The following is a 288,358-nucleotide window of genomic DNA, read 5'->3' on the forward strand; positions in this document are numbered from 1 at the left end:
CAGGTCAAAATCAAACTCTCACTTATCTAACTACATATAAGAAAGTAACAGATTTAGATCACACGTTACAACCAACCAATAATATTAGTAACAATGGCTTTCAAAAATTAGCTAATTGAGGCACCAAAACATAGCAAATATTTTCCCGTCAGTCTGCTTTGAAATCAGATAAAAATAAAGAAATGATCTCTTACTCTCTTCACTGACGAACTCTAAAGAGAGGAATGCTAAGGTCCTGAAACATCCATTAGATAATAAATAGAAATACTTTGCTGACTCTTGCTATGTTGTTTCCAAGTTACAGCCTTATTAATATTAAGCCTGATCCCAGCAGCAAGGGCATGGACATGACTGACACCAATAGTACTAAAAATATTACCCATTGAGAATTGTCAATTCTTCTTGCTTGTGGCAGCTTGAGGAGATCCCCTGACAGTGATTCATGGCTTGAAACTCAGAACCATCTGCTCTCTTGGAGAGTTCCTCAGCCAAGGTGAAGAGGGGAGTTCTCACAGCTGTATTCTCTTTCCTTCTAAAGTCTATGGAAAAGCATCCAACAAACCACAAAAATCTGGCACTAATTTGAATATGGCAAACATTACCCTCCATATGTTCTTGTTTCAATGGACTCTTTTTACAGTAACCATCTCATTTGATACCATTCCTGCCTCTCTTCACATCATGAAATTGTCAATTTTTCTCACTCTATAAACTTCCTAATATCCTTTGCATTCTGGGCAGTTCAGTTATTGGTTTATATCTATTTTGATGAAAAGTACTTCTATTGATAAAATTTCAGGGTTTAACTGAGTCTTGAGTTAAATTACTTATTTTATATTTAAGTAAGCCAAGGCAAGGTGTGTAGTTGATCATCCTAAAATCATATAGCTTATCAATGAAAGAATTAGGACTTGACCATTTGTCACCCAAAACCCTGCCCAGAATTTACTATTTTATCCAAGAGAAACTTCAGTGTCTTTGATAGTCTCACTTAGATTGCTCAATGAGGAATAGTTTTTGGTTAATTTATTTCCTAACAAATCACAGAAAAAATGTCAGATGGACCAAATAATCTGAATTTTTATCAAACCAATATGTAAAGAAATATATATAATAAAAATTCATGTTTCATATATAAAAAAGGAAATTTTGGAGTTCCCGCCATGGCTCAGTGTTTAACGAACCCGACTAGCATCCATGAGGATGTGAATTCGATCCCTGCCTTGCTCAGTGGGTTAAGGATCTAGCACTGCCATGGCTGTGGCATAGGCTGGGAGCTACAGCTCTGATTCAACCCCTAGCCTGGGAACCTCCATATACCATTGGTATGGCCCTAAAAAGACAAAACACAAAAAAATTAAAATAAGAAAATAAAAAAGGAAACTTTGACAATTAAAGGTAAAATTTAGTTTTATATATCTTCACCTCATATTCAAAATGTGATTCCAAATAAGTGTCTAAGAAATCCAGCACATGTAAATTAGATGGTTATATCATGAGGACAAGTCTATTGATATCTACAGATACTAAGTAAACTAACATAGGATTCAAACGCCTGTAACTAAATAATGGGTATGGTTAAACCTCAATCTCTTAAGTTTGAGTAAGTAGAGGATATTTCACTTTTGAGAGAGTGGATTTGGAGCTACTACCAGCAGATATGCAGATTAAGCAACTCAAGTAATCATTTTCATAAGCCACATACAAGAATCTATAGCTGGAGTTCCTGGTCATGGTTCAGCAGAAATGAATCTGACTAGTAACCAAGGAGTGATCCTTGGCCTCACTCAGTAGGTTAGGATCTGGTGTTGCCATGCGCTGTGGTGTGGCGGCAGATGCAGCTCAGATCCCACATTGCTGTGGCTGTGGCATAGGCCAGCAGCTACAGCTTGGATTCAACCCCTAGCTGGGAACCTCCATATGCCGTGGGGTACAGCCCTAAAAATACAAAAGACAAAAACAAAACAACAACAACAACAACAACAAACAAACAAAAAAAGGAAGCTATAGCTACCAAGGGTATGCCTTCTTCATGGTAGATAAGAAACTCAGAAGGTCTGGTGGAAACTTGCCAGGGCTCAAAACTGATACACTTTCTTCTTCCACATCCCACTGACCCAAGTAAGTCTGCAGCCCAGAGCAATATCAGTGGGGTGAATTAAACCATGAAAATGGACAGGAAAGAAGAAAGAATCATGAGCAAATAATTTACCCCATCACTTGTGCAGGGATAGCAGCTGTTCTAGCAGAACCGTGAAAGCAAAAGCCACATTTGAATGTGTTTCAGAAAGAATGGGAGGGGAAGGTGCCAGAAATTTTTTCAAGGAGTTTGTCCTAAAAGACAACAAAGAATGAAGGTAGCAGGAAATGTTAATAATTTTGTTTGGAAGAGTATCCTATTGTTTTATACAATGGAAAAAAAAAAAGATTAGCTGTTTCTGTACTGAGAGAAATTATCCTAAAGATACTGAAAACTAATTATTTAGGAGAGATGATGCAGGAATTTCTCATGTGATGTTCCTGACTAAGCAAAAAAGTAAGAGGACTGGCAGTAAAGAGATAGGGTAGTCATAGAAGAAAGAATGGGAATTTTATCTATAATAGGAAGAACAAAATATGTTCCAGTACAGGCAGATTCAAAGGAGTGATGAAAACTCATGGAAGTTCTCTTCCAATTGCTTCAGTTTTCTCAGTGAAATAGAACCAGAGGTCATTAGCTGAGAGTAACAGAAATAGAACCAGAGGTCATTAGCTGAGAATAATGAGATACAAAATGTTGAAGCTTTGAGCAAGCAAGAAAGGACACAAAAGTTTCATCCTAAAGAACTGGCAAATGAAAGAACAGAGAAATCTTAATAGTAAAGAATTATAAATAACCTAAATACACATATAGAAGTGATTGTTGGAATAAAAATTAGAAGTGGTTTTGGCTCTAGAATGTAAAGAGCTTGAAACTTGTCACTCCCAGCCTTAAGACAAGAAATAATTGAACAAATCAAAATTCAACAACTTTTCTTGGACTCATCAGAGAACTGAGGCCATTGGGAAAACTGAAACCCCAATGTCTGGAGAGACAGGCAATACAAAGAGTCACAGTATTCTATAAACATTAAGTGTCCATAAACTTTAAACCAGGTCTATCTGCTGACAGAAACACTTAAATGATAGTTCTGACAAACTGCTGGAAATCAAGTGTAGACTATTTTGAGAATGAGAACCTTTAGGGGCTAATATTACAGATTCCCACACATTCAGAATTTTACCTCCAGGGACCCCACAGTTTTTCACAGTAAAATTTGAAGAAAAATTCCCTTGTGTTTATGGCACAAGAAAAAGTGACCATTTTGATATATGCCCAGAGCATTCACTATAATAAAGGCCTACTCTTTAAGGCAAGAGACTTTACAAAATCCTCCTATAATCTGGGGAAAGGGCAATTATTCAACTCAGTTTCCTCTAGCCTTCCTGTCTCACTTAATTGGGGGGAAAAAAGTTAAATACTTGTGAAGGTCGTAGCCCAGGGTCACAAGCCCATTAAAAGACTGAGATTTAATCACAGTTTTACATAATTCTTCTTCTTCTTCTGTGCACTTTACCAAACATAGAAACAGATCTTCAGTATAATAAGAGCAGAATACAGCTGAATGGACTACAATACAGACTCTGCCTACGTGTTCTTAGACAAACCTGAAGACAAGTAAAAGAAAACAATGACACCAGAGAAAACAGAAGTGTTTGGCACTTACAGTAGCAAACATTAAACACAGCCCAACTCCAAGTCAGATTAATATAAAACCTCACACTAAAGGCCTATTTTCCAGAGATCCTATTACTCAATACATCATGTCCGGCTTTCAACAAAAATTACCAGTTATAATAAAAGACAAGGAAAAACAAAATCTGAGGAAACAAAGTGTGTATCAGAAACAGTATCAGATATGATTCAGATTTTGGAATCATCAACTGGAGAATTTTAAATCACAATGATTAAGAGCTCTCATGGAAAAAGGAGACAACATGCAAAATAGATGGGTAATATATGCAAAAAAACAGAAACTTCAAGAAAGACTCTAAAGAAATGTTCAAAATCAAACAGACTGCAACATAAATGAAGAATATCCTTAATGGGCTTCATCACTAGACTGCATATGGCCAAATAAAGAATCAGTGAACTTGAAGATACAGCAACAGATGTTCCTCAAACTGAAATGCAAAGAGAAAAAAGAATGAGAAAGAATATCAAAGAGACATGAAAAATTTAAGATGGAGTAACATATACCAATCGGAATACCAGAAGGTAAAGAATTGATTTAATAGATAATTGTTTTATCAAATAAATAATAACAACAACTGGGTGATTATAGAATACGGATAAGTTAAAAATGGCATGTATCTGTACTTTTCTTTTGATGGCTGAATAGTATTCCATTGTATGCACATACTACAGTTTGTTTATCCATTCACTAATTTTTAAACATTTGAGTTGTTCTCATCTTTTGACTATTGTAAATAACACTGCTATGAACACACATGTACATGTATTTGTTTGAACATATGTTTTCAAATCTTTGGTATATATACCTAAGTCATGAGAAAAAAATTATAAATAATCTGTTACAAGATACTTGCACTACATTTGAAGCAGAGTAGTGTTATTTGAAAGTGAACTTAGGTTAGCTGTGAATGTATGTTGCAAACTCTACTGCAATGATTAAAACAGTAATTGATATAGTAAGAAAGGAGAGAAAATGGGATCCTATAAAATGCTTAGTCAAAACTAGATACAGCAGAAAAAAAAAAACAGAAGATTATAAAAACAAAAAGAAGAGAGTTCCTGCTGTGGCACATGGGTTAAGGATCCAGCATTGCCACAACTGTGGCATAGGTCACAGCTGCTGCTTGGATTCAACCCCTGGCCCAGGAAATTCCATATGCTGCAGGTACAGACAAAAAAAAAAAAAAAAGAAAAGAAAAGAAAGAGAGAAACAAAGAACAAAGGCAACATAGAAAACAATCACAAATGCAGTACATATTGATCCAACTATATCAATAATAACTTTAAATATGAATAGTCTAAATAAAATACAATCCCTTAAAAGACAGGGATTGTCAGAATAGGTTAAAATAATAAGACTCAACTATATAGTCTTTATACGGTCATAAATGGTTAAAAGTAAAGGGAAAGTTTAACTAATTCCTGAAAAAGTTAAACATAGAATCACAAAATGACTCAGCAATTTCACTTTGCCTTGGTCCTTAGGGTGGCATTCAGTATTATGCCAGAGACTGTATGGCTTATAAATACTAGAAATTTATTTCATACAGTTCTGGAGCCTGGGCAGTCCAGTCTGGTGCCTGGGAAAATCAAGATGTCATCAGATTCAGAGTCTGGTGAGGACCTACTTCCTAGTTTATAGATGGTTGTCTTTTTGCTGTGTCCTCAACTGGTTGAAGGAACAAAGTTGCTTTCTGGGGCTTCTTTTCTAAGGGCACGAATTCCTTTCATGAGGGTTCTGTGCTCATGATCTAGTCACTTGCCAAAGGGTCCACCTCCACATAAGATCACATTGGATACTGGATCTCAATATGAATTTGGGGAGGTCACAAACAAAACACTCCTAAGTATATACTCCAAAGAATTGAAAACATGTACTCAAAGAAATGTATGCACATACATGTTCACAGCAGCATTATTCACAATAGTCTAAAGGTTGATGGATAAATTGTGATATATACATAAAGTAGAATATCATTCAGCCACAGAAAGGAATGAAGAACTGATATGCACTACATTGTTGGAGAATCTTAAAAACATGCAATCTGAAAGAATCTGGAGATAAAAGGTCAAAGATTTTGTAATTCCATTTATCCAAAATAGGTAAATCTATAAATACAGAAAACAGACTGGTGGTTGCCAGGGGATAGGGAAATAGGAATAATGATGGGGTAACTGCTTAACAGACGGGGCTTCCTTTGTGGTGATGAAAACATTTTGGAATTAAATGGTGGCGGTTGCACAATATTGTGGATGTACTGAATGTCACTGAACCGTTCACATTAAAATGGCTAAGTGTGTGAATTTCACCTCATTTTTTTAAAAACAGACATATTAGTACAAAAGAAGTGAAGGCATGGATAAAGGTATACCTTGCTAAAACTAGTCAAAAGAAAGTTTGAGCAGCTATGTAAATTTCAAAGTAGACCTCAGACAACAAAATTTTCAGGGTTAAAGAGGGGTATTACCTAATAATAAAGTTGTCAGTTCTCCCAGAAGACTTAAAGATCTTTAATGCGTGTGCATCTAACCAAAGCGTGTCAAGATACATGAGGCAAAAACTGATAGAACCTCAAGGAGAAATAGATAAATCCACTATCAGAGTTAGCGACTTCAACATCGTTTTTTTTTAAAGTAATTAATAAATGCAGCAAGCAGAAAATCAGTAAGGATATAGCTGAATGAACAGCACCATCAATTAATTTGTTCTAATTGACATTTATAAAATAATTCATATTTTATAAAATGAACAATTTTATAATTGAATATAACAGCAGAAGGAGGGAAGGGTGGGAGGGAGGAACAAGGAAATCATTCAAGGCTCATGATACCATTTCTGGCATTTTCAAATTAACATTTAAAGTGTTAAATATTCCAGAGTTATCCCAAAGCTCCACAATGTGAAACAGAGATAATAATACCTGTATAAGAGAGAATGAATTTTTCCAATCTTCTTGTTTCCAGGGGAAGCTTACACTTCCATAAAGAAGCTATTGATATAACACTGCCAGAGTTCCTCTCCATTCCACACTCTCCTCATCAAAGAGGAGTGACTCAGTGATTCCTAAGCCTATCCTTGGATACAAGGCTATTAAGCCTGGTTCGGTAAATCTAATTATTTAACAAAAGAAGAAACTCATTTGACCAAAGATCAAATGTCATGAGGCCTGATTCAGCTCTATGGACAAAATTTGTATTTCAAGGTCCTTCAATCAATCTGATAACTGTTCAGGTGTCAATAGGCTCAGAACACTTAGGGAAGAATGGTGTGATTTACCAGCCCCTCAAGTCTCCAACAGCTACCCAACAAGGTTGTAAGGAAAGTGAAGTTAGATGGGATTTATGAAACACCAGGCGCATATTTGAATTGCAGATTAAGAGAAGGGTGTGTTGAAGTGAATTCTGTAACTAATAAGCGATGACATCTTAATTGCTAGTATTTTCAGCTATCTAGAGTCAACGCTTCAGAATACTGAGGATGTACTCTATTAACAAACTTTAAGTCACAGAGATTACTTAACCTGAAGTAAATGTAAAAAAAAGCAACCACATTTTGTTTTGTTTCACTTACGGACTTAAGAGAGGAACCAAAAAAAAAAAAAAAAATTAGAAAAACAACTTCATTTATTGCCCCTGCCATCTTCTAAACTAAGCAATGGTCTCTCTCAGTCATAACTTTTTTGATGAACTATCTTTGTGTAAAAAGAAAAAGCTTTTAGAAATAACCTCTATTGTATTTACGATCCTCAGTGTGAAAGGTAAACTTGAGGATTATGGTAATGCCTAAGGAAATTCTCCACAGCAGTAAATGAAAAGTCTCCATGAAGTTTCAAGAGTTCAGTGTTGGCAGGACTCCTCAAAAGATGACCAGAGAAACTTGTTCATGAAGCACAGTTTATTAGCTTTCTTGTAAAAGAAAAACACTGGACAGAATCTTAGAAGTTTCTCAAAAGGAAGGAATTAGTAAGTGGTATTTACATGGTTTCAGGTCATGGGCCAAAGGATTTTAGGTGAGACGTTCACAGGAGGAAAATGTTAGGCTTGTGTAGAACTGATGATAATAACGTTGGACTGATGAGCATATCCAAGTGAGATTGCTGAGTTTTGTTAAAATTATTCACTTCATTCAAGTCCTTGTCTTCCAAAAGCAAGTAATTCCTGCAAGAAGCAACTAAAGTTTTTTTTTTTCCTTCCTGGTCCCAGTATTGGTTTCACATGGGGGAGGAAAGTGTGACTGGATTCAGTAGCATTTAACACATGGCTTAATAGAGGAAATGTTGGTATCTCCTGAAATCTGCAGGTAGGACGGGTGGGCAGATGAGGTGGAGAGAACCCAAGTATAAAAATTTAAGGCATGCTGGATTTACAAAATGGGGCAGCTTCGTGGGCAATTCCTAGCCACCCCAAATTTTCCCAAGGGGCATCAGGCATTCTGTTCATTCTCTGAAAGGCCTGCAGTAGGCTGAATATTGATTACCAAAAATATTTAGGTCTTAACCCCTGGAACTTGCAAATGTTACCTCATACATGGAAAGACACTTTGCAGATGTGATTAAGTTGAGAATCTTGAGATGGGGACATTTTCCTGGATTATCTGATGGGTTCAATATGTGATCCATGGGTCCTTTTAAAAACAAGGCAGAGGGAAATTGACTAGGAAGGCGGAAGGCATGTGATAACTGAAGCAAGATGTTATGTGGATGGCAGAGGGAGATTAACTAGGAAGGCGGAAGGCATGTGATAACTGAAGCAAGATGTTATCTGGATGGCTTTTGAAGATAGTGGAAAAGCCCACATGCAGCTGGAGAAGTTAGCAAAGGTAAGGAGACTGATTCTACCCTAGAGCCTCCGGGGACCCATTGATTGTGAGCAAATGAAACTGACCTTGAACATTTCTGACCTCCAGATTAAGAGAATAAATATTTGTTATTTAATGCTACCCTGCTACCAAGTTTGTGGTCATTTCTTAGAGCAGCAATAAAAAATAAACACAGAACCCACTGCTGATAATAGGTGAACGGCAAATAAATAGGAAAGACTCCATTCATCAAGCTAAGTCAAATGGTTATTTTTTTCTCTACCAGCTCACCTCACCTCCTACCTCTTTCTTATTTCTTTCTATTCTCTTGGCTCAAAATGAGGACTTAAAAGGAGAAATGTAAAAAGTAAATAAATAAATAAAAAGAAAGCCTCAGTGTTAGTTAAATCAAATAGTTTGTTCCTACAAAAGAACTCAGTTAATTGACTGGCTTCCTGAAACATAAGACACTAACTTTTATTAGTGGGAGTAGGCAACAGAGCCAGTGCCAGAGAGTCCCTGGCTAGTTACCTCCAGGAAGGTAGGCTGCAAGCTAGTCCTAAGAAGTTCATTCCCTGGGGCTACATCAGTGCCTGAAAAGGACATCTGCTTATATAACAGACATCATGCAGGAATTCATTTTTAGGGACAAATTAAATAGAGAATTTTTTTTTTCAAAATGTATGCCCTGGGAGTTCCCGTCGTGGTGCAGTGGTTAACGAATCCGACTAGGAACCATGAGGTTGCGGGTTCGGTCCCTGCCCTTGCTCAGTGGGTTAACGATCCGGCGTTGCCGTGAGCTGTGGTGTAGGTTGCAGATGCGGCTCGGATCCCGCGTTGCTGTGGCTCTGGCGTAGGCCGGTGGCTACAGCTCCGATTCAACCCCTAGCCTGGGAACCTCCATATGCCGCGGGAGCGGCCCAAGAAATAGCAACAACAACAACAACAAAAAGACAAAAGACAAAAAAAAAAAAAAAAAAAAAAATGTATGCCCTATGATGCCCTACTCTTGCTCCTTTTTCATTGTTTTTGGAGGTAACCCCTTTCCTCTCAGAGATTCATTTCAAAAAGACATGGAACAATAAAAAATAAACAGCTTTTTCCTACATTCCTTATCTTACAAAGTTGAGACGTTTCTCTGACAATCGTCTCCTCTTGAAAATCTATCCAGTTAAAAATAAAGTAATTTTTACCTCACATTTATGATGCCAACACCCATATTGGTGATGTGTTGGTAGGCCAGCTCTCTGGAAAAATGATGGAGGAGGAGGAGGAAGAGGACCTCTGATTCATAGCAAATTCCAGTTTGCTGATGTAAATACTCCTCCCATGACCAATTTCAAGTTATTAATAGGTTAGCACCCAACTCATGAAATTCCTGAATGTTTATTAGCCAGCCCTTCTGGGCTAGTCAGTTCTAGCACACTACTGCAAAATGTTAAACCATTGACAGTACTAAGGTTGGTCTGTCTCAGTTGCTTTTGGGATATCAGAAGACAAAGCAAAAAGTGAGAAAAAAATGTTAGTGAACTATAAAATGCATCTTTATTTTTGGTTTAGTGTTTTCCAAAATAAACAGAAAAAGAGAGAGCAAAGTCCCTGAAAAAAAAAACTTGAGAAACAACAACTTTAATTACCCTATTTAGACTAACCTCTGTCTATGATCCAAGAATCTAATGCATCACCTATCCTAACAAGAAATTAAAGAACTAGAAGAGAGAATGAAATATAAATAATTAAGAGGATTTGAGGAAGTTGAGTCCTAATTTATCACAAAGTGAAAAAGAGTCCTGTTAGGATGTACTGAGAAAGAACTCAGATGGCACAAACTGCTGTTTCATCTATTTCACTTTCACTGCTAAGAGATTCTAATTCTCCTTGGAAAAAACCTATAGCTCCCTTGGACAGAATCAAATCCCTATCCTCCAAGGATGGGAAGGGGCATTTATATCTCATAGTCCCTTCTTTCCTCTTGGGACAAGACTGTCATCTCTGGTGTTCACCTTCCTGTGCCTGAACTGACCCTTTCCCTAAATCTCAATGTCATAGTTGGCTGAGCTTTTGCATTTAAACCAGACTTCACTAATGATCTAGGCTAACAGGGACAATTCCAGAAAAGCAAATACACCTAACCGATCTAACATTAAGATGATTCTTCTCCCAGGAGCCCCCTTAGCCCAGACCACCCTCATAAGGTCCAGCTCTATTTTGGCAGCAATCATCTTTCTCAGCGCATTCTTGAACATATCACAAATCCTTAGAGTCCAAATCCAAGGAAGGACTGCTCTCAAAGAAGTCTCTCTCTCCTGTTGGAGACCTTCCTTTCAAGTCTCTATCTTCTTTCTTAGGATCTGCCTCTTCCTAAGACAAGTGATATCAGAAACAGCTCCTTCTCTCTGGCAAGACTTCCCTGTATTCACAGGGCTAGTGGTTCAGACCCAGTTTCTGCCAAAGCAACCACATCAGAAAGCTGTTAGATGCCATCTTACTGTGCATCTCAAGGAGTCTATCAATGATTTTGATATCCTGTATGTTCTTTGTAGCTACTTCCTTTTGGAGATTCCTGCTCTACTTTTGGATGGTCTCCAAATGCTTTAAAACACACTTTTTAATGTGTTATCTAAGAAACCTCTCTCAGCCAGCCAACTATTTAGGAACAAGAGGATAATGCCTTGGTCGTGTTACTGTGGGAGTCGAATATTGGCAGCTGCCTTTATATCTTTGGTTTAATTCAGAATTTTGAAGTTCTAATAGTACAATTGAAAGCTAGAAACAGTGATGGGGTAGGTGGCAGGCTCCTATAAAGATTCAGAGAAAGCTCTCCATTTTCAATTTATATTTCAAAGAAAAAATGACTTGGGAATTGGTTTAGGGTAGGGGTAGAGGATTACAGATTCATTTTTTTTTTTTTTTAAATTATAGAAGTTCTTTGGAGATGCTCTTCTGGAGTAATATTAAGTGAATTCGATCCTATTTTTATACAATTCATTTAAAAAAGTAAAATATCAATTCCAACTTCAACTAAAGGAACAATATTAGAATCATCATCCCAAGAAGGAATTTATAGAAGGATGGAAGAAGCATAAGAATCATAAGAAAAAAAATAAGTCTTTTCAAAGCTAAGGAGGAAAAGCAGTGTCAGGGCCAAGGAAGATAAGTAATATATGTATAAACTCGGGAACTCCACTGGTAAATTAAGGGGTACAATATGATTATTCCAATTCAGGCATCATTTCTTTCTTTCTTTTTTTTTTTTTACATTCTATTTTCTTGCCTCTTTATTTTTTAAATGATATTTTATTTTTATTAGAGTATAGTTGATTGAAAGTGTTGTGTCAATTTCTGCTGTACAGCATAGTGACCCAGTCATTCATATATATACATTCTTTTTCTCATACTATCTTCCATCACATTCTAGCCCAAGAGATTGGATATAGTTCCCTGCATTGTACAGTAGGACCTCATTGCTTATCCATTCTAAATGTAATAGTTTGCGTCTTCTTATATTTGTATTGTAGGACAGAGTGGAGAAATAGCTCGTCTCATCAATGTGAAACTTCTCAGAATTTCAGGAACCACAACCAAAGGTAATATTTTTATGGAATGTAAAAACCCTTGCTGCCCACACTCTCAAGGCTACAACTGCATTTGGCGTCACCAACTGCCAACTTGCATAGAAATCTACTCCTCTGCTGTTGCAAAAGAAGTTCTGCTTATTTTCCATCTGTATCTAGACTATCTCTTTGAAGTTGACCAAATTAAAATAAGGATACTGGCCACAATTCAAAACAGAACACACAACTTTTACATGTTTTTGCAATACGATGACATGCAATACTTGGTAAGGTCTTCGTGAGAGCATTCCCGAGGAAACTTTGTTAGAAGATCTGGACGGTCTCACTATGATTTAAAAGTAACATCCGTCTTTAATGCAGATACACCAAACCTGTCTTTTTGTCATTAAAACCTCCTTTAGACATTAAATGCATTGATTTATGCAATGCATCTAGTATTGTCTTGACCCCATAGTAAGTGTTGACTATAGGCCAGCACCTCTTATGTGAACTTTGGGGATAGAGGCTGGGATGTCTTGGGACAAATGATGTGCCGAGGAAGGAATCCTAAACTTTTCACATAAGGTTCATTTTACTCTAAGTTTCTTACAAGAGAAGTTACAAGGGAAACTATCTTGGCAGAATGGAGCAGTGATATACTTGCGTTTCCTAATGGCAGTTCTAGAACATTAGGTACAGTACGTAGTCTCATCCTCATTATGAGAACAACCTCCTGTAATCTTTCATCTGCCTAAAAAACCCACATTAGTGTGATGGCTGAATAATGTAATACTAAATCCTTTTGGCCAGTGGAACTCATTCTCACAGCTCTTAAATATTCGTTTCACACTCTATGGTTAAAAGTCAAAGTTAAGTTTTGATTTGAATGTTAATGGAAAGCTCTGTGAGTGTATGTGCATGTGTTTTAGATGGATCTATAGAGACAGATATATGTTAGATAGACAGATGGGCAACTATTTATCAGAGCAACCTTTCCAGGGTATCTGGCCTGGCACCCTGCCTTCAAATTGGTTAAATATTATTATCACTTGTTCTCATAGTTGAGACAACTAAAATTGATAGCTTTTTAACAGTTTTCCCAGGACAATAATTCTACTAGAAAGCTGTAGAAGAGCAGCACAAACCTAGATTTCCTGCTTCTTGATACAATTTGTTTTCATTATTAATAAATTTTATTTTCTGTATTTTTAAACATGTTTATTTTAAAATGGTATAAGTGCAGAAAAGTTGCAAAAGTAGTACAGAGAGTTCCCATATACCCTTCACCCAGCTTTCCCTGATGTTAACATCTTGCATAACCATCACACAATCATTAAAACCAAGAAATTAGCATTGGAACAACTCTATGAAATAAACCATAGATTCAATTAAATTTCCACTAATATCCTTTTCTGCTCTAGGATCCAGATCCAATTAGGATTCTACATTGTATTTGTTTTTCACTTCTCCTAAGTCCTTCTTTTGTATTTGACTGATATTTGACATATATATGTTTGGTATAGGTGTTTTTTATTGATTTATACAGCTGACTTAACAATATTAGTTTAAGGTGTACAGTATAATGATTCAATATTTTTATAGATTATACTCCATTTTAAGTTATTATGAATATTGGCTATATTGCCTCTCCTGGGTCTTTTCAATCTGTGCGATGCCAAAACTACTTAGTAAGAGAAATTTAATATCTTGAAGGGAATGATTATCAAACATAGTGCCGCAAAATGAGCTAATATCAATTAGTGATAATATCTTGGAATCTTCATATTCATTCTCATCTTATACTTCATAATGGCCATTACATTATGTCTTTTTTCTTTCTATACTCTCCAACTGCAACTATCTAAAATTTATGTGTCCCTTTTCCTTCCATAATTTGCCCATTTTTACAACTGAGAATATAAGATTTGGAAGCTCTGTTTCTATGTCAAAAGAAGGATCAGAATGGCCAACAGAGTAAAGAAGATCATTTACATAGTAAAGATCATTTACTATCTGTGTAACCACAAGGAAATCAATTAAGCTTTCTGAAACTAAAAGCAGAAACGCCTACTTCTTGGGGGTACTGTAAGGACTGAATGTGACGCTCAAAGCCCAGTGTTGGAAACATGATTATATTTCCCCCTCCCACTCAGCAGACTTGACAAGGTCTGGAGATGTTTGTGGCTGTCATAAATTTGAGCAGGTGCTACTGGCATTTGGTTGGATAGAGACCAGGGATGATGTTAAACATCCTACAATGCACAGGTCAGTTCCCCAGACCAAGTGATTCTCTGGCACAAATTTCAATAGGGCCAAGATTGAGAAGCTGTGTTCTAAAGAGTGAGATCCATTTTTCTGCATCCTGCTTTGGGACACAGTTAAATTGAAGTTTGTAGTGGAGCTAAACAGATTTCATCAAGTCCAAGTCCACTCAAATATCAACGAACCAAACTTTTTTTTTTTTGTCTTTTTAGGGCCACACATCTGCAGCATATGGAGGTTCTCAAGCTAGGGGTCAAATCGGAGCTACAGCTGCCAGCCTACACCACAGCCACAGCCATGCCAGATCCAAGCTGCATCACGACCTACACCACAGCTCATGGCAACGCTGGATCCTTGACCCATGGAGTGAGGCCAGGGATCGAACCTGCAACCTCATGGTTCCCAGTCGGATTTGTTTCTGCTGTGCCACGATAGGAACTCCCCAAAGTTTTATCTTTACACTTGAAAAATGAAGTAAAGAGTGGAAGCCCAAAGCTAAAAAGACTGTCGCTGGAAATCAACGTCTTAAGAGTTAACATTGTTCTGCCATATGTGTCTCTCCTCCCAGCTTTACCTGATCTCGGATCACAACCCAAAGAGGGAATGTATGCAAACCCTGCATGTTAACCTTTCCTTAAATTAAGGGCAGGAAATGTGAAATACTGCTTTCAACCTCACTTAACTGCATCAGAGAGTGGAGGGTAGAGGCTGGCCAATATGACACTTCCATCATACTTTTCATTTAAGAAATTCTCAAGACTGTCATTACCTTGTCCAGCTACCTTTCTTCAGGAATATCTGTTTGAAGCCCCATTCAGTTTTCTCCTTGCTAAAAAGCCATATCCTTTCAACTCTCTAGAAAAGAAATAACAAATAGGAAATTTGGTAATCAGAATCGAAAAGGCAGTTTCCACAGATTTAACGAAAGTGAAAGATGAAATATTTTCTCTGATTATTTTTGAATATGAAAGAACATCATGGGGAATGGGATGATAAAGAAAGCTATTTACCTTATTTTCTCTGCAGAATCATGTGGCAGCCCAAACAGCGCAGTGAATATTAAACCTGACAAATTGGGTTGTAACTAGGATGTTGGGTACCTTCAAATAAGTTAAATAGATAAAGATATTTATAGTCCCTGTGTGGCCAAGGGAAGAGTGTGACGTTATAGATTCTAAAACCAGTTAATCTTGCTTCTTCATGGAAGGTAGCAAGAGAAGGGCTTGACTATAAGTCAAAATCTCTGATCATAATGCTAATAACAATAATAACAGCAATGTATACAAATAATAACAGTACTAAGGATTTTTGAGAATTCAATATGCACCAAGCATTAGGCTCAGGCTATACACACCCTACCTCACTCCATTCGAATAGTAAGGGACTTAGTTACTTGTAATTGACCACGACCTATAGTTTAACAACAGGGAAACTGAGGCACAACGTCACAGAGCTGATAATTGGTGGATTTGGGACTGGAAACAATAGCTATTAGTATACATACTGTACAATAATGAGGAAAGCCTGTGTGCAATCAAACCACATTTATCTTTACTTCATGAATTTGATCAAAGCAAGACAAAGTTTGGGGCTAAGATTATGTATGCTTAGCAAACTACTTCCCCATAAGGAGTGCAAGGTAATTTACTTGTTCTTTCAACAAACATTTTCAAGCTCAAGTCACTGTCTTGGAACTAGAATTACAAAGATAGATAACATCATGGTCTTGAAAAACTTAGTGTGGTATGCATGAGTTTTTTTGAAAAATTTTAAAGTATACTTGCTTTACAATGTCTGCCAATTTCTGCTGTACGGCAAAATGATGCAGTCATACATACATATATACATTTTATATATGTATACACACACTTTCTTGTTCTCATATTATCTTCTATCATGTTCTATCACAAGTGATTTGATATAGTTCCCTGTGCTCTACAGCAGGATCTCATTGCTTATCATTCTGAATATAATAATTTGCATCTACCAACCCCAAACTCCCAGTCCATCACACTGGCTCTCCTTCCCCCTTCGCAACCACAGGTCTGTTCTCCATGATTGTGAGACCGCTTCTGTTACATAGACAGGTTCATCTGTGCCATATTTTAGATTCCACATGTAAGTGATACCATATTATATTTTCCTTTTTCTTTCTGACTTACTTTGATTAGTATGAGAATCTCTGGTTCCATCCATGTTGCTGCAAATGGCATTATTTTGTTCTTTTTATGGCTGAGTAGTATTCCATCGTGTATATGTACCACATCTTCTTAATACATTCATCTGTCGATGGACTTTGAGGTTCCATGTCTTGGCTACTGTGAACAGTGCTGCTATGAATATAGGGGTGCATGTATCTGTTTGAATGAAAGTTTTGTCCAGATGTATGCCCAGGAGTGGGATTACTGGATCATATGGTAGTTCTATATTTAGTTTTCTGATATACTTCCATTCTGTCTTCCATAGTGGTTGTACCAATTTACATTCCCACCGTAAAAGGGTTCCCTTTTCTCCACACCTTCTCCAGCATTTGTTATTCGTAGACTTATTAATGATAGCCATTCTAACTAGTGTGAGGTGGTATCTTATTGTAGTTTTGATTTACATGATATTTTTAAAAAAGAGCTGTTCCAAGAAGTTGGAGAGAGGGATGTTCCCTCTTTTACAGAAGTCTCCATACCGCTTAGAACAGTATGTTATTCATGATAAACAATGAATGAATGCGCAAGTGTGTAAATGAATGAATGATTAAGGGCAGCATACAAAACAGTCGTCAGCACATAGCTAGGATTCACATGCAAAAATGATAAAGTAAAAGCATTCAGACAGAGATAACAAAGGGAATTAATAGTATAAACAACACTAATTTATTAACTAATTGTGTATAAATGAGAGAAAATAATTTTCCTTCATAAAAAATAGAGCTTTTTTTGCAGAAAATTCAAACAATACAGGAAGATATGAAGAAGTTGAAAAAGCCACAGGGGACCACCTCTAAGTAATAAGGGTACCAATAAGTCTGAGTTAATCAATTTTCCTCATCCAATGTCCATTTATTAAAATTAGGCACAGTTTAATCGCTCTGTTGTCACTATGTTTTTTTCAGGGAGAGATTCATGTTTATTATATAGCTGAGAACAAAGATATTTCTTGGATCTCAGACCATACAATAAAGTACTAGAATAAACCAAAAAAATGAAAGAGCCAGTGTTTGGAAAAATCTTACATAGGGACTTGGATGAAAATAGATTAATTTTATTTTTTTTGTCATTTGCTTAGAAATAAAGAAAATAAAAACAGACCTCTGGCTGTGACTGGCTGGCATGCTACCATTTCATTTCAAACAATTGCTTATCAGAAATATATTTATATCTTCTTCATATAGAAATAGGAATGCCAAAAAAAAAAGTCATGTCTTAAACTCTTAATTTATTACCTGTTCCAAAAAATATGGATCTATTTTCATCCTGCTCATCCATGCTCAACCTCAACTTCAATAAGCTTTGGTAGAGACACAAGATCTAGCACTTACATAAATTATGCTTTTTAAGGCACCCTTACCCTTAAAATTAAACCCTCAAATTTAAGTTTTTAAATTAGTAACTTATGGCATAAAACACTTTCAAACAGAACTGAAAGGGCAATGATACAGGCAGAGTTTATTGTTACGGCTGTCTGTAACACCAGCTGGTTGACCCATTTGCTAGTGGAAATTTTAATATTTTGACCACAACTGTCAAATTGGTTTGAGGAACTGCTTCCAAGATAAACATCCACTGTGCATCCAATAGGGTCTGTTTAGTGCTGTGTGTTTCAAGTTTGAAAAGCTATACCTCCCCTTGTCCTTCTGGGGGCGTTCAAAAGGACTGACCATAACTTTTGGTGTGTATAACATCACCACCGCCAATAAATCAGTGTGACACAAGAAACTTAAATCAGGTGCAATTCCTTCAAACTCACACTGCCCACAACTGTCACTGTCCATGTGGTGAAACCCACTGACAATGAGATGGACACCAGAGTGGTGTGTGTACCTTTACTGCTGATTCTTCTAAACCCAGATCCAATATAGAACATGCACCTGTAGCATTACTTAAGTTCCACATCCTCTCACTCCCCCTATTTTTCTGAAGCCCTGAAGGCTTAGGAATAGATGCTTAAGTTATATATAAGCCAACTGATAGCTCTCCTAGAAATTGCATTAAAATAAATAGAATTCATGGCCAAAATTAAACAGCCTACGGCAAGGCTCTTGTGTAAATAAAACCATTGTTCCTCTGTATATTAAAATTGTATTTATCAAACACACAAAAAAGAATGAACACAAATTGCATAAAAAAGGCAATGTATTTAGGACAAAATGATGGTGTGTAATAAAAAGATTTATTGTGTGACTAAAATGAAAATTAAATTTCTGTTAAAATATTTATGTAGATGTGGCTGAAACATTCTGCTGAGAGATAAATCAGATCGGCCTTTGGCATTTCACAGACATAATTCCTCTATTCTTCTGCTGCAAATTTAGAGCTTACAAGATGCTAATGGCATCGCAGTTTCCAGGACAGTCTCTGTAGACTACTTTTGCTCAGCAGGTGGTAAGAATTTGCATCCATATTTCAAATATACTTCTATCTCATTACTGGCTTCTTATTTCTTTGTGATTTATCTCTCTATAAAATCCCAGCTAGTGCAATGGGGAATGGGATTTCAAAAAGGCAAATTCTGCATAATATGGACATTTATCACTTTCTTCCTCCTTTATTTTTTTCCTCCATCTCCAGAGAGAAGGGGAGAATGACATGGAGCACTTAAAGTAGGGGGTGTACTTTGCTTAAAATAATGCCATTTGAAAGCTTTCAAAATTAGGAATATTGCTCCAAATGACACTTTCTATTAAGTGGCCATATTATTTGTGTCGTTGCCTACATTTAACTGAACTGTGATCTTTCCATAATATACGTACCTTCAGAAAGGCAACGCACTCGGTAGCTATTAATTTGTAAGCGTCTTAATCATTTAAAATTCAGAAAGTGCTTTTTGTAATAAGTCTGAACATAACGAATCTATTTGGTATTCATGCAGGTGTCACAAGCAATTTGAGAGCTGTTACACTATAATCCTGTGCTACTTAATAGATATTAGGGGGGCAGCAGTTGTGTCACTGTAGATAAGACTCTTTTACAGTTCCCACGTCAAATTCACCACTTGCTGGTGTTTAGAATTTAGCTAAAGTAAAATTACACGCTTGTGAAATCTGACAGCTTCAGAGATTTTAGAGGCATTTTCCGGGGGCAAGAAAGAGCGAGTGGTAGTGAAATAAAAGGCAGCAGAGAGGTATAGAGGCAAGGGAGCCAAATATTATGAAGATGAAACTTAGATATGTAAATTTTTAATTTGTATGGTAAATTAAAGAATGTAAATCCACGTATTTCCTTCTAGGTCTTCTCTTTTTAGTATTCCATGCCAGAAGAAAAATTAAAACAGTTTAGTGAAATTTTATAGACCATATGCTATCATATTTAAAAAGTTCATTGATATTTTAAATAATTTCCTCAGTGACATTCAAAACATTTTGCCATATGACTAAAATTATCATTGTTACACTTAATGAACAGTTATTATGTATTGAGAGATTCAGAATTTTTTAATTGGATATAACAAAAAACTGAAATTAAGGACAGCTACACACTATGGGGCAAGGTCACATTGGCAGAAGTGATAAACACAGTTAGAAAATATTTAGTTCAGAGCCAGTCAGGGAGTTACTGCTGTGGCTCAGCCATAACAAACCTGACTAGTATCCATGAGGATTCAGGTTTGATCCCTGGCCTCGGTGAGTGGGTTGAGGATCCAGCATTGCCAGTGACCTGTGGTGTAGGTCACAGACGCGGCTCAGAGCTGGCATTGCTGTGGCTGTGGTGTAGGCTGGCAGCTGCATCTCCAATTTAACCCTTAGCTTGGGAACTTCCAGGTGCTGTGGGTGTGGCCCTAGGGAGGGGAAAAAAAATAAATAAATAAAAAATAAAAAAAATAAAAACAAGCAGAAGCCAGTGTTTTGAGCAGAACCTTTCCACTTAAATTCGATTGCATGAAAAATTGAACTAAGCTGTTAGTTCACATAATTAACATATCCAGAGAAGACATTTGGTCCCATAATTCAAAAACATCTCCAAAGAGTGAACTGTATTCTTTTTCTTTTTCTCAGGACATTGGCTTCCTTGCACAATGGCTTCCAGCAATGACTGCTTCTTCATTCATATCTAGCGGAGGGTAAAGGTATCTCTTTGGGGAGTTCAATGCACTAGAGTAAGGAATCATTCTCAAAGCCCACAAAAAATGTCCCCTGAGTCTCACTGTCCAAAGCTGAGTTAAGTGCCATCTTTAAATCAGTATCTTAACCTAGAAAAGGGGGATGCTTCAAGTAGCTTAAACTAAGCAGGGCCAAATTCTCACCCTGGAAATGGGAGTCAAATCTCTCAAAACAGAGTGGCTGGGAAATCTATGGGGGTCTTGTTAGGAGTGGAAATGTAGGAAAAGGATGCTGGTGAGGCTATGAACAAGGTGTTCTCTGGGTACCAGGTATTTTAAATCCACGATATCCTTTATTCATCATAGCAATCTTACGTACTGGACATTGAAAACTCCAAATTTCTAAAGCATAAAAAAAATTGAAAAACATTTCAAAACTCATTCTGATTTTAAGACTAGAAGAAGGCTCAAAACAGGTTATTTCATTGCCAGGTATTATGATTTCACCATCTTTTTAGTTGTGAGCTTTCATGACCTGATTATGTTCCTTTCTGCCAGAAACTTCATTACTGAAATTAGAAATAACATAGAAGGGAAAGGAATCATTTATTTATCCATTTAGAAACCAATGATCTAATTTTAGGTGTGGAACCAGAAATAGGTTTTGTTTTTTTTTTTTCAGTTTTAATTTTCCCCCCTTTGTTTCTATATAAAAGAGGCTTTTCATATAGACACAGAAGGTAAACTTCAGTGCTGCCTTCTGCCCCTCCTCAGGTGGTGGGGGAGAGATAAGGTGAAAAGCCCCTGTTTACAGATAAGCTCCATCAAGGCAGGGATTTGTTGTCTGTATTTTTGCTCTTGTCTACAAACACCTAGTTCTAAGAGCAATGTCTGAGACAAAGTAGGCACATACATGCTAAATGAATAAATAAGAGAATGAATTAATGAAAAGCTCCTATACTAAGTAAAGTAAGTCAGAAAGAGAAAGACAAATACCATATATTATCACTTATATCTAAAATCTAATATACGACACAAATGGACTTTTCCACAGAAAACAAACTTATGGACTTGGAGAACAGACTTGTGGTTGCCAAGGGGGAGGGGAAGGGAATAGGACGGACTGGGAGTCTGGGGTTAATAGATGCAAACTATTGCATTTGGTGTGGATAAGCAATGAGATCCTGCTGTAGAGCAGAGGGAACTATATCCAGTCACTTGTGATGGAACATGATGGAAGATAATGTGAGAAAAAGAATATGTGTGTGTGTATGTGTATATATATATATATATATATATGACTGGGACTGGGTCACTTTGTTGCATAGTAGAAATTGACAAAACACTGTAAATCAATATAATGGAAAAAATAAAAATTATAAAAAAACAAAAACAATAAAATTAAAAAATTTGAAATACTATTTTTAAAAAAGCCAATTGGAAACCAACATTTTGAACAAAACATTTCCACTTAAATTTGATTGGATGAACCAGCTTCATATTTAAGGCCCGAAGCTTTACTTCTTTGAGAGATAGTCTATGGCTAAAGAAAAGTTAGTTTCAGGGTAGTTTATGCTTGGGGAGTTCTCAAGATCCACTGATTTTCCTAGTGATACACATACCGAAATAGATGGGTTCTGGAAGATCTCTTAAGGGCGTGCAACCAAGTTAAATCTGGGTCCACAGTCCTTCCTTAAGCAGAGCCACATTTTAAAAGTACAGTCCAACAGTCAAAGGCAATCAAAAGCAAATATCTCATTATAGTAATAGAAATATTCACTCTCCAGAAGCCTCCTGAGTGTTCTAAATTGATTATAAATCCTCTTCTCTAAAAAATAATCACTATCCTGAAATTTATGCCAGTAAGTTACTTTTCACTATAAGTTACTTTTCACTTAAACACTGATACATACGTCTTTAAAACAGCAGTTTAATTTTTGCCCATGGTGATTTGCAACACACATATTTATATATTCATAAAAACTCACATATACATATTTATCTACTATACTATATATATTCTTCAGTGTTTTGCTTCTTCAGTTATAGATATAAATGTGTAGATTATCAGATTTATATATTATTCATCCATGGTATGGTATGCAAAACTATAGTTCATTCATTTTCATTTTTATTGTGTATGTATTTGATTGTCTGATTTTTACCATGATTTATTCATATATTCTACTACTGATGGATAGTTAGATTTATTTAGCTTTTTCCAGTATGGAACTCTTACAAATTACACTGCTATGAACATTCTCAAACGTGATCCAGATGCAAATATATACAAGTTTCTCTAAGGAATATAATTAGAATTGCTGGAACATAAATATACTTCTCTCCAACTTTAGTAGCTGTTGCACGTTAGTTTCTCCATAAAACAGATTCTACAACAGAGATTTACATGCAGGAAGTTGACTAGAGAGGGTTTGCAAACTTGAAACCCATGGAAGACAAAAAGAAAGAAAGATTGAGCAAAATAAGGCTGAAGTCGACTCCATGGAGATCCCGGAAGCCATATGGCAATGCTTCAGGGTTATTGTAACTTGAGAGATGCGGCTCTGCCATTGTACACTACCACCGATCAGCCGTTAGATTCAGGCTTCCCCCAGCAAGGAGGAGTGACCTTGTGTGAAGAGGCTCTTCAGCTGATGGCAACTCCGGGAAACCTGGAAAGAACTGAGGGCTGAGGGCTACCCACCACCACCCCTTCCAGCTGCTGGGAAAACAAGTCTTTCTGTCCAGGTTGGGGATCTGGGCCAGGAGCAAAGAGGATACTAACCAGCTTTCCAAAGTGGCCACGGAGTCAAATCTTACTACATCTCCTAAAGAATACCTAAGGGAGGGGAAGAGCTTCTTAAGCCAAACATCTTAAATCTCCCCTTTGCCTTCCACCGTTACCAGCCATATGTAGAGTGGAGGTACTTCCTCCAAACTCTTTCTCTGCCACTTGTTGAACCAAAAGACATCTTTTGTGAACAAATAAGAGGAGCATAGAGTTTAAGAAGAGTGATAAAGCATTTCTGATACGTGGAGAGATATGGAGTGGTTTTCTTCACTAACAGTGAGGTCCAGTGAGTAAATAAGGGTGTGTGCCAAGACGTGGACACAAGAGGTAGAAGACCCACTAACAAAGACCTAGCGAGAGATCACTGGGAGCAACGTTATTTTAGTACCTGTTACCTCTGTGTGCTCAGTCATCACTTACCAAGCCCCTCCCTCCACCTTCACTCGAGGGCAAATTCCAAGCACAGGAGCCTAGAGCCCTGTTACAGATACCTCCTCATCAGCTTTTAGCACCTCACTTGATAATCCAGCCAGAGTAAGGTATGTTTGTACCAAGTTTTGTTCTGATTTCCCCTTCACACCTGTCATCCCAAGAAAATGATTTGACACCTACACACCTTATAGAGTAATAGCAGGAAAGCCCTGGCATTTGGGAAGAGGAAACTGATCTTAAGTTTAAAAACAAAACAAAAAAAAACTTTAACTGTGAAAGTAATGAATGACACTCCTCTTTACATCATTATTTTATACTAAAGTATTTATACTTTAGCCTTTGAAATTTTGGTTTCATGCCCCAACCTAAGCATTACTTTGATGTCAAAATAAGCCTTAGATACCCCTTGCAAGGGCAAAGAAAATGATGCAATTGCATTGTTGACATGCTGTAAAAGCAGAGAGCTCTGATTTTCAAGTTTGATATTTTTAGATTTTTGTATAAAAGTGTGTCTTTCCAAGTAATCTGCTAATTAACAGATTACTGTACCTCTGACACTCCCATAAGTTATCCATGAGGCATGCAGGAACTGATATTCATTTCCTGATTTTCTTTCCCAATTAAGAAAGAGCAAGTGAGTTCAGATGACTTGTCTAGGGTCACAGAGCAAGTCAGTGGTAAGAACCTGAGTCTATTAATTTCAGCCAAGCAGGATGCATTGAGCATTGCTAGGAACCTCTACTCAATCTGTGACCACAGAGAAGACAGAAGTCAGATATTTGCTACTGAAATGTTCTCAGGGTGAGATCCATTGACCTGCAGAGGATTGATTGAGCCTTCAACGTGGCCAAGCCCAGTGAAGGTAGCTCCCTAGTAAATTAATGGTTTGTCCTTCAGTTCTCAGTAACATCTTAGGATATGGTTTGTCCTTCAGTTCTCAGTAACATCTTGGGATGAATCTGGAAGATAGAATATTTTAAAATACAGTAAATGACTAGAACAAATACTTTATAAGTCCACATTCTGTTCAATTTCTGCAACCAAGAAGTGGACTGAAATTTATGTCCCTAATGTATTTTATAAATCACAGAACTGTCTGCAATCTACATTCACAAAGATCTGAAGGCTTTGCAGATCCTGTTGGAAATTGATTTATCTAAAAAGTAAGTGGGGTGTTCCAGAAATGAAAGGGGTGTTCTTTTATCGATTGCAAATAAAGGTATAAAAGCAAGTATGCTGTAAACAATTACATCAAAATGGCAGGGGATGGAATAAAAGAATAAACATCCATCTTCACATCTCTATAATTAAAACCTCTAGAGGTAGCCACTTCAATCAATGTTCCATATGTTATTTTGCTATGAATTTTCATGACACATGTGTGTATGTATATGTACATAATTTAAAAATAAGACTATATTATATTTACTTCTCAGCAACTTCTTCCTTCAGGAATCCTTACTTTTGTACAATGTAACTCTATCTTTCTTGTGCTCAGATCAAAAAATTTTAAGTCATCCTTAACTCTTCTTATGGCCACTGGTCTATCATCAGATCATTATTGATTCTACCTTCAATATATGCCCAGAAACCCTCCTACACTGTTGATGAGAATGTATATTGCTGCAGCCACTGTGAAAAACTGTATGGAGGTTTTTCAAAAGACTAAAAATAGAATATCATATGACTCAGCAATTCCATTCTTAGGTATATACCCCCAAGAAACAAAAGCTCTAATTTGAAAAGATACATACACCCCAATGTAAATAATTGCATTATTTACAATTGCCAAGGTATGGAAGCAGCCTAAGTGTCCATCAACAGAAGAATGGCTAAAGAAGATGTGGTATGTATATACAACAGAATACTACTCAGCCGTAATAATGAAATTTTGCCATTTGCAACAACATGGCTGGACCTGGAGAGCCTTATGCTAAGTGAAATAAGTAAAAGATAAATACTGTATGATATTACTTGTCTGTGGAATCTAAAAAATGCAACAAATTAGTGAATATAACAAAATAGAAGCAGACTCATGATATAGAGAACAAACTAGTGATTACTGGTAAGGAGAAGGAAGTGGGGGAGGAGCAAGATAGGAGTAGGAGAGTTAGAGGTACAAACTAGTAGGCATAAAGTAATCTACAACACAGGAATATTTTATAATGCCTATAAATGGAATATGACCTTAAAATCATTAATCACTGTATTGTACACCTATAACATATAACATTGTATAGCAACTACACTTCAATTTAAAAAATAAAAATATATATAATATATATAATTGTATACATCATATATATTTTTTCCCGGAAATCTTCCCCATGCCACCATCCCAGTGTAAACCATCACTGAATCACATCTAAATTATTTCAGTAGCCTCTCAAATGCTATTCAGCTATCTCTTTTACTGTCTCTAAGTCAGTTTTCAGTGCAGCAACATTCTAGCATAACACGAAAGCAGAGCTTGCCAATCTTTTGGTTCAAAATTCCCATGTGGCTTCATATTTTACTTAAAGTCAAAGCCAAAGAGTCCTAAGAAGACCCCAGATGACATGGTGCCCTCCCTGTTACTCTTTTGACCTCATTTCCTGCTCTTTCCTCTCCTCACCCTAGTCTCAAAGCCTCCTTTATGTCCCACAAACACAGGAGGCACGTGAGACTTCACCCTGCTCCCTCCCCCCGCAGAATGACCTGCTCCCTCCTCCCAAAAATCCCTCCTCCCTTCTCCCAGAAACCCCTGCACCCTCCTTCCAGAATGTCCTGCTCCCTCCTCCCAGCATGCCCTGCTCCCTCATCCAAGAATCCTCTGTATTCACAAGCCACTGTCATAAGGGAGCAATCTTTGGCTACCATATCTAAAATTCCAATGTCTGCTGTGTGTCAAGCCCATTTCACACTTTATTTTATCCCTCCTTATCACACTTAACTATCTAATATATTATAGTTCAGTTTTAATTTATTTTGTTCCTTATATTTCCTTCAGGAGGGTGTAAGCTATGGGAACAGAACTACTGGCTTCACTACTGTAGCTTTAGTGCCTCACAGCTACATTCAACATTTGAATGAATGAACAACGAAATGTATAACTAAGCTGGATTTTTTTTCACTTAATTACTTTATGTCTGTCTTTCCGTGACATTCTTAGGGCAATATTATGTGAGCATATAATTTTTATTTAACCATTTACCTACTTATGAATTTTTACTTCCACTTTTTTATAACAGGAAAAATAATAAGCGTCTTTACATATATCCCTCTTCCATGCACAACTGTATGCCTTTTATTCATCCTTTACAGAGAAAGAACTGAAAGCCAAAGACACCATGAGTTTTGCTTACCACCAAGAAGTAAAAAAGTGGCAAAGTTTCTACTATGTTATCAGACCCTGACCTCACACTTGTTGTTTGGTTTATTTTGAGCTGCATTTCACCATCTGTTTCTAATGATAGTTTCTAATTCCACATTCCTAAAAATTTTATTTAAAAAATGAATCATTGTAGCCTTTAGCAATGGCTAGCAGTGATGAGTACTACAAGACTGGCTAGAAGCAATGAGAAAAGAGAAGTTCAACGATGAAGCCAGTAATGACAAGCAAGAAGAAACAGGGGAGACTGATAAGAAATACGTTTCATTATCTTAGGAAAGAATGAGAAGTGGTCAGCAATTCATATGATTGTGGAAGTACAATGGATGTGAAAGGAGCATATAGCACACAAGTGGCTATAAAAAAATGTAAGTAAGCCCATGAGACAATAACTGTTATTCTGAAAAGGGGAAAGTAGTTGGACATTATGATATGTTGAATTATGAGGCTTCATGAGCTTAAGAAGAATATGTTTGTGTACGTGTGAGCATCTGTAGTTAATTAGGCATTGGTAGGAAAGCCTGATGATTATGTTATGTTTGTGTCTACAAAGATACATTGTGATTAATAGAGTATCATAAGAAGTTGAATGTCCTGAATTTTCACTCTCATTTACCTCTAAGTATGGAAGAAGTAATGAATAGAGCTCAGCTTTCATGTGGTCTGTAAATGAGAAAGTCTACCCATGGTAAACAAGGTCGTTGTTCTCAACACTTCATGCCTTCTCCATTCATGCTTTAGAGTTATATGCCCCATTTGCTTTGCTGTTTCTCCCCCTAGAGCAGGCACCATCCCTACTCCTCATTATTAAGCTTGGCTATAGGACTTGCTCTTATCAATCAATGTAAAGTGAGAAGATGTGACAGTGTACTAGTTCTGAGTCAAGGCCATAAGAGACACCATACATATCTGCCCATCCATGTTGCTGCAAATGGCATTATTTACTTTCCTGTGATTGTGGTCAGAAAAGCAGGCCCTAGAATGAGATGCATTGGAACACAACTGAAACTGACTGAAGCCTGAAGCCAAGCCAAGCCCATGTGCTGCACTGAAGACCAATTAGTGAGAAAAAGAAATGTTGAGTGTTGTAAACCATGAGTTTGGGGATAGTTGTTATACAGCATTATTGCTGCAATAGCTAACTTATACACTATTCAAGGGCTGCTCTGGCTCTCACTTTCTGTATCTATAGAACATATAGCTATAGCTGAATTAATTCATGTCTCAGTTCCATCACTTCCTGTCTGTGTGACATAAGCCAGTTTTTTAACCTTTTTGAGTTTCAGCTTATTTGTAAAGTAGGAGTAGTAAAGTTATAGGGAGGATCAAATGAAATGATGTATGAAAAGCATATAGTAAATCTTCAGTATATATTAACTGCTTTTTACTAGAATTGTTATTACTATTACTACACTCTTCACCATTCAGAATCCTCTCAGCCAAAAAATATTCTCTCTTGACCAACTGCTACTAATTTTGGACTTTCAGGGAAGCATCCCTCACACTAGCTCCCTTGCCCTAATCTGTCCCTATTTCAAAAAATTTCCCGGATTCTAGACCTGGAAGAAACACCTGAAGGAATCTCCTATAAGATTCTTGCCACCTTCAGGAGAAAGAAAAAAGAAGGAGCCAGAAGGAGAGAAAGAATAGTTATAACTCAGTTTTATTTTTTTTATAACTTCAGACACAGAATCTTCTACTTCTTCATGGAAAGATTTTTTTTTTATTTAATGATTTTTTTTTTCCATTTTAGCTATTTAACAGTGTTCTGTCAATTTTCTACTATACAGCAAGGTGACCCAGTCACACATACATATATACATTCTTTTTTCTTACATTATCATGCTCCATCATAAGTGAATAGATATAGTTCCTATACAGCAGGATCTCATTGCTTATCCATTCCAAAGGCAATAGTTTTCATCTATTAATCCCAAATTCCCAGTCCATCCCATCCCCTTCCCCTCCCCCTTTGTAACACAAGTCTGTTCTCCATGTCTTATCAGTTTCTTTCCTGTGGAAAGGTTCATTTGTGCACTATATTAGATTCCAGATATAAGGGCTATCATATGGTATTTGTCTTTCTCTTTCTGACTTGTTTCACTTAGTATGAGAGTCTCTAGTTTCAGCCATGTTGCTGCAAATGGCATTATTTTGGTCTTTTTATGGCTGAGTAGTATTCCATTGTGTATATAGACCAAGTCTTCCTAATCCAATCATCTGTCGATGGACATTTAGGATGTTTCCATGTCTTGGCTATTGTGAATAGTGCTGCAATGAACATACAGGTGCATGTGTCTTTTTCAAGGAAAGTTTTGTCTGGATACATGCCTAAGAGTGGGATTGCTGGGTCATATGGTAGTTCTATATATAGTTTTCTAAGGTACCTCCATACTGTTTTATATAATGGTTGTACCAATTTACATTCCCATCAACAGTGCAGGAGGGTTCCCTTCACTCAACACCCTCTCCAGCATTTGTTATTTGTGGACTTATTAATGATGGCCATTCTGATTGGTGTGAGGTGGTACCTCCTAGTAGTTTTGATTTGCATTTCTCTAATAATCATTGATGTTGGGCATTTTTTCATGTAATTGTTGGCCATCTGTATATCTTCCGTGGAGAAATGTCTATTGAGGTCTTTTGCCCATTTTTCAATTGGTGTTGAGTTGTATAAGTTGCTTGTATATTTTAGAGATTAAGCCCTTGTCAGTTGCATCATTTGAGAATATTTCCTCCCATTCTGCAAGTTGTCTTTTGGGTTTTTTTTTTTATGGTTTCCTTTGCTGTGCAAAGCTTGTCAATTGATTAGGTCCCATTGGTTTATTTTTGCTTTTATTTCTGCTGTTTTGGGAGACTTACCTGAGAAAACATTTGTAAGATTGATGTCAGAGAATGTTTTGCCTATGTTTTCTTCTAGGAGTTTGATGGTGTCTTGTCTTACATTTAAGTCTTTCAGCCATTTTGAGTTTATTTTCGTGCACGGTGTGATGGTGTGTTATATCTCAGTTTTAAAATCTAATTTTTTGTATTCCCAGATAAGTAACTCTATCAGAACCTAGCTCTCAGATTCCCTTTTATCCCAGGACCTTGGCACAGAGATATTCTTTTGGGATCTCTACTGTCAACTGATCTAACTCAGTTCACAAACTCATGTGGATGAAGCTTTGCCCAAGAGGAAGAATTCCTATTGTGTAAAACACTGTGGATGTTTCTTTAGTCATAGCGGCAGACTTTTAAATGAGGGTGTGGCTATAAACATTACAGAAGGGAAACCCCACATGGTACAGAGTAAAATATAGAGCCTCAGAAGTTCAGACTGCTAGGTGATGGGGCTGTAAGTCTCCCCAGCTTTGGTGAATCATTTTCAATACCATAGTGCCTTTCATTTGTGACGTCAGCAGTATTCTTTTTACTCTTCAAACTAGAGGTCAAGACTCTTGGAGAAAGAGGGAAACCCTTTGAAAGCTATTTGGGGAATCCTTGAGGCCCAAGGTCATACAACTCCACTAAATTCTGAGATACACATCTAGAAAGAAGATTCTTTACTTGCCTGACATCTCAAATTGCAAAGAAAATGCCAGAGAAAAATAATTCACATAAATGTTTTGAGGGACATAAACTGCTCTTGTAGAAATATTAAGAACACAGTGAATCTTTAAAGAACAATAATGAGAAGGAAGGCATTTGGCTTTTTGTTGAATTCTTTTGCATTTAAAATTTGGCACCCATCTCAATTCCAAGGTCAAAAATAGTGTTTTCAATCCTGTTCATCATTATTCCCTTATGGAGCATTTTTATACTTTTTACTGCACAAATGCTTCCTCTCCTCTGAAATGTTAACACTACAGATATACTGCATATATTGGATCTATATCTGTGTTTATGCCCCCCCAAAAAAGCAATTTTCCCCTCCCCCAAGAACAAATTTTGTCCCCTAAAGCATGATAACACCCCCATTGCAAATGTGTGCTCTAAACAGAGCACAATAATGTCTCAAATATTTAAACTCAATCAAGTGAAAGTTGTGACCCAGTATCAAACATGTTCTTTATATTCTTCTAGAACTAATTAAGAGTAATTTCTGAACCTTTGTTACATCAGTGTATTTATGGAATAGCAAGCTATAACCTCTCCCTAACTTACTAATGATTTTTTTTGGAGGTTCTAAGCATAAGAACTAAATTCCTCTCATTTATAAAATGAAGTCAATGATCTTGGACTCAACAACAGTGATATTTGTCAATTTAGCATTAATTGAGTAATTTCTCAGAATGATCAAAGGCAGGGGAATATCAAATACCTTCCTTAATCAGATACTTTTGTTCATCTTGATGAAATTATCTTATTAACCCTCAATATCTAGACATATTTATTAGACTGAGAGTTACCAAACATTTGCCTTCCTAGCAATGCCAAAATTTCCTCATGAAAAACTGTCTCTATTTCATTATGTGCAGAATGGGTATAATGTGAAATGAAGGTGCTGGATACAGGTGCCTTGCTTTCCTTGAAGAAGTGAGGAAAGCTTGATTTTTCTCCTCACCGCAAAGGAAAAGAATATTCACTTAGCCAATGAAGCAGCTATTCTGCAACTCTGAGCCTCAGGTAAGTAAATCAAGAAAAAAAAAAGAAGAATAAACATAGAGTGTTTATGTGAAGTGGACTATTACAGGTATGAGTTGCTACTGAGGGAACTACTCTCTAGTGTCATAGAATTATTCTTTTTTTTTTTTTCTTTTTTCTATGGCTGCACCTGTGATATATGAAAGTTCCCAGGCAAGGGGTCGAATCAGAGCTGCATCTGTGACCTATACCACAGTTTGCAGCAATGCCAGGTCCTTAACCCACTGAACAAGGCCAGGAAGCAAACCCACTCTTCACAGAGACTATGCTGGGTCTTTAACCTGCTGAGCCACAGTGGGAATACCTATGGAATTATTCTGACTTTTCACCATCTAAGAAACCAAGCACCTCCTCTTTTTAATGTAATTATCCCACAGTTTCTTTCCAGAATATATTTTCTTGTTTTAAGTTATCCAGTGTTGGTTTCCTCTTCTCAAAACCAAGAAATTCTGAAAGCACCAGAAATTTGATAAAAGATAAGTTGATCAGTTACTTTGGTAAGTCTCAGAAGATGCTAAATTGTGTGTCCTAAATATATTCACCAACCACATGTGATTCCTTAAATTTATATTCAAATTTATCATGTTGGGTAAGATGGACATTTTACAATATTAATTTTCCAAATCCATGAATATGGAATACCTTTGCATGTATTTGTGTCTTCTTCAATTTTAATTATACATATTTTGTAGTTTCTATGTACAGGTCTTTCATCTCCTTGGTTAAATTTATTATTTTATTGTTATTGATGCTTATCAATGGGATTTTTTAATTTCTCTTTAAGATAGTTTGATATAGAAACAAGACAGAGAGTATATAGAAATGTTACTGATTTGTATATGTTGATTTCATTTCCTTCGACTTTACTGAATTGCTTATCAGTTCTGTTTTTTGATGGAGTTATACATATATATATATAGTCATCTGCAGATACATTTTACTTCTTTTCTTTTCTTTCTTTTTTTTTTTTTTTTTGCTTTTTTAGGGCAGCACCTGTGCCATATGGAAGTTCCCAGGCTAGAGGCTGAATCAGAACTAGAGCTGCTGACATACACCACAGCCATAGCGATGTGGGATCTGAGCCATGTCTGCCACTTACACCACAGCTCATGGCAATACCAGATCCCTGACTAACTGAGAGAGCTCAGAAATCAAATCCACATCCTCATGGATACTAGTTTGTTTCCACTACGCCACAATGGGAACTCCATATTTTACTTCTTTTCTGAGTTAAATTCCTTTTATTTATTTTTCTTGTCTAATTGCTCTGGCTGAGATTTCCAGTGTTATTTTGATTGGGAATGGCATAGTTGTCTTTTTCATGACATTAGAGGACACACTTTCTATAGCTTCAATGAAATCCCTATTAAAACCCCAGTGGATTTTTTTCACAGAAATAGAAAAGTAATCCTAAAATTCATGCAGAATTGCCCAAGTAACCTAATAGTCAAAGCAATCTTGAGAAAGAAAAACAATTCCCTCTGAAATAAATGCAGAAACTAGCTGAGGAACTCGTACATATCTAGCAAATGAGGAAAAAACCCATATTAGAACAGGAGAGGCTGAAACACTATCTTGTCATAAACCTCACTCAGCATAAGTATAGTGTCACACAACCAAGAAGGAACTCTCAACACCCAGCTTCTCTTTGAGGAATGAAGGGTTTGGATACCACATACTAAACCTTGACTATTAAGACTTCCACCTGGGCTCCCAAAATATTTTCTTTGAAAGTCAATGGGGCTTGCATCCGTGAGACCCACAGGGCTCTAGCAAACTAAGAAAGAGTTCACCTAGAAACATACAACCTACCAAGACTTGGTCATTAACAAATAGAAATTTTGAAAAGAAAAATTACAAATAAGGAGGTTGAATCAGTAATAACAAAACCTCCCAAGAACAACAACAACAAAAATTAGGACCAGATGGCTTCACTGGTGAATTCTACCAAAAATTCAAACAATTAATATCAATCTTTTTCAAACTCTTTCAAAAAACAGAAAAGGTGGGAAAACTTCCAAAATTACTTTACAAGGCCAGTATTACCTTGATACCAAAACCAGACAAGGACAACACATAAAAAGAATATTATAGGCCAATATTCCTGATGGACATAGATGTAAAAATCCTCAACAAAATATTAGCAAACTGAATTCAACAATATATTAAAAGGATCATATACTATCAAAAAATACTTAGGAATAAATTTAACAGTGGAAGTAAAAGATCTGTATGCTGAAAAATATAAGACACTGATAAAAGAAATTGAAGAAGACACAAATAAATGGAAAGATAGTCCACTTCCAGTCCATAGCTCATGGACTGGAAGATTTAAGTCTGTCCATACTACCCATAAAAATCTACAGACTCAATAAAATCCCTATCAAAATTCCAATGGTATTTTTCATAAAAATAGTATAAACAATCCTAAATTTGATATGCAACCACAAAAGATGTCAAAGGGTTAAAGAATTCTTGAGAAAAAAAGAATCCAGCTGGAGGCATTATACTTCCTTACTTTAAACTATATTATAAATCTATAGTAATCAAATAGTATTATAATGGAATAAAATAGACACATAGGTCAATGGAAGAGAAATAAACCAATTAATTTATATCACAGTACTAAGAATATACAATGGGGTTGGGAAACCTAGGCAGGCAAATACAAAAGAACTGAACTGGGCCACTACCTTAAACCAAACACAAATATCAGCTAAAAATGGATTTGATTTTAAAACCTGATGCCATAAAAATCCTAGGAGAAAATAAGAGTTAAGATCCTGATGTTAGAGTTGGCAATGATTTTTTTTGGATATGACACCAAAAGCAAAGGCAACAAAAGCAAAAATAAACAAGTAGGACTACATCAAACTAAAAATCTCTGTATAGCAAAGAAAACCATCAACAAAATGAAATGCTGAGTTCCCATTGTGGCTTAGTGAGTTAAGGACCCAATGTTGTTTCTGTGATGATGCAGGTTCAATACCTGGCCTTGCTCTGTAGGTTATGGATCCAGCATTGTTTCAAGCTGCAATGTAGGTCACATTTGCAGCTCAGATCAGGTGTTGCTGTGTCCATGCCATAGGCTGCAGCTGCAGCTCCAATTCAACCCTGGGCTTGGGAAATTCCATATGCCAGAGTTACAGCCATACAAAGAACAAAAAAAATGAAAAGGCAACCTGAAATTCCATATTTCAGTTCCAAATATGGAACCAAAAATATTTGCAAACCATATATCTGACAAGGAGTTAAAATCCAAAATGTATAAAGAACTCATAGAACACAGTAGAAAAAAAAAAAAAAAACAGACAATTCAATTAAAAGTAGACTAATGACGTGAATAGACATTTTCCCCAAGACATGAAAACAGCCAGGAGATAAACGGAAAGGTACTCAACATCACAAATCGTCAGGAACATGAAAATCAAGACCACAAAAACATACCACCCCACACCTATTAGAAAGATTATTATCAAACAGACAAGAAACAAGTGTTGGTGAGTGTGTGGAGACAAGGGAACACTTGTATAGTGTTATTGGGTATGTAAACTGGTAAATAAAGCTAGGGGAAACTTAAATTGAATTCAATTAAAATGAAATAAAAACATTTCAGCCCCTCAGTTGCCCTGGATACATTATAAGTGCCATATGTAACTGGTGGCTAACATACAGGAAAGCGTAGACGCAGAATATCTCCATCATCATAAAAAGTTATATTAGCTAGTGCTGTTCTAAAATGCTCATGATCCAGGAGTTCCCACTGTGGCTCAGCAGAAACGAATCTTACTAGCATCCATAAGGATGCAGGTTCAATCCCTGCCCTTGCTCCGTGGGTTAAGGATCCACCATTGCTGTGAGCTATGGTGCAGGTCACAGACATGGCTTGGATCATAGGTTGTTGTGGGCTGTGGTGTAGGCCAATGGCTACAGCTAGGCTTTGACCCCTAGCCGGGGAACCTCCACATGCCTAAGGTGCAGCCCTAAAAAGACAAAAAAAAATTTAATTTATAAATAAAATAAAATGCTCATGATCTATGATGGAAAATGAGAAGCTGAATCAGGAAGTCCTCAGAGAAAAATAAAAATTGGCTTGTGAGAATAGGATCTATCATTTCCAAGATTTACTAACTATGGTAAATCTCTAGTGTAAATGATATGTGTCCAGCGCAGCAGCTGGTACATGGAAATGCTCAATCAATACACATTGAATTAATTATTAGCTGTTGTGCCAAGACTTCCTGAGTTATGATGGTTAAAAAACCTTCAGTCTTTTCTATTTCTGACCCCTTTGTTATTTACATTCCCCAGGTCACTTGGAAGAAATTAAGGAAATAGCTAACATCTCTGAGGTTTCTGTTACAGGAAAAAGAAAAAAAAACAAAAAACAAAACAAAAAAAAAACTGAAAGGTGATTACAAATATGAGTGCATTGAGAAGCCCGATGCTCTAAAGTAGTATAGTTTATAATGTGTTCCACAGAACCTGGAAGGTGTTCATTTATTTTTAATAGGTTAAGGAGACTGGTAATAAGTTAGGGAAACAAAGTCAATGTTAAACAAACATAGGAGGATAACATTTTGGAGATTTGAACCAACATCTATTTCTCCAGACAGTTGGCTTTCTTTCCCACTGCTCCAATTAAAACCACTGATCTTTTCTGTGCCTTAGGGAGGGATGAGGAAAGCAGAGAAAATAGCTGCCATCCTACAGTTGGTTTCCAAAAGTCTAGGTCCTTAGGGGAAGAGCAGGACTGGAGGCAGAGACAAATGATTTGGGAGAAATAACAGCAGCAAAAGCAGTGCCTACAAACTTCCCTCCACCTACTCAAAAAAAGAGATGATTCTCCTTGCCTGGGGGAAGGGGAGGGGAAACTGGTGAGGGTATAGTTATTGGTGGTTTCTGAAAAGAGGGACTCACCAGAGGAGAAGCAATCCCTGTAGACAAAACGCATAGTTTGCATAGTAAATCTGTATCTGCAGGAAAGTGCTGAGGCAGCCAAGAGAGTGCTCTGTCCCAGAGCAGCAAAATGGCATGAGCCAGACTCAGCCCAAAAGGGAAAGAGGGAGCACAGGACCCAAAAAAAGCCAGGCAGACAGAAGGAAACATTGGTCTGCCTTGACGGGAACACACCAGCGAGGCAGGAAGAAGGACGCTTCAGAGGACATTTTGCATGAACAGATTTCTAATGGAGAAGCTAGGGCAAAAGGACCTTCAAACAAAGCAAAGCCCCCTGTGGGATGTGACTGTGCAACAAAGGGCTTGGGAAGACAGGCTGGGCTGCAGACTGGAACTAACAATTATTCTGTAGCTGCCAGAAACAAGTTATTTCCCCCCATTTTTTTCAGCATCGCCTGGAGAACCATACCTAGGAAAGCACAGCTGGGTGTATCATAGATGATGGTGCATGTGAGGGATCCTGACCTTGTGGCCAAGCCTTTCTGCAGAAGTTGCACTTTGAGCAGCCTTGCAGTTTGGGTGCTGGTTGCCTAGGGAAGAATCATGACAGTACTGGGAGCCCTGTTTCTTTGGAGAATCTTGGAACATTTCACAAAAAGCTTGTTCCATCAGAGTGTTTTCTCCTATCAACTAGTTTAAATTGAGGTCTCAATGGAACACGGTTTTAAGTGGACTGAAGGCAAAAAAAAGTTGAGAGGAGTGATTTTGGAATGGGGCCACTGCCACAGGTATGGCTCACACCAGCCAGTATATCTGTGCCGTATCAAGGCTTGATGCTTCTTGGATCCCCTGCAGGTAGGAGTAAACAAGTTCAGAATGAGGGTAGAACCGAAAAAGAGGAACAAAATGGGGAAAAAAAAAAAAAAAAGAAGAAAAGAGGAGTCTCAAAGCAATGAGCGTCTAAAGCAATTGAGAACCATAAAGATGTTAACATACACTGCGTTCTGATAAAAAAACAAAACTGGAAAATGGAGTAAAATTTTAATTTTAAAAATAATTACATACTTAATAGAAAGGAAACAATTCATGCTTAAAGAAGTCATTACATAATAGAATGTTATTAAAATTAAAGCCATCATGTAAAAGGATGTTTAAGAAAAATCTTATAACATGTAAATTGTTTATGTTATATTAAAAATAAATTAGATGTATTATAGGTATGATATGATCAGTAATATAAAATTGCTATACATATACATATATATGAAGAATAAAAGACAACCTATTGGAAAATTAATGTGTTATCTCTGAATAGCACTAGTGTTTTAATCTTTCTACCCCTCTAAATGTTCCTAATTTTCTATAATAATTAGACATTATTTTTATAATACAAAAATGAACTTTACCTAAAATATTATCTGCACCTATAATGGTTTTAGAATTAGGATATTAATTAAGTAAAACTTAACTAGGTCTGACATGATGAAAGTTTAATTTTTGAATAATGTTTCATTTACTATCCAGGTTATATAACATTAATTACATTCAATTCATTCACTTTTTCATTTAGCCATTCATTTCTCACTTGCTCTTGGATTCAACTACTTATTTTTAAGAATGCGTCAAGACAGTGGTCAGCAAACTATAGCTCAAGGATCAAACCCAGCATACTATCTGGTTTTGTAAAGCTTGCTAGCTGAGAATGGTTTTAAATTTTTCAAAGTTGAAAAAAAAATTAAAAGAAAAAGAAAAATACATTTTATGAGACGTAAAAATTATATGAAATTCAAATTGCCTCTCCAGTTTGCAGTTTCCGCATGTCCAAAAGGAAGTGGCTGGTTTACAAAAATATTTTTGGTTTTCTCTCTTGATCCCAGTTTAAGAGAACACAATGCAGACTGTCCAAGGTAGCTCTAGGATTAACTGCATCACATAGGATGGTAACAGGTTCCATGGCAATCTCAAGGGAAATAAAACACTGTATCATAAATACACACACATATATATATTTGTTTGGGTTTTTTTTGGGGGGGGGGCCACGCCCTCAGCATATAGTGGTTCCCAGTCTAGGGGTTGAATCAGAGCTGTAGCCACTGGCCTACACCACAGCCATGGCAATGCTGGATCCTTAACCCACTGAGCAAGGCCAGGGATCGAAACTGCATCCTCATGGATGGTAGTCAGATTCATTTCTGCTGAGCCACAGTGGGATCTCCCACTGTACCTTAATTTTTTAAATTCCATCTCTGAAACTGTCTACCTCATTTTCTGATACAATTGATACAATTCCATCTCTGAATTGATACAACTGAACTAAATGATACAGCTCCATCCCTGAAATTATCTACCATCAAACCAAATCAAGAGCATAATGGAAGGTATATTTATAATTTTCAGACATAGTGCCCCCAAACCTTAAGAAACCCACCTGGAACTGCTTTCTACAATACCTACAGGTACATTTATTTCAGAGCTTTAAATATCTAGAAATAGACTAGATCAATGCTCTTTCAGGCAAATCCCATACTCTCAGGTATTTAGAACAATGACTAAGAATAAATTCCTGGAGCTGCCTAAAATGTTAAGAAGAGGGTTGTTGAGGTATTTTAATGACTAAATCAAAGCTTTAAATGCAAGATCTTATGACAATTTCTGCAGTTTCTTTCTAATTGTATTATCGGTAATAGTATGTTGGGATAATGGCAGAAGGAAATTTTAGGTGACAAAGTTAAATGCTAAAGGGAATTAGATATGTTGTTGGTGGATGCCAGCTAACACAACTGCATGTATCAGAGATATGTATGGAAATATTCATTTAGGTCTAAATTATCAACCATAGGCATGTCAGATAAAAGCTTTGACTTTAATAAAGGTCCTCACTGAAAAAAAGACATACATTCCACAAACAGAAAGGCCAAATATGTGTCAACTTTCAGAGTTCCTTGCATTATACTAGAAGGGGGGATTTAATGTGGTCCCTACCAGGGACATGTCTGAGGAAATGTGACCCGAGCAGTCACGTAGGGCTGGCATTTGAAAGCTCAAAAAGGCCTTATACTTGATTTAATGCCTTGCTATCACCCTCTTGAAATGCTTAAAAGTGGTTGATCAAAGGGCTTTGCACTTCAATTTTGCACTGGGTCCCACTAATTCTTTAACAGATTCTGGCCCCTACCCTCATGAAATTTCAGTTGTAAGACTGTATTATTAGGAACTTAGTGTCTAGAATGCTTAGATTATAAATCCATGTATTGGTTATTCTCTGTTTGCTATACTTCCCACCTAAATCCATTCTTAACTACCCTGACCTGTGCCCTAGAAGACATATAGTTGGGGGTGGGAGTAGAATATACACTTGAGAAAATATTAACACATAGTTTTGTATTTCTCATTCAGCATTATATCATGAATACTTTTACACATATTTAAGTGTTTAAGCTTTTCCTCTGATTTTTAATTTAAAATTCCTAGAATTGAAATTACAGGGTAAAATAGTATGACATTTTTAGACAATTAATACACATTGCCAAATCCAGAAAATCTATAACCACTTGCCTCCCATTTGGGGAGTTCACCAATATTATTATCATCATTTATTATTATCGACTCATTAATGAAAATGGAATTTTGTGGTTTTAAACTGAATTTACTTGAATAATATAAACATGAAACATTTTTATATGTGTATTGGTCATGTGGGTGTCATCATCTTTGAACCACCTGCTCATTTATCCATTTTTCTATGGCAACATTAGCATTTTGTTTTATGTAAGCTTTTTATTTGATTTATCTATCATATTTGTTTCAGGTTATCATTTTTAGGTAATCACTTTAGGTAATATGATGTGGCATGCAATGCAGGACAATGAATTTATTTACCATGGGAACATAATTCTTCAAATAAATGGAACAGGATAGAATTGTTTTTAAACCACTCCTTTTAACCTTCCTCCCTTGCTCAGACCCTGATTGACATTCTGAAAACGCAGCATAGGGAAGACATTACATATCATGAACATGGGCTGGAAGCAAAGAAACACTCATTTAAATAGAAAGTGTTGTTTGAGAAGATAAGCATGTAGGTGGAATTCTCTCTCTCCATAAAAAGCAACTTTATTGTTGCACATCAGTTGTTTACATGGACCACACTGACCTGTGTACACTGCCTCTCTCTTAACCTTGAACCTTTGCTTTTCAGAAATGTTAAAAAAATAACCTTTTAATTAAAAATCTGTTAAATAAATTCCAAACACTTAATTCTGACTAAAAATCAAGGTCACAGAAATTGTACTTAAATCTATATAATTGTCTACACCCTCGAACCCAACCTGCCAATCCTTTATTATTATTATTATTATTATATTATTATTTATTTATTTTTGCTTTTTAGGGACACACACATGGCATACGGAAGTTCCCAGCTTAGGGGTTGAATCAGAACTACAACTGCCAGCCTAAGCCACAGCCACAGCAACACAGGATCAGAGCTGAGTCTGCGACTACACTACATCGCCACAGCTCATGGCAATGCTGGATCCCCCAATCCACTGAACAAGGCCAGGGATCGAACCCACATCCTCATGGATACTAGTCGGATTCATTTCCAATGCGCCCCAATGGGAACTCCCACCAATCTTTTTTTTAAGTGAGAACCTCCCAGGATGGGACAGAGCCCTGTCAGTGAAGGAAAGACTCACCAGGTTCCCATCTGCCCATCATTCAGCATCTTATTTTATGTATACACTCATGGGGACTATCTGGAAGACACTGCAAAATTTAAAAACAATGAGTAAACCTACAGGACAGTTAATCTAATTAATGAAATGGCCTACAGATCCAGTTTCAACAACAGGAAGATTATATAAGCATATAAATGGAAAAAAAAGCAACTTTCTTTTTTTGATCACTTAAAGAGAAATAATGATTTAAGGTAGCACACTGACTACCAAAAAAAAAAAAAAAAAAAAAAAAAAAAAGTTCTGGTGACATGGTTTCTAATCACAAACAAAATCAAGTCTTTCTTTTAGGGGTAAGAGTCACAGGGAAGGAAGGCCTGGACAAAGATGGCAGGGTTTTTACTTCTCCTAAATACCAGTTCTTTGGTTTGCTAAATAGCGTCAGTCAAAGATTTAGCAATACAGCTAACATTTGGGAGAAAACAGCACATTCCAAATCATTTCAAATATATCTACATTTCACTCATCTTTTCAGGGAAAATTTATATGTATAATCAATTATCCATTATACTATAAGAGCAAAGATATTATTTTATTAATAAGAAATCTTATTATAATTCTGAGAATTAAGATTTTTTTAAGCTGATGCATAAACTGATATTCCTCAGTTAGTGTAACATTTCCAGATTTTTTTCAATTTGTGCTAGAAAATACAAGAGTTCACAGGCAATAGTACCTTTCTTCTAATTAATATTGGTGGGTAATTGATTATAAGTTATCATATCAGACAGAGCCACAGTACTATGCAAAGAGTTCACTAAAAGCTAATCATCTTCTAATGCCAGGTAATTCATACACCCCTATAGTTTGATACAATATGGGGAAATCATAGGATAATAGTATTTAGCAGCTGGTTGCGACATTAGCAATCATCTGGTGCAATTAACTCAAGGAACAAATGAGAAAAAAACTATGACCCAAATATGTTAAGTGACTAGGTCATGGCCATGCAGTTAATTAGCAGCAAAGATTGAAATTGAACTTGGGTCTCCTAATAATACACCCAGTCTCCTTGTATCTGCTGGCAAACCTCCAGAGATCAGACTAAGGCAAAATTTATCCATATATTCAAGATCTATTTTGATAGAATAAGAAGAAAGTCATCCTAACATTAATTGGAAAAAGAATGGAAGAGAAGTATGAATGCACAGTATAATCCTAACAAAACCAGAAATACATAAAATAATAACAGCAATCATCTCTAGATGGGAAGAGTAGATATTTTATACTATATTCTTTATAATTTCATTTTCTATAATTATAGTCATAATATAATATTTATATACAATGTCTCATTATTATTATACATTAGAAGAGAGGATTACATATTATATATTAAAGAGTAAATATTACAGAACATATTTGTATAAGATAAATGTTATATACATGTAATTAATTATACTTATTATATTGAGTATATAATTAAGTATACTTATATGCTTAATTATAATATTCCTACATTATAGGAAATTTACATCAGTGTTTCCCAAAATATTATTAGTTTAACACAAGTTATCATATAAGATAGAGCCAGAGAACTACACAACGAGTTCAAGTTCATTAGGATGACACTCATAAAGAGATCTCTGTGGAGAAATCAGCTTTGGAAATACTGCCTACTCTATCTCTAATTTACTGATTCACAATTTACACTAGCATATTAATAGTTTCAAGACATGCTTCAGTAAAGAAAGCAACTTAAGTTTATGAGGCCATCATATCCCTACTTACTTGACCACGGCATGATTATGAGATATATGGTACACTTCTTAAATTAGGTTTCATAGAACACACTTGGGGAAACCTCACATCTCTTTAAAATTCCAAATCATCTACTCATGGGAAGGCCAATAATTTAAGGCTCTTAACTGAGCATTCATTGCTTACAAATATTTTTATGGTACACAAATAAAATGAACTCTAAGTTTGGAATATATAAATAATTGGGCCTGTATCTAAAAGGTTGCTTTTTTTTAACCTGTGAATATGTAGTGAATTAGGTAACAAGGTGATTTTTACGAGTTATTACTGCAAGATTTCACATGTTTTTGCTCATTGATTTTAATGTCCAAGATGATTAATTTTAATTTTGCTTCTGCCCCAAGGCTTTCTTCAGAAGATCAATAATATTATAATTAAGAACATTAATTGAAGTTGGCTAGAGCCATGCCACTCTTTATCTTGGTCTGGACTCTAGTGCTTAAAAAGGGATTAGTTCAATGATGTTATTTTCACATCCAGGGCCTGAATCTTGCATGCCAACTTCAAAAATCTATACAAAATAACTTGAAACATAACTTGAATATGTATATCTCCTTCATTTCTCTTCCTCCCAAAAATTCATCCCATACTTATACTATTTCCTCTTAAATGTTTCCATTGATCTCAGCTATACATTTCTCAGCCTCTTTGTGCCTCAGGGTTTATTTATTTATTTTTTTCATCTTTTCATCTATAAAATAGGAAGAAGAATGGCTCTGACCATCAAATGTATGTAAAAATTAAATAAGATATAACATCATATATGCTTAGAATAGTGCATAATACATAGCACATTTTCATAGTGAGTATTAGGTATTAATCTGAAGTGGCATATAATTTCTTCTTTCCCTCAGTTCTTTCCATTGGAAATACTGCCTTCTTTCAGTTACTCAACATACAAAATCATGTCATCTTTGCTTTCTCTTTTATCCTCTCAACTTACACACACACATTACACAAAATTTACCTTCATCATTCCTACACTACATACACACACCCCACAAAAGATGCATACTATGCAATCTATTTGAAAGGACTTTTTCTTCCTTAGATTTCACTGTTAAATATATCCTTTTATATATTTTTTTATTTTTTTTTTGTCTTTTTGCCTTTTCTAGGGGTGCTCCCACAGCATATGGAGGTTCCCGGGCTAGGGGTCTAATTGGAGCTGTAGCCGCCAGCCTACGCCAGAGCCATAGCAATACGGAATCAAAGCAGCATCTACAACCTACACCACAGCTCATGGCAATGCCGGATCCTTAACCCACTGAGCAAGGCCAGGGATCAAACCTACAACCTCATGGTTCCTAGTCGGATTTGTTAACCATTGAGCCACGAGGGGAACTCCTAAATATAGCCTTTTAAATCCATCCTGTACTCTCAGTTCCATATCAGGATTTATCCCCTTACATCTGAACTATATGGTAACAAGAGTACCTGGTTTCTTGAAAATGATTTATTTCCCAATCTAAAGCAATATGCTCTAAATTTGATTTTGATCCAGTCAGTTCTCAGCTTACAGACTATCACTAACTTCCTATTTCTTACAGGATAAAATCTAAACCTCAAAGACCATTTCAGGCTTTCTACAGATGGGCCACCAGCTCTATTCCACACGCCCCAAATGAAGCCTCCATTGCAACTTCCATTCACGCTATGTCACTGGGTTGAAATAATCACATTCCTTTCCTCTGTCTTTCCAGCTGGAACTAACTGACCTTAAAGACTCAGTTCCAGACACATTTCTTTATAAATCCTCCCCAAATACTTTCATTGTGATATAAACCTTTTGCCATCTTGTGAATCTCTATTTAACATATGAACTATTTAACAGATATTGCATGCTTTGGGAAAGAGGTCTTTTCTATTTTGAATGTATATAATGAATTTCCATATGTTTGGCAGAAGTGTTCAGGGGAAACAGGTCCTTATCCAGAGTGTGTCTCGTCCAATGAGAACAAAGCACTGCCCCTTCCATGTTGGAAGCAGTCCCACATAATCAATTTCCCACCAGTTAGCTGGCTCATTTGCCTATGGAACAGTGCCCTACTGGGGACTCAGGGTTGGTATCTACTGCTGGAAAATTAGGCACTCAGTAATGACTGTAGCCACTTATGTTGGCAGGTGGAAGTCAATGTTGCTGGGCATATGCATGCATAACCTCTGTCCATGCATAATTTTTATCACCATGACCTCTCCGTTTATAAGGCCACGGGACAATGACAGAAGTCATGAAAGGGACTGACTGGTAACCACAGAACAGGTCATCCTACCCATTTGCTTCATAACATTATCCTTTACTAAGGCTCCTCATAGGTGAACATTCACGTGGCACTCAAGTATTTCACATATCTTCACATATTACCTAATCTGAGTATTCTATTCACATACCTATTCCTCAGACTTCCTTGCCACCAATTTTCCAATCCTATTGTTTCAGAGTCCTTGACCAACCAGACCACGGCCACAGCTCATGAATTGGTAAAAGACTCAGCTATTTCTCCTTCCAGGAAAAATAAACAATCAGGTGACTTGCTTGAAGGCAAGCCCACTGGAAGAATTTCTCTTCACTACTTCAGGGATGTCCAGGGATGTGGCAGGTAAAAAGTAGGTATGCAGAATCTCCAAAGACAAGGTGGGTATGGTTATTCTAATGGACAGCAGGGTCAAAGCAGCTGTAGTTCCGCAGGTGTCCACTTTCAGAGGGTGCCTATATGTGACACAGAACCATCTATAAACCAGGCCCAGATTCTCTCTTCCTCATCTAACTGATCACAGTGAATTTCTTATGAGGTCAAAGATGTAGGCTGGGAGAGAAGGCAATGTAGCAGGAGTAGGAACTATAGGCATTTAAGCTACTTACTTGCACAGCTTACTTGCACCTTCAGGGCCTGCTTGAACTCTATTTCATATATGCCCTAATGGAGTATACAGCTTGATGAGTCAGCCAATATCCAGAACATGATAAATAGTTCAGGTCACATGCTAACTTGATAGGTGAGCAGGGCTCACACAATATATCCATTCTAACATTTCAATCTCCCTTTGAATACTGTCTTTGGATTCCTTCCTTGGCTCTGTACCAAGGCAGTTCATCTTTCTCTGAGCCTTTTTCCCAGCCTTCCTCAAAAGGACCTACAGAGAACTGAGAATCCTAAACTCAGTGGGGAAAGTGGAATCCCCAAGTGGCAGGGAAGAAGTGGAGACATAAAATCTTCAAAGATAAGGTGGATATGGTTACTCTAGTGGAGAGCATGATCAAAGCCATAATCAGGACAGTCTGGCTCACAGAGACTTATGGTGTTGACTAATAACGCTGTGCCTTGAAAAGGAAAAATAGGCAGCATTCTAAGTTCCTGGTTGATCATAAAGTGCTCTAGGTCTACTGAACTGAAGTCTAACTGGAATTACCAAAACAAAGTCATGGCTCCTTAATCAATTCCCAGACTTGAACCAGGTTTACACCCCCAATCCTTTGAATGAAGGGGAGGCTGGCTCTCCCTGAGAAAGGACCCTGTTATACTGCTAAAGGAGACACTGGTCCAGGAAAAGCCAAGGTAGTTTATATTTAATGTCTTCTACAATAATGAAACATCGAGTCAATAATCTCTGATTAAATGGGCTCACATCAAAAAATTCTGGAGTTTCTGTCATGGCTCCATGGAAATGAATCCGATTAGGATCCATGAGGATGCAGGCTCCATCCCTGGCCACCTCAGTGGGTTAAGGAACCAGCATTGCTGTGAGCTGTGGTGTAGGTCGCAGATGTGGCTCGGTTCCTGCATTGCTGAGGCTGTGGTGTAGGCTGGCAGCGGTAGCTCTAGCCTGGGAACTTCCATATGCCGAGGGTGTGGTCCTAAAAAGGAAAAAAAAAAAAATTGCCTAATGCAACTTGATATTCCTTCCACCATAGTCCCACACCCTTAAGATCCATTCCCACTTACATGCCCCAGATTTCTGTCTACATAACCCGGAAAAGCCATGTAATTAAGTTTCAGGGTATAGGGAACGTCTTCGTGGATCACATCTTGTACTTCATCCCTTTGGAGATGCTGAGACTTGTCTACTTATAGATCCAGAACCAGAGAGACATGACAAGTATAGGCCCTGAGGAGAATCACCAGTGCTTCACTACTTAAGGGAAGACCCTATTAGGTTTCTCAGTCAAAGCAGACCTAACCTCCTCAGGCACATGTGGAACAACTAGCCAGTCTCATTAACCTTCTTAGCTTGACTAAAACATTCTAAAGCAGCAAATGCACAACTACCCAGAACCTCACCTTCCACGGGTATTTGATTAGGACTATCCAGTAACATCGTCCTGTATATCTCTATTTCCACATCTGCCATGGATTACCAATCCTCTCTTTACCACTGGAAATAGAATCATTGGTGTCCTTAGATATAATCAGACTATAGAACCAATTCCAGAACAGCCAGAACCAATTCAGAAAACATAAACACACTCAGAAAACCCACTTTTAAGATTCTGTTCCTCTAAAATAACTTCTGGTATCTAAATCTACGTCAGGCATGGTTCGACCTGAGAAGCAGAACCAATAGGAGATATATATATATATTGAGATTTCCTGCAAGAAATAGGCTTAAAATATTGTGGAACCTAGCTAGGCAAGTCTGAAACTTAGAGAGCGGGCCACCAGGAAGGTCAGGAAGTGACTATCACCCACAGATGGAATTCCTGTATCAAGGAAGTCTCACGTCTACTTTTAAAGTCGTTCAACCAATTGAATTAGGCCCACCAATTTTATCTAGGGCAGCCTCCCTTACTTAACTTAAATGGATTATGGACTCTAATCACATCTACAAAATACCTTCACAACGACACTATTTATATTTTATTGAATAATGGGGGCCTGTAGCAAAATTAAGGTAGGAACTGAGCAGAAATAAAAAGGTTGAGAGATCTGTTTCCAGACATGCTGAGTTTGAGATGCCTATTAGAAACCAAGTGAGTATATCAAGCAGGTGGTAGGATAGACATGTCTTGATTTGAAGGAGCTGAAGAAATACCCTTGAGAACCATCAGCTATTTAAAACCCTGAGACTGGATGAGATCACTGAGGGAGTGAGCCCTGGGGCACTTTCTTGCTCACAGGTTTGAGACATGAATGATGAACCAGCTAAGACAACGAAGAAAAATCAGTTGAAGCATAAAATGTAGCATCCTGGAATCCAAGTGAAAAAAGTATTCCAAGAAGGAACAAATGCTTAACTGCATCAAAAACTGCAGGTTATTCAGAGGAAAAGAGAAATGATGTGTGGACATTGAATTTAAAAATGTAAATGCTGGAGTTCCTGTCATGGCTCAGTGGGTTAAGAACCACTGTGGCTCCAAGCCATGGGGTAGGTCACGGATATGGCTCAGATCTGGCATTGTAGCTGTGGCATAAGCTAGCAGCTGTAGCGTGGATTCCACCCCTAACCAGTGAACTTCTATATGCTGCAGGTGTCGCCCTAAAAAGAAGGGGAAAAAATATAAACACTACTTGGTGATCTTAAAGAGCTAATACTAAGATGTGCTGAGATGAGTTCTAATAGACTCATGATGGGTGGTCTCATCAAAGCTCTGAATGTTAGGATGCTGGCATTAGGTTGAGATAGGGAAGCTAAGATCTGAGACGCCACTTCTGCTGAAGGTCAAGTAGAGAGAGGGATAAATTGTGAATACATGGAACTCAGGCACTCTTTTCAGACCCCTATAGAAGGAAGCATGGGGGCCATGAAAATCCAAGGTGATTTATAGTTGATACTCTCTAAAGTGCTAAATAACCTATATGTATTTCTAATAGGGAAATAAGACTCAAAATTGTTTTAATAATTGCTCAATGGAATTACCATGTTTAATAATCCCCTTATCCATCTTATAATTACAGAAATTCCTGGATACTACTGCCTTAAGCATGAATTATCAAGTGTGCTATAGAAGGCCTCTAAAATAATCTTTTATTTGAAAAAACTAGTAATTCTAAGAATTATATATTATTTTTTTATTTGAAAAGTAAACTTCTTGCAAAATAAAACTGCCTATTCAACACAAAGAAGAGGAAACAAAGCTTAGATGGCCCCAAAAAACTTTTGTTGAGCTGAAAGGGTGATTTATATTCTACTTTGACTGTGTATGGTTATCAACTGAGCCAGCTGAGTGATAACTTCTCCAGGTTTCCTAAGGGAGACCAGATGTGCTTAACTTCCCGCCTGAAATGAGACAGAGGGAAATGGCTGAAGCACCAGCAATGCCATCACAGACCTTGGAATATGAGCCTGGTTTAAAGATTAGTAAGGTTAGTAACTACAGAGTAAGCAATCAGTTACGTCTTCCCTTTCTCCTTTGCTTATCTGCACATGAGAGCATTTGCACCCCAGCCTGCACGCACACACAGATACACAAATGCCTTCCCCACCAGCCTGTGAGGATGCATGAGCTGCCACATTGATGTCCTCTCCCCATCTAGTTTCAATCTGATGGCCAGTCACTCTCTTCACCCCTTTGCATGCACCTTCACCTCCTCTGCCCCCCGTCATTTCAAGGTAAATTCTTGGCAAAGTAACAACTTTGGTTGATCCCTATCCACTCCCTAACCAAACCGATGTAGCTGAATCAGGCAGAAGAAATGAGGCTGGTGAAGCCCTCCACCATAGACTGGTTTCACTTTACCTTGCGGACAGAGGACTTCAGCAAGGCACTTGGCGCTGCCAGGTCATTATGGTTGGCCCTCTGTATCTATAGGTTCTGCATCTTCAGATTCAACAACCACAGACCAAATATATATACATATATATTTTAAATTCCAGAATGTTTCAAAAAGCAAAACTTGAATTTGCTGCTGGGTACTGGCAACTATTTACATAGCATTTACATTATATTTACAACTATTTGCATAGTATTTATAGTATGTATCAGGGATTATAAGTAATCTAGAGATAATTTAAAGCATATGAGAGGATGTGTGTAGGTTACATGTAAATACATAAGCGATTTGAGTGTGAGCATCCATGAATTTTGGCATCCATGGGAGTTTTGGAACCAATCTTCTGCAGATTCCCAGGGACAACTGTATGCTATTTTCCCTAGTCCAATCACTTTGTCACTCTCCTTTAATACATTCCCTTTTTCCTCAAACCATCAACACCTCTTCTCTCAGTATCATTCTCAACTGATAACCCTGCTTCCCATTGGACTAAAACAAACAAACAAACAAACAAAAAAACTGGAATCCATCAGAACAACACTTTCATATTCTCCCACCTATACATCTAAGCACCTGCCAGCATCTAGACTTCCACAGTTTACCCTCCCACAGATGAATCATCCATGCTCTTATTTAAAGATGATGCCTCCACTTGTATGAAAGCTCCCACTCACTCACTCACTCACTCACTCAAGGACATCTCTCCAGCACTTCTCCTGGTCTCTCCTTTATCATCAGATTTTTCAGTCTACTGGATTATTCCCATCCACATACAAATATACTGTAATTTCTCCTGTCTTAAGTGTCTCTATACCTCACAATCTCAGGCACAATTTCTTGGCCACGCTTCAGGGAGTGCTGAAGGAAACATCTCTTTGATACTTGAAGGGAAATGGCTATACTTGCTTTTCCAATGACCACTCTCCCCATTCACTCTTAAGCCCAGGGTCTTTCAGCCTTCATCCCATCACTGCACTAAAAGTGCTGAATCAAATCCCCAGTGGCTACATGGGTCAGCAGCGCTATGCACAGTCCCTCGTTCCGTCTTACTTGACACACATTCTTCAAAAATAAGACCCGGCACATACCAGGTGCTTGGCAGAGTGAGTTGCTCAATTAAATTAGAGGAGAGGGAAACATCTTTCCTGATCCTCCCCGCCCCCCAGTAGATAACTCCTTTCTCTGGACCATCTCTGTCCAGAGATGAGACTGCATATGTTTCATTAATGTGTTTGGTTACTTGCCTGCCTTTTCCTCAGACTGTGAGCCCCTCCAGGACAAGATCTGTATCCCATTCCCTCCTGCACCTCAGCATAGGGCCTGGCTGGCACCCCTGTGTGTTCAACAAACATTTGTCAAATCAACATTTTTAAGAAGGAATTTTCTTTTCTTTTTGAAACGTTATACGTATATCACAGAAAGTTGGCAAAATTCAAAAGAGTGGAGGGAAAGATGAAAAACCCACATCCCCACTATCAAAAAGGTCAGCATTTTGGTGTATATCCTTCTCATGGTTTTCCTATGCAAATGATTTTAGGATTTTCCATTTTATTTTATTTTAATTGTTTGGCCACGTGATAGCAAATGGAGTTCCAGGCCAGAGGTCAGATCTGAGCTACAGTTGTGACCTATGCTGCAGCTACTATGCCAGTCAGGGGATTCAACCTGCATCCTGGTGCTCCAGAGACCCTGCTGATCTCATTGTACCACAGTGGGAACTCCTCCATGCAAATTTTTAATGCTTCTTTAAAAAAGACTTTTTCATCTAAATCCATATGTGTACACACTTCTGTACCTTGATTCTTAGACTTATGAGGAGCGTAAATGCAGAAGCCTAATATTGTTTTAAAAGGCTACACTGTATTCTATCAGCTGAGTAAAGCAGAATGCTTATCCACTGGACTTTGGTTGAATGTTTGAATTATTTCCATCTTTTAAAACAGAATTGTAAAGGGCTCCACTTAAGCTATTCAATAGAGACAGGCAATCTTCTTGACTCTGATGGCTAATCTAGGGAGTTGCCAAACTTGCCAGTTAATTTAATAGATGGCACTATTTCAGCCTCACGGCATGAGAATGTGGATTTCATTTTGATGCCAAATGAACTGAGGGAGAAGGTACCCCCTCCTCCGCCCCCCCCCCCAAAATTTTACTTTAAAACTATAGAGGCTATTTGCAATAAAAATTTTTCCACATTTCTTTTAGGAAATTTCCATCTGCCATCCCAAAATACCTAATGATTGCAAAGGTACAGATTGCTTTACACGTTAAGAAAATGTGCTTCCCAGACTTTATTTCCCCTCTGCCAGGTCTTTCTATGCCAGGAGGAATTAGTGACTTGTGACCTTTACTTTTTGACCTAGGGGTCATAGTCATAACAGACTCAGACTCTTGGGGGTAGCTATTAACTGAAGTTTCGGCAGAAATACTGCTGAAGTATCTAATGCCTGAGGCTGTTGCATGGGCAGGAAGGAGTGAGCTCAGTAGCATTTCTTTCTTCTTCTTTGTTACCCTTGGGTTCTAGCCTATTAATTCTGCAACTGGAAGTTCAATGTGAAGTGCAAATTCAATATTGTATGGTGGTACTTTTGCTTAATTTAACTTTCCTACAGAAATACATGGTAAAAACTGAACATACAATTAAATTTCTCCTAACACTACCAAAAATAATTGATCAAATTCACTAATACAATAAAAATGTGAATTACTGGATTGAAAACACACAGATCGGTTTTTGGGCTAAATTGCCGGGTGGAATCCATAAGTTAAACATGGGAAAAGTTGTTCTGATCTCCTGGAAATGAGACATGCATACTTTTTTTCCTCACTTTCAAGGTAACTGTTAAGAGCCGATAATCCAATTTATGCCTGGAGTTGAAAGAAAGGTAACCCAAGTTTAAAAGCCTTTTGACACAAAATTCAAAACAGCTAAATTCAAAACTGCAGGTATTAGGCAATGAAGGTTTTGCTTTTCCCTAATGCCTTATCCTAATTTTTCCTTGTATGCAATTGTTTAATAATAATAGCTACCCCTTAGTTAAAAACTTTCTATGTGCCTAGCACCAGGATCAACACCTTAGAAACATTAGGTAACTAATTTTCCTAATAACATTGTGAAGTAGGCATTATTTTACCCATTCTACAGATCAAAACATTAAGACAAAGAATTGAACTTGCCCCAAATCACATTGATAGAGATGCTAGAATTATTATTCAAATAGAGTATGAAATAAAATTCACATTTTATGGCAGGACAAGAAAAATGTAAACATAAAAATTATCTGCCTTTTAGCTTCCTCTCTCCCATCTACTGTACACTGTGTGTCTGCATTAGGTCAACCAGCCCTCCCCGTCAACAGAAATGCCTGCTCAACCATAAAGAGCCATGTTCGCCTAGCAACGAGACGACTCCCTAAAAGATAACCTTCCTTCTTCTTGTAAGGGATTACATGACCCACAAGGATGACTGGGAACTGAATTATGTAAACTGTCAACATAGGTTATTTGATGTATAGCCCCCCTCCCCCAGCAACCCTGTCTCAAAAAACTTATACAACCGTATCTTGACTTCTAACAGGTGGAACAGTTCTCAGAGCTTTCTGAGATGCTCTTCCCAGGATATAATCCTCAAATTTGCTTCCATTAAATTTTCCATTTATTTCTTAGATTGACTGGTTAATTTTTCATTGACAACAGGCGCCCTCGTAGCCAGCCACAGCACTCTGCTTGCTTCTCTATGTTGCTGTCTCTTGGTCTAGCCTTATGTGCTTTCTTCCTGAGCATATACCTCTTCATAATACCTTGTAACTTTCCCTTCACTTTGATACTTCCCTCTTTCGTGTTCCTTAAACTGACCATAAAATAGAACAAGAATTCATCTTAAAGGTAGTTTTCATTTAAATGATTGTGTCTTATGTTTTATATTCTGAGTTTATGCATGTGATTGAAATGTTTTAGAATGCTTTTAAACCTTGAAGCAGCACAGCTTTCCCCTAGCACTCTTTGGTGAGGCCAGAGGCTAGAGAGTGTGGAGGAGGAACAAGGATCTTACCCTAAATGGGATAATACTCTGGTCAAGGGTTTGCCTCGAGGACTAGGTCTTTGTTGTGGAAAATGCTCCGGGATTATTTCAAAATGATTCATCTTCCTCTTCCCCAGCCAGAGTAATTTAGGGATGTTTGTCCCAGATTCACCATGAGATCCTGGTGGGGTTCCTTGAAGGAAAGTCTGTGAACATGGGGCCCCCTCCAATACCAAAAGTTTCTCCCTGTCATGTGAGCCCACACTCAGCCTCCAGCCGTCAGTTCCTCAAAATTATCATTGATATGTTTCTATCAGTTTATAGCTTGGTAGCTTCTGCTCCAAGGAATCAGATTTTGGCTATTACCCTCTAGATTCATGAGCTACAACCTCAGTTCTCTAAGGGGTTCACAGAAGTGATTGCTTTTCAGGCTTTTTCTTGCAGGAAGGCCAAGAGCAATGATTTCTAGCTCTTTGCATGTTGGAACTAAAACCATACCCTTTCACCTAATTTTTTTTTCAATAGCTTTTTATTTTATGCAACTGAACATTTTCTGCAACATAGTGACTAATGGAAGAAAAACCTATTTTTTATTCTTGTTTCATTTAGCTATTGTTTGAAATATCGATGACATTCAGAAATCTATCACAAATAAATGAAGCTTCCAGGGAGGGCAGCATCTAAATCACCTGGAATCTACAGAACAATTAAATAATTTTCATATCTTCTATGAAGATACAGGTAAGCCATTTGCTATATTAAATCTCTATTCTCATGGCTTTATGTTCTTCGGCTGATAGAAGCATTTAGATTCATTTTATTAGAAACCATAATTCTAGTCTCTCTTAAATTATCCTCAAAGTTTTAAATGCCCTGATTTTCCTTATAGACAATTTCTATTTGAGAATATATAGTTACTACGGAAACTGTAGTTCAGACTAAATATTTATCAACAAATGATAACTTAACTGGAAAGTAGAGGTTATGGGAATTTTATAGGAAAGTTATTGTAAGCTTACCATGTTTTAAACTCAGGATGGAGAAGGCTCGGCAGAAATAGATGTTTCTATGGAATTAGAGAAAAATAAATTGTAAAGGTTTAATGAAAGAGTGGGCTAGGTTACTTGGCATGATATTCAGGAGGAGGTTGACAGTTGAATAGACTTAAATTGTTGTAAGAAGGCAAATGACCAACTTAGAAAACAGTCACGAGGATTGTGAAGAGACTTGACTTCATATTCTGAGAACATTTAAGAAACAGAGGTAATCTAGAGAAGAGAAACTCAAACAACTAAAAAAATATCCTCAAGTATTAAAGGACTGAAAGGTTGAGATGTAAAAGCTTCAACAGAATCAGTAAGGGTCTGAGTGGTAGCAATAGTGTCAATACTTAGAAGTTATAGGAAGACGTGAAGAAGAGCATCTTAACAACCACAAAAGTCAAAGATGGAATCGGTTGTCTCTAGATTTAATCAAAACCTTATCAAAATAAACTGAACTCAAGGCAAATAATTATGTGCATAACTGGGTCTTAAATTACTTTAAATCCTTACTTAAAAAGGGCAAAGTACTAAAAAACAAATATAATTTTGCCTAATGACTAGTACATTGGCTAGAATACAGTGGGGACTAAAATTATGTCCATTGAAACCAATTTTATTAAGAGACAAATGACCACTTGGGGAAGGGAAGCAAAGTTGCAGAGTGGATTCAAACTTTGGAAGGATGGCTGGGCTGATGAGCTTCCAAAGCTCTCTGACTAAAAAATTACATGCCTGTGTTTACTTAGGCACACAGTCTTTAGTTTTGTATAGAAGATTTAGAGTTAACAAAGCTGTTTCACACATATATCCTACTTTATCCCTGCAGTAGCCCTCTAAGGCATAGAAGGCAGGGCAGCGGAGATCAGACCATTGAGAATTCTGTCAATGTTACATCTGATAAACAGGAGAGGCAAGATTCTAACTTCTGATTCAAAAGACATTCAACCTTCTCTTTATCAGGTAAAATAAATCCAGTTTCATCAGCCCTTCCTCAAGGGTCCTGGTTTTAAATCCTTTCTATGGCTACCTTAAAGTGCACATTAGCTAACTATGGAGAGTAGGAGGAATAATATTTTTGAGATGTTTCATCTCAGTTGCACTGACTATTGATTTTTATGGACCACGATGTTGTCACATGGTTACATACTTTCCATGGATGTGGCATTCCAAATGATTAAAATAAGTGCTAAAATTTGTTGAAAGTGTCTGTGTGTCTGACGTGGTTAAGCCTTTTACATGCCTTATCTGAGTTTATCCTTACACAGTCATACAGTCATATGGGAAAGGTACCATTACTATCCTAATTTTTCCTCTGAAGCCAAGAAAATAGGGTAATTTGCACGAGATTATACAATTAAATTTCAGAGCAGGGACTCCAGCTCAGGCAGTCTTACCCTAGAAACTGTGTGGAAAACTTTTTTCCCAGCTTTACTGAGGTATAATTGCCATGATATTACATTGTGTAAGCTTGGAGCGTACAAAATGTTGACTTAGATATTGCAAAATGATTATTACCATAGCTTTAGTTAACACCTGTTATCACATCACATAATCACCATTTCTTTTTTTGGGGTGAGAACATTTAAGATCTACTTTCCTATTATATCATATGGTATATTATTAACATGAATCACTATGATAGACACTGGCTCCCCAGAACTTACTCATTTTAAGTTTGTGTTCTGTCACCACCATCTAGAAACCATGCTCTTAAACCTGACATTTCTTGGCTGTGAAAAATCTCAGTCACGTCTCCCATCAATAAGTCACTGATTAACCAAAACACTGTCTCCAGATCTTTAGTGTAATCGCTGCACACATACCAAACAGGATATGGACAGCCTTGCTTGTTCATTGGCAATATCACGGTTTGGTTCCATTACCCGCTGCTTCAACTTTGATTTATCTTCCCCGGCTTTTCAAAACAGGGAACAGATAACAAATGTTGTAAAAGGAGCTTGCAAATTCAATCTGCCTAGTTCATTTAGGTATTGGGTGTTAACTGGTGAGCCCTGCTGTGTCTTGGAACCAACTCTAGTTAGTGGAGGCAGTGTCATTGGCATATTATCACATCTTATACACAAGAATGGCAACTAGAGTAACACGGAGAAGAGAGCAGATATCCAATAACATCTTGGAAAACACAGCTTTCTCATTTTCCTTTGCACCTGAACTAAGGAAATCCTTTTAAAGTTAAAATCCTAGAAGGAGAATATTGCCAGCATTTAGCCTCTGATGAAAGCAGTGTTGACACCACTTAGGCTTGACTTAAAGAGCTTTCTCCCTCCTAATATATATTTCTAGGTACTGGCCTTGCTAGAGGTCTTTGAAGAACGCATATGAGCTTTAAAAACAAAGGTAAAATTATGCACTAAAATTTTAGCAGCCATTATTTCTGGCTTGTGAAATTGTTTTTTATTTTCTTCTTAGTACTCCTCTGTATGTTTTAAGTTTGTCAGCGAGTCTCATTACTCTTGTCGTCACACATATAAATGTTATTAAAGTGAAACAAGAAAGTGCTTACCCTATAACCACGCATTGAATTGTGCAAACCTATAAAAGAATTGTCTTTGAGATTAGAAGTGGTAGAATAAAATACATAATGAGAACATACACGGATTTAGGTGCTATTAGGATCTAAAGATAAAGAGATGAAGGCACAGCCTCTAATCTGAAAAAAATAAGTCTACTTATTCTCAGTTTTCCTCCTACCATTTCTTCTGTTGCTGTTAACATCATTCCATTCACTAATTTGCCAATGTCTAAACTATAATCATTTCTATTATTTCATTCAAGAATTTCTACAAATCCAGTAGGGAATCCTGTCATATTTATTCTAATTTTTCAAATACTTCTTCTGTACTTTATCACCAGCTCACCAGTAATTATTGCTGTAATTTTCTAATTATAGAATATCTTAACTAAAAATAACTAGGGTAATTTAAAATATCCCTTCTGGAGTTCCCATTGTGGCGCAGCAGAAACAAATCTGACTAGCATCCATGAGGATGTGGGTTTGATCCCTGACCTCGCTCAGTGGGTCGGGGATCCAGCATTGCTATGAGCTGTGGTGTAGGTCACAGACGTGGCTCGGGTCCTGTGTTCCTGTGGCTGTGGCATAGGCTGGCAGCTGTAGCTCCAATTTGACCCCTAGCCTAGGAACTTCCTAAATAAATAAATAAAATATCCATTCCAACATATTTCTGGAAAAGTAGAACTCACCAAAATTAACCATCTTCACTCCAACTAATAAGTAGAAAAACCACACCCTGAACAATTCCTCATGAATCTAGGTCTAGTTATCTCTCCACCATGCCAAGCAATCCAGTATACAGAATAATTACGGATTATTTACAGTTTACTCTGTGTTATACTCAGAGGATACTACTTTTTCAAAGCATGCCCTATGTTTTCCTGCTTTTATAATATGCTCAGACTGTTCTCTCTAATTTGAATATCTTTAGAGTCATTCTGTTATCTTCAAGATTCAGGCTAAATAACACCATCCATGGAGCTTTCATTGATTTTCCTAGCTGAAAAAAAGTTATTTTCAGGAGTTCCTGTTGTGGTGCAGTGGTTAACGAATCCGACTAGGAACCATGAGGTTGCGGGTTCCATCCCTGGCCTTGCTCAGTGGTTAAGGATCCGGCGTTGCCGTGAGCTGTGGTGTAGGTTGAAGACGCCGCTCTGATCTGGCATTGCTGTGGCTCTGGCGTAGGCCAGTGGCTACAGCTCTGATTAGACCCCTAGCCTGGGAATCTCCATATGCCGAGGGAGCGGCCCTAGAAAAGGCAAAAAGACCCAAAAAAAAAGTTATTTCCTGAACTTGCCTAGCAATTGTCCTTACCTCCTGAGATTCTACCTTGTTTCAAATTATTTCTGTATCTCTTCTCTCTCTCAATATTCTCCTAAGTATTCTGATGCTAGAACTGTCTATCACTAACCCTAAATCTTCCAAGGTTCCTCATAAAAGGGGAATCATTATAAAGCCAGATTGTTGTGTTTTAAAGCCTAAGACAGTGTGAACCACTTAGGTTAAGCATCCTCCTACAGTTTAAAACAATTTTCAGGAACATCTTTATCCTAATTATTCTTGGTTGAGTGAAATAAATGCCGAACAAACACTTGGAGGCATATAAGGAAAGTAAGGAAATCGAAAGAGGAAAAGAAGGGCCAGAGTGAGTAGGAGTGTTAACAATGACTGTCACTCAATAGTCCCTGGGTCATACACACTCTGAAAGGTTACAAGCAACACAATGGCCTTCCATTTTTCCTGTTGTAATTGCCGGTTCTCCTGATGCTCCAGCTTTCATCCACCTGAATCCAAATATGACTCATCCTGCTGCTCATGTCCTTCCGTTTAAACATTACTGATAATAACTTAGGGTCACCTGGGCACTACTGCACTGCTCCTTGGGGACAAACTCCATGGGTTATAGATGTGAGCTGTAGTCTATACCTTCCAGAGATGGAAACAGACCTATGAGGGCATCACCGCAGCAGTACATACCCTCATGTTACAGCAAAGTTTTCCATCATCTTGAAAGAAGCGTGTGTGAGAAATATCAGTATTTTTTATTTCAGAGAAATTACACAGAGAAAAAATTACAGAACATACAGCAAACTAAGCTCAAGTTATTCGTATCAAAACCCTTTAATGGAATCTAGCTATATACACATCAGGAGCTAAAGAGCATCCATTGGAGACCTTGAGAACTCTGAAAATGTGTCATTGTTCTTATATGGAGGTTCAGTAAGAATGAAAATTCTGAATCATTTTTTAATATTCTATTTGTGCTAAAAATAGATTTCAATATAAATATACTGCAGTACTATAAACACATATACATATATTACATAATATATATAACATATATACACATAATATATGATATATATTCATATATATCATCCATAGAGAGAATCTCACACAGGCTGCATGAATCCATCGTTTTGCTGAAACTGGAAGCACTGACAGTGCTCAGACTTGGCTGTTCCTATGGATTTAGATTTATATTTATAATCTACCAGCCATCTATGTATGGATTCTATGCATGAAGAATTATCCAAGGAGCTGGCATGAGCTCTTGAAGCCCCTTTAAGGAGCCATGAAGAAGACTGTGCCTCTATTTCTCTCCACATATCTTCTCACTGAGGTTTGTTCAGAGATGTGTTGAAGATATGACAGAGCAGAATTATTTCACTATAAAACTTCTTCCAGGTAAACTATATTCTAAACATGTAGGGGTAGAAAAACCATAATTCTTTGCACAGAAGACTTTGCAGCTCAAGACAGTCTCCTGATTTGAAATGTACATGAACCAGCAACTCCAAAACCAAAAGTGACCTTGCCTTCCTACACAAGAATGAATGGAGTCTTTGGCAAGGAAGACATTTTCAGTTTGGATTTCATCTGTTTCTGTTAATCAGGTTAAGGTGACCTAATTATTACCAAATGCTCCTCCCATCTCTTACTTTTCACCACTACAAACAGCTCCACTAATGGAAGTTTCTATGGCTACCTGGAAGTGAGGACCTAGAAAAACAGGCTCCAGAGGATCTTAGTGAGCAAACTCTGATTGCTTCATAGAAGTCAGGCTCAGTAGCAGGAAATGAAAACCCAACTTTGTGCAAGATGGCACTGAAGCTGCTGAAGACTTTAAAGTTGGTGGCATAATTTTTTTTTTTTTTTGCTCTTTCTTGGGCTGCTCCTGCGGCATATGGAGGTTCCCAGGCTAGGGGTCTAATCGGAGCTGTGGCCGCCAGCCTACGCCAGAGCCACAGCAACGCAGGATCCGAGCCTCGTCCGCAACCTACATCACAGCTCATGGCAACACCGGATCGTTAACCCACTGAGCAAGGGCAGGGACTGAACCCGCAACCTCATGGTTCCTAGTCGGATTCGTTAACAACTGCGCCACGACGGGAACTCCTGGTGGCATAATTTAATTTCATAGGGTAATGAGAAATGTGAGAACTAAAAAGAAAAAAAAAAGAGCCAGTCATATATTGGAGGGATGAAAACCCTTTAAATACAGCAAATTGCGTATTAGACATTCCTTTTGGTTAAATCCAAAGTACGGCGCCCATAGAACAGAATTATGGCTTTGGGGCCATTCTCTACTATTTGATAGATTTTGATTAATAAATGTTACTTAAAGGCAGATTCAAAATATCCTACCTTTGAGAAGTGCCCCATCGGATGAACAAAAGGCCTTCAAAGATTTAAATTCGCTGGTGGGGATTTAGTACAGACTCACCCAAAGTACTGCTTTAATCTTGATTTTTTTTCTTTTTTTTTTTTTTTTTTGGCTAATAAAATAAAAATCCTTCCTGTGATCAGAGGCACAGATCAAATCCCCAGGATTAAGACTTAAATGAGTGAGCAATCAAAACAGGCATTCTGACAGAGGTTTAAGATGGTAAAGCAGCTGGACACATTAGCACTGAAGGAGACTGAATATAAGCTTTTAGCAATATTAATACTTGAGTTTCCTCCAAAATAATAATGGCTCTGAACTTATAAAGCTATAAAAACCTCTGTGAGAATAAACCGATCCTGGGGACAGCTGAGCCCCCTACTTAAATTTCAGCGAGTGAACATGATGTGACGTCACTCTTGGTTAAATTTCACACATATGTTTGCAAGCAAGATGTTCAGAATACAATGAAACTGCTCTAAACTGGAATGTATGAGGACACTGGTACCAGTTGATTGAATTTTATGGTTAACGTAGGATTCATTGACCAAGTTGTCTGAGTTTTGTTTTTTCTTTGTTTTTTAACATTCAACACTGCAAATTTTTAAAAATTAGCTGCTTTTCCAGCCTTAGTAGAAGAATATAAAAATACTAATGATGATGATGATAAAACTGTTTACTCTTGGATAGAGACATGTCACACCATTTTTACTTTTTTGTGACTTGGATATGTAATTTTGTATATATAAAGCATAAAATATTGGCCTTTTGTTCTTTTATCTAAGGTATTCCTGCAGCTGTCTTTTTGTAAACCAAATTTCTTCTATCTGCTTGTTTCCTTCTTATTTTCCAAAGTAGAACTTAGTAATTAAAAGTTCTGGTTTAGTTGCCTTCCAACTAGTCAGAGGTTTACTGATATGATCCCCTGGAATTGATAAAGATACAATACAATCAGTGGCACAAAGAAATTAGGAACTTTATCAGAGAGTGTTTTATTTCAAATGACCTAGAGCTAACCTTGAGTCCAATCCTTCTGCTGTTACCAGGGATGAATTTAGATTAGGTCCGAAGGAGATCCTGAAAGTTTCATTCCACTGTTGCTAGGTTTTAAAAATTGAGGAGCGAATATGGAATAAAAATCAAATATTTGCTATCTTCCATGAAAAATGATGTGTATAAAAGTCAAACAAAATCCAGTAAAAAGGTGTGGGGGGGTATGTTTGTAGTATTACAATCCTAGACTGTGTAAGACAATATGGATTTAAAATGTCATTTTATATTGCCAATCATATCAAATTGGAGCCAGAATAGATGAGAAGGCAAAAGACAGTCTCTGCAGGTGACTTGGTACTCTGTACCTTTAAAATCATAGACTTGGAAAATAATAATGATTATAATAACAATAATGGCTGCCATTTATTAAGACTTTATTACATGCCTGGCATTATGCTAAACACTCTATGCCATTACATTTAATCTTCAGAATCCCTTTACACAATATTATCAATCTCAATTCTCAGATGACAATATGAATCTTGCAGGGGTCTAACACTTGACAAAGTCACACATTTAATAGGTTAAAGAGACAGAACTTGTACGTAATCCTGATTCCAGAACTTGCATAAATAACTAGCAGAACATCCTAGAAGTACATTTCCCTTCTCAATAGCAGAATATTTTCATATAAGCTTCTAAGTTATTTTCTTTCCTTTTTTTTTTTTTTGTCTTTTTTGCTATTTCTTGGACCGCTCCCGCGGCATATGGAGGTTCCCAGGCTAGGGGTCGAATCAGAGCTGTAGCCACCGGCCTACACCAGAGCCACAGCAACGCAGGATCCGAGCCGTGTCTGCAACCTACACCACAGCTCACGGCAACGCCAGATCGTTAACCCACTGAGCAAGGGCAGGGACTGAACCCGCAACCTCATGGTTCCTAGTCGGATTCGTTAACCACTGCGCCACGATGGGAACTCCCTAAGTTATTTTCAAAGAACTCCAGGAAACTGCAGTGTCACAGATAAACAAAATCTATATTTTAAACCCATCATGATTTTTATACTGTGATGATTCATTAACTCCCCTTTCCTCCTTATTCTTCTCAGCATATTTGAGATAATCTGTTAAACTGAGTAGGTGATTTCTATACTCTCTCTTTTTTATCTCACCCCTGGCAAGCATATTAAAGAGAGAAGTTTAACTAAGAATGAAACTCAATGCTGACTATTAATTCTGTAGATTGCACGTTAAGAATCTCAGCTGGCAAACCAAAGATCTCCCATCATCAGGTATGATTACTGATGGAAGAAGTGCTCTTTGTAGCTTGGCTCCCTTCCCGAGCCTTCTGTTATAACCTCTGTTTCCTGCTTTCTATTACAGAGAATATTCTGGGATTGTGGCTGGTTTCAAATGATTCTCTCTCTTTAAAGATGTTAGTTCCTAGCAGCCATGGCTAAACTCCACCCCCCGTGCCTCTCTGGCCATGGTGGATTGAACCAGTGTGATATTCAGTTTCAAGATAAAATAAGCAGACTCTCATACCCCTGAATTTAGAATTCTAAATAGAACAGAGTGTCAGAGACTGGTAGATATTTGTAGCTGAAACACCTTAAACAATCTAATTGAATAATTAGGAAGAAGGACCAGAGATTCCTAGTAACGAGGTTAGAGATTCAATCTGGTTTTGGTCCTTTCTGAGACACTGGGTCAATTTTTCCCTATATGCATTTAATCAAATTAATGGAAATAGTGTGTTAAATAAAATATGGGGGGAGGGCCTGTTGTGGCACATTGGAAACAAATCCAACTAGTATCCACGAGGATGCAGGATTGATCCCTGGTCTCGTTCAGTGGGTTGGGGATCTGGTGTTGCCCTATGAGCTGTGTAGTTCTCAGACACAACTTGGACACACAATGCTGTGGCTATGATGTAGGGTGGCAGCTGCCTCTCCAATTCAACCCCTAGCCTGGGAACTTCCATGTGCCATGGCTGTGGCCCTGAAAAGCAAAAAAAAAAAAAAAATATATATATATATATATATATATATCTGTATATATATTATATATATGGGAATATGCCTACTGAATAGTATTTGTTCAAAAGTATGTTGAATGAATAAGTGGTATGCATATACAAATAAATGATTTCTTTGTATCTCAATCACTCAGAACTAAAAATTTATTTCATAACAATTGAGATGTAAAATGGAAATATGAACTTAACTACAAACTCCTATGGGCCAGAGCTAACTACATATTTCTCTTTTTACATGTCCCACTGACTATCCTAATAAACTCAAAGTCTTTAGACTTTCATGATCTGGTTCTTGTAGACCCCGATACCCTACACTGAGCTGCACTCAACTATTCCCACGTACTGAAATGCAAACTATGTTGTCAAATGCCTCTCTGCCTAAAATGCCTTCTGTATACCTCTTCTTCAAGTATCTACTTTTAAAAGACTAAACTTGTGTGTCACCTCCTCTAGGAAGCCCTCTCCATTGCTCCTTTTAGCCTAGATTAGGTCTCCTCTTTCCTGTACATACTGAACCTTTATCTCCATCATTACATTCACTAACTATAATGGGGGAGGGAGAGAGGGAAAAGAAGAAGCAGAAAATCAGAAGCAGAAGAAGGAGGAGGAGAATTAGTAGTAGTGGTAGCAGTAATAGTAGTGAAAGAAGAGGAGGAAGAGGAAGAAGAAGACAGCACTATTTACTCTTAGAATATTACAACAAAATCAAATATATTTTCTTGCTTGGTTCCCCTAGGAGACTGTGGGTTCTTTGCGCCCCAAACTATGTATTACTGAAGCTTGAATTCTAAGGATGTACTCTGTATCCAAAAGATGTTGGATCAGAAAAACCAAGACATTTCTATTTAATAAACTAAATCATAGGCCAAGTGAGACACTACATACTAGATATACAGAAATGAAGAATGCAGATATATGTTCCTTAACCTCCTAGACCATATAATCTAACAGAGAACATAAATAATAAATATAAATTGAATGTGATGGTTATCTTGAAAGGGGAGGGATAGGGTACTATGGTAACAAATAACCAAGGCAATTAACTTCATCTATGGAAGTGATTCTTCAGCTTTGTAGCTCATAACAACTTCTAGGGACATTTGCTCAAAATGTAGATGCCTAGTTCCAACCTTCTTCCTCAATAGGTCTGGAGAGAAGCTATGAAAATTAAATTAAATTTTAACATACACTTCCCAAATGATACTAGTACAGATGATCTAAAAAATGCACTTGAAAAAACTCTAGTATGGGGTCCAAGGTTTCTTTGCTGAGGAAGGTAATCTTTCTTTTTTTTTTTTTTTTTTTAGGGCTGCACCTGCAGCATATGGAGGTTCCCAGGCTGGGGCTGAACTGAACAGGAGCTGCAGCTGCCAACCACAGCCACAGCCACACCAAGATCTGAGCTGCATTTGCAACCTACACCACATCTCACAGCAATGCCAGATCCTTAACCCACTGAGTGAGGCCAGGGACTGAACCTGCCTCCTCATGGATGCTAGTCAGATTCATTTCCACTGAGCCATGATGGGAACTCCTGAGGAAGGCAATCTTAATTTGAAATTTAAATGGTGAGTATTATTTAGCCAAGGTGATGAGGATAAGGAACAAACGAGGAGTTTCTGGCAAAAGAAAACTAGGCGAGGACCTAAAAGAGAAATAGGAAAAAATAATCATGATGCCCTTAATAAGAAGTTTGAATGATAAGTGAAGGGCTAGAGAGAATAAATAGGTCATATGAAAGGTCTGAGAGGCCATGTTAAGAACATGAACCTAAAGGCAATAGAAAAAGCATAGAAAGGCTTGAAGCCTGACATCCTCTCTGTGATTTAGCTACTTGATCTATAATTACACCACCACCTTAGACTCTATGTAAGGATTACATGGAAGCAATGCCTGGCATAGAGTCAGCATTCAATAAGTGTTATGTCCTGTCATGATGATACCACTTACATTTGCATCATTTTAAAATCTCAGATAGAGCTGAGAATGCGGTTCAAATTAAATGAAATGCTGAATAAATTACACAGCCAAGTAACTTGGTGAGTCTGGAGAAAGTAGAGGCATAAAGTGGTAGTGCGAATGCCTAGAAAATAAGCATAGTTTAAAGAAACAGAAGGTTTTATGAGATGAGCAGAGATTTCTCAGACCACGAATTCTTAAGAGCAAGATATAGAACCAGAAATGATTTACTACTGAAAATGGCCTGGTAGACACTTTTTAATTAGTAGCATTAGGAGAGTACTAGAAGCTGGCTTTGTGAGAAGAGTTTAATTACTGTCTTTGAAACTACAACCCGTGAGTCAGGAAGAAGCAGCTCAGCAACAATGTGGCTCTAAGTTGAAGCCTAATTCTTTTTTTTTTTCCCCCCACTGTACAGCATGGGGATCAAGTTGCTCTTACATGTATATATTTTTTTCCCACCCTTTGTTCTGCTGCAATTTGAGTATCTAGACATAGTTCTCAATGCTACTCAGCAGGATCTCCTTGTAAATCTATTCCAAGTTGTATCTGATAACTCCAAGCTCTCGATCCCTCCCACTCCCTCCCTCTCCCGTCAGGCAGCCACAAGTCTATTCTCCAAGCCAATGATTTTCTTTTCTGCGGAAAGGTTCATTTGTGCCTTATATTAGATTCCAGATATAAGTGATATCATATGGTATTTGTCTTTCTCTTTCTGACTTATTTCACTCAGGATGAGAGTCTCTAGTTCCACCCATGTGGTTGCAAATGGCATTATTTCATTCTTTTTTATGGCTGAGTAGTATTCCATTGTGTATATATATCACCTCTTCCGAATCCAATCATCTGTCGATGGACATTTGGCTTGTTTCCATGTCTTGGCTATTGTGAATAGTGCTGCAATGAACATATGGGTGCATGTGTCTCTTCTAAGTAGAGCTTTGTCCAGATATATGCCCAAGAGTGGGATTGTGGGGTCATATGGAAGTTCTATGTATAGATTTCTAAGGTATCTCCAAACTGTTCTCCATAGTGTGTACCAGTTACATTCCCACCAACAGTGCATGAGGGTTCCCTTTTCTCCACAACCCCTCCAGCACTTGTTATTTGTGGACTTATTAATGACGCCCATTCTGACTGGTATGAGGTATTATCTCGTGGTAGTTTTGGTTTGCATTTCTCTTATAACCAGCGATGTTGAGCATTTTTTCATGTGTTTGCTGGCCATCTGTATATCTTTCTTGGAGAACAGTCTATTCAGGTCTGTTGCCCATTTTTCCATTGATTGATTGGCTTTTTTGCTGTTGAGTTGTATAAGCTGCTTGTATATTCTAGAGATTATGCCCTTGTCCGTTGCATCGTTTGAAACTATTTTCTCTCATTCTGTAAGTTGTCTTTTTGGTTTCTTTTTGGTTTCCTTTGCAGTGCAAAAGCTTGTCAGTTTGATGAGGTCCCATGGGTTTATTTTTGCTTTTATTTCTGTTGCTTTGGGAGACGGACCTGAGAAAATATTCATGAGGTTGATGTCAGAGAGTGTTTTGCCTATGTTCTCTTCTAGGACTTTGATGGTGTCTTGTCTCATATTTAAGGCTTTCAGCCATTTTGAGTTTATTTTTGTGCATGGTGTGAGGGTGTGTTCTAGTTTCATTGCTTTGCACGCAGCTGTCCAGGTTTCCCAGCAATGCTTGCTGAATAGACTTTCTTTTTCCCATTCTATGTTCTTGCCTCCCTTGTCAAAGATTAATTAACCATAGGTGTCAGGGCTTATTTCCGGGTTCTCTATTCTGTTCTATTGGCCTGTCTGTTTTGATACCAGTACCACACTGTTTTGATGACTGTGGCTTTGTAATATTTCTTGAAGTCTGGGAAAGTTATGCCTCCTGCTTGGTTTTTGTTTCTCAGGATTGCTTTGGCGATTCTGGGTCTTTTGTGGTTCCATATAAATGTTTGGATTGTTTGTTCTAGTTCTGTGAAAAATGTCATGGGTAATTTGATAGGGATTGCATTGAATCTGTAGATTGCTTTGGGTAGTATGGCCATTTTTACAATATTGATTTTTCCAATCCATGAACATGGAATATCAAAGCCTAATTCTTAGTCAGGTTGAGCTAAGCCATTAAAATGCTGGCTGATCCTTAAATATGTCCTATGGTTTGTCATCATCACTTTTCGTCAGGTAAATCTCAGAAGAATGCAGCTTAGAATTCCTGACTACTTGTGTCTCCTCACTTGTCATCTCATCTTTCGGTCTTCCAAGTGTTCAGTTTATAGACCAAATGAACAAAGTCAGGTCCAAGTGAGCAACATCCAGCCTTTGGTGGCTCTTACGTGAAAGCATCTTAAAGCATCCCTTCCAGGTGGCAACCAAAGATGCTTAGCTTGGAGAAACCTGGCTTACTTGCATGAATTTAGTGTATCAGAAGAAAATAGGTGATACATTCCATGTTTTATATCTTCAATTACATTAGTGGTTATTAACCATGGCTATTATCTGCAGAGATTTTCTTTTTTTTTTTCTTCTTATGATGATGTTTCAGCCATAAGAGAATCCAGAGATTCCAGATAAGAATGAAAATACATGAGAACAGGTCAGGATGGAAAGGGGCTCTCTCTGCAAAGAAAAAGATGACTTAAAGCTCTTTGTGATAAAAATAATGACTTCTAGGGAGTTCCCGTCATGGTTCAGTGGTCAACGAATCTGACTAGGAACCACGAGGTTGTGAGTTCGATCCCTGGACTTGCTCAGTGGGTCAAGGATCTGGTGTTGCCATGAGCTGTGGTGTAGGTTGCAGACGCTGCTTGAATCTGGTGTTGCTGTGGCTCTGGCCTAGGCCGGTGGCTACAGCTCCGATTAGACCGCTAGTCTGGGAACCTCCATACGCCACAGGAGCAGCCTCTAGATAAGGCAAAAAGACTGAAATGAAATGAAATGAAATGAAATAAAATAAAATAAATTAAATAAAATAATAAAATAAAATAATGACTTCTAGACTCCATGAGGATTAAGACAACAGCAAAGCTTCCAAGACAGAGATATAGCCCCGCCAAATATTTCTGGAGACCTGAGTATGAAATCATAATTAAATTTATAATAGCTCTAATAATTAAATGCCTCCATGCATTATCTTACTTAACATTTGCCCTAGACTTTGAAAGTAAACATTATCATCCCGTCTATACTTGAGTAAAATGAAGCTTAGAGAGAGACCCAAAGATAAGTGTGGTTTGGGGACAGAGACCTGGGTTTTTGTCCCGACTTTTAGTTACCAGCTTCATAATATGATGTGAAATGACATATGATGTGATATATTATATGATATATAATACATACATTATATGGTATGATATATGATATGATATGTGATATGATAGTTCTTAACCTCCAAACTTAATCCATCGTTGGTAAGGAGAAGATAATGGTTTCTACCAAAAAGGAGTTTTGTGGGCACTGAATTAAATAAGATTATCTTGGCACATAGAAAACTGTTGACAAATATAAGCTGCAGTAAAGGGCAAAACTCTGATGTCCAAATCAGTCACCTTGGCTTTTAATCTCCCTCACTATGGTTTCAGACTCTGTCAGGATAATTTTCCTACAGAGATATATGCCACTTACTTTGTTGGTTTGATTTGAATCTTTTCAACATAGCCAATGGACCAGATCCCTCTATCTTTTGGCGGACTATTTCTATTTACCTAGAGGACTTTGACACAAGTCTTGGCCACTGACTCAAAAGGTTTGCTCTTATCTGTGCCCTAGGTATACCTCCCAAGTGTCAGTTACCTCTCACATAATAATGCTGTGCAAAAACCATAAAAGCTTAGTCTACAATCAGAAACATGGACAAGTCTATGAGTTGTCTGGATGGTTCTGCTGTTATGGGCCAAATTTCTCTGGACTGTCCATGAGTCTGTGGTTGGCTGGCATATTGCCTGGGGCTTTTCTCATCTAGAATAGCTTTACCTGGGCTGTCTCTCCTCCAAATGGACTCTAATCATTACAAGGGCAGAATTGGCCTTGACTTCATGCAGAGCCAGGGACCCAAAAGAGAACAGAAACCCAATAGGCCTCTTGAGACCTAGCCTCAGATCTCAGACATTATCATGCCACCTGCATTCTATTATCAAATAAGTCATAAGGCCAGACCAATCTGGGGAGTGGGCAACTGGATTCTATCTTTTGATGAGAGGATTGGTTGAGTCACATTGCAAACGACATTATATGGATAGTACCACTTATGAAATCTATTACACTGCTCTATCAATGCTTGAGGTTATAAGTTCAGTGGCCAGACTTTTTCTACAAATAGAAAAAGAAGACCAATTTATCCATCATGTCTTAGTAGAAGCCACTGAAAATATTTTCAGTCATGAATTTCAAAATCATACATGCATTGGATTTTTTAATAATGATTTTTATTTTTTCCATTATAGTTGGTTTACAGTGTTCAATGGCTTTTGTAATATTCACATCTCAAAGGTATTTGCTCCTCCAAAAGAAATATCAAGGTATACTCTGATAGTTATTACCAGAAAAACTACTGAGTACCAAAATTCACAATAAGTATCACTGTTAATATGGGGAAAATAGGAGGAAGTCATAATGGCTTTGAGTCTTTTTAAATTCTATCGGTATCAAGGAATTTTCTCCTGAAGTGGGAAGATCAATCTGTATTAATCTGGGAGTTTCATTTTCATTTAATTAGCCACCTGGTCCAGAAGAATCAGAATGTTATTGGCCTATGATTTCCAGGAACAGTTAATACAAATACATTGGTTTAGGATTATTTGGGGTCAAACCCCAACCTCATGCCAACATATTCAATATAAAATAACCCTGTTATACATCCATTCAAAACTTGAAAGAAAGTTCAGTTATGAAAGCTTAATAGTTTAAACTCTGACTCCTAAAATATGGTGTCCACATGAAATTTCTCTATTTTCTCAGTTTCCCAGGCCAAAAATTTATACACTATAGAATGTCAGATGTAGAACAAAATCTGCCTTTAATTTACTAGGGGACATCGTAAAATATTCAACACTCTTAAAGGCTTTTCCTACACCAGTATAAAGATCAGTTCTATTTAGCAAATATTAAGCATATACCTTCATAAATGCTTAAAGGCTACATCGAAGAAGATGTAATATCTACCCCCAAGAAGTCACACATCATAGATTTTATTTTCTCAGCATTTATCATAGCTATTCTTTTATCTCCATCCATTCATATTCTAGCTTTCTTTTACTGGACAATTACAAGGTTCCTCTAACTCTTCTTTCTGCCTCCAGCCTGTCTCTTCACCATCCACCTTCCACACTGCTGCCTGAGTGATCTAAGAAAACACAAGTTTGATGGAGAAAACCACAATACTCTCCTACTGTCCACAGATTATGTCCCAGTTTCTCTCCATATTGAACAAAGACCTCCATGACTTACCTCCCATCCAACCATATTCTTAGTTCACCTAATTCTTATCTCATTTAACAATTCACAGATTTTGGAGTTCCTGTCATGGCTCAGTGGAAATGAATCTAACTGGTATCCATGAGGACACAGGTTCCACCCTTGGCCTTGCTGAGTGGGTTAAGGATCCAGCGTTGCCATGAGCTATGGTGTAGATTGTAGACACGGCTCAGATCCTGCATCGCTGTGGCTGTGGTGTAGGTGAGCAGCTACAGCTCTGATTCAACCCCTAGGGTGGGAACCTCTATATGCCACAGGTGCAGCCCTAAAAAGACAAAAAAACCAACCAAACCAAACGAACAACAACAACAAAAAACAATTCACAAATTTCTCAATCAAAAGTACTTGTCCTTCCATGAACATATGTCCGTACTATAAACTTTCTTATGTTTAAACCCTCTTCCAGGAATCCCTCTCCCTGTTATCAGTCCCTTCCTTCTTCTCTCCATTCTCTCCCACCTAATAAACACCTCCTGGGTCTTCCTGGAGGCTCACGTTTTAGGTCTCTGTTCTTCCCAGGTAGTATTGATTAGGTCCTCTTGTGTATACTCAGTGTGTCCTCCTTATATTTCCGCCACAGCATTTATATCTGGCTGTGCTTATTCCCATGCCCTCATCATTAAAAACAAACTTCCATTCATTCTTGTATCTCCAGCATCTAGCACAGTACCAGATAGAGAATACATACTCTAGGAATGTTTTTTCAGTGAATGCATGGATAAATGAGTGAATAAATGAATACATGTTGTGATGATAAGATATATGAAGATACTGTCTTAAATGTGTTGTATTCATCCTATATAATAAGTACCAGATAGGGAATATGGCCAGAAAGAAGGGGAAGGTTTCAAATCAAGAGAAGGTGGCCGTGGTTAATGTCATAGAGGGTTTATACTAGAACAAGGTCTTGAAAAGTAAATAGGCATTCATATATAGGGAGAGAACTAGGAAGAGAATTCAGGTAGAAGAGAACAAGGAAGAGAAAAGAGGAAGAAGTGAAAATGTGAAAAGTATTCTGAGAGTGGAGATGCTGGCATTCTGCCTGTGGGCTTCTTGTGGGACACAAGTGACATATAATGGAAAGTTAAGTTAAAGTGAGGTTTTTGCATATTGGAAATTATAAATAGATAAATAAATTTATATATGCAATATATATTGTATATTTAATTTATATGCAAATAATATGAATATATAAACTTAAATTATATATAATACATTTAAGGGAATAAGCCAGCCCATACTCTATTTTGGTTTGATCTTACTACTCTGTTCCTTTCCACATGCTGCATTTCTTTCATACCAGCTGGCATAAAAACCAAGGAAGCCTCTGGATTACAGCCGTTGGAGTTTAATGAGAACGGAAGAAATTGATAACATTATTCCACTCTCGTTAAGATCCTTTACTTCTAGGGGATTAATGTAGAGGGAGGCCATTTGGTATTCCTCTCGGATTGTTAGCCACCAAATGAGATATCGGGCTGCTAATGGCTTTTACACTCTCCCTCAGATAGCCTGTACGGCTCTGACCTTTCAAAGTCTGGCAACGTAAGATGTTTTTTCTTTCCCTCAGGGTTAGTGAAACTCTCAAAGACAAGTAAGAGAAAGAGAAAGTTAAATATTTGTCCAAAAAAAAGGAAAGGAAGGCATCACAAAAGATCATGGATGAATCAGAACGGGACAAATCCATCTGCGGCGCTGAAAAACCAAGTATCTTCTCAAATGACTTCAAGTCCATTTTATAATTGGCAAAGCCTTGGAAATATGATCTGCATACCACTTGACAGCCACCTATCAGCGAATGATATACTTCAGTAAAACATTAAGGCAAGGATGGAGAAAAGAGAAGACCTGGAGTAGGAACATCTTCTGATTACTTACTGTTTCACTCAGGGCAACCAAAGTCTCCTTTTCAGTTATTTTGAAAATGACTGGAAACTTCATTAGTATATAAAACATTCAATAACTCATTTGTAGAATGAGTGCTATTTTTTAATTTCTAGAGAAAACCGAATAACTTTTTATTTTGGTTGATGAGTCAGTATTTTAGTATTCTATTTGGGGATGATGTTCTGAAGAATAAAAACCATTCTCCATAGTTTTATATATATAGAAAATAAAGAGATGGAAGCTTACAGATTTGGAGGGAAGCAAGGGGCCAACAAAACAGTGTGTCTAAAACTACAAACAACCACTAAATCCATGACCTCATTTAGAGTCAAACCCATACATTGAGGGTTTGGGTTGGATTGAATAATTTTCAGGTACTTGTGATTGAACTGCATTAAGAGAAAGGAAGGAGGAGAATACGACTGGTCATGCAACTCACCAAGCAGACATCAGTGTCCATCCAGTGTGGCTCCTACAAAAAGCACAGCTAAAAGTTAACAGGAGCTCTCCAGGGCCTTCTTTCAGAAGGAATTATAACCATTCACTCAGATGGTAGTTCACTAATACTTAAACAGAAATTTGATTTTCTTTTAATACAGTCTTACACCACTTAGGAATGAAGGTAAATGCAACAACACAGAGCCATCCATTCTGGAATGTTTATACTGCAAAGTTAATTTTCTCCTTCAAATGAGCCTTTTCTAAACTATGTGTGTGGGTCTGAGGTTCACGACATGCTGGGGCAGAAGGAATAAGGACTTTCTATAACTCAGATGTTTGCTTTATCAACTCTCATAAGAGATTAGAACCTGGAACAATGGAATCAAGTTACATATCTTTGGAAGATAGTATTTATCAAAAATGGCTTCAGTGACATTTGCATCCCATAGTCTCCTCTTACAATGTGAGCTTAACACTCCACATCTACAGACCCTCCCCCTGAAACTAAGCAAATTTTTGCAGCTGCTTCTTAGGTCCTAGCCAACAGCCCATACTTCCTGCCAGACATGTGAGTGAAGATATCTCTGGATGATTCCAGATCCCAGCCTTGGAACCACTCTGTCTCTAAGCCACCCCAAGTGGATCCCAAGACTTCATGGAAGAAAGACAATCTGCCGTCATTGCATTCTATTTAATTCCTGACCCAGACTCTATATACATAACAAAATGGCTAGGGTTTCCACAGTAAATTTGGGATGGTTTTTTAATTCAGTAATTGATAATGAGAACAACTTCAAATCTTAATCTCACTCTTTCATTTACTCTTGTTTTATAAACATATATTGAATTACCACCATGGACCAGGTCCACTGCTAGGCATTGGAGGTTAGGGAGATCAAAAGGACAGACGTGATCCATGCTGTCATCAAGATTATATGCGGATTGGGGGGACATAGATGCAAACAAGAAAATTACAGTCTGGATAAGTGCAATTAAGGAAGTAAACAGTCTGAAGAGTTAGAATATCTGCATGGTAAGTGGACTACTTAGATGGAGGTCTTTGAGGAGGTGATATTTCAGCTGCAACCTTGAATCTGTTTTAGAATAGCCTTTGTTTTACAAATATGGGATAAGTGGTCCACACTATGTGAAGGCAAGGATAAGACCCAGGTCTCCGATTGCTCTTTGAATATTCTCTGCTGGTCAACCCTCTTTTAGAGAAGGGAACACTCACCTACAAAGAGATCTTTGTTTTTCCATGAAAGAAAATATGGAAACATGTCATCCATTCAAATTATTTCCTTTGTGCCAAGGCTTCAAAAGCTATTTGGGAAGAAGAAGAGTAGTACTGGTAGTTAATATTTCCTAAATAATAATTCTGCTCCATCTATTGTGATAAGCAGCTTCTGTGGCTCAATGATGGTACTTAAAAGAAATATCGCAGACATGAGTCATTGGAAACAAAAGTTCAGCCAGGCTGAGGGAGGAGGATGCAAAACAGAGGGAAAAAAACTGAAAGATCTGAGTAGAGAATTAACAAATACCACTACAATCCACCTTTTGCAACACTCAAGTGGATTCATATCTTATCCTCTCATGGTTTCTCCAAGATGGTAGTTGGTCATACTTTCTAGAGAAAAATTGATAATAGGAGTTAGTGATATGAACTACAGTCTCCCTTGATGCATTTAATTCTGAGGCCTAACTGATGGCCAACCTCTCTCTCTTCTACATCAATTTGGGATTCTTTCCATTCTTGGCTAATCTTATGCTGGTCTAGGCTATTTGACTAGTGGAATAACCAAGACACCCATCTTTGATGGGTAGGGACCCCTGATTTTGAGGCATTTATCAGGATATGGTTATAGTAATAACCCATTCATGCTGGTCCAGCCTCTTCTAGAGAGGGGAATGCATTAAACTGGGCAGGAGGAATAAGGAATGAAAAAATCATTCAGTTCAATATTTTCAAGATACTATCCTCATTACACTATTCAATCCCTAGCAATGAAGAAAAATTCAGCAATGGGGTAAAGTTCAGAAGTGATCTGCTTGCCTCTACAACTTTCACTATTAAGCTTCCATAACTACTACACATTGTCATGTAGAAGAGGATTAGAATTGTTCTGCTTATTGCCCAAGGGGGCAGAACTAAAACCACTAAGTCAAAGATACAGGGAGCAAGTTTCAGCGCAATTGGTAGTAAGTCCCTTTTAAAAGTCAAAGCTTTATAAAACTTGAAATAAATTGACACAAGAAGATATGAATTCTGTATCCCTTTATGTTAATGTGTCTCAGGACAAATCATTGGAAGGAAACCGCTTTAAAGCACTTCTAACCCATGAAGCTAAGATTTTCAGAATTACTGCTTCTTTTAATTTCATGCATAAAACCAGAACAAGCTAGATAGATGGAAGCAAAAGAAATGTGACATTTTTATCCAAGGCCTGGTTTTGCCAAAACCAGAGGGGGGATAAAAAGAGAAACTGATCAGAAAATGGAGTTAAGGAAAAAGAGATTTAAGCTTGTTAAATTTCTGACTTAGGTGTCTTTCTGTTACCAACCAGAAACCTTGCCATATCAGGATAAATAAGTATGATAAGATATTATACAAGATAAACAGCTACATAAGGTTTTAAAGATATAGTATAAATAACCTTTAAAAAATATCAATGAACCAACAAATAGCTACTTTAATTATCCCACTTGATTTTGTATGAAACCAAACATCCCCTAAACACTCTGGCTAGGGTTTAATTGGCCCCATGAAGAACTTTTTTTTTTTTTTGATTGTACCCATGGCATGTGGAAGTTCCTGGGCCAGGCCAGGGATCAAATCCAATCTGCATCTGCCACCTACCACAGCTGCTAAAGCAATACCAGTTCCACATTAATCCACTGCTCCTGGTAGGGATTGTACTGGCAACACCACAGAAACAAGCCAGATCATTAACCCACTGTGCCACAGCGAGAACTCCACAACAAACACTTCTTATTGGTTAAGAGTGAAATATGAGTTTCTAGAAAATGGAAAAGAAACACCAAGATGTATAACAGAAACGGACTGGAAGTCAAAAACAAAGTCCAAACACTGCCAAGGTAGTTATTTGAACTTAACACACATCTGACCTCTTGGGATTTGGACAATATGATATCCATCTTCTCTGCCAGCTTTAAGGTTCTGCTTGTTTTGAAGTACAGATTCAGCTCAGTCCCGTGATATAATCTAGTTTCAGAAATCCGTATCTGAACAGTTAACTCATGAAAAGAACATATATAATTATGAAATGAACAGCCCTAAGTTTCTAGGCTACCTCATTCTGGAGAATTCTGCCCTACTTTTAGCATAGAAGGAGAAATTTCCTAAGAAACCTTTTTTTTTTTTTTTTTTTTTTTCGTCTTTTTTAGGGCCACACCTGGAGCATATGGAGGTCTCCAGGCTAGGGGTTGAATCAGAGCTGCAGCTTCTGGCAACACCAGACCCGAGCTGCATCTGTGACCTACACCATCACCCACGGCAATGCCGTATCCTAACCCACCGAATGAGACCAGGGATTGAACCTGTGTCCTCAGGGATACTAGTCAGATTCACTCCCAGTGAGCCATGACAGGAACACCCTCCTAAGAATTCTTAAGCTTTAGTTTTTTTATACTTCTGTCATCATAATAAGTACACATTTTATTCATGCTTATATAACCCACACATATTTTAGCATATGAGAAATTCCAATTGTTTTAATTAAGAAACCAAAGGAATTCCCTCTAATTACTTTGTTCTTAATTCTTTAAACTGTTCTTTTGTAAATACACTAAGTAGAAAAGACCGTATTTGATAGTATTCCAATCTACTTCAAGCTCACATCTTCTTAGCAACAAAAAGACTAGGTAAAGTTTTCAATGCCAAAAGACAGTTTAATGACCATTCAGACTCACTAGCTGTCAGACGTAAAGGAAAAACAAAATAATTCCTAATGTTTTGACTTTTAGGATATTGCCTCTGGGATTCATGTATATACTCTCCCCTTTACCTACTCTCTTCAGCTGGCTAACTTCTGTTTATCATGAAGATCTCGGCTTAGACAAAGCTTCTTGCAGGAAGTTAAGGCAACCTTCCATTAACCCAATATTTCTCCGCTGGGTGCATCTTTGCTCCTCCCCTCAGAGGACATCTGGCAATGCCCTCAGGCATTTCTGGCTGTCACATCTGGGGGGAGGTTGCTACTAGCATTCAGTAGGTGGAAGCCAGGGATGCTGCTAAACATCGTATAATGTGCAGGAAAGGAAAGCTCCACAAAAAAAAAGACTGTCCCCAGTGGGCCCATACTAAGAAACTCCAATTTAACCCATTTGAGCACCTGTCACATCATATTGTATTTGCAGGGTTTATGCCCCTGAGTTCAAAAGCATGCCTTGATTTTCACTGCATGTTTCTTGTTTCTTGTAGACCTATGACTCATTAGGTAGATGGTAAAAACAAAATGACTGGCTGGCTGAATTAATAAATGAAATTACTAATAATAAACAAGAAAAGGAAGCAAAAATAAGACCATGGCGTATTCATCATTAATAAAATATTTTTTAGATTGTCTAATTAAAATGTTTCCAGTTTACAAAGCTCTTTAAAACCAAGCCCTAACAACTAGGAGTTCCTGCTGTGGCATGGTGGATTAAGGATTTGGTGTTTTTTGTTTGTTTTTCTGCAGCAGCTCAGGTCACCACTGAGGCACAGGTTAGATCCCCACCTAGGAGCAGTGGGTTAAGGATCTGGTGTTGCTGCACCTGGGGTGTAGGTTGCAGCTGCATCTTGGATTCAATCCTTGGCTTTGGGAACTTCCTTATTCCACAGGAGTGGCAAAAAGAAAAAAAAAAAATGGCTATGAAAACCACGATTCAACAACTCAGCCAGGCAAGCAAGTAAAGCATAAGTTATGAACACCATTTTTACAAAGAAGGCACAAATCCTCAGAGAAGTTACAAGCCTTGCAAATGTAAATGATAAATAATCTAGCACTAGAGTATTTTACAAAGACTTTACTGATTATTTGTAACAAAATTTTAGGTACTTAGAAAAAACCAGTTGGTTGTGGAGTAGATGTTACACTCTTTTAAATTGCCAAAGAAAAATTTTAGCTTTGGGCAATCATAACCCAATAAACACTCAACTTCAGCTAACAAAAGCCAAGTGCCACTGACTCTAAGAAGGGTTGGCCTAATAAAATAGTACAATTATGGGCTAATGTGTCACTTAGCAATTCCCTTACAGGTAGCTCAAAGGCACCAGGGACTTATCCCAGGTAATGATGAAAATAAACTGTTCCTTGTTAAATTTCCATCAACCAGACTGCCTGCCCATTTCGAACACAGAATATATACAGTGGAGTTCTCCAGAGCAAGTTTCCTGGACTTGAAACTCAGCTCCGCACACTCATTTTTCGTATTTCTTTGGCAAATATCTCCACATCAATGTATGTGCCTCAGTTCTCATCTGCAAAGTGAGGATTATAATGACAACCATTTCATAGGATGGTTGAGGAGGTTAAATGTGTTCATACACGTGAGGGAGGCACTGAATACCTGAAATGGGGCAGCTGTCCAATAATTTTATCAGTCATCCATCCATCCATCCATCCAACTAATCTGATGCAGGTACTGTCTCACTGAAGTTTATCATAGAGTAAAAGACCTCATAATCTGAGGGAATTTCTCTGCCGATGTGATATCCATCAATCCATCTGTCTTATCTGTATCATCTCTCTATCTAATCTATCATCCTTTTTGTTTGCTTTCCCACAGAAAGAATTTTTGCTGGAGATAAATAAGCCACACCCACATGCTATGTGTCTTTTCTATACCAAATATCTAAAACTGATCCATAACTACTTTGACTAATGCAGTGAACATATATGTATTTCTTGGTTCCCCAGCATACTATTAAATTTACCTTTTTTGGTAACAAAGCAAACTTTGTGGGGGGGGATTGCCTTACTTGGGGTTTTTCATATTTCAAGTGATCTATTTCTATAACTTTTTCAACAAAGCAAAGGTATTACTTTGGCGTGGAAAATTAATCAGTATTGCTCATACTGAAATAATGTAAAAAACTCTTTGAAAAGAAATTGTCATTGACTCCCTCTCCAGCCTTGACCTCTATTATATCAATTACAATGCTGTGTAAATGTATATAAACATAAAATAAAGCTAGGCATTAACTCATTCGGCTAAATTAACTGAATATAAAACTAAAAATAGGATGAAATTTTTCTCTAATAACAGTGAAAAACTGGTACTGGAACATCACTGTTGGGTTTAATAGCATGTGGCAAACAGTGTGCTGAGCCACCCAGCTTGCCCTTCAAGGAAGGACGTACTGCCCAGCTGTGAGGATTGCAGGCTCCAGCTGTCACCTTCTTCAAGGTCTGTCTCAGCTGTAGTCTCCTGGTCCAAGGTCACACCTTTCCTGGAGCAGCCTGCATCTGGCAACTGTGTGAGGTGGGGATGTAAAGCCCCCCACTTTCTGCTTGATGGGGAGAGCTCTGACAAGCAATGCTCACCCAGAGTTCCCTGCCAGGCTGGCCAAGGTACTACGGATCAGCATCAAAGTTCAACTCTTCCTTCTACCTAGTCCTGTTCCCTCGTCCTTTCTTCTCTAGACACTGATCTCAAATAAACATCTTAACATCCCACGCTCTCTGCTTCCAGAGAATTTGAACAACACAGAATTTTCTACAGCACAGTAAAAAGAAAAGAGCCTGGGCTTCTGTATTTTTAGTTTGGTACTAAATGGACATTTAATGAACAGCACAAAACTGTGTTAAGAGCCTCAGTCTGCATTTGCTCATCTTCAGCTGGGGCATGAGGAAGGACAACATGCGTACTTAAGAACACAATTCATTTTTACTTTTTTTCCACTGTTCAATAAGCTACACAGCTAAACCTCGTAATTAAAAGCTCCAGCAGCTCGTCTTCCCATTATACAGAACAGAAAATCTTTAATGAAATATCAGACAAAAGAAGACACAAGGAAACTGAAAACTCTGCAAAGCATAAACATTTGCTGGGTGAAAACACTGCACGAAACAGGCAGTTATTTTAATGAGGCATTGTACCAATTATTTCATAAAACATTGCACACAACATGGATGATAATTCCAAAACACACCACACAGGATAATTATTTAAGGCTGCTCAATAAATGTTTACTTCAAACTGGCAATTATTTCTTTAACAACGATGAGACATTCAGGAGTTTGCAAAACCTGGCATAAATAAATAGGCTGGAAGAAAACCTATGTATGTACCAGAGTGGAAGTTTCAAAGGCTTTAGGAGGGTAAACACAAATGAAAATTCTTTTCTTGCTAAACAAGCCATTTCTCCTGTATTCATTCATCTCTTCAATTTACTCATTCATCAAATACTTATGTGTCACCTACTTTATATCTTGAGCTGCGGGGATAAAAAAGAAACCCTGTCCTCAAGGAGGAGCTTACAACCTATAAGACAGAGCCCAATCCACACAAAGAACTCAATATGATTGACATGTGCTACAAGGAAGGTATGAATAGGGGTGCCCTTGTGTCTCTCCCCAACTCACCCCCACCTCACTTCCCTTTTCTCTGGCCACTCCGGTCTGATTTATTTTTCTCAACTCTCCAAAAATGTCCATATGACTATTGAGAACTTGAACTGTGGTTACTCTAAAGTGAAATGTGTGAAATAAGCACAAGATTTTGAAGACTGTACAGAAGAAAAATGTAAAATGGACCATTAGTAACTTGTTAGTTTAGTTATGTGATGAAATAATATTTTAGAAAAATTGGGTTCTAGAAAAGATATTATTAAAATTAATTTTATGTTTCTTTTTAAATTTATTTGTTTTCTTTTTTTATGGCTGCACCTGCAGCATTTGGAAGTTTCTGGGCTAGGGGTTGAATCAGAGCTGTGGCTGCGGCTGCAGGCCTATACCACAGCCACAGCAATGCCAGATCCGAGTCTCATCTACAACCTACACAGCAACTAGTGGCAATGTGAGATCTCTAACCCACTAAGTGAGCCCAGGGATGGAACCCTCATCCTCCTGAGCACTAAATCAGGGTTCTTAACCCACTGAGCCACAATGGGAACTCCTGTTTCTTTTTTTAAGTGTGGCTACCAGAAAAGTTAAAATTACTTACATGGCTCACACTCTAGGATGACAACTCTGGTCTGGAACACTGACCTGTTCTTGCTTTCTTTGCGGTATTCTGGTATCAGCTTATTTTCTTGACTTCAAAGAGGTTCTGGCTGACCACCATTCTAAAGAAGACACACCACTCTCACCCACTCAGTCACTCTCACATTCTCCATCTTGTCTTTTTTTTTATTATAGTAAAAAATATATATAACATGAAATTATCCCTGCTAACAAAGTTTTAAGCATACATACCATAATGTTGTTGCTATGTGCACATTATTGTATAGTAAATCTCCAGAACTACTTTTTTTATCTAGTATGACTAAAACTCTATATCCATTCAACAACTCCCCATTTCTCCCTACCCCTAAACCTTGGCAACTAACATTTTACTCTTTGCTTCTACGAGTTTGACTTTTTCCTAGGTGGCATCACACTGTATTTGCCTTTCTATGACTGGCTTATTTCACTTGGCATAATCTCCTCAAGGCTCATCCATGTGGGAGCATATGACAATATTTCCTTCATTTTTAAAGCTGAATGATATTCCATTGTATGTATATACCACATTTTCTTTATTCATTCATTTGTCAATAGAATTTAGGTTATTTCCATCTCTTGACTATTGTAACACTGCAGTGAACAAACAGCTACTTCAGAAAACAGTATGGAGTGTCTTCAACAAATTAAAACTAGAGCTACGATGTGTCCATCCATCCTACTTCCAGGTATTTACACAAAAGAATTGAAATTGGGATCTTGAGGAAACCCTGTGTCCAAATAATTTTCTCTTTAGCACTCATTACTATCTGAAATTACCTTATTGTCTTTTTTCTTTACTTTGTATCATCCCTCTCAGAATATAAGCCCCATGAGAGCAGAGAACTAATACACCACATTCACTATTGAATCTACAGCTATAACAAAATACTCACCACTTAGTAAATGTTCAATACATAATTATTGAACAGGTAAATGAAGATTCAGTGCACACCTAGGTAAAGGAGCATCCAAGTCTGTCTGGGAAGACAAAGGAGGGAGTCCTCAAGATTGAGGGTATTTGGCTAGGTTCTCTAGGAAGAGGGATCCCAACTGTCTTCCTCTCCAGTCAACCACCTTTTTATCCATCTTTCCACCACTAATCCATCTACTTAAATGGATCTTTAGTACTTCTGTGTCTCAGCCACTGTGCTAGTTTCAGAGAAATACAATAAGGAATAGGATTAAACAGGGCCCTGCCACTAAGTAGCTTATGATCTAGAAGACCAACTAGTGTGAATAGTTTTTTAACTATATAAACAATTACTTAACTATAGTTCTGATGAGTTCTAGGGAGGGCCATGTGTCCAGGGCAACAGAAAAGGTTTACACGGGTGAGCAATATTTATACTAAGACCCAGAGGGTACAAAGGAGTCAGCCTGAGCATAGTCCTAGAGAGAAAAGGCAGGAAGAGAAGTTCAGAGAAATCTATTTTATTCAGTTCTGTTGGGGCATAAAATATGCCTGTGGGACAGAGTGGCCAGTATGAATGTAGGTAATTTTACAGAAAGCATATATATCAGCTAAAAAAAATATACATTGATGTAGAATAAATAATTCAGCAATGGTTCTAAGCTTCGAAGGCAATGCCACATAACTTCTTAAATGGAATCTTAATCAACTCTTAAATCTGATTAAATAATCAAAATTTGTTTTTAGAAAATTTGAAAAAATAGCAATGAAAGAAACTTAATATTATCCTTGATAATACCTTCCAAAGATAAGTACTATTAATATTTGAATTTACCTACCTTGACTGTTTTTTTCTATATGTACATAATGGCTAAGTATAACAGTTCTTATATTCTTATAGGTACCTTTAAAAGAACAATAGGACCAAGAATCTAGGATTAATTCTCATTTTTCTAGGAACATAAAGAAATTTTAGAATCTGTTTTCATGCACCAAACGCTCCCCTAAAATTTAGAAAGTAAAATCACTACTTTCACCACATTCCCACAAAACCAGTAGTATCATAGGAAGTCTTTGATTTAAAATCAAGGAAAGATGCTATTCCTCCTCTCAAACATATGGCCATACATTTAGAATATTATGAAGTCTTCCTATGAAGTCTTACTCTAAATAATTAAACATAAGCTGCCAATGCCCCTGGTAAAATACACGAACCAAATATATTTATGGGATGCAGTACCTAAGCTGATTATCATGTTCTTATTCCCTTACCTCATCAAGACTGGTTTGTAATTCAAAACAAATGTCACAGTCTTTAGAGCAAAGGAAAATTAATGAACATGAATAGTCTATAACTCTAACTTCAAAAAATTAAACCAGGCCAATCAATCTTTCTCAGTCAAATCATAAACCCCTAAAAACTGAACACTTGGGAACCAAAGTCATAAGAATCTTGATAATTTTCTGTATTTTATTCTAGTCAAGTGTGCAAAGATATAGCTTGTGACCCCAAACTTTCTTTCCTTACTGACGATAGTCATTCTGGGAATTATAACAGATTAATAGCTCCCATTTTCTGCTGTATTCACACACCTGGCCATATAATTTAGCAGTGCTCTCCAACCTTGGGTGAGATGTTTGGTTTACCCCCTTGACTCTCTGTCAGCCATGTCAACAAGCAAATGTGAAATCAAACAGAGGCTTGGGAAAATGCTTGGAAGTTTTAATTTGCTCTGTGATTGTCATGACAATGCTTGAGATAGCTTGCTCCAGTCATGAATAGCTCCAGTCATCCCAGCCAAGACTAGCCTCAATAAGCCAACAGCCAGTTGATGCCAGGTGGGTGAGTAAGCCCAGCCCAGGCTCAAAGAACTGCCAAGCCAATGCCAGACTAAACTGTCAACCTCCAGACCTGTGAGCAAAATAAATGGTTGGGGGTGATCATGCAAAACGTAGCATTATTGAAGCAACAGATGACTGACTCAGCAACCACTCCCTGAAGTAACAAATATCTTCATTAGTAGCACTGTTTTTACTTCCAAAAAGAAATCAGACTATTGGAAAAAGCAATAAATAAATAATTCCTTCCTTCTTTCCTAATTAAATTTCTACAGAGAAACACCTCAGTCATGGATTATAATTAATCTATGATAAAACTTTTCTAATGGTTACTATTCATAGTATTTTGACCATTTCCAAGATTCTGTGATGAATGCATAAGAAGAGGAAAAGAGTCTGTTATTCCTATCAGAATGATAAAGTTACTTTTAACAACTGCTGATCTTCCAAGTTGATTTTCTTTAAAATTAAGAGCAGTGTTCTGATCATCAATTTGAAGTTAGAATTGTCCAAAATACATTCAAGGAAGACATGTTTAGAATCACTAACAAATTCAACTAAAGACATTCTAAAAAGTATTGCACCACTATTATGCCATTAAAGTCTGTGGGAACAGTAAAGAACTTATGCAGAATCAGTATTATGAAGGCTGTAACAAGGTGAAGTTTATCAGGGATAAATGGCATATTTTGTGCTTAGGATTAAGGAATCACTTGTTCTTATAAGTGTGGTGTGGGAGAAATGTAACTTAGCACACCCATTCCTTAAAACTCAAGAACATAAAAAGCATGAGGTGAGGGAGTAAATGCAATTAAATGGAATTGAGGTTCAAGCATTGCTGGGAAAAGGACAAATTACTAATTTATACTTGATTACATAAGTCAAGGTGCATGTTCTAATGTAGCCATGAAATATAAGTTAAAGTATTCACAAATAATAAGTTAATAAAGGGAAAATATGGAATTAAAATATCTGGTTAGTCTACGAGGAGACAATAATGGAAAGAAAAATCTTAAAAGTGTGGGGGAGACAAATAGAAAATAAATATTAAATATTAACGTAGGAATTCCCGTTGTGGCGCAGCAGAAACGAATACAACTAGGAACCATGAGGTTGAGGGTTCGATCCCTGGCTTCGCTCAGTGGGTTGAGGATCTGGCGTTGCCATGAGCTGTGGTGTAGGTCACAGATGCAGCTCAGATCTGGTGTTGCTGTGGCTGTGGTGTAGGCTGGCAGCTGTAGCTTCCATTGGACCCCTAACCTGGGAACCTCCATATGCCACAAGTGTGGCCCTAAAAAAAGCTAAATAAATAAATAAATAAATATTAACATAAAAACCCAAACATGTTAATGATTGCATTACACATAAGAAAATAAAATTTCCATGTCTTGGCTATTGTGACTAGAGCTGCAATGAACATGCAGGTGCATGTGTCTTTTTTAAGGAAAGTTTTGTTCAGGTATATGCCCAAGAGTGAGATTGCTGGGTCATGGGGTAGGTCTATGTACAGATTTCTAAGGTATCTCCATACTGATCTCCATAGTGGTTGTACCAGCTTGTTCTCATCAACAGTGCAAGAGTGTTCCCTTTTCTCCACAACTCCTCCAGCATTTATTTGTGGACTTATTAATGATGGTCATTCCGACTGGTGTGAGGTGATATCTCATGGTAGTTTTGATTTGCATTTCTCTAATAATCGGTGATGTTGAGCATTTTTTCATGTAATTGTTGGCCATCTGTACATATTCCTTAGAAAAATGTCTATTCAGGTCTTTTGCCCATTTTTCCATTGGGTTGTTGGTTTTTTTGTTGTTGAGGTGTATAAGTTGCTTGCATATTCTAGAGATTAAGCCCTTGTCAGTTGCATTATTTGAAACTATCTTCTCCCATTTCTAAGTTGTCTTTTTGTTTTATTTTTGGCTTCCTTTAATGTGCAAAAGCTTGTCAGTTTGATTAGGTCTCATTGATTTATTTTTGCTTTTATTTCTGCTACTTTGGGAGACTGACCTGCGAAAACATTTGTAAGGTTGATGTCAGAGAGTGTTTTGCCTACATTCTCTTCCAGAAGTTTGATGGCGTCTTGTCTTATATTTAAGTCTTTAAGCCATTTTTTGTTTGTTTGTTTGTTTTTGTTTTTGTTTTTTGTCTTTTTGCCTTTTCTAGGGCCACTCCTGCGGCATACGAAGGTACCCAAGCTAGGGGTCCAATCGGAGCTGTAGCCGCCGGCCTATGCCAGAGCCACAGCAATGGGGGATCCAAGCCACGTCTGCAACCTATACCACAGCTCACCACAATGCCGGAGCAAAGCCAGGGACCGAACACACAACCTCATGGTTCCTAGTTGGATTCATTAACCACTGAGCCACGACGGGAACTCCCTAAGCCATTTTGAGTTTATTTTGGTGCATGGTGTGAGGGTGTGTTCTAATTTCATTGATTTACATGCAGCTGTCCAGGTTTCCCAGCAAAACTTACTGAAAGGACAGCCTTTTTCCCATTTTATGTTCTTGCCTCCTTTGTCAAGATTAATTGACCATAGCTGTCTGGGTATATTTCTGGGTTCTCTATTCTGTACCATTGGTCTGTATGTCTGTTTTGGTACCAGTACCACACTGTCTTGATGAATGTGGCTTTGTAATAGTGCCTGAAGTCTGGGAGAGTGATGCCTCCTGCTTGGTTTTTGTTCCTCAGAATTGCTTTGGCCATTCTGGGTCTTTTGTGGTTCCATATAAATTCTTGGATTGTTTGTTGTAGTTCTGTGGAAAATGTCATGGGTAATTTGATAGAGATTGCATTGAATCTGCAGATTGCTTTGGGCAGTATAGCCATTTTTACAATATTAATTTTTCCAACCCAGGAGCATGGAATATCTTTCCATTTCTTTACATCTTCTTTAATTTCCTTGATTAATGTTTTATAGTTCTCATCATATGAGTCCTTTACCTCCTTGGTCAGGTGTATTCCCAGGTATTTGATTTTTTGGGGGTGCAATTTTAAAAGGTATTGTATTTGTGTATTCCTTTTCTAATATGTCATTGTTAGTATCCAGAAATGTGACTTATTTCTGAATGTTAATCTTATTTCCTGCTACTTTGCTGAATTTGTTAATCAGTTCAAGTAATTTTGGGGTTGAGTCCTTAGGGTCTTCTATACATAGTATCATGTCATCTGCATACAGTGACAGTTTTACCTCTTCTCTTCCTATTTGGATGCCTTTTATTTCTTTTGTTTAATTGCTGTGTCTAGGACTTCCAGTACTATGTTGAATAACAGCAGTGAGAGTGAACATCCAGATGATTGGATTAGGAAGATGCAGTGTATATATACACAATGGAATACTACTCAGCCATCAAAAAGAACAAAATAATGCCTTTTGCAGCAACATAGATGGAACTAGAGACTCTCATACTGAGTGAAGTAAGTCAGAAAGAGAAAAACAAATACCATATGATATCACTTATATCTGCAATCTAATATAAAGCACAAATGAACCTTTCCACAGAAAAGATAATCATGGACTTGCAGAATAGACTGTGGTTACCAAGGGGGAGGGGGAGGGATTGGGGTGAATGGGGAGCTTGGGGTTAATAGATACAAACTATTACCTTTGGAATGGATTAGCAATGAGATCCTGCTGTGTAGCACTGGGAATTATGTCTAGCCACTTATGATGGAGCATGATAATGTGCAAAAATAGAATATGTACATGTATGTATAACTGGGTCACCATGCTGTACAGTAGGAAAAAAATGTATTGGAGAAGTAATTATTAAAAAATAGTAATAAAAAATGAAAAAAAAGAAAAGAAAATTATCTAATTAAAAGGCAAAGATTGGCAGACAGTAAAAAAGAAAAAAAAATGGATTGCAAACTCACACCCCAAATATAAAGACATGGAAAAGTAAGAATTAGAGTAGAAGATATACCAGACATCTCTACCAAAAGATAATTCGTGCACCAAAACTAATTCCAAACAAGGCATATTATAAGGAGAGAACCAGTTCTTAGAGATAAAGGCAATGGAGTGGAGGATGGGAAGGGATATTCAGAGTGGTAAAAGAATCAAGGAGGATATAATGGCAAAAAGTATACACAACAAATAGCAAGATAACAGATTCAAAATATATAAATGAAAATTGAAAGAAATAAAAAGACATACTATAGATAAAATCAACAAAGCCAACTATGGTTCTATGTAAAAACTAATAAAAATAATTAGCTGTTAATAATACTAGTAAAGGATAAAAACAAATTATTAATATCAAGAATGAAAAGAAGGTCATTCATTACTTCAGATCTATAGAAACCAAAAAAATAAGAATATATAATAAATAAGCTTATTAGAATATCCCCAAAATTTGTAAACTTCCCTTTATGCATGTTATACTTCAGTAAAAAACTTTTATTTTCAAAATGCAAAGACAAATAAATTATTATGATGCTTAAACAGTATATTTCTTCCCTACTAAACCCTTAAGTTCTCAAAGGTGGTGTATTATTTTTTTATTACTATCTACAAGAAGGCAGGAGAAAATATATTCTTATTTTAAAAAATTCTGATGTCTATATTTGCAGATGACATGAATTGATTTTGCAAGGGCATTTTTCGTAGAATTAGACAAAAAAAAAAATCCTAAAATTTGTATGGAACCACAAAAGACTCCAAATGGCCAAATAATTTTGAGAAAGAAAAAGCTGGAATCATCACATCTTGATTTCAAATTATATCAGAAAGCTATAGAAATTAAAACAGCATGGTATTGTCATAAAAAAAGACACATAGATCAATGGAATAAAATAGAGAGTCCAGAAATAAACACACGCATATACGGTCAATTTATAGCAAAGAACCAAGGATATACAATGGGGAAAGATAGTGTCTTCAATAAATGAGACTGGAAACTGGAAAGTTATGTGCAAAAACTGAAACTTACCCCTATCATACACCATACAAAAAAACAAACAAACAATAGAATAGAATATGAACTTGAATGTAACACCTCAAACCACAGAACTCCTAGAAGAAAACATAGGGAGTAGGCTCCTTGAGGTTGGCCTTTCCAATGTATTTTTAATTTGACATGAAATGCAAAGGAAACAAAAGAAAAAAATCAACAAGTGTAACTACATCAAACTATAAATAGTTTCTGTACAGCTCAAGAAACCATCAAAAAAATAAAAAGCCAATAGGAAAACAAAACTAAACATAAATAGAATGGGAAAAGATATTTGCTAATCATATATCTAAGGGATATATATATATATATATATGAAGAAATCATACAACTCATTAACAAAAAATCAAATAATCTAATTTTAAAAATGAGCAAAGGAACTTAACAGACATTTTTCCAAAGACAAATGGTCAGGAGGTGCATGGAAAGGTGCACATCATCACTAATCATCAGGGAGATGCAAATCAAAACCATATCATCTCACACCTGTCTTATCTATTATCAAAAAGATAAGAGATTAGTGTTGGCGAGGATGTGGACAGAAAGGAACACTTGTGCACATGAGAATGTATTGGTGGAGACACCATGAGAAATAGTCCAGAGGATCTTCAAAAGATTATAAACATAGAAATACCACATGATCCAGCAGCTCTACTTTGGGGTATTCATCTGAAGGAAACAAAATTACTTTAGTCCTGCCATTTGCAACAACATGAATGGACCTTGAAGGTATTATGTTAAGTGAAATAAGTCAGACAATGAAAGACAAATACTGTATGATCTGACTTATATGTTGAATCTAAAAATAAATCAAACTCATAGGTTACAGAGAAAAAATTGGTCTTTACCAGAGTCAGGGGGTACTGAGTAGATAAAATTAGTGAAGGTAGTTACAAAGTACAGACTTCCAGTTATAAGGCAAATAAGTCCTAGCATTGTAACATACAGTATGGTGACTATAGTTAACAGTACCGTATTGTATATTTAAATATTTATGAGACTAGATTTTAGATCTTCTCAACACACACACACACACAATTATGTGTGTTGATGGATATTAACTAAACTTATTGTGGTAATCATTTCTCAGTGTGTGTGTGTGTGTGTGTGTGTATACTGAATCATTATGTTGAACACCTAAAACAAATACAATGTTATACGTCAATTGTATCTCAATTTAAAAAACAACTGTAAAAAATCACATAAAAACTTCTAGCTAGATATAGACTAAGCCTCATCTTTTCTCAATATGCATAACATATAATGGACACTAATATTAGCTCAATAAATTCTTTATTCATTTAGACTCAAGTTCAGCTCACTCACATTTTAAGTCTCAGTAAGCAAGGCAATATGCAATGATAATTGATAATTTGGTGGCTAGAAGAAACTGAACTGAAAAAAAAAGTCAAAACAGATAATGCTGCAAAAATACTCATTTTGTTGATTACATTTTCCAATATATGTTCAACACATATTTCTTTCAGATGAGAATAATGTGCATCCTTTCATTCATCACTCTATCCCCTCCACCATACCCCACAGCACAGCATTCAACAAATATTTCTTAAGTAATAAATGTCTCATTTTTTGTATCTATACTTTTGTTAATTTCTAACACTGAACATCACTACACACATGGTAATGATTTAATTTGAAAATTACAGATTAAAATATTTTATTAGTCACATCTTTGTATACTTCTAATTCCTCCATGCAAAAATACACATGTGTTAACGAATGGTACATAAGAAACTCCAGAACCTGGGAGTTCCCATTGTGGCTCAGCAGTAATGAACCCAACTAGTATCCATGAGGATGTGGATTCAATTCCTGGCCTTCCTCAGTAGGTTAAGGATCTGGCATTGCTGCAAGCTGTGGGGTAGGTCACCAACATGGCTCAGATCTGAGTTGCTATGGCTGTGGTATAGGCCAGCAGCTGATGGTACGATCCGACCTCTAGCCTGGGAACTCCCACGTGCAGCAGGTGCAGCCCTGGAAGGAAGGAAGGAAGGAAGGAAGGAAGGAAGGAAGGAAGGAAGGAAGGAAGAAGAAACTCCTGAACCTATTAAATACTCGAGTTATTTGGGAAGGAACTGAGACTGTATTCTGAGATTTTGTCCACATCCAGGATTCAATTATCAGTCCAATCACATAAAAATATAGCATGCATGGAGGTAGTGAGACTCCCAAACAAGGCTAAAAATAAATCTGGATAAAACTTTTTTTATATAAAATTTCCAAGACTATATGGCTAATGTATACCTTTAGTGAAACATTTTGTCATGACTGTGAGCAAAAGCAATAAAACAGCGACTGAACTATTTTTTAAATAAATGCATGAGCTTAATTTTTGTTCCCAGAAGGAAAAATTATAAATACAACTCTAACTTTCTAAGGAAAAACTATGATAAAATATGATTTGATATGTCCTTTACATATTTATAAATTATATATACATACATATGTATATAGAGGGAGAGAGAGAGAGAAAATCAGACATGTAAATATATTTGCCTTAAGCAAAGCTAATGTACAGACTAAAATTACAATTAATTTATAAAACAGGTTAGTGGTTGGCTGTTTATGTTTCCAAGATTTACTCTAGGGTTCATTTAAATAAGATAATCCCAGATCACTTAAAAGGGACACATTCGCCCATGTGTTTCGGGAGTCAGCTTTCTAGAGTTACTCTTCCATCACCAGCGGTGTTCATATAGAACAAAACTGTCATCAGCTCTGTTTTAAGTAAGTGAAAAATAGCAATTTCTTTACAATTTTTGGATTGTATTATTATTATATAATTCCTTGAGAACAGATCCTGTGTCTCATTCACTTAAGGTTCTTTCACATGCTTGACACACAGTAGGACCTTAAAAATTACCTGTCAGAATCAGGGAGTTTTATGTCTGTGTGAGTTGCCTTGTAGTTATGTTATGAAACAATGCTTTAAAAAAATCTGTCAACGTGCTGTTCTTTTTTTTTGTACTACCTGCAATTCAGCAGAGACATCCATTGCCTCAGGAAGAATGAGGATTGTTAGAGGGAAAAAGCAGAGAGAAAGTGTCACTCTTCAGTACCTGACTTCCAAAATAGTCACTTGAAGCCTGTTTCAAAGACAATGCTCTTGAAAGCCAAAGCGTTTAAGTGAGAACTGAAATGTTAAAGAGGTTAAAAAAAAAAAAAAAGTTGAAAAGGGATTTTGTGTCAAAAAAGGAAAGCCCTGAAGAAGCAGAGCATAAAATTTATTCACAAAGAACAGATCAGAAGAAACAGTAGATGAAAACTAAAGGACCCCACCCAAGTGGGAAAATTAAGAGAGCTCTATCCAGGAGGATAGCAAAAGAGAGGGCCCAGGAGGACAGCCAGGAAAAAGGAGAGGTTATGAAGAGAGGCAAATCCTGCCAATCCTCTGCCTGAGCCTTGACACAACCAGGGTAACACCTACAGGCCCCTCTCAGCAGTTTCAGTGAGCGCCCACCTAGCCTGGGTTAGTTCCCCCTTTAATGATAGTGTTCCTTCTCCTTCCTGAAGAATAAGAGCATCTCATCACCAGCTCTCTGAACACTGCACATCAATGGCCCAGCAGAAGTGCTGGTCGGTCAGCTGTTATCGGCTTGAGTCCGCTGCCCCAACCCTCACCTCTCTGACATTTGAAACTAGCCACCTACACACAAGGCAAGGAGATACTGAAGAAAAAGACCACTTCAGAGTGAAAGATTTAATAAGGAGGGAGATTTACATAGGGGGCTTGCCTTGGGCAGATGCAAGACAGGAGATCTCTGCGCTAGCCTGCATAAATCTTAAAAGTCTCTATGGAGGCCCTAAAGGGGTTCGGTCACAAACACAGTCCAGGTGGTCTCAATGACATACTGCTCTCTCAAGACTGTATCCCTGAAACAGCTTCTCTAGGGTGGGAATGGTGAACAGAACATATATTCCGAGAACAGGGAAGGGAAAAGGGACCTCCCATCACTGGGGTCCAGCTCACTGGTCAACAGGAAGTCACATCCTCTCCAGGACCTCCTCCAACCATGATGCAAAAGACCCTCTATTGACAATGCCCTCTTCCATGGTCCAATGCCCTCTTCCCACATTAACAGACATGGGAACTCTGTGCTCTCAGAAAGAGCCATGTGAACAGCAAAGCTTTCAGCCCCTGTACTTGGTTGGGACTCATCAGAACAAGTTTGAGTTCCTTCCTCATTCCAAATCAGAACAGAATAAGGCCACTGCACACCACACTGTCATTTGAATATGGACACTGCCAAGTCTAGAAACCGGTAATTCCTGAAGACCTATGACTCTATCACATTTTATATAAAATTGTTATATAAGATCAGTAAAAATACTTTTTTAATATATAAGTAAAAAGAAATTTCAAACAATACCATGGACAAAGATAATAAAAAGGTCTCATAAGTTAAGAGAATTTATGTCAGAACTTATTATCAGAGGTCAATGCACCAACTTTAAAAATTGGGAAATGACACACCCTCACACCATGCACAAAAATAAACTCAAAATGGATGAAAGACTTAAATGTAAGACAAGACACCATCAAACTCCTAGAAGACAACATAGGCAAAACATTCTCTCTCAACAACCTCACAAATGTTTTCTCAGGTCAGTCTCCCAAAGCAACAGAAATAAAAGCAAAAATAAATCAATGGGACCTAATCAAACTGACAAGCTTTTGCACTGCAAAGGAAACCAAAAAGACTACTTACAGAATGGGAGAAAATACTTTCAAATGATGCAGCTGACAAGGGCTTAATCTCTAAAATATACAAACAACTTATACAATAGCAAAAAAGCCAACAGCCCAATTGAAAAATGGGCAAAAGTCCTGAAAAGACATTTCTCCAAGGAAGATATACAGATGGCCAACAAGCACATGAAAAAATGCTCAACATCACTAATTATTAGAGAAATGCAATCAAAACTACTATGAGATACCACCTCACACCAGTCAGAATGGCCATCATTCATAAGTCCACAAATAACAAATGCTGGAGGGGGTGTAGCGAAAAGGGAACCCTCCTGCACTGTTGGTGGGAATGTAAATTGGTAGAACCACTATGGAGATCAGTATGGAGATACCTTAGAAATCTATACATAGAACTACCACATGACCCAGCAGTCCCACTCTTGGGCATATATCCAAATAAAACTTTCCTTAAAAAAGACACATGCACCCGCATGTTCATTGTAGCACTATTCACAATAGCCAAAACACAGAAACAACCCAAATGTCCATCAATAGATGATTGGGTTAGGATGATGTGGTATATATACACAGTGGAATACTACTCAGCCATCAAAAAGAACAAAATAATGCCTTTTGCAGCAACACGGATAGAACTAGAGACTCTCATACTAAGTGAAGCAAGTCAGAAAGAGAAAGACAAATACCATATGATATCACTTATATCTGGAATCTAATATATGGCACAAATGAACCTTCCCACAGAAAAGAAAATCATGGACCTGCAGAATAGACTTGTGGTTTCCAAGGGGGAGGGGGAGGGAGTGGGATGGATTGGGAGCCTGGGGTTAATAGATACAGATTATTGCCTTTGGAATGGATAACCAATGAGATCCTGCTGTGTAGCACTGGGAACTATGTCTAGTCGCTTATGATGAAGCATGATAATGACAGAAAAAATAATGTATACATATATGTGTAACTGGGTCACCATGCTGTACAGTAGGCAAAAAATAATGCATTGGGAAAATAAAGAAAATTAAAAAATTTAAGGAAATATTAGGAAGTGAAAGCTTGGGGAGGGTCAAGCAGTTTATCTAAAGTCTAGTAGAAAAAGCAAGACAAACCCAAGAATCCATTCATTAGCTGGATTTCAAATATTCAACTTTGTTTCTTTGCATCTTGTAAACAGTTCAGCTGCAGTCTTTGCATATCATGTTAACCCAATTTGCTACATAAAGATAGAACCTTCCATCAAGTTCAAGTTTAATCAGTGAGACCTTTCTTTTCCAAAACAGTCTCTATCTCTGTTCCCTTCTGGAGTGACATTTCCTTTGCTTTCCCATAAGTAACCTCCCTTTAACTCTAATTCCCATTTGCTTTTTATTATGGTTCCATATGAGGTCACTCCATTAGCCCATCTGTCTCTAATTAACCTGTAGGCTATTTCTCTGGAAATTATTCAGAATGATTTAACAACTTTAATTTCTAACAGTGGCATACTAGGATTGAACTGATACATCTTGAACATAATCAACTTGCCTCATGACATATAAATATTCATATGCCAGTTTAACCATTTACAAAGTGCTTTTGTGTGCATCACTTTTTCTTCACAAATATGTAGGTATACTTATTACTTTATTTTTAAAATACAGTATCTAGAGCTCAGAAGATGGGTTTGCTGAATACTGAATTGGGGAGTGAGGCTGGAATCCAGGTCTCTCGGATTCAAAATTTCACCTTATTCCTATTAGGTCATACCTTCTTCAGAAAAATTGCTAGGTTTGGGCCCTCTTTCTCTAGAGAATGAAACTATGCAGAAGCTGGATAAATTCATATGTAAACTTCTACGTTGGGGCAGTGAGCAGCCCCAATCATAAAGCTGACCTGCTAGTTTTGATGAAGAACAGGAGAGATGGCCATATCTGGTGGCCCATATTAAAATATCTGTCATTGATGGAAACAGAACTGGCAGGCAGCTCAGAAAGCACTGAGGTCAGAGAAGGAAGGGATGAATAGGTATCTCAAGGATTGGAGAGAAAGCTCAAGACAGGTCATTCCCTGTGATGGAAGTTTGTAGGGAGAACTGACACTAGCCACTGTATACCTGGGGATGGCCCTGAGAATGACGTGGCCCTGACATGCCTATATTCTCCTACCTGCCTCCTTGATCGGCTCAGAATGGATAAATAGGAAATAATCTTGCTCTTTAAAATAGGAAATGATCCTGAGAAGAGGAAGAAACTGTATCTGCTGGCCTAACCTGTGACTTCAGAGAGATTTAGGAGGAATGCCTGTGGTCACCTGGCACACGCCCTCCCTGACACATGGCAGTCTGTGAAGTTCCTCCCTGTGGGGCCGTCTCACATGGGACAGATTTCAGAAAACCCATCCAGAAAAACGAAGAGGGCACTTTTCCTCTCCTGCTGTCCTACCATTTCTCTCTGCTCCTTTCCAAAAATCTAACTTTGTTTGTCCTACTCCTGAAAGGGAACACAACCAGAAAGCTTAAAAGCTGATTCTAAATAGGCAAATTCCAATGAAATGAACCAGGCGCCATTAAGGTCAATGAGTTTGCGTTTCCCGTTGGAACAGCCTGAGAAAGAAAGTACTTATTTTTTAAGGCTGTGTGATAGACAGTTCTCACTCTGGACTTTATGTTCTTCTTAGACCCTAAGGTCAAAGTGGCGTTACCATACACCCACAATGTATTATGCATATAAACAAATCAAAAAGAGTTAGTATTTTCTTTTCCCTCAAGAAATGTTAAGGGAATTTGTAGTTAAATCTGAGATCCATATCCTCCCAGTCTTTGAGTTAGTGACTGGGCTCCCCTAACTGGAGATTGACGGTATTGCAAGCCATCTGTAATGGGCGTCATAATTTAAAAGAATGCTTATCAAGTGTTTGATTTTTCCTTATAATCTTCACAAACAAAATGAACGAATTTAGGAATTTCAAGGCTCTACATTTTCCCACTCTTCTTTTCTTTGATTTACTGTATTCTTTTTTAAGTTATTAGGTCTACTTTTTCCCCCCTTTTTTAAAGTTTTATTGATGTACAGTTGATTTACAAGGCAGTGATAATTTCTGCTGTACAACAAAGTGATTCAGTTATGCATATACACACATCCGTTCTTTTTCAGACTCTTTTCCCACATAGATTATCACAGAATATTGGGCAGAGTTTGATTTACTCTGTTCTCTAATGAGTATTTTCTTTGACTTACCACATCCTTTAATAAGTATTTTCTGAGCATTGCTATGCACAAGGTCCTATGTAAAACCTAGTAAGAGCACCCTATGGAAAAATTTGCAATTTTAAACATGTAATTATGAACAAGGACTTCAAGAACTTAGAGTCCCAAGTTAGGACTCTCTGGACTGCACCCCGAGAACAGCTGAGCTAAAAACAGGTGTAATGACAAACTAATTATTACCACACTTAAGCTAATTACAAATGTGTAGTCTGAACAAGAAAAGTCTAAGAGATTACCCATAACTGTCTTCACACATCTAATGGTGTCTCACGTGGAAGAGGGTTTAGACTCATCTTGCATTATTCTGCAGTAGGGTTTCTCCACTTAGCACTATTGATACTATGGGCTGGATCATTTTTTGTTGTCCTATGCATTTTAGGATATTTAGCATCATCCCTGACCTCTGCCCACTTTGATGCCAGTGGCATCCAGTAGAGAAATTCAAAAATGTCTTCAGACTTGGTCAATTGTCTCCAGAGAGGGAATAGTATTCACACTGAAAACCACTGCTCTGCAATCCAGGGTGGTGGTTTCCAAAATTTCCAGAATGGGTATTAAATTAGAAGGACTCTAGATACCCTCTTACCAAAGTGACTCCATTCTTATCTACTTTCACATGGGATGGGAGATGTTACAGAGAACTCATACTCAGGTCCATTACAGGAAAAAAAAAAAGTTCAAAAACTAATGTTTGAGCAGAAGTGGATCTGTGAAGCTCATGTGGCAACAAGCTCCCCTTCCCTGCAGGAATTCGACAGAAGCATGGTAACATCAGTAGCAGAATCTGTAAAAAGATCCCAGGCAATAAGTAGGTGGTGAAAGGTGTCATTTCTAAGCTCCCCATAATTATGATTTCTTGCCATAATTACATATGGTTGTGTAATCCAGACCCAGAAACAGTGGCCACAGAGAATATCATTAACTAATTAGCTACAAATTTGATCAGCTGTTCCCTTTAAGAATTTGAAGACATTTATGACCATAATTTGAATTGTACTATTTATTTTTGCACCGATCATCCAAAATACCTAATCCCTTTTAGAATCTATGATTAAAACCCATCTGCCTTCTTTTCATGTTATCCAAAATCGTGAAGACAACTTTACACTTTTAGGGGGGCTGCCTCAGAATTTGTACTGAAATGACAGAAAGAACAAAACTGTGCTCACTGACTACACTGGTGACTATTCGGGGTCATCAATGTGCACATGTCTTGGTTAGAGTGTAATTTAATAATTTATTATGCTGCTAATTGTACGATAATGGCAGAACATTAAGTCAGAAATGTTCACATACCCTCCAATGGAGAACTCCTCTGCCCATTTCACAGCACCCTGACTTTTACCCAGAGAATAAACTTTTTTTTTTTTTTTGAAAACTACCCTAATTTCCAAGAGGTGAGATGTTTCTCTACATTTCTCAGCATTTCCCCAGAGCAGAGCAGTCAGAAAAAAACAATGTAGGAAGCCTCTAGGCTATGTATTATTCTGAATTACAAGCACAGTTTAAAGGTCTTTTCTGAAGAGCCTAAGAAGAAGCCATTTTAAACTGGTAATTAGAAGATTATCTGCATACCAGTATTTTTTAAATTAATTTTAAGCCCTGGGGGGTTTTGAATGGTTGAATAGCCCCACTACTGAACCTTTTTTTTTTTTAATGCTTTGGTTATTAGATAATTATTTAAATTAAAAAGACATTAGAGGGAGTTCCCACTGTGGCTCAGTGGTAATGAACCTGACTAGTATCCATGAGGATGGAGGTTTGATCCCTGGCCTTGCTCAGTGAATTAAGATCTGGCATCGCCACGAGCTGTGGTGTAGGTCGCAAATGTGGCTCGGATCCTGCATTGCTGTTGCTATGGCATACGCTAGAGCTGCAGCTCTGATTTGACCCCTAGCCTGGGAACTTCCATATGCCTCAGGTGCAGCCCTAAAAAGCGACAATAACAACAACAAAGGATGATGGAGAGCGCCTCTGATCAGACCTATGCTAGTTCCCTGTTTGTTTCTCAGCCTCTAAAGTTACTTGTTTAGGTTGGCTTTCCTCAAGTCAAAAATGGCCCTTTGGTGGAAAATACAGATCAAGTCTACACGCCTCCTTAGAAGTCCAGCCACTGATTCTCATTCCTAAACCATGAGATATCTGCAGAAGTCACTACCAAAAGCGTTAACCCCATTGGTTTATTTAATAAGGGTTTATTCATTTCCAAGATACATATTATACTGAGAATGCTTACATTAAACTTAATGCCTTACAAAATAGGCTTTGAATATTAAAAACACTGGATTGAAATTAAAGACATGGCACCTTGATTTTCAATCCCTTTTTTATCATCAATGAGTTGCATAGTTTTGAACACACCAAGCCCTCCTCCCAGATTTCAGCCCCTGCACTTCAATATCACCAGATAGTTATTTCTAAAAAAAGTTATAGAATTCCATATTCTATAAACAAACTAGGAAATAGAACACTTTGCGCTTTTTAAAAATAAGTGCCAGAATTCTATCTCCATTCTGAAAATATTTGTTCTGGCCCACTCATTCACTTAACTCGTGTGTTCTTCCATTGATAGAGAAGAAATATTTGGAACTTTAAACAAAAGTCAAGGAAAAAAACTCTTCCACTGTGTTTCAAATTAGTTCACTGTTATTTGGCTTAGGCTGTTGGATTACAGTTTTAGATAAAGAAGGCTGTGCTTACTGGATGCTTTCCACACTGGCTGGGCTCTCTTCAATGGATTCAGACCAATCGCCTCAGGCCAAGCAAAACATCCTGCCCTTATTCCCAAGGACTTCCTGAATAAGAGTGGTGGGTTATACAAATTAATTTTTATCCTCACCTACTGTTACAGTAAAAACAAATTTTCTTATAAAGGACAACCTATGCATTTCACATAATTAACATTTCAGATCTAGGTATCCAGAAGGTGAATTCACACCCTCCTGCTGCTGTATCCTTGAAAAATGTTGTTGAATGCCTAAGGGAAAAAAACAAAATCACCCTCAGATGAAAGTAAACAGAAGCTTGAATCAAATGAAATGACAGCAAGTTCATCAAAATAGATGTTGTACCTGCTATTTAGCGGTTCCAGCTTCAAAAATGCTCACTAGTTTTGTGTCCTTTCTCTTAAATCAGCTATCCTTCTTCATAGGTACAGGGGAAAAAACTTCTGACTTAGAAAGATTTGACTTAAAAAAAAGGAAAAAGGCTTAAGTAGGAAAGATGCTTGAAGTGTTCTGACTCACCCTGTAAGAGAGCTGCTCTTTCCACAGACACATTCCTCCCACCAAAACCAAAGCTTGAGGTCCGCTTCAAAGCTTGAGAGGGATGACGATAATTAATACTGAGTGGGTACTGGGTGCATATGTCTAACCACTTTCCATGTATGATATCATTTCATCTTAACCATAACTGTGAAAACTAATTTTATGTGTCAACGTGATGGGCTGAAGGATTCCCAGGTGACTAGTAAAACATTATTTCTATGTACATCTGTGAAAGCATCTCCAGAGGGATTAGCAATGCAACCACAGACTGAATAAAGTTCACTTTCACCAATGTGCGCATCATCCAACCCAAGCAGAACAAAAAGATGGAGGAAGAGCAAATCCGTCTCTCTGCTTGGGCTGAGACATCAATTTCCTCCTACTCTTGGACGTTGGCACCCCTGGTTCTCGGGCTTTTGGACTCAGATCAGGACTTACGCCATCACCTCCCTAACGTGCAGGCCTTTGGCTTTGGACTGAATTATACCACTGGCTTTTCTTGTTCTCCAGCTTGCACAATGGCAGACCTCAGATCACAGGACTTCTCTGCCTCTATCACCATGTGAGCCAATCTCTATAATAAAACTATATTATACACATACACAAACACACATCTCCTACTACTTATGTTTCAATGGAGAACTCCGACTAATACAACAATCCTGTGAAGTACAATCAATTATTATCTCCAGTTTATGAAAGAAGAAACACAGGCATTTATAGGTTCAATAATATGCCTTTGGTTACACAATAAGTATCACAAAAATGCAATGATTCAAGTTCAGGTAGTTGAACTCCTTAATCCTCATTGTTGACCAGTAACTATAATAACAAAACAGCAATAACAACTAACATTACTATTAACTATTACTGCATGTCTATTACGTGGCATTCACTATGTGACCTTTTTTCTCACTTTCTCCTTACAAACTAAGGGTTAGTACTCCCATTATAAGATTCCAAGAAGTAACTAAATAGCCTGATGTCACACAGCTTTTAAATGAGAGAGCATGAGACTAAGCCTATGCTTTTAAAATACTGCTTGCTACATTTTACGAGAATGTGAGAAGTCCCATTTTCTTCAGTTGTGATAAAACCAAAGGACACTGAATAAATTTCCAGGTGGCTAAGAGCTAATCAACCAACAGAGTATGGAAAGGCTCAGCATACACTAATGCAGAGAAAAGAAAAGCTACATCATGACATAAATTAAGGAATTTCATAGTTGAGACAAATTCACTACTGTCCTTAGATAAGAGAATGAGACTTTTCCAGCCACGTCTCTCTCCACATGCCAAAAGAACTTTACCACCAAAAGCTTATGTCCTCTCTTCTAGACCAAGTTTTAATTATTTAGGACTTCAGAACTGCTTGCCCAAATGATCTTGAGCCCTGGATCTAATCTCCCCAGGATGCCACACCAATAATGTGCAAACCCAAAGATGAGGCAGTAGTTTAAGGGGTGTAAATGGAGCTTGGATATGCAAGCTGGGATATCTGCTCTTTGTGTAGAAAAGAACTGAAAATGGAAAAAGGAATATCAAGCAACAGGCTGGAGTCTGGGCCCTTCTACCATCAGCACAGAATTAAATAAATCAAAGAACTTTAACCTTGAACCTGGCCTTCCAGGATAATATGAAGTTCTGTTTGTCAAGAGAAAAGTATAAAGAAATAATTTTATCTAAATGTTTGTGAATCTTGTTTACAACTTCTAAAGACCTATGTCCTTTAGATCTCCATTTGCACGCCTGCCCTGAGTCCCAACATGCCAAGAGCAGGCCTGGGCCAGCTCACTTCTTTTTTATTCTTTCCCCTCCCACCAGAGGCAAATACACGGCTGTGAGCTCACTGTAATATCCAGTCGGTCATGGTTAGCAAACTTACTCTCTGGCTTCACTGAGGACACCTTCTAGAGAGATTTATTAAATTTCAGCTAAAGACGACTCCCTGTAATCTCAGTCCTCAGTCTCTGCTGAGGGCAAAGGAGAAAACAGATCACCTGGTGCTGTGTAGGAATTGCCATTTACATAACACTCTGATGTTTACTTCATTGGAAACAGCTGTTTCATCGATTCATTTCAATGTTCATTAGCTTGACACACAAGATTATGGTGTGCTGTCTACATGATGCCAGAACAACCAGATGATTTAATCAAATTCAGTCCAACAAGCAGACAATTTACTTTGAAAGAGAAATGAGTCCATTTTGTTTGCCTGTTTTTTAATTGTTTTTTAAAAAAACTATCAATTTCATTAAATCAACAGGGAAATCAGTCATCCCTACCCCCATCCTCTCCACTCCAGCCAATATAATTCATGCAGCAATTAAATTAAAAAAAAAAAAGCAGTCCAGGCACAAAGTTGAGCTATTAGTCAATCAGTGTTGGTTCTAGAACTTATCTCCATCAAGCATCTAAACTCATATCCCATAATGATGAGACATGTGCATGGAAATGCTACATCACATGGGTCAGGATGCCAGAGTTGACAGACACACAAAATATGCTGGAAAAGACATGCACCCTAAGCAGGAGTCTTGGATGGAGGTGGCTAGACTACACTTACCAAGTCACGGTGACTGCTGTCACTCTCATTCTGATGTGTCTGAGTCTACAAAATCCAAACTACCTCCATGCCACATTCCTACAAGCTCCCAGTATTCTTCCACTAGTAAAGCATAGGAGGAGGTTCAATAAAGGTGACCTTATAACCATTTGCACCATCATTTGGCACCCAGGGATCAATTTCCTCAACTCAGTTCCTGCTTGAAAAGAAGGGGCAGGACACCTGTAGCAGGAGGTATATAAATAGAATTTAAAACCCAGAATCTGGTTGCTTAATACTGTGTGAGATTCCTATCACTGACAACCACACTGTGGCATACTTATAAACTGAGCATCTAATTGAAACCCGTATGAAAATACATCTGATTCATTTTCCATGGGTGGTCTCCAGAAGCAATATAGAGCGATGGGAAATCATTAAAGAGGTAGCCTCCGCAGCCCTGGAAAAGGTGCCTGCTGATTTGGGGAGGGCACCTTAAAGAAGTGATGCTCTTTCATTTAAAGAGAGAACCCTCTTTGGCCACAGAAAGCAAGTTATTCCCCAATCCAACCTACACATCACCTGGGTCACAGTATAAATTTGGAAGGTCGGATGCCAGGAGTGAATTTTACTGATCACGTCCCCTACCCAAACAGCATGATCTCCCAGGACTGCTTTGTCAGAACACAGTAGATCACAGCTTGTGGTAGGTAAGGCTGCAGCCCAGGCTAAACAATTTCATTAGGCACCTGCTGACTTAGCCCAGATTGTTCCCTTCCGGTCGTGGATCCTATGTGGAATTGAATCATCCTCCATCATAATTACCAGGAGCATGGGAAGCAGCTGTTACCTCCTTCCCACTGCTAGTACCGGACAGCAGACAGCCTGAGGGGCTGTCATCTGACAATGACACGCTCCACTGCAGTGTGCCGGCCTGCGTATTCCACTGCCAGAGCCAGGAGCTCTTACCTGCCCACTTGCTGATGAATACGGTGTGGAGACTTCTCTCCGCGCCCACAGAGCATAGTGAAGATGACACATTTTATCGCTAAACACAAAGGAGTTACCTACACTAAGTTTCACTGAATCATGAACTATGGAATAGTACCAACAATATTTGTCATCAGCTATTTATCCCCACTCTGTGCCAGGCACCGAGCTAAACATTCTCTATACCTGATTTCATTTGATCCACCAAAAATGTTTCCGGGATTCAAGCATTATACAGTCCTCCATCAGAGTAGAAGTGGAAGGAAAACAGACCCTTTTCTTTGCACAGAACCTCTGAAAACAATGAGGGGGAGGACACGGAACCACTGGCAGAAGTTGCAGACTCAGGGAGGATAATTCCAGGCACTCCAGGAATATCTACGATCAGCACCATGTGGTTGGCTCCAGGCTAGATGCTGGGGACACTATCAAAGACAGTGACATGGACTTCATACTAGGGGAGTATAAAGAGGGTGATTTTTCACAAGTGTTTTAAAAAAGAAGAGGGCTATTATTTGTTAAAGAGGAGTGAGGAGGAAGAAGAGACGAGTTAGGCACTGCAGCATCCCCAGGTAAAGAATTTAGTGAAGAAATGAAACTTACCCTGAGGGACTGGAGAGAGAGAGTAGATAAGGAAAGAAAGGCAGGAGAACTGAGGCTTTATAAAGCTGTGCTTCCAGAGACCCAGATTAGAATGGAACCAAGAACCCCTAGCTCTTCCAAGTTCTGTGCCCCCAGGATTTCTGCAGGATAATAGACACCAGTTACTATGGATGGGTCCTAATGTTTGGGAAGGCAGCTGACAGCTTGAGAATCATAAACAACATGTACCCTTTAATGAAAATAAGCACGTAGAGACATGTGTATATACACACACAATTTTACATAAATTCTCTGTAAGCTGACCATGTTCTAAGATCTCTAGGAGTAGAAAATTGAGCTGGGACAAACGTGTGCTCAAATCAGGTGAGAAGAACCCAGGTCTAGGAAGGTGTGAGATGCATGAGGTCAGCCATGGTCCCAGGATCTTAGTGTTGGTGGACATTCATTACATCCAGGAGGTAATTCAGAGAGTCTTATCAGCCAGCACCCTTCAGGAATAAAGGAGCGGTCCACAGATGACCTGCTGATCCAAGGGAAGAGGGAAGCCCTGGAGCAGCCTGGAAGAGGGGCCACATAAGGAGCTGTCAGAAAACAGGTCTTAGTTAAGCAAACCCCCGTGCCTTCTGCTGTGATGTGAGTCACTGAGGAGCACTGTGGAGGTGTTGTTGTTTACAAACATATGGGGAAAAGACTCAATGGGAAATCTTTTACTGTACTCTTGGTGTATCATGGAGGAAGGAATGTAGGAAGACCTGAAGGAACCGGGGTCTTGGTGTCTTGGGGGCTGCGTCAGCTATTGATGCCCTAAAAGGAACCCATCCATGAGTTCCTACTAGGGGGTGCTGGCCAAGAACAAATAATGCAAACAAACCAATTTAGTCCTTCTGACCATCTGAGTGAGATTATTACCACAACCTTCCTGATGAGAAATCAGCCTGCCTAGTGCTCTACAGCTAGAAAATGACACACCCAGAAAATTCAGGCCCCCATGTCTCCAGAACCTGTGTTCATAATCACTGCCCTCTGTTGTCTCCCAGGCAAAGGATTCCAGGCATATAAAAACTTACACGGAAAAGGTTGGACAAGAATCTTACTCAGAAAATACCTGCTCGCTTTGGTCTTAGCCTCTCCATGGAATAGACCTGTTGGGGGAATTTTCCATGCTCTGCATCCCCTCATCTGTATTGCCACCACGTTGCCCTCTGATGCTACAAATCACGCTAGAATGAGACCTTACCCTGGACACCTTTCTTTGTCCCTGCTGAGTGTTCTTTCTTTTCCTTTACAAGGAATGCTTATCATGAATGCAGAAATTCAATTACCACTTGGATTTATTTATTCATTTGCGTGATGCATGGCACACACCATCCAGCACTACTCTTGGAATGAAATCACCCTGTCTGACAGAGGGAGACAGTTTACATGTTCAGCCTAGACATAAACTAAGCTGACTCAGGCCCAACAAGCTCCTATTATTACCTCCAGCCCACGGCGCTAATCACATGGACTGTTGTTTATGCGTATGTGGAGATCAATGGTGACAACAGAACTGTGGCTGCACAGAGGAGGCTGAGGGTGGGAAGTCCTTCCAGAGGCTGCCTTTCATATTTGACAAGGGAAACAGAAAGGGCCTTGCTGGGCACTTCACTGGGAGGAGCCCAGGGAAGGTGAGCCTCTGCCCAACAAGGCTTCGGGGAAGTAGATTGTTTTATTTCCAAAGAACCTATTGACACTTTTACCATATCACGAGTTAGGCCAAAAATAAGAGAAGAATTCTGATTTTGTCTAAGTTGCCCTCTCACTTACTTGGGGCCTTCCTTGTATACTGGACTCACTTTTCAGTTCTCACTGGAGCATGTGGAACATTCCTGTCTGAATTCCTGGCACAAACAGACTCCAGAATCCATGGAATCATCAAGAGAGTGCAATTAATTAGGATCAGACTCGGGAGTCTGGGGCAGGCGCAGGTGGAGCCCAAGGTCATTTATGCAGAAGTAGTTCTGTGAGAAGGGAAAACAAAATCCATAAATCATAGAGTCAGACATACCCAGGTTCAAATATCTGCTCTGCCACTTACTTGCTGTGAGGCTTTGAGGAAGTCGCTTAATATTTTCTCTTAGAAACTGGTGATAAAATCTACTATGGATGAATTTGAGAGTGGTGTGGGCAGGCTCTCAGTTATGCATTGTGATGAGAAGGATTCTACCAGGAGCCATCCAGAGCCAGCACAGAAAGGAGATGCACCAGAAATGTCAACCAAAGACCACAAATCGATGAATAAAAAAGTGATAAACCAACAACAATTCACAGAAAGAAAGGGAAGGTCAGTTCCTTTCATTCACCCTTCATGGAGTGGCTTATGTGAAAGGAGCTTGGATGCCTTCTAGAGCCACTGGTCTTCCATCTCTCTCTTAAGACATTATCAAAGAATTCTGACCACTCTCAGTCCCAAGAGCTCATCGAGACCTGGTGACAGCTGTATGTTCCTTCTCCTTGTCTTGAAAGCAGATGCCCTTTATTACTCTGTGATAAGGAAGAGCAAAGAGGCACTTCCTAATAGAGAAAAGGATGTCTCTATTCTCATAGAATTTTCCTGCTACATTGCTGAGGTTTTAGCCATGGTTTTAAATGATGCCTGCTCTAACTGAATTTGATATATTCCAAAATTCTTTCTGGGTCAAAATATGTAATCATATGTTCCTATGGCATAACTCTTAGTTGTGTCAAAGTCAAAGGCTTTTTTTCCTTCTTATTTATAATCTGATAATAGCTTGATTGTACAATAGCTCCTGTTACATGGCAATCTTTATTTGTATCTCTGTCCATCCACATGACTGTAAATTCCTTGAGGGCAGAAAATGGATTTTATTTCCCTAAGACTTAGTCTGCTTTTTAGGAAAAAATAGTTGTGCAATGTGATTATTATTACATGAGTGGATGCTCTGAACCAACACAGGGAAATACGGCAAATACAATAGTTTTGGGGTTTTTTTTGTTTTTGTTTTTGTTTTCTTTTTATGGCTGTCCTTTCAGCACATGGAAGTTTCCAGGCTAGGAGTTGAATTGGAGCTGCAGCTACCAGCCTATGCCACAGCCATAGCAGTACAGGATCCAAATTGCATCTGCAGCCTATGCCACAGCTTGTAGCAATGCCAGATCCTTAACCCGCTGAGTAAGGCCAGAAATCAAACCCCCTTCCTCACGAACACCACACTGGGTTCTTAACCCACTGAGCCACAAAGACAACACTTGAATAGAATAGTTTATGTCCCAATTTCCTTTTCAAGCAAAATATAAAAGTATCTTGGGAAAAATGCACTCTCCAGATTATATTAGTGTTAAAATGTTACCAAGTTGATCATTACTATCAAACGAAAGTGTGAGAATTAAAACTGAGCCTGAATAAAAGCTGCAATTTTTACAAGGAGAGTTTTGCAATATGTTTACAATGGAACAGTCCATATGAATCATCCAGAAATACCTGAACAATCAAGCATTCCCTTCTTTTTTTTATTATTATTTAAAAAAATTTTTTTTTTAAATTTTTTATTCTTTTTTGTCTTTCTGCTATTTCTTGGGCCACTCCCGCGGCGTATGGAGGTTCCCAGGCTAGGGGTCGAATCGGAGCTGTAGCCACATGCATACGCCAGAGCCACAGCAACGCGGGATCCGAGCCGCGTCTGCAACCTACACTACAGCTCACGGCAACGCCGGATGGTTAACCCACTGAGCAAGGGCAGGGACCGAACCCGCAACCTCATGGTTCCTAGTCGGATTCGTTAACCACTGCACCACGACGGGAACTCCAGCATTCCCTTCTAAAATGACTTTTTTTTTTTCCCATTTCCCTTACTAGTCCTATTGGCAAGTGACAACTCAATCTCTAGCCACACTATATAATTCCAATCTACAATAAGGCTACACATGGCATCCCTAACCAAAGCCAGCCACCTTACAATTACATATCAATCAACCACAAGTTGAATTAACAGTAGTAATAATAGCCACCACTTATTAGGTGAATATGAGCTGTATAGTCATTACTTGACACTGATCACTTCATTTTCTCTTTAAAACTACCCTCTGAAAGAATACTACTGATACCCCCATTTCAGAGCTAAAGAAATGAAAACCCAAAGAGGCTATGTCACTGATCCAAGAGGCCTACAGATGGGTTTAGCCCAAGTCATGCACCATAACAGGGGCTGAGAAGGACTTGGCATTCCTAAATGACAAGGGGCAGGTGACCACCTTCATTTTTTTATACAAACTTGCTCAGCTATGGCATTTGATAGCCCTTGGTTATGATGATCTACCTTGGAATTAGCATATCCTACAAGAAACAACTCTCAGTTAGAAGCAAAGAAATGATGCATTTTAATATAAAGCCGTGGCACATCATTAGTTATCACTGCCTTTGTCTATGAACACCGTTAAGTTTCATAATTTCCAAATTTCCCAGGAAGACTGCAAGAGAAGTACACCAGAGAGAAACACAGTGTAAAAACACATCAATCTCCAGACCACTCTGCAGAAGTACTACTCTTAGGCAATCAGGGAAGGAGAGTTGTACCTGAAGTGGAAAGAAAATGATACTTTATTCCTAGCCCATCTATTTTTATGTGTATGAGCATCATTATTTCTCAGTTTGTGCATTACAGTTCCAAAGCCTTAAAATTATCATCTTTGATGCTCAGAGCAGCAAAGTTTGTTGTTGCCCTGAGAGTGATGATGGGTAGACCAGTTGCAGGGATCCTATCTGTGGATAGAAAGGTGATGCTGATGGCCTGCAGTGAATTTCAAAGGCACATTGCTCCCTTGTTTTTAAAAAGGGCTCTTTCTTGACCTACCAATAATTCCTCAGGGATTGCCTGACACCTACGGTAAGAGAGAAAACTGGAGGAATGAGTTTGAACCTGAAAACAGCTTAATTCATCTAAACTCTGATAATTCTGTTTCAAAAGAGATAAATGTGGCAGACTGGAAGAGGAGGGAAAGAGGAAAATCAAATCTGCTGCATAGAAAGACGGTATTTCTTTGGCTTATCACCTCTGAGAAACCCCTCATTTTAAGTTGCCCTTAAAGGCATCCCCTGTTTTACTCATTTTATTGCACTCTGCAGATAGTGTGTTTTTCACAACCTGAATAGTTTGTGGCAACCCTGCATTGAACAACTCTATCAATGCCATTTGCCAACAGCATTTGTTCATTTGGTGTTTCTGTGTCACATTTTGGTGATTCTTATAATACTTCAAAGTGTTTCATTATTGTATTTGTTAGGGTTATCTGTGACCAGTGATCTTTGATCTTACTATTGTAATTGTTTGGAGGCACCATAAACCACACACATATAAGATGGCAAACTAAATGGCTAAATGCTGTGTGTGTTCTGATGTTTCCACTGACCGGCCATTCCCCCATTTCTTCTCTCCCTTGAATGAGTCTGAGCAAAGTCAGTTGAAAGCCTTCTGGAAAGGATTCACAATTCCAGATCCATTAAAAACATTCATGATTCATGGAAAGAGGTCCAAAGATCAACATTAAGTCTCTAGAAAGTTATCCTTCTCTCATGGTTTTTTGTATTTCTGTAGTATCCGTTGTGACTTCTCCTTTTTCATTTCTGATTTTGTTTGTTTGGGTTTTTTCTCTCCTCTTCTTGGTGAGTCTGGCCAGAGGTTTGCGAATATTGTTTACCTTTTCAAAGAACCAGCTCTTGGTTTTATTTATTTCTTCTATTGTTTTTCTAATCTCTGTTTTATTGATTTCCTCTTTGATCTTTATGATTTCCTTCCTTCTGTTAACTTTAGATTTTGTTTCTCCTTCTTTTTCTAATTCATTTAGGTGTTGGGTTAAGTTGTCGATTTCAGATTTTTCTTCTTTTTTGAGGAAGGCCTGTATTGCTATGAATTTCCCTCTGAGCACTGCTTTTGTGGCATCCCATAGATTTTGAGTGGATGTGTCTTCATTATCATTTGTCTCAAAGTATTTCTTAATTTCCTTCTTGATTTCCTCATTGACCCATTGGTTTTTTAGTAGCATGTTGTTTAGTCTCCATGTAGTCAGTTTTTTCTCATTGTTTTTCCTGTGGTTGATTTCTAGTTTCATGCCATTGTGGTCCGAGAAGATACTTGAAATAATTTCTGTATTCTTAAATTTGTTGAGGTTAGCTTTCTAGAGACTTACAGCCTGCCAAAAGTGAATCAAGAAAAAATAGATCCGCTGAACAGATCAATCACTGGAAATAAAATTGAATGTGTCATAAAACACTCCCTACAAATAAAAGTCCAGGACCAGATGGCTTCACAGGTGAATTCTACCAAACATACAAAGAGGAACTTATACTCATCCTTCTTAAACTTTTTCAAAAGGTTGAAGAAGAAGGAACACTCCCAAAGACATTCTATGACACCACCATCACCCTAATTCCAAAACCAGACAAAGATACCACCAAAAAAGAAAACTATAGGCCAATATCTTTGATGAATATAGGCACAAAAATTCTCAACAAAATTTTAGCCATCCAAATCCAACAACGTATAAAAAAGATCATACACCACAACCAGGTGGGATTCATCCCAGGTGCACAGGATGCTTCAACATATGCAAATAAATCAATGTCATACACCACATTAACAAAAGAAAAGTCTAAAACCACATGATTATCTCAATGTATGCAGAGAAAGCATTTGGCAAAGTCCAACATCCATTCATGATAAAAACTTTTACCAAAGTGGGTATAGAGGGAACATACCTTAACATAATAAAAGCCATTTATGAAAAATCCACAGCAAATATAATACTCAATGGAGAAAAGCTGAAAGTCTTCCCATTAAAATCTGGAACAAGAGACAGAGATGTCCACTCTCACCACTGTTATTCAATGTAGTACTGGAAGTCCTAGACACAGCAATCAGGCAAATAAAATAAATAAAATGTATCCAAATAGGAAGAGAATATGTATGCAGATGACATGATACTATATATAGAAGACCCTAAGGACTCAACCCCAAAATTACTTGAACTGATTAACAAATTCAGCAAAGTAGCAGGAAATAAGATTAACATCCAGAAATAAGTCACATTTCTGGATACTAACAATGACATATTAGAAAAGGAATACACAAATACAATACCTTTTAAAATTGCACCCCAAAAAAATCAAATACCTGGGAATACACCTGACCAAGGAGGTAAAGGACTCATATGATGAGAACTATAAAACATTAATCAAAGAAATTAAAGAAGATGTAAAGAAATGGAAAGATATTCCATGCTCCTGGGTTGGAAAAATTAATATTATAAAAATGGCTATACTGCCCAAAGCAATCTGCAGATTCAATGCAATCTCTATCAAATTACCCATGACATTTTTCACAGAACTAGAACAAACAATCCAAGAATTTATATGGAACCACAAAAGACCCAGAATGGCCAAAGCAATTCTGAGGAACAAAAACCAAGCAGGAGGCATAACTCTCTTCAGGCTCTATTACAAAGCCACATTTATCAAGACAGTGTGGTACTGGTACCAAAACAGACATACAGATCAATGGAACAGAATAGAGAACCCAGAAATAAACCCTGACACCTATGGTCAATTAATCTTGACAAAGGAGGCAAGAACATAAAATGGGAAAAAGGCAGTCCTTTCAGTAACTTTTGCTGGGAAATCTGGATAGCTGCATGTAAATCAATGAAACTAGAACACACCTTCACACCATGCACAAAAATAAACTCAAAATGGCTGAAAGACTTAAACATAAGACAAAACACCATCAAACTCCTAGAAGAGAACATAGGCAAAACATTCTCTGACATCAACCTTACAAATGTTTTCTCAGGTCCGTCTCCCAAAGCAACAGAAATAAAAGCAAAAATAAATCAATGGGACCTAATCAAACTGACAAGCTTTTGCACTGCAAAGGAAACCAAAAAGAAATTAAAAAGACAACTTATAGAATGGGAGAAAATAGTTTCAAATGATGCAACGGACAAGGGCTTAATCTCTAGAATATACAAGCAACTTATACAACTCAACAGCAAAAAAGCCAACCACCCAATGGAAAAATGGGCAAAAGACCTCAGTAGACATTTCTCCAAGGAAGATATACAGATGGCCAACAAGCACATGAAAAAATGTTCAACATCCCTGATTATAAGAGAAATGCAAATCAAAACTGCCATGAGATATCACCTCACACCAGTCGGAATGGCCACCATTAATAAGTCCACAAATAACAAGTGCTGGAGAGGGTGTGGAGAAAAGGGAACCCTCCTGCACTGTTGGTGGGAATGTAAGCTGGTACAACCACTATGGAGCACAGTATGGAGGTACCTTAGAAAACTAAATATAGAACTACCACATGACCCAGCAATCCCACTCTTATGCATATATCCAGACAAAGCTTTCGTTAAAAAAGACACATGTGCCCACATGTTCATTGCAGCACTATTCACAACAGCCAAGACATGGAAACAAGCGAAATGTCCATCAACAGAGGATTGGATTAGGAAGATGTGGTATATGTACACAATGGAATACTACTCAGACATAAAAAAGAATGAAATAATGCCCTTTGCAGCAACATGGATGGAACTAGAGACTCTTATACTGAGTGAAGTTGGTCAGAAAGAGAGAGACAAATACCATATGATATCTCTTATATCTGGAATCTAATATATGGCACAAATGAACCTTCCCACAGAAAAGAAAATCATGGACTTGGATAACAGACTTGTGGTTGCCAAGGGGGAGGGGGAGGGAGTGGGATGGATTGGGAGCCTGAGGTTAATAGATGCAGATTATTGCCTTTGGAATGGATAATCAATGAGATCCTGCTGTGTAGCATTGGGAACTCTGCCTAGTAACTTATGATGGAGCATGATAATGTGAGAAAATAGAATGTGTACATGTATGTGTAACTGGGTCACCATGCTGTACAGTAGGAAAAAAACTGTATTGGGGAAATAACTATTAAAAAATAATAATTAAAAATAAAGATCAACATTAACAGGAGTTTGAAAGAATTGGGTCCAACCCTCCCAGACAACTTTAAGGGGCTCAAGACTTCAGTGGAGGAAGTAACCACAGATGTGGTGGAAATAGCAAAAAACTAGAATTATACGTGGAACCTGAAGACGTAACGAATTGCTGCAATCTTGGGATAAAACTTGAACACAGGAGGAGTTTCTTCTTATGAATGAGCAAAATAGGTGGTTTCTTGAGATGGAATCCACTCCTGATGAAGATGTTGTGAAGACTGTTGAACTGACAACAAAATATGCAGAATATTACATAAACTTCAGTGGCTAAAACAGCAGGGTGTGAGAAGATTGACCACAATTTTTCAAGAAGTTCTACTGTTGGGTAAAATGCTGGCAAACAGCCTTGCCTGCTACAGAGAAATTGTTGGTGAAAGGAAGAGTCAGCCAATGTGACAAACTTCACTGTTGTCTTTCTTTTAAGAAATTGCCACAGCCACCCCAAACTTTAGCAACCACCGCCTGGATCAGTCAGCAGCCATCAACACTGAGGCAAGACCTTCTACCAGGCAAACAAATTGTGATTCACTGAAAGCTCAGATGATGGTTAGAACATTTTAGTAAAAGTGTTTTTTAAATTAAGGTACGTGTGTTGCTTTTCTTAGACATGATGCTACGGCACACTTAACAGTCTATAGTAGAGTGTAAACATAACTATTTTATGCACCGGGAAGCCCCCAAATTAAGGTGATGCTTTTTATTGCAATATTTGGTTCATTGCAGTGGTCTGGAATGGAACTTGCCATATCTCTGATGTATGCCTATCTATTTTTTTGAAAACACAATCAACTTGAAAAACATAACAGAGATCTGAGAAATCCTCAAACATAAAGTAACCCTAAATTCTGTCCATAATTTAAGAGCCTATGTCTGAGTTAGCCTAGTTCACAATATAAAACACCTAGCTCAAACATTTCTCACACCTTTTGCACTCAGCCCATATCGCCAATTAATACCTCCCTTTCTGACTCTCTGATCTGGTAGACCCTGCCCCCTGAATTCCTAACAGTGTATCCCAACTTTAGATGATTTCTTCAGGCTCATGTGATTTCACTGATCTCTAGTCCACTCACAGAAGTGGACATAATAAAATGAGAACCTTAAAAAAGCAAGTAGAAGTGATACAGGTGTCCAATGTAAAAATAAGCCCAGGAGCTCTGTGATGTGAAAGGCATTAGTTGGATACCAAAAGCGCAGATGTTAAAAGCTCTGTAGGGTACAGAGGATTCAAAGGCCAAATCAGTGCATATGTTAACCCAAGGAAGAGATTCTGGCAATACAAATATGCTGCCAAATGATGTTTTATTAATAACAATAATAACAGTAACACATACCATTTATTAGGTGTCTATTAGGTGTCAGGCACTGTTAAGAATTTTATATAGTTATGTGATTTAGTTCCTTCATTAGCTCTATAAGAGAGAAATTATCTTAATTTTACAGATGTAGAAACTGAAACTCAGAGAAATAGAGAAACATGTCCATGGTCACACAGCCATTAAATGAGAATGACAGAATCAATCCTGGTTCTGTCAGACTCAAAAGCCCATTATCCTTAATACCATACAAAATCCCTTTCTTACATATTATACCAGTAAGTATAAAGTGTGTCCTTGTAAAGATAGATCAATGGATTTTGCAGGCAATGTTACAGACCATCTTAAAGGTTCAAACCTTTGGCTTAGCTGGACTTTTGATCCAGCTCCCTCCAAAACAGCCTAGTCCCTTTAGCAACTGAATTTTTTGGCTTTCAATTCTTTATTCAGAGGCTAAACCTAAATCCATATCCATTAGCCAATGCCATTTGCTCAGTGCAGTGGGTCATTCCCTTTTCTCATTTCCTGGCTCCCTTCAGCATCTATAAAGTGTGTTATTTCTAGACCAGTTGCTCACTATGACAGTGTGTAAAGATTCAGAGCATCTGGCTGCTTCCTGCCAGATGGCTGAACTCTGGTGAATGGCCCCTGACCTATGGACTATGCCGAATGATTTTCTGCTTAAAACAGAAACTCTCATAGAATGTCACATGATGCAAGGCTGGGATTTGACCAAACTCTAGGAGATGCTAAAATCTCAATACTAATGATGATGATGATATTCAAGTACTCTGAGTGCTTCCTATCTGCCAAGCACAGCTTCAAGCAGGTTAGAAGCATCATTTAATAATGTTCATGATGGAATATGAGAGAAAGAATTTATGTGTATGTATGATTTCTGCACAGCAGAATTTGAAAGAACATGGTAAATCAACTATACTTTAATAAAAAAAAAGTTTAAAAAATTATGTTCATTACAAGTGAAGGAAGCAGGTATTATTACTAGTCTTGTTTCATAAGTAAAGAAACTGAGGCCCAGAGAAATTAAGTTACTCAAGTCCACCAAGCCAGGAAATATAAGAGCAGAGTTCCTGACTGTTTCTTGCACCGTGTTCTGGTAAGGCAAGTTCGGGATAGATTTGTTCCACAAAAGGGAGCTAAGACTCAAATCACCAAATATGAGCAAAAATGCCCCTCATGGAAGCCTTGTTGACAGTGGTTCATTCATAATGGGAAAGAAAATAGTAACTAGCTCCTATCAAGCTCCTTCTTTGTGCCACTTACATATATTCTGTCAAATAATCTCACAATAACCTTATGTCTTGAAATTAACTCCAATTAAAAGAAAAAAAAACTAGATTTTGAGATTAGTATTTTCTGCAAGGACACAGTAGATAAAAGACCAAGACTGTATTGGATAGTTACTACCATAGTAATGCTGCATAACAAACCACACTAAAACTTGCTTGCTTAAACAATCACCATATAGCTCACATTCTTCAAATTGACACTTTGGCTTGACTAGGCAATTTCTCTGTTTTTTCCTGGGATTCCTCTTGCAACTGAGGTCAGATGTGGGCCAAGCAGGCAGTTTTGCTGATCTTGACTGAGCTCTTTCATCCCTGTAACTCAGCTGGAACAACTGAGTTGACTGTGCTCTGTTTACATGACAAAAGCAGAGTCTCTAGAGATCTTCCAGATATGTGTTAAGACCACTTGAAGACTATGCTTGGAAATACACACACAAGCTTTCTACCATTTTCTGTTAGTCAAAGCCAAGTCACAATGCCAGCTCAGTTTCAAGGGTTGGAAAAACAAAATCATATTACAAAGGGCACAGACCTATTAAAGCAAGACCACTGCCATTTTTGTCATCGACTACTGCAACGTAGAATTCAAACCCAATTCTAACTCCAGAATAATCCTTACTGCTATGCAAAATTACCTCTAATATAAAATTCAAGTTTGCACATTCTTAAATAGAACATTCAGGAAATATATTTATATCTCTTTCTCACAGTATTTTAAATATTTTACTCCATCCTCTTTTTACATACATGGTTTCTAAGAAGTCAGATGTAATTCTTATCTTTGCTTCTCTGTAGATAAGGTGCCCCCTAGCTTCTTTCAGCTTTGATTTTCTGCATCTTGAATATGATACACTTGGGTGCAGGTTGTTGGGGGGGGCATTTTGTGGGGGCGCTTTATCCTATTTGGTGTTCTCTGAGATTCCTGAGTCTGTGGCTTGGTGTCTGACATGAATGTGGGGAAATTTTCCTTCATTACTGCCTCAAATATTTCTTTTTTTTTTTTTCTTCTCCTTATAGTATTTCAATTACATATGTTACACCTTTTTTAGTTATCTCACAGTTCTTGGTTATTCTGTTCTTTTTTTTTTTTTCCTTAGCTAAAAAACAACTTAAAAAGTTTTGGAAGTTTCTATTGATATATCCTCAAGCACAGTGATTCTTTCCTCAGCGATGTCCAGTCTATTAATGAGCCCATCAAATGCATTTTTAATTTCAGTGGTTTTGATCTGTAGCATTTCTTTTTGATCCTTAGAATTATCTCTCTACTTACATTACCCATATGTTCCCTTTTTTGGGGGGGCACACCTGCAGCATATGGAAGTTCCCAGGCTAGGGGTCAAATTAGAACTACAGCTGCTGGCCTACACTACAGCCACAGAAACACTAGATTTGAGCTGCATCTGTGACCTACACCACAGCTCATGGCAATGCAGTATCCTTAAACCACTGAACAAGGCCAGAGATCAAACATAAGTCCTCATGGATACTAGTCAGATTTGTTTCCACCGGGCCATGACAGGAACTCCTACCTATGTGTTCTTACATGTTGTCTACTTTCTCAATTAGGACCCTTAGCATAGTAATCATAGTTGTTTTATCTGTTTTTGTTTTCAGGGCCACACCCTGGGCATATGGAGGTTCCCGGGCTAGGGGTCGAATCAGAACTATAGCTGCTGGCCTATGCCACGGCCAACACAACTCAGAATCTGAGCCACATCTGTGACCTACACCACAGCTCATGGCAATGCTGGATCCTTAATCCATTGAGTGAGGCCAGGGATTGAACCCACATTCACATGGTTACTAGTTGGGTTCGTTAACCACTGAGCCATGATGGGAGTGCCCACAGCTGTAATCCCCAGTCGGATGATTCCATCATTCCTTCTATATCTGAGTCTAGTTCTGATGCTTCCTGTTTCTTCAAACTGTGTTAACTTTTATTATGCCTTATAATTTTTGGTTGAATGCAGGATGTGATAGAATGGGTAAAAAGAACTCCAGTAAATAGAGATTTAGTGATATGGTGGCAAGCCATGGGGGGGCGGGGGGGGGGCAAGCATTCTAAAGTCCTATAATTAGGTTTGTCTTTTAGTGAATTTGAGCCCTGGGGCTGTGAACTTTATAAGTACTTGTCAATTTCACCTCCCCTTACTAGGTGGTTCAGGATGGTCAAGGGGAGCTGGGAAGTTTCTTCCCCCAGGTCAATTAGGCTCTGGTAGAACCCCCATAGGTTATGTTTCTGGTAAAACAGTTTCTCCTGAGGGCAGACTTTGTTCAGAAAAACAGAATGCCCTGGAATATTTCAAAATGGTTCCTTTTCCTCTCCCCCCACCAGAACACCAGGGAACTTTCCTCCAACATTCACTGTGAAATAGTACTTGAGCTCCTAGCAGTAAAACTTACAATGTCATGGAGACCTAACTCTATCTTCCTCATGTAGTTCTTAACTCTCAAACTTGTCCACACTGAACCTCCAACAATGTGTCAGTTATAGTTTGTTTCCACCCTATACTAGTTCCTGTGGAAGCATCTGTTCTTGGATTTTTTTTTTATCTTATAAGTTGCAATTCTTTGTATTGCCTGTCTCCCCAATTTTAGGGGTAGTGGCTTGTCCTAGACTTCACATGTCTGAAAGAGCTAAGAAGGGCTGTTGACTTTTCACTTCATTCAGCTTTTAACTTTTTAGAGCAGTGTGCTGATTCCTAAGCCTCTCACATGCTTGCCAGAGCAGAAATCAGAAGTCCCGGATCAGAAACTTGAAGAAGTTCTCTTTTCAGCAAATATTGATGATGTTCCTGGCATATACAAGTACCTACTGAGTTGGATTTATCTTTCAGTTTACTCATTAGAGGATCCAAAAGAAAGGGGGATGTGAGGGTAGGAAGAGGGTGACAGCTTCAAGGAGGAAAGATTTCAAGGTTGCAGGGATGAATCTGCAACTCTTTTCTATGGACTTTGCATGCTTTTTGGAGCAATCACTTGGCTCTTGAGAGAGTATAATGAGACTAAAGGCAAATTTTCCTAATGGGGACTTATTTTGGATCATAGTGGGACTCTAAAAGCACATTCAGAAGGGGCCCAAGGAAGCCGAAATTCCTTGAAGCCCAAAGAAGTAGCCAAAAATCCCATCCTCTATGTGTGCCAAGCATTGAGCTAGATATTTTTCACATTAATTTATATGTTCATAAAGAGCCACACTTAGACAGAGACAACCCAAGAACCCAACTATAACTGTCTGCTATTTGGGTTTCAACATTAAATCCACCCATCTCCCTATAACTGTATATGTCTCAGTGTGGACCATCCATTGCTAGAGTATCACTCAGAAATATTTCCTCAGCCTCCTCATAAAAAGGAGAAAGAAAGAAGCCAACTAATTTTGTTTAGTTCATTTCCATTTTACACTTAAAAAAAAATTATTAGTTATGTTTTCGCCGTAGAATTCTTCAAAGGGGAAATCAGCCTCTAAGAGAACAATCTCTTGAAATTCAAATAATATAAAAGTAGCCAATGAAGGAGATAAAAAATCCACCAACCAAGGAAACAGCTTACTTTACATCTTAGTTTGCTCTTCTCTTAAAAGTCTCCTTTAGCTGACAAATGTTTTCACTCAAGGAAAGGAACATTCGTTTCAGGTAATGTTCTTATTCTTGAAGGAAAAGGAAAAGTAAATTCTGAAGTGAAGGGTATCCTGAGGAAATTGTTTGGCAAACGATATATTTCCCTGTTCTTGCTTAATATCATAATGCAATAAATATGCATTACATAGAACCAAGTGAAAGAAAATATTCTTGAAATGTGAAATCAGAATAGTTCCTCAAAGATCACCTGGTCCAAATGCCTTATTTTTTTTGATGAGCTCTGAGACCAAGGGAAGTAAACTTCACTGCCCAAAGTAATCCAGGTGATTAGTGGCAGAACTGAAGCTAGAACCAAAACTTAAAATTCTGTATTCAGGGAGTTCCGTCATGGCTCAGCAGAAATGAATCTGACTAGCAGCCATGAGGACACAGGTTTGATCCCTGCCCTTTCTCAGTGGGTTAAGGATCTGGAGTTGCCATGAGCTATGGTGTGGACTGCACATTGCCATGGCTGTGGCATAGGCCTGTGACTGCAGCTCCAATTCAACCCCTAGCCATGGGTGCGGCCCTAAAAGGACAAAAAAAAAAAAAAAAATCCATATTAATGTCCTTTCCAATCAGGACTCAAAGAATGTTCTTCCAAAGTCTGCCTCTGTTTGTTCATGGTCTTCTACTAAGCCTACTTCCACTCTCTTAGCAAAAAGATGACATATGAAGCTTAGTACATGCTATCACCTAAGGAGGGACATGATAAAATTCGGGGCATGTTGAACTACAATGGAAAAAATAATTTCTTCATATCTTTAATAACCTCTGAGACTGACCATTTCCTTCAATTACAAATGTAGACAACAAACCATAGCAGTATTTGTAGTTCCCGTGGCTTTGTCACCATGGTAATCAGATATTTTCATCTCCTTCAGTTTCTGTACATTTTGAAACATCCTTATATTCATAATGATTTTGAAATTATGATACTCATCAGACTTGCTCATAGATATTAATATTTAATGTCTTCATAAAAGGCACATACATTGCCATTTCATAAATGTGCTTTTTAATATTTGGTCATTGGTTTCCTTAGCAACCATGTATGATTTATTTTATGGCAGGCCTTGAACAGGCAATTACATGACGCTGTACCATCCTCCTCCAAAGGTCTTCTGTATCGCAAAATACTTACGAACCCTTCTAGGTCTAGCTACATCTGCAATATAAAACTGGCCTCATTGCCCCATGATAGGCAACAAACAAACAAAAATTTAAAATGTATCTATAATTGAGGAATAGACCAAAGTGTGATCTCCTTAGACAAAATCAGTATGAGTAATGAAGAGGTCTGCTGAATTTAATTAACCAGATTCAGCAAGAAGGCTTGAATATTAGGATGAAGGGCTGGGCTTCCAGGTTCACAATCAGATAGTGCTTGTCACCTCTCCTGGGCAACCCTTCCTGTGGCTGTGGCATAGGCCAGCAGCTACAGCTACGATTCAACCCCTAGCCTGGGAACCTCCATATGCTGCGGGTGTGGCCCTAAAAAGACAAAAGACAAAAGATAAAATAAAAAAGAATCAGCTCGTGTGCTAGATACAATCATGCAATGAGACACCATGATAAAAGCTGGTTCCAAGAGGCACAAAGGCTTTCCCTATGGCAAAGATGAAGTCAGCAGCAGTGTGAACTGAAGTCTCAAGCAACTCAGAGAGAACAGAAAGAGTGTGGATGGTGGACCATAATTAGCAGATTATCAAGGAACAATTTAGTAGAAAAAAAGCAGCAGCATCAATGATCACAGCAGGCCCCATGCTACACACTGCAGAGTGTACTGGTTAAGAATCCAAAGGCAGGTCCCATAGTGTCAAGGTTTGAATTGATTCAGCCTCTTCCAATACGTAATCTAGGCAAGTTATTTCATCTTTCCATGCTGTAAAATATGAAGAGATGTTCCTACTTCATAGAGTTTTGTGAGACCAAAATGAATACATTTGAGAAAGTACATATAATAGGGCCTGGCCCACTGTAAGCACTCAATAAATGTGAACAATCAGTGGAAGCAATTGCTCTGAGTACATACACAGGACAACTATGCTCTCCATCATATTATGCAAACTAACTCTTTTCCAATGCATCAACTGCTGTGGGCATTAGAAGCATATGAAGGTTACATATGTCAGATCCCTTGGAGTCCTTGGGGATATGCGAAGGAAGCATTTCATGGAAATAATTTGATTTTTTGAAATATCAAAATTGAGAGTATTATTAGAAAGGTGAAACATGAGACAGAGTAATTAACCCTTCACAGTGATTCTCTTTCTGTAACCCTTTATGATAAAAAATAATGGTAATTATGGGTACAAGAAGATCATTTAGCAAGTTCCTGAATTATCTTTGATCTTAAACACTAAATTTTAGTATCCTACATCATGTATTATATCTCAGTCACAAGAAAGCACTATGTCTGATCCACCATAAGAATGCAGAAATGCCTCTGAATGAATGAAAAACAAGTGGGCTCTCTGCTGTGAAAGGTAAGTCTTATGGAATTCTTACAGAATTCCCAATACCTGTGAATATATTTCATTTTTAATGCTCTTGATGTCCTGCTACAGTATACATTCCAATGCATCTGTCCAAGGCGTTAAAAAAAAAAAAGTGCCATTTGTTAATTTACTAATTTTTCTTCCCTGCTGGTGTTATCGACAGCACAGTGACCAGGGCCTGGATTTTTATTCTAATCTGGTACTATCACATAATTTTGGTCACCATATTTTATGGATCAGTTTCTTTAGAATAATAGCCTACTTATTATATACAAGAGGGACACATGCTTACACTCCCCCAACCAATTCCCAGGGTAACTTCAGTTTCTTGTCCACGCAAGAGTGACAATAGCAAATCTAAACCAATTTGTTATTCACTTCTTGATTAGCTATCCAGGAGACCCTAGTGTTTACAAATGTCCAGGACTGTAAAGGGGATGCCAGATTGACTAGATTAGTGTCTTTTATTTCTAGAGCGGGTGTGGTCAAGGCAAAGCTGCAGCATCCCTGGGAGAGGTTATCGTCTATTATGCACAGTCTGGAACAGTCCTCTAGTCTGCTGCATGGCTCTATGGCTGCCCAAAGCTACCCTCTCCTTTGTCCACTGGCTCCAGCACCCAACAGGCTGGTAAAAAAATTTCATGCATAGATTCTAAGGGGCCCAGGCATCTCATCACTTACAAGCTCAAAAGTCAGAACAGTTTTCTTCCATTTCCTTTTACAGTTCTGCTCTACCCTCTCTTAGGCTCTTAAGCTCTGATTACAAAATTGTAAACCCTAATTACAAAATTGTAAACCCTAGTGAGCGACAGAATTTTGACAATGTTTGATGATGCCCTCAATGCCAGTGGGTGACCACCATCTTTCTGGTTAAAGCAGATAGAAAAAAATACACATTTGAATTGTGATGACATATTTGGCTGCAAATGGGACATTATGAAATACTCCAAAATGAACTCAAGAAAATATTTATTAAGAACCAGGAGTTTCGGTCTTGGCTCAGCGGTTAACGAACCCAACTAGGATCCATGAGGATGGGGGTTCAATCCCCGGCCTTGCTCAGTGGGTCAAGGATCCTGCATTGCTGTGAGCTATGGTGTAGGCTCAGATCCCGCAGGGCTGTGGCTGTGGCATAGGCCAGTGGCTACAGCTACGATTCAACCCCTAGCCTGGGAACCTCCATATGCTGCGGGTGTGGCCCTAAAAAGACAAAAGATAAAATAAAAAAGAATCAGCTCGTGTGCTAGATACAATCAAGGCTATAATGAATGCAACTGACATCTTTGTGGGCCTTACTTTGAGAACACTAAAACAAATGAAACACCTAGATGATGTTAGTTAAGGGTAAGTTTGTTGGTACTGGTACAAAGCAAAGAAATATTTATCATTTGGGCTGGATGTGGATTAGTGAGCATCATGGAGATGAACCTGGATTGGACTTTTAAGTGTATCATCAAACCTGAATCTACATAAAATGTACATAAATAAAGAATTTGAAATCCTCAGTAATCACACACACTGCTGTATATTAATAACCCTTATACAACATGTTTCCTTACCTGTATATACTTTTGGGGTAATCTATTAAGCTGCTTTAATGTTCTTAATAAATTTGGTGGTTTGGGCTATTATAGTAAGCATACCTTTTGTAAACCGGCTTTTATTCTTGGAAGCAAGGAGAGGGTTTATTTTCAAAGCAGACTGGCAAGGAGATGGGAGAACAAACCTGAACTATACCTCTGAGAAGGCCAGGACCTGGGAAATTTATGGGATCAGGAATAGACACAGTGGCCTGAGGTGTGGACACCATGGGCAGTGTGGGGAGGAAAGGTGACTGGAAAAAGGTGTGGGAATCGTCCTTCTGCAAAGGGGTAACTAGGCTACAGACTCCGCAGGTTCACTAGGTCGCCAGCTGACACACGCACAGGTCCAACTGAGGGGCCGGTGGACCTATCCAATCTCACCAGCTCAGCCCCAACTAGACGCAGCTGAGACTCCAAGTTCCTGGTGACAACTTAGGCAAACATCTTATTGTTTGGGCTCTATGCAGCTTGGAGTACATGCAAGTCTTTACAACCTTGATTAGTGATGGGAGGTGGAATGGATTTCACTTTTGGGCTCAGGATGCAATCCCTTCATCTTTTGATCATTCCTCGGTCTGGAGGGAGAAAGGGGCAAGGTCAGCTCCACCCACGTCCTGCCAATAATGGGTGTAGACCCCACAAGGGCTTGAGGAATGACTGGTTAGCACTCGTTTGAGAGTATTCAAGTTCACATTTTAATCCAAAATGACAAATACTACCTATGTGCCAGGCACTTATAGGCCCCAAATTGGTAACAAACTCCAAAGATATACCCTCAGGGGTCACACAGAAAGCCAGACATTGTTAGCATTTAGGATTTGGGGGTGTTTATCAAGGAAAAGGTCAAGCAGGGATTGTGTTTCAATTTTCATGTGTTTTAGTGTTTCCTTCATTATCCATTTGGGGGAAACACTTAGATATTAAATACAGAAGGTACATAGGCTGGGAAAAGTTTCTCCAATATCCTGACCAAGTAGAACCTTGATGGGGTAGACACTAGGGTTTTTGTTTTTGTTTTTTTTAATCTATGACGGGGGAAAAGAAAGTTTCAGCTTAGTCAAGGAAAAGAGTATAGGTGACCAGCCTGATAGGTTACATCTTAAGTCAGTGAAGTTAGGGGTAGTCCAAAAATTGGCTGGCACAACCAAGAGGTAAACATGATTGAGTACAGAAAGAGGTCTTGGATGATAGATCCATTGCTAGAGAGATTACCTACTTTTGCCTGAGCTGTCCTTGTAAGTCCTTAGAAACAAAGGACTTACAAAAGAAAAGATCATTCTTACAACCTAGCAATTTACTTAGATTGCATCTTTACCAAAGCCACCACAATAGCTAGCCTACTCACCTTGATGTCTTGCTCACAGTTTCGGGAAAACAACTTAAGATCTGTTGGGGTTCACCCGGCCCCTGGGAGAAGTCAGTGCCTGCGTCTGGAACCAGCCTAGGTTTGGATGATCTTGGTCCTGGTTTTTGTCAAACATGCTTTCCGTTGCCCATCTATTGCTCATAAGGTCCAGTCCAGCAATGATGGAGCCAGTTTTCTGAATGTTTATTCTCCAAGATTTTGTCCTAGAGGGTCACAGTCTCCTCCTTTAAAGGCTTCGTTCAAAGGGCTTTGCTATGAGTCCAAAGGAAGGATCCAGAAGTGGCAATGCCAGCCATTCCAAGAAGCCCTAAAATTGTCTTGGTGGGAACTGTAAGTCTGGCTAGAGCTTTCCCTTCCTTCAGGAAGCAGCTCTCTGTCCTTAAATTCAAAACTCCAAAATATTCAGCAGAGGGCTAAAAACTCTGCCTTTTTCCTGCATGGGCTCCAAAGCCAGAGTGCACAAGCCCAGATTTGGGGTGCAAGTGTCCTGAGTGAAGGTACACATGCACAAACCCCCCTACAAAACCAGCAGGCTCAGGGTATTTATGAGGTCAGGAATAAGGAGACAGCAGTCTGAGGCATGGGAAGCACCAACAGTGTGGGGAGGGTGAAGAAAGGTGATTGGAAAATGGTGCGGGAATTGTCCTTCTGCGCAGGCGTAACTAGGCTTCAGACCTCCACAGGTTCACCAGGTCACCAGCAGACTTGCACACAGGCCCAGCTGAGGGATTAGTGGTCCTATCCAGTCTCATCAGCTCAGCCCAAACTAGACACAGCTGAGACTCTTAAGTTCCTGAAGACAGCTCAGGCAAATGTCTTACTCTTTAGGCTCCATGCAGCTTAAAAGATGCATTAAGACTTAAAAAGACCTTGATTGGTGAAAGCAAGTGAAATGGATTTGACTCTTTACCCATGGTTTCAATTTGAGAATCAAACAAGAAACATAGCTGTCATCTGTAACAGAAGGAGGTTTTAACAATGAGATTGATCATGGTAATAAGGTCAGCGATGAGGTGTTTGATTATGATTGTTCTTTGAATTATTTTTTAATTTTATATTTTTATTGAAATATAGTTGATTTACAATGTGTTAGTTTCAGGTGTACAGCATATATATATGTGTGTGTGTATACACACACACGTGGATGCTTTTACAGATTCTTTTCTCATATATGTTATTTCAAAATATTGAGTGTAATTCCCTGTGCTATACAGTAGATCCTTGTTGGTTATCTATTTTATATATAGAAGTATATATACGTTAATCTCAAAATCCTAATTTATTGCTCTTCCCCATCCTTTCCCCTTTGGTAATCATAAGTTTGTTTTCTATGTCTGTGAGCCTATTTCTGTTTTGTATTTAAGTTTTTTTGTATCATTTTCTTTAGATTCCATGTATGTGTTGTCATATGATATTTATCTTTCTCTGTCTGGTTTACTTCACTTAGTATAATAATCTGTAGACCTATCCATGTTTCTGCAAATGGCATTAATTCATTCTTTTTTATGGCTGAGTATTGTTCTTTTGTGGGGGGCAGTATATATACACATTTACGTATATCTTTATCCATTCATCTATCAATGGACATTAAGGTTGCTTCCATGCCTTGACTATTGTAAATAGTGCTGCAGTGAACAGTGGAGTGCATGTATCTTTTTGAATTATGGTTTTCTCTGGATAGATGCCTGGGGGTGAGATTGTAGGATCATATGGTAGCTCTATTTTTAATTTTTAAAGGAACCGTGATACTGTTCTTCATAGTGGCTGTGCCAATTTACATTTATACCAACAGCATAAGAGGACTTCTTATTCACCACACCCTCTCAGCATTTATTATTTGTGCTTGATGATGGCCATTCTGACTGATATGAGTTGATATCACATTGTAGTTTTGATTTGCATTTCCCTAATAATTAGTGATATTGAACATCTTTTCATGTGTCTTTTGGCCATCTGTATGTCTTCACTGTAGAAATGTCTATTTAGACCTTCTGCCCATTTTTTTATATTGGGCTACATGAGCTGTTTATATACTTTGGAGATTAATCCCTGGTCAGTTGCAAAATTTGCAAATATTCTCTCCCATTCTTTAGGTTGTATTTTTGTTTTGTTTATGGTTTCCTTTCTTGTGCAAAAGCTTTTAAGTTTAATTAGGTCTCATTTGTTTATTTTTTATTTTATTTTCATTAGTCTAGGAGATGGATTCCAAAATACTTTGCTGCAATTTATGTCAGAAAGTGTTCTACCTATGTTTTCTTCTAGGATTTTACAGTATCCAGTTTTACATTTAGGTCTTTAATCTATTTTAAGTTTATTTTTGCGTATGGTACTAAAGAATATTCTAATTTCTTTTTTTTTTTTTTTTTTTTTTTTTTTTTGTCTTTTTGCTATCTCTTGGGCCGCTCCCACGGCATATGGATGTTCCCAGGCTAGGGGTCAAATTGGAGCTGTAGCTGCCGGCCTACACCAGAGCCACAGCAACACGGGATCTGAGCCGCGTCTGCAACCTACACCACAGCTCACGGCAACGCCGGATCGTTAACCCACTGAGCAAGGGCAGGGACCAAACCCGCAACCTCATGGTTCCTAGTCGCATTCGTTAACCACTGCACCATGATGGGAACTCCTATTTTCATTCTTTTATATTTAGCTGTCCAGTTTTCCCAGCACCACTTTATGAAGAGACTATCTTTTCTCCATTGTATATACTTGCTTCCTTTGCTGTAATTTAATTGATCATAGGTATGTGGGCTTATTTATGGGCTTTCTTCCTGTTCTATTTCTGATCTATATTTCTGTTTTTGTGCCAGTACCGAATTATTTTAATGTCTGTAGCTTTGTAGCATAGCCTGAAGTCAGGGAGCCTGACTCCTTCAGCTCTGTTTTTCTTTCACAAGATTACTCTGGCTCTTCAGGGTCTTTTGTGTTTCTATACAGATTTAAAATTTTTGTTATGGTTCTGTGAAAAATGCAGTTGGTAATCTGATAGGGATTGCACTGAATCTGTAGCTTGCCTTGGATAGCATTGTCATTTTGATGATACTGATTCTTCCAATCCAAGAACATGGTATATCTTTCCATTTGTTCATGCCATCTTCAACTTCTTTCAAAAGCATCTTATAATTTTCAGCATATGGGTCTTTTTCCTCCTTAGATAAGTTTATTTCTAGGTATTTTATTTTATTTTTTTGATGCAATGGTAAAAGGGATTGTTTCCTCAATTTTTCTTTCTGACCTTTTATTGTTAGTGTGTAGTAATGCAAGAGATTTAATTTTGTATCTTGCAACTTTACCAAATTAACTTATAAACTCTAGTAGTTTTCTGGTAGCTTCTTTAGGGTTTTCTATGAATAGTATCCTGTCATCTGCAAACAGTGACAATTTTACTTCTTTCGCAATTTGGATTCCTTTTATTTCTTTTGTTCTATCTGATTGCCATTCCTAGGACTTCAAAAACTATCTTAAATACAAGTAGTGAGGGTGGATATCCTTTTCTAGTTCCTGATCTTAGCAGTAATGCCTTCAGCTTTTCACCATTGACAATGTGAGCTGTGAATTTGTCATATATGGTCTTAATTATGTTGAGGTAGATTCTTTATATGCCCACTTTCTGGAGAATTTTTTGTCATAAATGGATGTTGAATTTTGTCAAAAGCTCTTTCTACATTTATTGAGATGATCGTATGGTTTGTATTCTTTGATTTGTTAATGTGGTATATTATACTGATTTGTTTGCAGATATTGAAAAATCCTTGCATGCCTGGGATAAATCCCACTTAAACATAGTGTATGATCTTTTTAATCTATTGTTGGATTAAGGGTGCATTTTGTTGAGATTTTTGTGTGTTATGTTCATCAGTGATGTTGGCCTATAATATTATTTCTTTGGTGGCATCTTTGTCTGGTTTGGGTATCGGTGTGATGGTGGCCTCATAGAACAAATTCAAAAGTATTCCTTCCTCTGCAATTTTTTGGAGTAGTTTTAGAAGGATAGGTGTTAACTCTTCTCTAAATGTTTGTGTTGTGAAGCCATCTGTCCCAGACTTTTGTTTCTTGGGAGTTTTAAAATCATAGATTCCCCTTCAGTACCTGTAATTGGTCTCTCTATATTTTTTATTTCTTTTTCATTCAGTCTTGGAAGATTGTACCTTTCTAAAAATATGTCCATTTCTTCTAGGTTCTATTTTATTGGCATATAGTTGCTTATTGTAGTCTCTTATGGTCCTTTGTATTTCTATAGTATTGATTGTAATTTTTTTCATGTCCAATTTTATTGATTTTGGCCCTCTCCTTTTATTCTTGATGAGTCTGTCTAAAGCTTTATCAATTTTGTTTATGTTTTCAAAGAACTGGGTTTACTTTTGTTGATTTTTTGTATTGCTTTCTTAGTATCTATTTCATTTATTTCTGCCCTGATACCTATGATTTTTTTCCTTCTACTAACTTCTTTGGGTTTTGTGTGTTTTTTCTCTAGTTGCTTTAGGTGTAAGTTTAGACAGTTTATTTGAGATTTTTGTTTCCTAAGCTTATATTGCTATAAACTTCCTTCTTAAAATTGCTTTTGGAGTTCCTATCATGGCACAGTGGAAACTAATCAAACTAAGAACTATTAGGTTGCTGGTTTGATCCCTGGCCTCACTTAGTGGGTTAAGGATCCAGCATTGCAATGAGCTGTGGTCTAGGCCACAGACACAGCACTTATCTGGCCTTGACGTGGCTGTGGTGTAGGCTAGCAGCTGTACTTCCAATTGGACCCCTAGCCTGGGGAACCTCCATATGCTATGGGTATGACCCTAAAAAGTCAAAAATAAATAAATAAACAAACAAACAAAAATCTGCTTTTACTGTGTCCAATAGATTTTGGGTTGTCATGTTTTCCTTTTCCTTTGTATCCAGGAATTTTTAAGTTTCTTCTTTCATTTCTTCAGTTACCCATTGATCATTTAGTAGCATATTGTTTAGCTCCCACATATTTTTTAGTTTTTTTCCTTATATTTTATTTCTAATTTCATACTGTTGTGGTTGGAAAAGATGCTTAATATAATTCCAATTTTCTTAAATTTACCAGATTTGCTTTGTGGCGCAGCATATGATCTATCCCAGAGAATGTCCCATGTGCTATCAGCACGTGGCTCTGGGCCAGGCTTCTATGAAGTCCATGGCTTTTTCCACAGTACACATGAGACCTTGTGTGCACCCTCCAAGAGTGGAGTCTCTGTTTTCCACATTCCTGTGGAGCTCCTGCAATCAAGCCCCACTGGCCTTCAAAGGGATCCTCCCACTGCCAGACCCCTAGTCTGGGGAGCTTGACATGGAGCTCTGAACTCTTATTCTTATAGGAGAACTTCTATAATATAATTATTCTCAATTTGTGGGTCATGACCTGGGGGTATATGATTATATTATATTGTGAGTGCACACCTCACAAATCTTGTTGGGTTTCTTTTTTCAGTCTTTGGATGTATAGAATACCTTTTTTTGGTAGGCTTGTCTTTTTCATCAATGGTTATTCAGCAGTTACTTGTGATTTTAGTGTTCATGTAAGAGGAGGTAAGCTCAATGTCCTTCTACTCCACTATCTTATCTATGCTCCTATTGATATCTCCATGTTCTTCATGTAAGCAAGTGCCCATAGATGCAAACTGAGGCATCATGGAAGCTGGATCCTAAACTCCTCCCAGTACTGACACATGGGCTGAGTTTTGTGGCCAATGGAAAGCAGCTTATGACAAAAGATGATTAGGCAAGGCTCTGGGAAGGGCTACAAGCTTCCTTGCCCTCTCTGAGCTGCCAAGCTCTCACCAACCTGGAAACGTTCTCAACCAATACAATCCAACCATATCTCTTCTTCCAATAGCAAGCTGTCTCCCTGTCACTGAACCAGGTTTGTCTTGTCTTGATGCATGCAAACCAAAACACCCAGTTGATCTGTCAGAGATACATGTATTCAGATGTCATAATGACTATCCCATAGATGGCTTTAGCCCTGACCACACTGCCAGCATTCTAAGGTCAAAGGTCCATTGGCCAATTTGCTTCCCAAATTCTTCCAGGCTGTTCCCAGGGAAAAGGTTCTCCTGGGATGAATTTCCCATACATGGCAGCTGGCTCTGACTGGTTGTGATTTTGGATCCTAGCAGAGATGGATCTGGGGTTGAACGGTTCCTCCCCAGAATACACTGGGGCCACCCCTGCCTTTCAGGCTCCTGGAAGGCTCTAAATTTGTGGCCCCAACTTGCAGAGAGCACTTCCACATTTGTGGCCTCAGCACAGCCTTTGGACCAGACCCTAATGCTCTGCTCCTGGCCAGGCACCTGGAACTGGAGGGGACATGGGCCTCAAGGGAACTATGTTTTGCTGGGGTTCTGGCAGGACCCAGATGCCCTATGGTGACAAATCTGAGACCAAGAGCATCAACCATATTTCTGTATGGAAATGTATACCTATACAAATCTCCCCTTTCTGCATCAAACTCATCCTTCCTAGAAGGCAGTCTTGACTACATTAGGATAACAGTCTTTCACATTGAAAAGTATGCTGTCAGGAATGCAAGAAAATAATAACAACCACTTGGCTAGGCCTGTGGTATTTTTCTTAAAGTTTTCCTTTTGGATTCCACATACTTAATATCTTAAGTGCAAATATTCCTTGCTAGCTTCTTACAAGAGAAAACCACAGTTACACACTTTTGAGCCCTTACTATATATTAGACTCAATAAGTGAGGTGCTGTTACTATCTCCATTTTCCAGATGAGAAAACTGAGTCTCAGAGAGGTTAAGTCACTTGCCTGAGGACAGGTTCCTCTTAAATTGCCAATCAGGATTCAGAACAAATTCTGTATGAAAAGATGCTCCTTATTCCTACTCAATGGGAAAGGGGGATACAGTTTAACACATTTCTCTGATTTTCATGAGAGGGAACTGTTCCTAAACACCACTAAACCCTTAGAAACTTATTTCTCTGTATAAGTGTAGAGTGAATTACCTGACTGATGGTGATAGTCATTGGTCTGTGTTTCTCTAATGAGTGAATCTGATCTATTAAATTGTTGAGTATGAAGGACTTGGTCTCTTTATCCCCCCTTCCTCATGTGGACATGTGGGAGGCAGTGACTTCCCTAAGTTCAACTTTGCTTCACGTGGGCAAATATGGGAATTCGTAGTAGGTCTCAGCAAACTAACTTTGGCTCAAACTAAGACAAATCCTCCAACCTAACCACCACTGAAAATCGGAAAATAATGTACAGGAGTTCCCACTGTGGCTCAGTAGTTGGGAATCCAACTAGTATCCATGAGGATACAGGTTCTATCCCTGGCCTTGCTCAGTGGATTAAAGGATCCAGCATTGCTGTGATATAGGTCATAGACATGGTTCAGATCTGGTGTTGCTGAGGCTGTGGTGTAGGCTGGCAGCTGCAGCTCCAATATGACCCCTAGCCTGGGAACCTCCATATGCCACAGGTGTGGCCATAAAAAGCAAAAAAAAAAAAAAAGAAGAAGAACATACAGATGGCCAAAAAGCACATGAAAAGATGCTCAACATCACTAATTATTAGAGAAACACAAATTAAAAGTACAATGAGGTATCACCTCACATTGGTCAGAATGACCAGCACCAAAAACTCTACAAACAGTAAATGCTGGAGCAGATGTGTAGAAAAGGGTACCCTCCTACACTGCTGATGGGAATGTAAATTAGCATAACCACTATAGAAAAAGTATGGAGGTTCCTTAAAAAATTAAAAATAGAACGACCATATGATCCAGCAATCCCACTTGTGGGCATATATCCAGAGAAAACCATAATTCCAAAACATACATGTACACCTCCATATTCATAGCAGCACTATTACAATAGCCGAGACATGGAAGCAACCTAAATTTCCTTTGATAGAGGAATGGATAAAGAAGATGTGGTACAGGGAGTTCCCATTGTGGTGCAGTGGAAATGAATCCAACTAGGATCCATGAGGCTCCAGGTTTGATCCCTGGACTCACTCAGTGGGTCAGGTATCTAGTGTTGCCATGAGCTGTAACTTGGATCCCAAGTTGCTGTGGCTGTGGTGTAGGCCAGCAGCTGTAGCTCCAATTTGACCCCTAGCCTAGGAACTTCCATAGGCTAAAAAAAAAAAAAAAAGAAGAAGAAGAAGAAGATGTGGTACATATATGAGAAATAATGCCATTCACAACAACATTGATGGACCTAGAGATTATCATACTAAAGGAAGTAAGTCAGAAAAAGACAAATGTCATTTATATGCGGAATCTATAAAAATATACAAATGAACTTTACACAACAGAAACAGATTTACAGATTTCAAAAATAAACTTATGGTTAACAAAGGAGAAATATGAAGGGAGGGATACCTTAGGCGTTTGAGATTAAAATATACATACTACTATATATAAAACAGATAACCAGCAAGGGCCTACTGTATAGCACAGGGAACTCTACTCACTATTTCGTAAAAACCTATATGGAAAAAGAATCTGGAAAATAACGGATATATGTATATGTATAACTGAATCATTTTTGCTGTATACCCAAAAATAACACAACATTATAAATCAACTATATTCCAATAAATTTTTTTAAAAAAGAGAAAAAGAAAAAAAAATTAAAAATTACTTGGTTTTCCATTATCCTGACTCCTTTGTCTTTGTTTTCTATTGGTTCAGAAATCAGCCCAGGAGATACATGCTATTTTGTATTCTACTGCTGTATAACAAATCACTTCAGTATTTGGTGGCTTAAAATAAAAACAATCACGTCTCTGGCTCACAAATTGACAATTTTGGCAGAGTTTGGCATGGTGGGCACATCATGATCCTAAGAAGCATCAGTAGCCCAATGGATCTGGGGGATACGTTTCCAATAGGGCTCACTTACATGGCTGTAAAGTTGGTGCGGGTGTCAGCTGGGAGTTCATCTGGGGCTGTTGGCCAGAGGCCACTCCTTGGGGCCAGTTTGGCTTCCTCATGGCATGATGGCTGAATTTCAAAAGCAAGTGCTCCAAGAGGCCCAGATGGAAAAGCTGCACAAGTTCTTATCAACCAGCCTGAGAAGACCCAGAATATTCTTTATCATTCTATAATCAAGCAAATCATTAAGGCGAACTCTGATTCAAGAGAAGAACTGCTATCTTTAAATAGAAGGAGAAGTAAAAACATTTGTGCTTATTGTTGATCCATCATAGATGCCATTAATTAAACTGCCTCTAAAGTCCAATGTCCTGAAAGGTAAAATTACATAGAGAGTAAAATATGAAACATATAAGAAAACAGAAATCATACACCAGCATGCTAATTTTTCTGAAAAGTCTGAGAAGAGACTAAAAATATAAAAGTCTATTTCTAAATCCCAATAGTCTTCAGCTTTATGTACCCTGAGTAATTCATAAAAGAATTCAGCAACTAAGAAGAATGAATTGCTCCAAGGTCTCATCAGACATCAATATAAAACTGATTTTCTATCATTAAACTATTTATTGCCCGATTTCCAAAGTCTAAATCGTTCCTGAGCAGAACTATAACCAGAATGACTTAAAAATTGTTTCTCTTCAGCTTAGTATTTTTCCATTCATTTCCTGTCCTTTCCAAAATCCATTAGGTAAAAGAAAAAAAACGACACCCTACACTTGAAGATGCCATTTCAATTACTTAAATTGAAGAGGCTGAACCAGGTAGTCAAAAGATTCTCGGAACTCCTGCTTTCTTACATCTTCAGCTAACTCCACAATTATTATCAAAAAAATTTACCAGACCTTAAACAAAATCATAAAGAACTGGTCATGCTTTCACAGTATGGGATGGATGGATGCTCTGAGTTACTACTACTATTTGTCTATTTTGTTATTAAAAACATTCACTACCACTCATCATAAAATTAGAAATGCATGTGTGTGGCATATAAAGCTTATAAGCAATTGGAGATCTACTGGATATTCTTTTAAAAGATTTGTGAGAGATTCAAAATGAGGTCATTATCTCAAAGGTTTCCTTTGATGTGGGAAAGAAAAAAAAAAAAACTGTGAGTGCTTATTTTTATAACTTTGTAAAGTGCAGGAACACCAAACTTGGCCATGTGAAGTTTATGTAGTCACAGAGTAAGTTATGTAGAACAGAGTAAGATTCTGTTCAATGATGACAACTCTTTAATAGATGAAAGGAAATATTTTTCCAAGGGGAAAGCACAAGATCTGTCTGGGAGCTCTAAAGTCATCTGAAAGATATATCACAGGTCCTTTACTACCCAAAAATATTATAACTCAAAGGTCATAGACCTTTTCTTACTTTTATTATGGATATATTTTTTTAAATGAAAGAACTTTAATATTTATCAACTGCCAATTATACCAAGAACCAAGAGAAAGGAAAAAAAAAAAACAACAACAACAACAACACTGTGATATTTTACTGTTGATTTTATTTAAAAAGCAGAATTAGCAATATATAGAATAATAAAGAGATCTAATAAATAGCTCATTCCAGTCCTCCTCACTTCAAGAAATTATAATATAAGGAATACAGCTATAAATACAGAAAGAATAATATTTACTTGGTCGCAGAATTACCCAGCTCCCTATTTGCAGGAAATATGGGAAACAGAGAAATACTAATGTATAACTAGCACACTGCAATAAGGGTGTTTATTAGCAAAATCCTGACTGTGATAGATGAGTCATGCTCTGAAACATATAAAACGTGAGAAAAAGAAATGGATGGAAGAGGAAGTTTTAGATTAAGAAATTTAAAAGACATACTAAATAAAAAATAAAATGGGCAATATTAGGGTTTAGAAATGAAAATTGGGTTAGTTAAACTTTAGAGAAATGAAGGGTAAAAACTACTTTGACGTTTAGGATAATGGATTTTCAGGGTATTTTGTAAGGCTAAAAGGTCTATGATTGACACAGGGCACATGGAGGGACTTTTAGGGTGACTGACAAAGCACCCATGATCAATGTGGATGGTGATTTCAAATGTGTTTGCTTTATAGTATGTTTGTGTGGTTTTTAAAATCTTTGTTTCATTTTACCAAAAAAAAAAAAAAAGTCTACAAAAAGAGTAGTGGAAGAATTATATATTTGCTTTTTTAAACTACACCTGCAAGTAGCTCATAAATTTTCTAAACATTAGTAATGAAACAATACATATAACTGAATGATAACAAAAACACCTGTACCACAAATTCTAAGAAGGAAACAATGTAGCTAACTTAAAGGAAAATAGATATCTTTGAATAATCATATTAGAAAAGGGGAGAGTTAAACATTCCTAAGTTAAATCTTCATATCAAAAGTTAAAAAAAGAAATATCTGAAGGATGGAGAAAATGTCATAGAATGAGGAATTCGTATAGAAAAATATTATACAGTATATAAGAAAGCAAACTGAGAAGAGAAATCCAGATATAAAGAGAAAATAAAATTAAGCAATAGTGAAATTTAACAGGGGACCTAATTACACATGCAGCAGATATTAAGAGATAATAAAATAATATTATAAATTCCTTTATGTAAAAACTTTGAAAGCATATACAAAATGGCAAATTCCTAGAAAACAATATAACATAAAAATTGAGTCAAGAAGAAATAAAATATTTCAATAGTCCTATAAAAATGAAAGAAACATAGTTAATAATTTAAAAAAATCTTTCCATAAAAATAACACCAGGGCTAGAGATTTTCAAAAGGCAGGTCTATAAAACATTCAAAGAGTTTTACACAAACTTCCAGAAAAGAAAAACATAAGTAACAATGCCTGAATTATTTAACAATGCCTCATTTTTCCAATCTGTAAAATGGGGTTAATAATATCTACCTCACAAGGTGATTTTAAAGACTTTAATGAGATAACACAAGTAAATTGCTACAACTCTAATGTACATAAAGTGCTCAATAAATATTTACTGAAAGTGGTGTTATTAATATTATTGAATCTATATTCATCTCTTTGTTGGTACAGTATAATCCAGATACCATGGGTTCTAGGGTTAAAAACACATCTTTTTGGAACATATCTACAGGAAAGAAAAAAGTCGCTGTATTGGAGTGCAGGTATGTAAACCATAGGGAGACAGGAAGGCAGGAAGATGAGATAATTTGTAGAATGAAGGAGAATCCAGTTACTAAAAAGTGAGTATTGTCAGGGAAGAGATAACTTTAATCAGGTGAAAGGAGTTCAACTGAAAACTTTCTCTGAGAGGATTATATAAAACGATAAACAGCAAAGTAGGCCAACTTGATGAATTTGTCCTCTAGCAAAAAGGAGAAGAAAATAAGCAGGCAGAAGACGAAGGAAGGAAAGAAGGGAGGGAGGGAGGGAGGAGGCTGAACTTATCAGAGACTAAATTCAGTGAAAGGTATGGCAAATTAAGGATGGCTTCAAAATCTTTGACTTTCCCTTGAAAGTGGACTGGACTGCACAAGTATCTCGTTGACTATGGTGGACATGATGTCCTGCCAGTTCTAGGACGGGTTTTGTTTTTTTTTTCCTTTTTGGCTTCACCCCCAGCATGCAGAAGTTCCCAGGCCAGGATCAAACCTGTGCGATGGCAGTGATCCAAGCCACAGCAGGGACAATGCCAGATCCTTAACCCAATGCACCCCCAGAGAACTCCTCTAGGACTATTTTTTGAAAGAACTGGCTGCTTCCCCTTTTCTCTTCTTGGAGTCTGAGATGCCCCCTATGTGAGAGAAGACGCCATCCTGGATGTGCAGCCCAGTCAGTCTGCAGAAGATTCCAGCCCCAGGGGTCCTCTGACTGTCATCCCATGAAAGTTGATGAGCAAGAACTGCCAGCTTAGTCTACCTAAGCCACAAAACCATGAGGTACACCCCCTGGTTTCAAATTACCATTGAAACCACTATGGTTTAGGGTAGTTTGTGACATAGCAGTAGATCAGCAGAAAGGTGCCTCTTGTGAGGAGAGAGAGGAAAACACAAAATGAAGAAGCAGGCTAGTGCTGCCAAAGTGGATCAAGGCTGTCTGGAGCCTTTAATTCTTAGAGCTCCCTTCTAACTGCAGGAGTCTAGTCTGAGATATTTTGAGAAGATATTCTTTGTTGCCCAAGGCAGAGAAAGGACCCAACTAACCAACTGTACACAAGAGACTGTGAACACCAATGGTGAGTCACATTTTCTGGCCTCATTTGGTGAGGCCAAAACGGTTTGGAGATTTTTTTTTATCCCCCCTGATATTTCCCACGAAAAGTCTGGTGTGCTCCTGCAAATACACTCATTAAAGTCTCAGGATTCAATTTATGTAATTGAGGCAGTCCAGCTAATTTTAGGAAAATTACAACTTCGTGAAAAATAACTGCTATACAGTAATTGTGGCAAAGATGTTCTGCTTTGTGTCAGACACAATGAAATCAGTAGCTTTAAAAATTAAGAACAAGTGCCTCTAAGCTCTCAATGTCATTTTAAAAGTGAGAGAGAGCTGTTAAGAAACAGCTTTGCATGTTAATCACAGAGCTTGGGAACATTCTGTGTTAAGATATATGATTTTCAACCTTGTTAAAAGAAATATTGAAAGAAGGAAATTGATTTTTTTTCCCAGAAAATTTGCCTGTCACACTTCAAGATAAGTTACTGTTATGTGTGTCCATTAAATAAGTTTATTATATGAAAAGTCACACTCTAGGAAAAAAAGTTCAGTCAGCATTGACTTCAGCGAGGATTTATACAATCTCCTAATTCAGGGAATCAGGGTTAAGTGAGTTGATTCTCGTTAATGTGCAATTGAACTAGTTATGCAACGAAAAGCATATGGAATAGTAACGAGTTATAATTGCATCTGGGAAACTGTATTGGTCACCTCTGAGAGGGATTCTTGGAAATATTATATTCACAGAAAGAGTAAATAATTGTGTGCTGCTATTGTAAGGGCCAAATGTTTGGTAAATTAGCATGTAATTGTTGGTTGAAGAAGTCAGTGAGAGAATGAGATAATTTTTTAAAGTAAAGGAAAACACTTATCCTAAAGGCTTTCAAACTTTTCCTAAGACACCCTGTGTTCCACTGAGAGATCTGGGGAGAGAGGCAGAGGAAAGGAAGTGGGTGGGTTCTACGCCCTAAGTAGTTCCACATCAATCCATCACATTGAACATCTGCACAGCCATGTTTCAACCACGGCTCTGCTTGTATGTATTTTCTATAGAGATGATCATAAGATTGCATTTGAGAAACCAGCTCAGAGCCTAAATGAAGTGTCTTAGATGAGTTCCCTCAGAAGCTGACATAGAAGTGATTTTTAAAAAGCACCAAGAAAGCAGTGGCAAAGTTAACAGAGGTGAAGAACTGCTCTCTCAGGAAAGTATATTTGGAAGAATTTAGCCTGAACTGGTAAGTTTCCATATGCAAAACCATGGGTGTAAAGGAAACCCTTGAGTCACATTTTCAGACCATCTCCCCCTTAAAAATTGCAAGTATACTGATTTGGAGGGGGTGGCATTCTTATGAAGTTTCAGGAGTTGATTCAGGAGCACTAAGCTCATAAAGTAACTATTTGGTTAATTCACTCTGAATTGGGTTTTACTAGCTAAAGCCAAACATAATCCCAAATGATATATAATATCTTTTTGCTTGACAATGAATTTTAGTTCAATTATGTGCTTATTTAGAGCCATAATTAGAGAAGCCAAACTTCAATAGAAACTGAATAGCTTTTAAAAAATACATCTATACATTTCTAACTTCTTTGAGCCTCTTTCTCATCTTTAAAACAGTGATAATAGTACCTATCTTATGAAATCCTTGCAAGATGAGTTAAGATAATTCATGCAAGATATTTAGCACAATGCTTAGATGTATGTCTTCAATGTGATAACTTTTATTATCATTATTGTTATTCAAAATCACCATTATTACAAAAGAATAGAGGAACTGCAGAAAATTGAGTGTTAAATGATGATATAATTTACCCACCTATAAGCATCCCTCAATGGTAGAGAACTAATACTTTTCTTGATAAAAAATAGTTCATAAAATACTCTTACAGAAATTTATACATTTAGTTTTTGTTTAATTAGATTAGATTCACATTTTCCTTATTCTTTGACATTTTACTTAACCCATGACTGCCACTACCTCTTACACCTAAAAGGGATACCTAAGAAGGTGAAAAGTCTAAATCAGCAGTCCTCATCAAAGAATAACAGAAAGACTATCTCATCCAGAGATGCTACGCCTGAACCAAATTTCAAGAAGTCCACAGAATGTGAAATTATGGGAAAGATTTTGTGTGAAAGTTAATTTAGCAGGGAAAAGTGGGTCATTACTGGAAGATCTGTGGCTCAAAGTTGAGCACTTTTAACCCCTACTGTATTGATTGTACCGTTTAAGAAACAGGACAAAAGAACTGGAGTCAATTACTCAAGGTCACACACTTAGCTCGTGATAGAATTGTGAGTAGAAGTGAAGATGATCTTGTTCCTGGTCCTTGATGACCTGGGCAGAGATTCTGATGACACTAGACAGAGGATGCTCAAGGAAAACATGGCAGATCCCAACAGAGATGGACCTGTCGAAGTTGATAGTCAGTGTGGTGGTGTGTCCACGTACAAGAGTGGTCCACCCCAGACCAAATTTCAGTTCCACCATTTTGTCAACTAAACTTGGACCTGTTACTCAACTTATGTGAGCCTATATCATCTCACCTTTTATAACCTCATAATACAGTTATAAATATTGCCAAAAGAAGGAGTTTCCTTGTGGCACAGTGGGTTAAGGATCCAGTGTTGTCACTGCAGGGGCTCGGGTTGCTGCTGGGAATTTTCATATACTGTGGGTGTGGCCAAAAATAATAATAATAAAAAATTATAACTGCTTCTAGTCAGGATTTGGTGATGATTAAAGGAAATAACTTGTATAAAGCAACCAGAACAGTGCTTGGTAAATAATAAATAGAAGTTATTATGGTTGTTTTACCCTGTATTCCTTTTCTATAAAGTATCCTTTGCCCCAGCCAACTCCTTTCCTCCAAATTCCTTCAATTCTTTCTTTCTACTAACAGCTAATTTGGGGATATAATTCATTGAACATTTGCACAGCCATGTTTAAAAGACCTTTTAATTCATAAGCAATGCCTACTTGTTACGGAACCATGTGCCCAGCGGCCGGTAAAAAGAAGCAGAATATCCCTGGCCAAAAGCCTTTTCCTGAAATCCGCTTAAAAACAGGAAGCCTCTAAACCAGGCTGATGAAGTCCATGCCACAGCAGATGTGACTCACATACCTGAATCCTCCTCAGCCTAAATAATTCATTACTGCAGTAAAACTGCAATTCCCTCCGTCAATGCTGAATACCATAGCTATTTGCTCATTGCAAAATATTACCATCTCAAAGAAATAGCAGACAATTTGTCCTCCATATGCTTGACATCCCTGCCCGGTTTGTCTACAAACTGAGATCTCTGTGGGTTTCATAATTCCAACCTTATTTATTTATTTATTTAAACTTTTTTAGGGCTCCACCCATGGCATATGGAAGTTCCCAGGCTGGGGGTCGAATCAGAGGTGCAGCAGCCAGCCTTCGCCACATCCAAGCACATCTGCGACCTATGCCACAGCTCATGGCCACACTGGATCCTTAACCCACTGAGTTGGGTCCAGAATCAAACCCATGTCCTCATGGATATTGACTAATCGGGTTTGTTATTGCTGAGCCACATGAAAACCCCCCAACTATATTTATTTTAATCTTGCTTGCAAATCAACTTGATGTCTTTTATAATTCAAACATAACTGCTGATACTGGGACAAAAATTAAGATTCCTTTCTTACCCTCTCCTTGGTTGCATCATGTATCTGCTACACAGGTATCCTTTACTCTGCAATTCAGTGAACAATATGCAAAAGCCACATGAATTATACGACAGTTCCTAAAAAATGAGTCAGTAGCAGATTATCAGCTCTGTTTTACAAAAATTTTTATTATGCATGCAGTGTGTTTTTACTAATCCTTCTCAATTCACGAGGCACAAGTTAGTGCAACCTAGTAGCATGGTTTTCGGCATTTATACATAGCTTACCTCTTGCGGATGCTTTTTGAATCTAACTAGAGCCTGGAGATAAGGGCAGACGGAGGAGATGGGGGTTGTTAAGAACTCTTTCTAGATAAAGTGTGAACAGGACTTAAGTGCTATAGTTGGATACAAATCCTCATGTTTACCCCTCAAGCATTAAACTGTTTGATTTCCTGTCTATTCAAGTCTGATGAGCGTTAGGAGACTTATTCAGGGATAATCCAATTGCCAGCTTCAAATGCCCAGGTTATCTAAACTAGTATTGCACTAGGACTGTTGCCCTCATTGGAAAAAAAAAAAAAAAAAAAAAAAAAAAAGAGCATTAATCCTCCTCCTTAGGGGAAAAAGTCAAAAAGTACTGGGAAGAAGAAGAGGCAGAAATGGCATTATTCTTGGTGTTTTCTCCCTTTAAAACAGAGATTGTGCATCGTACTGCTTAATGGCCTCCAAAATGACTATCTGCTGATCACTTTTTTATGCATCTGATATATTGGCTATTTTAAATAACAGGCACATTCACATAATGATCCATCAGACAACTAGTAGACATGTGAACTAATTTTCTCATTAAAGTACAATCACAAGAAAAGGAAAACATGGTCTCTTGAGACAAACACAAGTGCTCTGTGTTCTAACAATCTCTTAAATGGACATAGTAAGCGACACTCACAGCCCTCAACCCTGAGTCACTGCAAGATTCTGCTACTTTTTTCTTTTCTTTCCTTTTTTTTTTTTTTTTTTTTTTTTTGCCATACCTGCAGCATATGGAAGTTCCTGGAGACTGAATCTGAGCTGCAGCTGAGACCTACACCCCAGCTATGGCAACACCAGATCCTTAACCCTCTGCATCAGGCTTGGGATCAAACCCACACACCAGCAGTGACCCGAGCCACTGCAGAGACAGTGCCAGATCCTTAACCGCCTATGCCATAGTGGAAACTTCTCTTCTACTTCTTAAAGTTTAAAAGGTGACCAGTACTTAAGATTAAAAAGAAAATAAAGTACCTCTGTGGGTACTTCCTTGGCCTTTCTGCACCTGACCTCCACCTAGTGCATCTCTTATGGTAGAAGAGGTATTCTTAATTCCCAGGGTGCCAACACATCTCAAACCCGCCCACAGTGGGTGCTCACTGTTGCATCAACCACAGCTTCTTCTCCGCTCATTTCTACTTCTCTGTCTACACAAGGATTCGTGTGTTCCATATCCCTCAACTGAAACCCTTTACCCTTCTCCCTCTTCTTCACTGCCACACTTTAATAATTCACTTCTAAATCCAAATTGTTGCACCATGTCACGCCTCAATGCCCATGCATGTGTTTCCTGCATCTCTAATACCTTTCCCAGCAATGTCCACACATTTTTAAAGCTGTAGTAGAAGCATCCCCTGTCTAACTGACTACACACTCGTCCTCTGGCTTTGCAGACCCTGGCTCATCACTCTTTTGTCTTACCACTGTGCTTGGGTAGTGTCCTCATTTTGGCATCACATGGCACATCAACAACTGTGACAGAAACTGCTGTCTCCCAATATCCATTTCCCCCTTTTTTCTCTCTTATTTTTTTCTGCAGAAACACAACTTGTGGAACTCAAAATAAGAGAAGCGAGTATGTGTCATGAAGTAAATAAGTGAAGAAAAAATATATCTAAGACTATCCTTTAATAAACCAGAGGTGAAAAGAATAAGTTCTACATCTTTTGGAACTAAGGAGTGAGGAGATATTCCTGGAAGGGCTGAAAGAATAAGAGGGTGAAATGACTCAGAGACTAAGGAAATGTTTTTTCATACTTGAAATTAATTACATTAATAAATTCCATGATGTTGAAACTTCCTTGTATTCCCTGATGGGACTGAATTCACTGTTGTGCACTGTTCTTTTAGCAAGTGTATTCTTTTAAAATGTAAGTGGAAGGAAGCCGTGCTGATTCTTTTCTTCAGAATTTTTGCTGCAACATCCTAAGTGAGATTATCCTTTGTTTTGCTATTTTTGTTAGGTTTTAATTTAAGTGTTAGGCTTCTTTCATAAAACATGTTGTTAGAAGTTGTCCCCATTTGTCTGCTCTGGAATAGTTTAAACTCTCATCTTTTAATGACAACGAATTTGTCTACGCAGTTGTTTGAGATTGTCATCTTTTGGGACGTTTTAAAAACCTCCTCTTTCTTTTCATTATTGATGTAGTCAGAGTTTGATCATTCCTTGAATCAAGTTCGAGACCTTTTATCCCAGAAATTCATCAAATATATACAGATTTGCAAACTTAACAAATAGTTAAGTATGTGTATACATAAAATCGGTTGCAAATTTTTTAAAATTTCTTGGCTATTTATCGTTATGGCCCATGATGAGGTTTAAGGGTGGATATTTTTGTTTTCTCATTAGTTTACTTCCTTTCCATTCTGGCCACATGATAATCTTTCAGCCCAGGGCCTTTGTACTTGCTATTCTAGCTCCCCCTCTACCTAGTGAGTTCCTGCACTTCCCTCAGAGGTCAGCTCTGAATCCCTTCCTCACATACATTTCATGAACTCTCTCCTTAGTTCATTTCCATCACACATCAGTTAAAATATTACTTTCAGTTGTGATTATTTGATTAATTACATCTTCACTACAGAGTCTATATTGTATATTGTTCCTTTCTATGTAACTTTTGTTTTCTCTGGATGGCTACTCAGAGCAATATTCTTTATCACAATAGATTTAGGTTGTCAGTAATACGTATTTAAAGGTCAATTTCTTTTCACAGTTTTGACTGGAAGATAGCCATGTTACATCCACATGCAGAGTTATTTTTTTTTAAAAAATTACTATCATGTCCTTATTTTTCTCTTCATTTATTCTTTCCTCTGTATGTGGAACCAATTAGGTGTTAAAGCAATTTATTCTCTCTCTACTACAGCAGTTATGTTCTTTTGATTTCCACATTGTGGAAGCCCTTTTCAATTTTACTGAGTCAAAAATCCACAGCATCATTTTTCCACAGCATGACTTCTGCTGTTTGCTGCCTTTAAGGTGAATTCTAACTCTACCATTTCGTTATTATTCTTTTTTACCATCATTACTTATATGATACATCTTTTATCACCTCACATTACTACTTTTTATCTTTTTATAGACAGTTCTCTTTTTCAAGATGACCATTTTGTCATATCCTCTTTTATGTCACCAGTTTCTAGAGATTTTTTTCGGGAGCTTAGATAATGCACAGAGGTACGATTTTACTTTGAGTCTTCAGAAACATACACTTTTCCTTATTTCGCAAGGACTGTGCAACAAAACCTAACGCATTCTTTGTTATAGCCTCATAATATTCCATCGTATGGATATGCCATACTGTAACCTCTCTTTTATTTTCTTTTTCTTAATATTTTTGTGTTTTTTTGGGCTGCACCCACATCATATGGAAGTTCCCAGGTGAGGGGTTGAACTGCAGTTATAGCTGCCTGCCTAAGCCAGAGCCAGAGCAATGCAGGATCCTAGCTGCGTCTGTGATCTATACCACAGCTCATGGCAACGAATGATCCATAACCCACTGAGCGAGGCCAAGGATCGAACCTGCATCCCCATGGATAGTAGTCAGATTTGTTCCCACTGAGCCACGGTGGGAATTCCCTTGTAACCTCTCTTTTAAATTCTCTTACTAATGCATTTCAGGTTGTCAGTAGGGCTTGTTTGGTGTTGGTTTGGGTTGGTTTGGTTTGAGTTTTTTGCCCCTTCAAACAATGCTGTAGCAAAATATCTTTTAGATACATTCTTACCTTTACTAGTTTTCCTAAGGATATGTTCCCCACAGTGGAAATACCACTAGCAATGTGTAACACCATCTGTTGCCTTACAGCATTGCCACTCTTCAATCCCATCTATCCTTTTAATTTCTCTATTTTGATAGTTTAAAAGTCGCTTCTTGTTGTATGGTTCTGGTTTGCAACAGGTCTAAACATAAGAGTGTTTTTCGTATGCTTACTTGGCATTTTTCATTTTCTTTTTCATGAACTGTTTGTTCATATTATTTTCCTTATTTTTCCTTAGATATTTGTAGGAATTATCTGGATGTTAGAAGTATTAACTCCATGTCTATTATAAATATTGCAAATATTTTCTCCAGCCTATAAACGAGTTCAATGATTTATTTGTTATTTTCCAATCGGAAAAATCTTATTAATGTGTAATCACATCTGCTGATCCTTTTCCGTGTAGTTCTGGGTTTCCCAACTCTTTCAGAATCTCTCTCCCACTCAAAGTTTATAAAAACATTTTCCGAAAGTGTTGAATATTTTTACTGTTTGATTTTTATACTTGGTTCTTTAATCAATCTGGAATATATTTGAAATAAGCTACGAGGTAGAAATCCAACACTGCTCTTCTAAATAAACAGCCAACTGTGCCAGGACCACTTATTTGTCAGCTACCAGTTGGGACTGAATTTGAAAGGCATCTGTGTCATATATCAAGGCCTCATCCTGTTTAGATCTATTCCCAGACTCCCTTCTCTATTTCAATGATTTATTCTATTCTTCTCTAACCATTATACTATTTTGATTTTAGGAGAATTAACATATTCTACTTTGCACATTTAATCTTTCATATGAACTTTAAAAGGGTGTTTTCCGGCTTAAAAAAAAATGAGATTCTGAATGAAATTGCATTAACTATATGTAATTTGAGAATAATTTACAATTTTATGATATTTTATTTTCCTATCTGGGGATGGCTCCCCAACATTTATTTTTTGTAGAGTCAAACATATATTTTTAAATATATGAGTATGACAAACTTATTGTTTTGTAACTTGCTTTTTTGCATTAAACAACATATAAATACTTTTCATGTCATTGAATAATGTAAAATAATTATATAGGCTAAGGGTATTAAAATAGCAGGAAATGTTCTCACTGATATAGTATAAAAAACTGTTGAATTTGTAGATTTTATTTTATTTTATAATCAGCATTTTATTTTCTTATTATTATAGCTAACATTGCACATTGAACCACTCTACAGATAAACCTCTGCTTACATCTATGATTTATTTTCATAACGAAAAGCAATTCATGTTCAACATAGAAGCCATGAAAAGCACAGAAAATCCCAATGGAAGAAAAAAAATCTCCAAAGTTTAGTTGTGAACCCGTTTTCTAAAGATAATTGCTTAATGAGTATCTGTTGTTATCTCTTTTTGGTATTCTCTTCTTTCTTTCTCCATATATGTGTGTGGAGAATTATAAAAACAGTATTGAACTGCATACACAATAACTTTCTTTTTTAAAAAATTACCGTTATATTGTTTATGTGTCAATCCATTTCCATTTGGTTATGTCTGGGTTTTTGTTTTTTTCTTCTTCTTTTCTTTTTACGGCTGTATCTGCAGCATATGGAAGTTCCCAGGCTGGGGACTGAATCAGAGCTGCAGCTAAGGCCTGTGCCACAACCACAGCAATACCAGATCAAGTCGCTTTTGTGACTTAAGGCTGCAGCTTGTGGCAATGCCAGATCCTTAACCCACTGAGTAAGGCCAGGTTCAAACCCACATCCTCATGGATACTAGTTGAGTTCCCCCACTGAGCCACAATACTACTTCCCGTTTTTATGCCTATTTAAATGTTCATGTCTTATGTGTCCCCCAAATTCTCTCAGCTCCTCCTGTCCCAATTCAGTCTCAGCTACCAGACTGGTGAAGGACTTTGAGGGGCCAACCAGCTAGTCTCTGGCTCCTCTCATCACTGCCAATCTTGGATAAAGCGCACCCACGAATAACGCCAATGGAGTCTGGCTTCCCTATTGGCTGAAAAAAGAGCCAAGGACGCACACAGAAGTTTGAAAAGGTTAACTCCCTGAGCAGTGAACTTTGAGCAGGGGTAAATGGGAGATTGGTTGGGGTCAAGAGAAAAATTTTTTTTCTGTGTAGGCCAGCCATGGTTAGTGTAGTGAAGTGACTTTGCCTTTGCTTCTTTCTTTAATTTTATTTTTATTATTATAATTTATTTACAATGTTCTGTCAATTTCTGCTGTACAGAAAAGTGGACCCAGTAATACTCATATATACATTTTTTTCTCACATTATCCTCCATCTTGTTCCATCATAAGTGACTAGATATAGTTCCCTGTGCTATACAGCAGGATCTCATTGTTTATCCACTTCAAATGCTATAGTTTGCACCAACCCAAACTCCTAGTCCATTCCACTCCCTCCCCCTTCCTATCCTTCTTTGCCTCACTCCTTTTTGCCTCACACTTGCCGCCCTGAAAGTATATCTCCCAATAAGGATTAGCTCTTGAACTTGGTCTCAGGATCTCTTTTCTATGGACCCCAGGCAAAGCACCAGCATAATATTACTTCATAAGGATATTCTAACTTCATAATTAATCTTCCCTTGATAAACATTCAGGTATTTCCAAATATTGCTTATTACAAATAATGTTGTTATACTTAGACAAATAAATTTACATATACATTCTAGATGTAGAATTTATGGAAAGTGGTAGAAACAGTTTTATGCGTAAAAAGTAGTGTTTTAGTTCTTTAACTCCAGGCTATGTGAGTCAGCAAAGAAATTAGTTGGGAATTGTTCTATACACAATTTGAAATGGGAATCTTTTTCAGTTTAATATGTTAAAATTTAGAAACTATACAGTTAGTTCTGAGATCAGTGTGTAGCTCATGCCTCATTAAGAAATGGGTAAGGAGTTGTAGTATCTGTTAAGAGTCTCTAATATGTTCAGTGATGTTTCTTCATCTTTCAGATAGCCTAAATCCTATCTCTACAGGTATACATTTTTCTTCCTTCAGGAATCTTGAGTTATTTTTAAGCACATAGTTTTTGCTTATGTGCTTGTTTCATTTATACTTCTGAATCTTTTGCAATAGTTTCAGAAAATAACAAAAGCAAATAGGTTTTGCTTTTTTCCAATATACTCAAAGAAATCCTAGATGCTACCTTACCTACTTCATGGGAATAACTGTGTGATGTTGTACCTCAATATTTCTCCATAACTCCATTCTATGAGGGCACAGAGTGATTACAAAAGTCCAAGGATTTATATGTGCTCCCAGCATTGTCCATGATAGACTGAATCAATAATACACATGTGCCATTTGATGCCACCCTGGTACATGTCTTATCAGATGACATTATTAAAAGTATCCCTATGCCAGGAGAATATATGAAGTTTGAGAAGTTTAAGTGAGTATCCTTCTATTTGAAAACAAATAGAAAACACTATTCTAACTCTAGTCATGGGTTCCCTGTTTATAAGATTTTACACCCCATCTGTGACTAGTACCCTGCATATTGTGGCAATGGGGGAGACATTTTTTAAACTTCTTTGATCAGAATATTTACTTTTTCCTTGAATTCAAAACTGAAAAGTACATGCCCCAAAGCACCGTACTGGTACATATCTAGCCTGTGTCCCCCACGTGCCATTTAGCGGTTATAAATTGAGCTCTAAGGTCCAAATCCTTGTATTCAGAGTCTGGCTCCATCTCTATAGGCTTGGGCAAATGGCCTAGCATTGCTCTTTTTTTCCATCTTTTATAAAAGTGGGATGAAAGTATATACATTTCATTGAATTTATATGAGAACTGAATGTCTTAATAAATGTGACTCAGAAGCATGCCTGGAGCATAGCATGCATAGAGTAAAATTTAAATACAGTAAAAACAAAGATAATCTATTATTTGATAACTTCATGCTCAATATCATATTGACTACCTGGATAACACTTGACTTAAATTATGTGACCTTGGACCTCCTCCCATATTTCAAAAGACGTCTAAGGACAAAGATAAGAGAGGGAAAGTATTCATACTAATTCAGCCCCTAACATGTTCCAAACACCCCGCTATGATGCAGGGCTCTTCCTAAAACTGTTAATTTTGGATATGCCACATGGTATCACATTATTGTATGTTTATAAAAATGCACCCATATTTCATTTTATATCATCTTTGTCATTTAAAAGGTTGAAAGGACTTTTATAATTATAGTCTTAAAAATCAATCTCAATTTCAATTTTCTAGTTTTTCAACTTATAGCTTAAATAGAAAAACTGGTTTCTATCTCAGTCTTCTTAAAAGGTCCTTACAAATTGTATAGGTTGTCGGTACTCTACCTGCAGTATCCAGTAGATAATTTGGCCCTCTTTTACACATCTCATCTTTATCACCAAAATAAAAATGTCTATCCTATTGATGAGGAAACTGAGGCTTAGAGAGCTTAGGAATCTTTACCCATGTCACCATGGAAAAGCATGAAACCCAGAGCTGGACAAGATCAAAAGCACTTTCCTCCATAGTATGTGACCTCCAGTGTCCCATCTTTCTTAGCTCATGGTTCCACAAAGGGCTCTGTTTTGACCCCTAGAAGTGAACACAAAGACCTCACGGTTCCTCCCCACCAGGAATGCAGTACTGAAATAGAACACTCTGGTTCTAAATCCTTTGTAGCCGAATGCCCAGATTTCTGGAGCTTCATTTATTTTCTTGTCAGGCTGCCCATCAAGAATTAAAGCTCCGTGACTTCATGTGGCTAAAGCCCATAACTCTTAACATTTCATTTTATCTTTAGTTTAAACACCCTTTTGTTTCTGTTCTTATCAGTTAGATGTGTGTTTTATGTCCTGTCCTTTAAGTTTTAAATCACTTTTCCTTCTTGGTATCTTTTCCAGGTATTGGTCAGCCAGGCCTTGACAAATAGCCACGTCTCTGACTTGTTTGAAACAAATTCTGAAATCTCAGTCTATGGCCTGGAAATTGGACAGATAAGGGTCATGTGTTATCAGTGTCGAAATACATTCTGGTGAAATGCAGGGCATTTCAACTGTCTGCCAACTAAATGTACTACAACTATGTCTCTTAGTTCTGTAACATGTTTAACCTGGAAAGAATATTTATATTATATGCATGGAGAGGTAATCCACCCATGGATCTATAGGTGGACCACAAGTTCATAGATGCAACCTGATCTTAGCCATCGAAGATGTTGGGTAGGTCTAGGCATATCATAATAACCCATGTTTACCAAGGACCTCATAACACCCAATATAATTAAAAATACTTTGCATGTCTACCACACTGGATTCTCTCATTAAACTAGGAAGTTAATCCCTATGTTAGAGAGGAAACTGAGGCAGAGAGGGATGAAGTAAGTGGTCTAAAGTCACAAAGCCAGTAGGTGGTAAAGCAGAAATTTGAACACAGGAAGTCCAGCACCAGCACCCACAGCCTTAACCACTAGTTATGGTATGTGTCCCATTCAGAAGTAGGAGATTTTAAGGGAGGAAAGACCCATGGGAAAGAGATTCTGGTATGGTGATGGAGGGGGAAATAGGGAAGAAAGCATTTCTTCTGTTGCCACCCAAGTCTCTTGACTCATTTCTGAGCCTATAGCAAAACCTGTATGAAGCTTTTATCCTGGGAGATTCAGTGTGACTTCACAGATAAGATGTTATGTTTGAAAGCAGAAGAAGAGATATGAGAAGAAGATATTTCTCCAGTTAGGGGCAGAAAACAAATAACGACAGTCAGCGTCATATGGAGCACAAGGACACAGAATCCTTTGTAGAGATACTGGTATTTTCATAAGTATACCATTAGCAATGGAAGCCTTGGTCATGATCAAGTGATCAGAGAGAATGCATCAAATTCAGGTATCAGGGCAAGAGAAGAATTAAGGACCCTGTGCTACCTGGAAACCAGAGCTGCCAGATGGATGTGAGCACAATGTAAACCGCGACTTGACCAGGAGGAACCATGTGGGCTTAAGTCAGTGAACTTTAGATTATTATCCCTATGTAATCCATATTATCCCTATGTAATCCATAAACAAAGGCTTGGAAAACTCAGACTCCTAATAGCTAGATTTACATATATCACATAACTAGGGAAAATTTTGCCAGGAGGAAAAGAATACTGTCTTTTAAAAAATTGCCAAAATCAAGATTTAGAAATAAGGATAATAGATTGTTTTCACATGTCCGCTTTTTTCATTGATGTTTTGCCCCTTAATAAGTGCTTTGACATTTCTAGGGCTTCTTTGAAAATGCAAAAGGCTCAAGAAAATTATGAGCACTGGCGTCCCTGTCGCGGCGCAGTGGAAACGAATCCAAGGAACCATAAGGTAGCTGTTGAATCCCTGGCCTTGCTCAGTGGGTTAAGGATCCGGCGTTGCTGTGAGCTGTGGTGGTGGAGGCTGCAGACACGGCTCGGATCTGGCGTTGCTGTGGCTGTGGCGTAGGCCAGCAGCTGTAGCTCCAATTAGACCCCTAACCTGGGAACCTCCATGTGCCACAGGTGCGGCCCTTAAAAAAGAAAGAAAGAAAGAAAGAAAGGAAGGAAGGAAGGAAGGAAGGAAGGAAGAAAAGAAAGAAAGAAAGAAAGAAAGAAAGAAAGAAAGAAAGAAAGGAAGGAAGGAAGGAAGGAAGGAAGGAAGGAAGGAAGGAAGGAAGGAAAGAAAGAAAGAAAGAAAGAAAGAAAGAAAGAAAGAAAGAAAGAAAGAAAGAAAGAAAGAAAAAGAAACAAAAACAGTCTTAGTTTGGAGTTCCCGTAGTGGCGCAGTGGAAATGAATCCAACTAGGAACCATGAGGTTGCAGGTTCGATCCCTGGCCTCGCTCAGTGGGTTGAGGATCCGGTGTTGCTGTGAGCTGTGGTGTATGTTGCAGAGGCGGCTCAGATCTGGCGTTGCTGTGGTTGTGGCGTAGGCCAGCAGCTACAGCTCCGATTGGACCCCTAGCCTGGGAACCTCCATGTGCCACACAGGTGCGGCCCTTAAGTGACAAAAAAGACAAAAAAAAAAAAAAAAAGAAAAAGAAAAAGAAAATTATGGGCATAAAGAAGAAAAGCCTGGACCAAAAATTCATAGAACACCAGAATGATGCACATAGCAACTGAGAACCACTACTTTAAAACATCTAAAGTTGGAGAGGAGATTTTCGTTAATTTTCTGGTACAGGTCTTAGAATGATTTTTATACCAACTTATCAAATTCCTACAAGCAATACTTGAAAGAGCAGCTAAGAAGTGGTTGGAAAATGTGACCCACAGACTAGATGCAAAGCATTAAGTTATAGTATAACAGACAAATCAGAAAGGAAAGGAAAGACAAGAGCATCCATGTATCCCATTGACTGAGCAAATTTCAGGGACATGGTAAGAGGAACAAGACCAGTAATTAGACCTCAAATTGTCCTAGACCCATAACATAATTTACCAGTGTCCCACAGACAGGCCCAACAACAAGGTAAGTCACGAGTTACAGTTTCACCACAAGAAATTACAGTAGGCCCGTCTGTCAAATCAATACAGAAAGCTCAAAGGAAGCAGAGTAACAATTTTAGTAGTTCTATCCTGGTAAGTATGTCTCAAGATCTCATTTGCATCTTACAGAATATTTTACATGGAGGTGCTAATGCTAAAGGCAAAAAGTTCTTCTCTCACCCCTCCAACCACCGAAATTCAACAAGAGCAGCCTAATTTTGTCATATTATACACCAGACTTTCTTGGAAAGATTATTTTGATAAAAGAATTAGATATATTAAAAATAATACCTATTTGCATTTATGAAGCCATATAAAAGGGAGGAATTAAATTCAAAGGTGAAAATAAAAATTTAATTAATGAAAGCAAATTTATGAAATTAAATTATTATTATTCAAGACCAATAAATAGAAAATGCTTTTGGAAATTTCCATTTAAAAACAAAAAAAATAAATATTAATAACATTAAAAATAAAAAAGAAAGCATAGATACATACAGAATTATTTTAATTTTAAGTAAATACCAAGAGTTCTCTGGTGGCCTAGCAGGCTAACGGTCTGGCATTGTTACTGCTGTGGCTCAAATCATTGCTATAGTGTGGGTTTGATCCCTGGCCCAGGAACTTCTGCATGTTGTGAGTATGACCAAAAAAAAAAAAAGAAAAGAAAAAGTAAATGCTAAGTGAAAATTTATACCAATCAATTTGAAAAACTAGTTAAAGAGGATAGCTTTCAAGGAACATTTAACAAAAGTTACTCCAAAAAAAAAAAAAGGAAAAAAATCACTGTAGAAATTTAGAATATAGACTAAAGATATTTATTTTAACAAGACAACACACAATAACAATTTTATAACCAGTTTTGATCAAATCATCAAGGAAAAGAACACTTGTTATAAACACTATTCCAAGGACACTTAAAGTGATGGGAATCCTTTGTATTAGTTTTCTAATATTGTGTGATAAATTGCCATAAATTCAGCAGCTGAAAACTGAAACAAATTTATTATCTCAAGTTTCCATGGGCTGAGAGTCTAGGCATAGACTTTAGCTGGGTCTTTGCTCAACAGTTCACTGGGCTGAACCTGAAGTGCCAGTTGAGTGCAATTTCATCTGAAACTCACTGGTTCTTAGCAGAATCCAGTTCCTTGATAGTGAAGGACTGGGGTTCCCAGTTCCTTGCTAGCTATCAGCTGGAAACTGTTCTCAGATCCTAGAGGCCACCTGTCATTCTCTGCCATGTCTGACCACTCCACAACACAGTACTTTGCTCATTAAGGATAACAGGAGACTCTCTCACTTGAACCTCTCCATTCAGGAAAGGCTTTGACTCTTTTATAGGGTTCAACAGATTAAGTCAAGCTCACCCAGAGCACTCTCTTTTTACTAATCTACGCTGATTAGAGGTTATTATTGCATCTCAAAACCCCTTCACCTTTGCATATAATGTAGCCTAATCACAGAAATGATATTCATTATATCCACGGCTCCATCCATACTCAAAGGGAGGGTATTACACAGGGGCATGTACACAAAGAAGTGGGGAACTCTGGGGACATCTTACAGCTTCGCCTATCAAATTCTCACAACTTACACTATAAGGGTAGTGTAATACTGACACTAAAGTTAAGTAAGGGGGGAGGTGACATCGGAAAGATGATGAAATAGGAAGCCCTGGACTCTCCTCCAAGGACACACTGATTCAATAGCAATACACAGATAAATGCCCTTAGAGAGAAATCCAGAAACAAGTTGAGAGGCTCTTGCTCCTTGGGTGAAAGTGAAACCAGTCACATCAAGACCCTGGTTGTTCAGTTTATAACTTAAAGAGAAAAAATATTTTATATCCCGATCTTCTTAAAAGGCCAGTAGGAAAACTTGAGACACCCTCTTGCCATACTTCTCACCCAGACATAGCACCACACAGTCAGGAGGAGACCCTCTGCCTCTCACTTTGGAGGGAAAGAGTTGGATAACGCAGCCAACATTCTGGTTTTTTTTCCATAAGTTACCATAGGGACTGGTTTCTGCCTCACCTGTCTCAAAGTATTACAATAAAAAGATGCTAATTAACGTTGTAAAAACATATGTATGTGTAGGGTAAAGGTAAATAGACAAAGTCAGATTATTTAATATTATAATAGTGTTGCATAAATCATTTATAATTCTAGTTTAAAAGATAACAAACAAACCTATTAAAATAACTAATTACAATAACTTTTTATTGGATACTCAATATAAAAATATGTTTTAAATCAATAACATAAATGTGAGGGGAGAAGTAAAAATATACAGTTTCTGAATGCTATTGAAGTTATTATCAGCTTAAAATAGGATATTATAACCATTAGATATTTTGTATAAGCTTCATGGTAACCACAAAGCAATAATCTGCAATAGAAAAAATCAAGATAAGAGGAGTCGGAGCACTCTACCATCATAAGTCACCATATCACAAAGGAAGAGAGGAATCAAGGAACAAAGGATCTACACAAGAGTCAGAAAAAATTAACAAAATGGTAATACTAAGTTCTCCCCTATCAATAATTACTTGGAAAATAAGTTGATTAAATTCTCCAATCAAAAGATACAGAATATCCTATTTGTTTATTTTTAAGTTTAATTAGGTCTCATTTGTTTATTTTTGCTTTCATTTCCTTTGCTTTCTAGTCTATTCAATTGATCTATGTGTCTGTGTTTGTGCCAGTACCACACTATTTTGATTACTGTAGCTCTGTGTTATAGTCTGGAGTTAGGGAGCATGATGATTCCTCCAGCTCTCTTTTCTTTCTCAAGATTGTTTTGACTATTTTGTGTCTTTTGTGTTACCATACAAAATTTTAAATTATTTGTTCTAGTTCTATGAAAAATGTCATAGTAATTAGATAAGGATTGCATTCAATCTGTAGATTTCCTTGGGCAGTATGGTCATTTTAGCAATATTTATTCCTCCAATCCAAGAACATTTTGTATCTTTCCATTTGTTTGCATTGTCTTCAGTTTCTTTCATCAGTATCTTAGAGTTTTCTTAGTGTAGGTCTTTCACCTCCATAGGAAGTTTTGTTCCTCGTATTTTATTCTTTTTGGTGTGGTGTTAAATGGGATTATTTCCCTAATTAACCTTTCTGATTGTTTTTTGTTAGTGTAGAGAAATGCAACAGATTTCTGATTTTTAATTTTGTAGCATGCAACTTTACAGAATTCATTGATGAGCTCTAGTAATTTTCTGGTGGTGTTTTTAGGATTTTCTTCGTACAATAATGTGTCATCTGCGAACAGTGATAGTTTTATTTCTTCCTCTCCAATTTGGATTCTTGTAATTTTTTTCCTTCTCTGATTGCTGTAACTAGGACTTCAAAACTAAGTTGAATTAAAGTGGTAAAAGTGGTCATCCTTGTCTTGTTTCTGATCTTAGCAGAAATGCTTTTAGCCTTTCACCATTGAGAATGATGTTAGCTGTGGGTTTGTCATATATGGCCTTTTTAATGTTGAGGTAGGTTACCTCTATGCTCAGTTTCTGAAGAGTTTTTAACATAAGTGGATGCTGAATTTTATCAAAAGCTTCTTCTGCACCACAGCAAAGGAAACCATTGACAGAATGAAAAGACAGACTACCGAATGGGAGAAAATATTTACGAGATATGAGCAATAATGAATTCATATCCAACATAAATAAACAGATCACACAACTCAACATCAAAAACACAAACCCCTAAATTCAAAAATTGGCAAAAGAACTAAGTAGACAATTTTCCAAAGTGGAAATTCAGATGGCCAACTGGCACATAAAAAAATGCTTAACATTGCTAATCATCAAGGAAATGTAAACCACAACCACAATGAGATATCACCTCACATTGGTCAGAGTGGCTATCATAAAAAAGAACACAAATAACAATGCTGGTGAGGATGTGGAAAAAGGGAACCCTCATATACTGCTGGTGGGAATGCAAATTGGTACAGCCACTGTAGAAAACAGTATGAAGGTTTCTCAAAAAGCTAAAAATAAAACCACCATATGATCTAACAATTCTACTCCTGGGTTCATATTAGAAAAAAGCAAAACCCCTAATTCTGAAAGACATGTGCATCCCAATATTCATAGCAGTATTATTTACATTTACCAAATTTGGAAGTAACCTAAGTGTCCATTAACAGATGACCAAATAAAGACACACACACACACACACACACACACACACACACACACACACACACACACAATAGAATACTACCTAGCCACAAAAGAGAAAAAAATTTTATCATTTGTAGCATACATGGATGGACTTGGAGGGCACTGTGCTAAGTGAAATAAGTCAGAGAAAGAAAAACAAATGCTGTATGATATCACTTAAATGTATAATCTAAAAAATACAACCAAGTAGTGAATATAAAACAAATGAAACAGACTCAGATATAGAGAACGAACTAATGGTTACCAATGGAAAGAGGGTGAGGGGCAATATGGGGTGCTGGTGTGGGAAGTACAAACTATTGGGTATAAGATAGGCTACAAGGATTTATTACACAACATGGGGAATAGAGCCAATATTTTACAATAAATATAAATGGGGAGTAACCTTTAAAATAGCATAAATACCTTTAAACGTAATCTAATTTTTTTAAAAGATAGAATGCTTGGATGAATTGAAAAACAAGATCTAGGTGTTCCTGCTGTAGCACAACAGGATCAGCAGTGTCTCTGTAGTACCAGGACACAGCCTGTCACAGTGGGTTAAAGGGTCTGGCATTGCCACAGCTGTGGTGTAGGTCACAACTGCAGCTCGGATCTGATCCCTGGACCAGAAACCCCATATGCTGTGGAATAGCCCCCCCCCCAAAAAAAGAAAACAACAACAAAACTAAGATCCAGTGATATGCTGCCTACAATAGATTCACTTTAGCTCTATGAATACATATAGCCAAAAGTGAAAGGTTGGACAAAGATATTTCAAGTAAATGGTAACCAAAAGAAAGCAGCTGTAGCTACACCTATATCAGACAAATGGGACTTTAAACTAAAAATGGTAAAGGAAGACAAAAAAAGGAAATTATATAAAGGCAAAGGGGTCAATTTACCAAGAAATTATAATCATTGTAAATATTTATTCATCCAATATTGGAACACTTAAATATATAAAACAAATACTAACATAACTAGAAGGAGAAATGAACAGTAATACAATAATAGAGTATTTTGGAGTTCCCATTGTGCTGCAGCAGAAACAAATCCAACTAGTGTCCATGAGGATGTGGGTTTAATCTCTGGCCTTGCTCAGTGGGTCAGGGGTCTGGCATTGCCATGAACTGTGGTATAGGTCACAGATGCAGCTCAGATCCCATTTTGCTGTGGCTGTGGCTGTGGCATAGGCTGGCAGCTGTAGCTTCAATATGACCCCTAGTCTGGGAACTTCCATATGCCACAGATGTGGTGGTAATATAATAATAATAGTAATAATAATAATAAGGGATTTTCATACCTCACCCTAAACAATTCTCATACAGGAAATCAGAAAGGACATGTTTGACTTGAACTATATTTTAGGCCAAATGGACATAAAAGACAGATAAGAATGCTTCATTCAACAACAGAATACACATTCTTCTCAAACACTTCAGAAGCACTATCTAGCCACAAAACAAGTGTCAACAAATTTAATGAGACAAAAATTATATCAAGTGTATATTTTGACCAGTTCACTATGAAACTAGAAATTAATGAAGGGAGGAAAGATAAAAAATTCATAAATACTACATAATTAAACAACATGCTCCTGAATAAAAGAAGTAGAGAATAGAAAAATAACAGAAAATATTTTTAAAACTGAGTTGATTCTTTGAAAAGATACACAAAACTCACAATATTTTATTTTAGAATAAATAAGAAAAAAGTAGGCTCAAATAAATAAAATTATAAATCTAAGTGGAGATATTACAACTGATACCACAGAAATACAATCATAAGAGACAACTATGAACAACTAAAGGCTAACAAATTGGACAACCTAGAAGAAACGGGTAAATTCTTAGAAACACACAACCTACCAAGACTGAATCATGAAGAAATAAAAAAATCCGAACAGGCCAATAATGAGAGAGGATATTGAATCAGTGATCAATAACCCCCAACGAAGAAAGCCTGGAATTTATGGTTTCACTGATGAATTCTAACATATAAAGAAAAATTAGCACCAGTCTTTCTCAAACTCTTCCAAAAAATTGAAGAGGAGGGTACACTTTCAAAGTCATTTTGCAAGGCCAGTTACCCTGATACCAAAACCACATAAGGATATTATAAGAAAATAAAACTAGCAGTCAATATCATAATGAATACAGCTGAAAAAATTTTCAGCAAAATACTACCAAGCCAAATTCAACAGTACATTAAAAGAACCATACACAACGATCAAGTTGGATTTATCCCTGGGATGCAAAGATGATTCAACACATGAAAATCAGTAAATGTCATACACCACATTAATGGAATAAAAGATAAAAATAATATGATGATTTCCATAGAAGTAGAAAATATATTTGCAAAATTCAACATATTTTCATAATAAAAACTCTCAACAGATTGAATACAGAAGGAATAAGCCTCAACATAATAAACGTCATATATGATAAGCACAGCTAACATCATTCTCAAAGGTGAAATACTGAAATTTTTTCCTCTAAGATCAGGAAAACAACAAATAATTAGGAATAAATTTAAACAAGGAGATAAAATATTCGTACACCAAAAAGTAGAAGACTTTAATAAAAGAAATTGATAAAGACACAAGAAAATGGAAGGGCATCATTGGTTCATGGATTGGAAGAATTAATATTGTTAAAAGATCCATAGTACCCAAAGCAATCTACAGATTTAATGCAATCCTATCAAGATTCCAATGGCACTTTTTTTTTTACAAAATTCTAAAGAGCAATCCTAAATTCATATAGAACCACAAAATATTTATATATTCAAAGCAACCTTGAGAAATAAGTATAAGTTGGAAGCATCTCATTTATCTGATTTTAAACTATATATAAAGCTGTAGCAATCAAAACAGTATGGTATTGGCATAAAAATCAGCACAAAGATCAATAGAAGAGAACAGAGCTCAAAAATAAACAAATGCATATATGGTCAATTAATACTTGACAAGGGAGCCAAATATTAATTGGGGAAGGAGAAATTATAGTCTCTTCAATATATGGTGCTGGGAAAACTGGATATTCACATGCAAAAGAATAAACCTGGACCCCTATGAATGATGAATTACTATTCAATTATTTTATTTTATTTTTGTGTGTGTGTGTCTTTTTGCCTTTTTCTAGGGCCGCATCCACGCACAGCATGTGGAGGTTCCCAGGTTAGGGGTCTAATCGGAGCTGTAGCTGCCAGCCTACGCCAGAGCAACAGCAACGCCAGATCTGAGTGGCGTCTACAACCTACACCACAGCTCACAGCAATGGCTGGATCCTTAACTCACTGAGCAAGGCCAGGGATCAAACCTGCAACCTCATGATTACTAGTCGGATTCGTTAACCACTGCGCCATGATGGGAACTCCTATTCAATTATTTTAAATCTTTAAGAGTGCTCAATGAAATGGGAAACATAGGATATTGTTGAGCAAAAGATCAATATATAAAATTTTAGAAATTTTGTTATTTAAATAAATATAAATTCATAAATCCATGTGTATAAATACTTTAAAATGAGGAAATAAAATTTGCCAAAATACTAAAAGAATTAACTTCAGATGGCAAAAATGTGAATTTTAAAGACTTTCTTATTTACATTTTTCTGATTTTTTTTCATATACTACCTATACTTTTAAGAATTAATGGTAGTTTGTGGAAATATTCTTAATTCTTTATACTATATAAGAACTTTATTTTTATCAGTCTGAAATCTCCAGCCTGGCATATATTCTACAGGAAACACAGGGTTAAGAAGAATGTTGTTTTACTAACTATGGTCTAGAAACTGAGGACTTATTTTGTTCATTCTAGTTTTAAACAATCATTAGACTCAAAGAAAGTCAAGATAAATGAACTATATATTTATCTGAAATTACATTGCCTCCTAACCAATCTTAATTCCAGTGAATGGAAAAGTTGAATATATATATTAACATTAAGTTAGCAAACACTACTCCTCATTAAAAGAACTCTTAGTCAAGTCAATAAAATAAGTAAATGAAACTAGCTGGCTGAACAAATATAAATATGTAACTTTAAACACTACCATTCCACATGACAGATGTAGAAGGAATTAGAGAAATGGACAACCACCATTAGATCACCACAATGATAACTGATGTAGGCAAAATCCTCTAAAGAATGAGAAACTTTAAAGATAAATAGAATATTTGCATGGCTTAAAAGCACCTCCTTCAAAAGACTTATTTATTATGAGTGGTTTTAACATATATCCACAAATTAGTTGATAATCTTCTTCCCATAAGATAGAGCTTAATTCCCCCTTCCCTGAGTGTGAACTTACTGTGTACTTAGTGACTCCTTCTAAAGAACAGAGTATAGAAAAGGGAAAAAATAATAACTTTAAAATAGAGAGACCTAGCATACACCACTTTAATAATATGTCATGATGATATCATGCACCCTCTGATGTGATGGATTGAGAAGGGCACATGATTTCCGTGATATCCCTGCCAGATTCCATAACCCCAGCCTAATCATGAAAAAATATTGGACAAAACCACATTGCAGAACATTCTACAGAATACCTGACCAGTATTTGTCACAGGGCCAAGCTCATAAAAAACAAAGATAGACTGAGGAAGTGTCACAGATTGTAGGAAACCAAGGAGACATGAGGACTAAATGTCCTAATGGATCCTGGATCAGAAATAGCACATTCATGGGAAAAACAATGAGATCCAAATAAAGTCTGCGGTGTAGGTGATGTATTGTTCCAACATTAATTTCTTAGTTTTGATAAATGTACCATGGTTATGTAGGATGATAACATTAGAGCAAGCTGGTGAGGTATATATGGTATCTCTCTGTGCTACCTTTGAAATTATTCTATAAATCTGATTTTTTAATAAGTTCAAAAGATCCTTCAACCAACAGTGTAGACCCCACATCTAAGTAAATGGTACCTCTACTCATTTAGCTGTTCATGCCAGGAACCTAGATACCAGAATACTTCCTCTGCCTTATCCTAGATTCCTGCTCATTCTACCTTCAAAATAAATATGAAAACCCTCAAATTTTCTCCATCTCTACTGCTATCATCCCAATCTAATCCTCTATCATTCATCTCCAAAACTACTACAATAGTCTTGTTCTAGTTCTCCCTATTGTCACCTGTCCTCTCCTCAATCCATCTTCCATACAACAGTTGCAATGATCTTTATAAAACACAAATCTGTAAAGCCATTCATCTGGATGAAGCACTTTAGTGGACTACCATCGCCCTTAGGATGGGGTTCACTGTCAGTAGCATGACCTACTAGGCTCCACCTAAGCCTATCTTCCTCTCCACTTTCATCTTGGACCCCTCTTTCTCTCTTCCATAAAGCTCTTGACCACATCTACCTCCTCTCAGCTTGACTAAAGCTCATTCATCATCTAAGGCATCTTTATATGCTGTTCCTTCTATGGGAATGCTACTCAATTATCCTCCTCACCTTCCAAGTCTGGCTAACTCCTTATCCTTCATGTCTCTGTTCAAATACAGCTTCATTGGGGAGGTCTTTAATGATGATGCCCACACTCCCGACCTTCTGGTGGCCATTTGCTACCCTATGCTTTTGCCAGCTATGATCTCATAGACAAGGCATTTCTCTGCTTGTTCTCTACTTCTGTTTCCTAATCTCTAAAAAAGGTTCCCGTCATGGCGCAGTGGTTAACGAATCCGACTAGGAACCATGAGGTTGAGGGTTCGGTCCCCGGCCTTGCTCAGTGCGTTAAAGGATCTGGCATTGCCATGAGTTTTCGTGTAGGTTGCAGACGTGGCTTGGATCCCACGTTGCTGTGGCCCTGGTGTAGGCCGGTGGCTACAGCTCCGATTAGACCCCTAGCCTGGGAAACTCCATATGCCGCAGGAGCGGCCCAAGAAATGGCAAAAAGACAAAAAAATAAAAATAAAAAAAAGAAAAAAAGAAACCTCAGAAGTTTAGACAAACAGCAGGTAACATGTATCAATCACTTAGGATGTGCCAGCCTCTTGAGCACTTAATTCAAGCTTCATATCAGCCCCCTCGTGGTCCATGAAGGATTGCTTTGTTGTCTGAAACCCAGTCCTCCTTTCTTGTGATATGAAGCATATCTGAGTGGGCCTCACTTGACTCATACAACCCTGGACATTTTCACCTGAAACTCACAAATGAATCTCCATATTCATGACCCTTCAGGGCTAAACTTGAGAGCTCTCATCAAAATGTGGGTTTGATTTACTTGAGCGGCTGGACATCATCTTATAATCACTGCATTATGCTGACCACGGTGAGTGGATCTGTGAGGTAAATACTCAGTATTCCTTACTCTAAGGAGAATCATATCGCACCCTGTCCTACCTTATCTTGTGGCCAACTTGCCTGTCTTTTCCAGGATGCCCTGCCTAACAGACATTGGCAAGGGACAGATGTGCTTCCTATGTGGCTTCATCCTTTTATCTGCCAGAGGCTTGGTCCCAATGATCTGCCGGATCTGCTCTAGGAATTCACCTAATCCTCCTATAGAAGTCTTTTCCTTCCCCCTTTGTGTCCTCTATCTCTAAACAGATGTTTGCTTCAGGTCATGTATTCTGCCTCTTTTCACCTTTCACATTTCTTGAAAGTCTTTGCATTATTCTGGTCAGAATCTCTTACCCTGTCCCATCTGGTCTCCTCTTTCTGTTAATTTCTCTTAATAAAACTTGACATGGGACAGTCTGTGTTCAACAAAAATCTATTTGTTCCCCTACATTTCCCAGCCTCCCTAGCAGTTAGGCTGTGGCAATATGATTAGTTCTGGTCAATGAACTATGCAGAGAAGGAGGTCTGTTACTTCTAGGCTGAGCCAGTTAAGATTTGATGTGTTTCTCTTGCTCTCTCACTCTCTTGCTTTTGCTCCCCTCTATGGCTCTGCTACTCTTGTTTTACCTCTAGTTCCAGCTTTAGCTCTCTGCCCTAGCACCCCCAGAAATCTTGGGGCCAAGTATTCCAGACTGCATAACTAAAAGATGGAGAAGGACCACCAAAAACATATAAAACTTTGAGTGGAAAAAAAATCTACATTGTGTTAAGTTGGTGAGATGTTTGTGGTTTTCTGTTATAATCACTATACTGCTACAGATGTGATAAATTCATTTGAGTAATAAAAAAAAGGAAAAAATAAATAAAGTTAACAGAATTCTTCTGATAGGGAAGAATCAAAAATCTTAAAAAAAAGAATTATTAATCACAGTCTAGAAAAACCTTCTTCCCTTCTTCAAAAAAATTGTGACAAAGCTTTGTTCCTATGACTCTACCCTATCCCATTTTTCTCAAAAAAACTACCTTCCCCTACTCACTTTTTGCTATACTTCCTATTCACCCTGAACTACCCTCTTTATTTTCCTTTAAGTGTTAGCCACCATTATAACTCATAATCTGAGAAGAGAGACGCTGTCCTGTCTGGTCCATGACCTCTAGAAAACAAGCAAACAATAGCCTAAAGCTACATACTAATGCTTTAGCAGGAGGAAAAATCCCAGAGCAGCAAGTTTCAGGGAAAAGGGAAGTGAGGCAGAAACTCAGGAAATCAATTACAAGGCGCCATGCGGCTTGGCAGGCCTTCCCCTGGAATTCACAGCCAACTTCTCAGTCACTTCGGGAAGCTCTGAAGAGGCTATATGGAATCACTGCACATGGAAGCAACCTGGAGGGGGATGATGGGCACAGAATTTATCTACCAGCTTGTTCCTGTCAAAGTTTGCCCCATATTTTCAGCTCATACAAACTGACTGCTCTAGGCAGTCCCTGGGAAAGCCAGTTCTTCTGTCCCAACATTTGGGGCTTCACCTGAGACCAGAAGTAATGGAAGGTACCACATCTTCTAGGAGCTGGTCATCTCGTCCAAGGTGTCAAAGCTGACATGATTTCTGCCATGGCAGAGATTGCACTGGAGCCTGCTTCTCACCGTATAAAATACAGAGTGGTGCTAGAAGATGAGGAGCCTACAGCAGTGATGGGCAGGGATCCCCACCTAACAAATATCCAAGCCCCAGGTGATGGGGGGTGGTGCAGAACAAATACGGAGAGGAAAATAAGCTGGGTCTAATACAGATGGCATAACTCTCTGGTCCCAAGTGATGTGTCATACAGTTTCTTAACCATTCATTAGTCTCTACTCCTAAGGATTGCTAAAACCTCGGCTACAGAAGGCTCTCTCTATATATAGAAAATCCAATATAGAAAATCCAAATACCAACTGACAGGAAGTTGAAAAATAATAAGTGACCAGTGCAAAAAATAAAATAAAATAAAATAAAATAATACCATTATGTAACTAAAACTTTTTAAAGCACATTTATTCCAGATGCTCATTCATCCTCTACTCAAAACAGGAGCCACAAAGCCAGTTGGAAGAGCTCTTTTCAAAACATATATCCTCAGTGATATGTAATTCTGCACACTTTTGCATAAATACAAACTCTCCGATGCAAATATAGGGTCATTTCAATTACCTCCTAGAGATGACTAACAGTTATCAACAACTTAGACATAACATTTCATTCAAAATTATCGCTGGTCATGAGCACTAAAGAGCAGAAAAGAACGAGTCAGAGATTCAGGAAGCCCCAGAGACACAGGAAGCTCACAATTACGCCAACCACTCCTCCAGCCCTGCAGCTGAAATGTCCTTAATGACAGTGTATTTTTATACCATCTCTACCCGAGTGGCAGATATAGAGAGAAAGGGACAATCAGCCCGAACAATTCATCCAGCTGCCACTGGAGACCACGTCACACATTTCTCCATGGACCAGTGCAGTGAATTGAGGGAGATGTGGGGTTTACTGCTCAGACTCCTGATTTAAAAATAGAAAGAAAGGCTTGGGCCCCCGCTGGCCTCCTACTCTCACCCAGCAGGGTGGTGATTAGCTGTGCTTTGTCTAAGCAATTCCCTTTTAATATCTTTATTGGCCATTTTCCACATTCGAGCCTGGAATCTGACTGTGAGATAATGTTTGTATGCAGTATGTGAGCTGTTGCAAGGGCCGTAGTCATGGTGAGCTCAGGACTGTACAAGGTGCATGGTGTGATTCTAGCTATGAAAAGCATCTCAGTGACATGATAGACAGCAGAAGCTGCTATCAGTTTGATTTGCTGGCATTCCACTCCAGCTTTGGGGCCTCTGACAGCACAAGCTATCTGTGCTTTCAGGGCATTTTCTGAGGCCACATAGGAAAAAGGGTGCTAGTTGGCCCATGCCAAGCTTGGGTGGGGGAAGCAGATGCTTAGGTCCGTGAAGTCTGCCCTGTCCTGGGAATACTGATTCAAAAATCAATTGTCTGCATAAAACTAGAATGCAGTCAGGAGTTCCTGTTGAGGCTCAGTGGGTTAAAAACACAGCACAGTGTCTGTGAGGATGTGGGTTTGATCCCTGGCCTCGCTTAGTAGGTTGGGGATCTGGCATTACCATAAGCTGCAGCAAAGGTCACAGATGTGGCTTGGACCTAGCAGTGCTGTGGCTGTGGTGTAGGTCCTAAAAAAAGGAAAACAAAACCAAAAACAAACAAACAAAAACTAGAATGTGGTCATCACTTATTACTTCAGTTTAAATTTGGTTATCAGGGAGAAAAAGAGCACTTGTGAGCTATGTGACCTTGGACAAGTTACTCAACATCTCTGGGGTACAGTTTCCTTATCTATAAAGTAGGTTGAATGATAATCCCTAATTCACAAGGCTGTTATTAAGAACAGTGATTATTTATAAAGTGCCTGCATACAGTGTTTTAAAAGGGTCTGATAAGCAAATGAGTAAGTAAATGAAGGGAGGAACTCTGTGTCTCCTCTCCATTCCCAAGAAAGTAGATACCAGCACCTCCACCATCATCCCTCCATTCTTCCCTCCTCTACATCAGTCCTATGCTAATAAGGACCCTTTAATTTACCTAAATGAAAGAATCACCTAACAGGGTAGGTGAATTAAACCCACACACCTACAGCCAACTAATCTGTGACAAAGGAGGCAAGAATATACAATGGAGAAAAGACAGCTTGTTCAATAAGTAGTGCTGGGAAAACTGGACAGCCACATGGAAAAGAATGACATCAGAACACTCCCTAACACCATACACACAAATAAACTCCAAATGGATCAAAGACCTAGATATATGACTAGACACTATAAAACTCTTAGAGGAAAATATAGGCCAAACACTCTGACGTAAACAACAGCAACGTCTTCTCAGATCTACCTCTTAGATTAATGACAGTAAAAACAAAAATAAACAAATGGAACCTACTCAAACTTAAAAGTTTCTACACAGTAAAGGAAACCCTAAACAACACAAAAAGACAACCCACAGAATAGGAGAAAATCTTTGCAAATGAATCAACGGACAAGGGATTAATCTCCAAAATTTATAAACACCTTCTGCACCTCAATACCAACAAAACAAATAACCCCATAAAAAAATGGGCAGAAGACCTAAACAGACAATTCTCCAAAGAAGACATACAGATGGCCGAAAAACACATGAAAAGATGTTCAACATCACTCATTATTAGAGAAATGCAAATCAAAACCACCATGAGGTAGCACCTTACACCAGCCAGAATGGCCATCGTCCAAAAGTCTACAAACAATAAGTGCTGGAGAGGGTGTGGAGAAAAAAGAACACTGTTACACTGTTGGTGGGATTATAAATTGGTGCAACCACTGTAGAAAACAATGTGCAGATTCCTCAGAAAACTAAAAATAGAACTACCATTTGATCCTGGGCATTTATCCAGAGGAAACCATGACTCGCAAAGACACATGTACTCTGATGTTCATTGCAGCACTCTTTTTAATAGCCAAGACATGGAAACAACCTAAATGTCCATCGACAGAGGAGTGGATCCAGAAGATGTGGTACATATACACAATGGAATATTACTCAGCCATTAAAAGGAACAGAATCCCAGCATTTTTAGCAACATGGATGGCCCTAGAAATTATCATGCTTAGTGAAGTCAGCCATACAATGAGATGCTTTCACTGACATGTGGAACCTGAAAAAAGGACAGAACTTCTTTGCAGGACAGATACTGACTCACAGACTTTGAAAAACTTATGGTCTCCAAAGGAGACAGTTTTTAGGGGGTGGGGGATGTGCTGGGGTTGTAGGGTGGAAATCCTATAAAGTTGGATTGTGATGATCATCTACAACTACAAATGTAATAAATTCATTGAGTAATAAAATAAAATCTGAAAAAAAAAAAGAATCACCCTTGCCCCAGAGTTGACAGTATTTCTACATCATGACTTGAGTATGTAGTGATCCCCTGACACTGTTGCCCTGGACACCCGTCTTTTATTTAGCACTAGGTCCACATGATGCAGCCCTATAGGCTCAAACCTAGAGAGTTCCTGGAAACACATACTTCCTTAATAGACAGGCATTTAGATAATTCTAGTTTCAAAGAAAACTGCAGAATTGGCAGTTTGAATTGGTAATGAACAAATCATATTTTAATGAATGAAAGCATTCTCCGACTTTGAGTTCCAATTCTCCTGAATGGAATTCTATTTTATTGGGAATCTAAACACCCATGTTACATAATTGCATGATAATGAACCATCCCCTCACCACCTCCTACCATCATCTTCCACCCTCACTCCCATCCCAGGCTTTATGGGTTTTGTGTGCTTGAGAATTTGTCCACAGTCATACTTGGCAGAGAGAACCCACAGAACAAGACCTCCTGCCCTACCTCACAATGTCTGTCTTATTACCAGAAGGCTATCTTTAATGTTTTATATGAGGGTGGAATGGTAACTGAGGGAAAACATATTATTTTCTCTTAAAAGAATAGTTGTGAATAATTCTGCACAACTGCAATTTTGCTTATTGCAAGAGGCCTCTCTTCTGTGAAGCAAAATAAATCACTTCTTCCTTTGTGGTTGACACAGTCCTTTGTTTACACATTTACCACAATATTTAAATTTCCGATGAGAGGTATGAATGTATCTCATCCAATGTTGCCCCCAATACACCTAACACACTGTTTCATACTCAAATACTTGTTTTATGTATAGCTGAATAATGAGAGAAAATTATCCAATACATCTTCAAAAATTTATTTTTCTCTTTAGGTTTGATTTGCCAGAAACAATACCTATCATAACCCCTAGGCTTAAAATCATTGCATTCCTTTCATTAAACTGTGACAACATATTAATCTAAGAATGCTACTTCTAGGACAGGCTCACAAAACATTTTTAAGGAAGGGCAGCAGAGGAGGAATTGGGAGAGAGAAATATCTGGTTTCCTACCACATCTCCACTATTTATTGCTCTGTGAACCTGGAGGACTTACTTTATCCTTCTGCTATTTGCTTTATTATCTTTAATATGGAGGCAAAAACAACTTTTGCATAAATTTGTGGGAAACCAAAATGTAGACAGCAGATTCAACAAATGGTGTGGGAACAAATGGTCATCAATGCCCCCCCAAAAAAGAATCTAGACACAAACCTTACACTTGCACAAAAATTAACTCAAAATGGGTCACAGACTTAAATGTAAAATATCATAGGAGATAACAAAGCAGAAGTCACAGATAACTTTAAGTATGGCAATGACTTTTTAGATATAACATCAAAGGCAAAATACATGAAAGAAATAATCAACAAGCTGGACTTCACTAAAATTAAGAATTTCTTCTCTGTGAAAGACAATGTTAAGAGAATGAGAAGATAAGCCAGGCTGGTAGAACATATTTGCAGAATGCACATCTGATAGAAGATTGTTATCTAAAATATTAAAACATAGTGAGAAAACAGACAAGCTGAGTAAAAAGAGGGTCCAAAAGACTTGAACAGGCATTTCACCAAAAACAATATTCAGATGGGAAATAAGGATAGGAAAAGATGCTCCACATCTACGTCATTAGAGAATTGAAAATTAAAACAATGTAATACCACTACATACCTATTAGACTGGCCAAAATCCAAAACACTGATATGACCAAATGCTGACAAAGGTGTGGAGCCACAGGAACTCTCACTTACTACTGGTGGGAATGCAAAACAGTACAGCCACTTTGGAAGACAGTTTGGTGGTTTCTTACAAAACTAAACATACTCCAACCATATAATCCAGTAATTGAACCCAAGGAATCAAAAATGTGAATTGAAAACTTATGCCCACACAAAAACATACATATGGATGTTTATAGCAATTTTGCTCATAATTGTCAAAAAGTAAAAGCAACCAAGATGTACTTCAGCAGGTGAATGGCTAAACTGTGGTACATCGAATAATGTAATATTGCTCAGAGTTAAGAAAAAATGAGCTATCAACCTACAAAAATACACAGAGGAAACTAAAATGCATATTAATGCGTATTACTAAGTGAAAAAAAAAGCCAATCTGCAGGTCTACATACTATGAGATTCCACCTTTATAATATTCTGGAAAAGGCAAAACTATGGAGATAGTAAAAAGATCAGTGATGGCCAGGAGTTAGGTAAGAGGAATATAGGCAGAGCACAGATGGTGTTTTTATTTATTTATTTATTTATTTATTTATTTATTTATTTATTTACTTGGGGCCACATCTGCAGCATATGGAAGTCCCCAGGCCATGGGTCAAATCCAGACTGCAGCCACTGGCCTATGCCTCAGCCACAGGAATGCAGGATCTGAGCTATGTCTGCGATCTACCCTACAGCTTAACCCACTGAGCACAGGCAGGGATCTAACCCACATCCTCATGGATACTAGTCAGGTTCATTAGTGCTGAGCTACTACGGGAACTCCTCAGAGGGTCTTTAGAGCAGTGGAACTAGTCTGTATGATACCACAATGGTGGGTACATGTCATTGCACATTTATCTAAACCCACAGAAGATACAATACCAAGAGTTAATGTCAGCTATGGACTTTGGGTGATAATGATGGACCAGTGATGTGTGGAATGTCAATAATGGGGCAGGTTGTTCATGTTTGGGGGTATGAAAGGTATGTGGGAACTCCCTGTATTTTCTGCTCAATTTTGCTGTGCAACTAAAACCGCTATAACATACAAATGGCTGGCAGGTGCATGAAAAAATGCTCAACATCACTAATTATTAGAGAAATGCAAATCAAAACTACTATGAGGCACCACCTCATACCAGTCAGAGTGGCCATCATTAACAAGTCAACAAATGCTGGAGAGCATGTGGAGAAAAGGGTAGCTTCCTACACTGTTTGTGGGAATGTAAATTGGTACATTACCACTATGGAAAACAGTAAGGAGATTCCTCAGAAAACTAAATATAGAACTACCATATGATCCAGCAATCCCACTCCTGGGCATATATTCAGGAAAAACTTTCATTGAAAAAGATACATGCACCCAAATGTTTATCACAGTGCTTTTCACAATAGCCAAGACATGGAAACAACCCAATGTCCATCGACAGATGGATTAAGAAGATGTGGTACACTTATATAATGGAATACTACTCAGCCACAAAAAAGAACAAAAAGAATGCCATTTGCAGCAACATGGATGGAACTAGAGGTTCTCATGCTGAGTGAAGTAAGAAAGAGAAAGACACTATATGGTATCACTTAACATGTGGAATCTAAAATATGACATACATGATCTATCTGCAAGACAGAAACAGATCATGGACATGGAGGACAGACTTGTATTTACCAGGGGGGAGGAGGAGGGAGTGGGAAGGATTAGGAGTTTGCAGGAGATGAGAACTATTGCATTTGGAGTAGATAAGCAATGAGATCCTGCTGTATAGCACAGGGAACTATATCCATTCACTTGTGATGGAATATGATGGTGGATAATGTGAGAAAAAGAATGTGTGTGTGTGTGTGTGTGTGTGTGTGTGTGTGTATGTATATACATAATGATGTATATATATACATGGGTCACTTTGCTGTAACGGCAGAAATTGAAATTGACAGAACATTGTAAATCAACTATAACAAAAAATAAAACCATGATAAAAATAGTTTTTTAATTAAAATAAAAACAAGCAAAGCAGGTAAAACAGCTTGAGACTGTGTCAGGCACATGTTAGAAAATAAATAGCTGCTAATATTTTATTTACTAATAATATTATTTTACAAAAGTTCCCAAAATTATTAAGTATGTTTAAAACTTTACTTTAAACTAAGTATTGGGTGCTGCAAAAACTTGAGAATTTTAGAGGCCAAGCATGCCCACACATTCACACTTCAGCCTTGTGAATGTGACAATGGTACCACGCAACTGAATCCTAATATTATATATCGGGCACCAAAATTTAATTGGCATGCAAGAGCCACTGGCAGAGTTAATAATTACGATCAAAGCACCATGAACAACCGATTTTAATGACCAGATAAGGAGCTTATCTCCAGCCACCCACTGCGAAAAACTAATCTTCCTCCACGTCCTAATCTACTGACACACACAGTCTGGGCTGAAATAAGCTCTTAATAACGAATAATCTCGCTGTGAATATAATTCTGCTGAGTAGAAAATGGAGGATTACTGAACTTTTCAGAAAGAATTTGTTTACTCTTTTTCCCCCTTCTCCACCCTTTCAGTTAATTTTCTATAAATACTGTTCTGATTGTTGCCGCCACCTTAAGGTCTAGGAGGATGTGTATTAGAGTGTGAAAAAGTACTTGATACTGCTCCCAAGAAAATGCACATGAGAGGGGCATTAGAATATGGAAACAAAAGCCCATGGGACTGACTGATATTTCTATTAACAATCCTTGAAGATTATTAACATAAATAATAATGCCGGATCCATCCATTCTGGATTCTCAGGGTAAAGTGGTACATTATGTGTGCATAATTGACACAAATGAACCTGTGCACACTCACACACACACACACTATACTCTTTGGGCTCAGTAATGAATGTTCTAATAATTCTGTGTATTCCACACCACAGTGCAGACAGTAAAAGCACAGATTTCCTAGTGTGATTAAGGGATATCTCAGCTAGATTAAGCAATCTGATCAGCAACTTTGAGACAAAGTCTAAGGAATCATGGCTGTGGGCTCCATAATGCTGGCCTTGAGCTAACCTGCTAATGAAGAGGAAGGGAAGGGAAGTGGCGGGGGGGGGGGGGGGGAGAAAAGGCATAACACAAAGGCATTCATGAATCTGTTCATTCACTAATACTATTGAGTACCTACAAAGTATCAGGTACTGCTAGTAGCTTGGAAAGCAAAGGTTGCAGTCTCTGCCTTTGAGCAGCTCAAAATCACCTAAGAATGACAGCCAAGCAATGAGGAGATTTCTCCCGGTCAGACTCAGAGGAAGCCCCTGCATCTCTATGCAGTTCTTTAACCTCTAGATTCTTCCTACAGTAGGTACAGTGCCCATAATGATTATAGAAAGAACTGGGACTGCGGGTTTGCAAAGACCTGGATTTAAAATCTTCCCTCCATCCTTACTGTCTCATCTTGGCCCGGTCTTTTAACTTGTCTGAGCTACAGTTTCAGCTTCACAAAACAGGAATAATAACCTGTTTAGCAGCACAGTCCTGAGGATGAGGAGTTACAAGGAAGCACCTGGCAGGCCTCTGGACCAAGCTCATCGGTCTTTGCCACCCTCCCTCGTATGTATCCTGAGTGGCCTGCCCCCTCTCTGCAAACAGAGTTTCATGAGCAGCACCCTGGAAGCCACCACACTACTGGGAAGGGGATCCTGGCTCTCAGAGACAGACCGGAAGCCAAGCTGCCCAAGGAGAGCATCCAAATCAATCCATCAGACTCACACTCTATGTACCCCAATCCCTTCCAGAAGGCGAGCCTAGATGGTCGCCCATTATCACCAGGTTCTCGTCCCCTTCACTGCTCTGTACTTTGAATAACCAGGGTCAACCTCCCACCCTTTTCCTCTCTCCCCCACTCACTGTGCCCTTTGGGATCGCCCATCTCTGATAAGCAATGATCCTACACCCACTCGTTCTTCTCTGTGTGCTCCCTTCACCTCCCTGTTTGACAGAGCTGTCCTCATGAACACTGCTTCCCAAGCATCCTTCTTGGTTCTCCTCTATCCTCCTTGTTCCCCAGGATTGGAGGAGAGAGGCTGTGTCTTCCTGTTATCCATAGCTGCTTCCAGATCAGTATGCCTGGCTTTCTCTTCATCGTGCAAGATCCCCTGCTCCTCTTAGGCCACTTCTCTGACTCCCATCGACTTCAGTCTTGCTGCCGTGTTCTGATCACACCCCTCTGTCACTGATGCCATCCAGGGAGACAGAGGGACGCTCACTCACTCTCTTTACAAACAACTTCAGTGTCTTTTTTTTTTTTTTTTGTCTTTTTGTTTTTTGTTGTTGTTGTTTGTTGTTGTTGTTGCTATCTCTTGGGCCGCTCCCGCGGCATATGGAGGTTCCCAGGCTAGGGGTTGAATCGGAGCTGTAGCCACCGGCCTACGCCAGAGCCACAGCAACGCGGGATCCGAGCCGCGTCTGCGACCTACACCACAGCTCACGGCAACGCCGGATCGTTAACCCACTGAGCAAGGGCAGGGACCGAACCCGCGACCTCATGGTTCCTAGTCGGATTCGTTAACCACTGCGCCACAACAGGAACTCCAACTTCAGTGTCTTAACACTGGTCTCTCGATGCCTTTAGTTTCTTGCCTACAATAAACCTTTCTTCTACCCTTACAGCTCCCTCAGCACACAGTCATCTCCAGAAATGCCACCACCTCTCACATCTTGAATTTAGACACACTTCTTATTGCCCCTAACGTCCTATCCTGTTCACTTGCTCAAATACCCAAACAGAACAATTCCTCAAGCTTACCAATCCTGGTACATTCTCATAATCCATCAGCCTCTTCCTGCTTTAGCTGTCTCCTTGTCCAACGGTGAGTATAAATACACTTCATCACTATAATCACTCTGCTGCAATAATATAATCACTCAGACTCTTTTCATCCCTCTCCTTCAATCATATTTCCATACGAAATTCTAGACTTGCATGTTAAGCCCTAACATCCACAATCTATGTCCATAGCTGAACAGACTGACCTTTGTGGGAGAAAAACATACATCTTAAGGTGGTGTCACCACCTTAAGAAAGTGGATTCCATTTCTTGAATAACCTCGCTTTCGCATTCTGTGAGATGGCCAACTTTCCTCACCATCACCGTTCTGTACAGATGCCTCCCAACTGAACTGCCACTTCACGAGAAGGATCTTAAAAAACTACAAACCGAATGAAATCATTTACTTACTTAACCTGTGATAACTTCCCATTGTACTTGGAATAAAACAAACTCATTGCTTCTATTGTTTTTTGTTTGGTTGGTTGGTTTTGTTTGTCTTTTTAGGGTCACACCCAAGGCATATGGAAGTTCCCAGGCTAGGGGCCGAATCAAAGCTGTAGCCACTGGTCACAGCCACAGCCACAGCCACAGCAACGGAGGATCCAAGCCGCATTTGAGAATCTACACCACAGCTTCATTTGGGACCCACACCGCAGCTCACAGCAATGCCAGTTCCTTAGCCCACTGAGTAAGGCCAGGGATCGAACCTGCGTCCTCATGGATGCTAGTCAGATTCTTTTCAACTGAGCTGTGACAGGAACTCCAAAGTCATTGCTTCTAAGCCCCATCTATCTCTCCCCCCTCTTCCCTCTCCATCTCTCACTCATCTCTCATTTGGCTACCCATCTTTCAACTCCTTAAGCCCAGAAATTCCTTGCTTCAGGCCCAAGCACCTGCTATTCCATTTGCCTAGAGAGCCCCTCCCTGGGCTTCCAGAGAGCCACAACCTTCCGCTGTTCAGGTCTAACATACAGATCACCTTCTCAGGACCTTTCCGGGTCATCCTCTGTGATGCTGCTCTCTCCGGGGTTATTCTCTGTCCCAGATTTCTTCACAGAACTTATCTCACGTAGTCGAGCATGTCTTAGTTATTTGTTAACATGTTTATTTTTAGTCTTCCTCACCTCTCTGTAGACTCCATAATGTGAGGTCCATATGGTGGTCTTGCCATTACTGGCTGACAGTAGTTAATCCATATTTATTTTATTGAATGAATGATGAATAAGTAAGGAGAGTCTTCAAAAACAAGCGGAATCAATTTCACAACTTTGCGAACATGATTGCTGAAAACAAAGTTTGTTTCCTTCTCAAATCTCTTTCAGAAAAAGACAGGATATAAGTAACACTCAGTGGTTCTTAAACACTTTGACTGAAGTATACGTACACCTGAGAGGTTATGGCCATAAACAGCTAGAGCTTAAGCTCTCTGTGCTAATCCTTCAAATGACATTTTCAATTATCCCTCTTTAAAGCTGATGATCCAGAAGGAATGAGTGTGGCATATTGTTTAGAGTTCCCTCCTGCCCACAGCAGTAAACCTCAACTATAGAAGCACAGATAAATACACTGTATATGTTCACACCGCTTTTTATTGAATTTAACCCATTTTCCTCTGAATCAGTGTCTAACACATAATATAATAAATACCCTGCCCATACTCTCTTTTTGGATATATCATCTCATGCCCCAGCCCCTGCTGAAGGAGCACCTGAAAGTTTCCTCACAAGAGCTCAGTTTCTATAGCCATAGCTGATTGGTTGGGATATGGACCTCAACACATAAAGAACCATGCAGAAGCTAGGCCTAGCCAATCAGATCCACTCTCTTAGTGACGGACATGTGGCTCTGGAAAGATATAGAGGATCCAGGCTGGTCTGTGCCATGGAAATGCACGGCCACCTCCATGGCCACCAACAGTTATGTGGTGAGTAAAAAGGCAAGGAAAGCCAGCCTGCTGAGAGAAGCAGGAAATGAACAGGTGCATAAAACAAAAGCAGCCATGAGACTAACAGGCTCAGGAGAAAAGGGGAACCAAAGAAGGCTTGCTTTCCAGGTTAGTCTCCATGAATCCCAGCTGTTCTTCATTCCTAAATTCTCTGCATCCCCTAATGTTTCTGTGGCACTATTTGCTGTTGCTTTTCAATTAGCTTCCTTTTATTTTTTTTTTGTCTTTTTTTTTTTTTTTGCCATTTCTTGGGCCGCTCCTGCGGCATATGGAGGTTCCCGGGCTAGGGGTCGAATCGGAGCTGTAGCTGCCAGCCTACGCCAGAGCCACAGCAAAGCAGGATCCGATCCGCGTCTGCGACCTACACCACAGCTCATGGCAACGCCGGATCGTTAACCCACTGAGCAAGGGCATGGATTGAACCTGCAACCTCATGGTTCCTAGTCAGATTCATTAACCACTGCGCCACGCCGGGAACTCCTAGCTTCCTTTTAAATTTTTTTTTTTTTTTTTTTTATTTTCCCACTGTACAGCAAGGGGGTCAGGTTATCCTTAGATGTATACATTGCAATTACAGTTTTTTCCCCCACCCTTTCTTCTGTTGCAACATGAGTATCTAGACATAGTTCTCAATGCTATTCAGCAGGATCTCCTTGTAAATCTATTCTAGGTTGTGTCTGATAAGCCCAAGCTCCCGATCCCTCCCACTCCCTCCCCCTCCCATCAGGCAACCACAAGTCTCTTCTCCAAGTCCATGATTTTCTTTTCTGAGGAGATGTTCATTTGTGCTGGATATTAGATTCCAGTTATAAGTGATATCAAACTCATCTGAGTGGGTTTCTGTTTCTTGATGTTTAAAAAATATCCCCTAGGCTACTAACACCTCTACCAAAAATTAGCTTCCTTTTCAAAAAATCTGTGCTAAAAAACCTCTTATTTTGAGGTCACATAGACAAAGCCTTTGTCCTTTGAAAGTAAATGCTTCTCTGCTTCTGTTGGGAGCCACTAGGACCCAGAGTCCATGGTCAAGTCACAATGTACCCCAAGAGCAGTGGAGTATGGAGGTGCAATGGGCTGAGTGTTTGTGTTCCCCAAAATGCATATGCTGAAATCCTAACCTCTCATGTGATGGTATTTGGAGGTAATTACATCATGGGGTGGGGCCCTGATGAATGAGATTAGTGCCTTAGAAGAGAATAGAGAGCTAGCTAGCTCTCTTTTCACTACATGGAGATACGAGTGGTAATGAGGCATATCAGTCTAGAGCCCCAAAGACAGCCCTTCCGGAGTTCCCGTCGTGGCGCAGTGGTTATCGAATCCGACTAGGAACCATGAGGTTGCGGGTTCGGTCCCTGCCCTTGCTCAGTGGGTTAAGGATCCGGCGTTGCCGTGAGCTGTGGTGTAGGTCGCAGACGCGGCTCGGATCCCGAGTTGCTGTGGCTTTGGCGTAGGCCGGTGGCTACAGCTCCGATTCAACCCCTAGCCTGGGAGCCTCCATATGCCGCGGGAGCGGCCCAAGAAATAGCAACAACAACAAAAGACAAAAAGACAAAAAAAAAAAAAAAAAAAAGACAGCCCTTCCAAGGACCCAAACTTGCTGGCACCTGATCTCAGACTTCCTGCTCTAGAACTATGGGGAATATATTTCTGTAATCTATAAGCTGCTCAGTCTACAGCACTTTGTTAGAGCAGCCTGAACAGACTAAGGCAGGGAGGAACCATGGGTGGCAAAGTAGACCAGCTTCTGATCCAATTCCCCCAGAAGCTAGCCAGGGCCTTCCAGACCACTCCTAGCAGAATCAAAGCATTAGATTTACCCCAGAAAGGGCTACAGGGCAAGAGGCACCATCTCAGAAGGAATGCAGACATTTGATATTAGTGAGAATGAATTGTGAAACTTAAAGAACTTTAGATTATCAATATATTTTTAAAATATTTGACAAATATGCTGTAAGAAAAATGCGATATTTTTTTATTCTCACTATAGAAAATGTTATAAAATTTTTGTCCCAAAGACATGATAAAAAATATACAGCAAAAATATATGCAAAAATACTTATTACAGAGATCTGTTAGGCAGACATATTATTAATAGTAATAAGACTATATATTTTTGAATTTCATGATACTGATGGCAATTTGTTAGCTTTTTAAAAAATTTAGGAGTTCCCATCATGGCTCAGTGGTTAATGAATCTGACTAGTAACCATGAGGTTGCAGGTTCAGTTCTTGGTCTTGCTCAGTGGGTTAAGGATCCGGCGTTGCTGTGAGCTGTGGTGTAGGTTGCAGATGCAGCTCAGATCCCACATTGTAGGCTGGTGGCTACAGCTCCATTTGGACCCCTAGCCTGGGAACCTCCATATGCCGCAGGTGTGGCCCTAGAAAAGGCAAAAAGACAAAAAAATAAAAATTTAAATGTGAAAGTTATGATTTCTCATTTTAAATAAATGTTCACTTTTGCAACTCATTTTGTATTCATAATTGGAATTATTTTTCTTGATTATGGTTTCCAAAGCTGCATAAGTTTCAGACCCCATGCACCTGAATCTATCTATATCCATATGTGACATATTAGGAAACTGAGGCTCAGAGAAGTCAGGAAAGTAGCCTCAAGCAGGAGAGCTCAAAGAGGAGTCATGATTTAAACTGAGAAAATTTGGATCACTGTGTGCTAGTTTTGATCTGCCATAAAACTTGACTCCAACTAATTACTGACAGACATTTTTGAACGAGTTTAAAGTTTTACAGAAACAGAGCTGTTTCTCTGACCAGAACCTGAACCTCTCAAGGTAAGGACTATTCTTATTTACATCTCCATTAATTATATCAATAATGAAATTGTTCCTTAAAAGTTTGGTTAAAGGAATTCCCATCGTGGCTCAGTGGAAACAAATCCGACTAGGAACCATGAGGATGCAGGTTTGATCCCTGGCCTCACTCAGTGGGTTGAGGATCTGTTGTTGCCATGAGCTGTGGTGTAGGTTGCAGATGAGGTTCGGGTCTGGCATGGCTGTGGCATAGGCTGGCAGCTGCAGCTCTGAATTGGGACCCCTAATTTGGGAACTTCCTATTAAAAAAAAAAAAGTTTGGTCAAGGGATGAATGAATAGGTGAATGAATGAATGAATGAACCCTTTTCATTCCCATTTTTCAGGTGTCACACTGATTCAGAGGAAGGCCAGACAGTAATTGGCCACCTAAAGAAACACTGAAGTCTTTGGACCTGTGATTTCCGGTCCTTCGATTGAGGGCCCCCATGGAGTCAAGACATTATTGCGGAAGCTTCCTATTCATGCCATTTATAAATAAATCAGTGCATTATACCTTTTCCGTGAAGGTGGGCAAATTTTCTGAAAATGAAGAGTTCCTTATATATGGAGCAGGCTGGGAACTACTACTGCTCACTAAAATCCAACGATTTTTCCTGCCACACCAAACCAAAGGGTCAGAGTGAGATACAGTAGTTCTGGAGCCCAGGGAAAGGAGACTAACACAAAAGGTCAAGGATGAGCCACAATGTCAAGCAATGCAGACAGTCTGAGACCCAGAGCAGAAGCTGGTCCCTCAGAGAGAAGAGAAAAACGTATCAAACTGTGAGAAAGTACAGGCACAGCAGGAGCCAGTGGACACAGCAGACAGAAGGCACAAAATATGAGATAATACCTAGAAACACGTTTTAAGATGGTTGAAAGCACTATCAAATTTTGTCTACCACGTCTGACCCCTCCAAGTCCTATGTCTTAGAAGCCTTTGCTGTATCCAGAACTACTTGTGATGTGAACAGGAGCCAATGGCCCCATCCCTCTTCCAAGCAGAGTTGGTCTTTACATCCATGGGCTCCACATCCAAGAAGTCAACCAATCCTGGATGGATCCCTGGATGCCAAATTCACGGATATGGGGGCCCTCCTGTACTCTGCCTCTTGACCTAGGGGACTTAAGCATCCTCCTATTTTGGTATCCGTGGGGGCTCCTGGAACCAATCCCCCCTGGATACCAGTGGGTGATGGGAGCCACAACTCCCTAGGACCCTTCTTTCAGCCATAGGAGGGCACGTGAGGCCAGAAGTTTGAATCTGACAAATACAGGGCAGGAGATCCAAGTTTGGCAGCACAATCAACAGGAATGGGAGAAACAGAAACCAAGTTTCTGGCACCCAGGGCCTAGTCTGACTATCTTCCTGCATCTACCAGCATGAAATCAGAGTTGCAAACTGTCATCCCAGCATGACATTTCAGCTCTATTCCCTAATGCCTCTTTGTGTGTGCTTATGTGGGGAAAAATAGATAGAAATATGGTTAACTTGTGGTTCTTTTTGATTTGGAGTTTGAGGGATTTTCCAAGTAATGAAAAAGCCTGGCCACCTGGGGCAAAGATATTCCCTCAGTGAACAGGAGAAAAATATTGCTCAGAGAAAAATGAATTGAGTGCTCCCTGAAAAAGGACCTACTCCTGAAGACAATTTCTCTCCTGGAATTACACAAAGCCCAGAGGATAAAGCCCCTGAGAAGCTGGAGGCCTGGCAGCCCTGGAAGACAAAGGCATGGCCATTTGAGAACTCTGTGAACAGAATTCCCAAGCCTGCTGGGTCTCCTCCTAAGTTCAGGCTCAGGCTGGGCGTTATGGGTTGAATTGTGACCCCCACCCCAACAACAACAAAAATACATATATATGTTGAAATCCTAACCCCCGCTCCTTGAGAATCTTACCTTATTTAGAAAGATCACTGCAGATGGAAGTAGTTGAGGTCATCCTGGATCCATGAGCCCCGGATCTGATATGACTGGTGTCCTTAGAAGAAGGTTACGCAAAGGAACAGAGACACACAGGGTGAATGTCATGTAACAATGAAGGCAGAGACTGGGGTTACACAGCTGCAAGCAAGGAATGCTAAAGACTGCCAGCAAACCCGGAAACTGGGACAAGGCAAGGAAGTATTTTCCCTCTGTGGCCCTGCCAACACTTTCATTTTGACTTTCAGCCTCTAGAACCATGAGACAATAAATTTTCTGTTGTTCTAAATCACTCTGTTTGTGGTGTTTTGTTCTGCTAATTCTAGGAGACTAATACATTTGCATAAAATAAAGTGACCCTAATTGTCCTGGACCAGATGAAGGGGTTAGGAAGGGGAATACCCAGTGGGGGGGAATGCTGGATGCTTACTCTAGATTGAGAGGAAGTGAAGAAGTAGCACGTGTATGTGTGTGTGTGTATGTACATGTATAATATGTGTATGTATATACAATATATATAAGTATGTACATATTGTATATATAAAATATATAAAATTATATATACTTATATGCATAACATATTATACATATATAATTTTAAAAAGGAAGACCAAAACCCATCACAAGTTCAAACTATTTTCTATCAGTTAAGGTTGTCTACATAACCATATGGCAATCACCAGTTTGAAAGTATCAGAAGTTAAATAAATTAAAGAACAATGAAATGTTCCCAAGGGCAATTTCATTGCAAGGCAATTTAGTATTTTAGGACCATGGACCTGAACAAGCCTTATCAAACAGTATATTATCAGTGGGCTAAGGTATCAGTAAATGAAGCATGGTGGTAATTATGAGCTTTATATTTAGCAGACTCAGGTTCAAATCCTCACTAAACCAATGACTAGTTAACCTTAAGCAAACTACCTACATCATTTACCTAGTCAAATAGATAATGTGTTAAACAACTGTCATGTCTTGCTCATGTCTCTGACAGTTACCTAGGTTTTGGCTAATCTAGACCAGGTGGGTCTGGACTCAGCATCAAGCTGCAATTGGGAATCACATTGTCTCCATGTGACTCTCATCTTTTATGGATCAGCAGGCTAGTAAGAGCCTATTCTTATGGGAATGACAGAAGTACACATGTGACAGACCTTCTTTTGACCTTGGCTCACAACTGGCATGCTATCACTTTTGCTCACATTCTTGGGACACAGCAAATCAAATGACCAAGGCCAGCACCAGTGAGTGGGTCAGGGAAATGTACACTGTTTCCAACTGGAGAGTTGGGACTGGATATTTGCTGTGTCATTTAAATTACTGCACTGGCTGAATACGTTTCCTTATCTGCAAACTGGAGATGATAACAGTACCGAATCCATAGAGCTGTTTAATTGTTTGTCTCAATTTAAAAATTGAAATATTTCACATAATGACAGATTGTCTCTTTAAAATAAATTTTGAATAATGGGTACATAGTTTCACCTGGCAATAATTGGCTGGAGATTAAGTGGGTTCTGTCCAACTTTGGAAGAACCTGGCAGATTCCAATTCTGGCCCAGCAATTCATACATTTAAGTTGCCTATTTAGCACCTGTAAACTAAGTTTGTGGCCCCTTCTATAAACCAACCTGGGAGTGTATGGAGTGTGCTTGTGTTAAAGCCCCTTTTTGCATGTTTCCCTAAAGAGTCTCAGAGATGAACTTAACTCTGTAAGGCCAGAGCAAACGACAGGAATCCCACATATTAGCAATCTCATAGGATATTTGTCTGTCTCTGTCCGACTTGCTTCACTGAGTATTACAATTTCTAGATCCATCTGTGTTGCTGCAAATGACATCGTTTCATGCTTTTTCATGGCCAAGTAACATTCCATTGCGTATATGTACCACATCATATGTGGAATCTGATAGAAACGATACAATGGAACTTACAATACAGAAACAGGCTCAAAGATTTCAAAACCAAACTTATGTTTATTAAGAGGAAACATGGGGGGAGGAGGGATAAACTAGGGGGTTGGGATTGATATATACACACTAGATAATAAACAAGGACCTATTGCATAGCACAGGGAAATTTACTCGATACTATAAAATAACCTATTTGGGCAAAGAATCTGAAAAGTAAAGGATATCTGTATATGCATAACTGATTTACTTTGCTGAACACCTGAAATTAAAACAACTTTGTAAGTCAACTATATTCCAATAAAATTAAAAAAAAAAAAAAGATAGGAACGAAGCTCAAGAGCAAATTCTCTGTGGACTTCTACCTCAAACTGGGCGCCCAATTTACATGGTTGGGAAAGATGTTTTGTAACAGAGATAAAAGGGTGTCTTTGGATCCAATGAATATTTTGTGTCCAATTATAAAAAACATTTAAAAATTGTATTTTTTAAAATTTTTTTATATAATGACTTTCATTTTTTCCATTATAGCTGGTTTACAGTGTCCTGTCAATTTTTCTACTGAACAGCAAAGTGACCCAGTCACACATACATGTATACATTCTTTTTTCTCACTTTATCATGCTCCATCACAGTGACCAGACATAGTTCCCAGTGCTATACAGCAGGATCTCACTGATTATCCATTACAAAGGCAATAATCAGCATCTATTAACCCCAAATTCCCGGTCCATCCCACTCCCTCCCCTTCCCCCTTGGTAACCACAAGTCTGTTCTCCATGTCCATCAGTTTCTTTTCTGTGGAAAGGTTCACTTGTGCCTTATATTAGATTCCAGACATAAGTGATATTATATGGTATTTGTCTTTCTCTTTCTGACTTACTTCACTCAGTATTAGAATTTCTAGATCCATCCATGTTGCTGCAAATGTCATTACTTTGCTTTTTGATGGCTGAGTAGTATTCCATTGTGTATATATACCACATTGTCCTAATCCAATCATCTATCAATGGACATTTAGGTTGTTTCCATGTCTTGGCTATTGTGAATAGTGCTGCAATGAGCATACAGGTGCATGTGTCTTTTTTAAGGAAAGTTTTCTCTGGACATAAGCCCAAGAGTGGGACTGCTGGGTCATATGGTAGTTCTATGTATAGATTTCTAGGGTACCTCCTAATTGTTTTCCATAGTGGTTGTGCAAATTTACATTCCCACCAACAATGCAGGAGGAGGGTTCCATTTTTTCCACACCCTCTCATGCATTTGTTATTTGTAGACTTATTAATGATGGCCATTCTGATTGGTGTGAGGTGGTACCTCACAGTTTTGACTTGCATTTCTCTAATAACCAGTGATGTTGAGCATTTTTTCATGTGCTTGTTGGCCATCCATATATCTTCTTTGGAGAAATGTCTATTGCCCATTTTCAGGTCTTTTGCCCATTTTCAGACAAACAAAAGAAATAAAAGGTATCTAAATTTGAAAAGAAGAGGTAAAATTGTCACTGTATGCAGATGACATGATACTATATGTAGAAAACCCTAAGGACTCAACCCAAAAACTGCTTGAACTGATCAACAAATTCAGCAAAGTAGCAGGAAATAAGATTAACATTCAGAAATCAGTCACATTTCTGGATACTAACAATGAAATATTAGAAAAGGAATACAAAAATACAATACCTTTTAAAATTGCACCCCCAAAAAATCAAATACTTGGGAATACACCGACAAAGGAGATGAAAGACATATGTTGAGAACTATAAAACATTAATCAAGGAAATTAAAAAAGATATAAAGAAATGGAAAGATATTCCATGCTCCTGGGTTGGAAAAATCAATATTGTAAAAACGGCCATACTACCTAAAGCAATCTACAGATTCAATGCAATCCCTATCAACTTACCCATGACATTTTTCACAGAACTAGAACAAACAATCCAATTTATATGGAACCACAAAAGACCCAGAATTGCCAAAACAATTCTGAGGAACAAAAACCAAGCAGGAGGCATCACTTCAGGCACTATTACAAAGCCACATTCATCAAGACAGTGTGGTACTGGTACCAAAACAGACATACAGACCAATGGAACAGAATGGAGAACCCAGAAATAAACCCTGACACCTACAGTCAATTAATCTTGAACAAAGGAGGCAAGAATATAAAATGCGGAAAAGATAGTCTTTTCAGCAAGTGGTGCTGGGAAAACTGGACAGCCACATGTAAGCCAATGAAACTGGAACACACCCTCGCACCATGCACAAAAATAAACTCAAAATGGCTGAAAGACTTAAATGTAAGACAAGACACCATCAAACTCCTAGAAGACAACATAGGCAAAAAATTCTCTGTCATCAACCTTACAAATGTTTTCTCAGGTCAGTCTCCCAAAGCAACAGAAATAAAAGCAAAAATAAATCAATGGGACCTAATCAAACTGACAAGCTTTTGCACAGTAAAGGAAACCACAAAAAAAAACCAAAAAGACAACTTACAGAATGGGAGAAAATAGTTTCAAATGATGCAACTGGCAAGGGCTTAATCTCTAAAATACACAAACAACTTATACAACTCAACAGCAAAAAAGCCAACAACCCAATTGAAAAATGGACATTTAAAAATTTTATATGCTTGCTTCTAGGAAATCTACAGTTAATTACTATGCACCTCGGCTTTCTCTTCTCAAGCAGTATTTCTAGTGCTATGACTTGAAAGGTCAATATGATCTGAAGGTTGAACTCTAATCACCAAGTTTTGCTACATATTAGGAAAAAAAATAAATAAACAAAAGGATTTTCAGGACTCCACCCCTGCTGAATCTCCTAGGATGATATACTGAAAATCTAACTTTTTTCCCCTGGTGATTATGACGAGCAGGTAAATTTAGTAACTACAGTTGAGGTAATTCCAGGGAAGTTTGTGATACAGAAAAGTCTCAGAGGGAAGAAAAAAAAAAAGGGTCTCAGTCTCTCTGCAGGTATTAACAGATCAGCATTGCTTGGTCTGCCTTACAGAGGAGGTCACCTTATCAAATCTTTTATCTTGAAAAAAGAAGGCAAACAGCATATTTTCTCATTTGCACAGGACTTGGTGGAAAGTACTCCTTTGCAATAGTGTGGGTGTGATTTCTTAAAAAGTAAGTAATAGTTAAGTGATTAATTTTCAAACTGTTTTTCTCTGCTGGAAACATTATCCAGTGGCAGCTATGTTGTCAGATCTTTTGTCACCTAAATAGTAGTGAATTACCCATGATACAATCACAGGCCACAGCAATATGAGCTCTTTATACATTCAAGAAACTTTTCTGCCTAGATATTCATCATTTGATAATCATGAGTCCATGAAACTATGATTGCCTGGGTGTTTGGCCTGAGATTTGCATTTCTCACTGAGAAACTGGCATTCAAATTTTATTTTCATAATCGAATCCTATGACCAAGTTATATGGCAAACACTTCAACTCTGAAAAGTCAATATTACTTCATAAAAGTAATATCAAAATTTATTTTAACAATACAGATCCTCAGTCTCTTATCTGCAATTCTAAAACTTTTCCCAAAAGTTTTAAAATAAAAAATTTTTCCCATAAGTTTTAAAACAAAAAATTTTTCATAACTGATTTGGCAGCAAAACCTGACCTAAACTGAACTTCTTTTGTGGCAAAACCTGACATGAACTGGTGTGAGATTATAGTCTCTGCATAATCCCACTCAATATAAATATTCATATATTTTACTAAAGAATTATTAATGTGTTTGATCACAGGATGTTTCTCCAGATCCCTCTGGGGGTGTCATGCAGTGTAGATATATATATATATATATATATATACTCTCACACTATATGTATGCATAGATATATATGTGTGTGTGTATAATATCACCTTTATCATTCTGTATGTATGTATGCATATGTATATGTGTGTATGTGTATATACATATGTGTACATACATACAGAATGATATATAGTATCACCTTTATAACATCTGAAAATTTCTAAGTCCCTGAATACATCTGGCTCCAAAGGTTTCAGATAAGATTGAGGACCCGAGTAATTGAAATAGCTTTTATTTACTTTCATAAAGTAATCTTACCTTTCAGAATGGAAGTCCAGCATGTCAACATGGGCTCATATAGTCATAAATAATATCTGCCACTTGCTCTTCGGTGATGAAGAGGTAAACCAACACACGTTCGAAGTCATAAACCTTGAGTACCTACTATGTATAAGAAACTTGGGATCTTAAACTACATTATTAGAAATTAGAAAACTGGAGTTCCCATTGTGGCTTGCAGGGTAAGAACCTAACATTTGTGTCCGTGAAGATGAGGGTTTGATCCCTGGCCTTGTTCAGTGGGTTAAGGATCTGGTGTTGCCACAAGCTGCAGCGTAGGTTGCAGATGTGGCTTGCATCTGGCATTGCAGTGGCTGTGGCATAGGCCAACAGCTACAGCTCCAATTTGAACTCTAGCCCAGGAACTTCCATATGCCGTGGGTGTAGCCACAAAAAGAAAAAAAAAGAAATGAGAAAACTGAGGTTCAGTGAGGTTCTATGACTTGCCCAAGGTCGTGCTGCTGATAAGGGATAGAGGCTAGATGTCAAAGCTAGGTCACTCAGTGATAATTTCTGATATAATTAAGGTGGTGAACCCATAATGAGATAGTCTTCACAGTACCCAGAAATGCCAGAAGCAGGACAGTGTGAATTTCCATGTTCTGCCTTCACTTACTCTCTACCTAATCAAGTACCCCATATATTAGTGTATTATATGTAGTCATCCTCCATCTAAATACCATCATTTCATTTCCTACCCTCTTCTCTCCAAATTCCTAGTCAAATATTGTGCACAAGAATATTATATTACACTGACTTTGCTGAAAGCCAAAGAACTTCATTGAGCTGGTGCACCTTGCCATCAGCCACTCTTGCCTTCTTCTTTAGGAAAGGAAGTTTAAAATTCAAATGACAAACATAAAGAAGCAGTTGGAAGCAGCAATTAAACCAGATCATAGCCCAATGAACTGCAAGCTCCCCTCCCCAAACCCATTGCTCCCAATTTAAATTAACCCATTCCTAGGAAAAAAAAACAAACAAACTTGCACGTCCATAAATTTCATGATAGGTACTCCTTTGGGCTACTGTGGACTGAACTGTAACTCCCAAAATTCACATGTTGAAGACATAACCTACAAATGTAATAGCTTTTGAAAATAGGGAATAGGGGCTTTGGGAATCAACTAGCTTTAGAGAGGTCATGAGGGTGGGGCCCTTATGATGGTATTAGTGTCCTTATGAGAAAACAAAGAGCTCTTTCTCTCTCTTTCTACCCCCTGCCCATTGGAAGAACACAGGAGAAGGCACCCATCTGCAAGCCAGGAAGAGAGTTCTCACCATAAACTGACCTTACTGACACCCTAATCTCAGGTTTCCAGGCTCCACAACAGTGAGAAAATAAATTTCTACTGTTTAAGCCACCTGCTCTGTGGTATTTTGCTATGGCAGCCCAAATAGACAAAGACATTTGGGATGTTAAAAGATAGAAATATGTTGGTTTCATTAGAATCCCTTAGATACCCATAAACATTAGGAAAAATTGCATGGGTCCATGGCTCTTTAAAATGAAAACAATTATTAAAATAGCAATAGTCATTTAGTGACTACAATATACCATGTAAGTCACATTATCTCTAATTTCCACCATAACCATGTTTTAAAAAAATTTTTTGGGGGGAGTACAGTTGACTTACCATGTTGTATTAGTTTCAGGTGTACAGCAAAGTGAATCAGTTAAACATAAAAATATATCCATTCTTTTTTCCCATACAGGTTATTACAGACCATTAAGTAGATTTCCCTGTGCTATACAGTAAGTCCTTGTTAATTATCTATTTTACACACAGTAGTGTGTATATGTTACTCCCATCCTCCTAACTTATCCCTCCTCTCCTCAGTTTCCCCTATGGTAACTATAAGACTGGTTTTGAAATGTGTGAATTTGTTGTTATTTTATAAATAAGCTCTTTTGCATCATTTTATTAGATTCCACATGTAATATCATATGATATGTCTTTCTCTGTCTGACTTACTTCACCCAGTATGATAATCTCTAGGTCCATCCATGTTGCTGCAAATGGCATTATTTCATCCTTTTTTATGGCTGAGTAATCTTCCACTGTAAATATGTACCACATCTTCTTTATACATTCCTCTTCAATGGGCATTTAAGTTGCTTCCATGTCTTGGCTATTGTAAATAGTGCTGCAAAGAACATTGCGGTGCATGTATCTTTTTGAATTATGGTTCTCTTCAGATACATGCCTAGGAGCAGGATTGCTGGATCATATGACAACCATGTTTTACTACTGTAATCCTATGAGTCCAGGTTCTTAAAAAGGCAATTGAGTAGTAATGAGTAAGTTAATGGTATAGTGGGGATTCAACCCAGATTTGTGTGAATTCAAAGCCTATGCACTCTACCCCATAAAGTTTGCCTTTTTATTAAAGAACACATACAGTAGGCTTTAACAGAAGTCAGAGGCAGCCCTTACACTAAGCACAATGACAGTTGCTTAGGAATTCCCACTATGGTCCAACTGTAGTGGATCAAGTCACTGCGGAGGTGCAGGTTCGATCCCCAGCCTGGTGCAGTGGGTTAAAGGATCCAATGTTGCTGCAGCTGCAGTGCAAGCTGCAGCTATGGTTCAGATTCAGTCTCTGGCCTGGGAATTTCCACAAGCCATGGGTGTGGCCATTTAAAAAAAAAAAAGTTGCTTAACTAGCATAATAAAGGCTTCTACTCAGTCCAAAATAGCTCCATTACTCATGCCTAAAATTCCACCATCATTAATTCACTCAATGCCCCAAATATTTTCACTCCTCAACATCTCTTTTACTTGCCAAAACTCACCTGGATATAATAAGTGAAGCTCCAAAAACATTGGGTTCAATGTATTTATCTGCTCTGCTCAACTAACAAATACTAAACACCTATATTCAAGTTGCCAAAAATGCAAAGATGCACAAGACTTTCCAGCATCTGCCAATGTGGAGCTATCAGCCAATGAATGAAGAGAGGTAGCATTTATAATGTTCGACTGTACTAAACATGTTCAAGTAAATTATACGTCACAAAGGCGGTACTGACCAGTGGTTAAGAGAAGGTCCCCATCCATCAGGACCCCATACAAATGTCAGCATGAAACATGTTCATTTTCATTCTGTGAGTTTATTGTTCTATGTATGCTCTACTTTTGAGGAAAAAATTAAAGGAGTAAAAACACTGAAAGAAAGAGTTAATTGAATCTGAATCTGAATTGAATCTGAGTGTCTCTAAGTTGATATTGCTGATTTCAACACAAAATCTTTCCGATTTGCTTTGTCCAGTTCCTACCAAGAAGACAGTACTTTGTATTTCCCCTCATGCATTTATCCACCTAATTCTGTATTCTATTGTCCTTTCTGAATAGCCAGAATGTGTCAGGACCTATATTAGGCTCTTAGTAGTACTCAAGGATGATTCAAATAAATAATGTAACATTTACAAACAGGTGCTCTGAGGTTAGAGGTCAACAGAGGGAAGGAACATGTCTAGTTAAAATGAGATCAGGTCATTCTCCCTGCCTGCCTGTGATGGACTCCAGACCCTGCTGGTATCTCGGTGATCCCATCCCGCAACATGTTAACACCCAACTACAGAGAGTCACACAGTCAAAACACTAGCAGAACACATGTATCACACAGCACTTGGCTGTCATCTTACAGTCATCTAGGGAGAACAGGCTTAGGAAGGTAATAAGTCAAGATGACAATGGAAGAACTATCCTGGGTGCACTGTTAAGACAATGTCCCCTCTGGGAGCTGCAGGAGGTAGAGGTAGTTGCAGGCTGATGCAGGCAGGCAAGGATTTTTCCATTACAAACAAGACACTCGGGTTTACCCAGACATCTGCCTCCATAACAGGAGCAGGACTGCTAAGGTTTAGTTTTTATTTCCCTCAGTGCTATTCTCCTGACTCTTATTACAAGTCAAGTGGCAATCCAGCACTGTCCTCAAGGAGAAATATTCTCTCGTTTTGACTGTCGTGTCAGAGAGAAGGCAGAGGAAGGAAGCTGTTTCTTGTTCGTGGTATAAATTTCTCCTCATTTTCTCCATAGCCAAGTCAAAAGTGAGTTAAGTCTGTGGAATTTCCAAACGCTGGGCACAGCTGGTAAAGGAAGGCAGTGTTTTCTGGACAAGCAGTCTACTACCCAGCAATTAATTTCTAAATCCATCATTTAATTATTAGCCCAAAAGGACACTGAAAATGAACCCCACTGCTCCATTTACATATTTAATCGGATTAGACTGCTGACTTTCAGATCCTGGCAATTAACCGGTCTCCATGTCCATTTTTCAATACTTAAATGATTAATCTCTTATATGTAGGTGCCTGCATTTGCTCTCTGGTATTTTTTTATGTTGGAAAATTAATTGTCTATTTCAGCATCATTATATGGGCAGACTAATGCAAACAACTTACAACTTGCTGTCTTAAATAATAATGACTTCATGAAGAAGCTGTGTAAGATGCTAGCTAATGAGATATGTTTATAACTACAAACCTCCTCTTTCTCCTTAAATATGAAATAAATTAAGTGAAATCAAATGAACCTGCTCCCTTTTCAGTTCTGTAACATTAACAAAGGTATTCTTCCAACTGAATCTAATATTTGCTCATTTGTGAGCTAATTAAAACCAGCATTTCCCACAACCCCCAGATGAGGTTCTATATTTCTCAGTACTTCCTAAAAAGAGGTACAAGTTTAAACTTGGACAAGCCAAGTCTGAGATGCAAAACAACATTGGTAACACAGCAAAGCAGGCCTAATGTAATCTTACTGTAAAATACTCTCTCCTGCTGGAGTGCAACAGGATCGGTGGCATCTCTGGAGCACTGGGATACAGGTTCAATCCCTGGCCTGGCACAGTGGGTTAAGGATCCAGCATTGCTGCAGCTGAAGTGGAGGTCTCAATAGTGGCTCAGATCTGATCCCTGGCCTGGGCACTCCTTAAGTCGCAGGGCAGCCAAAGAAGGGGAAAAAAACCCAAAAAACAAAAAAACAAAAACAAACAAAAAACACCACTTGCTGTTAACAAAAACCTCCAAAATTTCTTCAAGACTTTCTGGAATGATCCCATACCAATTCACCTAGAACTGTCATTTAAAGTCACCCAACAAACTGAAGGGACCAGGAATGTGCATAGAGTAGGTGGCTCACTTACTGGTGTGACAGAAGAATTATAAAAGTCAGGAAAAAAACAGTCTAAAATTGCGGTTTAAGAGAACAGTCTCTGGAGTAGGAGAGAGCTGGCTGTGTGTCCCAGTTGTGTCAATTAACATCCACATGTGAACCAAGTGAAATCTGCTACCATCGTGGGGTGGACCTCCCAGTCCTGTCTGCCCTCAGGAAGTCCTCCTTTGCTTCAAAGAAACACTGTTAGTTCCATCAACACTCCAGAAAAGCCACACTGCCTCAAAAAAGATTGACCAACAACGACAGCCCTCAGGAAATATTCCACGGCAGTGACAAGGCAAACACTACCCGATAACGGAGAGTACAACTCCCTCAGGAGAAAGAAGACAACAAGCAAGATGAAGAAGCTGAGAAACCACCCCCAGTCAAACCAACAGGAGAACTCACCTAAAACAGTCAACAATGAAACAGATCTCGGCAGTCTGACAGACCTAGAATTCAAAAGAGAAATACTGAAAATACTGAAGGAATTAAGAGAAGATATGAACAGTAATGCAGATACCCTCAGAAAGGAGCTAGAAAATATAAGGAGGAGCCAAGAAAAACTAGAACATTCATTTGCAGAGATGCAAACTGAACTAGGGGCAGTAAAAACCAGAATGAATAATTCAGAAGAACGAATCAGTGATGTGGAAGATAGAATAATGGAAATCACTCAATCTGGTCAACAGACAGAAAATCGAATCAAAAAACTGGAAAGCAATATAAGAGACCTATGGGATAATATAAAGCGGGCCAATCTACGCATAATAGGAATTCCAGAAGGAGTAGAAAAAGATAAGGGAATGGAAAATATATTTGAAGAAATTATCGCTGGAAACTTCCCAAATCTAAAGGATACTGGGTTCAAGATACAAGAAGCACAGAGGGCCCCAAACAAACTGAACCCAAACAGACCCACACCAAGACACATCATAATAAAAATGGCAAAAGTTAGTGATAAAGAGAGGATCCTAAAGGCAGCAAGAGAAAAACAGAATGTTACCTACAAGGGAACCCCCATAAGAATATCAGCTGATTTCTCTACAGAAACACTACAGGCCAGGAGGGAATGGCAAGAGATATTTAAAGTGCTAAAAGGAAAAAATATGCAACCTAGAATACTTTATCCAGCAAGAATATCATTTAAAATAGAAGGGGAAATAAAAATTTTTCCCAACAAACAAAAACTTAAAGAATACAGCAACACAAAACCCAGGTTAAAGGAAATATTGAAAGGGCTTCTCTAAACCAAAAAGAAAGGAAGGAAAGGGAAGAAAAAAGAAAAGAAAAAAAAAAAAGAAGAAGAAGAAGAGGAAGAACTAGGACTGAGGAAACCGTAATCAGAGAGCAGTCACTCAAATAAGCCAGCATACAGATTTAATCATGAACATGCTTCAAACAAAATAAAATTAAAAAGAAAAAAATAAAAAAGAGTCATCAAAACCATAAAATGTGGGCAAGGGATGTTAGGAGGTAAATAATCCTTTTTGTTTGTATGTATGTCTCTCTTCTTAATTTTAATATAATAATGAAGTGTTTGAACTTACAGGACCATCAGGCTAAAACACACAATTATGGGAAGGAGTTAGCATACTTAAAAAACAGGGCAACCACAAGCCAAAACCAAATAATGCATTTGCAAAAAATGAAAAAAAAAAATACACTCAAGCAGATAATAACAGGAGACCATCCAACCAAAAAAAAAAAAAAAAAAAAAAAAAAAAAAAAGAAGAATGGAGAACCATAGAATCAACTGGAACACGAGGATCAAATGGCAATAAATAATCATCTATCAATTATCACCTTAAATGTCAATGGACTGAATGCCCCAATCAAAAGACACAGAGTGGCTGAGTGGATAAAAAGGCAAAAACCTTCAATATGCTGCCTACAAGAAACTCACCTTAGGACAAAAGATACATATAGATTGAAAGTGAAAGGCTGGGGAAAAGTATTTCATGCCAATAGACATGACAGAAAAGCAGGAGTTGCAACGCTCATATCAGACAAAATAGACTTTAAAACAAAAGACATAAAGAAAGACAAAGAAGGACACTATTTAATGATTAAGGGATCCATCCAAGGAGAGGATGTTACTATCATCAACATATATGCCCCAAACATAGGAGCACCCAGATACATACAACAAATATTAACAGACATAAAGGGAGATATTGATGAGAATACAATCATAGTAGGAGACCTAAATACCCCCCTCACATCAATGGACAGATCCTCCAGACAGAAAACCAATAAAGCAACAGAGATCCTAAAGGAAACAATAGAAAAGTTAGACTTAATTGATATCTTCAGGACACTACATCCAAAAAAAGCAGAATACACATTCTTCTCAAATGCTCATGGAACATTCTCAAGAATCGACCACATATTGGGACACAAAGCGAATCTCAATAAATTTAGGAGCATAGAAATTATCTCAAGTATCTTCTCTGACCACAATGCCATGAAATTAGAAATCAACCATGGGAAAAGCAAAGAGAAAAAACCTACTCCATGGAGACTAAACAACATGCTACTAAAAAACCAATGGGTCAATGAGGAAATCAAGAAGGAAATTAAAAACTACCTTGAAACAAATGATAATGAAGACACAACCTCTCAAAATCTATGGGATGCTGCGAAAACAGTGCTCAGAGGGAAATTTATAGCAATCCAGGTCTTTCTCAAAAAAGAAGAAAGATCCCAAATTGACAACTTAACCCTCCACCTAAATGAATTAGAAAAAGAAGAACAAAAAAGTCCTAAAGTCAGCAGAAGGAAGGAAATTATAAAGATCAAAGAAGAAATCAATAAAATAGAGACTCAAAAAACAATAGAGAAAATTAATAAAACCAAGAGCTGGTTCTTTGAAAAGGTGAACAAAATTGACAAACCCCTGGCCAGACTCACTAAAAAGAGGAGAGAAAGAACCCAAATCACCAAAATTATAAATGAAAAAGGAGAAATCACAACGGATACAGCAGAAATACAAAAAACCATAAGAGAATACTATGAACAACTATATGGCAATAAGTTTGACAATCTGGAAGAAATGGACAATTTTCTAGAATCTTACAGCCTGCCAAAACTGAATCAAGCAGAAACAGACCAACTGAACAGACCGATCACTAGAAATGAAATTGAAGAGGTCATAAAATCACTCCCTACAAATAAAAGTCCAGGACCAGATGGCTTCACAGGTGAATTCTATCAAACATATAAAGAGGAATTGGTGCCCATCCTCCTCAAACTCTTTCAAAAGGTTGAAGAAGAAGGAATACTCCCAAAGACATTCTATGAGGCCACCATCACCCTCATTCCAAAACCAGGCAGAGATACCACCAAAAAAGAAAACTATCGCCCAATATCATTGATGAATATAGATGCAAAAATTCTCAACAAAATCTTAGCCAACCGAATCCAACAACATATCAAAAAAATTATACACCATGACCAAGTTGGGTTCATCCCAGGTTCACAAGGATGGTTCAACATACGCAAATCAATCAACATCATACACCACATTAACAAAAAAAAAGTCAAAAATCATATGATCATCTCAATAGATGCAGAAAAAGCATTTGACAAAGTTCAACATCCATTCATGATCAAGACCCTCGCCAAAGTGGGTATAGAGGGAACATTCCTGAATATAATCAAAGCCATTTATGATAAACCCACAGCAAATATAATCCTCAATGGGGAAAAACTGAAAGCCTTCTCACTCAAATCTGGAACAAGACAGGGATGCCCACTCTCACCACTGCTCTTCAACATAGTTTTGGAAGTCTTAGCCACAGCAATTAGACAAACAAAAGAAATCAAAGGCATCCATATAGGAAGAGAAGAGATCAAACTGTCACTGTATGCAGATGACATGATTCTATACCTAGAAAACCCTAAGGACTCAACCCCAAAACTCCTTGAACTGATTAATAAATTCAGCAAAGTGGCAGGATATAAGATTAACATTCAGAAGTCAGTTGCATTTCTGTATACCAGCAATGAAACATTAGAAAAGGAATACAAAAATACGATACCTTTTAAAATTGTACCACACAAAATCAAATACCTCAGAATACACCTGACCAAAGAGGTAAAGGACCTATATGCCGAGAACTATAAAACCTTAATCAAAGAAACCAAAGAAGATGTAAAGAAATGGAAAGATATTCCATGTTCCTGGATTGGGAAAATCAATATTGTGAAAATGGCCATCCTACCCAAAGCAATCTACAGATTCAATGCAATCCCTATCAAATTACCCATGACATTTTTCACAGAACTAGAACAAACAATCCAAACATTTATATGGAACAACAAAAGACCCAGAATCGCCAAAGCAATCCTGAGAAACAAAAACCAAGCAGGAGGCATAACTCTCCCAGACTTCAAGAAATACTACAAAGCCACAGTCATCAAAACAGTGTGGTACTGGTATCAAAACAGACAGACAGACCAATGGAACAGAATAGAGAATCCGGAAATTAACCCTGACACCTATGGTCAATTAATCTTTGACAAGGGAGGCAAGAACATAAAATGGGAAAAAGAAAGTCTATTCAGCAAGCATTGCTGGGAAACCTGGACAGCTGCATGCAAAGCAATGAAACTAGAACACACCCTCACACCATGCACAAAAATAAACTCCAAATGGCTGAAAGACTTAAATATACGACAGGACACCATCAAACTCCTAGAAGAAAACATAGGCAAAACACTCTCTGACATCAACATCATGAATATTTTCTCAGGTCAGTCTCCCAAAGCAATAGAAATTAGAGCAAAAATAAACCCATGGGACCTCATCAAACTGAAAAGCTTTTGCACAGCAAAGGAAACCCAAAAGAAAACAAAAAGACAACTTACAGAATGGGAGAAAATAGTTTCAAATGATGCAACTGACAAGGGCTTAATCTCTAGAATATATAAGCAACTTATACAACTCAACAGCAAAAAAACCAATCAATCAATGGAAAAATGGGTAAAAGACCTGAATAGACATTTCTCCAAGGAAGATATACAGATGGCCAACAAACACATGAAAAAATGCTCAACATCGCTGATTATAAGAGAAATGCAAATCAAAACTACCATGAGATACCACCTCACACCAGTCAGAATGGCTATCATTAATAAATCCACAAATAACAAGTGCTGGAGGGGCTGTGGAGAAAAGGGAACCCTCCTGCACTGTTGGTGGGAATGTAAACTGGTACAGCCACTATGGAGAACTGTTTGGAGATACCTTAGAAATCTATACATAGACCTTCCATATGACCCTGCAATCCCACTCCTGGGCATCTATCCGGACAAAGCTCTACTTAAAAGAGACACATGCACCCGCATGTTCATTGCAGCACTATTCACAATAGCCAGGACATGGAAACAATCCAAATGTCCATCGACAGAGGATTGGATTCGGAAGATGTGGTATATATACACGATGGAATACTACTCAGCCATAAAAAAGGATGACATCATGCCATTTGCAGCAACATGGATGGAACTAGAGAATCTCATACTGAGTGAAATGAGCCAGAAAGACAAAGACAAATACCATATGATATCACTTATAACTGGAATCTAATATCCAGCACAAATGAACATCTCCTCAGAAAAGAAAATCATGGACTTGGAGAAGAGACTTGTGGTTGCCTGATGGGAGGGGGAGGGAGTGGGAGGGATCGGGAGCTTGGGCTTATCAGTCACAACCTAGAATAGATTTACAAGGAGATCCCGCTGAATAGCATTGAGAACTATGTCTAGATACTCATGTTGCAACAGAAGAAATGGTGGGGGAAAAACTGTAATTGTAATGTATACATGTAAGGATAACCTGACCCCCTTGCTGTACAGTGGGAAAATAAAAAAATAAAATTAAAAAAAAAAAAAAAAAGAAAAAGAAAAAAAAACAAAAAAAAAAACATCCACATGTGTGACCTCAAGCGGGGCACTAACCCTCCCTAAGTCCCAAGTACATTATTCCCTAAAATGGGGCTGATAATGGCACCCATTTCAGATGGTACAGTCAGAAGGATTAACTGAGGTAAGGTAGGTAAGGAACTTAGCCCAGTGCCTGGTGCATAGAGAGAGCAAAAGTAGTGTCAGTGCTCATTGGAATACTTCATTGTTAAGCTACATAGCCCACTGTCCTGAGGCCTGAAATAACTGTGGCCTTTATTAGATTTTTAAATTTTCAAATCTTAAGAAGACTCGGAAGGCAGAGTGGGGAGCAATGGTTTTAGTACCACCTTAATACTCAAAAACTGTGCCACCTGGAACTCAGCCTCATTCATTCCATCATCAACTAATTAGCTGGTTCCCACACTCCAAAGAACCAGTTCTGCTGACCCGATCATTCTCACTAACTGACATCCAACCTAGAAGCATGGGACTTTGAACACACATATCTGATGGGATAAGTAAGACCTTGAACTTGGTCTAATTTACTTGTCATTACTCTCCCAGAGCACCAAAGATCAAACCCCTCGACCTGGAGCCAATAGGCACTACTTCAGCAGAGAGCAAGCCACATGTCAGTTGCCAAATGTAGTCATTCCACTTAACAGGCATGTGCTGAGGGTCTACTTTATGTCAGGAGGTGTAATTTTTCTTCTCCTCCTTCTGAAGCTCCAAAAATCTCAACCCCATACTAATCAAGCTGAAGAAATTATCTGGATCTTTTTCAAAAATCTCAAGTGCCAAGTGTCTGTTGCCCTCAGCAGCTGGAACAAATTAGAGCTGGGATATAGGCTTTGAATGTTTGAGAAGCTGAAGAAAAATCTATTTTTAAAGAAAATTATTTTTACCCTTCTGATTTTTAAAACTATTTGTTCCTCTATTTAAATTTTTCAGACAATACAAAGAAAGGCAAAAGAAATAAAAATCTCCTACCATCACCCCACCTAGAGGTTATTACCGATATATGTTCTATAGATTTTTCTAAGCAAATGTCTTTATATAATGCATACATACACATAACTATAAACATACATACATATAAAAGATATTGCTTTGCAATCTGATAATTTTTACTAAAGAGAAAATGTATGTCTTTCCAGCATAATAAATAAGGATTTAAATTTTCCTTATCACTTTCAATGGTTCCATTGTTTTCCAGTGTGCAGAGGTGTCTTATTATATTTACCAAACTCTCTCCCTGAACAGTTAAGTGGTTCTCTTTCTTTATTTTTTTATTTTTTCATTTTTCATTTATTTACTCAACACCTGAGTATGGAGCACCTACAATGAGCCTGGGCCATTTCAGAAACTGTAACTACAGCCATGATCAAGAGAAGCAAAATTTCTGTCCCTGTCAACCTTACAGTCTAGAGAAGAGAGTTGACAAAACAGAGCAGGATTAAGGAATAGAAAAGGACAAGAGGTGAGTATGTTTGATCAGCAGGAGGTAAACATATATTTTACACAATACTTTTTGTGCATTTGTCCAGTGACAAAAATTTGACGGATTTCTTAAATTATGATTAATTTCTGATTGATAGTCTAGATGAGATGATCCTGATATTCATAAAATGCCTTCCAGGTGGACTCTCACTGCCCATGCCCTAAAAACCACTCTGGATCCTGCGAAAAATAAGGGAAAATATGTTCTCCTCACCCCCTGGCTCCTTGCTACTCACACAGAATGTCAGTCTGTGAACCATCAGCCAGAGGCATCCCCACTCATTCCAGAGGAGTTTTTACTATTCTGGTTTTCAGGGGCATTTTTCTCTTCAGAACAAAAGGTTACATAAGCAGCAAACATCCTGCATCTTACCAAACACATTAACGAGTTGTGGTGGAGGTGGTGGTGGCTAACGAGCCACCCTCCTTGTGTCCCTTGTAAAATAATTGTTTTTCTTTTCTTCCTAATGGAGCATGGTGGAGGACTGCCTCCTATTCCTCATCAGCTGGGACAGGTGTCTGAAAAACCAGGATTTGGTGTGTTGTCAGAATCTAAATGAATCCAAAGATGAGCAGTGATGCTGAACATCAGCCAGAACATGAAGAAGAAAAATCTCTGTTAGTTTGGATCTAATGGTTCTATAACAAACTGTCACCGCTTGCTCCTTCCAAAGGGGCATCAGCTAGCCGAAAAGGCAAAGACCTTAAGGCACCAGAAGACCTGAGGAGCTGCGATGGGAGCAAGACGACGGCTAGTATTTATTGAGTGTCATCTACACGCTAGAATTGTTCCAAGTATCCCAGGTGGAGTAACCCACAACATCACTTGGAAGGTGGCACTCTCACTATCCTCTTTTTAGAGATAAGCAAACGAAAGCACAAAGAAGTTAAGTAATTCACCCGTGCGGTGGAGCCAGTCATCAATCTGGCATTCTACTCCAGAGCTGGGTTCTTGAATACTGCAGCACAAGTCCACAGGAGTGTGTGCACACACAGGCTTGTGTGTGCATGCACATGCATGTGCACACACACACCCACACACACCCTACACCATCCACACATACCCACCCTACATTCACACCCCACACACGCCCACCCCACTTATACACATATCCTACAAATCTCATACACCACACATTCACCATACGGCACATACACACACTCTGTACACACACGCACTCACCCCACACACTCCATACATCACACCCATGTGCAGTAGGAACATACCACACACACATATCTATCACACAAGCATACCACACATCACATATACACACATACCACAAGCATGCCCCACCTTACATACACACACACCACACACACAAACACATGCACATACTACACACACATACATACACACATTCTCCATCTTCCCCAAATCAAGCCAATAACATAATAGCAAACACCAGAAGTAAAAGGCTTATAAGAGAATTTTAAAACAAGCTAAGGGGAGTTCCCGCCGTGGCTCAGTGGTTAACAAATCCAACTAGGAACCATGAGGTTGTGGGTTCGATCCCAGGCCTTGCTTGGTGGGTTAAGGATCCGGTGTTGCTGTGAGCTGTGGTGTAGGTTGCAGACGCAGCTCAGATCCCGCGTTGCTGTGGTTGTGGTTTAGGCCGGCAGCTGCACCTCTGATTGGACCCCTAGCCTGGGAACGGCCCCAAAAATAGCAAAAAGACAAGAAAAAATAAAATAAAATATGCTAAGGTCATTTCCTCCCCTGGATGGTGGAAACGGTAGCATAGATGCTTCTCAGGGCTGCTTGGGGAAGTATCTGTGATGTATGTGCAAAGGTTTGGCCATGAGACAAGGGGCACCACCAAGATGCTATCTGCTGCTATAGAGCTGGGAGAAGCTTTGGGTTCAGAAAGGTAAGTTGCAGCCACACCCCTCCACTTGGGTGACCAAGAGCTCAGAGCACGTCCACAGAGCCACCTCCTTGGCACTAGAGATGAGGTCCTAACTCTTCAGCCTGCCACGCAAAGCCTTAGCTATTCCATTTCACCAGGACCTCCCCACATAAACGCCCCCCTCAGGCAGACTGAAGAACTCATGTTCCCGTGTGCATGCCTGTCCCTGCCTGACCATCTGGTTTTTTCCTGCTTGATACCAAACCACCCACCCTGGCCTAATCCAGGCCTTCCAGTACCATGGAGGTTTCTCTCACCTGTAGCCCCCACCCAACCTCTAAACTTGGACAGCATGTATTAGCTGTACCACCTGCCTGGCATTTTGATACATGTTCTACCATGTTGTTAGCTATGTCAAAAGATAAAAAATGCTCTACTATATTCTAGTTGCCTGGAGACCCTCTACCCATTCATTATTCAGTGGCTGTCACTGCTTTAGAAGGATGGCAAAACAGCATTTATTGGCTTTGAGGTTCAAAATAGGGGCTTTGAAACTTGGAAATAAATGGAATCTTCAAAGAAAGGTGTTTTCCATTTGTGAGAAACTGGCTTTTTGAGAAGGAAAAGGTTTGTTCAATTCTAAAAGCTTGCCTTCAGCTATTAAGAACTAAGACCTAGGAGACAGAAAAAGTTTACTTGATGAGTGTCGTTTTAGGATGAATGTAATGACATAAAAGCAAGTTTTCCCTTCCAAAACGAGATAAATGTCAATGGCTGAAGAAAGAGGGGAAATTAGAGAGAAGGGATGGCTGAAGCAATGGGGCCGTTTTACTCTACCAGGCAACCTTCAGCCTGGGTCTTGATAAGACACCCAGAGAAGCTTGGGTGCGAGATCGTAGTTGTGGCCCATTGGCCAGGGGCAAAAACCTTACAAATGTCCCTACGCAGCAGAATGTAGCAAAAGGTATGGGAGCACTAACGGCAATGTTGCAGTGCAGCATGCCTCCCACCAGGATTCAGGTCTTTCTCCGTTAGTCTCCCAAAGAATCTTAGGGAGTCTGTGTGCTGGTAAACAGTTAACAGCTAGCTCCCTTGAAAATAAAAATCTCTGATTTTAGGGTGTGATAGAGTGACAGCTCTCCAAAGGTGATGCCTCATCCCCAGAACCTGTGAAGATGTCACCTTAGATGGCAAAAGGAACATTGCAGATGCGATTAATTCAAGGACTTTGAGATGATCCTGGATTATCGGGGTCGGGGGGCGGGGGGAGAGAGAGAGATGTCAGAGAAAACAGTAAATTTGTGTTGTTTTATGCCACTACATTTGTGGAACTTTTTACAGAACCATCAGGAAACTAATACATAGAGTTTCTCAGATGGTGTAAAGACTTCCTAAAGCTAATGTCAAACTACCAAGGCGATGTCATTGAATGCAAGATGCGAAAAGATCCATACAACCAGCCCTTGTGAGCAGGAGAGAGAGAACGTTTGGAATTTCCCACGTCTCAAAGAGCTCAGAGGGAATGAGAGGAACCAGCAGAGTGATGGAATCCTGCAGTCGTGATGAGAGAGAATATCAGTGAATGTATGATGGAACCCCAAAGATGGGGGCCATACACAGGATTAAAGGCTAAGACCCAGAGATCAGGTAGCTAAACCCAGATAGCACTAACAGTGGACAAAGGATGGCCACAGTCCAGGAACTTCCTATCCCCTCCCTGCTGTCTGGAGGCCGCATCAGCCCATGAGAATCAGGGAGAGAAGGGGGGTGAGCAAAAGCACTGACATGACTGATTTCATTTCTTAAATTGACCACATTTAAATCCTGATTTGACTGATATGACGTGATTACCTAGAAAAGACATAGTTACTTCCTGATGCCAAAGAGAATGCGGGTGGGGCTCAAAACAGAAATGAGATTCAGTTTTGTGATCGGAAAAACTAACTGGTCAAGTTATTTCCTCCAAATAAATAATTACAAACACTTTATAAAAATGCTGCAGGCCCATTTATCTGTATGTCATTCAATTTTCTTTAATTTTATTGGAGTATAGTTGACTTACAACGTTGTATTAGTTTCAAGTGTACAGCGAAGTGAATCAGTTATATACATAAATATATCCATTATTTTTTCTCATATAGGTTATTATAAACTATTGAGTGGATTTTCTTGTGCTATACAGTAGGTTCTCATTAATCATCTATTTTATACGTGTTTGTGTGTTATTTCCACTCTCTCAATTCTTCCCTTCCCCCAGTGGTTTCCGCTATGGTAACCATAAGATTGGTTTTGAAATGTGTGAGTTTGTTTCTATTTTATAAATAAGTAATTCTGTATCATTGTTAGTAGATTCCACATACAAATAATAACATATGATATTTGTCTTTCCCTTTTAGACTTACTTCACTCAGTATGATAATCTCTATGTGCATCCATGTTGCTGTAAGAGGCATTTTTTTTTTTTTTTTTTTAGCTTTTTAGGGCCACACTCACTGCATATGGAGGCTCCAAGGCTTGGGGTTGAATGGGAGGTGTAGTTGCTGGCCTATGCCACAGCCACAGCAACGCAGGATCTGAGCCATGTCTACAACCTACACCACAGCGCACAGCAACCCCGGATCCTTAACCCACCGAGCAAGGCCAGGGATCAAACCTGAGTCTTCAAGTATGCTAGTCAGATTCGTTAACTGCTGAGCCACAATGGGAACTCCTGAAAGTGGCATTATTTTGTTCTTTTTGATGACTGAGTAATAGTCCAAATATATATGCTACATTTTCTTTATCCACTCCTCTGCCAGTGGACATTTAGGGTGTTCCACGCCTTGGCTTTTTTTTTTTTTTTTTTTTTTTTGGTCTTTTTGCTATTTCTTGGGCCGCTCCCGCGGCATATGGAGGTTCCCAGGCTAGGGGTCGAATCGGAGCCATAGCCACCAGCCTATGCCAGAGCCACAGCAACGCGGGATCCGAGCCGCGTCTGCAACCTACACCACAGCTCATGGCAACGCCGGATCGTTAACCCACTGAGCAAGGGCAGGGACCGAACCCGCAACCTCATGGTTCCTAGTCGGATTCGTTAACCACTGCGCCACGACGGGAACTCCCTTGGCTTTTACGAATAGTACTACAATGAACATTGGGGTACATGTATCTTTTAGAATTACGGATTTCTGCAGACAGATGCCTGGAGAAGAATCATATGGTAGTTCTATATTTAGTTTTTTAAGGTCTCCTTTGGTCCTACCCCTGAAGCTTCTGATTTAATTGGTCTGGAGCATTGCCCGGGCACTGGGATTTTTTTAAATTCCCTGCAGATTCCAGTGTGCAGCCAAAGTTGAAATCTACAGCCCAAACATACTCCCGTAGACAGTTTGGAATCAAATCAACTCGAGTTTAGATTCTGAGTCTATATTCTTCCAGTATGACCCTGGATTAATGATTTTGTTTGTCTGCACCTCAGTTTCCTCACCTGGAAATGGGCTAATATTTAAGTAGAGAGTATTAAAAAGATAATGCACATACCGGGCCTTCCACATGGTACATATTCATTTTTGCTAGTTAGTAGCTACCAGGATATGCTATTTTGTCAGACACTGCCTATGAATCTTCTTTCTCCAGTCACTGGCTATTCCTGTTTATATAGAATCAATAGAGGCTTCTTATGCACCAAGAATAAAAATATTAAAGCAGAAGTCTTTCTTCTTATATAATTATCCTATTTGGAAAATAAAAAGTACAAATGGAACTCCACAGCTTACACATGAATCAAAGAGGAAAGCAACTTCTACATAGAAAACCATGTCAAAAAGCCCCTAAGCTTCACTCTCATTATGGACCAAATGAGGTTTTTCCAAGGTAGAGGTGATAATGCATTCTCAGGTTTCTGAATATCAAACATATGAGGGCACTTAGGGACCTCCCAAACATATATTTCAAGGATAAAAATCTTTTCATCTTCAAAGAATCCACTTACTATTCAACAAAGATGATTACAAAATAAGACAAATGGAATTATTCTGCCTCAGAGGTGCTGTATAAAAAAAAAATACAAGTGTATACACAAAAGTAGTTGAGAAAGATTAGAAGTTTGTATAACTGAAAGAAGATATAGTACAGAGGTATAAATGAAGTCTCCAGAGATGATCTTTGCTGCTGTTTCTCAATAAATATATGAATAAGATGGAGGTAAAATTAAAGAGGCATGTCTGGGAGTTCCTATTGTGGCACAGTGGAAACGAACCCTACTAGTATCCATGAGGACATGGGTTTGATCCCTGGCCTCGCTTACTGGTTCAAGGATCTGGCGTTGCCTTGAGCTGTGGTGCAGGTCGCAGACACCTCTCAGATCTGGCGTTGCTGTGGCTGTGGCATAGATAGGCCAGAAGCTGCAGCTCCAATTCAACTCCTAGCCTGGGAACTTACATATGCCACAGGTACAGCCCTAAAATAAATAAATAAATAAAGAGGCATGTTTATAAAAAAGAGTGCAATGATTTAAAAAGGTTCTAGAATCAAATCCTCTAGGTTATATTCTAAATCTGTTCCTTCCTTAACCTTTGTGTGCCTTTATTTTCTCACAGATAAAAATCAAGATGCACTGGAGTCCCCTGGTGGCCTAGCAGTTAGGATCCCGTGTGGTCACTGCTGTGACTCAGGTCATTGCTGTGGCCTGGTTTTGGACCCTGGCCAGGGAACTTCCGCATGCTTTGGCACAGCTAAAAAAAAAAAAAAAAAAAAAAAATCAAGATGAATAAAATCAAGCGGCTGTTGGATCTGAAAGATACTAGAAAGAAAGTGCTTAGTGCAGCAGTTGGTACATAGCAAACTATCAGGAAGTGTTAACTACTAATAACTAACTATATAACTGTTATTATAATAATAACATAGCTACTACTGTATTGCCATACAATAATACAGCATTATCCAATAAAGTATTATCCCATAGCAATATGTGGCTATTTAATATATAGATTTTAAAAACCTAAATAGAATTAAAAATTCAGTTCACGGAGTTTCCGTCGTGGCGCAGTGGTTAACGAATCCGACTAGGAACCATGAGGTTGTGGGTTCGGTCCCTGCCCTTGCTCAGTGGGTTAACGATCCGGCGTTGCAGTGAGCTGTGGTGTAGGTTGCAAAGGCGGCTCGGATCCCGCGTTGCTGTGGCACTGGTGTAGGCCAGTGGCTACAGCTCCGATTCAACCCCTAGCCTGGGAACCTCCATATGCCGAGGGAGTGGCCCAAAGAAATAGCAAAAAAAAAAAAACAACAACAACAACAACAAAATTCAGTTCACAAAAATGCTCAACGGACACCTGTGTCTAGTGGTCCGTAATGACAGAAAAACATTTCCATCATCACAGACATTAAAGTAGCAAGCTCTGCAGCATCTCCAATTTGGTTGAAGGTGAACGAGAGGCCTCTCCCTATCTTCCTCTGCTGGGTAGGGAAAAGCACAAGGCAGTGACCTCTTTCTCCCAAGAAATCCTCTCTCTCAAGGCTCTGCTCCACTCAAATCTGAAACACTCTCAATATGGATGCAGGGCTACTGCTGAATGAATTTGTTTCACAATCCCCGAGCAAGGTGTACTAGGTGATCTTGCACTTGACTTAGTATACAGGGGCACTTAGCAACTATGACATTATTGGCAGGATTTATGGCCTCTACGGAAATTTCTATTTTATCAGCTTGTCCCTTCTTGCATTCGACATTTGTCCCCCTTCTAAACTCCCTGATACTTCTAACTTGCTGATTCCAATTTTATGTGAACTAGACCATCAGATAACCAAACCTACTACATAAGAGTAAAGCTCTAGAAAGGGCTTTTTGAACTTTGCAAGAATATCAACACATAAACACTTAAAGACTTTTTGTTTTACTTCCTTCCTGGTCCCTGTCTCTACTCTGGAAAGCAGAGTGTGCCACATTCCCAGCTTATGAAAAAGGCTTCATTTGCAATATCAGAGAGCAATAAAAATGTATGAAGTGATTCTTTCAAAAAGAGTATAAAAAATAGACAGAGTTCCTGTCATGGCACAGCATAAACAAATCCGACTGGGAACCATGAGGTTGCGGGTTCGACCCCTGGCCTTGCTCAGTGTGTTAAGGATCTGGCATTGCCGTGAGCTGTGGTGTAGGTTGCAGACACAGTTTGGATCTGGTATTGCTGTGGCTCTGGTGTAGGCTGGCATCTACAGCTCCAATTAGACCCCTAGCCTGGGAACTTCCATATGCTGTGGGTGTGGCCCTAAAAAAAAAAAAAAGTGTAAGAAATAGAAAAATAATAGATGTGGCACAAAGAAATATCTCCAACTAGCAAATCTGGTTGGGGTGTAAACTTAGATAAATGGCCAATGCTATTCATTCATGAATAAGCAAATGCTGAAACTAGAACACACCTTCACACCATGCACGATGGCTTAAAGACTTAAATGTAAGACAAGACACCATCAAACTCCTAGAAGACAACATAGGCAAAACACTCTCTGACATCAACCTTACCAATGTTTTCTCAGGTCAGTCTCCCAAAGCAACAGAAATAAAAGCAAAAATAAACCAATGGGACCTAATCAAACTGAAAAGCTTTTGCACTGCAAAGGAAACCCGAAAGAAAACAAAAAGACAACTTACAGAATGGGAGAAAACAGTTTCAAACGATGCAACGGACAAGGGCTTAATCTCTAGGATATATAAGCAACTTATATAACCCAACAGCAAAAAAGCCAACCACCCAATGGAAAAATGGGCAAAAGACCTGAATAGACATTTCTCCAAGGAAGATATACGGATGGCCAAAAAGCACATGAAAAAATGCTCAACATCCCTGATTATAAGAGAAATGCAAATCAAAACTTCCATGAGGTACTACCTCACACCAATCAGAAAGGCCATCATTAATAAGTCCACAAATAATAAATGCTGGAGGGGGTGTGGAGAAAAGGGAACCCTCCTGCACTGTTGGTGGGCATGTAAGCTGGTACAACCACTATGGAACACAGTATGGAGGTATCTTAGAAATCTATACATAGAACTATCATATGACCCAGCAATCCCACTCTTGGGCATATATCCAGACAAAGCTTTCATTCAAAAAGACACATGCACCCGTATGTTCATTGCAGCACTATTCACAATAGCCAAGACATGGAAACAAGCGAAATGTCCATCAACAGATGATTGGATTAGGAAGATGTGACATATATACACAATGGAATACTACTCAGCCATAAAAAAGAAAGAAAGAATGCCATTTGCAGCAACATGGATGGAACTAGAAACTCTCATACTGAGTGAAGTTAAGTCAGAAAGAGAAAGACAAATACCATATGATATCACTTATATCTGGAATCTAATATAAGGCACAAATGAACCTTTCCGCAGAAAAGAAAATCATGGACTTGGAGAATAGACTTGTGGTTGCCAAGGGGGAGGGGGAGGGAGTGGGGTGATTGGGGAGCTTGGGGTTAATAGATACAGACTATTGCCTTTGGAATGGATTAGCAATAAGATTCTGCTGTGTAGCACTTGGAACTATGTCTAGCCACTTATGATGGAGCATGATAATGGCAGAAAAAAGAATGTACACATGTATGTGTAACTGGGTCACCATGCTGTACAGTAGAAAAAAAATTGCACTGGGGAAATAACAATTAAAAAGAAATTTAAAAACAATCATTCGTGGATCAGCAAAATCAATTCTTCTGACTATGAAGCACAAAAAAATCACTTTATACACCTAGTCTGTATATTTAACTGGGTTGGCATTTTTAATGTGTAACCAAATTCTTTTTCAGGCTATGACTATATACACCTGCCAGCTTGAGGAAAGGATGGTATCACCTAAACAACTGGAACTAGCGTGAACTTGAAAGATGCATTTCTTCCTAAGCTGATGTAAATATAGGAGTGCAGAAGGAATCAGCTAATTCAGGCCATGTCAGATAAGTCAACTGATTTTGCATCATTGAGTATCATTCACCAAATGTATCCTAGTAGCACAGAGAACCATGACTCCATTAGAACAGTAACATAGTCTAGGACTGCCTGTGAAGCAGGAATAAAGTCAAGTTTAAGAGGAAAGACCTGGAGTCAGATTACTTGGACTCAAATTCTGGCCTCACCACTCATCATCAATGTGACTTTTTGGCAAGTGTCAAAATCAGGCAAGGGTCTAAATTTTCTAATTTATAAAATAGAATAACTCATAGTCCTTGACTAATAGAAGTTTCTCGTACAACACCTTTATTGAGCTATAAGTCATACACCATAAAACCTACCCCTTTTAAGTGTAAAATTTAGTGGCTTTTTAGCATATTCACAGATTGTGTAATTATAATCCATTACCTAATTTTAGCCCATTTTTACCACACTACAAAGAAACCTCATATCTACTCAGAGCTTACTCCCCCTGACCGTGTCACTGGTAACTAAGCATAATCTACTTTTCGTCTATGTGAATTTACCTATTCTGGACATTTCATACAAATAGAATCATACAATGTATAGTCTTTTGTGACTGATTTCTTTCGCTTAGCATACGGTCCTCAAAATCCATCTACATTATAGCACGTATCAATACCTCATTCTTTTATATTGCCAAATAATATTCCATTGTATGGATATATTATACTTTACTCATCCGTTTGCCAGTTGATGGACATCTGGGTTGTTTCTACACTTTGGATATTATCAATAACGCTACAATGAATATTTTGGTACAAGTTTTTGTATAGACATAGATTGTCATTTCTCTTGAGTGTTTATCAGTGAGTAGAATTTCTGGGGTATATGTTTTGATTTGTATTTCCCTAATGGTGAATGATGTTGAGGATCTTTTCGTGTGCTTATTAGTTACTCATACATATTCTTTGGAGAAATGTCTATTCAAACCCTTTGCTCATTTTTAATTAGGTCTTTTCATTGTTGAGATACAAGATCCTTTATATATACTGTGCACAAGTCCCACAGATATACAATTTGCAAATATTTTCTCCTATTCTGAGGATTACCTTTTTTTACTTTTTTGATGGTGGCCTCTGAAATACAATTTTTTTTTATTTTAATAATATCTATTTTATCAATCATTTTCTTTTCTTGCTTGTGATTTTGGTGTCATATCTGAAAAACCATTGGCAAACCCAAGGACATAAAGATTTACACCTATGTTTTCTTGAGCTTCACAGTTTTAGCTCTTATATTTAGGTCCATTATTCATTTTGAGTTAATTTTTGTATATAGTGCGAGGCAGGAATCCAAATCATCTTTTATGTGGATATGCAGTTGTCTCAGCATGAATTTTGTTAGGAAGACAATTAGTTTCCCCATTGAATTGTCTTGGCAATCTTGAAAATCAATCAGTCATAAAAGTAAGAGTTAATTTCTGAATTCTCAGTTCTATTCCATTGATACCTATGTCTATCCTTATGCTGGTACCACCCTGCCTTTTTTTTTTTTTTTTTTTTTTTTTTTTTTTTTTTTTTTTTTTTTTAGGGCTGCACCTATGGCATATGGAAGTTCAGAGGCTAGGGGTTGAATTGGAGCTGCAGTTGCCAACCCATGTCACAGCCACAGAAATGCCAGATCCAAGCCATATCAGTGACCTACACCACAGCTCACAGCAATACTGGATCCTTAACCCAGTGAACGAGGCCAGGGATCGAATCTGCATTCTCTTGGATGCTATTTGGGTTCATTACCACTGAACCACAATGGGAATTCCTGTTCTTCTCTTTCAAAATTGTTTTGGATATTTGGGTCCCTTCTATATCCATATCAATCTTAGAATCAGTTTGTCAGTGTCTGAAAAAATAGACAGTTAGGATTTTGGTCAGTATCGTGTTGAAGTTATTTGTCAAATGCTTTGTAAGAAGCTGAATGGTATGGAGAAAAGATAACGGACTAGAACTTAAGAAACGTACTTCTTACTCTTTGAAAATCACTTCCACTGCTAGAACTTCAATTTATTCATCTGTAAAGTATGGAAGTTAGTCTATTTTGACATGTAAGATCCCATTCAAGATTCTAATGTTCTACAGTATAAGAATAATCTTAGCAGTTTGGTAAGATTAGTCAACTCGAGACTTTTAAACAAGTCAAACTGTTTTGAACTATCAATATTCCTGGACACTTGGCAAACACAGTAATCTGGAGAGAGAGAAGATCCTAGTTTGGAGGGATTCATTTTTCTCCTGGATTAAAAGTAAGTCCATTTCAACAAAATAGCTCTGAAAAACAGCAGTTATTAATTGGCTCTTACACTGTTGTTTGCATGAATATAGGATTTTAAGACTATATTTGGTGTAGACCCATTTAAAATAAAACTGGTTGTAGGCTAAGTACCTATAATTTCATCAAGCAGAACACAAAAGCCAACGGGAACATATGCCAATTACTATTTTAATGAATATAGATTATTTCAATCATTAAATGTTAAATATATATGTATTTAATGTATTATATAATCCATTTTTCCCCTAAGTTGTGAGGTGACATTCATAATGATGAACAGCTGGCAAGTACTCCTATTTTTCACATTTTAACTCTCCAAATAAACTCTCTAACACTAGCAGGCTAAATATGTTGGATGCTTATGTTCAAGTTTTCAAGAGATCTAAACATTAATCACGTACCATGTACCATATGCCAGGCATGGAAGACACAGAGATAAATAATATGCAGTCCTTATTCTCAGAGTTCACCATCTAATGTAACTGAAGAGTTAGATGTATAATAAGAGAATCACTACAATATGAGAAGTGCTATAAAAGGAGTATAAAAACTGTTCTGTAGACACAGAGGAGACATAGAGGATATCAACTTTTGCAAGAGGGTAGGGTGGACATAGGAAACAGTGATAAGTGAGGGAAGACTTCAGAGCTGAAGACATGTCTGTATTGATGTGAGACATGGGAAAACAGCAAGAATTGTAGATAACTCCAAAATGTCAAGCTTGGCTAACTTGCTGGGTGGTAATGAAAATTTAGACAAGTAATTCTTATCTACAAACAAGTTCTCATGATGTCAATGAAATTGAATTCCAGATTAAAAACAAAAACAAAAAAAAACCCCTCAAACTATATTGCCTCCACCCTCATCCCAAAACAAAAAGAGCAGAATTCCAAAGTACAATTTGATGGTCTTTTACATTTCATATCAACAAATATCCAAATGTCATACACTCAACAAAATTCAAATAAGAATCAAGAATCAAAGATAGTCATTCCTAATGATACAATGTCCATTTCTCTAACTGAAATTGTCATTTCTGCTTCCTCCTACCATGATATATTATTGATATAAAAGAAAAATGCTATCACATTTTATGAATATCAAACCAAAAATTGTCACTTTCTCTGGAAAGTATCTGAACTGGAGTGGCTACACTAATATGAGACCAAATACATTTTAAAACAAAACAGTTATTAAAGATAAAGAAAAATGTTATAATCATAAAAGGTTAATTTCATCAGGAACATCCAATAACATACATGTGCCTAACAACAGAGACACAAAATACATGGGGACAAAAACTGACAGAACTGAAAAGATAAACAGAGAATTCAACAAAATTAGCAGGAGAATTTGAAACCCCACTGTAAATGATGAAGAAGACAACAAGCAGATGATGAATAAGGAAAAGCGGGATACAGGAAATGCATTAATGTAATCAAACTTTTTTGTAAAACTTGGAAAGATATATTTTAAGTGAACATACTTCAAGGTCACTGTCTCTTTGCACCCTAACTTCTTCTATCACACTTGCCTCATGTTGGTTGACAAAGGACTAACTACATTTTGGGAATCTAAGGAGGAGGTAAACTTAAGACACATTCAGTTTGAGTGGAACATATTTATGTGGCTTACAGCTATCAGTAACTTTCCTGCATTTCAGTGGCTTTCAGGAATATTCCCACTGCCCACTGTACCAACTCACCTAGCATCATAAACACAGAGGCATGGAGCAGAGGTAACATTAATAAGTGAATCTGTCCTATAGCCCTTGGCACCAGAACTGTGTAGGTGATGGATGAGAAACCAGGTTTGAAATGGGAAAGGCAGAACCTAGTCTTGGAAAATTCTTCAAATCATCCAAAATGTAAAATTGTTAAGCAGTGGGAACAGAAAAATCCTCTCCTTTGAGGGAAATATTTAATAATATGGCATTTGCAATGATAAAAATACCATATCCTACTTTTTCCTCTTTGTTCATATGCTGGAGAGAGATTATGAGCATTCTGGTCTCTTCTTATAAAGGCACTTATCTCACTATCAGGACTTCACCCTCAAGACCTCATTTAACCTTAATTATCTCCCAAAGGCTCCATCTCCAAATACCATCACATCAAGGGCTGTTACAGCTTCAACACATTGGAGAGTAAGGGGTCACAAACATTCAGTTCAAAATAAACCTACATACAATAATTAAAGTATTACATATTTAATTTTATTTGTGATATTTGACAGCTCTTTAATATTTGCAATGTATTGTGATTTATTTTCTCTTTAGAAATGTACATTCACATCAAATTTTGTTTTTATAAATTTGAATTCTTTCTCTTAAAGATGATCCCAGCCCCACAAGATCTGGATCCTCTCTTTCCCTTAACATCACCTTCCCATACCCCATATCCTCCAGCTCTTTCATATCTAAAGCTGTCCGCCTTAAACACAATATCAGTCTCCTGGTCTAGCCAACCATACATTTCTATATATTCTCAAGATTCTGAATCACAAATCTTAAGAACAAGTCTAACAGAAATATCCTAAATGCCCATCAACAGATGAATGGATAAAGAATATGTGATATATACTCAGCCATAAAAAAGAATGAAATAATGCCATTTGTAGCAATCAACATGGATAGACATAGAGATTATCATACTAAGGGAAGTGAGTCAGACAGAGAAAGACAAATGACATGATAGCACTTATATGTGGAATCTAAAAACGTATGATACAATTGAGCATATTTACAAAACAGAAATAGATTCACAGACATGGAAAACAAACTTATGGTTACCAAAGGGGAAAGGCTGTATCACCTTGCTGCTTACATGAAACACTGTGAATCAACTATAATTCAATTTAAAAAAATAAAAATAAAAACATAATTAAAAAAAAAAAGAACAAATCTGGTTAAAGCAGAAAGAGTTGAATAAGCAAACACTATTGTTCTTGGGGAGTGATAAGGAGGATAAAATTAGGAGCACTTTTTTGTTATTCAATATGTACAACATTCTCTACCAAAAGTTTGCAAATGATTGAGTTACATTCACCATATTTTACCCCATACCACTATCTTCTTCTCACCCTCAAGCCCTGTGGCTGAGTTCAGCTTATTTTTATTCAGGGTTGATTCTTTCCCACTGGCCCTACAGCCCACCATGGCAACCTGGCTTCCTTCAGGAGGCTTTCATTCAATGAGTCATGCCTGTGTGGGTCTGCATTCCAGGTTGACCCTGTTTGAATTCCTTCTTTCCAAAAAGGTTCCTTAGCTCCAAAGTGAATCGGTCAATATCAATTAATCCAAAGAGGAAGTGGGAACCAGCCACACATTCCCAAGTTACAAACACAACATACACCTGGGACATAGCTCACTCGGACTTCACCAGGGCTCACTATTATCATGGAGAGGAGAGAATGGTCATAGAGACACTAACTGTGAAGCTTTACTCTCTGCCTGAGAGTCAGAAGCAGAGTGATTTCTTAACACATGCTCCTGCTGAGGTGTTAATCTCTACCAGGGGAACTGAAACTTAGAATTGGTATACTGCACAGATATCTTACCTAACAGATGGAGGAAAATCCTGATTTATAGGAAACCAGGTACCCAAGGCTCTCTCAAAATGGAAAATTTTGCTTACTCTGCTTTCAGAGAAAGGCTAATCACCAAAAAACCCAAGACAATAAAACAAAACAAATAGAAAAAAAAAAATCTTGTGTATGAAGCTAGCAGCCCCATAAAAGTGTGCTTAAATTGTTTTTGGACCCTTAACTGCCCATTTCAATATTTTACCCTTTTGGCAACTCCAAGATGTCCTATAACATCTTGCCACCAGAGTCCAGTATTTTTAACAATGTCCTATTGCTTAAGGCAGGAAAATGAATGTGAACCTTTTAAAAGGAATTTTAGCAAAGGGCTGACGTGGAAATGATTATTTAACTTAACCCTCTCTGGACAAGATAATCCAATTAGCACCTCATTGCTTAAACATTTTGCCTAATTAAGCTTTTACTGAGTAAGAATCAAAGGTTTAAAATAAAGTTATTTCCTTGGCTTAGATAAGTATTTGGAAGACATAGTAATTCAAACTGTTTAAACAGATTTGTCTTCAATACCCTCAGAAGGTAGAGGAAGATGTACCCTCTCTTCTTTTAGGGCCACCTTCTTTTTCCTCATGAGTCATTACTATTAATGCAATTGATAACACTGGAAACCATCTACGGCATGTATGCCTCACTAGGTCACATGTCACCCTTTTACAGTGTCTCATATTGATTTTTAAATACTGCACTCTTCGATTTTACTTATTTATAGCCTGTATTTTCAACTACAGTTTAAAGTACCCTGAGAAAAGATAATGAATCGTATTCATTTTGTATTCCACTCATATCTCACAAAGCGCCCAAGATAAAATAGGTTCCCTCAATAAAATATTAATTTTCCTCCTGCATGTAGGGATAGACATATGGTGTTAGAAAATCTGAGTCACAGTTTAGCTAAAACTGATCAAATTACATTTAACATGTCATGAACAAAGCAATAAGGAATCTCAGATGCTATCCCATTAAACACAGCAGCTTTGGAAAGACCATTTGCACTTTTCATTCTATAGAAAAGTTTGAGAGTCACAGATTAAAAAAAAAAAAAAGCCCAGTGGTCCAGTGTTACGAATCTAGTACATTCTGGAGTAGTAACACAAAACTACATTTAAAACTCAGTTCTGTACCTTGAAATAGTGGCTCCTGTCAGAAGAGTTGTCTTCTGAGCTTTCCACCAATTCATTTGGGGTTTCCATACTTTAACGGAGAGGTGAAGGAAGAATTTCTCACAACAAAGTTTCACTGAAGATGTTCAAAGCCTGGAGCAGCCACTTATGTTGAACCAATACACACCTGATGGAAGGGACATGTATCTTAGTGTATGGCAAGGAGGTGTACAAATTGTCACATTTCTTTATTTCTGCATATTATATTTATCCTGTTGTTGTACCCTCCACACCTAACTCATAAGAAACTAATGCTTAAATATCATGGTGTCTGTCTTTTCACTTCATAAGACCATTTGAGAACTCTAAAAGCACATAACATAGAACCAAGAGGGAGTTGGCATTCTTAGCCCAAATACCTAACATATTTGTAATCCATCCTCTGCAGCCTGTAGTTAGTTCTGGGTGCCACTGATTGGACACTCATCTCTGAATGGGTTCAAGGACACTGACAGTGGTTCAACCTCAGAGTTCCTCTGAGAACCACTGAGATCTTACCACGCCTTCCAGGACCCTCTCTATGGTGATAGCTTGTACAGTGTCCAAGGCAGACCATAGCATCTAAAGGCTGCATATTAATTCCAAACTCTATTTCTACTCTTAGTCTCACTCCATAAAAACTGACCACTCACTCCCTGCCTCCTCACACCCAGTGTATTTGTTTATCTATCCTCCTCCCCTGAGAGACATCTGGAGAAAATATCCTAAATGGATACAAGACAAAAGCTCGTGAGAAGCACAGGCAGACCTCTCTTTCCTGGAGAAATGATGGAAAGAGGTTTACCACAAGGTTACGACCTTAATTTTGTAATTAGAAGTTTAATACATTTTTTTCTGAGTATATACTACTATGGTAGAATTGTGGATAACTTTTGGTACAGCTGAATTTTATTTTTTGTGTGTGAAGAATAATGGCCCCAAAGATGCCCATATCCTAATTCCCAGAACCTATGAATTTGTCATTTTACAGAGCAAAAAAGATTTTACAGATTGATTAACACAAGAAACCTGGAGATAAGGAGAGTAGCATGGATTATCCGGGTGGACCCAATCTAATCACAAGAACCCTTAAAAATAAAGAGAATTTTTCTGGCCGTGGTCAATGAGAGGACGGGGAAGGGGGCGGAGAAAGAGAGATGAGGTGATGGAAGAAGGATCAGAGAGATGTGATACTGATTGCTTTGAAGATGAATTAAGGGGTCCATGAGCCACGGAATGTGGACAGCCTCAAGGAACTGGAAAAGTCAAGAAATAGATTCTCCCTAAAAACTTTCAGAAAGGATCACTACCTTAGTACCACCTTGATTTCAGCCCAATGAGATCAGTGTTAGACTTCAGAAGCGCAAAACTGTAAGATAATCAAGTTTTGTTTCTTAAACCACTAAGTTTATGGTAACTAGTTGTGCCAATAATAGAAAACTGACATATTTTTACATAGATGTAATTTGACAAATTATAAACAAAATTTTATTAATATAAACAGTGATATGGAGGAACGATTAAAATTTACTTAATTTTTTTAAGAAAAATACATGCACTTCATTGCAAAAGCAAAATAGCACAGAAAGGCTTGTAAGGAAAATAAGGTGTCCCCCACCCCATACCCACCTCCCACTCCCAGCCCTACTTTCCAGAATAAACCTCTTTTCACTTGTAATTGCTTTTCTTTAGCGCTCCATGAGACCTTCACATTTCTTATGATTTTCTCACTCTACTATTTTTGATTCATTAATGTCTGGCATTGCTATCTGACTTATGATAGGATAAAAGAAGATTTTGCTCATTTCAGCCCATTTTCCCATTCCCCTCTGGCTTTGAATAACGCACTCCATTTCAACCCTGACCAAGCAACTACGGCCAGCACCTTCTGTCACTGCACTTTTCAAGATGAAGTGTCCGCGTCTCCACCAGTCTTTTCACTCCGTCTCCAAGGCACACTTTTGCCTCTGAGCTTCTGTCACTGTAATTTTATTTTTACATGGCAAAATTACTAATATTTGAAGTCAGCTCTGAAACCAGATTTAAGTCTTGAGATTTGGACAATAATAAACAGGTTTTATACTATTATTACTGTGTAAATATTGTTCATGGTAGAGCCAAGAAGTATTCTCTGGTTGTATTTTCTTTCTTATAGTGCCTTTTATTTATCTTGATATTTCTAGCGGCCTTTATTATTTTCTGGTACTGTTTGGCTTTATTGAATTCTTAAGTTCTTCCATTTCTCTGGGATAATATCAAATCTCTTAAATACTCGCCTGGAGTTTTTGTTTTCTTACCCTAGGTAGGACTGTTATAAGTTTGCTGTATGATTACCAGGCTTAACTTCCCTTTATTATTTTCCTAAACCACTCTTTCTTCTCAGGTCTTAAATCTGCATGACTTTCTTTTACATCTTTATTTTTCTAGATACATATACAAGTGGTTTCTTTTAAAATGTTGTGTGTTGATAAGAATGTAAACTGGTACAGCCACTATGGAAAACAGTTTTCAAGGTGCCTCAAAAAATTAAAAATAGAACCCCACATCTAGATATATATCCAAAGGAGGTGAAATAAGAATCTCAAAGAAGTATATGCACTCTCATGCTCAGTAGCCAAGATATGGAAACAACCTACCTATCCACTGATGGATGAATGGCTAAAGAAGGGGTGTGTGTGTGTGTGTGTGTGTGTGTGTGTGTGTATTTCACGCACAATGGAATACTACTCAACCATGAAAAAGAAGGAAATCTTGCCATTTGCCACAACATAGATAAACAGTATTATGCTAAGTGAAATAAGACAGAGAGCAAAAAATACTGCATGATCTCACTTAAATGTGCTTTCTTATATGTTTCTTACTCTGACAGAAGCAGAGAATAGAATGGTGGCTTCCAGGGGTTACAGGGTGGGGAAAATGAGGATACAATGGAAAAGAGTGCAAACTTCCAGTTAAAAGATAAATGAGTTCTGGGGATCTAATGCATAGCATGGTGACTATAGTTAATAGTATGGTATTACACACTTGAAAATTCCTTAGAAAGAGTTCTCACCACACACACACACACACAATAGTAATTACATGAGGTGATGGAGGTGTTAATTAACCCCATGTATTAATCATTCACAATATCCACATGTATAAAATCATCACATGTATACTTTAAAATTAATGTAATATTATACATCAATTTTATCTCAATAAAGTTGGAAAAAAAATGCTGTGCATGACTTTTGCAAAGGATCTTTATTCTACTCTCATGTTTGATTGATGCTTTGGTTGACTCTTGACTGAATAACATTTTTTATTTTCACATTTTTCTTGAAGTATAACATATACACACAGAAATGTGACCAAATCATAATTGTACAGTTCAGTGAATTATCACCAAGTGAATATGCCTGTGTAATTGCCACCTAGAGCAAGAGATAAAACAGTACCAGCATCCATGAAGCCCCCCTATTGCTCCTCCCAACTCTAACCTTCCCTCTTCACCAAAAGTAATTATTTTCTGGCTTCTATCGTCATAGACAAGTAGTTTTGTCTACTTTTATGAGATCGATGCGCTACCTACTGCACTAACGAGGCCCCCGGCTCTATCTGCTTTTAAAATGCCAAGGACTCATTCATGATTTACTTTTTCACCTAACTTCTTTCACTCAAAATTACATTTGTGATAGTCATCATGTAGCAGCATACAGAAACCACATTATTCTTCATTATTATGCCTCATTATACATTCCATATCATTAGATGAATATATCATAATTTCTGTATCCAGTCTATTGCTAATGAGAATTTGGATTTCTAGTTTGGTGCTATTAATAATCATGTTAATATGAATATTCTCATGTATATTGTTGGTGCACATACATATGCATTATTGTCAGGTATATCTCTAGTAGTGGAAATGTCTGGTTATAGAGTATGTAAATATTAAACTTGATTAGATACTGGCAAAGAGTTTTGAAAGTCAGATTGAGTGATGTACACTCTTACCATCAGTATATGAGAGGGTCAAGTGTCTTACTTCATTACCAACACTGAGAATAATTAGTCTTTCTTTTTTTTCTTTTTTTTTTTTTTTTTCTTTTTAGGGCCACACCTGCAGCATATCGAAGTTCCCAAGCCAGGGGCCGAATCAGAACTGCAGCTGCCAGCCTATGCCACAGCTACAGCAATTCAGGATCTGAGCCATGTCTGCAACCTGCACCACAGTTCACAGCAATGCTGGATCCTTAACCCACTGAGTGAAGCATATTCTCATGGATAGTAGCTGGGTTCGTTTCTGCTGAGCCACAACCAGAACTCCTAATTAGTCTTTCTAAACTGAGCCCTTTGATGAGATTTCTTCAAGTAAAGCCCACCACATAAGCTTCTTACTCATTTGTACATAAAATCATATTAGGCTTATAAAAAAGCATTAAAAGTGAGAGCTACTTAAAGTAGAATATTAATGCATGTTTATTAGTTGCAACACCCTCCACCCCTCCATTCTACATTAAACCCCACCTATTTTCACTTTAAAGTATTGTGGTAACAAAGAACAAAATTAGAGACTCCTCAACTCAAAGAAAGTGAGATTTTTAAGGCAATGTGATGCCCAATGGAACCCCATGGACATAGACTATGCTGTCTTTCAAGCTTGACTGTCACCAAGTCAACCTGCATCCCACCCTGCACAGCATTAGAAGACTACTCTGATGTTAGCGATCTCAGGACTTCTATTCTTTCAGATTCACCACTATTTTAATGCAAGACGTTAGAAGTCTCTAATCATTCTTTATTTTTCAATACTCACACAATTTATATTCAAGATTTTATTTGTGAAGATATTAGGTCACTTAAAATTTACATCCCAGAAACTGAAAACTAAAGTACTATCAAAAGGTCATAAAACACTCTCAATCAAATAATTCAAGGTAAGGCAAAAGAATAATTAAATGATCTAGGAAAAGAGAAATTTGTTCAAAAAAACTATCAGATAAACATGGAGCCAGGTGGTATCTTCTTCTACTGATACATATCAACTCTCTAAATAAGACAATAAAGGAAAAAATAGAATAGTTTATTAAAAAGGCCCATTTTTTGAATAGTTCATTCCGTATCTATTTGAATTGTAAGATTCCTTGCGGTGAGTAACAGACCTATAATATGAATGTGTACAATGCATGAAAGGATCATAAATTTTAAAAGAATCTTAAAAGAATTGTTCACTAATGAACAAAAGGATGGACTGCCCTTGATGAGAAAGATAAAATAGAATTTTTTCTTTCTAATGTAATACTGAAACATATTAATTTCCATGCTGGGCAATATCACTCTAAAACATAAAATGACAAATGTGCAAAACCAATGGTATGGGAATTTATCTCCACGGTCATTATTTTCACTTTCACAGTACCACACAAATGTATGTCGTATTTTGAAATAATTTATATCATTTCACTCTAAAGGCCATCTGTATGGAATATAGTCACACTATTCATCTCGTTTTATAAAATTAAACGTTTCGGAAAGGTTAAATGAAAAGTCAAAGCTAGGCATATACTTGTAATAGGTGAAACTAAAGCCAAGTTTCTTTCCCCCAATTCAAGCATTCTTTCTATTGAGCAAAGCCAGCTTTCTATTGACAGATGAAAACCAGTGATTATTTGGAAAAAGCATTAGCCTAGGAGTATAGACATTGGTTGCTAAGTTTACAAAGAGATTTGACATGATTTACAATATATTTTGTCCAGTTATTTTTTCCTCCGTTTTCTACATTCAAGACAGAAATATAATAAAATCACAGATGAGTAAGAAGATAACTCATGCCAACTTTCTTTTTCCAACTACTAAAAAACAGGTGAATTTAATGGAAAGCAAACGAGAGAAGAGTGAGAGCCTTGAGTATGACTGTGACTTGAAAAATCACTGGGCAGGAGTTCCGCCATGGTGCAGCAGAAACAAATCCCATGAGGAACCATGATGTTGCGGGTTTGATCCTTGGCCTCGCTCTGTGGGTTAACAATCTGGCGTTGCTGTGAGCTATAGCATAGGTTGCAGATGTGGCTCGGATCCCGAATTGGTGTGCCTGTGGCGTGGGCCAGCAGCTGTAGTTTTGATTTGACCCCTAGCCTGGGAACCTCCATATGCAGTGGGTGCAGCCCTAAAAAGCAAAAAAAAAAAAAAAAAAAAAAAATTCACCAAGGAGGAAATAAATAGTATGATGGTTGCGATTCGAAGGTCACTAAGAGACAGGTGGAGCTTTGCTTGAACTGAACCAAAGTTATGAATGGATCAGTTGTAGATTTTTATGTAAGCAGACCAAACTGAATATATTGGGCAATGCTTGTGTAAAACCTGTTATGCCAGCCATCATTGACATTTAAACTCTACAGGGAGCAGTAGACTCTTTAACATGACAGGGCATTCGATGTGAAATATTTTCCTTTCAAATTCTCCACGATATCCCCACTGCTAGTTTGTTGTTTGGTGCATTAGTTTGTACAACCTCTACAGGGAGTGATGTCCCTTCCAACTCAATGCACACACTGAATAGCTCCCTTGTGCCAAAACCTTTCATGAGAATAAAGAAATTGCTGCAAATAATTTAAGTCCCTTTGTCTGTCACACAGGCAAGCACGCGCGCGCGCGCGCGCACACACACACACACACACACACACACACACACAATGGCTTTTGCTTAATGAACTTGTCAGGTGAAGAGAAGGTAGCAAGAGAAATGGTATGTGCTGAAATATATTTATTGATATTCAATTAAATGAAAGAAAACTAGATGCAGTCTAGCTGAGCATACTATTTTAAAAGATTGACTTTTCTCCAAAAGTTTGTCCACATAAATTGTCAAGCTTGTTGGACATAATCAACTTTCCGATTTCAATAAAAATAAGCACAGCTGATTTTGTTTTGACAACTCCTCAATAAATAATGTTCTTGTAATAACTTCCACAGTTAGTAAAACAGATACAAGACTTCGAACTCCTGAAATAATCGGTCCCTTCTTAATCTTTTCATCATTTTTTCACTACTGTGACGGCAGAGACCATATCTATCTTACTCAAACTGTAATCCCTGTGGCTAGGACACTGTAAGTATTCTCAAGGAAGGAATAAGGACAGTGTACCCACGTCCCTAAGGGATATGTGTATGTGACACATTCCAAGGGTTTTCCATAACATCTACTACTTTTCATATCTTCCTATACTATTTTTTGTTTTAACTTTTTATTATAGTTGATTTACAATGTTCTGTCCATTTCTGCTGTATAGCAAAGTGACCCAGTTATACATTTATATACATTCTTTTTTTCACATTATCCTCCATCACATTCCATCACAAGTGATTAAATATAGCTCCCTGTGCTAATCAGCAGGATCTCATTGCTTACCCGCTCCAAATGTAATAATGCGCATCTACATATCTCCCTACACTATTTATATTCAATCAACTATAGAACCCAATCGTAACATAACATCTTTATGAAAGCAGCTTCTCGTTAACAGTTAAAGAAAAAAGTTAACAAGTTACTCATGTGTAAAATGATTGATGACCTTTTTCCCTGTTGTTTAAAGGTGATCTTAGCCATTTAATGCCAATTTCCTCAATTCTGCTTCTCCCCACCCCAACATTTCTCTGTTTCTCTAGTACTCTCCTTTTCTCTTTCTTTAACATCAGAGGAACAATGATGCAGGTTCTACAGAAGGCAAATCCCTCCACTTCATCTGCTAGAGCTCCCCCAAGACTTAGTTTCATCAACAGATCCTTCTTTTGCCAGATTTTTGGTCTTTTATTCTTTACTCTGATGGTTCTCTTTCATCTCTTTCACCTCTCACTACTATTGGTTTAAATTCAGAGTTACACTTACAACTGGATCCAAAAATGCAGTCCCAATAGTCAAGCTCAGTCTCCAGTACCTTCCTCTCTCTCTCTCTCTCTGTCCCTGTCTCCCTCTCTCTCTGCCCCTTCTCTCCTCTGTATGTGTATGTGTTCCAATTGCTTCTGAGTCTTTCCTTTCCAGACACTCTCACTGCCCTTTGAACTAGAGGAAAAAAATTCCTCTTTCCTAATGAGTGTGGAAAAAGTCCCAGGGAGAGCTCTTAATCTCCTGGCTGGAGTCCTGCGCTGCCCTCTGAACCAATACCTTCGGCCAAAAGATAGAACGCTGTTATGGACTAGGTCTGAACCACATGGAGATCCTGGAGTAGAAGAAAAGAAGAGAAGGAATTATCTACTGCCACACCATACGGACAGAGGCTAAAAGGGAGGTAATTCTGCAAACAAAAGGTATGCCACAGAAAAAAATCTAATAGCCATACAAATGCAAATTAAATTAACTCTCTCCACATAAAACATTTTTGTCTTTAACAGTGTTTTCCTTTTAGGATAGCAGTCTCTCTTTTTTATGACTTTAGGTTTCCAAATGAAGAATGTGGACCTCACTTCCCACACATCACCCACTCTCTTCTTTACCCTTGAAAACTGGCCTCTCAACTTCTCCAACATTGATGGTGCCCTCTCAACACGCATGAATGGTGCTTTATGCTTCCTCTTCATCTGCTACCCCTCCACAGCATTTAGCATAGTTTATCATTCCCTTTGTAAAATTCTTTCCTCCAAAAATGTCCCTGATACTCAAAGACCCTCTGCTATTTATCCCTATTCTTCTGTTTCGCCCCTCCGTCACCCCATGGCAGACTTGTCTGCAGCCATGTCTTCATCCTTCCTCTCTTCGTTCTTCTGCGTTTCATAACCTCATACACTCACATCACACACCTTCAATTATCCTCTCTGCTGAATGACCTTAAAAATCATCATCTCCAGCTCAAAGCTCCTATACACTTCTTCACAGTTTCAGCTGGATAGCCCACCAACAATGTAAACTTAAAATGCTTCCATTTGACTCCCAAATTCTGATGGTGCCATCATTTTCCAAGTAACGTGTTTTAAATCTCAAGTGCCTCTAGCTCATTTCTCCATGTTTGGTCATGTACCATTTCCTCCTGATCAGTCCTCTTTTTTCACCTCATGTGGTTTCTTTCTGCTCCCACTGAAACCACCATGCAGAAGTCCATATTACCTTGCAACAATGACTTCAGTGTTTTCCCTGATCTAGGACCTCCTCCATTTGAATCCACTTAAATTTTCCCATTGACATATGACTCCACCGCTCAAAACCTTTTTGTGGCATGGGCTTGGCAATGGCCCACATTTCTCTATTATGTAGAACCAGTCTTTCAAAGGTTTGCATACCTTGGAGATGCATTCTTTTTTCCCCCCTTATTCTCAACTGCTATTATGAGGCAACAACTCAAGACAATTACATCTTCTCTGCAGACCTAAGCTTTTCCTTAGTTGGGAGATCCCAAGTTAGAGACTGTAGGATGCGTAAGGTATAAAATACAGAAAGTTCTAGGAAGATTATCTTAAGCACAGGTATGGAGTCCCAATTTATGATTAGCTCATCACTTAATTGCTTTTGAACTCAGGATGCTCATAAATGTTTTCCCAATGGATATCATATTAATGACCAAAGTAAAAAATCTAAACATCTCTTGAAAATGGATGGAGGAACAACAAAATTCACAACTAAAGACTGAGCACACTTCACCAAAATGGACCGGAGAAACCTTAAAAAAGATACCCTACTCCAGAAGAAAAAGAGGAGGCCACATCAAGAGGTAGGAGGGGCGATTTCACGATGTAAACAATCCCATACCACCTGGGTGGGAAGACCCACAGAATGGAAACTAACTGGTTCACAGAGACTCACCTACAGGAGTGAGAGTTCTGAGCCAAACATCAAACTCTCACATGTGGGGATCTGGCACAGGGAGAAAGAGCCCCGGAGCATCTGGCACTAAAGGCCAGTGGGGCTTGTGCGGAAGAGCTCCATGGGACTGGGGGAAATGGAGACCTCATTCTTAAAAGGCGCACACAGACTTTCACGTGCACTGAGTCCAAGGGCAAAGCAAATTCTCCAAGGGAATCTGGGTCAAACCTGACCACAGTTCTTGGAGGACATCCTGGGAAAACAGGGGTGAATGTGGCTTGTTGTGAGGGAAGGACATTGAAAGCAAAGCTCTCGGGAATATTCAGCAGCCTGCCTTTCTCTGGAGGTGGCCATTTTGGGAAAATCTGGCCCCACCGGTCAGCCAGCCGCTGAGAAGCCCCAGGGCAAACAACAACCCAGGTGGGATCACAGCCCCACCCCTCAATAAACAGGCTACCTAAAGACCCCTCAGGCACACAGCCAGCTCTAATCCCATCCAGAGACTAAGCCCCACCCACCAGAGGGATTAGAATCGGCCCCTCCTACCAGGGGGCAGGCATCAGCCCCTCCCATCAAGGAAGCCTACACCAAGCCCCCATACCGACTTCAACCACAGGGGGGCAGACAACAGAAGTAAGAGAGGCTACAACTCTATTATCTGTAAGAAGGTCACCACACCAAAAACCTATAAAAATGAAAAGACAGAGAACTATAACTCAGATGAGGGAGAAAGGAAAAACCCCAGAAAAACAGCTAAGCCAGGAGGAGAGTCTCGGCCTCCAGGAAAAAGAGTTTAGACTGTTGATGCTGAAGATGATGCAAGACATTGGAAATAAACTGGAGGCAAAGATGGATAACTTACAGGAAACACTGACCAAAGAGATACAAGATATAAAACTTAAACAAGAAGAGATGCAAAATACAATAACTGAAATAAAAAATTCACTAGAAGCAGCTAACAGCAGAATACAGGAGGCAGAAGAATGAATAAGCGAGGTGGAGGACAGATTAGTGGAAATTATGGATGCAGAACAGAAAAGAGAAAAAAGATTGAAAACAAATGAAGAGAGTCTCAGAGAACTCTGGGACAACATTAAACACACCAACATTTGTATTATAGGGGTGCCAGAAGGAGAAGAGAGAGAGAAGGAGACAGAAAAAATATTCCAAGAGATAATAGCCAAAAGCTTCCCTAACATGGGGAAGGAATCACTCACTCAAATCCAGGAAGCACAACGAGTACCATACAAAATAAACCCAAGGAGGAACACCCCAAGACATATACTAATCAAACTGACCAAAATTAAAGACAAAGAGAAAATCTTGAAAGCAGCTAGGAAAAAGAAACAAATAACATACAAGGGAACCCCGATAAGGCTATCAGCAGATTTTTCAACAGAAACTCCGCAGGCCAGAAGGGAGTGGCATGATATACTCAACGTGATGAAAGAAAAAAGCCTCCAACCAAGATTACTCTACCCAGCAAGGTTCTTGTTCAGATTTGAAGGAGAAATCAAAACTTTCAGATAAGCAAAAGCTGAGAGAATTCAGCAACACTAAACCAGCCTTACAACAAATACTAAAGGAACTTCTATAGGCAGAAAAGAATAAGAGAAGAAGGAAAGGAAAAAGAGCAGCAAAAACAAATCCAAAGTAATTAATAAAATGGCAATAAGAACATACATATCAATAATTACCTTAAATGTGAATGGACTAAACGCCCCAACCAAAAGACATAGACTGGATGAATGGATACAAAAACAAGACCCATATATATGCTGTCTTCAAGAGACCCACTTCACTCCTAGGGACACACACAAATTGAAAGTGAGAGGATGGAAGAAAATATTTCATGCAAACAGGGATCAAAAGAAAGCTGGAGTAGAAATACTCATATCAGAAAAAATAGACTTTAAAATGAAGAATATTTTCAGGGACAAAGAAGGACATTACATAATGATCAAAGGATCAATCCAAGAAGATGATATAACAATTTTAAATATCTACGCACTCAACACAGGTTCACCATAATATATAAGGCTACTGCTAACAACCTTAAAAGGAGAAATTGACAATAACACAATCATAGTGGGGGACTTTAACACCCCACTTACAGCAATGGACAGATCATCCTGACAGAAAATCAATAAGGAAACACAGGCCCTGAATGAAGCATTAAACCAGATGGACTTCATAGATATTTATAGGACATTTCATCCAAAAGCAACAGAATACACATTCTTCTCAAGTGCACATGGAACATTCTCTAAGATTGATCACATCCTGGCCTACAAATCGAACCTCAGTAACTTTAAGAAAATTGAAATCATATCAAGCATCTTTTCCAACCACAATGCTATACGACTGGAAATCAACAACAAGAAAAAATCTGCAAAAAATACAAACACGTGGAGACTCAACAATATGCTACTAAACAACCAATGGATCACTGAAGAAATCAAAGAGGAAATTAAAAAATACCTAGCAGCAAATGACAACAAAGATATGACACTCCAAAACCTATGGGATGCAGCAAAAGCCGTTCTAAGAGGAAAGTTTATAGCAATGCAAGCCCACCTCAGGAAAGAAGAAAAAACCCAAATAAACAAGCTAACTTTACAGCTAAAGCAGCTCGAGAGAGAAGAACAGACAAGACCTAAAGTTAGTAGAAGGAAAAAAATCATAAAGATCAGAGCAGAAATCAATGAAATAGAAACAAAGAAAACCGTAGAAAAGATCAATGAAACAAAAAGCTGGTTCTTTGAAAAGATCAACAAAATTGATAAACCCCTAGCCAGACTTATCAAGAAAAAAAGAGAGAGGACTCAGATCAACAAAATTAGAAATGAAAAAGGAGAAGTAACAATGGACATCACAGAAATACAAAGGATCATAAGAGACTACTATATGTAACTATATGCCAATAAAATGGAAAACCTAGAAGAAATGGACAAATTCTTAGAAAAGTACACGCTTCCAAGACTAAACCAAGATGAAATGGAAAAGATGAATGGACCCATCGCAAGAACTGAAATTGAAACTCTGGATTAAAAAACTTCCAACAAACAAAAGACCAGGACCAGATGGCTTCACAGGCAAATTATACCAAACATTTAGAGGAGAGCTAACACCTCTCCTTCTGAAACTATTTCCAAAAGTTGCAGAGGAAGGGATACTCCAAAACTCATTCTATGAGGTCACCATCACCCTGATACCAAAACCAGACAAAGACTCCACAAAAAAAGAAAACTACAGGCCAATTTCACTGATGAACATCAATGCAAAAATCCTCAACAAAACACTCGCAAACACATCCAACAATACATTAAAAGGATTGTACATCACGATCAAGTCGGATGTATCCCAGGGAGGCAAGCATTCTTCAATATCCGCAAATCCATCAGTGTGATACACCACATGAACAAACTGAAGAATAAAAACCATAGGATCCTCTCAGTAGATGTGGAAAAAGCCTTTGACACAATCCAACACCCATTTCTGAGAAAAACCCTTCAGAAAGTGGGCATAGCAGGAACCTAGCTCAACATAATAAAGGCCGTCTATGACAAACCCACAGCTAACATCATTCACAATGGTGAAAAGCTGAAAGAATTCCTGCTGAGACCAGGAACAAGAAAAGGATGTCTGCTCTTGCCACTACTCTTCAACATAGTTTTGGAAGTCCTAGCCACAGCCATCCAAGAAGAAAAAGAAATTAAAGGAATCCAAATTGGAAAGGAAGAAGTAAAACTATCACTATCTGCAGATGACATGATACTATACCTAGAGAATCCTAAAGACCCTATCAGAAAACTGTTAGAGCTTATCCACGAATTTGGCAAAGTTGCAGGATACAAAATCAATACACAGAAATCAATAGCATTTCTATACACTAACAATGAAAAAGCAGAAAAGGAAATTAGGGAAGCAATCTCGTTTACCATCGCATCCCAAAGAATAAAATACCTAGGAGTAAACCTACCTAAAGAAACAAAAGACCTGTACTCTGAAAACTACAAGCCACTGATGAAAGAAATCAAAGATGACACAAAGAGATGGAAAGATATACCATGCTCGTGTATTGGAAGAGTTAATATTATCAAAATGACTATACTACCTAAGGCAATCTACAGATTCAATGCAATCCCTATCAAATTACCAAGGACATTTTGCACAGAACTTGAATTAAAGTTTGTTTGGAAGTACAAAAGACCCAGAATAGCCAAAGACAGCCTGAAAAAGAAAATTGGAGCTGGAGGAATCAGGCTCCCAGACTTCAGACTATACTACAAAGACACAGTCATCAAAACTGCATGATACTGGCACAAAGACAGACATATAGATCAGTGGAACAGGATAGAAAGCCCAGAATTAAACCCATGCACTTACAGCCAACTAATCTATGACAAAGGAGCAAGACTATACAATGGAAAGAAGACAGCTTGTTCAATAAGTAGTGCTGGGAAAACTGGACAGCCACATGGAAAAGAATGAAATGAGAACACTCCCTAAAACCATACACAAAAATAAACTCCAAATGTATTAAAGACCTAGATATAAGACCAGACACTATCAAACTCCTAGAGGAAAACATAGGCCAAACACTCTCTGACATAAACGACAGCAACATCTTCTCAGATCCATCTATCAGAGTATTGACAATAAAAAGAAAAATAAACAAATGGGACCTACTCAAACTTCAAAGTTTCTGCACAGCAAAGGAAACCCTAGACAAAACAAAAAGACAACCCACAGAATGGGAGAAAATCTTTGCGAATGAATCAACTGACAAGGGATTAATCTCCAAAATTTATAAACACCTTCTGCAGCTCCATACCAAAAAAACAAACAACCCCATCAAGAAATGGGCAGAAGATCTAAACAGACAATTCTCCAAAGAAGACATACAGATGGCCGAGAAACACATGAAAAGATGTTCAGCATCACTCATCATTAGAGAAATGCAAATCAAAACCACTCTGAGGTACCACCTTACACCAGCCAGAATGGCCATCATCCAAAAGTCTACAAACAATAAGTGCTGGAGAGGGTGTGGAGAAAAAAGAACACTGTTACACTGTTGGTGGGATTGTAAATTGGTGCAACCACTGTGGAAAGCAGTATGGAGATTCCTCAGAAAACTAAACATAGAACTACCATTTGATCCAGCAATCCCACTCCTGGGCATCTACCCAGAGAAAACCATGACTCCCAAAGACACATGTACTCCAATGTTCATTGCAGCACTATCTACAATAGCCAAGACATGGAAACAACCTAAATGTCCATTGACAGAGGAGTGGATTCAGACAATGTGGTACATACACACAATGGAATATTACTCAGTCATCAAAAAGAATGAAATACCAGCATTTTTAGCAACATGTCTGGACCTAGAACTTATCATGCTAAGTGAAGTCAGCCATACAATGAGACACCAACATCAAAGGCTTTCACTGACATGTGGAATCTGAAAAAAGGACAGATGGAACTTCTTTGCAGAACAGATGCTGACTCACAGACATTGAAAAACTTATGGTCTCCGGAGGAGACAGTTTGGGGGGTGGGGGGATGTGCCTGGGCTATGGGGTGGAAATCCTGTGAAATCAGATTGTTATGATCATTATACAACTACAGATGTGATAAATTCATTTGAGTAATAAAAAAAATGAAAAAAAAATAAAAATAAAAAAAAATGGATGGAGCACAAAATTGCCTGCCTATAAAATATTCATGCTAAAAGGGATGGAAAATTATTTAATTCTACTCCATCCTTCCACAGAGGAGATAACTTACTCAATGTCATCCAACTGGTCAGAGACTAAATGATATCTAGAACTTCGATTCATCTATTTAAAAACCAGGGCTTCTTCACTTTACTCCACACAGCTTTCCAAATGGTGGTGACTCTGCCTTAAGAAACATTATGTCCTTCTTGAAGCAGTCAGCAACACAACAAAATGAATCCCCAGTAAATATAGCTAGATTACAGCATTCAAGATATTGCAAGTGATGGAAAATATGTCCCTGAATCTTTCACAAAGACTCTACTGTCAAATTATCCTTTCCTGCCTATAGGGAGAACATTCAAGAACTAGCTTCTAACACATGGATTTATTATTTTGGTATCCCAAATCATTATGTAAAAGAAAGCCATAATTATTAAAATTATGTGTTTAAATTATTAATACATAATTAATAATTAATTCAAATTATTAAAGCCTTTTAATTATTAAAATGATCACAGCCTTCACAAAATGTTTGAACCCAGAACTATATTGTATGACACTTAGAGTATGTGTGAATAGTCCAATCCACATCATGTTCAAATCTGTCATATTTAAGGAATGTTTCTCTCGGTGTTAACTGGTATCTAGTAATTGACTGGCACACCCCCAAACAACATCTACAGTCTTTGAAGGAATGAGGGGAAAAAAGAAGTCTATTACGTGAGAATGAAAGGCTTCTTGTAAAATGACTATTTATTAGAAATCTAATCAAATTAAAAATGAGCTTAATATTGGGCTGGCAGTTGTTCCCACAGAGACTGGCTGAGGACTGGTCATTGAAAGGCTTTCCATGAAATGTGGCTCTGCTTGTGCATTCAGGTTCACTCAGGTGTGAGAAGCAGATAATGGCCAGCTGAGAAGAAGAGAAAGGTAATAGAATCAGCAGGTACTTCCTTTGAAAGGATACACAGAGTGAGCACGTAAAAAAGGTATTTTAAATAGTTTCAGGCACCAACTGGAAGATGATCTGAGCATAGCCAAAGTGCAGGACCCAGCAAACCCCACGGATTCACCAGTTGGGCTTTGGAGTGAAGTGGACCCGATTCAAGTCCTAGACCTGCCATCTCTTGGTTCACGTCACTGCACAATTCAACTAGTTAGAGCCTTTAAATTTCCTCCTCTGTGAAACACTGTTAATAATAACCATCTATTTCAAAGAGCTCTTGAAAGGGTCACCGATGTAATGCCTCTTGAACCCTCAATGAAGGCTGGTGGTGATAATTTCATGATGAGCAAAGCATTTCTTTTTCTGTGTACTCCAAATGATTATATATCCAGTTCTAATTAGTATATACTGTTCCTTTCAAGTCCACTTCTTCTGATATTCTCTTAATGGGAGTCTGTGTCGAGGCCTAGGGATGGATAAGGAGTGTCACCAATGCTGTTGATAAGTCTACATAGTCCTGATATACTACATAGTCATCAACCAGCCCTGAATCACTGACAGCTGACTCTATAAACTCAGTACATCTGAGCTTATAAAAATCAGAAAATGTTCTAACTGGAAGAGAATTTTGCCATCTAAGGAAAACCCCTCATTTTATGTGTGGAAAATAATACACATGCAGAAAACAGCAGGAGAGCAGAACCACATCTCTGATGTTCTAGTTATCCCGCCCCAACTTCCAGAAAATGTGTTGACTAAGGCAGAGAATGATTATAACATCAGCATTACCAGTAATAGTGCACGTAACATTTATTGAATATTTTCTCTGTTGTAGCCACTATCCTGAGTATTTTGCATATATTAACACACGTAATTGTCACAACAATCCAACAACATGTAGCACTCTTAGGTCAGTGTACCTCAGCTTTTAAAAATAAGGAGAAGTGGAATTCCTTCATGGCTTAGCAGGTTCAGGATCCAATGTTGCCACTGCTGTGGCTCTGGTTACAGTTGTAGTGCAGGTTCAGTCCCTAGCTCAGGAACTTTTGCATGCAGCAGGCAGAGCCAAAATATATATATATATTATATATAAGTAATATATAATATATACAATATATAAAAATAAGATATAATAATATAATAAAAAGACATTTTATAATAATATATATACAGCGAGAGAGGGAAAGAGAAAAATGTATCTTGCCCAAGGTCACATGTCTAGTAAGTCTAGTACGTGGCGTGGAAGGGACAGAGTATTTGTATTTGCTGCCTTTTATACACCAAACAAATGCTAAGTTCTTTAAGAAATTTAAAGGTAACTAGCGATTATTGAGCACTTACTATTAACTGAGCAGCCAGAAGTCTTCTACTGGCCACTTCTAAAGAGTAAGGATGGCCTTTTTTCCAAGGGCATATCCTGAATAAGCTCCTTAATTTTACAAGGGACAGTTCCTATCTCTTCAAATATTTGTAAGAGGAGTGGGTTAATATTTCCCTTGCTGTCCCTTCCGTCTATTGTACAAAAAATACCTCAAATTGAAAACTCAATAGATGAGTGTGATGGTGTCAGTTTGATTGGGCCGTGGTGCCCAGGGATTTGGCCACACATTATTCTGGGTTTCTGTGCGGGTGCTGCTGGATTTGAATCAGAACACTGAGAAAAGTAGATTACCCTCCCTAATGTGAGCATCAGTCGAAGGTCTGAATAGAACAAAAAGGTTTACCCTCTGGTGAGTAAGGGGGAACTGCCTTGACCTGGGACATCATATTTTTCCTGCCTTTGGACTCAACCTGAACTATTGGCTCTTCCTAGATATCAGGCCTGCCGATACTTGGACTGGGGTTACACTATCAGCCTTCCTGGATCTCCAGCTCTCCAATGCAGATCTTGAGACTTAGCCTCCAAAATGGTATAAGCCGATTCTTTATAATAAATGCTTCTCCCTTCCTCTCTTCCTCTCTCTCTCTGTCTCCCTCAGTCTCTCCCCCCTCCCATATATATTTAGAGAGAGAATTGTGCATGTCAATTTATATGCAGATGTTTTCAATAGTATATACTACAGCACTACATAGTCTGGTTAGTTGAATCCACGGATGTGGAGATGTAGAACCATGGATATGGAGGAGCCATGTGTGCAGAGAGCCAGCTATAAGTTATAGGCACATTTTTGACTGAATGAAGGGTGAGCACCCCTAACTCCTACACTGCTCAATGGTCAACTGTATATTAAAAAAACGACATATATTTTTTTCCCTGGAGAACCATAACTAATACATACAGGTTTAGCACAGGCTAGATGTGACAGTGGAAACTTCTACATTCTACAAAGAGCCAAAAAAAAAAAAAAAAAAAAAAAAAAAAAAAAGACTACGGGGTTTTTAATGCCCTCCTTCCCACTTTAAGGCATAATTTTACTAGATTCAACACTGCCGTGCACTATAAGAAATAACCCACTGAACTCTGTTATTGAGAATGTGGTTTATAGCAAAACTCCCCTTTTTTCTCAGGACCACTTCTGAAGAGTTGTTTTGTTTTTATTTGACTAACAACGTGAATTATGTATATTATCATGTTAACTTCTTTGCTTTATTCATTAGAAAGCTCTGAGACAAACTTGCAGGTCTTTTCTAGGCCATGTAAACATATGTATAAACCCTGCTATTTATGCACTACATTCAATTATATTTATGGTTATATAATTATATTTGAGTTTTCCCCGTGTTTAATTTCCCTCCACTAATATTTTCTCCTCTACTTTTATATATAATCCTAGTAACTTGGATGCTTTTGTGTCTCACCTCAACTCCTTTTTAGAACAGGGGAGGAAATAAATATATACATATTTATTCATATCTTCATATATACATACACACACATGTACTCATTCCAGGTTTTTTTTCAAACATTTTCTCATTAACTCATCACAAGCAAAAAAAGAAACGCTTATTCTATCCATTTCACATTTGAGAAAACAGATGCAATGACAAGCCACAAATCTCACAATTAAATAGTGAAGGCGGCATTTTCCCCTTTCCTCGAAAGCCTGTGGATTTTCTTTTCTGCCATGCTGTCTGTGTCTTTCATTTGCCTATTGCACCCTTTATTTATTCATTCACCGAATGCCCAGTTATTTTTTCTTAAGGGCCAAGGGTGGAGTCCCAGGCTAGGGGTCTAATCAGAGCTACAGCTGCCAGCCTACGCCATAGTCACAGCAACACGGGACCTGAGCCACATCTGCAACCTACACCACAGCTCACAGTAACGCCAGATCCTTAACCCACTGAGCGAGGCCAGGAATTGAACCTGTGTCCTCATGGATGCTAGTCAGATTCGTTTCCCACTGAGCCACGACAGGAACTCCCTGAATGCCTATTTATTGACTACACCCTATGTGCCAGACACAGTGTGAATAAACCATTCAAAGCGCCACCTCTCCTGCAACTTAGGAGCTCTGTCCTATGACATTAGGTTTCTTACACAGGTATATCTGTTCAGTCAATGAGAACCGTAAGCGTTTCAGAGACAGATATTACTGTACAGAGCTCTGTGTCGTCCCCCCATACCCACCCCACACTGTTGCATGTCCTCATGAGCTGTGAAGACTGCATAGCTACACTGCCAGGGCAACTTCAGAGTAAAAACACTCATGAGAACAATGAGGAATCAGCATGGTGATTAGGGGGAGGCTTTTCTAAGTAATCCAAAAAACCATTAGAATAATAGCAGAACGTTACGAAGCAACACTGAGCTTTAGTTTTATACAGTTAGGGAGGGGAAAGACACAAAGCCTCACTGAATTATGCTGAATTATACTGAACAAAAGGCAATTTTAGAACCAACCTGTCAAGTGTGTCAATCTGCTATGGTTTTGGGAGCCCAGGCTCCCTTCATAGCTCAATGTCTTGTAATTACTCCCTCAGAGAGACTGTGAAACCCCTGAACAATGGCTGAGGATGGATTTGAGTGCTTAATGGGATGCTGTCAACAAAGAGAGATGGTCTCATTTCAGCCCATTCCTCAAACTCCACATACCGAACCCTTGTTTCTGAAGGTGACACACAGCTAAGCGATACACAACCATTTACTAACCAAAGGACCTTCTGAGATTATGTAAGATAAGAAATTTGATGTTTTTCCTCAGGGATCAAGGAACAATACCCATGACTCACAGCTCTGTGCTTTGCCATGGGGAATCCAAAGCCGGTAGAGATGTGCCATTCACCACGGACGCACTCACACACGTGGTCCTCTGAAGGACCCTTTCATCGCCCTTCCAGGTGTAAAGATTAACCGTTTCAGGAGTTCCCATTGTGGCTCAGCGGGCTAAGAACCCAACTAGTATCCATGAGGATGAGAGTTCCATCCCTGGCCTCACTCAGTGGGTTAAGGATCTGGCATTTCTGTGGCTATAATGTAGGCCACCAGCTGGAGTTCTGATTCAACACCTAGCCACTAGCCTGGGAACTTCCATATGCCGCAGGTGCAACCTTAAGAAGAAGAAAAAAAAAAAAAAGATTAATCATTTCAGGGAGAGAAGGTGGGTTCTTTGAACATTTTCCCCAATGGAAAGGGATCATTGTCTTGTGCACAGAGGAATTAAGGATGCACAGATTCTACTCTGTCCCGTGTTCAGAATTCACCTTCTTATTCCTCAAAACATAGGGAGAGAGAGATGGTTTCATTAAAAAAAAGCAAGGGCTTTTGTGTCAGACACTGTGGCTTCAACCTTCCCAGCCGCCAAGTTCACATCTCCGATGTGGGGATAGTAGTAAAACCTTCCCTACAGGGGCTATGAGGGGGTCAGACCAGCTTTCATCTGCAGACTGTCTGCCAAGAAGAGGCATTCCAAAAAAAAACTTGTTCTAAGTGTTTTTCTCTTCTTATGAATATCCCTGTTAATGCAGAAATAGGGAAACAGGGGGCTGTGTGGCATAAGGAGGGTCTCACTGGGATAGACAGTGCGGAGGATAAAAGTCTATGTTAACCAAGAAAGAGAAAAAAATGATGTTCCCCTGCGTTAAAGGACGACTCTGAGGAGAAAATGCTGTGTTGCATGGTGAAGGACAGGATGAAACTGTCAGGTCCTAAGTAAATAGAAATCATGGTGCTCTCTCAGCTATCAGCATAATCCACCAAAGACACGGCTTGGGGAATGTTCTGGCCACTCTTTTTTGAAAGAGAATTATCTACCAGGAATTGCGTGGATGCTCATCCCACACTATCTCACCTTTTCTCTTCACAGCGATCCTCAGATGTGAACATTGTCCCACCCTCTGAACACTAAATGAAGCTGATGTCCCCACGACCAATAAATGGCAGAGCCTGAATCCTACCCCAATCTTCTCTGAGTTTCTACTATCTGCACATGTCCCCAGCCAGTCTCCCAGGGATAGAGAAGATGAGAATAGCAGTGAAATTCGGGGGGAGTTTCAAATAAGGTCTTGACCCCAACGAAAGCTTCCTGTACTAACAAATCGAGTCATTCAGACCAGGCTCAGGAGCTCAAAACTGTCTGGGAGCCCCCTGAAGAAAATGAAGAATGCACCCTCCACAGAGAGAGGGAACATTCTGTTTGTTCCAACTACCACTGGAATTCTGCTGTCAGAACTCACTGGCCACTGCTGATCTCGAAGGTCACTGCTCTTACTCTTCAGAGGCTTCAGGGAGCTCGCCCTCTCCCCAGGCTTTACCCCTCCTGTACACCCACAGAAGCTTCCCAGGCTTTACCCTGTCGGGAGACATGTTTCTGCAATCTTTTCTTAGCCTCTCTGCTTCTATTTTCTAAGCTGAAAACTCCACCTCCTCCTGCTTTACGTTACCCCATATTCCTGCTTGAAAAACAGTTGCAGTGCTGGTAAATGACTTAAGCTTAAGAACAAAGACCAAAAGTTATTCATGTGGTCACCTGAATGAGGACATAATGCGTTGGTCTAGGCATGCCGGACCTGTGCAGATAGGCACAGCATGATATGTCCTGCTAAAATAAGAGAAAGAGGAGCCTCATGGCCCCAGGGGGTTTATGAGGGGTTGTTAGTGGGATATGCATCAGCAAGGAGAAGAAGGTGCAAACCTAGGCATGCCAGGTCGCTGCAGATAGGCACACCGTCTGCAGAAAGAAGCACAATGATGATTCTCTAGATGCTATGCATAGACAGCTAAGGCCAGGCTTCCTCAATGCTAATGACTGTTAAATGCCCAAAAGTCAGAACAAAAGCTTAACCAGCCACCAGCTATGTGACTTTTAAAAATAATAACAGAACTATATCCTGCACCTACAACCCCGTCCTCACTTGAGGTAATCCTAAAGAGCACAATAAAAACAGTGTCGTTTCTTGAGGCAGGGGCGCTCTTGGTCCCTGAGACCTTGAGTCCCCTGGTTCCCACCTTGAATTAAGACAAATGTCTCTGTGTCTTGTTTTCTGTTAATTTTTTCTTAAGTTTCACAGCACCCATTCTTCAGCCCTCACCTGCTGAACTGGTCTCGGCATTACCCCTTCCATCCACCTGCAGAAGCTCCCCAGCTTCTCTCCTTAACTGCAGAGAATCTCGTGGTAGTAAGAATAGTTTGTCCAAGAATTTACTCAAGGAAAATCCAAGGACGGAGGGAACCCGGGCACTTGAGGAAAACCCTGGAGGCCCACTGGCCACAAAACACACAGTAAGTGGACACGAATGACGAGGGTCACACACAACTGAATTATTTTTTGCTGCATTAAGTGAGGACTGAAAGAACTTAGCTTGTCATGGAACCTCCCAGGAAAGCAAAACCAAAAGCTAATTAAAGGATTTTTGATTTTGCTAGTCCACATTAACTAAAGGAACTCCAGTCTCTTCCTTTCATTTCCCTTCCTACCTGCCCCTCTTCCCATCTTCAAAGGGCAAGTAGAAGTCTCCCAGGACACAGCTCCAAGTTTGCAAGATGCCCGTGGCTTCACTCCTCAGCACGACTGTCACGATGGCACAGTGAACATGACCTGGGAAGAGGGAAAAAAAAAAAAAAAAGATCGCCATTGTTTTGCACAAAAACAAGCCGGTGCTTAATCTAATGCAAACATAATTACTTTCACTTAAACAAAAAGGGGAAAACAAATTAAAAGAAAAAAAAACATTGATGATGACAGCACAGGCTGTCTGCCCTGACATGGACAATTCTGTGGGCATCAGACATCCCACTCCTCCTCTCAGCGGCTGCTCTTTAGAAACAAATCTGAAAAGCCTCTAAAGAAACAGAAGCACCAACCCTGAGTCCCACCTATTCTCTTTTTATTTTTAACAGTTCCTATTTGAGGCTCCCATCCTTGTTCATTTCTTCAGTGTGAATATTAATAGAAGGTTGGCACTTCGGGAAATGGCATTAAAGTCTGGTGTCAGGAAGAGGAACATTAAAATTGTTTTTTCCAGTGACCTTTACATGGGATTGATCCCTTTGATATTTCCGAGCAGAGAATGAGTCAGAAGGAATATTCATTTACTCATTCAACAACTATTTAAAGCCAACCTACTCTGTGACAGGTGCCATGGGGGGTGAGTAAGACGGAAATGAGGACTGTCCCAAAGTAGACGGTCTAGTGGGGGAAAAATGGGACAAATGATTATGCAAATAAGTACAGAAAAACATATTGCTCTGAGAGCATATACAGAGAAGCCTAAATTACTGCCAGGGTAGTGAAGGAGAGTGGTCAGGAACAGCCTTTCTAAGCAACATTCAACTCAGCTGAGACCTTAACGATGAGAAGGAATTTGCCAGACAATTGGATGGGAAGAATTCAGGAGAGAACTCAAAGGAGTGAGGCACCAATTCCAAAACACTGAGAAAGAAGGAAGGGTTGTGACCCTCTTAAGAACGGAAGAGTCAGTGTATGAGTTTTTCTTAGGGCGGCTCTAATAAATTACCACAAAGTCAGGGGCTTAAAACAGCAGAAATTCGTTTTCTCCCAATTCCAGAAACCAGAAGTCCTAAATCAAGGTGTTGGCAGGGCTATGTCCCCCTGGGAGGCCAGAGGGAAGAATCTGTCTTGTCTATGACTGTTTCTGGAGGCTCCTTGTCCTGGGACTGTGTAACTTCAGTCTTGGCTCCCATCACCCACGGTCTCCTCCTCTTTTCATCTCTCACAAAGACATTGGTCAATGGATCAGTCTACCTGGTTGATCGAATATGATCTCCTCTTGAGATCCTTAATTACACCTGCCAAGACAGTTTTCTCAGTAACATCACATCCACTGATACTGATGGCCAGGACGTGGGCATATCTTGTGGAGACCACAGGTCAACCCATCACAGTCTGTGTTGTAGGAAAGCAGTGGGTGTAGCAGTGAGGAAGGGTGGTATGAGATGGAGCTGGGGATACAGACAAAGGCCACACTCTGGAAGCCACTGGGTTTTGAGAAATGTATTAGTCTTCTATTGCTGCATTACCAAATTGCCACAAAGTTAGTGGCTTAAAATAACATCTATTTATTATCTCAGAGTTCTAGGGGTCAGAAGTCTGGACACAGTATGATTCAGGTGCATTCTCAGCACAGAGCTTCACAAAACTGAATGCAAGATGTCCACCAAGCTGGGCTCTTAGCTGGAGGCTCCAAGGAAGATTCCACTTCCAAACTCATTCAAGTTTTGAATAGAATTCAGTGCCTTGACACATGGGTCCCTCGGGTTCAAGGCAATAACAGCATATAGAATCCTCATATTTTAAATCGCTGCTTCAAAAGTCTCAGGTGATCACATTTGGCTCCCAAGGATAATCCAAGACCAATTGCTATTTTAAGGTCAGCTAACCAGTAATTTGAATTTCACCCACAAAGTCCCTTGGGTCATGTAACATAACATATTCACAGGAGTACCACTAGGGGGCAGAGTACCACCAGGGGGCAGAGTTCACTTGGACTAAAATTCTGCCTGTCACATGGAGTATCAATAATGCTATGTGATGAAACTTCTAAAATACCTGCAAATTAACAGATTTCTGCTGCTAAGTTTAGTCCTCACACTTTCCAAGGAAAGGGTGTATGGGAACCAAAGTTTTGTCCTTTTAAGTTGCAATCTCATGATTTTATAATTCCCCCCTCCCTTCCACTCTCCTCCTTGAACCCTGGCTCAGCCACTTTTGTAGCTAGAACGGAGATGACAACAACAGCACAAATTCAAAGGGTTGTTTTGAAGGCTAACTGTAAGAATTTAGGATAAAACCTGGCAGATATTAAAGTATCAACCAATGCACACAGAATCAGAATTAGAAGTAGTATAATCAACAGAACTGGTCCAGAGCTTGCAAATGTAACCCTGGTTACCACCAGTTGGCAGAACCATCCTGTGTCCACTCTTCCATTCTCCTACAATTTAGCTAGACCCCTGCTGAGCCTTGCTTTTTATTATTCTGTGTTGTTTCCCCATTTCACAGACTCTCTTCCTTTTAGTGTCCATATTCTTAAGATGCTCTTCCCACTGACTTTTTCCCAGATCAACACACTGACTCCACTCCTCACAAACTATTTTCCAAACTCTGGATTGAAAGTGGACCCTGATCTTTGTTGGCCCATGTGGACATATCCTTGTTTCCCCTTTCAGCAGATGCCAACTCTCCCCTCATCTGGAAGGAAAGAGTGAAAAAGATTCACAAAGTGAGGTAGAATCTTCATCTCCAAAGAAAGAGCAAGCCCAGAAGAGAGGTAACAAGCTAGAAATCTTTAGGACATCTCAGGAGAATTTATCTAAGCAGCTAAGCTTAGCTAAACAGCCAGGGCAAACTAGGAAAAATCATTGGCCACCCAGAGACAACCACCTGTAAAATACTTTTTCTTATTAGAATAATCAAAAGAATGAAAAGTTAGCCTGCAAGAGAATGCTTTCCTGGCTCAGGTCAATGCATGATTGCTCTCCAGTGACCTGAGAACTCAGAATATTAAATGTAGTCAATGATTCTCACTGGTTTACAATGCAGGCCACCCAGCAGAGGACTGGGCTTAAAATGCATTGTCACTACATAAATTCAACCCAGGATTAACTTGGTTGAGTGAAAGTATATGAATATTTCTTTCCAGATGAGTTAGAAGCTCAACTTTCAGCAATATGTATGTCACTGAGATAAATGCACAATTCTACACCACTTTCTTTTTTTTTTTTTTTTTTTTGCCTTTTCTAGGGCCACTCCCGCCACATATGGAGGTCCCAGGCTAGGGGTCGAATCGGAGCTATAGCCGCTGGCCTATGCCAAAGCCACAGCAATGTGGGATCTGAGCCGCGTCTGCAACCTTCACCACAGCTCACAGCAACGTCAGATCCTTAACCCCTGAGCAAGGCCAGGGATTGAACCCACAACCTCATGGTTCCTAGTCGGATTCGTTAACCACTGAGCCACGACAGGAACTCCGACACCACTCTCTTACTTAACTAAAGTCAAGCAAGAAAATAGCCTCTTTAGACAGGTTCAGCATTTTTTGCAAGACAGCCCTACACTCAGCCACTTCTGGTTTGGGCTCTCCTGAAGTCAGGATTCAGGACAAGAACTTCTCTGGGCTCTGTGACCCATCTTACCTTGGCCAAGCTCAGATGAAGGACTGAGTATACCAGTGGTTAGTCTACTTTCAATTTTATGACACTCATGCTTCTTCTGAGAGTCCATTAATAACAAAAATATATAATTCTTCTCTTTATCCTTTCTAAACCATCAAAATAATTAGTGAGTTTCTATGGTGAATTGAAGTCACAGGACTGAGAGGCCTCTGATCTCCTGGGACTGTCTTATCAATTCATACTGGATAGTTCAATTCAGAGCAGCAAGTCTGTGGAAGCTTGCATGAAATCCAGACTATGTCACCACTCTGCTCAACAGCATTATCTGCTGGGTGTCTCTCCAGTGTCGCAGGGAAAGTACCTGGGATCCCACATGCATCTCTGTGTGGTTGTTAGCTAAGGTTCAAGCAAAGCAATCACATTGCATAAAGGTAAAATGACCAGAAATCTGGTGTATGCCCATTGCTTTGAAGGTACTAGCGTTTTACTTCAGATTTTAAATTGAGCCAAGAATAAAGAGATAATAGGGCTTCTACAGAGGTAAGAATTGAGAACCTTAGGATCCTTTGTTCTATAAAAGATGAAGGCTAAAGAGAAGGGTCCCTGGAATATTCAAAAATCTTGGACATTTCAGAGCTAGTGATGATCAGTAAAACCAGAACAAATAAAAATATAGGGACATGGGATTTTTATTTTGTTTTTGGTTAGTGTGGCAAAATTTATTTCATCTAAGTTAAGAGTAGCAGTAGTGCTCTGCAGAACTAAAAGGGGATTTATCTTATAATTATTATTTTTTTCTTCCCTTCTGAAATAGATATGATTCATGATGAAAACCAGCGTTTCATTTTATATTGAAATTATGCTCCACTGAACATTTTATTAGTAATAATTCACTATTTAAAGTGTATATTTCAGTAATGAAAAACAATTCACTAGGCTTGAAAGAAAACCAACTGATTTCAAGTGGAAGAAAGCTCTCTTTTAATTATGGTAGAAGTTTCTCTATCCAGACATATTAAACACTTTCCAAAGAGTCCTTGAATTATTTTTTTCATTTAAAAGGTTTCAGATTCACAAACTTATGGTGAATTTGGTAAGAGAGTTCCCATATACCCACAACCAGTTTCTCCCATTCTCTTCGATTAGTATGGCAGATTTGTCAGAATTAGTGAACAAATTTTTTCCTTTTTTTTTAGGGCTGCACCCACAGCATATGGAGGATCCCAGACTAGGGGTCCATTCAGAGCTGCAGTCACTGACCTACGCCAAAGCCACAGCAACTTCAGATCTGAGCCACATCTGTGACCTACACCACAGCTCACTAGCAATGCTGGATGCTTAATCCACTGAGCGAAGCCAGGGATCGAACCTGGGTCCTCATGGTTCCTAGTCAGACTCATTTCCACTGAGCCACAACAGGCTTTTTTTTTTTCCCCTTAAATCTCCTTTTTTCTGTTCTAGGACCCCACGTAGGAAATCACATTACATTTAGTTGTCATGTCCTCAGGCTTCTCATGTATCACTCTCCTTGTTTTTGATGACCTTGACAGTTGTAAGGAGTACAAGTCAGGTATTTTATTATAGACCGTCCCTCAGTTGGGCTTCTTTTAATGGTTTTCTCATGATCAGAGTAGGTGGGACACTGTATTGTCAGCGGAAAGTCACTATGCACAGCCCACACTTCAGGAGCAGGAATCATGCTCTACCTCCTTTCCGGCAGAAGACCTATTTCTATTCTATATAGGAATTCTTCTATATCAGAAATGCGTCTATTCTCTTCCCCCTTGACTTATTTATGCAATCAGTTATTTATAATAGTGTGGACTCATGGACTTTTTTAAAAAATATTTTGAGTTACACTCCAACACCAATGTATTTATTTTGTGGATCACGTTGTTCCAGCTTTGGCTGCTGGGTGCTCTTTCAGTTGGCTCTTATGTCTCTTTGACATAACTCCCATCCCTGTGGGATTAATTTTATTTGTTTCTTCTTTACTTTCTAGCACTACAAGATGCTCCAGGCAGATCCTGTATATTTCCTACCCTGGCCCTAAGATCAGCCATTTCTCCAAAGAGCTCTGGTTCTGTTTACTGGAGAAGGATATATGTTTTAATTTGAGGCAGGACCCCTAAGGAAGAATAAACGAGCGTACGATTCCAGTCAGTGGGGATTGGTATGTAATGAAAATATTTTATATTTTAAAAATACTTTAGAACATTCAAGAGATATGAATTTGATCCTCACAGTCACCCTAAGGAGGTAGTATTTCTCTTCTCTGCCAATGAAGACATTGAGGCTTTGAGACGTTCTGTGATTCCCCAAGGCCGCAGAAGTAGTAACTGATGAGCAAATCCAGAATGAACATCTATATTTTCTAACTTGTAATTCAGTGCTCTGATGTCATTCCAGTATATGCCAACTGAATAAATACAGGTTCCTCAGGGAGGTGGCCAAACTGCTACGTGGTAGCACTATCAACATGTTTTGTAGGAATTTGCAAATATTCAGAGAAATCTACTAACCTCTTATGTCACAGAAACATAAGATCTTTCTGAATATACTTCCTAGTTAGCAATAAAATACAGGACTGTCTGGAACCAGGCATTGATTTATTATGTCAGTTCAATGAATAGTTTCAGTAAAAGACTTCTCTTCTAATAAGACAACAGAACCCTTTTGCTGTATAGTGTGAACTAAACATCCCAAGTTTTCACCATTCAGTAACTGGAGAAATTCGGATGCTAAGAGAAATTCGGATGACTCAAATATCAGTCACTTTTCGGCCTTTACTGCTTTTCTTAGTGCTAAAAACATTCACCTGAAAAAAAAAAAAAATAGGCAGAAGTAAGGTAGAAGTGAATTTGAAAATTTGAATATACCATGTTATTAGCCAAATTGAAATTTATAAAAGCAAGTGCCCTGGAGTTCCCGTCATGGCGAAGTGGTTAACAAATTCAACTAGGAACCATGAGGTTGCGGATTTGATCCCTGGCCTTGCTCAGTGAGTTAAGGATCCAGCATTGCCATGAGCTGTGATGTAGGTCGCAGATGTGGCTTGGATTCCTCGTTGCTGTGGCTCTGGCGTAGGCTGGCGGCTACAGCTCCAATTAGACCCCTAGCCTGGGAACCTCCATATGCCGTGGAAGTGGCCCAAGAAATGGCAAAAAGACAAAAAAAAAAAAAAAAAAAAAAAAAAAAAAAAGCAAGTGTCTGAAACCTGGGAAATGAAATAAGTTGTTTCTATTTGATGTAAAAGCAAGAGTTGATGGAGGAGAAACATCAAAAATGTAAGCTTTTCCATGTCTTAGTGAATTCTGTGAAGTGAACAAATGTACCACCAGAAGAGAAGAAAAATGTAAAAAATACCCAAATAAGCTATGGAGTCTCAAAGTGTCATGTCCAACATTTCCTATTTATTACATTTCCTCTTTGATTTCAAACCTATATCACATGACATAGTCACTCTCCCCTTGATGTTCCCATTTATAAGTCAGTCCCTACCCTCAGACTTCCCATCCTTAAAAAAGTATCATGGTGGGCACTCCCAAAGTGCTTACAGAATGAATGAATTTCCATCCCCGCCCCATCACAGTATCAAAGATTTTCCTATTTAGCCCATCCCAAATTAATGACCTTTCTTTCTGACAATTGTGGTAGTTACATTGTAAATACTCATTTGCTATTCCTTATGTAGTACTTTCCTTTTTTATTTTTTGGCATTTTGAAGTTTTATTGAAGTACAGTTGGTTTACAAGGTTGTTATAATTTCTGCTGTGCAACAAAGTGATTCAGTTGGACAAAAAGACACATTCTCTTTCAGATTCTCTTCCCACAGAGATTATGACAGTATATTGTTATTCTATCATGTGTATGCACCTATGTCTCCATCGGATTGTAAGTCCCTTAAGGGCTAAAATCAGAATCTGCCCCCTCTTTACCTATAAGACGAGGATGATCACATCTATCCTGCAAGGTTGTCATGAGATCATGCGTGGGAAAATACACAGCAGAGTAATTATCAAAGAGAAATTGGTTAGTGGCTTTCATTTCCTCTCCATTTCCACTTTTTTTTTAATTCCTCGCTGTGCCAATTATACTGTCCTGCACATAGTAGGAGCTGAATAAATGCTGATGGCACTGTGAGTGCTACACGTTCAAGAAAAAGCTAACACTGGCCAAAGATTAAAAGTCAAGGCCTAGGAATCAGCAGCTCACTTGAATAAGCAGGAGTTCCACTGTTGACAATGGCTTCAGCCATGCATTGACTACTGTGCTACTGCCATGGCTTAAAACACTTTAAAACAAACTGTAAATGCATACTAGTAATACGGTGTCTTAAAAGTCAGCAGAAGGATGAACAGCATTTTCAATAATAGATTTAAGGGGGAGGAAGCTGGAATTCTGCCCAAATAGAAATGGAAATGGTGCTTGTACTCAAGGTTAGAATGGTTGGAGTCATTAAGCAGAGTTTGGATTTTATCTGACAAGCAAGAAGGATGGTAAGAGATACTTTCAACACCATCCACTGATCTATATGCTGCAAAGTGCTGACATTCTATGTATTACTGCATAGAACAGAGCTGGCTGTCCTCATCTTCTCTCCACATTGTCTATCTTGTTGGGTAAAGACTTCTTACTCAGTGGTTTTTGATGAGCAGTTCCACCACTGGAGAAAGTAGTGGACCTGGATGGATAATTAGGATTTCAATAATAACTGAGGAATCACAATTGAATTACCCCACCAATAGGCTGCCCATTTTGTATTCCCCAAAACCTACTCTAAATGAGTCATATGATAAAGGAACTCTCCTAAACACACAAATGACAACCTCAGAAAAATCCTGCTATGTGTGTCTAAAAGAACCCAACTTTGGCAAAGTCATTGTTGCGGCTTAGGATGAAAAGAGTGAGAGCCACTGTTTGAGAAGACACTGAGAGAGGAGAAATAATGAAGGGGAAAGGTGGCATCAGGCAGAAAAGTTGAAATGAAAGCGAACACACAGAATCTGTGAGATGTATTTAAATCTCAGAACCAAACTAGCTCTCCAAGGGGAGCTGCTTTTCATCTTCTGAGTTGACACAAGCCTTTTGAAACCTCTGTGGCTTTGACCTTCCATTATCGCTGAACACAGCCACCCGCCTTCACCCCTCAACGGAGCCTCTCGGCCGAGGTGCCAGAGATGGTGCCCTCGGCCACTCTGGGATCACGTGAGGCTTTCACTGCTCTCACTTCAAAACCGGCCTGATCGGGAGATGTGAGTCTTGCAAGAAAAGGTTTTTCTCTCATGGCCGGGCTTTTTTGGTGAGAGATGTAATACATCAAAGCAGAGAGGAGATGCAATCATGCAGGGAATGATTTCAAAAACTTTAATGAACCGTTTAAAATAAACTCATTTGAAGGTAATTTAACAACACCACTTTTACAATTAAAAATACTCTTTTAGCATGCAAATGCAGAACATTAGTCCCATGTCAAGATGCAAAATGAAGTGAAACTGAGGGGTTTTTGAAACATGAATGCCATGTCCGTCATTTCTCATCACTCCATGGTGCTCTTAGGCAGCCTAATGAAAGAATGAATGGATTTAAACATTTTGTTGGAGCAATGGGGTTTGAGGAATTAAATTAACTTGATGGTTAGTTTTGAGAGCCAGGCTTGGAAGTGGCATTATATTGTTACTAAAATTAATTTCTATCCTCCTCTAAGTTTCATTTGGGTATTTTTAATATTTATTCCTAAAATATCAATCAAGGGCATCAGCAATTAGCCGAATACTTCATCAGCCCTCTTTGATGTGCTACCATTTGCTCGAAGTCATATTTGTGAAGGCAAAAACACACTCTCTGGGAAAACAAATTGGACTCCAACTGCGGTCCCCAAGAATGACAGTGGCATTGGAGTTTTCCTTTGAAGGGTAATAGGAGTGACAAGCTGACTTTTGGACTAAGCCAAGACAGCAATTCCCAGTCCTCTCCTTCACCATGAAACAGGTGACAAATCACACTCCCGTAACACATCCACGGCTGTACCAGGTTACAGATCTCAGCGTTGGCAAGACAGGCTGCAAATTACAGGCAACTCATAACGCCCAGGCGCCTGCATATGAATTTCCCTCCCACTCAAGAAAGTATATCAAGGAGTTCCCGTTGTGGCGCAGCAGAAATGAATCTGACTAGGAACCATGAAGTGGCGGGTTCAATCCCTGGCCTCACTCAGTGGGTTAAGGATCTGGCGTTGCCGTGAGCTGTGGTGTAGGTCACAGATGTGGCTCAGATCTGGCGTGGCTGTGGCTGTGGCTGTGACCAGTGGCTACAGACAGCTCCGATTGGACCCCCAGCCTGGGAACCTCCATATGCCACAGGTGCAGCCCTCAAAAAGACCAAAAAAAAAAAAAAAGAAAAAGAAAAGAAAGTGTATCAGAATTCTAGTAAGTGAAAGTGACACTATTGTAGAGATCACCTTATATAAGCTCAAATTTTTACGAAAGGGACGTCATAAAATTTGTACCTTAATTGTTACAAAAAAGAAAATTGGTTAAAAAAATAATAGATATCAACATGTCAGGTACCATCTCATTGACATGCACATTTTCTGCCACAAAATATGGCTCTTTTTATAAGTTTAACTCAAGTTTTTGAATACTAGCCTCAGAAGAGAATACTAAAGTCGGATGCTCTTTTAATAAGAAACCATTTTATTGGTAACAAATTTTACTGGGATTGAGCAGTATTGAGTAGCTTGTTCCAGGCACAGATTCTGCATCCTACACACACTCTCCAAGATAATATTCCCTGTTTCAAGGAAAAACAAACTAGAGCTCAGATTTACTCAAGATTCTGTGGCTAGAACATGGTCACTAGGATATGATCAAAAGTCTATGTCCGCTGTGAGTTGGTAGTCAAATGTCACCAATGCCCATGTTCCCATGAAAGAATAAAATCAAGCCATGAACATGGTATTTTCGTCTTTTTTCTTTCATGCAAGGCTTCATGAGCCACAGCACTGTTCCCTTCCAAAGAGCTCTCTTGGGAGGCTACCCACATATTCCCACCCGAATGCATGTGCTCAATGCTTGCCTTTAGAAAGAAGACTTTCCAGTCCAATTTATGAGTCACCTGAGAAAATGTCTCATTTCCTCTCATCTTTCTATGATTACACAAATGTAATTTTAAAACAGTGCCTTCATCTTGCTCACCCACCTCCTCTTGGTAGAAATGTGTCAACAAGGACATACAACATGGATTTTTTTTTCCCCCACAAAGACAGTATCTTTAAAACATGCACATCGCATCTGAGGAGACTATTTTGAAGGACACAACAGATGTTCAAAATTTTAAATTCTAATATATCTATTTTTTATAGTCTTTGCTTTCAGAGCACTTTTAGGTTTGCAGAAATACTGAGCAAATGGTACAGAAAATTCCCATATACCATCTTCCTCCAGTGCACAGCTTCCCTATTATCAATAACTGTATTACTGTTGCACATTGGCTACAGTTGATGAACCATATCAATCCATTATTATTAAAGAAAGTGCATAGTTTACATTAGGGTTAACTATTTTGTACAGTTCTGTGGGTTTTGACAAGCATACAGTGTCATGTATTTGTCAGGATATGATACAGAATAACTGCACTATCCTAAAAGCCCTAAAATCCCCTGTGCCCCAGCTACTCATCCCTCTCTCTTGAAGCCAAGCCCCTGGCAACTACTGACCATTTTACCATCTCCAAAGTTTTACCTTTTCCAGAATGTCCTAAAGTTGAAATCACACAGAAGCCTTTTCAGACTAATTGCTTTCACTTAGCAATATTCATTCATATTTATGCCATGTCTTTTCATGGCTTTAGTATAACTATTTTTAATTTAGCAACATGTTTAAAGAAAAAGTACAAAGATATCTATCCTCCATATACACTGAAATGTCTACATTTAAAAAAAAAAGGTGGGGATATAGGGAAAAAGACTGGAAAAGTGTTGGCTAAAATGTGCGAGGCTAGTAGAATGATAGCATGTGGTTTCTTTTGCCTATTTCTAGATTTGGGGTTTTGAAATTGTATGAAGAATTTCTTAAAATAGTGTTCAAAAAGCAAAGAAGAAAATCAATCATATCTCTTTATCTTCTTTCCCACTTGTTTGGCATTCTAGTTAAATGCTTTTTCTCTCCCACTCTTTTCCCTATGTCTTTTTTTTTTTCCTTTGAGCTGAGAGTTAAAACTCTGTACCTCCTGTGATGAGAGAGAGAGAGGCAAGGAGGAGAAAAATACAAAAATGGCAAAGGAAAGAAGCATATCTGGACAGAGTTGATGATATTTCAGGTAAGCCCTGAGTATTCATAGCCCTCTTGTGTATTTATAAACACTTATATCCAAAGAACACAAACTTCATGGCAAAGAATCAAATGTAACTGAGTCCTGCAGCAACACCTGTTCCAGGTAAATCACACCTCTCAGAGCAAATCAGATGGAGCATGATTCTCAATACAGCTTCAGGTTATTGAGCCCTTCTGTGTCAGACACCACGCCAGGCACTTTGCATCCAGTCCTTGGTCTTATCAGACAGAGGAGGCTGAACAAGAGAGCTGGATTCAAACCCAGATCAGACTCAAGATCCTGGTCGCATCTACTAATACTGGCACGGGGATGGTATATAAAATCCATACACACTCTTCTTGTCCACAACGTTCTCTCTCCTCCACAGTCAAGAGTTACCCTGGAGCAAAGTGGGGATGGTGTCTGGGCTGAAGACCAGCATTTAAACGCTGCCCACAGGTTTCCCTGGCTACACGGGAGAATTAAGAAGCCTTTGAATGGATATACTTCAGACTCAAGGTCTCCTGCCTGGTACAGCATGAGGGGTTTGAGGACAACTGAAATCTCATCTCCCACTCTTCATTTCCCATGTGCCTGCTTTTATCTTCGGTTCCTTCATCTATAAATTGGCCATCAAGTGAAAAGACTACTGAAGAAGAACCCTGCTCAACCAGTCCTTCGATTTAAAGTACCAAGCCCTACTTGGCACAAAGTAGCACTGCTGCCCTGGCTCCTGACCACCACCTGGTGGAGTGACATTGGGCAAATTTCTTTTTTTTTTTTTTTTTTTTTTTTGGTTTTTAGGGCCACATATGGAGGGTCCCAGGCTAAGGGTTGAATCAGAGCTACAGCTCTCGGTCACAGCCACAGCCACAGCCACAGCCACGCCAGATCTGGAGCCAGGTCTGCAACCTACACCATAGCTCACTGCAACACTGGATCCCCAACCCACTGAGAGAGGCCAGGGATCAAACCTGCATCCTTGTGGATACTAGTCGGATTCATTTCCGCTGCACCATGACAGGAATTCCCCTGGGCAAATTTCTTAACTGCTATGTCTCTATTGCCTCCTATACAAAAAGTGGATAATAATAGTGCCTGGAGCTGGACAAAGACGGGTAATGATACAGTAAGAGTAGTAAGTTCCTATTCTCTAGGTTGGTTTTAAAGAGGCTGTTTCTCCAAGGATTTGAGGGAAGGGGATCCAATAATTAACAGAAGAGATAGTAACTCAGATGCTGTTCCTATGATATGAGTAAAGGTCATTCTATTAAAATGCTGGCCCAGCTTCAAGGACAGGAGAGTTGCAGGCAATAACCAGCTGCTCTGGAGTAAAGGGGGTCAAGGTCATAGCGAGATTGAAGATGTTACTCGCAGAGCATTTAGAGTGCGTATCTTAAGCTGCAGAGTTTAGGAGGGGCTGATTGCTAAAAAGGACCCTGGCTTTGGCATAAAATAACCCCTGGATCAAATCCTGGTTTCACCACTTAGCTGTGAATTCTTTAGAAATTTATTGAAAGTTTCTGGAGTTCCTGTCATGGCTCAGTGGTTAACGAATCCAACTAGGAATCATGAGGTTGCGTGTTCGACCCCTGGCCTTGCTCAGTGGATTAAGGATCCGGCGTTGCTGTGAGCTGTGGTGTAGGTTGCAGATGCGGCTCAGATCCCGAGTTGTGGCTCTGGTGTAGGCGGCTACAGTTCGGATTAGACCCCTAGCCTGGGAACCTCTATATGCCAAGGGAGAGGCCCTAGAAATGGCAAAAAAAAGACCAAAAATAAAATAAAATAAAATAAAAAGTTTCTGAGCCTCTGATTTCCCACCTATAAGATTAGGAATAATAAGACACTCCTGGTGGAACTGTTTTGAAAATCAAATTAAGAGATGTAAAACATGGAGTCCCCATTACGGCTCAGTGGCTTATGGACCAGACGTTGTCTCTGTGACGATGCGGGTTCAATCCCTGGCCTCGCTCAGTGGGTTAAGGATCCTGAGTTGCCACAAGCTCAGTCACAGATGTGGCTCAGATCTGGTGTGGCTGTGGCTGTGGCATAGGCTGGCAGCTGCAGCTCTGATTCAACCCCTAGCCTGGGAACTTCCATATGCCGCAGGTGCAGCCATAAGAAGAAAAAAAAGAGAGTGATGTAAATCACCTAGAAAATGACTGGCTGCCCTGATATAGGCATTTATTAGCTGTCTCTTCACGGAGGCTAATAGGGCCAAGAGGAAAGGATAAAAGACCTACGAAAAAAATCTACCAATCATCCTCAACAGGAAAAACTATTCCGCCACATTCTATTTTCTCTGCTCAAATCCTTCTTAACCAGCTAGAACATTGGGAATAACCTTAAGGCATGTGTTTAAGAAAGACACAGCAAGGAATTGGCTATCCATTTACTGTGACCCTGTGTGATCTTTCTTGTACCATCATATTTCTCAGTCTTCTCAGCCTTTCGAACTGGGATGCACTCTTTCTCAACAGAATTCCACTACCTTACTTCTCCTGCACCATCTGTAAGTCAGGGGGACCCAGAGAACAGGGAAGGAGTGAATTTTGCTTTTCATGGAACCATTGCTCCTGCCACTGTCCTTTCCACACAAGGGAAAACTTCCCCTTAGCTCGAGAAACTCAACTCAGCTCCTATCAAAGTAACATTTTAATTGAACAATTTTTCAGTACTTACTTTGAAGGTGAAAGCAATCCTGGTGTCTGTGAGAAGCATCAGGTGGCTGCCTTCCTGCTAAACACCCAGCCTGTCAACTGGGGTTTCTGCTGAGGTTGCCTGCCTCTGGGCAATGAGGTCCAGTTGTGAACTGGGACCAGTGGTTGGTTGAGAGCAACCCAACCCTCACAAGGGTTCTTAGCCTCGTCTTTCAATATTGTGTTCTGAATTCACCTTCTTAATGTTGTACCCAAATCTCTGGACCCAAGACTGATTTTCCTACCTATTGCCTAGAGCTGTTCTCTCTCCTCCTTTAGATTAACACCTTAGAGGGAAATTTTTATAACAGACAAAACTTGAATTTCCCCCAAACTCCTTAAGTAAGTTATCCAACCTCACACCCATTAGGATAGGAAGGAAGGAAAGAAGGAAGGAAGGAGAAGGAAGGAAGGAGGCAAGGAAGGAAGGGAGGAAATAATAAGTGTGTGTGAGGATGTACAACCACTGTAGGAAACAGCATAGAGGTTCCTCAAAAAAATTTACAGATAGATACCATATGATCCGGCAACCCCGTTTCTGGGTACATACCTAAAAGAATTTAAAATAGGACCTTAAAGAGATGTTTGTACATCCATGTTCATCCCAGCATTAGCCACAATGGCCAAAAGTTACAGAAGCAATCCAAGTGTCCATCACAGATGAACAATGTTTTAAATATAGTACATACATACGATGGAAGACTATTCGGTCTTGAAAGGAATTCCAACACATGCTACAACATGGAAGAAACTAGAGGACATTTTAATTTAAATAAGCCAGTTACCAAAAAACAAATGCTACATGATTCACTTATCTGAAGTACCCAGAATAGTCAAATTCACAGAGACAGAAAGTGGTTTCCAGGGGCTGGGGAGAGAAGAGAATGAGGGATTGTCCTTTAATGGGTAATTTCAGTGTTGAGGATGACAAGTTCTAAAGATTATTTAACAATGTTAATGTACTTAATACTACTGAGTGGTACACTTAAAAATGGTTAAGATGGTAAATCTCATGTGCATTTTACCACAATTAAATTAAAAAAATGTTTTAAGTAACCTAATCAACTTGCCAGCTGATCACTTTCCTCTGGGTTAACCACAGGTATTGCTTTCCCACCTTGAAGTGTCACTTGGTTGACTGCTCATGCTGAGGGCAGCCCCACCAGGCCAGGCAGCTAGAACCTCAGTGAGTTTGACCCAGAGGCCCCCACAAGAGAAGTAAATTGCCACTGAAGATAGAATAACAACTGTGGAAAGCATTCATGCCCTTTGCAATGTTAAAGAATGAGAACAGAGTCAGACCCCTAAAAAACAAACAAAAAACAAAAACAAAAACAAGCCCCCCAAAACCAGTGAATCAGTGCTCGCAAAAGGAATTAAGGGAGAATGAAGAAGGGCTTTGCAGACATACTGAGAGAGATGCTCCAGGGAAAATGAGATTCCTAATGAAGGAGGAGGTGTGCTCAATTAATTATTATGCCTTTGAAATATTGACCTCATTCCTTAAAGCTACCACATCCCTGAAAAGAAAGAAAAGACATTTGTACAAGTTAGAAGTAATGGAGCCTGTGAGGAATTCGCTGTCTATCAAGACCAGTAAAGGGGATGTTGAGAGAACTGGAAAAATGCACATCAACTGGTCCCAGGACCTAACTTACAGGCAGTTTACTGAATTAGCACTTAGAGTCTCTCTTCTCAAAAGAAATACAAACACCTTTGGAAAGATCAGGGTACTAGCAATGCAAACGGCACAACTCAAATTAGAAAGACCTTTGAAACTGCAGACTTCTTCGTACCACAGCTCTAATAATAGAGACAAAATATATACTTATCAAAGCCTTTCCTAAAAGAAATACTACCCTGAGCTGCAGGGTTTTTTTCGCAATCAAATTGATAAAATAAGAATTTTCATTGTTGGAACTCATTAAATCCCCTTCCTACACTGTTGGTGGGAATGTAAATTGGCATAACCACTATGGAATAGTATGGAGGTTTCTCAGAAAACTAAAAATAGAATTATATGATCCAGCAATCTCTTCCTGGGCATATATCTGGAGAAAAAAATAATTCGAAAAGATAGGAGTCGCCATTGTAGCACAGCGGAAGCTAATCCAACCAGTATCCATGAGGTTGCAGGTTTGATCCCTGCCTCACTCAGTGGGTTAGGATCCGGCATTGCCGTGAGCTGTGCTATAGGTCCCAGATGCGGCTTGGATCTGGCTAGGCAGTAGGTCCTTGTTAGTTATCTTTTTTAGATACAGTGGTATGTATATGTTAATCCCAAGCTCCTAATTTATCCCTTTCCCCACATTCCCCTTTGTTAACTGTAAGATTGATTCTGAGATCTGTGAGTCTGTTTTGTAAATAAATTCATCTGTATCATTCTTTTTTTCTTCTTTTAGGGCCATATCTGCAGCATATGGAAGTTCCAGGCTAGGGGTTGAATTAGAGCTGTAGCTGCCGGCTTATGCCACAGCCACAGCAGTGCAGGATCTGAGCCACATCTGTGACCTACACCACAGCTTACAGCAACGCTGGATCCTTAACCCACTGAGCGAAGCCAGGGATCAAACCCATGTCCTCATGGATGCTAGTCAGGTTCGTTAACTGCTGAGCCATGAAGGGAACTCCCTACTCAATATTCTATAATAACCCTGTATTAGGAAAAAAATCTGAAAAAGAATGGATATGTGTGTATGTATAAATGATTTGCTTTGCTGTATACCTGAAACTAGCACAACATTGTAATTAACTCTACTCCAATAAACATTTTTAAATGAAAAAAATCCCTTCTTATACTACATATGTTATATAAATTAACTGAACAATTTGGGCAAATCACTTTCTGAGTTTAATTCTTTGAGTTCAACTCTCTCCTCTTCATGTTTTAAGAGTTTTCTGGATGACTAAACGTATATACAGTATAGAAAGTGCTGAGCAAAATACCTGATGTGCCAGAGCAGGAGTCACTATTGATCATTATTATTATTCCATAGAATCGATCAGTTGTCCCCATCTCCTTGAGTCTTCATTTCCCTTGCCACCTTTGCTCTGTGAATCCACTTCCCTGAAATGTTACTGCGCTCAGCTGGGATGGTGACTGAGCATAGGCACAGGTTGGGTGGTCTCTGAAGGCATAGGTTCAAACCCCACTTTCTCCACTTACTATCTGTGTGGCCTGGGGCAAGTCATTTGACTTCATCACATCTCTGCTTCCTCAGCTACAAAATGAGGGAAATGAGACCTATCTTTCAAGGTAACTGCAAAGATGCAATAAGATTGAGTACTTAAAGGACTGAGAATGGTGGACTAAAACAATAATAACAATATTCATTATGGATCTTACAAAAGCAAAGCTCTTCTTTCATGAACCAAGGCTGGACTGGGTATACTCGGAGGAAGGGGGTAATTGTTTTTCATAATGATTTTTATTTTTTCCATTATAGCTGATTTACAGTGTTCTGTCAATTTTCTGCTGCACAGCAAGGTGATCCAGTTACACATACATGTATACATACTTTTTTTTCACATTATCATGCTCCATCACGTGACCAGACACAGTTCCCAGTGCTACACAGCAGGAGGAAGGGGGTAATTTGAAAGAGCAAAAATGACGTCATCTGGCCTGATACCTTTGCTGAAATCTCACCCAGGAATGCACGCCTTCTTTTTCAAACCAGAAGTAGAAATGAAAATTACTATTAAAAATAGAAAATGTGGGGGTGGTGAGTCATTCATAATTTAGAATAAAATAGTTTAAATTCAAAGGTTTTGCTCCTAACAGCTATTACAATCAGGACAGAGAAAAGGCAGATTTTAACGAGGGAGGGAAAAGTCATCATGAATGATGAGACGGTTTGCCTTTGAAAACAGGCTCAGGTCTGAGTATGCAGTGGAGGATTCCAGAGAGCCCAGAGTCACATGGGGTCAGAGCATGAGGGAAAGAGGACACCAGTGGAAAACAACAGGGTCCCCACTCATTCATCCATCCCCACACAGCTGATTTTTCAACCGTGGGCTATTGAGCATTTGCTGCATGCAAAGTCTAAGTGCACAACAACAGACATAAAGAGACACCTTTCCTATGTTCAGGGAGTCCACGGTCTAGGGGGTGGTCAGCAAATAAGCTGGTGACCAGCACAGTGCAGGGCCTACGTGCTATCATCTCAGAGCATAGCCATTGTTTTGTTAACACAGGATGACTGGGTGATGAGGTGGGGAAAGATGGAAGGGGAAGGTTAAAGTTACCGAGTCGGTCCTGGAAAAAGCGTCACATGCGCCATCTCCCTCAGTTCTCAGTAGAGGATAAACTGGAAGAAGCATATTTTAGGGAACAGGAATGAAGACAGGAAAGAGCAGGGCGTGTTGGAGACCTGCAGGTGATTCCTAAGACTCTAGCACAGGCCAGTTACGAGGAAGAGGGAAGGGAGAGGGAAGTATGCTGGCCTGTGCTAAAGCACTTATGTACAGAAAGAGTGTAGAATGATGCTGAGCATTCTGGGAAACCGAATGAATGAATGAATGAATGATAGTGACCTTAAAGTTAGAAAGACTGGGAGTTCCCATCGTGGCACAGCGGAAACAAATCCGACTAGGAACCATGAAGTTTTGGGTTCGATCCCTGGCCTCACTTAGTGGGTTATGGATCCAGTATTTCCATGAGCTGTGGTGTATGTCGCAGATGTGGCTCAGACCTGGCATTGCTGTGGCTGTGGCTGTGGCTGGCAGCTGTAGCTCTGATTGGATCCCTAGCCTGGGAACCTCCATATGCCGCAGGTGTGGCCCTAAAAAGCAAAAAAAAAAAAAAAACAAAAAAAAAAAAGAAAAGGAAAAGTTAGAAAGACTGAAGGAAGAAGGCAGTCAGAGGGCAAGGCTCACAGAGGTGAAAAGAGCCAGCTTCCTAGAGGAAAAGCAACTGAACTCAGTTCATTTGAAAGACTTTGGGGGGGAAAGGACTAGAACGACTGCAAAAGATTATTTTTATCATTCTCATTTGACATGTGAATAATCTGAATAGTATTCAATAGTTCAGCTGCTTCCTTTAAATGAAGATTGACAGTGTAGCACAGAAACCATATCAAAAAGAGGTCCATAATCTTTAATGAGCTTTAGAAAATGGCTAAAATAGCGTGTTCCTCTCCACAGCTGGAACATTCCCTCCTAGAGTTGTGAACCATTAATAATATATTTCTGCAGGTAAACCCGGGGAAGTTGAGCTGGGAGAAGGCCCTTCTCAGATTATCCTAGTAAATACTCTGCCCCTAAAGCTGGCCAGAATCTAAAAAAATGTCAGATGGAGTTCCCGTCATAACTCAGCGGTTAACCAATCTGACTAGCATCCATGAGTATGCAGGTTCGATCCCTGGCCTCGCTCAGTGGGTTAAAGATCTGTTGTTACCATGAGCTATGGTGTAGGTCACAGATGCAGCGCAGATCTTGCATTGCTGTGGCTGTGGAGTAGGCCGGCAGCTACAGCTCTGATGCTCTGATTCGACCCCTAGCCTGGGAACCTCCACGTGCTATGGATGCAGCCCTAAAACAACCAAAAAAAAAAAAAAAGTCAGAAGGTACTAATGCCATACCTCAGGCCAAGAAATTCTGTATACTAGGCAACAAGTAATCAAGGATACCATGAAAAGACACACACCCCCCCAAATCCTTGAGGATTTACAGAAAGACATCAGGATACCTACACATTATGAGATAGAATTAACCTGGAGGACAAGGCCGTGGGTTGACAAGCCATCCAGGCTATCTTCCAAATCTTCTAACCATTTCCCACACAACTATCTAACCTCTATGTGATTATCTAGCAAAAAAAAAAAAAAAAAAAAAAAACAGAGTAGGTTGCACTTCTTGCAAATTAGAACTACAATGAGGTACCACCTCACACTGGCCAGAATGGCTATCATTAATAAGTCTACAAATAACAAATGCTGGAGAGGGTGTGGAGAAAAGGGAACCCTCCTACACTGTTGGTGGGAAGGTAAATGGTACAACCACTATGGAAAACAGTATGGAGGTACCTCAGAAAACTAAATATAGAACTACCATATGACCCAGCAATCCCATTCTTGGGCATATATCCAGACAAAACTTTCATTCAAAAAGATACATGCACCCCTATGTTCATTGCAACATTAGTCATAATAGTCAAGACATGGAAACAATCTAAATGTCCATCAACAGATGAATGGCTTAAGAAATGTGGTATATATACACAATGGAATATTACTCAACCATAAAAAAAAACAAAATAATGCCATTTGCAGCAACATGAATGGAACTAGAGACTCTCATACTAAGTGAAGTAAGTCAGAAAGAGAAAGACAAATACCACATGATATCACTTATATCTGGAATCTAGTATATGGCACAAATGAACCTTTCCATAGAAAAGAAAATCGTGGACTTGGAGAACAGACTTGTGGTTGCCAAGGGGGAGGGGAAGGGAGTGGGATGGACTGGGAATCCGGGGTTAATAGATGCAAACTATTGCACTTGGAATCGATAAACAATGAGACTCTGCTCTATAGCACAGGGAACTATATCCAGTCACTTGTGATGGAACATGATGAAGGATAATGTGAGAAAAAGAATGTATATATGTGTGACTGGGTCACTCTGCTGTACAGTAGAAAATTGACAGAATACTGTAAACCAACTATAATGGAAAAATAAAAATCATTAGAAAAAGGAAAAAAAATAAAAAGAAGATGTGGTACATATACACAATGGAATACTAGTCAGCCATAAAAGAGAACAAAATGATGCCAAGTGGAACAACATGAATGGAACTAGAGATTCTCATGCTAAGTGAAGTGAGTCAGAAAGAGAAAGACAAATAAATACCATAGGCTATCCATTATATGAGGAATCTAAAATATGGAACAGATGAACCTGTCTACAGGACAGAAACAGACTCACAGACATGGAGAACAGATTTGTGGTTGCCATGGGAAAGGGGAAGGGAGTGGGATGAACTGGGAGTTTGGGGTTAGTAGAAGCAAACTGTTACATTTGGAATAGAAAAAGCAATGAGATCCTACTGTACTACACAGGGAACTATATCTAATCACTTGTGATAGAACATGATGGAGGATAATATGAGATAAACAATGTATATATATATATATATATATATATATATATATATATAACTGGGTCCCTTTGCTGTACAGCAGAAATTGAAAGAACATTGTAAATGAACTATAATAAAAAATTTTTTAAGAATTTTAAAAAGAAGATTTACTGTGTGCACAGACCTATACTAAATGTTTAACATCTGCTATTGCAATAATCCCCATAACCACCACCCTGTAAGGTGGATACCATTATTCCCATTCCCACTTTAGACATGGACACCAAGCCTCACAGAAATGAAGCAATTTCTCCAAAGGTTCACTGCAAGTGGCACAGCTAAGATCCTAGCAGAATCTCTTTGCTGCCCAAACTAGTTCTCTCAACCACTCTGTATGTTAAAATGGCTTTACACCTTTATCATTCCAGGCCCAATTTTTAAGTTTGTCAGGAAAAGCCGAAAATATGTACCAGCTCTGCTCAGAAACTAATAAATCTGGTTCAACTTTCCTTTGGGGTCCAAAGACTTGCCCATTCGTTAAGGCCACCCAGAGACAACCTGCCGATAAACATGTAATCCCAGGTGCAGGTTTAGGTTTTGGTATGGCCACTATAAAGACAGCTAGATAAATATTATTACTCGGAGTCCTACAACTCCCTCAGATTAAATATTTCTGTACTATTTCCTCTGGGCTTCTCTCAGCAGCGATGTGTGTTTTTCAGCATTCCTCCCGTTTTAGCCCCTTTAAACTGTTCCGAATAGAACAATATTCTCGGTGGGTCAAAAGTGCCGCTTCCTTTCACAGCCAAGGTTTTGAACAATGACATTAACTAATATAAATGATGCCACATTTGATGGCTGTTTTATGCTTTCTGGAGCCTCTGGTGGGACGAGACACTTGGACTTCCCTTGTAAATCTTGCCAGCTCCCTGATCTGCTGCCGCTATCTGCTTCTCCCTTGGAAAATTTAAATCTTGGCTTAAAACGTTAACTTCTTCATTTAATTTTTTATTGCTAAGGGTTTACAGCTGACTTTATGGCTCTGGGATGATTAATTTTTAATGCCTTTCTTTCTTTCTTCTTTGATCAACTCCCTCCATTTTCAATTTGAATGCAATTGTACCTTGCTAAAAAGCATTTGTCACTTGCTGGTTTGCATATTTCTGGAGCCGGAGGTGGCTGGCGGAGAGTGGAAGGCAGGCCTTCCCGCAGAGAATCCCTGCAAGACAGTAACTCTATGCCTTTCATGTGACTCCTGTTGATCGCAAACTCTGCAGCATCAGTCAGTCTTCCAGTTCTAGGTCTTGGCAGGCAATGAGTTCCCTGAGAGGGCTATGGTACTAAATCCTGTCATTGTCATGCACAAGGTATGGATTCAGGCACATCTTTCAAACTACTGAAGCTTCATTGGGGAAAACAAATAGCCTTTAAAGATATATCTTAAAAGCAATTCATACCTTCTCCTACCCGCCTCTCCAAAAACAAAACCATAAGAAATTGAGGAACTGTTTTATAAGTAAAAAAGTCCCTGGCTTTTTATATGCACACCATATATAGCCATTTAAATGTTGTAGAATATTTAATGACATGGAAAAAGTGTTCACTATATATTTGGGAGAAGAAAGCAAGTTACAAAACAGAGAGGACAGCATAGCTTTTAAAGGTATGTTTATGCATAAAAAGACTGGGAAAATTAATAATGGTTCTCTCCAGCAATGATAGACGATGATGTTTATTTTTGTTCTTCTTTGCTTCTCTGTGTTTTCTAAATTTTCTACATGACTATATATTGCCTTGGGAATTAAAACAAAAGCTATAATTTAAAAAGTAAGTCCCTTGCATTTAGGGTAATAATTGAAATTAAACAAAGAGCCAGAGACAAAATTCTGATTATTTGTTTATTTATTTTTGGCCAACCCAAGGCATATGGAAGTTCCAGAGCCAGGGGTCGAATCCAAGCCACGCTGCCACCTACAGCACAGCTACGGCAACACCAGATCCTTAACCCACTGTGCCAGGCATCAAATCCGTGCTGCCGCAGAGACAACACCAGATCTTAACCTGCTGCACCCCAGGAGGAACTCCCAGAGGCTGAATTCTCGTGAATATAAAGGAGAAACTGGAGATGCTGAAAATAAATTAATAATAATATGTATTAATAGATTGAGGGAACTGATAGGAGCATATTATTCCTAACTTTCCAGGTTGTAAAAGTTTTATCCACATTTTATAAGAATGGAATTCAGGGCTCATAAAAGTTACATAAAGTGCCCCAGTTTGCAGAGATCAGGCTCAAGGTTGACAAATCCTAAATCCACGTGACTTCAAAATGTACTCTATTGTCACTGTGCTGCACTGCCTGAATGGCAATAAATTTCTACATACCAGAGCTACACCAGAGATTCATTCTTTCCTACACAGGAGCTGTAGTGACTCCCCGCCCCAGTGCTAAGTCAAGAGCATATTTCTAAACCATTTTTATTCTTGCTCTTTAAAAATACATGTGCATGTGTAAAAGAATATATTAATTCTTTCCATTACAATTTATGAGTGTGTCACAGTTTACGATGCATTTTTCACACCTATTAATCTCCCTATTTGATTTATTCACTAGGTAACTAAAATATTGTCAAACTATATTTAAAATATTTAACAACCTGGGTAGAAAATAAATAAATATATAAATCAAAAATGAAAACCTCTGCTCTTTTGTCTCTACATAAACTGAATTACATATATTTACAGAACTGGTTACCGAGTGATATAAGTTGTAACAAATGTTGTTTACCTAATTAACAATTTCTCCCAATATTATAAATTATTGATGTTACCCTTCATTAGATGAGGCAGTCACAAGCTGTCATTTGGCTCCCTATCTGTCTTAGCCACAATTTGAAAATCACAAACTCTTCTAAATTGAAGACCATTAGGTTACAAGTAGCCTTAAGTTATGCATTTCTTTTACCATCAGCAACGCGTTGATCACTGGTGCTGAATCCTCTCTTAGCTTCTGATGAAGTAATAACAATTACACTCAAAATGTTTGCTAGTTCTTATAACAACGTCTAAGTCTATTCTGTATTCAATGGTTCTATAATCAGCCAAGCCACAGAAAACATTTGGTGACTTGTACATTTTATTAGGTCAAATTTAAGCCTTTCAACTTCTGTGACTGAATCCTGACCATGCCACACTTGCTTTAAATAACCTCAGTTTCTGCATTTGTAAAATGGGGATTATGATGGTACTTCGATAAGTCACGCACATGATGCCCAGCATAGACATCCATTAAACATTAGCTCTCATTTTTTCTTAAAAAGAACATAGTTGGTACCCATGCTAAATAGGCATTCCATGGATTTTCAAAGAGTGAGCTCACTGAACGGTATTCCTCAGGGTTCCGCCATCCCCACAGCATCTCTCTTATCTCAGAAGTGCCCAATGCCAGGGAATCTGCAGTGTCTGGCCACTATTACAATGTCCACTATTTCTGTCACCCTCTCCACCCCACCCCAAACTTGTTCTCTCTCCAAGGCTATCACACTCAAAATGCCATAGATGTTTCAGTTCTTATAAGCAAAAACACAAAGATGACTCGAGGGTAGAACACCCTCTCCTGCAATAGCCCACAGCTTTGCCTGGGATCCAGCACAGGTGGCCTTACCTTGTCCAGGCGTAAGCACTCCTACTATGGGTTCTAGCTCCCCTACCAAGGTCTAAGCTTGGTCCAGCATGGAGGAAACACAGAAACAGAAGCCAGGGGATAGAAGCCATATATCACAGTAAGTGAATGGGCATGACAATGTTCTAATAAAATTTTATTTAGTTTTCCCACTGTAGGCTCTAACAGATGTCCAGTACGTAACAGATATAGGTGGGTGCCTAGTGAAGCAGAGTTCTTCTTTCCTTAATTTTGAAAGAAGAGCAGAATCCAGCTCCATGTTGGAAGTGGAGGGGGTTGGTACAAATTTGCATGAGAGCAAAAAGACCTTCTGGGAAGTAAAGTCTCAAGAACTTTTCAACTTTCTTCAAGATTTAAAGTTACTGAAACATAAATATTTGGGGAGGGGGGGAGATAGAGGGTGTCCCTGTTCAAGGCCTATGGGTAGGAAAGCTCTAACAAGCCCTAGATAAAAATCACTGTAAGTGTGAGGGAAGATATTGTTTCTGGATTTGCCAAAAAGCTAATCCCAAACCACATATTCTAGCAACACATGGATTTATAACCCTCAGGCAGTGTGTTGAGCTAATTGAAAAATCTGGCCAGAGAAAATTCTGTTCCACTGAGTCAATGCTGGCATGAGGCAGCTATATATCTAAATGTGAGGGACTGTCCTTCTAATTCCTTGTATGTTGTGTCACAGGTCAGTCCCTCTCGATCCCAATAAACTGGACCATCCAGAGGCCAGCCTTTCTATAAAGCTCTAGGTGTCAGTTAAAAAAAAAAACAATCTGGAAGTTCCCAGGTGGCACAGTGGGTTAAGGATCTGGCATTGCCACAGCTGCGGCTCAGGTTGCAACTGCAGTGTGGATTCGATCCTTGGCCCAGGAACTTCCACATGCTGAGGGTGCAGCTTAAAAAACAAAAACAAAAAAAAAAAACAAAAAAAAAACAAAAAAAAAAAACACGTGACCTTTGGAAAGAAGAAAGACAGAACTTGGACTCACCATCTGGAGTCAGCTGTCCCACGCTTCCTAGACCCACCATTAGAAGAGTATCTTCAGAGGAAAAGACTGCATTTCTTGCTACTCTGAGCCAATGGGATACTGAATGTCGCATGTTGGTGCATTCCTGTCAAATGACCTTTACTTGTTCTAACAGACTAACAATGTAGGTTCCCTCTATACAAACTTAGCAGTGTATTTTTGCATGAAAGGATTAATAAATGAATGAAAGATGCACATACATTGCACAGAACTATGTCTGCAGCAGAATTCCACAGCTTTGGTTTCCAAAGGCTCTCAATCAAATGTCCCTGAGAAAGTCCTCTGACTTGTCCTCCAATACACACCTTGTATGATTTTGTGCACCGTGACGTGAAGTACACGGCAATCTGGTTACATGAGAGTTGACATAAGCTAACAGCTTTTAAACATTTATTTTTCCCCCTTGATGAGCATAAGTTCGCAGTCCCTATGTCCCTGCAATCCAGATATCCCCAGGGAAATGCTTTTGGCATGGCTCTCGATCTCTTCCTCTGAAGTCATCAAGACCAAATCCACAAAGTGACAGCCTTACACTTTGTTCCATTGTATCTGTTAGGTGTAACCTGATTGTTCTGCTCAGTGGCTACTAAGTCTTTCAGGAAGTCTTCACAGCTTCTCTGAGCCACCCTACCCTTCATTCATCCAGGCTCAACACCTGAAAAGAATTTCACCTAGCTCTGTCAAAGGAAATCATATAAATATTAAGAAGACTGAAGAGCTGATCAGAACAGACATTTGATATTATGGGATACGTAAAGTGATTTATAAATGATGTGATATATGGTATAGGAATTAAGAGGCAATGACCATTTTATGGGAGAAGATCATAAACCCATCGCTCTACCCACTTATGCATAAAAGGCTATTCTGGGGCCAAAAAGTGATGCTGCCAGGCCTTGTCCAATAGAGCTAACACATTCCTAATTTTACTATTAGTGCTGCCTTTTTAATAGCGCCCCCTCCAAAAAAGAATTTTATTTTTTCTGACATTTCCAATGTAGTCATTTACACAACTAGACAGAAGTAACTTCTCTCAGCAAAAATTTGTGCTATAATTTTGACATTCTGCATCCCAGAATTCCTGAAGCCAGCATTTCCAGGGGCTCCAGCATGTTTTTATTTTATTTTATTTTTCTGTCTTTTTGCCTTTTCTAGGGCCACTCCTGCGGCATATGGAGGTTCCCAGGCTAGGAGTCTAATCGGAGCTGTAGCCACTGGCCTGCTCCAGAGCCACAGCAACTCGGGATCCGAGGCGTGTCTGCGACTCACACCACAGCTCACGGCAATGCCGGATCTTTAACCCACTGAGCAAGGCCAGGGATCGAACCTGCAACCTCATGGCTCCTAGTCAGATTCATTAACCACTGCGCCACGATGAGAACTCCTCCAGCATGTTTTTAAACACTGGTCTCCTTCTCCTGATCAGGTGCTTTTTGCCGTTTGGACACTCATCTCTTTTTGCAGAAAATCATATGAAATGCCATTCTGTGGAACAGCAGCTCTAGAGCTCCCGAGCTGGCATCAAAACACACAGGACAAATGTGTCATTACACAGGAGTGCTGGCTGGCCAAGAGGCCCCACTGCATCCAGAATCATGCTTCTTGGCAGAATGCTGTCAGTTCTCCGCAATATTTCCTATCTTGGTTGGTGTTTTGACAGTTTCAGTATCTATCAGGTTAAATGTATAAATGAGACTCAAACAGTCACATAAGCTGTTTGACCTTGGGCATGTCACTGCATCATCACTCAGGATCTGTGGAAATACTAGGAATACTGACACCTGCCATTCCACCTAACAGGCTGTGGGTAGCATCACATGAGGAAATAGACTGAAATGCACTGTCTAAAACTGTACAAAAAATAACAGAGCAGACAGAGTGGGGGATCTGGAGCCAAACGATCTGGGTTAGGATCCTGACTCCCTGTTGTATAACCTGAGACTATTTACTTTATCTCTCTGAGCCTCAGTCTCTTCACCTATAAAAGGGAACAATAATAATTATCTTATGGGCTCTTTTAAGTATACTATGTGGAGCATAGTAGGTACATAGTACATGAATATATAACTTTAAGTGGGGTCTGTGGAGAAAGTAGATACAAACACATGTATTCAAACCTCTATAATTAACCAAAAATCTTTTATATCCTTTTTCTAAGTTTGTCTTTGTGATGTACCCATTTCTGGCTGGTACAAATGGGGTGACAGTGTTATCTCCTTCATCGAAGATATGATCTCCTGTGGGCTCCACTGTAACATAAGATGCCTTAGTGTGCAATTGAAACAGCAGCCCTCTCTGACATGGACCTATGGGAGAAGAGCTGAGATTTCAGCTCCCACTAGTTACTCAACCAGGGGTCTTGTGCAAGACATGACCAGGGCAATTATAAAAAATGATTCTGGGAACCACTACATTGTGCGATACCCTATGAAATCTCAGGGAAAGAGGTAAGGCAGGACATTCAAAAAAGTAGAAAAAGAATGTGTTTCTTACATCCACACAGTAAGTAAGCCCTGAGTTTGCCTTGTTAATTTATCAAAAAGCCACCCAAGGGGATGTAAATTGGTGTACCCATCATGTAAAACAGTATGGAGGTTCCTTAAAAAACTAAAAATAGAGCTACCATATGATCCAGCAATTTCACTCCATATATCCAGGAAAAAAAAGAAAGTCACTAATTTGAAAAGATATATGTGCCCCAATGTTCACAGCGGCACTATTTATAACAGCCAAGACATGGAAGCAACCCAAGTGCCCAACAACAGATGATTGAGTTTTATATATATATATTTTTTTTTTCATTCACATATTCATACACATATATGAATATTACTCAGCCATAAAAATAAATACAATTCTACCATTTGTGGCAATGTAGATGAACCTAGAGAATATTTAATGGAATAAGTCAGAAAAGAAAAATATATGATATCACTTATATGTAGAATGTAAAAATTATACAAATGAACCCGCATACCTACAGTCAATTAATCTTGAACAAAGGAGGCAAGAATATAAAATGGGAAAAAGACAGTCTGTTTAGCACGTGGTGATGGGAAAACTGTCAGCCACATGTAAATCAATGAAACTGGAACACACCCTCACATCATGCACAAAAATAAACTCAAAATGGCTTAAAGACTTAAATGTAAGACAAGACACCATCAAACTCCTAGAAGAGAACAGAGGCAAAACATTCTTTGACATCAACCTTACAATTGTTTTCTTTGGTCAGTCTCCCAAGGCAACAGAAATAAAAGCAAAAGTAAACCAATGGGACCTAATCAAACTGAAAAGCTTTTGCACAGCAAAGGAAACCAAAAAGACAACTTACAGAATGGGAGAAAATAGTTTCAAATGATGCAACCGACAAGGGCTTTATCTCTAAAATATACAAGCAACTTATACAACTCAACAGCAAAAAAGCCAACAACCCAATGGAAAAATGGGCAAAAGACCTGAATAGACATTTCTCCAAGGAAGATATACAGATGGCCAACGAGCACATGAAAAAATGTTCAACATCACTGATTAATAGAGAAATGCAAATCAAAACTACCATGAGATACCACCTCACACCAGTCAGAATGGCCATCATTAATACGTCTACAAATAACAAATGCTGGAGAGGGTGTGGAGAAAAGGGAACCCTCCTACACTGTTGGTGGGAAGGTAAATGGTATAACCACTATAGAAAACAGTATGGAGGTACCTTAGAAAACTAAATATAGAACTACCATATGACCCAGCAATCCCTCTCCTGGGCATAAATCTGGACAATACTTTGCTTGAAAAAGACACGTGCACCCCTATGTTCACTGCAGCACTATTCACAATAGCCAAGACATGGAAACAACCTAAATGTCCATTGACAGGTTAATGGATTAAGAAGATGTGGTATGTATACACAATGGAATACTACTCAGCCATAAAAAGAACAAAATAATGCCATTTGCAGCAACATGAATGGAACTAGAGACTCTCATACTAAGTGAAGTCAGAAGGAGAAAGACAAATACCACATGATATCACTTATATCTGGAATCTAATATAAGGCACAAATGAACCTTTCTGCAGAAAAGAAAATCATGGACATGCAGAACAGACTTGTGGTTGCCAAGGGGGAGGGGAAGGGAGTGGGATGGACTGGGAATTTGGGGTTAATAGATGCATACTATTGCCTTTGGAATGGATAAGTAATGAGATCCTGCTGTATAGCAATGGGAACTACATCTAATCACTTGTGATGGAACATGATGGAGGATAATGTGAGAAAAATAATGTATGTGTGTGTGTGTGTGTGTGAGAGAGAGAGAGAGAGAGAGACTGGGTCACTTTGCTGTAGAGGAGAAAATTGACAGAATACTATAAGCCAACTATAATGGAAAAAATCATTAAAAACAAAAATAAAAATTATACAGATTAATGTATATGCAAATAGAAATAGACTCACAGAATAGAAAACAAACTTAAGGTTACCAAATGGAAGAGGGAAGGGGGAGGGACAAACCAGAGGTATGGGAATAACAGACACAAACTGCTATATATAAAATAGTTAGGCAACAAGGATATACTCTGAAGCACAGGGTATTATACTCATTATCTTGTAATAACCTAGAATAGGGTATAATCTGAAAAAAAAATACCGAATCACTATGCTGTAACATCTGAAACAAATACAACACTGTAAATCAATTATACTTCAATTTAAAAAAGGAAAGGAAACTTTAAAAAAAAAAAGTCACAAAAAATGAGCTTCCACTTTGGTCGTTTCCAAGTGAAGAAGTCTTGAGCTCTTATCCAGCATTCTAAAGAGCTCCTTGATTTCCTAAGCAATCTTTTTTGAGTGCCTTAAAATAAATAATGCCTTGTTCCTTTAAGGTATTAATTTATCACTTCTCTAATGTGCAAAAATTTAGCCATATTTAGGACCAAAAGGAGAGAAAAGATGAAGAGAACCTATATATGTCCTCGACCTACTGAAACAATTCATTTTTCTCGCTTAACTCAAAAAAATTTTGGTTATAATATGTGCGGTTCTAGGCCCTTAAGATATAAATAATAAATGTATATTCAACTATTAATAGTAATATAAGAATAAACACTATTTGTTTGTACACAGGGATTACTGTTAACAGATATTTTCCTATTCTGTTTTTATATAAATTTCCCAATAACCCTTCAAAAAGGAAGAGCAGAAATATTATCCCCCTTTGTGATAAAAGATCCAGAGGAAGAATAACTTACCCATCCCTACATATTTGTTATTAGTGGATTTAACTAAAGACTTCTGACTCTAAATCCTATGTTATATGGGCCATGCCATGACAGTTCTGTCATATTCTAGATTCTTTCAATTATATTAGCAAGCCTGCCAAATGCCCATTTACATTTGTTTAATGAATAAGAAATGAGCTTGGAGTTCCCACATGGAACCCGTTCATTATTCTCCTCCTACCTGTAGACAATCATTCCAGCCCTCCTCTTCAAACATCCAAGAAAAAGAAGCAAAGTCCAAACTAGTGATCAAATAAGGGCTCTGCACATCTTCTTTCATGCACTACACACATGGATCAAAGCAATGACTCCACCACTGAATTGAGAGGATGTTCTACAGAGGGAAGCAGTGTTGAACCAGATGCTCTTTCTTTTGAAGAAGGCCAAGGTGTTAGTCACACCAGGCCAAATGGGCAGACAGGAATATCCTTTGAAGACGTCAAATAGATCTGAAGTGCTGCAAACAGCCTCACTTAAGGACTCTTTAAAGCCTCCAAAGTGCTAGTCATTTTACACCACCATCTGAAATGGGAAATATCTCATTGTGAACTCAATAACACAATATAATATATAATCTGTCTTTGGACCCAATCATGCTGACAGCTTTTTGATTGAGCTTTTTTGAATCAATTTCCCTACTGCATTCACAATGAATTATACTAAATAGCTCACAGTGACCTGGCAAAGTCAATGTACCATTTAATGACATGAGATGATACTTACTCAGCATCTGGCACCTGCATATGGCAGAAGGCTACTTCAATGTCACACTGAGGAAGGGCTGTTGTGATCATTCCCATTTTGCAGATGGACAATTTTACAGCAAGCAATTAGTTATGGTTACTTAACTAGTCTGAATACTCATTCTGGCTAATTCTGTCCAAGATCTAGCCTGGTGACCTCGGCCAATCATCTAATCTCTCTGAACTTGTTCAGTCATCAATTACACTAAGAGATGGTGTTAGATACTCTCCAAAGCGATTTCCAAAGACGTCATTTTTACTTTTCTTATTCTTCTCAAATCACAATTTGGAAAAGGGCTGGATACAAAGCCAAGTGACTAAAACCATGGAAACACAATCAGACCAGCACTGTCCAAAGAAACTTCTACAAAGATGAAATGCTCTGTAACTCCAATATGGCTCCAATATCATAGCCACTAGCCACCCATAACTAGCAAATACTTGAAATGTTGTTAGTAAGACAAATAAAAGTGACTGTTTATTTAAATATTAATTTAAATTAAAGTTTAAATATCCACATGCTGCCATCATCTGCAATAATGGAGAGAACAGGTCTGGCCAAAGATGTGCATTTCCATGGTAAGTCTCAGAGGACTACAATGAGGAGGAAGAAGAAGTAAGAATTCCTGAAATATAAGGAACTGAATTTTTATAGTTTTGGATAGAGTTCAGAAATTTCCATGGCAGAAACCCTGGGTCAAGTGGCAGATTCCCACTCTATCCCTTTCATAAAGGACTATCTTTTTATCTCCAACAAGAAAGCAATGCCTAACAGTTTCTTGGATAAGATACACCATCTACACAGAGTCACCATGTAACACATCATCCAAACTGTGACACCTTCGACAGTGAAAGGTGTCACTATGAATAAGGATGACAGGAAAATAAGTATATACCAGGACCTTCAAGGCAAACCTGGACACAGGGACACAGAGTCACCTAAATTTAGGAGATCCTATAATTACAGATTCTCTGGCACCCAGGACCCCAAAGAGTCAAAGTCAGGCTTATAATATCAGACTATCCTCTACAAAGTATTTTATAAAATGCAGCACCTGGTGGGCTTCTTAAAAATGCAGACTTCTAGGTTCCACCTAAAACTTAATAATCAAAATCTCTAGAATTATAATTATGGAAATACTGAGGAGTTCTGAATTAGTGAGTAATCTGAATGACTGCAAAGTGAGTTTCAGAAAATCTGAATGATTCTGTAATTCTTAGATAAGAAAAAAATCTTGAAAAAAATACTGCCTAGATAGTCCGGCCAATGAGGCAAAATTTAACACCACTAAGAGATAATGGGGTGGGGGCACTATTGTTTCCAGTTTATATTAACAACATCTATGCGCTGTTTCTGGCAAATATCATTCTTGAACTCTGTGTTGGAGTGTCCACGCACAAAAATGTTCTAAGCAAGGAAGTGCCCTCTCTGGTCCTTGATGTCTCTAGATCTTTCTAGCTTCAGCCTCCCCTGAGAGGGATCAACTCAGGAATGCTGAAAAAAAACCAAAAACGATGTATCCTTCTCTGTATTTTTAGGATTGGGGTAGAGAGTGAAATACTAAAACGAGCAAACTAGTAAGTAATTCCGAGAGGTAAGTGCTATGAATAAAATTAAACAGACTAATGGGACACTAGACCATAAGACACAGGAAGGCAGGAATCGCTATTTGTCTAGTTCACTACCTTAATCTTAGTGCCTAGGACAGTGCCTGAAATAGAGCAGACACTCCATAAATATTAGTTGCATGAACAGATACAAGGAGGGGCAGGAGAGAACTACTTTAGGTAGAGTAACTAGGTTTCTGTGAGGAACCACCCTTTCAGTTAAGATTTTTGGAAAAAGAGCCAGGCTGTGAAGATCATAGCAAATAACTTGGCAGAGAAGACGGCAAGTACAAAGGCCCTGAGGTTACAACAAGCTTGTCTCTTTCAATAAGCAGAACAAAATCCTCTGGCTCAGCAAGATGGCCAAGAAAAGTGGGAAGATGATGGATACGGGAAGAACCAGCAAAAGCGGCTGGTGGTTTGGATGTGGGTGATCAGACAAAGAGAAACACCAGTAGATGTTGTCCAGATCTCTGGCCTGAACAGAGAATATTTTCTATGCCTAATTTCAATGAGATCTGGTCTTTCCTATGTTCATGTGCCCTGAAGACCTGACTCCACACAAATACCTGGGTTAAAGGTACACCCCCTCAACCTTATTCCCCAAGGGAAAAAAAAAAAAAGATTGAAGCATTACGGAAATATGGAGTATGGAAGAATCCATACTGTCAAAATCATAGGGGCAATTCCCAGGCTTGGAAACCTGTAGCGTCAGCTGGGAGATCTCTCATCTACCATAACGTGAATTATGGCAACAAGGTCTAGCCAGCATCACCCATGGAGATGTTCTCCCCTTCTCATCCAAGTGCAGGAATGGAATTTTAATTACTAAAGTACCAGTTGCTAGATAAGTACCGAAAGTAGAAGCAGGGAGCTAGTCATAACCTACAGGACATGTAGGTACTGGGACGGTCTTCTAGATGAAGTTCAGGATAAGCTCTGTGATCAAATGGAAAAAGCATCCAAAGCCACGGTCATGACCGAGAACCAAGAATCTTCAACTTCTAAAGGAATACCCAAAGTGAAAGCATTCTGAAATATGAAGAGAAACCACCACGGTGATGTGGTGCACTTCACCAGATGGCTTAAATCCTACCTGGGAGCTTACAGCTTTGGGTCCAGGCCTCAGAGGCACTTAAAACACCTGGCTGACCATCACCTTAGCAACAAAGGGATAATGGAGAGTGTGTTTCCATCAATACCAAATTAATTACAGAAGACTGACTCTGCTTATACATTGCTCATTTCACCACATAATAGTATTTAAAGCAAGACTTCTTCCAAAAGAAATGAATAAAATTGGACACTGCCAACATGTCACCTTTGTGTATGAAAAAGACTCTGCTGGTATTTGAAGGATGTTCCTACTGATTACCTATTGTCATAGCCTGAGATCAGAGGGGAGAGAAGGTAAGGTTTCTGATAGTTACGGCCATGACAAGAAAGGCCTCCCGTCACATCTTATTAATTTACTGTAGAAAAGAATGTCACATTGACATTTCAAATTATCCCGTTGCTTTGTTCACAGGATTATTTTGAGCTTAAACTCATTGGGTTTCTAGCTTGGCTATTTATGTGAGCTAATGACTCTAATCTCCTAATGTCTTGACCTGCACACAAGACTAAATTTTACTATTTATAAAAATGATTAACTGCCCAATCTTGGGGTCAAACAGGCCTGGGTTTCTTGAGCAAGTGATTTAGGCACCTCTTAGTACCCCGATTTCCTCTTTTCAGAGTCAGAAAATAATAGCATCTCCCTTAAATGTTTCTTGTGAGGGCTGTGTCTAATAGTATAGGAAAAGCATTAACAACTAAACCAACAAAAGGCAACTCAAGGCAAAATAAGAACCACAACAATAATAGCTAACATTCTTAGCACTCCCTAGTAGCCAGGCCTTTATGTAATTTAAATATATTTACTAACATAATTCTCACAGAACCTCTGTAAACTAGACATTATAATAATTATCTCCATTTTACAGGTGAGGAAACTGAGCACCCGGAGGTTATATTATTTACCAGGAATCCAGCCCAGGTGGTCTGGCTTCAGAGCTTGAGCTCATGCACTCAGCTACTTTGCATCAAATTCCATTTCTTGACATAGCTACTTTTCCATATCTAGGTCTCCAGCCCCAAACTTCTCTCTGAAATCCAACCTCACGTGTCCAATGTCCAACTGCTTGATCATCACATCCCCCTCAAAGTCTAACAGACTCTCAAATGGAACAGGCTCAAATTCAACACAGGATGAGTCCCTCATCTTCTCCCTGAACCCGGCACCAGTCACTGATTCCTGGTGTCAGTGTATATGTGTATATCAGTTTCATCCCTCCAATCATTCTTCATGTTTCTCTTTTTCCCAAACCACACATCAACTTCATTAGTAAGTAATTATTGGCTCTACCTTCAAAATACTGACAGAATTGACCACATCTCACCACCTCCTCCATTCTACCCTGGCCCAAGCCACCATCATCTCTTGCCAGGGTCCCTGCTACAGCCTCCTGACAGGTCACTCCAAATCTGCCCCTGTGCCCCTTCATTCAGAACACAACAAAGCCGCCAGAGTCATGTCAGTATCTTCCAATGACTCTCTGTCCCACTCCAGGTAAAAGTCAAAATTTGTATGGGGCCCTACATACTATTTTAAGTGCTGTCTTCTCTGTCCGTGTCCTCTCCAACTTTCCCTCTCTCTTACTCTGCTCCAGCCACACAGGCACCTGCTGTTTCTGGAACATACCTGGAGCACCGCCACCTCAGGGCCTTTGCACTACTGTTGCGTCTTCCTTGAATATTTTGCTACCAGATATTGACATGGTGCCTGCCCTCTTTCACCTCCTGGTCTCTTCTTACTTAAGCCTGTACCTCTTTCCTCCTTTGATCCTATTTCTTTCCTTTGCTTTATTTTTCTCCATCATTTTTATTACCATCTAACTCATTGTGCATTTTGCTTCTTTGTTTGGTTTATTATCTTCCCAGTAGAAGGTAAGCTCTGTGGGAGGCACGGACTTTATCTATTTTATTCATTTCTGTATCTCCCATACCTAGACCATGCCTGGCATATAGGTGATGCTCAATATATAGTTAATGAACAAATGATTGAATAAGTCAGTTTCCTCCCTACTAGGAGCAAAACCCCATACAGCAGCTTGCCAACTATAATATAATGAACTTCAGAATGGTTTCCTTGTCCAAAGCCTTCCCTGAAAGTTTATATCTGTCCTCATGTCCAATCCTGAAAACTCAGGTCTTTGGGTTAAATCTTACGAATTTACAAATCCTCATGAGAAGGAAGACAGTAATAAGTTTCTATTAGTCAGCAATATCTTTTTTTTCTGTCTTTTTAGGGCTGCACCCGCAGCATATGGAGGTTCCCAAGCTAGGGGTCTAATTGGAGCTGCAGCGCCAGCCTACACCACAGCCACAACCACGCCAGATCGAAGCCACGTCTGCAACCTATACCACAGCTCATGGCAACGCTGGATCCTTAACCCACTGAGCGAGGCCAGGGATCAAACCCGCAACCTTGTGGTTCCTAGCCAGATTCATTTCCACTGCACCACAATGGCAGCTCCAGTAATATTTTAATATAAGTTGGTTTGTATAGTTTTCCCCACCTTGGGAATTACCTGAGAACAAGTTCATATACAAGAAAGGAAAAAGATACCTAGGGGAGACAGAAGTGCCAAGGAAATAACCTGATGTCAATAACCTGATGTCGAGCATATGGGATGTGGCAGAGGAGAGGGTGGAAGCACCAGCATGGGGAGGACACGACGAGGAAAGATGAATTTCTCTTCCCTGCATATACCTCAGGCTGGTCCAGAATCTCCAGGAAGAAATCTCTAGCCACGGGTACTATTGCTCAAGTTCAACTGAGCACCTTGGCCTTCCTCTTTCTTTCTATTCTTTTGCTACAAGACCCAAGCATTCACAGTCTCTCCCTTCTCTGCAAGGCTACTCACACCTACTTCAGCAATCAATGTTTTCCTATAACCCACTGCTAGAAATGTTTTTCTATAACCCACCGCTCCCCCAGAGCACCGGCCTCTGTGAGTTTAGTCCTTTTGGCAGTGTGGCCTTGTATAGCTGTTCCCAAACTGACTGCATATTATAGTAACATACAGAGTTTAGAAACAGAGAAATTTTTCTGTACTCATTCTGGAGTGAGACCCAGGAGCTGGTGAATTTCCGCAGGGGATATGAAGGGGTGGTCATGGCTGAAAGTGACTAGAGTGGGAGAAGCAGGGTCCACATGGAGAAGATCTGGCTCCAGCTCTCACCAGATATGACATTAGCAAAGTCACTTCATCTTTCTCAATCAGGTCCCTGCTTAGAAAAATAACCACACTTATTTCTTGGAATTATTGTAGAGATTAAATAAGAAAATCATAGGAAAATGTTTTTTGGTTTTTTGTTTTGTTTTGTTTTTTGTTTTTTTGTTTTTTGTTTTTTTTTGTCTTTTGTCTTTTTTGTTGTTGTTGTTGCTATTTCTTGGGCCGCTCCCACGGCATATGGAGGTTCCCAGGCTAGGGGTTGAATCGGAGCTGTAGCCACTGGCCTACGCCAGAGCCACAGCAACGCGGGATCCGAGCTGCGTCTGCAACCTACACCACAGCTCACGGCAACGCCAGATCATTAACCCACTGAGCAAGGGCAGGGACCGAACCCACAACCTCATGGTTCCTAGTCGGATTCGTTAACCACTGCGCCACGACGGGAACTCCAGGAAAATGTTTTTAAAGGGCCTCACTACTTTTGCATAGTTATTCAATGGGGAAGAAGAAATTGGAGATCACTTGGATAAAGAAAAAATACCGAAAAATTTTAAATAAGAAAAAAGAAAACCCAGAGCAATCCAGGGGATTCTAGATCAAATAGCTATTTTTCTAACAGCCATGACAACACAAGGAGAGTATCTGCACATCAGGATGTAAGGAACACAGCACCAGCAACAGGCTGTTCCACCGCAAGTATCAGCAGTACTGATCTTTAACTATCAAAATGAACTATATTCACTATATTACATATATACAACACTGTTAAGAAAAACAGAAAGGGAGTTCCCGTCGTGGCACAGTGGTTAACGAGTCCGACTAGGAACCATGAGGTTGCGGGTTCGGTCCCTGCCCTTGCTCAGTGGGTTAACCATCCGGCGTTGCCATGAACTGTGGTGTAGGTTGCAGACGTGGCTCAGATCCCGCGTTGCTGTGGCTCTGGCGTAGGCTGGCGGCTACAGCTCCGATTCGACCCCTAGCCTGGGAACCTCCATGTGCCGCGGGAGCGGCCCAAAGAAATAGCAAAAAGACAAAAAAAAGAAAAAGAAAAACAGGAAAAACACTGAAACTCATAATCTAACCACACATATCACCATTACTGCCATCTTCCAAACTTCAAAGCATAAAGATACAAAAATATGCAAGACAGGAGTTCCTATCGTGGCGCAGCTGAAACGAATCCGACTAGGAATCATGAGGTTGCGGGTTCGATCCTTGGCTCTGCTCAGTCGGTTAAGGATCTGGCATTGCTGTGAACTGTGGTGTGTAGGTGGAAGACACAGCTCAGATCTGGCATTGCTGTGACTGTGGCTGTTGCATAGGCCGGCAGCTGTAGCTCTGATTCAACCCCTAGCCTGGGAACCTCCATATGCCACATGTGCGGTCCTAAAAAGGGAAGGAAAAAAAAAAAAAAAAGGCAAAACAAAGATCACACATATTATTCTTTACTTTAACACCCTTTGCTTACTTAATATGACAATAACATCTTTCAATAGGAATGAATGCAGATCTTTCATCATTGTCCTAAAGGTTACACAATAACCAATCTCTGAGCACTTATCAATTAGGCTATTTCCAATTTTCTCTCATAAGCAATTCTACAGTATAACCTTGTACATATGTCACTATTCACTTACCAATTGTTTTGCTAGAATACATTCTGAGTAACAAAAAATCGCTGAAACAGAAGATTAAAAACATATATATAGAAAAGGGTTTTTATTACAAGAAAAACACAGGATTTTTAAAAATTCAAACAATATATGCTCACTGCTCATTAAAATCTATGTTCTTCTATTTGGGCACAGTCAGACCAAATTTCCCAGCCTCTCTCTCTCTTTCTTTTAATTTTTATGGCTGCATCCAAGGCATATGGAAGTTCCTGGGCCAGGGACTGAATTCCAGCTGCAGCTGAGACCCATGCCACAACTGCAGCAACACCAGATCCTTTAACTTCTGAGTCAGGCAGGGGATCAAACCTGCACCTCTGCAGTGACCTGACCTGCTGCAGTCAGATTCTCTTAACCTGTTGTGCCATGGTAGGAATCCACCTAGCCTCTGTTAAATTTGGGTACAACCATTTAACCAATGGAATGCTTACTAAATAGTAGATGCTAAGGCCAGTCTGGCCGACTGAAACCTCTCATGCAATCCTCCTGTGTTTTGCGTTGAAGATGGCAGAGCCTCCATCAGCCTGGATCCCTGAATAACCATCACAAACATAGCCTACCTCCTGCTAAACTGGAACAAGCTTAGATTATTTACCTAAGTAAGAAATTTTTTTTCTATTGCATTCAGGCCATTGTGTATCTTAAGATTTATTTGTAACAGAAATGAGACCGCCTTAATACAGAAATGTATACCTTAGGGTCCTGACATAACAGGACCCTAACATATGTGGCATTGGCTTGGTTAGTGGATAAACTTTTTAATAGAGGCTCAAGAGACAAGAGACCCACAATACACAGTGGTGAGACATTTGATAAAATGTCTGTTTTAGAAGGCAGGCCCAGTGCCTTCTACACTTTTAGTTGTGGGGAGAGTAGTTAGAAAACAGATATTAGCGTGTGTTGACTCTTACTTGTGCATTTAGGAAGGATTTACAAGTAAGAGATAAGCTCAAAAAAGAACTGGTTGATTTTCAAGCAGAAAGAAAAGCGAATGGAGAAAGTCTAAAAAAAAAAAAAATCAGATTTTGCAGAGCTGAAAAATGTACCTGCTTCTGAACCACAAACAATAGGAAATAAGATTAAAAATAGGTCTTGCACATGCACCCGCATGTTCATTGCAGCACTATTCACAATAGCCAGGACATGGAAACAACCCAAATGTCCATCAACAGATGATTGGATTCAGAAGATGTGGTATATATACACAATGGAATACTACTCAGCCATAAAAAAGGATGACATCATGCCATTTGCAGCAACATGGATGGAACTAGAGAATCTCATACTGAGTGAAATGAGCCAGAAAGACAAAGACAAATACCATATGATATCACTTATAACTGGAATCTAATATCCAGCACAAATGAACATCTCCTCAGAAAAGAAAATCATGAACTTGGAGAAGAGACTTGTGGTTGCCTGATGGGAGGGGGAGGGAGTGGGAGGGATCAGGAGCTTGGGCTTATCAGACACAACTTAGAATAGATTTACAAGGAGATCCTGCTGAATAGCATGAGAACTATGTCTAGATACTCATGTCGCAACAGAAGAAAGGGTGGGGGAAAAAACTGTAACTGCAATGTATACATCTAAGGATGACCTGACCCCCTTGCTGTACAGTGGGAAAATAAAAAAAAAAAAAAAAAAAAAAAGGTCTTGAAGGTCTATTCCTTTGGCCATTAATTTGTATTAGTTAAACAGAAGTACTGAACTCTGTGGCACATATCATAGGAAGTATACTTCCTTTCCACCTAAGCTTTTAATTTCCAGTGACTTCCAGAGAATCACCATTAAATTGAGGGAGAGGGTGTTGTGTTAGAAAGTAGAGAATAGAGAAAGCTTGGGTGTGATGTCTTGGGAAAGACTTAGCTGCTATGATTACTCTCACGTAAAAGTAACTGGAAACACATAGATCAAAAGCCTGTTAAATACTTAAAGAAATGATATGACCAAAGAAACCTGGGCCTAAATTAAAAAGCCTTGACTATTCGAACGTTAAAAGAACTTCTGGACTCCACATTGGCTTAGGCAGAAGCAAGCTGAGGAGGGCTCACCCCTAGTGCTCACTCCACTCAGGGCCGTGGAGGAGGATGGACAAGGAACCACACCCAGAGCAGGGAACCAGGGTCATTCAGTAACCAAGAGAGTTCTTCCAAGGGGCCTGAATCAGGATTTTTTTGAGAAACTTTTCCTACTGCCAGGGAAGGGGGCCTTCCATATGCCTGCCCAGCAGGATTTCATCATTACCTTGAACCAGTTATTGCTGTGTGACTATTCTTCCCTTTCCTGAATGGAAGTTGTCACTGTAGTTATCCCGTCCCAGCTGTCCATCACTGTAGTGTGTCTGTGTGAGTGTGTGCGTGCGCCCAGTGGAGGGGGGCAGATAACTTGTCTTCTTAATACAAAGACCACTAGGAACCATATCTGGATATGATTAAGAGATTGTAATCCCCTAGCAACCTCGCCTTTGAATCTTACACAGAATTCGGATGGACATTGAATTATCTCCTTTAAGGCAGAGGGTAAGCATGTTTTCTATGTGGATAGAATGGACAAACTAGATATTTGTGGCCATAAAGCCTGACTATGGTAGGAACTGCTAGCTATTCACCAAAATCTTGGTTCTGCTCCTTTTCCTGGGAACACAGCTAGATCCTATTCCCCAGCCTTCCTTGCAATTAGATGTGGTCATATGACTGACTTCTAGCAACTTGAATATGAGCAGAAGTACCATTTGCAGGCCCAGCTCATTAAACACAACAACCCCCCAACACACACCTTCGATGAACAACCTTCTATGTTCATTTCCTTTCTGCCACTTGGCATCAACGCCCTGAACACTGGATGTGATTTCAGAACCAGAAAAATCTTGTAAGCTGCATGTTGAAAACTGACCCCTGGATGACTGTGTGAAGAATACCTCCTTCCCCAGGTCCAGGGACTGCCTTGGATTCATTACCCAAAGGAAAACTAAACTTCCATGTTCCCAGCCATCAACTCTATTTGGTATGTTTGTTCCAGCAGATAGCCTGCCCTGGCGGATATAATTCAAAATCATATGAAAGGGAGAATCCAACTATTCTACCTAATCACCCTTCTCAAGGTGACTGACTGCTAACGCCTTTGTGTCCTCTTCTTAAGCTTTTTCTGTGGTCCTATGTATGCATACCTGTATTACGAATATTTATGTATGCATACATTACATTACAAAAATGGGACCACACTGTCTACATTGTTCTGAGATACTTTTAAAGAGAACGAGGGTGGGTTAAGGATGTGGCATCACCACAGCAGGGGCATAGGCTGCAACTGTGGCACACGTTCGATCCCAGCCCGGGAACATCCACATGCTGTGACTGTGGCCTAAAAATAAAAAAATAAAATAAAGAGATTGAGTATCCGTTTTAATAAGACATACATTCATGTGGCTAGGTGATATTCTGTGTCTTTACTGAAATAACAATTATCCATCTGGGGCTAACAAAACCTACGAAACAAGCCCATAAAAACATTTGTTCCTCTCAAAACCACTTTGATAGTCAGCAAATGAGATATCCAAAAATAAGGGTATTTAATATTGCCCAGAAATATGTAGAAATAACAACTTCTACTCCAGCAACTAGAAGTAAAATCAAGAGCAAAACTCCACATGTCACTACAGAAAATAGCACAACTTCTATCTGGTCCTCAAGCATTTGTCTTCTGAGTATATTTTTTTTCCAATAAATCCCAGGAGATCAGTATAGACAAAAGCAACCAGACTCTTTTAATTTAATACTGTGTTAGAACAGGTGCTGGTGAGCAACTGATGCATCACCCAATGCTTTTCTTAGTTGTTCATCCACCTTCTTTAGAAATATTTTCAGACATTTCTTTTTCAAATGCTGCATTCCAGAATCTTTATATGGTAAACCATTTCAATTATTGTCTCAAAAGTTAGCACGTGTCTGGAATTCCTAGAAAATGTCACATTACTGATGACATCTCTTTGTTTAAGAATACTTGGTACCATCTTCCAGTTTGTAAAGGTCAAGTCTATTTTTGCTCAATCACTCATACCTTTTCAGCATAGCTCAGAATTCCCATATTGTCCTCCATATAACTCTTCATTGGCCAGTCCCTTTCACCCTCCTGTGCTCAAGTATGAGTGGAACGCTCCCCTTCTGTGTTCCCACAGCATTCTGCAATGGAATCCAATAAATCCAATCCATTATTGTCATTGTCACCACACTTAATGCAAAGTCTATGTGCCAGATGCTGTATAATGGACTTTATATACATATATACATTATTTCACTCAAATCTTATATTCTATTTTATGATGAGGAAACTGAGACATAGTTTAGTGAATGGAGAGTGTCAGAGGCAAGGTTCAAAGCCAGGCAAACTAGCCCAGGAAACCTTATTCTAAACAGACCGCAAGTCTGTTCTCTAAGTCTGTCTTTTTGTTTCGTAGATAGGTTCATCTGTGCCATATTTTAGATTCAACATATAGTGATATAATTTGGTATTTGTCTTTCTCGTTCTGACTTCACTTAGTATGAGAATCTCTAGTTGTATTCATGTTGCTGCAAATGGCATTATTTTGTTCTTTTTTATGGCAGAGTAGTATTCCATTGCATATATTTACCACATCTTCTTTTTATTACTCAATGAACTTTATTACATTTATAGTTGTACAACAATCATAACAACCAAATTTTATAGCATTTCCATCCCAAACCCTCAGTGCATCCCCCTCCCCCTAACCTGTCTCATTTGGAAACCATAAGTTTTTCAAAGTCTATGTGTCAGTATCTGTTCTGCAAAGATCATTGTGTCCTTTTTTTGGATTCAACATGTAAGTGAAAGTATTTGATGTTAGTGTCTCATTGTCTGACTAACTTCACTTAGCATGATAATTTCTACGTCCATCCATGTTGCTGCAAATGCCATTCTTTCTTTCCTTTTAATGGCTGAGTAATATTCCATTCCAGTCTGGCACATAGACTTTTCATAAGTGTGGTGACAATGACAATAATGGATTGAATTTATTGGATTCCATTGCAGAATGCTGTGGGAACACAGAAGGGGAGCGTTCCACTCATACCTGAGCACAGGATGGTGAAAGGGACTGGTCAATGAAGAGCTATATCTTCTTGATCCACTCCTCTGTCAATGGACATTTAGGTTGTTTCCATGTCTTGGCTATTGTATACAATGCTGCAATGAACATTGGAGTACGTGTGTCTTTGCGAGTCATGGTTTTCTCTGGATAGATTCCTGGATCAACTGGTAATCTTATTATTAGTTTTCTGAGGAATCTCCATACTGTTTTCCACAGTGGTTGCACCAATTTACATTCCCACCAACAGTGTAACAGGGTTCCTTTTTCTCCACACCCTCTCCAGCACTTACTGTTTGTAGACTTTTTGATGATGGCCATTCTGGCTGGTATAAGGTGGAACCTCATAGTGGTTTTGATTTGCATTTCCCTAATAAATAGTGATGCTATCACATCTTAATCCATTCATCTGTCAGTGGACGTTTGGGTTTTTTCCATGTCTGGGCTATTGGGGGAGGGGAAGGAAGTGAAATGTACAGGGAGTTTGGGGTTTGTAGATACAAACTATTACATTTAGAATGGATAATCAAGGAGGTCCTACTGTACAGCACAGGGAACTACATCCTATCTCTTGGCATAGAACATGATGGAAGATAGTATGGGAAAAAGAATGTATGTATATATGACTGGGCCGCTATACTTATAGAAGAATTGATAATACCATAAATCAACTATGCTTTAATAAAAATAATTTTTTAAAAAGTTTACAGACTCAAAAAAATCAGTAATAGTTGGTCTTATTACCTCTTTCTCTTCTCTTATTTACCAAATATTTATTGATTATCTATTAGGAGCCAGGCTTACTTTCACAGGACATGAGCACCTTGAAGTAAGGGACCGTGTTTTTTCATCTTAGAATTCCCAGGGCTCAGTACGATACCCAAATGATAATTGCTGCTCAAAAAATTTGTGATGTATCATTAATACAAAAATATATATAAGCATATTCTCTGCCCTGCTTCTATACAGTCTAACGGGAAGACAAGAAAACAAGAAATACTCCCTCTAAAAGAAAGGGGAGGAGTTCCCGTCGTGGTGCAGTGGAAACAAGTCAGACTAGGAACCATGAGGTTGCAGGTTCGATCCCTGTGCTCACTCAGTGGGCTAAGGATCTGGTGCTGCCATGAGTTGTGGTGTAGGTTGCAGACATGGCTCAGATCTGGCATTGCTGTGGCTCTGGCGTAGGCCAGCAGCTACAGTTCCAATTAGACCTCTAGCCTGGGAACCTCCATATGCCAAGGGTACGGCCCTAAAAGGACAAAAGACAAATAAGCAAACAAACAAAAAACAAAGGGGAATGAGATAACATTTTCTTGCTACTAGAAATATATGAAATAGAGGATGGACCTCTGCCAGTTAACAGTTCTGATCTTTTGAAATAGAACTAGAAGTACAATTACAAAGACTGGTTTGGTCCTTTCTAATTCCATGCTGCATGTTTTTTCAATTTTGTGAGTGGTCCAGAAAATACTGAGGTCATTCCAGGTTCAAATGGAGAGAAGAAAAACCATGGAGCAAGTGGGCATTGA

At 38.7% G+C, this 288,358-nt stretch overlaps 1 long non-coding RNA gene across 2 annotated transcripts; it reads right to left on the reverse strand.

Moving 5' to 3' along the window:
• On the reverse strand, positions 14,801-183,539 carry LOC110259278. 2 transcript variants are annotated; one of them, XR_002341503.1, is made up of 4 exons: positions 182,955-183,539; positions 134,928-135,096; positions 126,017-126,991; positions 14,801-15,244 (listed from the first exon to the last, which is right to left on the reverse strand). It is a non-coding gene; the product is annotated as an uncharacterized LOC110259278 (long non-coding RNA). The 2 variants fall into 2 exon arrangements; XR_002341502.1 differs by lacking the exon at positions 14,801-15,244 and adding an exon at positions 99,794-107,299.

Source organism: Sus scrofa, chromosome 2 (assembly GCF_000003025.6).
Source record: "Sus scrofa isolate TJ Tabasco breed Duroc chromosome 2, Sscrofa11.1, whole genome shotgun sequence".
Classification (NCBI taxonomy): Eukaryota; Metazoa; Chordata; class Mammalia; order Artiodactyla; family Suidae; genus Sus; species Sus scrofa.